Genomic DNA, 288,358 nt, shown 5'->3' with positions numbered 1-288,358 from the left:
CAAATGTGTGTTGATTGCAATTCATGGTGCGCTGATAGCTTGACCTACATCGTTGAATTCTTATTTCCCTAGCTTGCCTCCTCCTCCTTATTCATATACGCATCCCTCTTCCTGCTTGAATTTCATGAAGATTAATTTTGTGTTGCGCTATCTTGGCTTGCACTTACGACGCCTTTTCTTAAATGATGACGAATGGGTAGCCATATATAACCAAAGGCTGGACTGTGTTCTCTGTTGTGCTTTGTCTAATTGCTTGGATCTAAAGGCCCTCAATTATTTCTGCTGTAATCTTTCGGCCGAGAGCCAGGTTTTACATATGCTGCAAGAATTCCTGGGTTTATGCGAGAAATGTAAGATGAGACGGTAGCTCACAATCTCGGCTGAAATCTGGGGCTTCAAAATGCATATCAGACTTCAGAAGATGACTCATTGGAGACCTGTCTGTTGTTGGGTCCCACGGTGCATTGTTTCCATTGATACAAGATATGTACGGCCATGACTCCTGTGCCTGCAAATACATGCCTTTATATATGGATGTGGACCAATTCATCCTGGCAGCTAAAGCTGAGAGCCATAACACATAATATAGTATATTGTGATTGGTGCTTGATGGAAGTAAAGGATGTTATCAGCTAGGGTCCTAGTTGATGATCAATAAGGGTGACAATCGCTTGACTGTGTTCTGTATTTGTTCGACTTTATCCAGGTCTCCCTTTACAGCTGCTGTGTGTTTGGTGTTAGCCATGATCTCCATCGATCTACCCTGCATTGTCCTTCTGAATATTTCGATTATGTACGGTCTCATGTTTTCCTGCATTCCATAGGCAAGGGGGGGAAATCTGGCAAATAAACCCGAAAATGCTGTCAAGAAAAAATGGATTTACGGGCCTCATAAACATTATTCATTTATTAAAGGTAAAAGGTAAAGGGACCCCTGACCATTAGGTCCAGTCGTGACCGACTCTGGGGTTGCGCGCTCATCTGGCATTATTGGCCAAGGGAGCGGCATACAGCTTCCAGGTCATGTGGCCAGCATGACAAGGCCGCTTCTGGTGAACCAGAGTAGCACATGGAAATGCCGTTTACCTTCCCGCTGTAGTGGTTCCTATTTATCTACTTGCATTTTGATGTGCTTTTGAACTGCTACGTAGGTTGGCAGGAGCTGGAACCGAGCAACGGGAGCTCACCCCGTCACAGGGATTCGAACCGCCAACCTTCTGATCAGCAAGCCCTAGGCTCAGTGGTTTAACCCACAGTGCCACCTGGGTCCCTGTTCATTTATTAACTTTGCGTAATTCTTCTCGAAGGAGCTAGGTACAAAACTTAAGCCTTGCATGCCGGTCCGAAATCCTAATCACATTGCTTCTGGCTTTTTAAGCGGGGAAAAAAATCAATAAATCAGGATCTCTGTAAGTCTTGTTAGGGCCAAATCCTTTCCAACTGGGATACTGCAAAATATATACAATGCTATTTGAACCATCTACGCTATAATAATGAGGGTGGTAGTAAACAATAAGAGAGTTTATGTGTATATCTACTTTTGATATATATATTTTGGCACCCACAGCTAGAAGGAACTTTTCCTCAGCCACTTTCTGAGGTAAAAACTTACTGGGCATGATTCAGCTAACTTTTTGTGCCGGTGTAGGGACTAGCACTAAGTGCAAGGGGATTTCCTGCCTCCTCTCCCTGCCAAACCTGCCGGCGCCATCCCCAGATTTGTTCCAGAGGGTTGATGGAATCCTCCAAACAGATTTAAGCAAAATGCAGGGGGAGAAGAGAGCAAGCACATTCTGTTGCACAAGAAGAAATTGCCTAGTCAGAACACTAGGTGAATGCAACCTGTTCCGTCCTTCCCCTTCTGTAATTTTACTTCCGAGGTCAGTCTCTCCACATGCTAGATCTGGCCTCCGGGCCTTAGTGTGGGGACCCCTGTTCCAGACTATATTTACCATTGAAGAATGGGGCTAATGCTGATCCAAGGGCAATAAGATTTCCTACTTTCTGCCAGTTAGGTGACTTTTATGGTTCGCAATATACTAGCGTACTTGAAATGAAAAACTAAACTCAAGTGCAGTAAATGTATCTAAATATTAGCATGTGCATCTGAAATGGCTGCTTTACATAGCAGTTTTAAGAATGGGATTATTTCCAGCTGCTGCAGGAAAAGCTTTTGAAACAGCTTCCTCTGTATAACTGTGTCTTGCAGTCAACTGGCCACTAGCTGGCATTGTTATACAGCTTTTACCGTGGATGCATGGCATCATAACTTAGGAAGGATATGTGTGTGTTTTTATTTTAAAAGGTGGGAAAAGATATTGGATTTCTGTGCAACTGGGAGTGGTGCTTTTTTTTTAAAAAAAAAGTATTTTGCTGGTGAATTCTCAGCTAGCTTAACTAAAACAGATCCTGTTTCGAAAGACTTTAGAAAGTTGGTGCAGCATAGTGGCTAAATGACTGACAGCGCATGTGCCACTGAGTTTAATGGGGCTTACTCTCAGGTAAGTCAGTATAGCATTGCAGCCAGAGCAATGCATTTGGAAGACCCTGGTTCAAATTCTGATCTTTCACAAACCCATTAGGAGGTCTTAGGCAAGCTCATCCCCCAGCCACATAGAGATAATAATAGAGATTTATTTTACAAAATTGTTGGAAGGATTACAGCTCACATTTGTGTGTGTGTGTGTGTTTCATCACAATGTGTTTGAATAGGGGATAGTTTATAAATTCTTGAAAAATACATGAAATAGATGCCTGTAAAGTGGTTTGCGCACTTTTAGTTCTCGAAACTCGTTATGCATTAAAAGTCATTTTTAGTGGATTCCTGTTGTTTCCTGCCATACATTCAAATGGTTTTTCACCATGTATTTAATCTATCAAAATCAATTCAAAATGTTGAATTTTGTCAAAATACATAGAAAGGTTACGAGTGGAAAACAGCACAGATTTTTTTTTAAAAAAATAATTCATTTGCAAAGCAATCATAGGGCATTCTTTGTGTCTCTTCTTCTGCCCTGGGTTCAAAAGGCTTTGCTTCTCCAAATATGTACTATACTTCTGTGTCTGCCTGTCTTCATCTTGGTAGCTTCATCTACCAAGCCAAGTCATAAAAAAATCACAAACCTTCAGATTTGGCCAGGGCAAAGTAAAGGCAATTAAGTACAGCTATCTCAGCTTCCATCCTCCTCCTTTCCCTGTCTCTTAATGCCATTAGCTAAGTCGCTTTGATGTCGCAGTCACCTTTGGTCCTCATATGAGGCAGTTATCTGCTTCTGCTCACTTAACAAGGCTATCTGCAATTTAAGATTTTCAAATAGGGATGCTAGTATTGCAGCGACTGCTGTTGATTCAGCTGCTCAGGGATTGCAAGCTTTGGACCAGGCAACAGACTAGGGGAGGGATCAGCAAACTTTTTCAGCAGGGGGCCGGTCCACTGTCCCTCAGACCTTGTGGGGGGCCGGACTATATTTTTTTTTGGGGGGGGGGAAATGAACGAGTTCCTATGCCCCACAAATAACCCAGAGATGCATTTTAAATAAAAAGACACATTCTACTCATGTAAAAACACCAGGCAGGCCCCAGAAATAACCTAGAGATGCATTTTAAATAAAAAGGACACATTCTAATCATGTAAAAACATGCTGATTCCCGGACTGTCCGCGGGCCGGATTTAGAAGGTGATTGGGCCACATCTGGCCCCTGGGCCTTAGTTTGGGGACCCCTGGACTAGGGCAATAGGGAAGCATTTAATTCTTTATTTTGAGGTTCATGGACATCTTCAGGATAAATCAACCCTGGAATGCCTTTAAGCCATTGGGTTTTGAACTGAGAGTGTAGATCAAGTTATCTTTAACCTCTTGGAAGGAGCTGATAGAACACCTGAGGTTGGATCATGCATATTTGTCTTGCTATCATAATTGTTTAGCTGAGTAAACCTATCACGGATCAGCATTTTGCATCATTTTAGATCTGTCATAAGGACACGGGTGACGCTGTGGTCTAAACCACTGAGCCTCTTCGGCTTGCCAATCAGAAGGTCGGCTGTTCAAATCCCTGCGATGGGGTGAGCTCCTGTTGTTCGGTCCCAGCTCCTGCCAACGCAATGACTACTGGGAAGTAGGTAAAAGGTAAAGGACCCCTGGATGGTTAAGTCCAGTCAAAGGCAACTATGGGGTTGTGGTGCTCATCTTACTTTCATGCTGAGGGAGCCACCATTTGTCCACAGACAGCTTTCCGGGTCATGTGGCCAGCATGACTAAACTGCTACTGATGCAACGGGACACCGTGACAGAAACCACAGCGCATGGAAATGCCGTTTACCTTCCTGCCACCTGTTTCTCATACCCTTGGAGACCTTCTCATTTGTTACCTATTTATCCAGTTGCCCTGGTGTGCTTTTGAACTGCTAGGTTGGCAGGAACCGGGACAGAACAACGGGAGCTCACTCTGTCGAGGGGATTCGAACTGCCAATCTTCTGATTGGCAAGCCGAAGAGGCTCAGTGGTTTAGACCACAGCGCCATCTGTGTCCCAAATAAACAAGCACACAGTCACTGATAGGTCCACCTGCCATTGTGAGGCTCAAAGCAATGAAGATGATGCCTCCCCAGCTGTTGCCATTGGCTGTGAGTTTCTTGTGATGTCACAAAAGCCCTTGGCAACTGAGTGGATATCAAGGCAGGCCAAGGGGAAAGCCCTTGTCTATTTGCAGCAGGACACACCTGGCGATGGATGTGACATTCAGCACTGCCCAGGTTTCTTCCACTTGGAGGAGGCAAAGTGGTGAATGGAAGGAGACAATCCTCTGGCAGTGGGATGCTAGGGAGCGATAATAAGGCAAGTTTGCTTGCTTGAAGGCTGCTGGTATCCACGGCTGGAAGCTGGCGGACGTCTCATGATGGACCCAAGAGAAGCTGGCAGATGTTGGTGAAAACATCTGGAAAGCTCATCTCAGACTGCAGCAAGCAGATGAAGGGTAAAGGTAAGGGTAAAGGACCCCTGGACAGTTAAGTCCAGTCAAAGGTGACTATGGTGTTGCAGCGCCCATCTCGCTGTCAGGCCGAGGGAACCAGTGTTTGTCCACAGACAGCTTCCCAGCTCATGTGGCCAGCATGACTAAACTGCTTCTGGTGCAACAGAGCACTGTGACATAAGCCAGAGCGCACGGAAACACCATTTACCTTCCCACCACAGCAGTACCTATTTATCTACTTGCACTGGTGTGCTTTCGAACTGTTAGGTTGGCAGAAACTGGGACAGAGCAACAGGAGCCCACCCTGTTGCAGGGATTCCCCGCCAGGGGTGCATGCTCAGGGTAGGGTGCAAAAACCACATTAGAAAGAACTCAAACTCCAGACAAGACTTGGCAGATGAGCCTCTCTTGGGGCTCAGCTACACGCAGTTCATTATATTGTTTTAACTGTGTTACAAACCTGCGACACCAGATGGTGCTGTAGAGCACAAAACTTTGTCTATGCTTTGTCTTCCTCTTCCCCCGAGGCTACAGGGGTGGCATATCTCGGCCAGTCGGTGCCACACCAGCACTGCAGGAACAAGTGCTATGGGAGCTATGGGAGCCCAGCTGGGACAGGATCCAGGCTTTTGCTGGGGTTGCCCTTGCCAGCTGCCTGATGGAGTGAATGAATCAGTCATCGGCCATAGCAATAAAACAACAATACGATATACAAAGAATAGAAATAAAAAGTCATTATGTATAATACATGTTAGGGTCTTGAATCAATAGTCAAATAGTGGATCTTATTCTGATTGCCCCAGCTAAAAACCTTGCAACCTTTGCTGTCACCTGCTCATCTTGATCGGCCAAGAGAAAGGACACTGTGGCAGTGGTTGGGCGACCCGGAATGGACAATAAAAGAGGGGTGACAATCTCATTCCTCAAGTCTTTATAAAGAGTGCAAGCCAGAAGGGCAAGAACCACCGATTCGATACTGCCATCTACACAGGGACATAAGCGTTTTTCATGTGGAATCTGTTGGAATCATTTCTCAAGTACAGCTGAGGGCAATACATTCAATCTTGTGAGTGTAAAAGCGCGTCTGTATTTTGGAATTGCTAGGTTATGCAGATAGGGTGCCAGAGAATCGAAATGGGAAGGTGGAAAATAATACCACGGGCAAAATTTTTATGACACTCGATATCATTTAGGCACTCACAAACCGTTTGCTTTACTAAAACCCAAAGTGAGTAGCTGTTGTGGTGATAAACCACATAAGTGAAGTTTTTGATAGACAATTTGAATCCAGGCGCTCTTGTGACAATCTTGCAGCACTAGGGATATTAGACTGGGGAGATTTGAGTTTAGGTGAAGCCAATAGTTAAGATTCAAATGGAAGGTTGCTCGACTCAGGAGCAGCAGTGAGGTTTGTTGGGCTTGTGGAGAAGGTAGCGGCGGCTGTGGGTGGTAGGCGGTCAGAACACTGCTGCCGTGGCTGGTGGCACTGTGGCGGGTGAAGCCGCATTAAACAGGGCCGTGAGAAAGAGCAGGAGGAGAAGAAAAGTGATGCTCTGACGATCCTTGACAAGGGTTCAAGGGACGGGGTGGTTGATTGCCAGCTTCTTGCCAAGGGCACAAGGGAGCACCCAGACTACATTTTACATGCAAGTTTATTTTGCCTACTTAGAAAAGTTTGTTTTTTTAAAAAAACAACAACAAAGCCTTCCTTTTAGGACTTATAGGGACAGAACTACCCAAACTGTATTGAAATTTATTCACGTATGCGACTACAGTGGCAAGAATGTGACTTGACAAAAAATGGAAAGAAGAAGAAGTCTCAGCGAAACAAGAATGGGTAGAAAAACTTATGGAATATGCAGAAATGGCGAAACTTACTGGATGAATAAGAAATCAAGATGACAATTATTATTATTTACATAAGAATGAAATTGTTTATTGAATATTTACAGATAAACTGTAAACAGATAAGAACACTGGCAGGTTTATTGTAATAACCTGCAGTTTTAGAAGAGTATATATTTAAAGCCGATGACTAAATGAGCAAATTAAGTTGATTTGGATATGCAGAAGATATTAAAAATAAATTTAAGGAACCGTAGAAAGAGGGGGAAGGAAGGTGAGTTTTGAAATGTTAAAATGATTGTAAAATTTTTGAAATGTAAAAAACTGAAAATCATAAATAAAATAAAATAAAAAACTTATAAATAATATTTTCTGCCATTTTGGTTGGTTTTGGGGGTTCCTTTGAATTTGTCTGTTTCTCATACCCTTGGAGACCTTCTCATTTGTTTTGGAGAAGTGATTGTGGCTCCACTGGAGGAACACCCCCCCCCCCCAGATATTCAAGATTTTAGTGTAGTTATGGGGAAATAATAAGACAAGAAGCATATTGGCTCATCATGTTCAGCATGTTGGTTTTCCTTTGCCTTCTGGTTGGCCACTGTGAGAAAGACGCTGTCTGGAGGGAGGGGGGAATCTTCTTTTTTAAAAGCCTTTGACCCTTAGCTGCCAAGTATCCCATTTTTCACGGGAAACCCCCGGATTTTAATCCGTTTCCTACCTGCCAGGGAGCCTCCATTTTGGGTGCTGCTCTGACCATGTGTGGGCACTGGAAATAGGGCGGAGCGGCACCGGAAGTCGCTTCTACGCATGCCCAGTGGCCATCTTGGTGGTGCCCGCATGGTGGCGGCCATCTTGGTGATGGTCAGAGCGGCCCCAGAAGTTGATTCTATGCAACTTCCGGTGCCGTGCCACAGCTGATCCCGCATTTTTCAGCGGGAGACTTGGCAGGTATGCTTTGACCGCTGAGCTGAGTTTTCTGTTTTGCTGACTCTGCATTTTGATACTCGAATCATATGTATTTTAAGTGTGCAGCTTTGGAACTTGCTTGGGGTATGCATTTTTAAAATAAGCGGGGTATGCATTTTTTAAAAAAGGAGGCACGGTGGTCCCTGGTTCCATCAGAGTAATTGAAATATCTTCCTGCCTTCCAGTTGGTGCCCTTTCCATTCTTAATGGGACTTGGAAATATTAAATAGCACTTCGGTATATTTGCATTTGAATAATGAACTCTCGGTTCCAATTACTTACGGAGATGTGCCATGTTTACTTGCATGACATCTGCAGAGTTCAGTGACATGCTCTTTTGAGTTTCGCATTCAGAAGCTGCAAATGATCTAATTCTGTATGCAGGGGGGGAAATAATCATTTTAAAAATGGAATATTACTTGAGGAGAAAAGATCAGAAAAGGAAAAAAAATGTTCTGTTTATATTATCTCTATATCTCTATATCTCAATCAATCAATCATCTACCTATCTGTCATGTACAGCATAAAATACGCCCTCCCAAAACATATAAAAAGGATTTGCAGTGACTGGACATGAAGCAGCATAGCTGCCAAGTTTTCACTTTTCTCGCGAGGAAGCCTATTCAGCATAAGGGAAAATCCCTGTAAAAAAGGGATAACTTGGCAGCTATGTGAAGCAGTAGGAGCAACTGCCACAGGAGCAACATGAGCCCAAATAATCATGAATGTACAATAAGAAGGGGCCCACATTACTGTCTCTGCCTATTTTTCCATTTTGATGCTGAGATTTCAGACTAAAAAGTTTGTCAGATGAGTGCAAGCTTGAAACCATTTTAATTCCACCAATAAAATCCGGCTCACTCCAGATTTACATCCGTGTTGATTTGAAAATAAATATATTTCCCAACTTTTATGAAACTATAGAGAACGCCCACTCTACCGACATACAAAAGGCTGGCAGGGGTGGGGGGCAAAGAGATAAAGGTCCATTAAATCCTTGAACGTTTATGAAGGGTTTGATATTGGACAGAATATTTATTGCAAAGATTAAAAGGGTTGGCTTTCGATGTGGCATTTATAAATCACTTATTTCTTCCTCGCCTTTGATATTGAGCTCAAGAGGCCAGTTGAGGGAGAAAGGCAGGTCAGAGGAAGCTGGTGCCAAGGCTTGTGTTAATTTAAAAACAATAAAAACTTCGCTTACTAAGCAGAAAGCAGAAAAGAGGAAGAAAATAAAGCTGAGAGCTTGTGACTTAAGATCTGCAGAATGGTTATATTGGAAGGGCAATGTCTCCATCTGTTGCATATTCTTATGTTCTGTTTATACCTTTGCCTCCACCCCAATCTCTGAGCACTAGGGGTTCCAGAGCTTACCTAGAGTCTGGTTTCCTTGGAGCAAAGGTAAGTGAAGCCTGCGGTGTCTTTAAAAAGGTAAAGGTAAAGGACCATTGACAGTTAAGTCCAGTCACGAATGACTCTGGGGTTGCAGCACTCATCTCGCTTTACTGGCCGAGGGAGCTGACATTTATTCGCAGACAGTTTTTCTGGGTCATCTGGCCAGCATGACTAAGCCACTTCTGGTGAAACCAGAGCAGCGTACGAAAACACCATTTACCTTCCTGCCGGAGCGGTACCTATTTATCTACTTGTAACTTTGATGTGCTTTCGAACTGCTGGGTTGGCAGGAGCAGGGACCGAGCAACAGGAGCTCACCCCGTCGCGGGGATTCGAACTGCCGACCTTCCGATCGGCAAGCCCTAGGCTCAGTGGTTTCGACCACAGTGCCACCCGCGTCCCTGCAGTGTCTTTAGGTAAAGGATCCCTGGACGGTTAAATCCAGTCAAAGGCGATTATGGGGTTGCGGCGCACATCTCACTTTCAGACCGAGGGAGCCGGCGTTTGTCCACATACAGCTTTCTGGGTCATGTGATGAGCGCTGCCCCTTTTACCTTACCTGCACCACCTCCATATTTGCAAGCAACCACCTCTCTCCAACTGGTAGGCATTTTCATAGGCTAGGCGGATGCTTCTGGGATTCTGCCCCCCCCCCGATAGTTGCTTAGTTTGCCTGCGCAGTTAGTCAGATGCCGAAGTTCAGAATGAATTATGTTCCGGTCTGTCTCATAGTTTTAAAGGTAAGCCTGTCATACAAGCGTGTCTGCCTTCCTTAGAGATCTGGTTTTGTGACCTTCCCTTTTGTAGTGAAAAGAGTATTCGAGAGGCCTCTTGTACAGAAAGATCTTTTGTCAAGGTATTGATAAGACATTTTCAAGAAGAGTAAAAGTGCATCGCTGAGGCGGATTCGAGTGTAGCCTTTTCAGACACCACCGGCTTTTAAAGTGCTGAAAACTCTTTTCAAATTCACTTGCCCTGTGTCTGGAGGCCTTCCTTACTGTGGCAGTTTCCTCACTCCCATTTACTGTGAACTCGCTGTGTTTCCAGTGCTGGGTTTTAAATCTGCATTCACACAACTGTTATCCAAAATGCATACATACATTTCCTATGCTTTGTCATAAGATACTACCGTTTTAAGTGTTGTTGGAACCCTTAAGCTGCTCCTAATTTATCTCTAGCCAAGCTGTGAGCAGCTTTGCTTTGAGTAAAGACACTCCCTCCCTGTAAATGTCCCCTGGTGTGTACCCAAACAGAAACGAACTGAAGCCCAGTGAGCTGTGAAACACACAGGGAGAAACTTCAACACACTTTAAGACTGCAGTGTGACACGCTCTTACATCCTGAAGAAGGAACCTGTGAGAGCATATATTCCTGCCGCTTTCTTCTAAGTTGAGAGGTACCCCTACTTTGGGAGCCTTGTGCTTTTCAGAAGCCACGCTGCCTGGCACCCAAAAGTAAACATGACCTGGTCAGAACAGTCAACGTGATGGTGTTCAAACGCATACCAGACTTTATTATAAAAGCTCCCTTGGAGAGAGGATCTCCTCCAGAGGATGAGAGGAGGAGGAGACCCTGCTGTCCTAACTGGAGTCCTTCCACTGCCTTCTGTTAGCAGAATGGGCTAGTTGAATCTGGTCCATAATCTGTGTCCCACTGGCCTAGTAAATAAAGGCAGCAGCCATCTTCTTAATCTGAACTCTAGAATATTGACTAACACACTTACAGCAGCAAATGCAGCCAACAGGTTTCCTGGAGCGTGGTCCTCTTGTTCATCTGCTGTGGTCACACCACTCTGCTTCTTCTGCCACAACCTACGAGGACAACATAAAGCACGTCTGTAGCGATCTATGCCATGAGATTTGTGGATGTCATTATGGGTGCATTTCGGATAGAACTCTTGCCCTGTGGTGTTGAAAGATCTTGAAAGATCTACATTGGCTCCCAGTACGTTTCCGAGCACAATTCAAAGCGTTGGTGCTGACCTTTAAAGCCCTAAATGGCCTCGGTCCAGTATACCTGAAGGAGCGTCTCCACCCCCATCGTTCTGCCCGGACACTGAGGTCCAGTACCGAGGGCTTTCTGGCGGTTCCCTCGTTGCGAGAGGCCAAGTTGCAGGGAACCAGGAAGAGGGCCTTCTCGGTAGTGGCGCCCGCCCTGTGGAAAGCCCTCCCATCAGATATCAAAGAGAAAAACAGCTACCAGATTTTGAGAAGACATCTGAAGGCAGCCCTTTTTAGGGAGGCTTTTAATGTTTAATAGATTATTTTATTTTAATGTTTAATAGATTATTTTATTTCATTTTCTGTCGGAAGCCGCCCAGAGTAGGTGGGGAAACCCAGGCACAGACAATTATTATTATTATTATTACTACTACTACTACTACTACTACTCTTGATTACATTCTTTATACAGGGCCACCAATGTTTTACCAGCTTTGTTGCATCTTGAAAATATTGGTAGAAAATACTATTGTGTCTTTTACTCTGTGATGGCAACAGAATAGAGGAGCATCTGCACATATTTTTATGGGTGGTGGTGAGGGTTGGCCGGCAATAGTAATAATCATGAAGAAGCCAAGCCAAGTTGCCCTTTCTTTTTCTTTTTTTATTTATTTCTGATTTAAGAGACTGAATTTTGCATCACCTGGGAGTTCACTGTGAGCTGATGCATTCATCTACAAGCAGGTGTCATTTAAAGGTATATATAAAACTACCCATGTCGCTGGACTGGGCTCACAGCCACTTCCCAGAAGTGTATTGTGCTGAAGTAGTCAGCTGAAGTTCATGTAACCTTTACCAGGCTTGAGCCAGGAATGGGATGGGAAAGAGAAATTATGCCACCTGTCACCCATTCCTTGGTAAGATACCAGTTTACCACAATCCTTACTTGTAAGCTGACGTGGGCAGAAGGACGATTCCCCTATCTGTGGATGGAGATCTTTTCAGTCCTTCGTGCCAAAACCCAAACCTTTTCTCCACCCCACCATTCCCTGGCTACCCACAAGAAAGGCCGCCTTTTGGAAAGCTGCCTCGAAATGAAGATTAGTTTTAGGAAACTTTTGTGTATCTATCTATTAGTTCCTCCTGAGATCATGCTGTGGAGAACAGTTGCCGGGTCGAAACTTCTCAGGATGATACACAGAGCAATCATTTCACAACAACAAATACCAAAGCTATGAAAGCAAACAGACTGTCAGGAGTTTCATTTTCTTCTGTAATGGGAGCACATCCAATATGATATCCTGGCAGAGCAAAACACTTGAATTTGACCAAACCGCAACATTTGACACAATGACGAGTGCAATATTTGCCCCTTTGCTTTCAATTTCAGCTTTGTTTTTATCATTGCTTTCCTCTCGAGCTCTCCGCAGGAACAGATGAATGAGTTATGGACGTGCCTGTCACAGTTTTCTCCAAAATGAATGTGCCAGAGACTTTGTGAATAAGCTAACCTCTTTTAGAATGTCAAGATGAAGGCCTTAGACCTTCTCGGCCAAGTATCACCACATTCGTAAATGAAGTGGTGAGAGACCCTTCCTCAGCCATGACAAGGGGCTCATCCAGACTTGTCCCACCGCTTCCCCACCCCCTGGAAAGCCCGCTCTTTAGCAGACGTCAGTTGGGGGTTCTATGGATTGGCATTTGCTTCAATTCAGCACCAAAGAGTGGATGTTCCTGGGGAAAGTGGCAGGACAAGCAGAAAACCACCCAGACCTGTGATTTCTAGGTATATGTCAGGGACTGGGCAGAGGGGGTATGGAGGAAGACAGTATAGATTTACAACAGGGGTTTGAGGGAGGTCACAGCTCAGAGGCAGATGAGGGGAAAAGTTGGGAAGTCATGGGAGAGCCGGAACAACACCTGGCTGACATGTTGTTATTAGAAAACATTCCCGACTGTCACGATCCGGTCGGCGGGCGTCAGGACCAGAGGCAAGATGGTGGTGAAGAAGCAGGGTCGAGGAGCAAGGCGGAGGCGAAGGTCCGAGGGTCGAGGAGCAAGGCGAAGGCGAAGCAAGGGTCCAAGGAGCAAGGAGCAAGGCGAAGAATCCAGGAACAAGAAGCAAGGCGAAGGTCCGAGGGTCGAGGAGCGAGGCGAAGGCGAAGCAAGGGTCCAAGGAGCAAGGAGCAAGGAGCAAGGCGAAGGATCCAGGAACAAGAAGCAAGACGGCAGCAAGGCAAGGGTCCAAGGAGCAGGAGGCCAGATGCAACCAGGCAAGGATAGCGTTGCTGTGGCAAAGAGCTGAAGGGAAATGCTGAGCTTTTATCCCTCTCAGCTCCTGCCACCAGGTGCAGTGAGGTATCAAGTGGCCTCACCTGAGTGACCACTCCTTGCCTCTCCAGCACAAGCTGAGGTCTTCACCTGTGTGGCCACGCCTTGCTTCTCCAGCACAAGCTGAGGCAGGCCCCAGTCCTGCAAAGCACTACAGGCCCCAGAGCCTGACTCCTGCCCATACTCCTGACACCGACCCTCCATCTCCCAGCACCCAGGGAGCCTTAAAAGTAGGAGAGCAAAGAACTCAGAGACAGAGGGCAAGTAGCGGCACCCGTAGAAATGACAAATGAGAAAGTGGGAGAGAACAGGGTGGAGCTTCTCTTGGGACAATGCCATTATCCAAGAGGCTGGGTTCTTTAACCTCTCTCTGTAAAGTTTGAAATAAAAAAGTTTGAAATGAAAAAATAAAAAGGAATAAACTTTTCCTTGCCTTTCTACTTTCCTGGGCAACCAGCCAGGAGCTGCTGACAGAATTCTGACAGCACAGGACAAATAGGTGTGAACAAATCCATGATTGCCAGAGTTGCAAGTACTGCTGTTGGTTCAGCCCCCAGACTCCAAATACAGGTCTGGAGGAACAACGGGGAAGACAAAACCTGCCAATGCAGGAAAATTTCTTCCTGGTCCTTCAACAGCAACCAGTCAAAGACCGTAGCAGTGCCCGCTAAACAGGAAGGAAAAGTTAACCTGCAAACAATAAAACATTAAACAAAGGGAGGGTGAATCTCCAAAGCCAACTGCCTGGCTGTTGTCGGCTCCACTCCCTATTTAAACTGGGGCTGGCCCCACCTCCCAGCAAGAAACTAGATTACTGAGGCTGGGTGTGAACCTCTGAATAATAACACTGAGAAGTCAGCCAGCCCGCTATTTCTTGCAAGTTCCCTGCGAACTGTAGCCCTGTGCGTGATCCCGCAAAGGGCACCCACATATAAAGTCTGAGTGCTCATTATACCAGGCTGCTGGGGGGGACGGACAGTCAGCCATCAGTGGGGTTGCCATTTTGGGATGGCAAGAGGGTGAGGGTTTGTCCCCATGCCCAAGACAGTGGAGGCAGTTTGCCTGCACCTAGGATCAAAACTGAAGTTTACTGGTATAGATGCTGGTAGGTAGGTGGACATGTGTCTTCAAGGAGGGAAGGAGATGGTGAGTTTCTGTCAGGAAAAAAGGTGGGAATAATAATAATAATAATAATAATAATAATAATAATAATAATAATAATACACACAGGGATGTTGGGACTGTGGCTTTCATGTGCACCTTTGTCCCCACCTCTGGTTTAACCCTTCATGTCTGGTTTAACCCTTCATGTGTTTGTGCAATTGCCTGATGTGACGTTTTTACTTCATGTGTTTGTGCAATTGCCTGATGTGACGTTTTTACTTCATGTCTTTGTGCAATTGCCTGATGTGACGTTTTTACTTCATGTGTTTGTGCAATTGCCTGATGTGACGTTTTTACTTCATGTGTTTGTGCAATTGCCTGATGTGACATGCTGGGGAGCGGGAGTGTGAGGGTGGTTGTAAAGAAGATCTAGGAGAGTAAGTTTAGGTTAGGTAGTCGTTAGGTTATCTAGTACATGAGTAACAAGGTTATTACCATTGGAACTAAGCTTGTACAACAGGAATACCTTAAAGCAACCATTACGTTCTTGAGAAATAAAATTTCCAGTGTTAAAGTGCCAATCAGAAGATCGTCTGTGTTAATTTCCATCCAGGGTACATGAAACTCATTCACGAGGACACCCATTAAAAGGACAACATTTCCTTCAAGAGTGAAACTGTTAGTTTGTATCTTTGGGGGTGCACCAAGAGGGCGAGCCAGGCAGACAGACCCAGGGTGTCATAAAGTTACCTCAGGGGAGAGGCAAGCTTTTACAGGAAGGGATTCTTAGAGGCAGAACTCCCTATACTGTGGACACAAGGGATAGTCTCAGGTACAGCCCTGAACTTTAATAGGTACCTGGCCACGGTTATGCTGGAAGAAGACTCTCTTTTGTATAAAAGAAGAGAGGAAATTGAATAAAACCCTCGAGTGCATGAGGGGATACAGAAAGGCTAAGGGGAGCAATAGGGGGGAGGCTCGGCTTACCTCAGACCACCCCTGTTAGTTCTGTTAATAAGTGAGAGGTAGAATAAATAAGACAGAAGCAAGGGTCTTTCGTCGCACCTGAGTCCAACTAGTCATGCATTGATTTCAATATTCTCTAAGCATGCCTCAATCTGGCACCAAGCCAGTGTTGGGAATGTAGCTGTCACCATCACCACCCTTCCGGGTGGAGCGTGCTTTGAGGTGCGAAGCTGCTGGCTTTCTGTTTCCTCTCAGCCTGCCATCCTTTATCATGGTACCAGCAGGTGGCATCTCCAATTGAGTTCAAGTAATTTTCTCTGCCATGCTTTCAAAATGTTTCACATCTTCAATGCAGGCGGAATCAAACTCCAAATGAAGTCGTGCTGTTTCTTCCCTATTATAATGCAATAGCTCAGTAATTTATTGACTGTGCGGGGAGATAGGGCAGGAACACAAGCACAAGGTCAGAAAAGGACCCTCAAGGGGAAGATATAGGATGGGAGATGCTGTCGGGAGAGAAAGTTGGGAGAAATCAGTGCAAACAATGGTCTTGCATCTGGTTTGCTGCTGGTAGGGATGGGAATTATTCTAATACCGGTATGCATCAAGCAGCGATACCATAATATCCTAGGAACAATACTTTCTTTTCCAAATAGATTCATTGCATTCAATAATGCAATTAATCCAAGCACACACTGCAGCAATGTGTGGTTTCAGCACACTGGCTACATTGGGACGGTGATAATCCCAGTTTAGTAAACCAAAATAGGAAAGAGCTTCTTGGCTCTGCATGCAGCTACTTCATCCCTCTCCTTGCAGGAGAAAATGAACATGCCGGGAAATATTCATTTGACTATAATTTCTCATTATGTCCAAACCGGAAAACTATGGTTGAAAGGCTACTGAAGAAGCTGGGATACAAAGCCAAAGTTTAAAGTTGGCTTAATATCCTGGCTTGTTCAAAAGCCATTAACCTATAGTTTAGGGCAGGGGTCAGCAAACTTTTTCAGCAGGGGGCCAGTCCACTGTCCCTCAGACCTTGTGGGGGGCCGGATTATATTTTGGAAAAAATATATATTAATGAATTCCTATGCCCCGCAAATAACCCAGAGATGCGTTTTAAATAAAAGGGCACACATTCTACTCATGCAAAAACACCAGGCAGGCCCCACAGATAACCCAGAGATGCATTTTAAATAGAAGGACACATTCTACTCATGTAAAAACATGCTGATTCCCGGACCAGCCGTGGGCCAGATGTAGAAAGTGATTGGGCAAGATGCGGCCCCCGGGCCTTAGTTTGCCTACCCATGGTTTAGGGGCTTTGTAATGAGAGAGCCCATGAAAAGCACCAAATCCTGCATGGATCCGCCTTAGATCTATGAAGATACTTTGGCTTATATTGAGAAGGAGACATGGATTCAGTAGTAGATCTTGAAATCTCAGAGTTCAGTGGTGCTCTGTGTGATGCCAAAATCTGGCACCCACTTTCGCCTTCTGCTGGATGTTAAAGTTTTGGTGCCTGATATGCCCGGTGTGACCAAACTGGCCGTGCTCCCCTAGATCCACCTTTGATGGGTTGTTCCACAAGCTCTTGTTGTTGTGCAGAAGCTTTCTCTGATGGCAACTGGCTGCTCGCTGCTTATTCCCTGCAAGACCTTTGGCATGGCTCATATTGTTAGTGGGCATGAGAAGGGCAGGGCTACACCTCATGGTTGTGACCCTTGCAGTCAGTGAACTGAAGAACCTTTATGCATTCTCTTGCAATCCTCAAAGACAGTCAGGAAATGGGCTGGAAGCTGATAGATGTCAAAGTTGATAGGATGTCCAATGACTACTGGGAAGTACTGTAGGTAAAAGGTAAAGGACCCCTGGACAGTTAAGTCCAGTCAAAGGCAACTATGGGGTTGTGGCACTCATCTCGCTTTCAGGCCAAGGGAGCCACCATTTGTCCACAGAAAGCTTTCTGGGTCATGTGGCCTGCATGACTAAACCGCTTCTGATGCAACGGAACACTGTGACGGAAATCAGAGTGCACGGAAACGCTGTTTACCTTTCTGCCGCAGTGGTACCTATTTATCTAGTTGCCCTGCTGTGCTTTTGAGCTGCTAGGTTGGCAGGAGCTGGGACAGCGCAACAGGAGCTCACTTGGTCGCGGTGATTTGAACTGCCAATCTTCTGATTGGGAAGCCCAGTGGTCTAAACCAGGCATCCCCAAACTAAGCCCTCTAGATGTTTTGGGACTACAACTCCCATCATCCCTAGCTAACAGGACCAGTGGTCAGGGATGGTGGGGATTGTAGTCCCAAAACATCTGGAGGGCCGAGTTTGGGGGTGCCTGGTCTAAACCACTGAGCCACCCATGTCCCCAATAAACAAGCACACAATCACTGATAGGTCCACCCACCATTGTGAGGCTCAAAGCAATGAAGATGATGCCTCCCCAGCTATTGCCATTGGCTGTGGGTTTCTTGTGATGTCACAAAAGCACATGGCAACTGAGTGGATATAAAGGCAGGCCAAGGGGGAAAGTCCTTTTTTGTTTCCAACTGAACACACATGGCAGTGGATGTGACATTCAGCACTGCCCAGGTTTCTTCCACTTGGAGGAGGCAAAGTGGTGAATGGAAGGAGGCAATCCTTTGGCAGTGGGATGCTAAGGAGCAATAATAAGTAAGTTTGCTTGCTTGAAGGCTGCAGAGCCAATGCTCACAAAGACTGTGAGATGATTCTCACCCAGGTGAAAGCTTAGTACAATGTTTCATGTGTGTGACTTGTAATGTTTTAGCATTTTTTCCTTGTGATTTTTATCAAAGCTCTTTGAATTTATTTGCGAGCAGCCTTAGAGGGCTTTCTATATCCTTAAAGGCAGGACAAATATATAATCATCATAAACACATGAAATAAATAACTATATGTTACCAAAGACTTCCCAACGTGCTTCCTAGCTTGCATGAAGGGAGGACCCTGTGTAGGACCATGAAGCTCATTCATATTGTTAAGCCAAGATATTATTGCATAGCAGAATTCTAAATTTGCAAGAAAAGATCCATTGTTATTACTTTAGTGGCCTGCACATTCCTGCTTGTCAAACGTAAGGCGTTTTGTGGGCTTTAAAGCTGAACAGAGGTGGGTGCTTGCTTTATTTCATTTTTATTTCCAGATAACGCCCAGTTGTGTATCTCTCTGGGAGATTTGCCAACTTCAAAGCAGTAGTAAAAACATTCTATAAAATATGTTTGCAGGCTGACAAAGCAAAGGAAACTGTTCATCTACAGGGAAGCAACTCATAAATACTGAAGGGCTGGAACAATGGCACTCCTCTTGTAATATCCTGTTTTACATAGTATTTCAAAGAGCAGCATGACGGGCTAGGTTAGGCTGCAGGAAAACTGAAATGAAGTGCTTATGAACACTGTGGAAGATGGCGATCTGCTGCTTTGAAAATGGCACCGTGTAATCCCTGACCCAGGTGGCGCTGTGGGTTAAACCACTGAGCCTAGGGCTTGCTGATCAGAAGGTTGGCGGTTCGAATCCCCGTGATGGGGTGAGCTCCCATTGCTTGGTCCCAGCTCCTGCCAACCTAGCAGTTTGAAAGAACATCAAAATGCAAGTAGATAAATAGGAACCACTACAGCAGGAAGGTAAATGGCGTTTCCATGTGCTGCTCTAGTTCGCTAGAAGCGGCTTTGTCATGCTGGCCACATGACCTGGAAGCTATACGCCGGCACCCTCGGCCAATATTGCGAGATGAGCGCGCAACCCCAGAGTCGGTCACGACTGGACCTAATGGTCAGGGTCCCTTTACCTTTTTTTTTTAATCCCTGAACTAAGATTACATGGCATCTGTCAAAGATGGAAAGGGAACAGAATTTTTCCTGGTATTCCAGTTGTTCTATTTGCAGTGCAATGGGTTTTATCCAATCTTCTTAGAATCATAATTACAGTCTTTTGAAAGATGTGCTCCTGAGATCCAACTGCACAGCAGAGGACCCAAGAAGCAAGGTGAAGCTTGGAATGAAACTCTAGTAAGTCATATCTCCTGAGTTACTTAGAACAAAAGATCAGGGATGCTTCCAGACAGGTGTTTATGATGGGAACAGTGCTCCTCGCACACCTGAGCTTCTTGTGGCAGCTACAGGATGTTATTGGCATCAAAAAGCTCCAATTTAAGCTAGGTCAACCCTTTCTGGGGAAAACCCAGTAAGCACACAAATGAACAAACCTGTTTACAGTGACCTGCTTGCAGTATAAAAACCCATTCACAAATTAAGCCCCCCACCCAATCCAGAAGCACCCCAAGAAGGATCTGGCTTTGCAACAAAGACTGGTCAGGCTGAACGCCAGACACACAGAAGGCTTACTCGATGATCTGACTGGTTATTATTTTGTAAAATTATGTCCTTGACTGTGATGTGATGGGGTGGTGCAGAAGCTGAATTCTCACATGCTATCCCTGAAACTGCAGCTTCAAAGTCAGCCTGGGGGCGCTGCCTTGAGTGTCAACATTCACCTCTCCTGTTGAAAAGAGGAAAGTGAACAGGGAAAGGTTGGGCGACAGGGACAGGAAGGTGACTGGGCCTGTAGAGGCTGGTCCTGTGGAAGTTGTGTTGACTGGAGGTCAAACTCTCCTTCAATAAATCTGCAGGCACCCCCTCCCCCATTTTTCTTCGAATGACATGCAATTTCTGACTTTCTGACAATCAGTTCCACACTGGAGACTGCTAAATAATCCCGAGCAACACAAATGTGTTCCATCCTAATGATGATTATTGCACAGTGTTTTGCCTATGAAGAATTATATACATGAAATAACTCCCCTTATTAAATTTGGATTGGATGCTAATTAAGACTAATTTAGAAAGAAACTGTATGCAATTTGGGTGATCTGGGGGAAGGATTATAATCAGTGTGAAGTTACATTTACTTTTAATTGCTGGAATTCTAGCGGGCTTCTTTCTCATGCGCTATATTGCACCTAATTTGGCATACCCTAGATGATCTTCAGTGGGAGAAATTTGTATCAACTAAAAAAATGTGCAACTGAGCGGCTAGGCATAAATGAAATTACTTGTAGCAGGACGAACCGTTTTCATTCTCCACTCCCGAGTCAATGCGGTTGATCCATGAATCCAGGATTATATACAGAGGGTTGAACGCTTCCTCAAAACTGAGTTTTTTACCTTGGAATTAAATCTCCTTTGTGTTAGATATGCCCATTACCACATCAGGTTACTCCTGCCTCTCATAATGCTTATCTATATCCTCTGTGAGTAGTTTGTACATCATAGGGACACCAGCAGCTCATTTATGAACCCTGAAACATTCCCTCCTTTGCTGTGTCCTGCTGCTAGCCACATCTTAAACTGTCAATATTGACAGAGACATCCAGTTCAAATACAGTTTCTAGTAGGGGCGGGTGGGTGTTTTGGATCAGGTTAGCCATATTGATTCGTATGTTGTTGGTGTATTCTTGTCGTTGTCTTGTTGGGCTGTGTATGTGATAAAGGGGAGCCATACCGGGGTGAAGGCGTCTTCTTCTATTTGTCCCTGTGTCAGTTGATGGGTTAATTTTTCTAATAAGGCTGTTTCCCATACTATTTGGTACCATTGGTCCATGCTTACTCCTGACAGGTCTCTCCAGTGTCTGGTTATGATGTTTCTGGCTGACACAAAACCCCACACATACATTAAGTAAAATGGAAACATCGCCACCCGACTCCACCCCCCTCCACCTCTTCCCCCCTTTTCTTCCTAATGTAACACTAATGTCTCAACAAATGAAACTGATCTGTAGAAAATGTAACTTGAAAAAAGAGGCATTGCACATACTTTAGCAAACCAATCTTTAATAAAAATACATTTTTTAAAAAAACAGTTTCTAGTAGTGGGCTTGAAACTAGTGCATCTTTGCAGGGTCAGGACTTTTGGGGAGGTGGGTATCAGCCCTTCCAGGAGTGGCCCAAAGGGTAGGAAAGCCCACATGTCCCAATAAGCAGATTATACATTGTCTGAGAAAAGGCAGGCAGAGGAGCAGAAGTGGCAAGTAAGTGGTGGACTAGTAAAAGCAGGGTAAAAGCAGGCATCCCCAAACTTCGGCCCTCCAGATGTTTTGGACCACAATTCCCATCTTCCCCGACCACTGATCCTGTTAGCTAGGGACCATGCGAGTTGTAGGCCAAAACATCTGGAGGGCCGCAGTTTGGGGATGCCTGGGTAAAAGAGTACTGGGAAATGATCCATAATGAACTGAAAAAAAATGTTTAAAAGTACTTCCCCCCCCCCAAAAAAACCATAGAGTCCTTTCTGTTGGGGATAATTTCAGACTGAAGTTCCCAGGTGTCAAAAAAGGTTTTTTAATGTATGCTACTACTGTGGCCCGTGTTTTGTTAGCCCCCAAATGGAAAAGGAGCAAGGTCCCAACCAAAGAAGAATGGCAACTCAAGTTGACAGAATGTGCACAGCTTGCAGACTTTACATATAGAATAAGAGAACAAGAAGAACATACGTTTAGAAAAGACTGGGGGGGGATTGTGTTGGCAGCCTTAAGATAAATTCAACAGTGTAAATAAGTTTTGATGGATGTAATAATGGAATAATGAATGGTATAGTTTCTGTAAAACATGCAAGGATTTATGATATGTAAAATGAACCATGGAAAGAGAAGAAGGGAAGTCATTGATATTGTTGTTGTTTGTTTAGTCATCTTAGTCGTGTTCAACTCTCCTTGACCCTTTGAACCAGAACATGGCTTGGAAACTCTCACTTTCTTCTCAAAACTTCTCCTTTTTTAGGTCCATGGAGTTTTATTGGCAAAATACTGGAGTGGTTTGCCAGTTCCTTCTCCAGGTGGATCACATTTAGTCTAAACTCTCGGCTATGACCTGTCTGTCTTGAGTGGCCCTGCATGGCATAGCTCATAGCTTCTTGGAGTTATTGAAGCCCCTTTGCCATGACAAGGCAGTGATCCATCAAGGGGATTGGTATTTTAAAGATGTAAAAATGAGTACTTTAAATTGTAAAACAGAAAATTTAATAATATATAGAGAGAGGGGGGAGTGGCAAGTAAGTGAAACATAGGAAGCTGCCTTATACTGAGACCGTTATTTTATCTGAATTGGCATCATGTCTTCATGGGTTTTAGGCAGGGCTTGCTCCCAGCCCTGTCTGCATCTTCCCCATGCAAAGTGCAGGCTCTACTGCTGAGCTACTGCCCTTCCCCTTAATGAAATGGGATTCGATTCATTGTAGGAGACAAGCAGTAATTGGTAAATGCAATGCAGCACCCAGCAATGGGCTTTGTTACTGACTGGAAGAGTTAGCTAAGTTAAGGAAAGCATAAGCATTGGGGCCAGTCAACAAGCTGAGCGAAGTAGAAGGCTACTCAGGTAGGGTTGCCATGTGACTTCTTTTTCCAGGAGACATCCTCTTTTTCAGGGGTGAAAGTTCTGTCCTGGTGAATTTTTTAAATTTGCCAAAATGCCTCTGGCTATACTTTCTGGATGTTACATAATGGGTGGTTGAAGATTTGCTTTCCTCTTCTCTTCTCCTGCCCCCCCCCCCCAATATATCACAGCTTTTATAGCCAACGTATAGTTGGGGTATTTAAAATGGGAGTCGTCATAGCGTCCTCTTTTTGGCTCTTCAGAATATGGCAACCCTACAAAGGCATGATGGGGGCAGAGAGAGAAAGAGAGGCTTCCCGCCCAGCTGCAAAAGGTCTTGGGTTCAACTCTTCCTGCTGCAGGAAATCATCCGATGAGCCTCACAAGATGGAGAGAGCGCGTTCTCCAATCAGGGAGAACGAGGGTTGCGGAAGGGTTAAAAGACATCTCCTGGGGTTGGGGGTGGTGCTGGATGAGAGGGAGTGTGTGTGATAGGACCCTTCTGGGTTGCTGGGGTAAAAAGCATGCAGCGATTTTTGATTGACAGGAAGGGGCCCTTAAAACCTCAGCGTCCAGCAGTTAGTTTCACTTTTGCAAAGTGCTTCGGATCTCCCTCCTGCCCACCGCCTTTTTCTAATAGTTTTATCCTGACATTGCTTTGCCTTTCATGGGGTTGCTTGCTTTGCAAGGGCCCAGTAGGAATTTTGCCATTTGGCTGATTGGCCGTTGGCATTGGTTTTTGCCTACTGCTTAGCAAATCATCACAACTTGTTAGGTTGGCGGTTAGGCATTGGTTAATAATTCTGGTTGGTGGAGGGGTATGGTATGGAGGTGCCCACCCCTCATTAAAATGCTTTTTTTGGTGCAAAATTCTTTATTGTTTTAAAAATTGTAGATTCAGGTAGTAAATACATGTACGCCATTCATAGCTCTCAAAATTACAAAAGTACAAGCATATACAAAAAGCAAAAGAGAAGAAGAAAGAAGGGGGGGGAAAAGAAAATGACAAAAAAAGAAGAAGCAAATATATCTGTATATATACAAAACAAAAATATTAAAAGTCATCTTCCAATTGTTCCGTTTGCAATTTATATTATTAAATTATCGCACATTAGTGAATATAGTGTTTGTTAAGTTTTCCTTATATCTTAAACAAGATTCAGCCTAAGTCTGCTATTGGGGTTTCCATTATTCCATTTTTCGTCAAATATTCTTTAAAGACCTCCCATTCTTTTTTAGCCTTCTGTCTGGTATGCCCTCTTATTCTTGCAGATATTGTTGCCAATAAGTACTCTACCATCAGCCTACCCCTCATTAAAATGCTGCTACTCATAGAAGTATTCCGTTAAAGGAATCCTGGGGCTCCGGGGCTCTAGTCCATACACTCCCGCAAAGGGCGGGGTTGGGGCCATTACAGAGCACAAGCCTTGGGGAGCATTTCTGGTCGAGGGGAGAGTGCCTAGACACAGCTACCTCCTCTCCCATGGGGTGTTTACTTGACTTCCCTATACGGCTAGGGAAGTCGGAGCTGATCTGTCCCAGGCGGGGGACAGGTGGATTAACCAATGCCTAAGGCCTTTAAAATCAGATACCTGGTTCCTATTTTTACAACATATAGACCTCTATATACCGTACTTTTCCGTGTACAAGATGAGGGTTTTTTATTTTAAAATTATGTTAAAAATTGTGCTCGTCTTATACACGGATAGCACATAGAGGGGACGACGTGGGATTGGTTGTTGCCATGAGCCGGAGATTGTCAGTGGCTATTGGGCGTGTTATTGGTGGCTGCGGCAAGGGCTGGTGTTGATTGGCTGTTGCTGCGTCAATTGGGCAGGTGATCGGCAAAAGCTCAACAACTCTGGGCCACTCCCCCCAAAAGCTCAGCAACTCTGGGCAATTTCCCCCCATTTTCGTAATTTTGAGTCCCCCAATATAGGGGGCATCTTATACAAGGGGGCTTGTTAAACACAAAAAATACAGTAGTTTTCCTGAGCACTGAAAGGATTTCACATGTTTAGTAATGTTTAAAATATTCTGGAAGGTAGGTCTGTATTATATCATTCTCTCTCGAGACGGATGGATGCCAACAAATGTTCAAGATGGAGGGGCTACTGCAGAGTGTGCGTTATTTAAAATGTAAATGTTAGCACTTCTTGCTATGCTTTCTTGCAACTCAAGTTTGAATGGCTACTGAGCAAAAGGAAAAGGAAAAGGAAATAAAGAAGTTTAATAGATCTTGGACTGATCATAAATGGCCTTGATCTCTTGTTACAGGGTGATAGCTGTTACCCGGCCGCTCTTTTCGATTATCTTCCTAAATGCGTCCAGTCTTTCAGAAGTAATTTAGATGGCTGGCAAATTCTCTGTAGTCGAGCAATTGAGACAGCCATGCATTCTGTTTGCCATGGCTTCAGTAAACTTAGCGCAAAACATTCGCTGTGTGCATCTTATCACCTGCCTGTAAATGGGCATGTGCCCAGCTCATAATATCACACAGAGATATGCTAGGCTAGAAATGTCTTTGTCTTGTAATAATGCTGGGAAACTCCCTGCCTAGCACAGCAAAGGGCAACAGCTGTGTATTTTTAAAGATTTTCAAGCTGGCATTGTCTTTGGCAGTTCCTGTGCTTAGTTTGTCTGATGACACTTGGTGACCCAACCGTCACCCGTGGCAGGTAGCCTTTTGATATATGAAGTGTTTCTTTGTGTGTGTTCATTTTGCAGTTTGCACAACTTTATTTACTGCATCTCAGCTATACACAAACAAGACGGACTTCTACAAAAAAAAAACAATGGAAAGGACAGAGAGTTCAGACCATGTTCAAAAAAATAAGACTGAACTCTGAAAAAGAGAGGGAACATACTTTCCGGGACTTTGTTCAGAAAGAGGAGGAGACTCATGGGCCATCTCTCTCTTACAGTCCATTGCCCCAGATCTATTGATGATTTATTTGAAACTATCCACAAACCTCCTTTCTTTCAATGGTACTAGCTTTTGAACAACTGAATCTCACATTTAGGCATTTTATAAATTGCACCCTGTCTGCAAATTCTGTTCACACATTCATTTGAAGGTCAATTAGTTGGTGTATTTGGCCACAAATGTTAACGGAACACAGTGAAGTTCTCTTGATTATTTGGTTTTGTGTACGGTTTTTGGATAACAGGTTTTACCATTAGAGGGTGCTAAAGACTTTCCACAGATTAAACAAAAAACCTTTATGTAAATGTGGATGTGTTAAATACCACATATATATCTGAAAACAATTACATTAAGGTATTCTAGTAAATCAACACGTGCCAGGAAATTTTCAATGCAGCCTCCTCAGCTTTTTACTCATTGAAATGTAGGAGAAATCTTGCAGCAGGAACTGATTCATTTATGACTGCTAATGCAAAATATTGCAATTCAACATGGCCTGCATAGTTGGAATCCATAAGACCCACAGTATGGTCAAAGCTGGATCAGCTACCTGAGGAAATGGCTGCTTGATGCCTGTGTTTATTGAACAATTTGTGGCTAAAATCTAATGGTACAGCAAAGCAATGTCAGCAACAACTGACTTTTAATCCATTGAGGGAGAAATCTTTGTATCAAAGTATACTGTATGTTTATTTGAAAAATGTGCATATTTGGAGAAACTCCCCCTCCCACCCGAGAGATCTTGCTTTTGCCAAGAAAAGGTTTGAATTACATTCAAATGATGTGTTTATCATAGACTCTCTCTCTCTCTCTCTCTCTCTCTCTCTCTCTCTCTCTCTCTCTCTCTCTCTCTCTCACACACACACACACACACACACACACACAAAGAGAGAGCGCTTTATTGCGATAGAATAATAGAATTGTGCCTCCAGTCCACAGGGACCTCACCTGTTCTCCAAGAATTCTCAAAGATTATAGGCAGAGGCTCTGAGATTACATCTGCAAGCTCCTTTACAATCTCTGGGTGCAGCTCATCAGCTCCTGAAGATTTGAATTCATTTAAAAGTACTAAGGTATTCCCTTACCACCTCAGCTCCCTCCTTGCATCATTTATTCTGTTATCATCAGGTTGGGCACTGCTTTCCTTCCAGGCAAAGGCTGGATCTAGACACCTCAAAGAAGCCTCTCAGGAAAACACATTGCAAACTTTGTATGAAAAATCGGGTTGGCAAAAACAGAACTCCATAGCGCCCTCTGGTGCCACAGTGTTATAATGCACATACCATGCATATAAAGCACATTTTCTTTGCCAATGTAGCTGAGTCCCAAGTAGGTGTTGAGCAGTTTTCCCTGTCCCCCAGTTGCATTTCTCCCCAATTAAAATATTCTCTGTGCAGAGGACCTACTATTTGCTTGTTCTCCCTCTTGCTTCAAGCATAGCCAAAAAAACATTCATTCATTCATTCATTCATTCATTCATTCATTCATTCATCTCTTGCAAGCCTAAACTCATTCTGACCACCTAACCTCCCTGCAACTGTTGACAACTGAGGCAGAAATGGGAGGAAATTGTTTCAGTTCTTACTTAAAGGCAAACCTACCCATTTTGCACTTGTGAACCAAAACACTGTCATCCTCATTTTGCAGTTCTCATAATATTGCAATGCAGTTCTCCAGCTGAGTAATGAATACAGTGAAAATAACATTTGTAAATGCACTTTATTAGAGAACATTGTTTTGCAGAAATATGTATAATTAGATAAATTCACAATCTAATTCCAGCATGGTCTGTAAAGGGAAAGGAACTATCTATTTGATAATTAATTCCACTTTCTTTAAAGTTCATTTAGCTAAGATTTAAAATAACATTTAATGGGATGTAGCATTGTTTTTACAGCCAGAATGATAATAATCCGTGAACATATGTTGTTTACATTATCCCCCAGGTCTTCACTTGGTAATAGTAAAGTAATTTGTGTGAAGTGTTAAATTGCCTGATGTAATTGAATCGAACATCCTTGTGTGGACATGCCCGTTGGTGGCTGCAGGGCCTCATCACTTCCCAGGATTAGAACAAATGAAGTGAGCTTCTGTTCATGGATTGCTGTGACAATCGGGATTTATTAACACAAAAACTCTTACGCATAGGTGCTTAGAGACATGCAGCTAAGAAGGTGGTTACAATAATGGTTATTTGGCGCTGTGGTCTAAATCACTGAGCCTAGGGCTTGCCGATCAGAAAGTCGGCGGTTCGAATCCCTTCAACGGGGTGAGCTCTCGTTGCTCAATCCCTGCTCCTGCCAACCTAGCATTTCGAAAGCATGTCAAAGTGCAAATAAATAGGTACCACCATGGCGGGAAGGTAAACAGCGTTTCCGTGTGCTCTGGTTTCCATCATGGTGTCCCGTTGCGCCAGAAGCGGTTTAGTCATGCTGGCCCCATGACCCACAAAACTGTCTGTTGACAAACGTCGGCTCCCTCGGCTTGAAAGCAAGATGAGAGGCACAACCCCAGAGTTCCCTTTGACTGGACTGGACTGAACTGTTCAGGGGTCCTTTACCTTTTTTTACTTCGTAAATACTGAGTCTATTCAACTCTGGCAGGCTACAGCCCTCCAAATAATTTGTTACTGTCCAATAATCCCACGACTCTAAATTCAAACCATTCCGACTCAATCATTTCGTAAAACCACCAGGACCCCCCACCCCCCTCCCTGTTTACACCCCTGTGTTTTTGGCCCATTGTGAACAATAAGCTGCAGAGATCTGGCTGGAATGAGGTGAGATCGCAGCTAATGGCTTTTCTGCATGAATGGTCACACTTCAAGTTTCCACATTGAAGGTCTCATTTTACAAAGTTTCTCTCAAGTTTTTAAGGAGACCACAGGAAAGATCTGAGCTGGCACTTTTTACTCGTATTGAAAGGAATATGTAATTTCCCCCCTCAAAAAGATGATTGCACGGCAGTCATGCCACGGAATTTCATGCTGTATAGTTTTATACACCAGCTCAACATATTGTTTAAGAAAAGGAACTATTAAACTGCGGCAGAATATATTAAGGGAACTGAGAAGGAAAGGGTGGCATTCGATTCCGATGTCACACGAGTCAAAGGAGGAAACTCACTTGGCTTCAGCAAAGGCAACTTTTGACAAATAAAATAGGGTGTTATTGGATTTCAGGCTTATAAACACACACAAGTTTTATATGTGTGTGGTGGGGTGTATTTGCTGACTGAAAAGAGTTGCTTAAGCTTTAACAACTGTAGCATTTTACATCCTCAAGGAATAAGTAACAGGGGGGGACCCCAAACACTCTCCCCCCACCTCAGCTGCAACATTATCAAGTTGAACAAGCCCAAAATATCAGAAAGCAGCATAATACAAAAAAGGTAAAGGTAAAGGACCCCTGACAGTTAAGTCCAGTCACAGATGACTCTGGGGTTGTGCCGCTCATCTCGCTTTACAGGCCAAGGGAGCCGGCGTTTGTCTGCAGACAGTTTTTCCAGGTCATGACTAAGCCGCTTCTGGCGAAACCAGAGCAGCACACGGAAACGCCATTTACCTTCGCGACGAAGTGGTACCTATTTAGCTACTTGCACTTTTTTGGCATGCTTTCGAATTGCTTGGTTGGCAGGAGCTGGGACCGAGCAAGCCAAAATATCAGAAAGCAGCATAATATACACCAGGGTAAATTCTGCTAGTTCAACTTAACCCCTGTTCCAAACTCCTTTCAATTGTATTCCTTTGAGTAGAGCTGCACAGGTTTGTACTGCAAATCGTGTAATCTCTGAAGGGGCTGCTTTTTACAAAAGTACAGTGGTACCTTGGTTTGCATACGTTTTGGATTAGAAACACGTCAAACCCAGAAGTGCGTGTCCTGGTTTTCAACCTTTCTTTTAAAATTACAACCCGTTTTGTTGGATTGGGACACGGGTGGCTCTGTGGGTTAAACCACAGAGCCTAGGGCTTGCCAATCAGAAGGTCGCCGGTTCGAATCCCAGCGATGGGGTGAGTTCCTGTTGCTCGGTCCCAGCTCCTGCCAACCTAGCAGTTTGAAAGCACGTCAAAGTGCAAGTAGATAAATAGGAACCACTACAGCGGGAAGGTAAATGGCATTTCTGTGCGCTGCTCTGGTTCGCCAGAAGCGGCTTAGTCATGCTGGCCACATGATCCGGAAGCTGTACGCCGGCTACCTCAGCCAGTAAAGTGAGATAAGCACAGCAACCCCAGAGTCGTCCGCGACTGGACCTAACAGTCAGGGGTCCCTTTACTATACAGTAGATGGCAGGCAGCTGCTCATGACTTTGAACTCAAAGTAACAGTGTGTGCCAGGCTGTAATAAAAGATAACCAGTTGTCTAGTTTCAATCCTTAACCCTCATACCTCCCCAGTATTGCTCCTCATACTTCACCTGCCATGTGACATTCTTTTTTCTACTGAATGAGCCCAACCTTTAATCAATGTTTTCCCCTTTCTTACCTTCTTGTTCACTGTCCCTCATCTCTGCCTGCTCCAAACCCCTCTCTCCTCCACTCCTCCCACCTTCACTGGTCTCCCCAAATTCTCTTCTTCATTAACTGCACCCTGCTCTTCCTCTCCTCTGTGCTGAACATCATCCTGACTTGCTCTCCATCCCTGTGTGTTGTTTCCCCCTACAACAGACATCCCCAGGAGCCAATCTTCATGAAAGGGGAACCTTGGATCAGCCACTGGCAAGAGTCTTCTCGGTGACGATACCTCCTTTCCCTGTGATTGGCTCCAGTGTCACACACAAAGTTCAGAAAAGGACTAACTCCCTCCAATTGTTTCTTTAAATCCCACACACCATATACTTAGATACTTTTGAAAGGCATATAACTCATAAATAGTGGAATCTTAGATCGTTTTGTGTGAACAGATGTCCCCCAAGCCCTCCACCTTGGATGGATGTCAGCACACTGTCAAAAAATGCCATTGCTGACTAAGTCAGTGGTTATTTTTGCATGTGTGGCAGTTTTTCACAACTTCCACTGTAATATTTTTCCATGAAAAAATACGCTATGTTGCAAGTGTTTTAAGGTTGGCACTTCAGAATACTTTCAGATGGCATGAAAGCAGACACTTGGTCCTCCAATTTTATTTCTAAAATGATCATTACTCCGCTGTTTGGCCACTGTGAGAGAAGGATGTTGTTCTAGATGGGCCATTGGCCTGCTCCAGCAGACTCCTCTTGCATTCTTACATCTGTCTGGTTTCATATATGAACAAAAAGTGAAGGAACCGGTGCAACATAAATGCGGAAACAAAATACGAGCTTGTCAAAGCTTCTATGACAAAATGGGCAATAAATATAGGACATAATTTGAATCTCTGGGAAAAACTTTGGAAGAGAGATCTGAAGTTTACAGCATGTTATTCCTTGAAGGAGAACTACCTGAAAATGATTTGCAGATGGTATTTAACTCAGAGTAGACTTGCTAAGATGTATAAGACTGAATCTGATAAGTGCTGGAGATGCAATAAGGTTGAGGGTACGTTCTTTCATATGTTGTGGAGTTGTAAAAGGGTAAAAGAGTATTGGGAAATAATTTATAATGAATTGAAAAAAATGTTTAAAAGTACTTTTCCAAAAAAACTGAGTCCTTTTTGTTGAGGATAATTCAGATGGAAATTCCCATGTGTCAAAAAAGGTTATTTCTGTATGCTACTACTGCAGCCCATGTTTTGTTCGCCCCAAAATGGAAAAAGAAAGAAAAGAATGGCAACGTAAACTGATGGAATGTGTGTAGCTTGTAGACTTAACATATAGAATAAGAGAAGAAGAAGAACATAAAGAAGATTGGGAAATGTTTATTGAATATATGGGGGCAAATTGTGTATGCTCGAAAACGTTGGCAGCATTAAGATAAATTCAACAGTGTAAATAAGTTTGGACAGATGTAATAATGGTAATGAATGGTATAGTTTATGTAAAATATGCAGGGATTTATAGTATGCAAAATGAACCATAGAAAGAGAAGAGGGGAGGTCATTGATATTTCAAGGTTGTTTAAATGAATATTCAAAAATGTAAAATAGAAAAAATATATAGAAAATTGTACATAATTACAGCATGAATGGAGAAGGGCTCAGTAAGAGGGAGGCTGATGTCTCACAGCAGTCCTATCTAAAAGACCAGGAACCATCTATGTGGCTAGGGCAGCTGTGATGGGAGAGGTCATGAAGATGGTGCTTCAATACTGTAGACACTCTCCCAAAGGAAGCCCACCCAAGGCCTTCTGAGTTGTTCAACTACAAAACTCCCTCTTTGGACAATGGACAGGCCTTCAATTTCTAACTTTGTAGAAATTCAGGGTTGGTTTTCATTTAACTTTTCATTATTTAGTAGGCATATCCCAGTTATGAAATATCTGGTGTCTATAGAAGGTATGTATCTTATATTTATTTTTACACATATTCTCTCTCTCTCTCTCTATCTCTCTCTCTCACACACACACATACACTCTTCATATTTTATGCATTTGGTATTCAGGCATGTATTACACGTCAAGTGATAACTGGCCCTTGTTGACTCCTAGGCTGGAGACTGGCAAATTGGGTGCTTCCTGGGTAAGAGCCAGTGTGGTGTAGTGGTTAAGAGCGGTAGACTCGTAATCTGGAGAACCGGGTTCGCGTCTCTGCTCCTCCACATGCAGCTGCTGGGTGACCTTGGGCTAGTCACACTTCTTTGAAGTCTCTCAGCCCCACTCACCTCGCAGAGTGTTTGTTGTGGGGGAGGAAGGGAAAGGAGAATGTTAGCCGCTTTGAGACTCCTTCAGGTAGTGATAAAGCGGGATCTCAAATCCAAACTCTTCTTCTTCCTTCAAAGAGGGCACGTATTGCAGTGAGACCTGGCAACCAAACTCTGTGTTGTGGGTGGGTATGATTGGATAGCCACAACACCCTATTGGTAGGTCCCTTGATGCTGAGTTCAATCAGGCCAATGGGACACTAGCCAAATGGATCAGGGGACCTAGTTCAGGAGCCGGGGCTATTGCTGGCCAAGCAAAATCAAGCCCAGAAGAGGGAAAACAAGCCTTTAAAATAGAGTTTGACTTACACATTCCTTTCTGCACGTTTAACTTCAGCTGGGTTAGATCATATGCTAGATCACGTGCCCAAGCTGAACAGAATTTGTAACAAGGGTAAGTCTCCCCTACCCTGCTCTTCCACTACCCTGTGATATCTCCTTTTTCAGGGACTTATACTGCCTTTGGTTTAGCCAACTTCACCTCAGCAGACTGATCTCTAGCTGAGCTGTGATTGAGGACTTAAAGCTGCAGTATCTGCCACCAAGCCGGGATGAGAGACTTCACCTTGTGTAGCCCTCAGCTGCAAATTCACCTGTTTCAAACTTCACTCATCCCGGCAGATATTGGGGTTGGATTGCGCACCCTCAGTGTGGAACTGAGGGATTAATCCTGTTGTCAGTAAGTCAACATGCCAAGCCGTCAGAGTAGTTGCAGGGAAGTTGGCACAACCTTTTGTGAGGTAGCTGTGTTAGGGTGAGTCACTGTGAACAAATTTTTGTGTGGATTTTGAGTTGAATGCTCTGAACAAAGTGTCCCAAAAAGGCAGAAGCCCTGTTTCTTTTTGCTTAAGCTGTATACTGTTTCATTTAGTTTATTAAAAATTTGCTACAGTTTTCTGCATTATGCAAGTGGTAGGGCTGTCTTAAGCACATGCGGTGCCAGGGTGGAAAAATCTGCCTGGTGCCCCCCCCCCGGTTGCCCAGTCCCAGGCGTGCAGGAGGGCAGATCCGCCTGCCCACATCAGTGTCTTGCTGGCTCGGTCGCCCCGAATTCGCGGTGCAGAGCCGCCCGCAGCAGAAGAGCCTGCTACGGTGCTCTGACAAACAGGCGGGCTCTTCCCCGGACTCAAGTCTCAGGCCCCAGACTCTCTGCCTGGTGCCCCTGAGAGCCCCGCGCCCCTAGCACCTATGGGTAAGACTGCCCTGGCCAGTGCCCCTGACAGCAGACAGAGCATGGTTTCACAGATTTTTAAAATTAGGGATGAGAATGGCCTTTTAGCTTGTTGTGTAAATTGCTTTGTGCCACTCAGAAAAAGCTTTTAGATGTGGTGACACCATACTGAGAGCCCAGTTCAGACATAATGGGAATTACCGTTTCTCTATTTTGACAATGGGCTTGTATGCTCCCCCCATTCATTTCAGGGTTGCAGCAAACCACAATTTTCTCTTATGGCAAGGATGAGGAATCTGTAGCCCTTGAGGTGCTGTTGCAGTGCATCTCCACCACCCCCAGTCAGCAGGACTAGTGGTCAGGGATGGTGGGGACTATAATCCAACCGCACCCAGAAGACCACAGTTTCCCTATCCCTGCTTTACTCCTCTTATTCTGCCCTCCTTTGGTAATGGGAATTGTAGTCTACCTACCTATGCGATACAGAAACTGGTGTGTGTGTGTGTGTGTGTGTGTGTGTGATTTTTCTGTTTTACAATTTAAATACTCATTTAAACATCCTAAAAATATCAATGGTTTCCCTTCTTCTCTTTCCACGGTTCATTTTGCATATCACAAATCCCTGCATATTTTACAAAACCTAAACCATTCGGTATGTTCTTCTTGTTCTCTTATTCTATATGTTAAATTGGCAAGCTGCGTATAGTCTGTCAACTTAAGTTGCCATTCTACTTTGGTTGGGATCTCGCTCCTTTTCTATTTTGGGGTTAACAAAACACGGACTACAGTAGTGGCATACATAAATAACCTTTTTTTGACACCCGCGAATTTCCATCTGAATTATCCCCATCAAAATTGACTCTATTTTTGGGGGGTGAAGTAATTTTAAACATTTCCCCCCAATTTATTATGGATTATTTCACAATACTCTTTTACCCTTTTACAAGTCCACCACATGTGAAAGACCGTTCCCTCAACCTCATTGCATCTCCAGCACTTATCTGTGTCTGTCTTAGCAAGCCTACCCAGAGTTAAATACCATCTGAAACTGGTTTGTTCAAATTGCAATTAATTTACAAGCCAGGAACCATGTTTTCTTCCTGGACTGTTACGACTGTAGTTTGAATCAACAGAGGCTAAAAACTTCCTACCTTTATGTGGTAAATGAACAGAGATGGAGACCGGGAAGCAGAGAACCTAGAGCTCACTGGGCGCATACCTCAAAACAGGAAAAAATAGTTTCCCATTATGCCTGATCTAGGCCACAATGCTCTTTTCTCTAAGAGGTCAGCGATGACAATATCACACTGGTTCACTATGTAAGAGACGGAGTGGAAAGTTAAGGGGCTGCCAGTTCCTTTGGGCAGTTGCACAATATTTCAGTAGTTCCGTATTTACTGAAGAGGTAGCTGCAACAAGCTGATTTCATTATTCCTGGGAGCTGCCTAGTTTTGCATGATTCCCATGTGGCTGACTCCTTGTTTTTCATTTTCACCCAAAGCAGTCCTTCTACACCTTCTATTATGGCAATTAGAACTGTCTTCTGCAGCAAGAGTGCTTCTCATCAGCTCAACAAAGTGGCTATTATGCCTTTCCTAAAAAGCTTTTCTTCGTGGGGAGGGGGGAGCTTATTAATTATCGCCTCTGTCCAATCTCCCCTTCTTGGCAAAGGTGAACGAGAAGGTCACGTCTGAACAGCTGTAATTTTATGTTTTCTAAAAAAGAAAGAAAGAAAGAAGGAAGGAAGGAAATAAGGAGAAAAGTACCTAGTTGAATCAGAAATTTCATTCAAGCCTTAAGCTGTGAGTCATTGAATTTAGGGCTGTAGTGGCTAATTCTTGATTGGGCTCGCTTTTAGTCAGAGAAAAACCTGATGGCTTCTTTTGATGAAGGGAAGGTCATTTAAAATTCACCTTTAAATGCAAATTGACCCAAGTGTTGCATTTTACATTTCTATTAAATTGATTTTTTTGTGAAATCAAAGTAGGAGGGAGGGGTCTCCGGGGGCCAGGAGGTCCAAACACGTGCAAGCTGGAAAAGTTGGAAACGTGCTTGAAGGAAGTTAGGGCTTATTTTGGAGAGTTGCAGTGAAGATGCAGTAGAAGTGAAGTCAAGGCCTTACTGACACTTGCCGAGGGAGTCAGCCAACAGCACACATTTCCAGAAAGCACTTCTGAACAAATGAGTGCTTGGAGGAAACCAAGAGAGAAGCCCAGGCAGGGGGAAAACAACACCAGAGGACATTGGGATTCCTAAGTGTGACCCTGGAGGGCGGAAGCAGTGGCATCAGACAGGCTAACCAATAATAACCAGGTTAGTCCTCTCCTGCTTCCCTTGACAAAGGGATGTGGGTGTTCGACGGGCAAAAGGCAAGGTTTAGAGTGGTGCTCTCTGAGGCTGCACACACACCCGCACATTCAAAGCACATTTCATGTACATGGTTTCCCCCAAAGAATCCAGGGAACTGCAGTTTACCCCTCCCAGAGTTACAATTTCCAGCACCCTCAACAAACGGCAGTTCCCAGGATTCTTCGGGGGAAATGTGTGGAACATCTGGCAAAGGTGGCTGAGATGTCTGTCTTCAAAGAGCCTGACTGTTTTATCAATTTATTTCCTTGCATTCACTTTTGCCATGGCCTGATGGTGGTCAGCTTGTGGTAACGTGGAGTTTGGCTTTTTCAGTGGTGGCCCCAGTGTTGTGGAATGCCGTTCTTTGCTGAAATATGGAAGGCAGCATCCATCAGTGTTGATGTTCTGCCAGCTCTTGAAGATACACCTGTTTAGGCAAGCATTCCCCTGAACTGAACTTGTGATTTTATTGTTTTAACTGTTGTATTTTTAACTGCTTAGTGTATATTTCCATTGAGGGTGTTTTAATATTATTGTGCATTTTAATGACAGATTGATTTTATGGCTGTAAATCTCTTAGAAGCCATTTGCCATATAAGTGGCATATCATGATAATGTTCATCACAAATTTATATCCGACTTTTCTGCCTCACTGAAGGTGTAGGGTCACATATCACCATTGGTGTGATGTAATGATGGGGAGAGGGTGACACCGTGGTCTAAACTACTGAGCCTCTTGCGCTCGCAGATCAGAAGGTTGGCGGTTCGAATCTGCGTAATGGGGTGAGCTCCCGTTGCTTTGTCCCAGCTCCTGCCAAACTAGCAGTTTGAAAACACACCAGTGCAAGTAGATAAATAGGTACTGCTGTGGTGAGAAGGTAAACTGCATTCCCATGCACTCTGGTTTCCGTCACGGTGTCCCATTACGCCAGACGCAGTTTAGTCATGCTGGCCATGTGAACCAGAGAGCTGTCAACGCTGGCTCCTTCAGCCTGAAAGTGAGATGAGCGCCATACCCCATAGTCAAGTTTGACTGGACTTAAGCATCCAGGGTTCCTTTACCTTTTACCTTTAATGTAATGGTCCCTAATGTAGAAGGGCTGCCACCCTCATCTTTCCATTCTTTGCTCTGTTTTGCTTCTCACTCTCACTCTTTTTACCAAATTCCCTAATTAGCACAGCGCTTGCTGAGCTTGCCCCACACTTTGCCTTTCAGAATGAATGCCAATCATCTGTACACTTTTTTTCCTGCACCTGTGTCCTGAAGAAACCCAGTTCAGATAATAATTTTCCAAACATGCTTGCTTGGTTTCATGGGTGCTGTGATACAGAAGAGAATGAAATTGGAACACACACACACACACACACACACACACACACACACACACAATAAATACATGGGTTGTTGGCATACAGCCTACTGAATTCTCAGAGTGAGAGAGCGAGAATAACTACTTAAAATGGTGTGATATCCCAGTTATCTTTCTTTAAGTGTGCAATGAAGGACAGGCAAAGGGGAAAGACAGGCAAAGGTGAGGATGAGATCAGGCATCAAACATTATTTCTTCTTATCACTAGATATTAGTGTGACTTCAAAATGAAAAGGATGGGAAGAGCAGGAATATTGTGCTTTTCCATGGCTCTGCTCAGCTAAAACCATGGTTTTTGCAAAATAGGGAAATAGTTCACAGCAACATTTATTTATTTAAATGCTCACAGTAGTTTGTAGTTTGTAGACTTAGTTAATTATTTTAGAAATTATTTGTCCTGCCTTTGCTCAAGTTTACACCCACTATGGCTTAACCTTCAGTAAAACAGCAATTTCAAACACATTGATCCCAAATGACATGAAATCAGCAAAGATGTTTTTCAACTCAGCAGATGGAATCATGCAATGCATCATGACGTTACTAACCAAAGGCCAAAAAATGAGAAAATGATAAATGAGAAGGTGCTGCGATAAACATTCCTGAGATGTTCCAGAGATGAGTTGCCACCACAGAAAATGTCTTTTGTCCAGGTGCCACACACCTAGTGAATGTGCTGGCGCTGGATCAGGGCCTCAGATGGCAATCTTAGAGAATGGATTCATGTGGGAGAAAGTGGTCCTTTAGCATCTTCCACTAGTTCAGTTTAGTTTTATTACAGCAAAAGCCAACAATACAAAATACCATAATTCGAAACAAAGAATCAGCAATAACATCACCGGCAGCAAAACAATTACACAGAAGGAATTTGCAATATATTATTCAATAGAAGAGATTTATGTTTCTTAATAGCTAAAGTGCTTCCACTAGTTTAAGGAGGGGTAGGAAAATATTTCGAGGGGAGAAAAAAAAACTTACAGGACAATAGCCTATAAGGGAACATTTTCCTCTTGCCAAACTTGATTTGTACTTGGGAAACCATGTACACCTTCCACTTCTAATAAAAATACAGAGTACAAAACATTAGAAATATGTAATTTTGCTATGCTGAGCATCACATATAGAATCATAGAATTGTAGAGTTGGCAGGGACCGCACTGATGTAGGGTGAGATTTTGTGTGATTTTCGACAGCATCTTGCCCAAAATGGACCCAAAGACCTTGCCCAAAAATGGACGTAATCCTGCCCAAAATTGGCGCAGAGCGTGGTGATGCTTCTCTGCTGCTGATAGAGGCAGTGGGGCCGGCTGGAATCCTGTGGGCATACTGCCTGGGGGGCTTCTACCTCCTGAAGCAGAGGTCTCACCCTGCCTAATGGCTGAGCCAGCTCTGGTGCACGCAGCCAAAGATTAGTGAAGTCACACATGCATGCTAACTACATTAATAATAATAATAATAATAATAATAATAATAATAATAATTTGTTATTTATACCCCACCCATCTGGCTGGGTTTCCCCAGCCACTCCGGGCGGCTTCCAACCGAATATTAAAAACAATACAGCATCAAACATTAAAAACTTCCCTAAACAGGGCCACCTTCAGTTGCCTTTTAAAAGTAAAATAGAAGCGGGAAGCATTCATGTGTTCATATCCAAATCATGATTAAGCTCATGCTCCTCGAGAGCACATTTTCTCATGCACAAATGGCTTAATGTGAATGCTGACCCCTTAGAATAGTCACATATATCCAGATCATTAAGAGGACACAGTGTTTGAAGTGTCAGGAAGACCAAAAACCTGGAAAACTGCACATGTGGTCTGGTATTGATCTATTTCAGAGAAAGAAATACGGATACCTCTAGCTATTAGCAGCCAGCAAGCCTATTTTCTTCCTTTCATATAAAATGCGACAAATATGAACAGGCTCTTTTAAACAAGTACAGGGTAATAGACCCATTGATTTTTGTGTTTGTGGTTTTTATTTTATTTTATTCTTAAATCCCACAAATTAAGCGAGCCAAATTGACGTTGTTTGATCAAACCGTAGAATTACCAGATGAAGCATTTGACACAACTCTCCGTCTTATATGAGTCATTAATTGAAATTGGTTTGGAAAAGAGCAGCATCACATGGAAAATGGGTTGGCAAGGAAATGAACAAAGTAGAGCTGGCGTTGAACTTGAATAGCACTGTTGTAGGGTGCGGGGTGGAAAGCAAACTGGCTTGCTTAATTTAGATTTTCAGTAGTTGTGCCCACCCTCCCAGCAGATGTCTAACAGATAAACAGCTACCGTATGTGATTTTTAAAATACATCTGAAGGCAGCCCTGTTCAGGGAGGTCTTTAGTGTTTGATATTGTATTGTGTTTTTACTGTTTTTTGTTGGGAGCTGTCCAGAGTGGCTGGGGCAACCCAGTCAGATGGGCAACATATTATTATTATTATTATTAGCATTAGCATGAATTAAGGGCCAGCTTCCATAATCATTTTTGATGTGAAGTTGTTCCATATTGTCATCCTTTAAGAATTTTAGGACAGATCTGGGCAGACTTCAGGCATGTTGAATCTACTTTGCTTTTTTTATATATTAGAAGTCAAAGATCTGCTAATCAGGACCAGGTTTAATAGATATGCATGCAGTATTTGAAAGGTGCTTTGGAGCACATTCTGAGCCTAGAAAGTTGCTTTCAGTACCAGAACTGCACTGAATGCAAAGTCCTTTCACACAAAAGGTCACTCGTGGTTAGATTTCTCCATTCCAGCAGACTAATTTAGGTTAAAAGCGGTCATTTTGTTGTTGCTATTGGCCGTCATAAACCTCATCTATGTCAATTCACCCACAAGTCCTACCTTATGACCAGCCCTGGTTTAAGGTTTGGAGTCAGTTCATCACACAAAAGTGTGAAAAAAATTCTGATCATATAAAATGAATTTGCATGACCAACTGCTTGGAATCTCAACATCCAAAATGAGCTAAAGGCAGCATTTCTCTTCCTGTTTACCTGGGAGTAAAGCCCAGTGAAGACAGTTAGACTCACTTCTGAATAGATAGGTATCTTCTTTCTTTGGCGATCTCTCGTAGCCGAGTAAGATTGTCTTCCATAAACACGGTTTTAACAATGGGTCTATAAGTGACTGTGGAGGCCAATTCTGGATCCACACGTCCTTCCATAGTGGGGACCTTGATCACGGTGTGGATTTGCCAAGCGTGCCTTCCTCCTAGCACGTTTCTCCCTTGCATCCTGATATCGAGTTTCTTCAAATCCCATGACACCTTTGATAAAGGCTGTTCTCCAACTGGAGCGCTCGCAGGCCAGTGTTTGCCAGTCGTCAGTGTTTACACTACATTTTTTAAGATTTCCCTTGAGACAGTCTTTAAACCTCTTTTGTTGACCACCAGCATTACGCTTTCCATTTTTAAGTTCGGAATATAGGACTGTGCTGTAAAAGATGAAAACGGGGGTTGCCCACTTAAAAAAAAAACAAACCAGTGGCAAATCTTTAGCATGGAGATATGTTATTATCAGGTCCGGAAGTGGAAACACAGTTGTTTGCCAACAACCATACTCCAGGCTTAGCATGTACTTAATTTTCTCCTCAGCCTCCTCCTGTTCTCTTCTTTCTTTTCTTTTCCTGTACTCGTTCTCTTGAGTTATTAATTAGACTCAAAAGGTTTCAAGTAGGGCATTTTTTTTTCAAAAAAGAATTTTCCATAGTGGCAAATATTATTCAGTGTAGAGCTGAATAATATTAACAGTTGTATTCCTAACAAGACAACAACAACAAAATAATGATTATATTAACTTGCGAGACTAAAGGCTGTTGGAACAAGTTGTGAAGCAAAACTCGACATATTTTGCTAAAACAAAGAATATTGTCTGGAACAGAAAATGCTTTTCAAACAGACCCCTATCAGAATTCCATGAAACATTATACAATATCCTGGCTTCAACATTAACATTCAGGAGCAGGTATAGCCCCCACATTCCAGAAGTTGAATGTTTTTCTCCCTCTCTGTCCTTTATTTTTTTAACATAATTTTTATTACATTTTTCTGTTTTACAGTTTAAAATAGTCATTTAAACAACCTTAAAATATCAACCTTAAAATATCAAACGATGCCTTATGAGGAACGGCTTAGGGAGCTGGGTATGTTTAGCCTGGAGAAGAGACGGTTAAGGGGTGATATGATAGCCATGTTCAAATATATAAAAGGATATCATATAGAGGAGGGAGAAAGGTTGTTTTCTGCTGCTCCAGAGAAGCGGACACAGAGCAATGGATTCAAACTACAAGAAAGAAGATTCCACCTAAACATTAGGAAGAACGTCCTGACAGTAAGAGCTGTTCGGCAGTGGAATTTGCTACCAAGGAGTGTGGTGGAGTCTCCTTCTTTGGAGGTCTTTAAGCAGAGGCTTGACAGCCATCTGTCAGGAATGCTTTGGTGGTGTTTCCTGCTTGGCAGGGGGTTGGACTGGATGGCCCTTGTGGTCTCTTCCAACTCTATGATTCTATGATTCTATGAATGCAGCCTCTTGGAATAATGGCATTGTCCTGAGTAAATCTCCATTCCCCTTCTCTCCCACTTACCCATTCGCCATCTCTTCTACGGGTGGCGCTGAGGGCCCTTTGCTTTTGAGGCCTTTGCTCTCCTACTTTTAAGGCTGACCGGATTCTGGGAGATGATGGGTCTGGAATGCTTTCTAGTGATAGCGTGTCAGCCAGCTGCTCCGACTCTGCCTCCTCCTCATCTCCTATTATTTCCCAATTCCATCCACCACCTTTCCAAGATGGTGAATTTGCAACTCAGTGCCTCTCATGTGATCTAAGGTTAAAACACTCTGTCAGAGCTACCTGAGAACAATAAGTTAATTATCAACCCCTCAAAGCAGCTCAGAGAGCTCTTTTTGCTCTTCATTTAGCTTTGTATACTCATTATAGGGACACGGGTGGCACTGTGGTCTAAACCACTGAGCCTAGGGCTTGCCGATTGGAAGGTTGGCGGTTCGAATCCGTGCGACAGAGTGAGCTCCTGTTGCTTGGTCCCAGCTCCTGCCAACCCAGCAGTTCGAAAGCACATCAAAGTGCAAGTAGATAAATACCGTGTTTCCCCTTTTTTAAGACGTAGTCATAAAGTAAGCCATGGCAGCATTTTTAAGCTTTTGCGAAAGATAAGACATACCCCGAAAATAAGACATACCTCCATGCCGTGTATGAAAACTAACACCCTCCTTATGGCCACTACTGGCAGTAAGATGTTGCTGAATTAGACTGAGATCCTATGTAAGTGACTAGATTTTGGATTTTAAAAGCGAGACCGCCGAGCGCCCCAGCCAGCCAGCGGGACCCAGTCAGCCAGGGGGGCCTGGGAAGCGGCTGCTGTTGTAGTGGTGAGCGCGCGGAGCGCCCGGCTGAGGAGAACTGCCGCCCGGAACCGGCTGCTGCGGAGCGGAGCGCTCCGCAGCGCCGAGCGCTCAGAGCGCCCAGCAGCACCGGGCGGAGCGCCGAAGCCAGCGGCCTCGCCTCCGCCCGGCTGAGAAGACCTCCCGCCCCGCCGCCCGGAACGGCTGCTGCAGAGCGGAGCGCTCCGCAGCGCCGGGCGCTCAGAGCGCCCAGCAGCACCGGGCGGAGCGCCGAAGCCAGCGGCCTCGCCTCCGCCCAGCTGAGGAGACCTCCCGCCCTGCCGCCTGGAACGGCTGCTGTAGAGCGGAGCGCTCCGCACCGCCGAGCGCTCAGAGCGCCCAGCAGCACCGGGCGGAGCGCCGAAGCCAGCGGCCTCGCCTCCGCCCAGCTGAGGAGACCTCCCGCCCTGCCGCCCGGAACGGCTGCTGTAGAGCGGAGCGCTCCGCAGCGCCGAGCGCTCAGAGCGCCCAGCAGCACCGGGCGGAGCGCCGAAGCCAGCGGCCCCGCCTCCGCCCGGCTGAGGAGACCTCCCACCCTGCCGCCCGGAACGGCTGCTGCAGAGCGGAGCGCTCCGCAGCGCCGAGCGCTCAGCAGCACCGGGTGGAGCACCGGAGGCAGCGGCCGGCCGGCCGGCAGGAACCAGCTGCTGGAGCGCGCAGAGCGCTCAGCAGCTCAGAGCACCCGGCAGCGCCAGACAGAGCGCCGGAGCCAGCGGTCTTGCCTCTGCCCGGCCAAGGAGGCTTGCTGTCCCGCTGCCCAGAACCAGCTGCTGGAGCGCGCGGAGCACTCAGCAGCTCAGAGCACCCAGCAGAGCCCTCGTCCCTTTCTTCTGAAATCTTTGTGCATACATTGTATTGTTCTAATACATACAACAGCCTTGTCAGGTAGGACAGAGCTCAGCAACGCTGCGCGTAGTGCCCAGCAGCACCCCGAGCCAGCGGCCTGGCCCAGCCGAGGAGACCATAAGACACCCCACCAAAAATAAGCCACCCTGTGTTTTTTTAAGGAAAAAAAGTTATAAGACGGTGTCTTAAAAAAGGGGAAACACGGTAGGTACTGCTCTGGCGGGAAAGTAAATGGCATTTTCATGTGCTGCTCTGGTTTCGCCAGAAGCGGCTTAGTCATGCTGGCCACATGACCTGGAAAAACTGTCTGTGGACAAACACCGGCTCCTTCAGCCAGTAAAGTGAGATAAACACTGCAATCCCAGAGTCGTTCACGACTGGACTTAACTGTCAGGGGTCCTTTAACCTTTACCTTTTTATAGGAATGGAAATGGTTTATTGAATATTTACAGATAAATTGTAAAAATTATTGTAATAACCTGCATTATTGTAATAACCTGCAGTTTCATAACAGTATATATTTAAAGCAGATGAATAAACGAGCAAATTAAGTTAATTTGGAAATGCAGAAGATATTAAAAATAAATTTAAGGAACTGCAGAAAGAGGGGGAAGGAAGTCAAGTTTTGAAATGCTAAAATCAGTGAAATGTATAAACCTGAAAAGTATGCAGTGGTACCTCGACATCCGAATGCCTTGACTTCTGAAGGTTTCGACTTACAAAGCGGGCAAACCCGAAAGTCTTTTCGCTGCACGTGCATTCTGCACCTGCGCAGAAGCGGCACACACGGTCGGCGCATGCGCAAAAGCGGTGTGCGCGTTCGGAGCATGTGCAGAAGCGCAAAATCGCGCTTCGCGTATGCACAAAATGGACGCTTCAACAACCGAAGGTTTCGACTTACGAAGAGCGCCGCGGAACGGATCGCCTTTGTAAGTCAAGGTACCACTGTATATATATAAGCTTTGTATTCTTCATTGGCATCTTCTGTGTTAAACCTTTCCACCAACACAAACAGGCATTCCTATTTCAGTGTGAATTAATCCAATTATACTTAACAGGGTGCACACACATGAATAAATGGCTTGATGGTTGGCCGACCACTCTGAATCCACTCCTCTGACCAAAATAACTTTGTATGTGAATAACTTTGCAATGAATCTTTTCTGTGAAATGTTGCCAGTCTCTGATTGTTTCCTTTTGCTTCGCTACAAAAAGGATGGGTGGGAAAGCTCTGCTGCTTGAAGAATATACGGCAGAGGAGCAAACTTGTATCCCCAGCCCTGCACTCAATCTCTTTAAAGGATTTCATCTATACAAGAAAAACAACAACCTGTTTATTTCAATGGGCCACTAGCGCTGCATGTTCTCCTATCAGCAGTTCTCCATTTGCTTCATTATTTTTTGCATTCCATGCAAAATAATTCCTAAACCGTGATAAAAGTACAATCCTCTAGTTACCCCTCCTAATTATTAAAGAAAAGCTTTCTCTGTGTTGATTAGAAAACAAGCTCACTGTATACCAGCAAACTCAGCAACTGACAGGCTTCTGCAGGAAATTGGAGAATAAAATAAACATCACAGAACTGAGTCCAATTAGCCATGCTCTCACTAAGCTCAGAACTGCCAAAGAATTTATTTATTTTTGGGGTGCCAACTGACAGCAGTTGATCCTGAATAGACATGGAGCAGCTACTCAATTGACCCTAAGCAGTTATTTCCATATATCACTTGGCCCGCAGTAACATTTCCCTTGCCTCTTTTCCGCCTCTGACTTGTTTACATGTTCAAGGGTTGATCAGAGCCTCAAGTTTCTAAAAGTGAGACAGCAAACTCTGGCGAAACTTTGACTTGCGTGTCTTAAATTGTGTGTGTATGAAATAAATACAGTAGGAGAATTGTTACCTCTCGGTTTGACAAGGTGGATGGAGTTTACTTTGAGAGACACTGATCATCTGCGAATATCTCAGATCCAAGGGTGTTTTGCTGCTTACTCCCTGCTGTATAGTTACTGTTGATTCAGGATGTCAGTCCTGAGATAATAACCTCTGGATTTTGATTGAATAAATGCCTTAAACCAACAGAGGAGATGATGCATGAAGGAACTTGCAGGGAACTTAGATATTCTCCAGTTCACTTCTAGACTTCTTTTCCATTGAAGGTAATGAGGCAATCCTGGAGTGAATTAGGAAATGTCCATGGAGTGGGAAACCTGTGGTCCTAAATGGAAACTCCCAACATCTCTGACCATTGGCCATTCTGGCTGGGAATGATGGGAGTCCACCAAAATCTTGAGGGCCACAGAGTCCCCATTCCTGCTCTGTTACAGAACACGCAATTCAATTAAGCAACCCAAATATTTTTGTTGAGTTCAAGGAGTGGAAGGAGATAATCCAGAAACTTGGGACATTTTCACACATGCATGGTTTCTCATTACTTGTAGCTAGGAATGTGTGAATGGTCGTTGTCCCCTCTCCTCACCTCCATGCTCTGGCATGTTCTCCAGCTCTCCTTCCCGCGTACCCTCCTCAAAATCTGTTCTGTGTTTTCCACCAACCCTCCAGAGCAGATTTGGAGATGGCATAGGGCACACATGGGGGGAGGGGAGGAGGGGAAAATCTTGCGGCAATCCTTGCATGAACATTGGTGTCTGAAGTCTTATGAAATTTCCGTCTGCAGTGTTTGAGCTGTGATAACTCATTCACACACGGAATGATGTGCAGCGCAGTGACAAAGCATCTTGCTTTGACCTCTGTCTGCTATCCCGGAGAGCCCAGCCAGTGTGTAGACAACACCGAGCTAGATGGACCAATGATCTCACTTAGTATAGCTCAGCTTCCTAGATTTCTTTCTTTTTTAAGATACAATTTATTAATTTTATAATAACACAAAACCAAAAAAAAACACACACATCAGAATCAAAATCATACATATTAATTGGCTTCCCTCCAACCCCCCCCCCCCCGGTTCCATTATTTTATACTTATTTATACACGTACACAAAATCTTATACTTAACTATCTATTTTTAAAACCTTATTCATGTTATTACAAGTGATCTTTAAAAGTTCAACTAATGTAAAAGCCAATACACAAAGCTTGCTAATTTTGCCTGAAACATGTCTCCCCCCCTTTTTTTAAAAAAGAAAACAATGTCCTTTTTCTTTCTAGGGTTTCAGATTGTCTAGTATGTTCATTAGTCTGTTTTGCCAATCTCCTCCATCTTCTTTGGCCGTGGCTTCTTCCTTCCATAGAGATGGGCTGGCCTTGGCCTGGCATCCGTTCTCAGATGAAGGAACAAAGTCTTTTGCATGCTAAATCCATTAAGTCCTGTACCTTTCAAAATCATAGCTTCTATTTTGTTTTTTTTAACAAAAGTCATTTTCAACATTCTCTTCAAATATATAAAGATTTGAATCACTTCCCAGGCTTTTAAAATAACTTTACATTGCCACCACATATGGTAGCCTCTCATACCATTAGGGACGCAGGTGGCGCTGTGGGTTAAACCACAGAGCCTAGGGCTTGCTGATCAGAAGGTCGGCGGTTCGAATCCCTGCAACGGGGTAAGTTCCCGTTGCTCAGTCCCAGCTCCTGCCAACCTAGCAGTTCGAAAGCACGTCAAAGTGCAAGTAGATAAATAGGGACCGCTACAGCGGGAAGGTAAACAGCGTTTCCGTGCACTGCTCTGCTTCGCCAGAAGCAGCTTTGTCATGCTGGCCACATGACCCGGAAGCTGTACGCCGGCTCCCTCGGCCAATAATGTGAGATGAGCACGCAACCCCAGAGTCGGTCACGACTGGACCTAATGGTCAGGGGTCCCTTTACCTTTACCTTTACCTTTACCATACCCTTTACCCAGCCTTCCTGCTTTATCTCCATCACCAGCTTCCTATGTTTCTATGCTGTCACATGATTAAGAGGGCTAGATGACCCTCGGGGTCCCTTCCGACTCTACAATTCTAAGTGATGGTTCTGCCTGTGAGAATCAGCCTTTTCTTGCTACCAAGAAGACGAAAAAGAAGTGAAGTTTTAAATCTCCCACTGTATGTATTGTTGTCCTCTTTAACCACATGTTGCTTTTGTATAGACTAGAGAACTAACCAAAGGCACAGTTCTGTTAGGTGCAATAAATCAGTGACTACTGAAAAGAGCTGCCAGGTTTGTGGCAGGGACTGTAAATTATTCAAGTATTTCCAATAGCAGCTAAAAAATGAGAATATCTAGAAAAGCCAGAGATCAATCATCTTGCAGGAAAAAAGCGAAAACCTTTCTCAGACTGGCAAAGGAAATTAGGTGAGGGAAAGTCCCACAACCTTATCAGAAGACCTTTGTCACAGGCAATAGCTGGAAAACACATATTTGCGAAAACACCTACACACTGAAGACCGGGTCTCTTTCCTCCTTTTATATATGCAACCTTCATTTGATGATCTTTGCTTTCATTCCAGAGAAAGTGGCATAAATTTAACACTGGCAGGGCACTTAGACATCGGGTATTGACTGCAATAATCTCTTACTCAATATCAAATACGGTAAATATCAAAAGGAGTTAGCACTCCAGCTGATTACGTGCCACTTAGACAAAAGGAAGGGAAAAAGAGGCAAAACATTAATGGTAGTGGGGAGTGGCCATAACAATGACATCAGTTTAGCAGTAAGATACCGTATATACTCGAGTATAAGCCGACCCGAATATAAGCTGAAGCACCTAATTTTACCACATAAAACTGGGAAAACTTATTGACTCGAGTTTAAGCCTAGGGTGGGAAATGCAGCAGCTACTGGTAAATTTCAAAAATAAAAATAGATACCAATAAAATTACGTTAATTGAGGCCTCAGTAGGTTAAATGTTTTTGAATATTTATTTCAAAGAAAAACAGTAAACCAGCTTTGTAAGTGGAAAAGAGGGTCAACAAAAACAATATGGTATTAAAAGTACAAAAACCTTAGCTCAATCAGCAACCAAGCAACGAAGCTCAAACACAGAGAGTTTTGCCTCAAAGCGACTAAGAATTTAAATATATTTATAACCACATGGCAAATGTTTTACGATGCCTCTAGACATAAGTAGTACAGGAGAAGGGAAAGAAAGGAGGAAAGAGGGTGATGGAGAAGTACACATTGTAAAAGAATGTTAGAAATCAGAACAAAACCACTTGCATTGTAACCTGGCGAACTAAAGCAACAATGTGAGAATGAAGCCTAAGTCAGCTGTTTTCTCCATTTCTGTAAGATGTGGGGCTGCATATCAACACTTCTCTTTCTCAAAGACCTGGCAAAATGCGAAGGACTTGGCAAAATGGTGGCTGTAGAAGTCATGCCTAGTAGGCTGTCATTTAGTACTCTCCGTGGGGCAGATAATCTCACTTGCTCTCAGTGATTTCATAACATAGCTAAATATATGATTGGTGGGGAAGTGAACTGACACACCGGGCATAGGCAAACTCGGCCCTCCAGATGTTTTTGGGACTAGAACTCCCATCATCCCTAGCTAACAGGACCAGTGGTCAGGGATGATGGGAATTGTAGTCCCAAAACATCTGGAGGGCTGAGTTTGCCTATGCCTGCTGTACACCCTAGGAAGTAGGAAGCAGTAGCAATGGAGGGTGGGGAACTGGAGCGGAGCACCATTGAACAAAATATTGGGGGGCTCCAGGTAAACTCCCACTTACATAATTGATTGCAAGACATGGCCATGCACACCATTTGAATGATAATGCCCATCCACTTGAGGGGTGTGTGTGAAGGGACCTCGTCCCCTAGGAGTTGGCTCCTATGGTGCCGAGCACATAGGTTAAAACAATAAGGGTTCAAGGACGGAAGATGCTTTTGGCAGGCTTGAGCTGCGGCAACAACCAAGCTAAATGTGACGCCAATTGAGTGAATGCAATTAATGGATATTTTTTAAAAAGATACATAAACAGCAGCCATAGGGGGGATGATGGGACAACGGGAGGTATGGGGGGGGGGGAAATTCAACCCTGGTGTGGTGCTGATGAACAGCACTCCTTGCTCCACAAAGCTCCCTGATGCAAACAGCAACTTGGGGGTGGTAATCCTTGTCAGGATCACTGTGGTGAGTTCATCATCCTCCCCACTCCCTGTGGTTCAGATGTTGCTCCCCAGCTGTTATTTACATTTTTAAAATGTTAATTGCCCTCACACAATCAGAGTTACTTTTTGTTTTACTAATCAGCGGTCGTAGCCTGACAAAAGGCACCAGGAACAACTTGTGTCTTATCTCATCTGAATAATAAACCCTCCCCCTTTTAGCTTCAGGGGCACTGGGACTCGTCCTGGGAGCATCTGAGATAGCTTTGTCAACTTCAAAAGCTCTCCCACATAGGGGCTTGTTTGGGATTTCAGGCTTTCCACAGTGAATCTTTGACCTGTGACTGCTTGAAAGAAATAACAACAATGCTAAAAAGAAGACTATGTTCTATCAGTCCGTACTGTGGGATTGACAGGATAAGACCCGGTTGTGTTTTCAAATTGGCAATCATTGCACTGTGTTAAAGAGCAAAACAGCACGGAAGCGGCTGCACACTGCTGAGCCTTGTTGTTGTGTGGGCTTGCGATGCTTTGCAGGGGTTTACATGAATGGCATTTCTAACAGAACATATTGCTGCTCTCCCAGGGTGAAGCATAGAGCCTCGGTTCTGATGTTCCTGGCAGCATCTGTCAAAGGAGGGAGAAGTGACCGAAAAAGGAGGGACAACTAAAAATGATCATTGAGAATGAAGCATGTTTTTGTTTTTGTTTTGTACATAATTTTTATCATATTTTCTGTTTTACAATTTAGAATACTCATTTAAACACCCTTAAAATATCAGTGACTTCCCTTCATTTTGCATATCACAAATCCCTGCATATTTTACAAAAACTAAACCATTCACTAAAAGGGACCCAGGTGGCGCTGTGGGTTAAACCACAGAGTCTAGGGCTTGCTGATCAGAAGGTTGGGAGTTCGAATCCCTGCAATGGGGTGAGCTCCTGTTGCTCAGTCCCAGCTCCTGCCCACCTAGCAGTTCGAAAGCACATCAAAGTGCAAGTAATAAATAGGGACTGCTCTGGCGGGAAGGTAAACAGCGTTTCCGTGCGCTGCTCTGGTTCACCAGAAGCAGCTTTGTCATGCTGGCCACATGACCCGGAAGCTGTCTGCAGACAAATGCTGGCTCCCTCGGCCTACAGAGCGAGATGAGCGCCGCAACCGCAGAGTCGGACACGACTGGACCTGATGGTCAGGGGCCCCTTTACCTTTACCTTTACCTTTAAACCATTCACTATTCTGTTATTCCATCCATCAAACTTATGTACACTGTTGATTTTATCTTAACACTTCCAACGTTTTAAAGTGTACACAATTCTCTCCCACCCACCCCCATATATTCGATAAATGAAGCGTATTTTTAAAATAAACTTAACACTGATGGAGCTTTAGGAAAGAAAGGGAGCCAAGGGATCTTGGTACTAGATGACAGCGGAACAAGATGTAATAATACCCTCCCTTCTAAACCAGGAGGGGGAAAAGCTGTGGCCCTCCATGTATTGTTGGATTACAACCCCATATCATCCCAGACCACTGGCTGGATAGGCTGAGGTAGACAGGAGACTGAGTCCAGCAATATCTGGAGGACCACAGCTCCCCCACCCACCTTAACCTTCATATCATAGATTCATAGAATTGCAGAGTTGGAAGGGACACCCAGGGTCATCTAATCCAACCCCCTTCAATGCAGGAATGTCAGCTAAAGCATCCATGACAGATGGCCATCCAACCTCTTCTTAAAAACTCCCAGGGAAGGAGAGTCTACCACCTATTGTGGAAATCTGTTCCAATGTTGAACAGCTCTTGCGTTCCGAAAGTTGTTCCTGATGTTTAGTTGGAATCTCCTTTCTAGTAACTTAAATCCATTGGTTTGAGTCCTACCCTCCAGAGCAGGAAAGGGAAAAAAGAAGAAGCTTGCCCTATCTTCCACGTGACAACCCTTAAAATGCACAATCTTGATTGTTTGGATTAAAAAATAAAATCTGAGACATTCTGTACCAACAGACGTTTGGGATAGTGTAAATTCTAAGAGTATGTTTATATGCAGAATTGTTGGTTTGGGGCATGTTAATGTTGAATGGAAAACAGACAAGGAAACCAAAGTACACTTTCTTTAAAAAAAGAATAAATCATGAGAATTTGAAACTCTGTGGAGTTTCCATGTAGTCCTCGTCTTTCTTTTGTGAATATTGTATTTAAGAATAAGAAAAACATGGGGTCTGGGTGATTATTTATAATTCCTTTTACTATTCTGATTAATTCATAGCATATTAAAGTTTTAAACTGTGATTTAGCTTGTAAAATAATAATAAAGCGCAGTTCCTCAGTGCCATTAAAATGTGCATTGTTCATTTGCAAGTGTGCTTACTGACAAAAGACAAGTTGTACAAGCTTCTCAAATTTTCGCCGGTGATTGAGGATAAGAGAGCAACTAAAACACCTACACCACATTGATCCAAGCTTGGGATGGAATAAATAGGTTCCTTTGCCAGTGAAACCATGGAGGTGCCTGTTGCTGTGTCCACGCTGCCCCAAACTGGAACAATACTTGTACAAATGCCGCACAGATGAAAATATTACGGATCCATTTCAGATTTTTCACAAAATTCAGGTGGTTTTTTTTTGTAGTAGTAGTAGTAGTAGAAGAAGAAAAAAGCATTTTCTGAGTACCTTATTCTGGAACATTAGCTGAATACTGGCATCACCTTGCGGCGGCATGTCCCCAAATCAGGAAAAACACAGCAGCTATACCAGATGCTCCGAGTTGCACCCGACATTGGGAAAGCCTGTCGTGGGTGTGTGATCTCACGCATGCAATGTCATTTGTGCAATGCGCAACACGTGATGTCGCATGGATCATGATGTCCTGCCACTGCTGCAGATGGGGTGCAGCCCAGGACAACCTCTGGCGAAGACACGCCAGGCTGCGTAGCATCTTCCAAGGCAGTGGGCGACAGCAGACAAAGGCAGGGGCGGAGGAAGGGGGATGTGGGGTGGTGGTGGCGGCCCTGGGTGTTACCACTGAGGGGGGTGACAAAATGCTGGGTGGCACTCACTGCAGGGCCTGCAGCATGCCCGAGCCACACGTCTCTCCTGGGAGTGACGTGGTGGCTTGGGTGCCGGCAGGCTCTTGTAGTTATTTAGTCGTTTAGTCGTGTCCGACTCTTCGTGACCCCATGGACCATAGCACACCAGGCACTCCTGTCTTGCACTGCCTCCCGCAGTTTGGTCAAACTCATGTTCGTAGCTTCGAGAACACTGTCCAACCATCTCGTCCTCTGTCATCCCCTTCTCCTTGTGCCCTCCATCTTTCCCAACATCAGGGTCTTTTCCAGGGAGTCTTCTCTTCTCATGAGGTGGCCAAAGTATTGGAGCCTCAGCTTCAGGATCCGTCCTTCCAGTGAGCACTCAGGGCTGATTTCCTTAAGAATTGATAGGTTTGATCTTCTTGCAGTCCATGGGACTCTCAAGAGTCTCCTCCAGCACCATAATTCAAAAGCATCAATTCTTTGGCGATCAGCCTTCTTTATGGTCCAGCTCTCACTTCCATACATCACTACTGGGAAAATCATAGCTTTAACTATACGGACCTTTGTCGGCAAGGTGATGTCTCTGCTTTTTAAGATGCTGTCTAGGTTTGTCATTGCTTTTCTCCCAAGAAGCAGGCGTCTTTTAATTTCGTGACTGCTGTCACCATCTGCAGTGATCAAGGAGCCCAAGAAAGTAAAATCTCTCACTGCCTCCATTTCTTCCCCTTCTATTTGCCAGGAGGTGATGGGACCAGTGGCCATGATCTTGGTTTTTTTGATGTTGAGCTTCAGACCATATTTTGCGCTCTCCTCTTTCACCCTCATTAAAAGGTTCTGCACTGCCCCAAATGGTCTGCCCGCCACCTCCCCCACAGGTGTAGGGTGGCTGAGTGGGAGGAGGCAGCCAGACTCCTCGGAGTCCCTGCAGAGGAACCTGGCCCAGCTGGCCCCTCCCCACGGGAAGCTGGCCCCGCCCCTGGGCGCAGGGCACGCGCACCGCCTCAGGCGCCCGATCGACTTGCTCTGCCGCTGGACAAAGGTAAAAGAGAGTGGGGAGGGAGGGGTCCAGTGGGCGAGGAAGGAACCAGCCTCTTCCACCCCCTGAAGATTGAGGGGGCTCAGTCGCACCCCAGCAGACATTTGGGGGACTGAAGATGCTTCAGGCCTATAGATCTGGTGCCTGTGAGCTACCGTATACCAGTGGTTTTCAACCAGTGTGCCATGGCAGTCTGGAGTGCCTTAAATGGTGGTCAGGGGTGCCGTGGGCAATCCTGGTCTCTGTCCCTCTTTCCTTCCCTCCCTCCTCTGATGCCCTCTTGTATCTCTGCTTCCCAAAGTCTCGCACAGCTGTTTGTTGCAGCAGCCCTGGCTACAAGCTCCCCAGGCGAATGGTGCTTCTGGGGCTGGCCAGGGGGTGCTTCCCAGGCCCCTGTGTGGCAGTGTGAGGAAGCACCTCTCTTTGGGGCAGGGAGCACAGCTTAGAGACTGGGGCGGCAGCAGCGGCTGCTGGAGGACTCCCAAGTGTGGGATGCAAAGAGAGTCCACTTGGAGGACTTGGAGGAACACATGACTAGCTTGGTTTCCTGTTTCTCCACATGCAAATGAGTTGGGGAAGCGGCAGATAAATTCACTAGCGAGAAGCCATTTCCTCCTCTTGGACCAGACCTCTTGGACTACACACATCTAAGAAGCAACATCTTAGTGAGTCTCCCTCTAGACTTCCAGCCCAGAGAGAGACGAGATGGAGTCTCACTTCCTATAAGTGAACTTCACATGTATATATCACTTTTTACCCAAGCCAGTCTACCTCTTGAGTGTGCTGTACCTCGAGATGCTTGTAAGTAAACATCTTTTATACTTTTAAGAGCATTGTGTCGTGTCTTTTCTTTTAAGAGGGAAAAAGGGGGAAATACCAGGAAGATACACTTTATTTTACAGGCTTAAATCAAGCCTGCACAGACGCTTTTCTGCTGTGTATTTTGCAAAAGGGGGATGTTTTTACTCTGCTAAAGTTGGGTGCTTGCTAGCGCAAGCGGGGATAGGACATATTAAACAATATATCCTCATCCACATTCCTGAAGAATGTGGTTGTTCAAGGGAGCCATGGACTCAAAAAGGTTGAAAACCTCTGAGCTATACCACTATAAATGGTAAGCGTAGAAAGACTCAAAGACAGGTCAGCATGGAAATTGCTGTCTTCTAGTGGGGCCATAGCATCTGCTTGTCTGCCACCTTCTCTCTCATGACAGGCTGTGTGTGAATAAGCCCTTTGAGTGTGTCATCTTAACTAAAAGCATCTAATTGCTTTTGTGAAGTACTGCTGTCCTAGTTTCTGTACATTACCAGCAGGATGATAAAGAACCACTGGTATTTCCCCCCTCTGTGTTATTGAGGAAAGCATTATCAAAAACCTTGTTTCTCTCCATTTATTCTGTGCTGTTAGGAAAAGGTTTGTTTTCCACCCCACCCCACTCTCAACAACTACTTATATTTCTTTTCTTCAATTGCTTCTGCCTTGTCTAGGGTGAAAACTAATTTGACATGCTTTAGAAATGTTTGAGGGAGCCGATCCTTTTGTCATATGATAAACCACTTTGTTCTCCCTCACACAAGTGTATATTCTGAGGGGAAGAAAATCCCACACACTTCCTAGCAGAGTAGTACATTCTGAAGTTTGCTGCAGGTTTATTGATCTTTGCCATCACCCCCTCCACCTCCCTCCCCAAATCTCCTTACATTCTTAGTCTACTTGCTCTGCTTGCTGTGCACAGTCTTTGTGATAGTTTTGCCCAAGTCTTTCCCCCTCTTTATTTTGCCTGACAGGCAAGCGTTATTTCTAGAAAGGAGCAATACTCAATATTTTTCCACACTGTATATGTAATAGCACTTTTGATTGATTCATGCGTGCGTGCGTACACACACACACACACACACCTGTTTTACCCTCTTAACATTTACAACTTCTCTACTTCACCACAGACCCAAGACGACTACTTTTTTTTATCCTAAAGTTTAAAATCATTGCTTTCCTTGCAGAGGGTACTTTCAGATGCACCCTTTAAAGATCACAGCAGCCTGAGGTTAGCTTGACCAAAACTGCTCCAGTTTTTAAAAGGGTACGTCTAAAATAGTCATATGTAGTTCGGTGGTAAATTGCTGTAAAGGTTGTAGGGATGAAGCATAGTTTTCCAAGTCCCTTCTTTCTCTTCATTTTGCTTTTGCCATCTCCTGTTCGCCCTCGCTCTCCACAAATTGTCCACGTGGCTTACCTTAATCTTTCACTCCCTCGGTATATAAGGACATGCCTTACACAGAGTAAAATCAATGTTCTATTTAGCCGAGTACTATCAACCTTGACTTCAGATATTGGCATCTCAATCCTATCCCGCTGCAGTTTATGATGGTAGGATTGAGAGCAATCCTGATCTGACTAAGTAGGAGAACACATGCAGCTTACAATAATAGGCATCTCTGTGACAAACCTCAATGAAGACTTGTACAAAACCCAAACCCAAAGGTAGCCATGAAAAAAAATGCAAAATTCACATTAGAGCAATACTTTTTTTTAAAAAAAAAAATCTGATAAGATGTTACACAATGCAGAGGAGTGGGAATTTTATTTTAATTTTAAGTACAGGAATGAGGCTGGCTGGTCTAGCTTTTAGAGTCAGTTCCAAGGTACAGACTGAAGACTGAATGAGTCTCGGATACCAAGCCACATACGAAGGACTCTGGGCTAAAGCAATGGCTGCTCCACTGTTTATCAAACCATAAAGGCTGACTGTTACAGATCATCGTTCCGCTCCCTGCTCTGTGTCACATCTTGCCTTATGAAATGTCCTGGAGAGAGACTAGAAAGCTTGCCGCTATTTTGACATTATGGTTGGCCCTAAAAAAATTGTATTGCCCAGTTGAGGGTAAAAAAGAACAAGAAGTTGCAAAGCAAGACCACATATCACACAGCCCTAATATATTGATGGCATTTGATGCTTGCATTGGACTGGATTAATATGGGAAACCCAGGCTTCATAAATCATGCTCAAGAAGCTTCGTATGACCTCTAGCCTGTGAAGTGACAGAAATGAGGATTGCTCAGGGTGTGGAGCCTGGGCTAAAGGGGGGTGGTTTATCAGATGCAGGGAGCATGTTCCTAGAGCAAAGGTCTACTTATGCTCTATGTAACCCTTAGCCCTCCCCTCACTTTTCAAACAGCATGGTTGGGACCATGGCAGGAGCAAAGGGTTAAGCATTTCCCTCACGCCACAGCCCCAATCCTCCCCCCACAGTTTTCCTTTTATTTTCTTAAAAAAAGTCATACCAGGCCAAAACATATTGTCTAGTTTGGCCCCTAGTAGTATTTGATTTTAGCACAATTGACTGTATTCTGTAACTCAAATCTGAAGAGCACAGGAAATGAAGTCAAAATCTTCTTCAGAATAGATAACAAGAGGAGTTATTCGAAGGGTTAAATGCGCATGTTCAGGGAGCAGCTCTGAGGCAGTGGCAGCAGCCCAACGAACCTATGTTAAGTATAATTGGTTTAATTGGCTCTGAAATGAAAATGTATGTGTATTAATGAAGGTTTGAAATGGAAAATGACTAAATATATATTGCTAACATTGGGTTTTCCCCCATGGTAGTTTTCTAATAGCACTCTGAGCTCTTGCTAAGTTGATAGTTAACTAACTGAATGTTGTTCTCTGGTAGCTAACATGTGAGTGTTGTAACCTTAGATCATGTGATGGAGGCATTGGGTTGCAAATCTCCATTTTGAAAGGGAGTTGCCTTTAGTCTTTGTCTCCCAAACTCCATGGAGTGAGGATGTAAAGAAAGTTCTCCTGAAAGGAGAGTAAATGCTTAAGGCCAATGGAGGCAGGAAAGCAGGCTATGGGGAGAGACAGACCTTTGCTTTTAGGTCTGTTTGGATTACTTCATATTTTCTAAGATGCTGAACCTGTGCTGAGCAGCGCAAGACATTGTATGGATATTTTGGGATGCATCCAGGGCCGTCCCTAGGCCTGGGCTGGGTGGCGCAAGGCGCCAGGGCGCCTGGCCATCAGGGGTGCCTAAGGGGCGCCGAACGCTGGTGTCTGCCTCCGCGCACCTCTGCCATTGAGTGGCTTCAGGCAGCTCTCCGGGGGCGCGCAGGGAGTGCGAGCCTGGGGCCACCTCTGCCGCGCCTCTGTCTCAGTTGTTGAGCGGCTTCAGGCCACTCTCCAGAGGCGTGCGGGGAGCGCTGGCCTGGGGCCGCCTGAACAGCTGAGAGACGCAGCGCAGCGGCCCAGGCTCGCGCACACCACGCACCTCCGGAGAGCGGCCTGAAGCCGCTCAAAAACTGAGAGGCACAGAGGACGCAGCCCCAGGCTCCTGCTTCCCGCGCGAAGCTCCGGAGGCGCGTGGGGAGTGGAAGCCTGGGCCCGCCTCCTCCGCGCCTCTCAGTTTTTGAGTGGCTTCAGGCCGCTCTCCAGAGGCGCACAGGGAGCGCGAGCCTGGGGCTGCCTCCTCCGCACCTCTCAGCTGCCCGCACGCCCCTCCTGCCCACCTCACTCACTGGGGGCATCGGAGGGATCTTGGCACCAGGGCGCCAGATATGGTTAAGACGGACGGACCTGGATGCATCTTTGATGCTTATATTCTGTTTTTGAAGAGTTCTGCCACTAAAGGTTTGAATAATATTTTCATGGATCTGGACAATGGTTCATTTCCAAAAGAAGTCAGTTCTTATTTTTCCAGTCACTTCAAACGGCAGAATACTAATATCTGCAATAACCATAGGCCCTTGTGAGCACAGCTTTACATATGAGGACTCTCTACATATATTTTAAGGAATGCGCACACCTGAGGGGATGGCTTTATATCAGAGGCAGTAAATCAGTTGCCAGGACCAGCCCAAAACATGTTGGCACCTGAGGTAAACCACACAATGGTAACCCCCGCCCCCCGGGAAGAAGTGAGTGAAGCTCTACATTGGGAACAAGGGCAAGAGGAGACCAGAAGTGCCTCCTATTGGTCAAGAGGCCATTGTAGAAATGGCATGGGGGGCAGTTTTCACCTCCAAGGAGTGTACCGAAGCTATCACTGCCAAGACGGCAGCAGCAGCAGCATGTGATGCATTCCTTGAAGGACAGATTTGCTGCTCCTGTGGATTCTGCCACCTGAGGCAGTTGTCTCACCTTGCCTCATGGGTGGGCTGGCCCTGCCAGTTGCTGGGAGAGTGTTGATGCATTCAGGTCCTGCTTCTGGGCTTCCTGTGGGCATCTGGTGCACCGTTATAAGAACAGGACAGGATGGGCCTAGGATCTGATCCAGCTGGACTCCTCTTTTGTTCCCATGATGCCGCAATGGCACCGGGCAACGTATTTAGCCTTGTAACCACATCTGAAAAGGGCTAATATTTATTAAAATCTCTGTGATCTCTTTAGGGCAGAAGAAACATGGAAGTGCAGAGAAGCATTATTCTACAAGTTCCAGCATGCATTTTGAGTTTTTAATCATGACATGAATTTTTGATCAAAATAATAATAATCCATCGGCGATGCAATGTTTCCTTCACAGTGTTCTTGGCCTTCCAAAGCACGTGGCTGGTCATCTGTGAGCTGCAGATGCAAGATATGACATCTGTTTCCTTTGGCAGACCCCAGAGGCGTCACTGTGAGCAACCCGGCTGTTGCCTCTGGCTATGCCACCTGCCTCAGCTGCTGCTCAATGTGCAGTTTACAATAGAGCTTGTCCTGTTGCGAATGCTCACTTTGTTGCTGTGTACACCGGCAGGGAGAATTCGACCTGCTTCTTAAGACTGAACTGCAGGACAGACTTGTCATAATTTATATACAGCACCTAACACACTACGTATGAATCGTGAATACAATCACTGACTTACTTACTTAACACTGACTAACACACTTGTGACTAGCATTGCTGGGGAATTCTAAGAAGCCATTAAAAAAATCAGTGAAGCTTTGAAAGGTTCACTCTGCCAACTTGATTCAAAATAATAAAAACAATAATACTGTATAATAATTTATTAATTATACCCCGCCCATCTGGCTGAGTCTCCCCAGCCACTCTGGGAGGCTCCCAATTGAATATTAAAACAATAAAGCATTAAATATTAAAAGCTTCCCTAAACAGGGCTGCCTTCAGATGTCTTTTAATAGTAGGATAGCTGCTTATTTCCTTGACATCTGATGGAAGGGCGTTCCGCAGGGCGGGTGCTGCTACCAAGAAGGCCCTCTGTCTGGTTCCCTGTAACCTCACTTCTCGCAATGAGGGAACTGCCAGAAGGCCCTCGGTGCTGGACCTCAGTGTCCGGGCAGAATGATGGAGGTGGAGACGCTCCTTCAGGTATACTGGACCGAGGCCATTTAGGGCTTTAAAGGTCAGCACCAACACTTTGAATTGTGCTCGGAAACGTACTGGGAGCCAATGTAGATCTTTCAAGACCGGTGTTATGTGGTCTCGGGGGCCGCTCCCAGTCATCAGTCTAGCTGCCACATTCTGGATTAGTGGTAGCTTCCAAGTCACCTTCAAAGGTAGCCCCATGTAGAGCGCATTGCAGTTGTCCAAGCAGGAGATAACTAGAGCATGCACCACTCTGGCTAGACAGTCTGCAGGGTCTCAGCCTGCGTACCAGATGGAGCTGATAGACAGCTGCCCTGGACACAGAATTAACCTGCACCTCCATGGACAGCTGTGAGTCCAAAATGACTCCCAGGCTGCACACCTGGTCCTTCAGGGGCACAGTTACCCCATTCAGGACCAGGGAGTTCTCCACACCTGCCCGCCTCCTGTCCCCCACAAACAGTACTTCTGTCTTGTCAGGATTCAACCTCAATCCGTTAACCGCCATCCATCCTCCAACCACCTCCAGACACTCACACAGGACCTTCACCGCCTTCACTGGTTCTGATTTGATGTCAGAATGCCATGCAGTTGTATCCAAACATAGATGAAAAAGTTGCTGCTTGACCTCAGGGGGAGCAGGAGCATGTGTGCTGGCCATGTCCACTCCCGCCCTGCTGGGTAGGTCTGAAATGAGTTTCTACTTATGATCAGCTGAATGTGCTTAGAATCCCTCTGTGACTAGGAATGTGGGTTGCTGAAAACAGGGAAGGTTCTAAGAACTTCAAACTCAGTGTGCTTAGAATCAACTAGCAAAGATCAGGAGTGAAGGAAGCAGGGGTAGCACCGGCAGGAAGGTTGTGGCATGGGTGGACATTGGTAATATGGCACCCTGAGCAAGGAGAAAATTTGGCACCCCCTGTCAAATAGTTCTTCTTTTCACAATCATTCCTTTTTGTACAGTTGCTTTAAAAAAGTGTATTTTTTATTAAAGATTACTTGGTTTACAAAAGTATGTGCAATGCCTCTTTTTCAAGTTACATTTTCTACAGACCAGTTTCATTTGTTGAGACATTTGTGTTACATTAGGAAGAAAAGGGGGGAAGAGGTGGAGGGAGCCATGGAGAATAGGGATGGAGTCAGGTGGCGATGTTTCTGTTTTACTTATTGTATGTGTGGGGTTTTGTGTCAGCATCGCTTGTGCGGGTTCTCTTTACTATTCGCTTGTGTTCCTTTGGCGGTGAGAGAGGTTGGGGTTGGCCTAGGGTGTGGTGGTTTGTTTGTGATTGGCTGTGGTGAACTTTGTTTTTGTGTGTGAGTGGTGTGTGTGTGGGTTTTTGAATCAGGTTAGCCATATTGATTTGTATGCTGTTGGTGGATCCTTGTCGTTGTCTTGTTGGGCTGTGTATGTGATAAAGGGGAGCCATACCGGGGTGAAGGCGTCTTCTTCTATTTGTCCCCTGTGTCAGTTTAAGTTTATTGGTTGGTTTTTGTAATAAGGCTGTTTCCCATACTATTTGATACCATTGGTTCATGCTTGCTCATTACAGGTCTCTCCAGTGTCTGGCTATGATGCTTCTGGCTGCCGAGAGTAGGTGGGTTATGAGCTCTTTGTGATCTGAGTGGGCCTTATTATCTTGGAAGATGTTTAACAGGACCAGTTCTGGGGTGACTTCTAATACTTGTTACAGGTAGGTAGCCATGTTGGTCTGATGCAGTCAAAACAAAATTTAAAAAATCCTTCCAGTAGCACCTTAGAGACCAACTAAGTTTGTCATAGGTATGAGCTTTCGTTTGCATGCACGAAACTTAGTTGGTCTCTAAGGTGCTACTGGAAGGATTTTTTAAATTTTGTTCTAATACTTGCTTGGTTGTTTGGCATATTTCTCGTACAGTTGCTTTTTTAATGGATCTTTTCAATAGGCTCACTGAAATGTCCTATTATTATTATTAGTGTCTTGGGTCAGTGCCCTGTGTGGGGATCAATACATTATGGTGGCTTCAGGAAGTCATAAAAGGACAGTTTGAGGGGCATTCTGATGCAACCTCTCACATGATTGTTCCTGAATGTTGTGCACGTGGCAACCCTCTTGTGCTAGACTATTTCCTTGTCTAATTAAAAGATATGATATAAATATTTAAAAGTAAACATGACATTAATATCTGCTAACTTCAGGGGAGATGAAGCAATGGTTCTTAAGTGATTTCCCCCCCAGTTGAAATCGATACTTTGATGGTGATAGATCCTTCTCCCCAGTTTGCTGACTTTGCTTCTGTTGGGAATACATTTTCCCTATCTTTTCCTGGAATTTTATAATTAAAAGAAAAATTGGAACAAAGCCAGGGTAACTCACAGATTTAGTGTTGTCTCTGATTTTCCTGATGGATTGAGCAGCTAATTATTTACAACTGTGATGCTCTACCAAAGCACAGAGATATGTGCTTGGATGGACCTTGCCCAGAAATGCTTGGAAGGCTTTCAAAATCTTGCTAGTAAGTTTAAGGTGCAAGAGAGAGAGAGAGATGGTCACTTGTTGAGGTCAGCAGAGCCTAAACAGCTGTAACGAGGCTGCAGTACAAAGCACATTTATTAGGAGGTGCATATTGAATTCAGAAGGATTTAGTATCAAGTTAAGAAACTTACAATTGGACAATTCGACTTCATTATGGCTGTGGGCATTCTCTTAATTCCTGGCTAAACTAAATTTGTTTCTGCCTTCTAACCAACAGTTTTCTTGATGCCTGGAACTTGTTGACATAAGTGCAAACTTAAAAACCTTTGCGTGCTGTTGCTTTTGAGAATAAACCTTGTTTTTAAAGTCTTATTGATCAATGAATTTTTGGTGATTAACCCACATAACAGGCTTGAGGCTGCTGTTTCCGTTTTCCAGGTGACGAACAGATGCAAAGACTGTTCCCAGCTTCTGAGATTGTACAGTCTAAGAATTGCACAGAAACACAAACAGTAAACATAAACCGCTGTGTTAGTATTTCATGCCTCTGCTGCTGCAGATGAGATTGGTGTAAATCACATGCCTGTCTGGGAAGAGTGTGGGAACGGAAGACAGTCTCTTCCGCGTATGTACTATTGTACTGTACTTTTGCTTTTACTTGTTCCTGATTTTTCCTCTCGGAGCTGGAGAGAGAGGACACCATGATTCCTTTGTCTGTACATAGTGTGTAAAAAATACTTAGATTAGCTCTACAGTGTCTCACGCTTTTTGCTGTGTTATGCTGGAAGATTAGTGCGCATATATCATTTGATGTATGTCACCGAAGCGCACTGGAGAAGGGAGATGCCTTTTCCAGAGCTCCGCGTACCGAAGGATGCTCAGAATTGGGGCTGCAGGGGCATCCCCAGGACATTATCTAACGGTTGCATAAGCAGAAGGCATCTTGCACAACCATTTCCCCCCTACTTCCTTGACTCCCTTGCCCTTAATGTTGGAGAGATAATGGCTGCAATGGGAAGCCTGCTTTGTTGATGCTCCCACTGACTGCATAGAAACTACTGCTCTAATGCGTGGAGGGTTATGGAGCCAAATGGCAGGAACATGATGGAGGGTGTCCACTAATTCAGTTATTTTGAGACTTATAAAGTTTGTATATCTATTGAAAACACACACGGAAGACCGGAAGGTGATATGATGAGTCATCTTCAAATATATGAAGGGTTGTCACGAGCGCTGTCACAACAGCCTTGTTTTCCACTGCTCCGGGGAGTAAGATCCAAACCAATTGATTCAAATTACAAGAAAGATGATTCTGACCAAATATTAGGAAGACCATGCTGGAATAGTGGCGCAATAGTGGAATGGACAACCTTGGAAGATGGTGGATTCTGCTTTGCTGGAGGTTTTTTTGGTTGGATGGCCAACTGTCAGGGATTCTTTAGTTGCGTGTCAAAGCCCCAAGCCACCCCCCCCATGAGAATAAAGTCACAAGGACACAGGACTTTAGGTTCATGTTAATGGGCAAAATTTAGGCCACAACTTTATTGGTTACAGAATGTGAGCGGTATTGGCTTAGGCATTGGCAACAACAGACTATATCTGACTCCTGCCCACATTGCAGGGAATGTGGTAAGGGTAAACCACCCGTAGGGGGAGCCCCGCCAATGTGGATCGACTCAAGCATCCCCAGGGTTCCCGCTGGGGTCATAGCATGGCCCTAGCCCCTTCTTGGGGTTCAGATGGATATCCACACACCCAGATTCCTTTAACAGAATACACTTGAGCACCGGGGGCCAGGTGATGGCCGCACCTTCCCCTCCCCCCCACATTGGTATTGCAATACCTAACCGCCAAAGTTTTGACGATTGCTACGAGGTAGGCGAAAACCAAGTGGCTGGTGCTAATTTGCCAAGTGGAAAAGTCCTACCAGGCCCCTCAATGGCGACCAAACGAAAGGGGTGATTCAGCATCACGCCGTGGTTTAAATTGGCCTCGGCCACACACCCCAAGCCACCTGATTGACCGCTTGGCTAACTGGCATGGCCGGGCCTCCCCAGTGTAAGACGGGATGCAGTCCTGCCCCCCACACTGAAGGGGGGAGGCTTGGTGGCTCACCCACAACGCGTCCCCACAAAGAGGTGGAGCCAATCTGTGATTCTTGCATTGCAGGGGTTGGACTAGTCACTAGATCAGGGGTGTCAAACTCAAATTCATCGGGGGCCGCATCAGCAGTTTGGTCACCCTCAAAGGGCCGGTTGTATCTGTAGGACTATGTGTCCACTCTTTATTATCATAGATTATTGTCACTGCATTCAATTATTACTGTTTTTTGTAATAATGTAAGTAATAACTAGCTCTGAAAGCAGAAACATAGTCAGAATAATGGCAAGTAGATATTCAAATGTACAATTATTGTACAATTTATTGAAAAATGATTTTTGGTAACTGCACTGGGTGGTGGAGGCTCGCTAGGGTTTCATGCAGGACCTTTGCAGAGCTACTAGTACCTGGAGATGCTGGGGTCCTTCTGCATGCAGGACAGATGTTCTGCCAGTGAGCCACCACCCTTCACCAAAGGGACTGGCTGAGGTTGACTCACTGGAGCTGCTCTCCTGGTTCCAGGGTTTAAGGGCCAGAAGTATAAAGCAGCATCCTATGTTTCTGAGGAGAGGGAGGGGAGGGGAGGGGAGGGAGGGAGGGAGGGAGGAAGGAAGGAAGAAAAGAGGGAGTGGGAGGGAGAGAGGAAGGAAGGAAGGAAAGAGGGGAGAGAAAGAAGAGTAGGAAATAAGGAAGGGAATAAAGAAGGAAAGAAAAAGAAAGAGGGAGAGAAGACGGAAAAGGAGAAAGATGGAAGAATAAGAATGAGGGAGAGGAAGAAAGATGGGAAGGACAGAAGGAAGAAAGGAAGGAAGTAAGGAAGAAAGAAAGAAAGAAAGAAAGAAAAGAGGGAGCAGGAGGGAGAGAGGAAGGAAAGAGGTGAGAGAAAGAAGAGTAGGAAAGAAGGAATGAAGAAGGAAAGAAAAAGAAAGAGGGAGAGAAGACAGAGATAAAGAAGGAAGGAAGGAGAGGGAAAGAAAGAATAAGAACGAGAGAGAGGAAGAAAGAAAGGGAGGGGGGTCGCCGCCTTGATTCAGCGCCAGAAAAGAGCGCGAAGGGACCCAGGGGCAAAAAGCATTTCCCGTGCAGCGTGAGGCAGCGGGTGTCCGTTTTAGGAGAAGTGCGTAAAGCCTCTGATTTGCACGTTCGTGAGACTGAGCCGCTGCTGAGCTCATGTTCATGAGGCTGAGCCACGGCAGGAGGAGGAGGCAGTGAGGGAAGAGGAAGAGGAGGCGGCGGCTTGCTGGGTCGGTGCCCGGCAGCGCCGTGCGGAGAGTCCCGAGCCTCTGGGACGCAGCAGTGCTTTGTAGCACTTTGAATCCTCCTCCTCCACGCGGCGCTGCTGGGTGCTTTGTCTGTGCTTCAGCAGCAGCAGCAGCAGCAGCAGCCGTTTCCAGGCGCCGAGCCATGGCAGGAGGAGGAGGATTCAAAGTGCTACAGAGCACTGCTGCGTCACAGAGGCTCGGGACTCTCCGTGCGGCGGTGCCGGGCGCTGACCCGGCAAGCTGCCTCCTCCTTCTCCTGCTGTGGCTCGGGGCGCTCCACGCAGCGCTGCTCCGGCCGCCTTTCTACCCCCCCGGCCCCAGCTGTTTGTCGGCGCTTTGTCGGCGTGGCGCTTCAGCAGCAAGGTCCCGCTGCTGGGTCCCGCTGGCTGGGGCGCTCGGCGGGCCACATGACGAGGTCTGGCAGGCCGGATTTGGCCTGCGGGCCTTGTGTTTGACACCCGTGCACTAGATGATTCTGTGGGTCCCTTCCAACTCCACAATTCTATGATTCTATATGCACCCAAGAAGAGAAGGAAAATGGAGACCAGACAAAAAGAGGGAATTGACCTGCTTGGTAGCCTGGAGGGGGCAGAACTTGGGTTGGTGCCTGTCCTGTTGTGCCCCACTACCTCCATGCTGCTATATTGCTATAAATACTCAATGCTGAGGTTTTCAACTTTGAAGTGCGAGGGAGAGGAGGCCATTAAAATAAGGCTGGAGTGGGGTGGGTCAGAAACTCCGCTGTTGAAAGTTCTGAGCAAAACTATGTTTTGTTGAAGTTCCCACCTGTCTAAACCACCTGCGGCAAACCCCTCAAACCCCTCTACTCTGAGTGGTTGCACCCATGTTAGCTGTTGGAATACATAGCCTCCAGGCTGGACACCCTGTTTTAAGATTGTAAATAAGAGCCTCATTCTAAACCACAGAGCCTAGGACTTGCCGATCAGAAGGTCAGCAGTTCGAATCCCTGTTACGGGGTGAGCTCCCGTTATTCAGTCCCAGCTCCTGCCTACCTAGCAGTTCGAAAGCACGTCAAAATGCAAGTAGATAAATAGGTACCGCTACAGCGGGAAGGTAAACGGCGTTTCCATGTGCTGCTCTGGTTCGCCAGAAGCGGCTTAGTCATGCTGGCCACATGACCCGGAAGCTGTCTGCGGACAAACGCCAGCTCCCTCCGCCTATAGAGCGAGATGAGCGCCGCAACCCCAGAGTCGTCCACGACTGGACCTAGCGGTCAGGGGTACCTTTACATTTACCTTTAAAGGTAAAGGACTCCTGGATGTTTAAGTCCAGTGAAAGGCAACTATGGGGTTGCGGCACTCATCTCGCTTTCAGGCTGATGGAGCTAGCATTTGTCCACAGACAGCTTTCCGGGTTGTGTGGCCAGCATGGCTAAACTGCTTCTGGCACAACAGGACACTGTGACGGAAACCAGAGTGCACGGAAACGCTGTTTTCCTTCCTGCCACTGTTGTACTTATTTATCTACTTGCACTGGTGTGCTGTCGAACTGCTAGGTTGGCAGGAGCCAGGACAGAGCAATGGGAGCTCGGCCCAACACAGGGATTTGAACTGCCAGCCTTCTGTTTGGCAAGCCCAAGAGGCTCATTGGTTTAGACCATAGCACCACCTGTGTCTCTATCTTAAGGCCCCATGTAACTTCGGAAACTACATTTCAAGCTGGGGGAATCTTCATTTGAAAGGGGGGGGGGAATCCAGAAGAATGACCTTTCTCCATGGTGTGTGTGTGTGTGTGTGTGTGTGTGTGTGTGTGTGTGTGTGTTGAAAGTTTTCTTTGGCAACATCTTGAGGAAATTAAGCCAAGTGCATCCTCTGCCAGAGTACTTGTCCTTCTGGAAGTCTCCCGAGGAACTGGCTGCTTGCTTGAGCTAAGCCAGCTGAATTGCTGCCAAGCTTCCCTTCAGATATGTCTCCAGGCTCAGCTATGGCCATTGGCCACCTCTCCTTTTTGCAGTCTCATGATATTTGATCTTGTTTTCAGCCCTGCAGCTTGAAATTTGGCACACCTGCTTTCTTAATTGCTTTTTCTCACTTGGAAATAAAACGTTCCTTAAAGAGTTAAACACATTTATCTTTGCCTTGAAATCTATTTTGAGTATGTAGTCTTTTTTAAAAAAACAACAACAACACATGCTTATTATTACAGTATTTAGATGAAGACTCGTCAAAAATTAGCAGCGGAGCTCCTATCATGGTATCCCAAGTGTATGTGCTTCTTACCTCATGTTTTTAACTTCATAATTCAATAGCCAAGGGTAAAGCTTTCTCTGTAAATCCTGCCTTCAATGTGAGAGTTTAAAATGAGGACATGTGAGTAAAAAAATATTTTAAAAATCCCATACTGGAGATATCCCAACAGTAAAGCTGTCAACATCACAAGATCAAAGCAAAATTTGTCTTAAAATCCAGAGGGTTGCATAATTGTCCTTAATTAAAAAAAAATCATTAGTACTCAAAAACCAATTATGCTCTCACTGCTATCCTGGCTCTCATCTGATCAAGGACTCGGACTCAGACTCAGACTATGGATTCTGCCAGAAACTTCAGCGATAAAATCTGTAGAGTACCAAGGCAAAGTAGAGATCAAAGGCATGACAGGCATGGCTATGCTAGCTAAGACGCTGATCCAATGGTTGCCATTTCCCCAAAACAACAACAACTACTACTGCTAGTATTAATATACTGACTTTTCCCCTGACAGGGCCTGGAGTGGGCATGGCTTTAGCAAAGGAAGTGTGAAGCATCTTTGGACTAGTCAAGCAAATGGGAACATCACACTGATGCTGGCATCTCTCTGTCCTAGGTGCCAGAGGAGGAGACAGCACCAGCTTGGAGTCAGACTTGGATTGGGACACTTCCTCCATGCATGGAGGTTTGTCCACACAAAAAGATGGAAGGGGAAGGCAGCTCCAGCAAAATACAAACGACAGCCAAGACTTGTGCTAAGAAACAGGGCAGTCCTCTGGGAGCCCATATGTTTGCTTGTTTGTGCTAAACCATAGATTGGTTTAGTCTATGTAAGAACTGGGACTCAGTCTGTTTGATTAAGTGTTAAAGGTAAAGGTACCCCTGACCATTAGGTCCTGTCGTGGATGACTCTGGGGTTGTGCACTCATCTCGCTTTACTGGCTGAGGGAGCCGGCATTTGTCCGCAGACAGCTTCCGGGTCATGTGGCCAGCATGACTAAGCCGCTTCTGGCGAACTAGAGCAGCGCATGGAAACACCGTTTACCTTCCCACCGGAGCGGTACCTATTTATCTACTTGCACTTTGATGTGCTTTCGAACTGCTAGGTGGGCAGGAGCTGGGACCAAGCAACGGGAGCTCACCCCATCGCAGGGATTCAAACTGCCGACCTTCCATCGGCAAGGCCTAGGCTCTGCAGTTTAGACCACAGCGCCACCCATGTCCCAGGTAGATTAGATCTAATTAGATCACCTTTTATAAAATAATAAATTGTTTAGAAATATCGGCTCCTTTAAAAAAATAACAATTTATTCCCTTTTCCATGTAGAAATCTCATTTGTTGTTCAACAGTTATATTCCAATTCAACAAAGCTAGTGACTTCCCACTCATCCAATTTAATGTTTGTAATCCAAATTTCATACAATTGCATTTTAAGGTCTTGTCTTATCTAATTTCAGCCGTTCTAACATGTTTCTTAATGTATCCTGCTATTTTCTTACACTTCAAACCCTCCTGTTGTCTTCGCATATGGGAAATAATTTTTTATATAGACTAAAAGGGTTTTCCAGTCTTCTTTAAAAGATTCCAAATTTGTATCTTTTATCAGTGCCATCAATTTTGCTGCCCTCTGCATATTCCAAGATTTTCATCAACCATTCTTTCTTTGAGAGTGCTCTCTCCTCCTTCCATTTCTGTGGATTAGAGATTCCTTACAGCTATAGTCACATACATAAATACTGTTGAGGTTTTCTTCAAGATTTCATTCTCTAGTATCCCCAACAGGAATAATTCTGTCCTCTTGGGAAAAGTCACTTAAAAAAATTCATTAATTTCATTATAGATCATGTCCCATAGAAATATTAGAGCCTGAAGAAATCTTGAAGTTGGGAAAGGACTGGATTACAATCATGTAGGTTTCTGAAGGTTTGCACCACTCTGAAATCTTGTCTGAGCCTCTGGTTTACTTATATGACATTTATATTCTCATTGCAGTTGAAAACATGGCATTTCATTTGGCAGCCCTGTGTCTTACATGGTTGGCCCAGTGACAAATTATTTTTCTGAGTTGCCTTTTTCTTGGCCTGATCGAACTACAGACCAGCAAGACTAAGAATTAATCAGGTTTGATGACCTTTTGTACCAGCACTTCACTCTCTATTATTCTCCTAATTTATCTGAAATTGCATTTCATCTTCTTGTCATACAGGCAAGATACTAATTTCACTTCCAGCTTGCTTTTTGATTCAAAAATTGACAACAGAGGAAGAATATACATCTTTCTTCACCTCCAGCAGGAGTGGGGAGAAAGCTCTACTCTCATATAAATGACCAAAACATTTGCCACTGTTGTGTTATTGCCTTATTTGATTTTGGTTTTGGTTTAAGTGTAGTAAGTCTACTACAATGATGCTTAGTGATATTGCTGATTTCACAGGAGAAGCTACACTTGTCAATCATCTGTGGTCTCATGACTATTAAAGGCAGAGGAGCTGTTTTCAAGGCGGTAGTATTCAATGTTATATTGCATACTTTTATAAGTTGTGTTTTCTACATGACACTCAGAGCAATTTGCACAGATTAATGAAATTATGGAGTTGGAAGGGGCCTTGGAAGTAATCTGGACCAACTTCTCGCTCTTGCTCAGTGCAAGGGTTAAGCCATTTGATCCTCGGAACAACTTGTGAGGCAAGTTAGATAGCAAGATATTCCCTTGCCCAAGCTCATCCAGAAAATTCCACAGCTCAGCAGGAATGACAAGCTAGGGCTTGCTGGGCAAATTCTAACATTGGCCATTGCACTTCAATGGATTTCCAAAAGCTTGTGTCCAAATTATTACTTGTGGTGTCTCCTAGGGGCTAAGCTGTCTTGCGCCCTCCCAATAATTATTTTGGGACCCCCAATGGCAACAGCAGGAGGAGGAGGCCAAGCATCAGAGAGATGAAGCCATCAGCCATTGAAGAATCAAGTATACACTTTCACAGTTAACACTAAATACATTACATCTGGTAAATGAGCCACAATAGCAGCTAGAGGGCCATGAAAATTGTATGCCTGGGATTTTTAGACTCGTCTACCCATGTACTATCTGAAACCAAAGGGGTGCATTGGTTGCCAGATGTGAAATATATTGACATTATTTTCAGCTCTCCTAAAGGTAAAAAGGTACAGGGCCCCTGGACAGTTAAGTCCAGTCAAAGGTGGCTATGGGGTTGTGGCGCTCATCATACTTTCAGGCTGAGGGAGCCGGACTTTGTCCACAGACAGCTTTCTGGGTCATGTGGCCAGCATGCCTAACTGCTTCTGGTGCAACGGGACACTGTGGCAGAAGCCAGAGCGTATGGAAATGCCGTTTACCTTCCTGCCACAGCAGCACCTATTTATCTACCTGCACTGGTGTGCTTTCAAACTGCTAGCTTGGCAGGAGCTGGGACAGAGCAATGGGAGCTCACCCAGTTGCGGGGATTCGAACCGCCCACTTTCTGATTGGCAAGCCCACGAAGCTCAGTGGTTTAGACCACAGCACCACCTTCAGCTCTCCTATCCCACTATTGGCTCCTCTTGATGTTGTGATGCGACGTCGTGCGCTGCGCACAACCCCTCCCCAATCTTTGGCACAAGATGGAGCCTCTGCTTGTGAGCGTAGGAATTATTTCATCCATTTTATCTTCTAACTGATGGCAGATGCACTGATGGCTCTCGGTTAGGAAAATTGTGTGGAGAAGCAGCTACACAGCCTCTACAATACAGGGCTTTGCCTGCATGTTTTTCTTCCGCGGCTGAGTAACCCAAGATGTCAAAGGCATTTTTGTTGAGACAAATACCTGTGTCAGATTCATCTGAGCTCTATAACGATGTTCTCGTTAAAGTGTCCAGTTTGGAGAGTATCTCCTGCATGGTCTGCCACCCGTTCATCTCCTCTTCCTCAATTTTAAAATTTGTTGCTGTTTGTGCTTTTTCGAAGTGATATAGGTACTTGTTTCAGCGACGATACTGATCCTAGAATGAAAATTTTGCTTGGGAGGTAACAATGGTATTGTGCATCCCTGCCTAAGTAGCCTTGTTCTTTTATAGGCAGCGCTGAGCTAGCCTTCTGTTGGGGTTGGACAGGGCTGGTCAACCATAAGGGTTAGGCTAACAAGGTTGTAGCATTAAGTCTTCATATTTTTAGACTCACATTTTTCCAGCTGACATAGTTCGCTGGGTGACTATGTGCCAATCCTCTCTCTCGCTTTCTCAGTCATAGAGTTGGAAGGGAACACAAGTGGCATCTAGTCCAACCCCCTGCAATGCAGGTATCTTTTTGCCCAACATGGGGCTCGAAGCCACAACCCTCAGATTAAGAGTCTCATGATGTACCAACTCAGCTATCCCATTTGTACCTTCCTCACAGGGTTGCTGTTGAAAAGGCAGGTGAAGAGGGAAATCTGTGTATGTATGCCACCTTGAGATCCTTGGAGAAAGGTAAGAAGTGAAGCCATGTTTAAAAAGAAAACAAACAGGGTACAGGCTCAGTAAGGTCCTGTAAAGTATAATATATTAAAGTACCCTTTCATAGCATGGCTTTCAAGACCTAATACACATATCAGGGTGAGTGTCATGTGGTATGGAGAGCACTGAAACAGAATCATAATGAAGGCACCTTTTATGGAAATGTAAGGTAGTAAAAGAATTTTGGGAAATGATATATAATGAGTTGGAAAAAATGTTTAAAATAACATTTTCTTAAAAAAACACAACCTGACCCCCTTCATGGATCACTGTCTTGTTGTGGCAACAGTGGCGGAGCTTCATGTTCCGGCACCGGGGGTGGAGAGCAGATGGGGGCGGGGCTGGCACATGTCCTTTGGGCATGACACGCCGCCTGCAGGGGCGTGATGTGCATCCTGGGGGTGTGGCATGCCACCTGCGGGGCGTGGTGCCCAGCACGGGTGGGGGGCAGCCACAATAGCACCCCACTGGGATCGCGCTGCCGGGGGCGGTGCGCTCCCTCCGCACTCCTCTTCCTCCACCAGTGCATGGCGCAGGGGCTTGAATAACTCCAAGAAGCTATGACCTATGCTGTGGCAGGGCCACCCAAGACGGACAGGTCATAGCCGAGAGTTTAGACTAAACGTGATCCACCTGGAGAAGGAACTGGCAAACCACTCCAGTATTTTGCCATGAAAACTCCATGGACATAATAAAGGAGAAGCTTTGAGAAGAAAGTGAGAGTTCCCAAGGCATGGTCTGGTTCATGGGGTCACGGAGAGTCGAACATGACTAAGACGACTAAACAACAACAACAACAAAATCTGAAGCTTTCCCTTTAAGTATTTTAGGTGCCAAAATCCCAAGGGAGCAGAAAAGACTATTTCTGTATGTGACCATGGTTGCGCAGATGTTATTGGATGGAAAGAAAATAAAGTCCTTATCAGAGAGGAACGGCAGATGAAGTTGATGGACTATGCTGAAATGACTAAAATGACCAGAAGAATCAGAAATCAGGAAGATCAAAAGTTTAATAAGGAATGGGGAAAATTTATAACTTATCTTAAAGACTATTGTAAACAGTTAAAATGGTTAGTAGGATTGGAATATCACTTGTAGTTTAATGGTGAATTTTGGATACAATGGAGAGATAAAAGATCTGGATTAAATGATGCAGGAGGAAATGATTTAACCCACAAAGGGGAGGAGGGAAGTCCAAGAGATTCCTTGGAATCTAGTTTTTATGTTGTATGTGGGATACGAGACTGTAAATTTTCAATCTGAAAAACTAAATAAATAAATTTCCGAAGGGGAAAAAAAGAAACAGAATCATAATACAGCTTCATCTTCTTTCAGGAACTTTTATGCTGAGACCTGTGTAAACCCATCAAGTTGATGCTGTTTCTGGACTACTTGAACACTAACCAAGACTTTCCCGAGCAGAGAACATGTTGCAGCCATCTCTGGAGTGGTCCAATTGCCAATCCCTGAGGCTGCTGCCAGGTAGGTTCTCATCCATCATTCTACTTCCTAGCACATTATACTCCTAAAATTAATTTTATTGGTCTAATAGGACACAGAGGGACACTGGAGTTTTTCCTGAGCCTCATTTCCAAAATTAAATAGTGCAGCACAGTACATTAGGAGTCGGGGATGGGGGAGAGAGACTCTGTTTAGTCAGTACCTATTAAGAATGAAAAGTCCCAGCTTGCTATCAAGCTGTAGCATCAAAACACCATCCTAATTACAGTGATTTAAGTGAATCGGTCCTTGGGGTGAAGTTTCAATGTTCTAGCCCAATCTGCAGGCCACTTAAGCTGAAGTCCTTGGACCTAAGCCAGTTTGGTCCTGTTGATTTAGATGAAACAAAATTGGCTTAAGTCCAAGTACTTTTTTGACTTAACTGGGTTACGGGTTGGGTTGCGAGGTGGGCATGTTTCATTGCAGTAGGGAGCCAGTAGTCAGATTAAGAGATTCTTGATGGAACGAGGCATTCGAAGCAGTGCCTGTAAATGGGACATTAATGGCATTTACACAGGAAGGGAAATATTGGGAGATGTGAAATTCCAGTGAATCAGAGCATGAATCTAAAGAGAAAGAAGTACAAGAAGGAAGATCCTAGGATTTCTCCTGAGAAAACTGAATAAACAAAATGCAGAAAGTGTTGGGTCTAGAATTACACTACTTAGCTGTTAAAAACAACAACATCAGAAGTACTTTGTGCAGAATGTGAAACAGGCATAGAAGCTGTGAGGTTTGGATCCATATGTGTTAAAACTTGAGTTGTGACCTTCTAGTTGCAGAAAGACAGAAACCTCAGGTAAAATATAGTTACCGAACTTTCCCATGTATAAGACTATGTGTTTTCTTTAAAAATCATGCTAAAAAGTGGGGGTCGTCTTATACATGGGTAGTGCATAAGGTGGAAATTTGATTGGTTGCTGCCGAGGCTGTCAGCGGCTATTGTGCATGTTATTGGTTGCTGCCTCAATGGGTGTTGTTGTCTTTCTGACGCTCCAGCAGGCGGGCGATTGGCAGCTTCTGCCGGTGATGGGACAGATGGGAGCCGGATTTAGCGATGCATGGGGGTGAGCAATTTTTGGCAATCTCCTCCCCCCCCCAAAGCTCATCAACCCTGGGTAATCCTCTGAGGAAAAAAGCTCAACAACTCTGTGACATCTCCCCCCCCCTTTTCTTAAATTTGAGTCCCCCAAAATAAGGGGCATCTTATACATGGGGACGTCTTATAGACGGAAAAGTATGGTGATTCATAATTATGTTTTCATGAAAAATGGGTGCAGGAAAAACCATCTGCTGATGAGGAATGACCCCAGTGTCTGTGAAACAGCACTAAAAATTGTTGAGGGTCAAAGTTTTAGGCAACAGTTGACAAGACAGTGGCACCGGAAGTCAGGTTCCGAGACCTTGGACCATAGCTGCCAAGTCTCCCGTATTCCCCAGGAAAACCCCGTTTTTCCAGCTGTTCCCAGCCGGAAAAACGGATTTTTTTTGTTTTCCCCCGGTTTATTCTGGCGTGGCGGCCATTTTGGAACTGGGCGGAGCATGCTCAGAAGCGACTTTTGATGCTGCTTTGCCCAGTTCCAAAATGGCTGCAGCGCGACTTCTGGTGCGGTGGCCATTTTGGAGCAGGGCAGAGCAGCATCAAAAGTAGCTTCTGAGCATGCTCTGCCCAGTTGCAAAATGGCGGCAGCGCTACTTCCGGTCTGCTACCTCCGGTCCAGTCCCTTATTTCTCAGGCCGGAACTTGGCAGCTATGCCTTGGATAGCATCCCTGAGGTCTTGCAAAGCCTCAGACATGACTTTTGGTGCTTTGCAAGGCACCAGAAGTTGCAACAGGAGCCCTGCGGTGCTTGTGGGTGCTTGGGCCCCCAGGGCCCCCGATAGTTGGCGGCCCTGGTTAGCAGGTTTTTTTTTTAACTTGAACTCAGTTCTGGCACCTCTCAGGTGGGCGCCATTGCCATTATAAGAAAACAAGGGAGGTGTTCATGTTGAGTTCCAGCACCTCCTTTTCTAGAAAAATAGTTAGTGTCTGTATCTAGCCTGAGTGAGCTTACTATGAAAATGACTGATGGATGAAAATCATTTAGATAAACTATAAAGCTGGGCATATGCAAAATAGTCGGGGCTTTGGCTGGTATATGCACATTTATCCAAATGCAGGCTGAATAAAGCACGGAATCATCCAGTCAGTATCCTGGCGGCGTGTGTTTGTGTAACAGCCATTTCTCATAACTTACTCTGCATGTGTCAGACACACTGTTAATCCTAGTAATGTGTTTTCTGTGCGCCAATTCCTAATGGGACATATGTAAATTAGTATGCAGAGGAGGAAAGATGAGTCACAGTTTGAACGGCAAATGAGCTCCTCCACTTCCAAACACGACTGCTGTCATTTGTGCCAAATCAAGATGCTCTCCTTCTGTACACTGAGTGATTCAGTTTACATTTTGCTAGCTAACTGCTCTCTGACTCATGGACCCAGATCTCGTGAATCTGAGTGTCAGAGGTTGTTACGGCTACTCTTGAGTAACGACTTTCCACATACTTGTCTTTAAAAGAGTCTTTATTGGTGCACGTTATTTACAGTGTAGTGAGCTGTCGGTTTCATGTCCGCTCATTCCGTCTCAGAATCTGGCACTGCCCCTTTTCACGACTTTGACCAACATAACAGCCTCGGGACAGTGAATCTCCTCCCCTTTCTCCTCCTCCTTAATTCCGGTGCCAGGGGAAAGGGTCTATGCTCCGTCTTTTCCCTCTCCCCCCTTTCCGTCTCTCTCTCTTCCCGACTGTGGAGCAGGGGCTCTCCCATGCTGCCGGAGACCTGGCTCTCTCTCTCCGCTTCCTGACTAGCCCCTTCAGACCCCGCGCTTTCATGGCTGCTTGGGGGCGAACTGCTCCTGATGAGAGGGGGAGGTTCTCTGTAATCTCTCCCCCTTACACTGAGCTTCCTACTGGCATTAGTATAACTGTAGTATAAAAAGCAAAGGTATCTATATCGGTTCATTAGAACAATGTCCAAATCCATGACTGTGAGATGCTTTTATTAAGAGCAACCAAAACCTCACAAAAGTGTAAGCAAACTTTTGAGTTCTGTAGAACACATTATCAGGTTGGATTTATTTATTATTATTATTTTTTTTGGGGGGGGAGGGAAATGAAACAAAAAAGAAAGAACAGAACTGTGTCCTGAAGTTGTAGCCATAATGCTAACACCGAGTAAATTGGCAAAAAATGTATAAATCTAAATCAAATAAGTGTTGGAAATGTAAAGAGAAAGAAGGTTCTTTTTATCATGTGGTAGTCTTGTTGTAAGGTTAAAACTTACTGGAAAATGATATATAATGAATTGAAAAGGATGTTTAAAATAACATTTTTTTTAAAAAAACCCCAGAATGTTTTCTTTGGGAATTAGAGGGACAGAACGACCTAAACTGTATAGAAACTTATTCATGTATGCTATGACAGGGGCAAGAATGTTACTTGCCCCCAAATGGAAAGAAGCAGAAGTCCCAGCAAAGGAAGAATGAATACAAAAACTTACGGAATAAATAAGTTTCTTAAAGACCTGCCAAGGAAATTAAGGAACTTATTTATGTATGCTACAACAGCAGTGAGAGTCTTGTTGGCACAGGTATGGAAGACTGAGGAAATCCCTACGAAAGAACAATGGCAAGAGAAAGTGATGAGCTATGGGGAACTGGCAAAGTTAACATATAAACTGGGAGAGAAGGACAACCGTGAATTTAAAGAAGAATTGGTGTTTTTTTTTTTACAAATTACTTGAAGAGACAACAAAATGAACTGGACTCCTTGGCAGGTTTTGAATAAACATCCACAATTTATTAGTAGAACGTAAGGTAGACGAGGTGAAGATATGTACAATTTGATAACATGAAGATAAAAGAATGTGGGAATAAAATGGGGGGGGAGCTGAGGGAAGCCTTGGAAAGGGGGGAGGGGGAGGGAGGGGAGATGGGGGAAAATATAATTGACAATCTGAAAAGATAATGTATTATTTGAAATTTGTTTAATAAAAATTGATTTAAAAACAACTTAAAAACAACTGCAGAAATGGCAAAACTTACCAGAAGAATAAGAAATCATGATAACAAACTTTCTATAAAAGAATGGAAATGATTTAATGAATATTTACAGATAAATTGTAAACAGATAAGAACATTGGCAGGATTGTTGTAATGACCTGCAGTTTCATGAGAGTATATATTTAAAGCAGATGAATAAATTAGCAAATTGGATATGCAGAAGATAAATATAAGGTACCACAGAAAGAGGGGGGAGGAAGCCAAGTTTTGAAATATTAAAATGATTGTGAAATTAGTGAAATATATAAATTTGGAAAGCATAAATATAATTTTAAAAAATGACATTGTAGCCATAATTTAAATATTTCAGTCGTAACTGAGGCAGACACACTGAGTTTCCCCCAACATGCTGCACGTCCATGACATCACACATGCGTTGCCCCACCAACTGCGGCCAGCCCAGCTAGGCCCTTCACCCCCACCCCACCCCCACCTGACCTTTGTGAAAAGGACGCACCGGGGCAAAGATGCTTCGTCCTGGCCTGTCCCTGGCAGAAATTGCCAGAGCGCTCTTCTGGAAGGTGCCCTGGTGATACTCAAAGGGACTACTGCAGGATTGGGGGGGACCACACACTGACCCCCACCTTGAAAATATTTGGGGGGGTCTCGCTCCCCCATCCCTCCCTAGATGGCACCCCTGAACTGAAGTTACTTTCAGGACAGAGACTGCAGGCTGGACTGGATTGATCTCTGCTAGATGCTGCAGGTATCAGGTCACCCATAATAATATGAGAGAAAGAGGTAATGGCTGACAGCCCCCCCCCCAAAAAAACCCCAACCTAGAGGAACACAGTGCATGGCTTTAAGCTAGTGTTGTAGGCACTCCATCTCTCCTTCCCATTACCATTGCGCTTTGCTGAATTCCTCCCCATATTATATGTGTGTCTCTGTAATACAGAACATGATAATATGCCATTAAGCAAAGGAGTAAGAAAGTCTCATTGTTAAGAACTGTAAAAAATTCCTTCAGTAGCACCTTAAAGACCAACTAAGTTTATATTTTGGTATGAGCTTTCGTGTGCATGCACACTGTGTATCTGAAGAAGTGTGCATGCACACGAAAGCTCATACCAAAATATAAACTTAGTTGGTCTTTAAGGTGTTACTGAAGGAATTTTTTATTTTGCTTCGACTCAGACCAACACGGCTACCTACCTGTTAAGAACTGTGATATATTTCTTCTGCAGCAGTGTGTGTTTGTGTGCGTACAATGAATTGCAGTTGCTGCGGTCTGTAGCCAGGGTGGTGCAGCTTTGACCTTGCCAAATTCTCATCTCACTACCCCAGGTGTCATGTGGCACAGCTCTCCGAGATTTGCTTAACTAAGATTAATAGTCGCAGAGCAACATTTGGGGAAGCACGCACTAGCATGTTCAGCTTTCTGGTGATGCCACATTACTACCAGCATGAAATAAAATCTGTTTTGATAGTTTGGGCTCAGAGCATGGGAGTTAGAGAGCAGGGGTATGCGGTGAATGCATGATTTGCCTTGTAGCATTTGGAAGCAGTCCAATATCTGTTTCCAATCCACTCTGCGTTGCTCTGATTCAATTCATTATTTGTGTTTAAATCTGATCTTTGGCGTATGAAGCTCTGTTTCACTCCATTGACTATAAGGAGTTTAAAAATGGCTATAACTTCTTTGCTTTTCACATAAGTGAATGAAATTTGCAGGCAAATAAACCCATGCAGAGCGGGTTCAGCATACCAAATTTCAGCAGATGCACCAAAATTTTGTTTTTTTGTGTGTACAGGAATCATTACTGATTAGAAGGAAAAGAAAGAAAAAGTTTCTAACTTTTTTATTTTCTGCTGAATTGGATGAAAATTTCAGGTGGGGTTGTCCTTTCTGAGAAGATGAAACCTCCATATTTCAGAAGGGTAGTTGCAATGGTTCTCCAGGAAGGAAGGACTTTACTGATTTGGAATAAGAAAATACACAGAATGTTTCCTCCCTCCCGCACACTTTTTGTCAGCTGGGTTTGAAAGCTTGGCACTTGAGGGAGGTGCTCATAGTAAACTTACCTAAATAAAGACAAATATGTTTGTATTGTGCTAGCTGATTTGTCCATTGTTATAGAAACCTGGAAAAGTTAGCTTTCTCACACTGCTGCTCCGCTTTCCAGGAAGTATTCTTCATGGAGAAGAAAGAACAAACAAACAAACAAACAAACAAACAAACAAACAGAAACTAACACACAGAGAGAGCAGGAGGGAAGGAACTCAATGAGAAGTTTGCACAAACCCAAGAAAAAGAATGAAAAACTGATAATTATTTTACTTATTTTTATATCACTTAATCACCAAAGCTTCTAAGCTGTTTGCATAAAGATTACAAAAAGCATACCTTGCAATTAAATAAGCTGGTGGGTTTTTTAAAAGAAAACAAAGTAATTATAAAAAGAAGAAATAAATCACAGAAAACTGGTAGAACTGAACTCAGAGAGAAGAAAAGCGGAATGACCCTATTACTAAGCTCTTCAAAAAGTTTGTAAACGACAAACAAAAAGGACCTCAAAATAGAAGGAAGGGGCGGAGGGACGGAGGGAAAGAAGAGTGAAAACAAATTGTCTGAAATATTATCCATAGGTTTTTAATTGATTCTTAGGGAAAAGAAGGATTGGAAAGGTTGGCCAGTCCAGTGGTCTAACTCCACAATTTACCCTTTGCTCTCTCAGCCAAAACCTGGAGGAGAATGACAACCCATGTGGAAAGAAATTCAATTAAAGTTGAATTGAATTTTTTAAAAAACCCTTTTATTTATTAATTATACTTTATTTCTTAGACCTAAAAAGTCTCAAAATGACCTACATTGAAAAACATAGGTGTAAATTCATTATACCATTAACATTTCACATAAAATCAACATTTTCATACCAAGACCTATAATTTTCTCTCTTACACACACACATGTTCCCAGAAAGCTGCTCCCCCTCCCAGGGGGGAGGGGTTGCAGGCAGGCCTCTCCCTCTCCCCGTGTTCAGCGGGGTGTGTGGTGTTGCCCCACACATCATAGAGAGTCCCGGCCACGTCATGCCCACCAGCTGATCGATCTGGGCAGCCGGGGGGCATGGCTTGCACTATTTAAACAACCGTGCGGCCACGGGGCCTCCCTTCTTACCTCCTCCTTCATCGGATCTCCCACCTTACCGCCCTGTTCTCATGCATTTGCCATCTTGGCCTTGCTATGGACCACGGTTGGTCACCTGTTGAAGCGGCCAGGTAGGAATTTCCCCACTTGGCAAATTGGCACCAGCCATGTGGCTTTTGCCTGCCTCGTAGCAATCACCACAACTTTGTAAGATTTGGCGGTTAAGCATTGGTAAAACCTGGTTTATGGGAGGTGAGGTTGTGGCCTTCACCTCCCCCTCCGCTTTAAGGGTATTCCGTTAAAGGGATCAGGGGGTGTGGATCTTGTCCAAAATCTGGGTATTGCTTATGGCCATGCCATGACCCCATCAGGGACCCTGGGGGAGCTCTCAGTTGATGTACATCAGGGGTCAGCAAACTTTTTCAGCAGGGAGCTGGTCCACTGTCCCTCAGACCTTGTGGGGGGTCGGACTATATTTTGGGGAAAAAATTGAACGAATTCCTATGCCCCACAAATAACCCAGAGATGCATTTTAAATAAAAGGACACATTCTACTCATGTAAAAACATGCTGATTCCTGGACCATTCACGGGCCGGATTGAGAAGGCGATTGTGCCAGATCTGCCCCCCGGGCCTTAGTTTGCCTACCCATGATGTACATCAACAGGGTTCCCCCTACAGGCGACTGACCCTTATGAGACCACCTGCATGACGGGCAGGAGTCAGATATAGTTGGTTCAATTCCAATGCCTAAGCCATACTGCTCACATTCTGCAACCAATAAAGTTGTGGCCTTAATTATCCCATTAACCTGAAATACTGGTGTCTGTGTGTTTATTCTACAAATGGGGGGAGGTTCGGAGCCTTGACATGCAACAAGCACAGGAAGTGTTGGCAGCATGCTAACAACAGAACAAAACCAGCTCAGTCCACCAGAAGCCCTGGGGTGCAGTGGGATGGGCAGGTAAATCTTTACCTGGCACTGAAAAGATGCCAGCAGCGGCACCAAGCAGACCTCACCAGAGAGCATTCCACAGATTCCTTCAACATCCTTCTCCTAAGTCACTGTGTTTGGACACTGGAAAAACAATTCACTGTGTTTAAAAGCTAAACCTGGCCATCAGAATGAAAGGTCCCCCCACATCTCTACCCTGTCCCCTCTCCCGTTCACTCCCTCCCCTCTTGAGCGCTGGCTATTTTCTTGGCCAGCTTGGTTTTGTTTCTCAAAAATGAGAAGGGAAGAAAATAATGCATCTAAGTTTTTGGAAGAACTGATGCTACAGAGTGACTCAGACAATTAGGAAGACTTTTAGCCTCGAGACACATTGTTCACAGCACAATCCAACTCAGGGATGTGAATCTGATCTTAGTCACCCCAAGTTGCCTGGGTTTTGGGGGTTCACATTGAGACAATGCACACCCCTATTATGTATCATTCTTCTCCTGTCTTGAGTGCATCTGGTCCATTTATTTCTGCATCCCATACAACTTCAAATTATCTTCTGGACACGCAGCACAATACAATATCAACTCTGGATGCTTAAAAAGTTGCCCACAACCAATATTTCTTGTGTGTGCTGAAAACTGATGATGTCTTATACTTTCCCAAGGCACCTCTTATGTTCTTGTATCTGTGTCTTTTATCAAGAATTTGCTAATCAATTACGGCAAATATTCCCTCCCTTCCATTCATGTTTCATCTCATTTTATAATCAATGCCAAGTTTATTTTCAGGGCCTGTTGCACAAATACATTTTAACGCTTTTGGAGGCAATTTTCATGTGTTTATTTACTTTTCCGTACTACACAAAAGCTACATTTCTGAAGACACAAAGGGGAGATCCCAACACACACACACACACACACAATTCTGGAGGTCCAAAACAACTCATCCAATGTTCGCATTGTAAGAGCACTCATCCAGTTTTCATCCTGTGTCTGGCATTGAGTTTCCTAGTTACATTTATTCCCTGAAGTACAGAAGCAAATTACTTAATATCCAGAGAGCAGACCTGGAAGGTTTTAGATGTGCATCAAACTGTGACGGTCCTTTAACCTATGCTGGTTCTTCCCCTCCCCTTGCTTATTTACAGTGCAGATAAGAATAGCACAGGCCATGAAGTCTGCATGGCTGTAGTAGCTTTATAATCTTTCAAGAAAGAGCTCTTTTTTTATGCACCCAACAGACTTGGTTTAGAAGCTGCAACTAATACAGAATGATGCAACTAACAGGAACATCATACCACTTGCATATGGCACCTTTTCTGAACCCTTCCATTAGGGTTCAACCCATCTATTAGGAAGGTGAACCTCCCTCATTTGCCCTTACCGAAACATTACGAGAAATGAAAGGCATTCATCCTTAGAAATTCACACTTTTCCAAATTAATGCATACAAAAATGTATACAGTGGTACCTTAGTTTAAGGACAGTTTAGTTTATGAACAACTTGGATTAAGAATGCTGCAAACCCGGAAGTAGGTGTTTTGGTTTATGAACTCTGCCTTGGAAGCAGAGCATGTTCTGCTTCCTATTGAATGTGTTCCATTTGTAAACTGAGTCCCCCGCTGCTATGGGAAAGCATGCCTTGGTTTAAGAACGCTTTGGTTTAAGAACGGACTTCCGGAATGGATTAAGTTTGTAAACCAAGGTACCACTGTACATTGGGGGTAAATTTTGCATAAAAGTGCAAATATTGATGAAAATAATATAAAAAATACATTAGGAAAACAAAAAAATGCATATTGGCTAAATTCACTCTAAAATGCAGGTGAATTTGTTTTTAAACAAACAAACAAATTACAAGCAAACAAACAAACAAATTACAAGTATGGAAATATAAGAACTAAATTGAAGGTGGAAACAACTGCGAAACCAAGAGAAACCAAATAGGAAGATTCCCCCATTCCTATTTGATTCATGGCTTGTTGGGGCTCCTTTGGTGGCAACCAAGAAATGGGCATTCTCAGTTGTGGGTGCCAACATAATGGAATAGTTTCTTGTACTCCACTGAGCGAGTGGTTGCTGAACAACTCCGGGCACGCCTGGAAGAAGCGGACCATTTGGATCCCTTCCAGTTGGGATCCAGGCCTCATCATGGGACAGAAACTGCCTTGGTCCACCTGGTTGATGATCTCCGGCGGGCTAGGGACAAAGGTGAGAGCTGTTTCCTAGTTCTGCTGGATCTCTCAGTGGCTTTTGACACCATCAACCATAACATCCTTCTGGACCATCTAGAGGGGTTGGGAGCTGGGGGTACTGTCATACAGTGGTTCCAATACTTCCTCCTGGGCCGTGTTCAGAAAGTGGTGGTGGGGGATGAGTGCTCAGACCCCTGGGCATTCACTTGTGGGATGCCTCAGAGTTCTGTCCTCTCCCCTATGTTTTTTACATCTACATGCAGCCGCTGGGAGAGATCATCAGGGAGTTTGGGCTGGGTGTTCATCAGTATGCGGATGATACCCAGCTCTACCTCTCTTGCAAATCAGAACCAGTGAAGGCGGTGAAGGTCCTGTGTGAGTGCCTGGAGGTGGTAGGAGGATGGATGGCAGCTAAAAGATTGAGGTTGGATCCTGACAAGACAGAAGAACTGTTTGTGGGAGACAGCAGGCAGGCAGGTGTGGAGGACTCCCTGGTCCTGAATGGGGTAACTGTGCCCCTGAAGGACCAGGTGCGCAGCCTGGGAGTCATTTTGGACTCACAGCTGTCCATGGAGGCACAGTTTAATTCTGTGTCCAGGGCGGCTGTCTACCAGTGCCATTTGGTACACAGGCTGAGACCCTACCTGCCCGCAGACTGTCTCGCCAGAGTGGTGCATGCTCTGGTTATCTCCCGCTTGGACTACTGCAATGCGCTCTACGTGGGGCTACCTTTGAAGGTGACCTGGAAACTGCAATTAATCCAGAATGCGGCAGCTAGACTAGTGACTGGGAGTGGCCACCGGGACCACATAACACCGGTCCTGAGAGATCTACACTGGCTCCCAGTACGTTTCCGAGCACAATTCAAAGTGTTGGTACTGACCTTTAAAGCCCTAAACGGCCTCGGTCCTGTATACCTGAAGGAGCGTCTCCACCCCCATCATTCAGCCCGGACACTGAGATCCAGCACCGAGAGCCTTCTGGTGGTTCCCTCATTGCAAGAAGTGAGGTTACAGGGAACCAGACAGAGGGCCTTCTTGGTAGTGGCACCCACCCTGTAGAACGCCCTCCCAGCAGATGTCAAAGAGAAAAACAGCTATCAGATTTTTAGATGACATCAGAAGGCAGCCCTGTTTAAGGAGGCTTTTAAATGTTTAATAGATTATTTTATTTCATTTTTCTGTTGGAAGCCGCCCAGAGTGGCTGGGGAAACCCAGCCAGATGGGCGGGATACAAATAAATTATTATTATTATTATTATTATTATTATTATTATTATTATTATTATTATTATTGGCTTCTCCAGTTGCTTCATCCCTCTGGCAAGTGAAACCATTTTTACTGATGCAGGTGTTTGATGAACTTTCATCTTTTTTTCTGCTCAGTGCTTCCTTGTCTCCTGTTTTATTATCAGCCTATGGATTTTTTTTTAAAAAAAGGTGATTCATGTTATTGCTGCACACCACCTTGATATGAAAGACATGTGCAATTCCCCGCCCCCCAACAGGCAGGAAAATAAATATTCGACGGGAATAGAAGCAGAACTTCACCCTCTCTCCAAAAGTTGCTCTGCGTTTCCCCATGTATTACAGATTGGCTGAATAATGAATAGAAATGTTTTGGTGGCAGTTGTTCTAATGCCACCACACCATCATTTTTTGTCGCAGGAAGAGAGCTGATCAACAGGTAATGCCCACTACACAAGCATATGGTCAATTAACAACACACCTGTGGTGCTTTCCTGTGTATCGTTAGTTTCCTTGACTCATATTGATGATGAACATTTGGTCAGGCTAAGGTTCAGAGCCTTTAAAGATCTGTCCGGTGCCGAGCTAATGCTGGCAAAGAGGCTCATTATGTACTGCAGAAAGCATATCAAGAAAGGCTGTTCTCATTAGCTGAGAAATGCAATGCCTGTTAACAAAGCAGCAAGAAGGGTTGCCCATTTTCAGAACAATATAACTGTCTTTGTCACTTGGGAAAAAACACACACTCCACTTTTGTGTTTCTTTGCTGTAACTCACAAAGGTAACTACTGCCTGCGGAGGTGTCCTGAGGGTCCCCAAGATGGGAGTAGAAATCTTCATCACAATTTGGATTCCAGACGCCAATTTGAATCAACATAGCAGCCTGAAACATGCTTTTGTTGTGACAGTCTGATTTTTGTCATGACGGGTGCAAACTTAAAAATTACAGTATGCATTTTAAAAACTCATTATTATTTTTTGGTTTCTAAAAAATCCTAGGCAGCATCAGGCATTACCCACTAATATTGATAAAGTGCTGCTGTTTTGGTGGTGGTGGTTGCTATTATTATTATTATTATTAATTGGATTTTAATAACTGCCCTGTGGGTTTCTGAATCTAAAGGAGAAGTTAAAAATGTTGTTGTTGTTTTTTTGCAAAATGTTAAACACTCTTCCTCCTTCTTACTTACTAATATATGGCATGGAAAGTAATTTGCCCCTAAAAGGTATATACTGAGTATTCAGAACAAAACAAAATTCAAAACAAAAGTTACATTACCTTGAGTTAGCCTTGGAAAGTTTGACCCTAAATCTATTCTGCAGTACAACAGGGAACAATTGCTTTGAACAGTTTTATGACAGTGCCAAAAAGCTTCTTTTTATCACTCGTCTCTGGTTTCTTGGTGCTAATTACATCTATCATCTGCCAATGAACTTAATATTGCCTCATCTTAATACTGAAGAATGTGTTTTGTGGCACAGGTTTTATTTATTTATTTATTTATTTATTTATTGCTTTCCATTTTTAAGTTCAGAATAGAGTAGTTGCTTTGGAAGGTGATAATCAGGTATCCTCACAACATGACCAGTCTAACGAAGTTGATGTTGAAGAATCATTGCTGCGACACTGGTGATCTTTGCTTCTTCCAGTACACTGGCATTAGTTCGCCTGTCTTCCTATGAGTGGAGCTCTGCTCATGGGGCACCCCTTCTTGCGAAGGGGGGGATTTTTGCTGCTTCCTTCTTCTCCCAGTCCCCCTTGAAAAATCTGCTCCAGAAGGTTGGGGGACCCTCCAGAACAATGTTGGTAGTGCAATGGAGGCTGCAGCAGCAGTGAGAGAGTTGGGAATCATTAGCTACCCCTCCCTTTCCTCCAATGGCAGCCTCTGTGAATGGAAGGAGCCCTTCTGTTTGAGCAAAGCCAACTCTGGACACAACTAATTATATAGATGAAATGGGGAAATCGTTTGTTTAAAAGCTTTGATCCCTATTCCACTTTGGCAACAGTTGCTTGAAGACTTCTCCGTAAAGACAGATAAGTAACAGTCATGATAAGATGACTGAAACGTGGTATTCTGCTATCCCTGCTTGCGAAGCTTTCAGAAGATCACTTTACGATTAGAACAAATGCTTCTTCAGAACATTTCCGACTACTGATGTGAAAAGGGGGTTTGTTACAGATTTATTAGCAGGAAGAGAATCGATTATTCATACAGCTTGATCCTAAGTATCATTGAGCTATAAAGCTTGGGGGAAAATAGCATTCCTGTTCTCTGGTCTCTGCTGTTAGTTTTTGGAGCAAATACAAAGGCTAAAACATAATTTGCCTTTTCATAGGATCAATAATATCAAAGGCAGAGAATCTTAAATAGTTTAATATTCTAGTAAAACTCTTTGCACAAATGGATGGGATGCGCCTTATTTAGAACCTTTTGAAAGGTAGCTAAAAGTTCAGTTCATATTTCAGTATCCCTTCATCCAAATGATTTCACCAAAGACACCAGCTGGGTCCATACATGTTTGAGATGGCTGCAAATGTCGTCAAAGTCACCTCCCACTTTTTATGCTCTCATTCTGCTTTTCTCACTGCATTTAAGCTGGCAAAAGCCCAAAGCAATAATCAAAGGTATAACCGTTAGTATGCCCTGAATGTTAATAGGCTTTGGTAATAGAAGCAGCTTTAATAGATTATTCTCACCCTAAAATGAGGGGGGACAAGTGATAGACAGGTACAAGTTATGGCTGCTCCATGGGCAGAAAGTGATTGGGTAGTTGGGCATGGAGAAGGGAGCACCCAAGGAAACATTTAGGCTGGCTGGTGTCAATGACAGAGTAGGTGGGGTATGTAAGTTGTCACTGGGCTTGGAAAGTGTGGCCTGGGAAAGTGTGGAGACAGCCATAACATTCTTAACAAGGTCACATCAGATCTTCACCCTTACTAAGAACTTGCCTCCCACACATGTATATATGTAGGTAGAACAAAGGATCAGTTCATAATAGCATAAGAAGAGTTTGCTTGATCAGGCCAATGGCCCATCTAGTCCAGCTTCCTGTTCCTACAAAGGCCAACTAGATGTCTGTTGGAAACCCACAGGCAGGATTGAGCTCAAGAGCACTTTCCTCTCCTGTGGTTTCCAGCAACTGGTGTCCAGAAGCTCTGGTGCCTCCAGCACTCCAGCTGAGTTTCTAATATTGTGTTTTAAAACAACTTCCAAGCATTTCGGAGCAATTTGACCTCATTGACTTTGCCTTTCAACATCCTTTTTACCAGTCTTTTCATTGGGTGGGAAGTTTCTTCTTTTGAAATCAAATGTGACCTCTAAGAATTTTTTTTTAAAAAAAAACATTTTCAAGATACAAAACTGTTCCAGGGATTAGTGATGGCATGAATACTAGCCAATAGGCTCTTTGCCATAATGTGCTGCAAACTTGCTGCATTGTTCCTCAGAGCTCATGGCAGGACATTAAAATGCATGTATGTTTTCTGAACATCAAAAGACTTCACTTTCAAAAGGCATTTTCAAACTGACTTTGCCATACTTAAAATATCTGTCTGAACCCCAAAAGTGTCAGGGCCTGTAAGTTGTTTGAAGTGACTGCATAGTGTGGTGCCAAGACTATAATTAGAATGGTGCTGGCACTGTCATGTTCAGAAAATCTTCGCTATGTCATGGTGATTGAATGCTGATTTCGGAAGGGTTCAGCATTAAGCACGACCTTTCGAGGAATATATTGTGAATATTGTCACGAGGAACAACGCCTATCGTCTTTAATTCACATCTGCAGCAATCCGAAGGACATAATTAAAACTATTCCCAGCATTTCAAGCCATGTTTTCCATATGAGCTGTATTCTCACGATGGGTAGAAAGCTAAAATAAATCGCTGTGATAATGGTTATTCATATCACCTTGAGCAGCAACTTAACCTCAAGCAGGCAGCTAATTTCTTTGTTAATATTCTAGTAGAGTTCTTGGAATGTCACATCCTAGGGTGAAATTCAGACTGCATTCAGTACAGAATATATATTTAAGCAAACATTCATCTACTTGACCTAGAAGTTATTTTTTTCCTCCTTAAAAAGAGCAACACTTTATAGAGAAGCATAGGGTTTTAACTACATGCTACGATGGAGGTATGCCTGCTAGGGGCCTACATTTCCCACTCTCCTCTTGAGTCTTTGTGGCAACACTGGTTTAAATAAAAGCACACTGTGGTATCCCAGTCCTTCAAGCATGAAGCCTCTCTTGGCCAGGGCTTTTGGATGGCCAATTAGTTGACGTGTCTTGGATTGCTTGACTGCCTTAAAAATCAGGCAGGGTGGAGGGCACCAACATATTCTGGAGTTCTCATGCCTCTACCTTTCGTGCTAAAGGAGGAGAGTCTTTGCTTTTGTTCGAGCGCCTCTAAACATACTTGGCAGGCAAAATGCAGTTCCTTAGAGTCATTGCTCCCCCCCCCTAAAGAAAATGTTTAGGGGTACTCTCATTTTCCTACTCATATTGAAATGCTGCTCCTCAATGAGGCCAAACTTAGATTCACAAAATATTTAGGGGTATGCGTACCCTTGCGTCCCCCCAGAAAAAAAGCACTGCCTAAAGTCAAGGTGCTTCAGGAAATACTTAAAATGGCAGCAAGGCCATCGAGCCCCTTCTCCTATCTACTGATTGTGCAAATGGTGGAAGGTGTGGTCTGGGGGTGCATAAGCAATGGAGATTGATGCTAATTCAAAAAGGCATTGCAGCTCCCTCAGATATTGTTTGGATATATGAGGTGGTTGTCTGACACCCCCTCTACAGTGGTACCTCTACTTACGAATAACTCGACTTACGAATGTTTCTACTTACGAACGGAGCTCCGTCCGCCATCTTGGATGTGGTTTAGATAGGATTTTTTCCTACTTACAAATTTTTAGATAGGGTTGCTTTGATTTACGATTTTTTTCTCCCAATGCATTCCTATGGGATCCGACTTACAATTCTTTTTGACTTACGAATATGCTTTCGGAACGCATTAAATTCGTAAGTAGAGGTACCACTGTAATTAGATTATCGGTGTACCATTTTAGAACAGCTTGAAATCTTTTTCAGTGCATAGAAACATATTATTACAGGTAACAGACAATGAAGAAGTCATAAAAAGCAAATCTTTTAAACCCATAATTAAGAGAGATGTATCATTATTGTCCCAGGCGAAGTTGAACTGAGAGTGAAGAGTTGCATTTTTTGGGCACCTGAAGTGTGAGATGCACTTTCCTGGCTCAGCTGCTGGAAAACAGAACAGCTTGTGACTTAGGTCACCTGTTGAAATGTCAAACTGTTTCATTCCTTTCTAAGCTACCCCCCAACAGGTACAAAGCACCAAATTTAGCTTTGTAACATTTGAGGGAATATCAAAGCTCTTTACAAATGAATTAGTTCAAGACTTCTTGGAATCATGTCTCCGCAAGTCAAATGAGCTGGTGTTTGTACTCATCTATTCTGCAGATACTAAGCCCAAACCAATGCTATTAGTTATAAAGGAATATCATAATTCATTGGTATTTGGCTGTACCAGTGCTAATGTTATATTTTTAAGGGCTGGGAACACTGGTGTTACTCTTTGAGGGCTGATCTACATTTTCAGAACTTTAATCATTTCAGAAACTAGGTGTGGAGTGGCTTCTTTTATTTATTTTGGATATGTAGATCACCTGTTCTCCCTACATCAAAATTACCTGCATGAAATTTGAGCACAAGAAGAAGACTTGGATTTTCCTTGACAAACATGCATTCTACAGGCAGTATAGAAAAGGGGGGGGGTGTTCTGTCACCCACATTAACAGAAAAAATTTTGACGTTGTAATTGGTACTAATGATCATGCTGCAATTCTGCCGCTAGATGACACAATCTGGAAAGGTGTAATCATGTATAAACAACAAACTTGACTGGTTTACTCTAGGGCAGAGCATGAACAAGATAAAGGCAACAACATTACATTCTATGGGATTGTTCTTGTATACCTTTTAAAATAATGAAAGCTTTAGCAACATTAAATCAAGGACTAACTTCAGTCCACCGCTTGCATAGGCTGGATTTCAGAACATCGAACTTCACTTGTGATTCTATGATCTGCTCAGTATATCTGCTCAGACTGACTGATTCCTTGTTCTGTAACCAGCACACTGGACAAATGGAGAACGGTTGTTATTGTTTTGCCTTGATAATATGTTTTAACTAAGTGAAAATAACATAAAATGAGTGTCTCTGTGAATGCACATAGGTTTCTCCTGGAAGGTTTGGCAGATTAAGTGGTGGTGATCATTAGGAGGGATTTGAAACTAAGTCACTTCAGTCCTTTATATATGGTACTTCACCAGATCTTAACCTATTACAGCATTTGTAAGAATGGATTCCAAATATCATTGTCCATGGCAAGCCTGCGTTTATATGCAAGTTGTTCCTACGTTGTGAGTTTGTATAAGTCTTCAATCCAATCATAGAAGGGATTTTTTATTTTTCCAATTCATCAGTATCAGTCGTTTTGCTGTGGCAAGGGCACGGAGACTCCACTCATATTGTCCTTTTGTAAGGTTCCATGTGCTGGGTATATAATTCAAAAGCATATTTTGCTCTGTAAATGTAAGGTTGTTATGTACAGTTCTGTTGATAGACCTTCTGCCAAAAACATTTCAATATAGCACAATGAAAAAAAACAAAAGGGCAATGGTGACCCCCTCAGGGAGGCACAGAGAAGCCAGTGTGGTGTAGTGGTTAAGAGCGGTAGACTCGTAATCTGGGAAACCGGGTTCGCATCTCCGCTCCTCCACATGCAGCTGCTGGGTGACCTTGGGCTAGTCACACTTCTCTGAAGCCTCTCATCCCCACCCACCTCACAGGGTGTCTGTTGTGGGGGAGGAAGGGAAAGGAGAATGTTAGCCGCTTTGAGACTCCTTCGGGTAGTGATAAAGCGGGGTATCAAATCCAGACTCTTCTTCATCTTCTCATTGCCTCCTGTGCTGCCACCATGTTTATTAGACTGGTCCACAATGCTTCAGCAAGAGCACTGGTGCCTTAGAGCTCATGGGTTCCTTGGCTGCCATTGCTAAACTAATCTACAGTAGCCCAGATGTTACAATGCCAGGGCCGTCTTTAGCAGATGTGGCCCCAAAATACCACGGGTAGTGGGGGTGGGGTGGGGGAAGCTGAGCACTGCCAGCCATGGTGTGTGTGTGCGCGCACAACTCTCTCCCATGCCGCTGCAGAAGAGCAATCCCCGCAGAGGCTTGGTAAGGAAGCTGCATGCCCACCAGCCATATAGTGGCGGGGCACAGCTTCCATCCTAAGCCTCTGCGGGGATCACTCTCCTCCCGCAGGGGCTTGGGAGGCAAGCTGTACACCTGCCAGCCATATGTTTGATGGGGCGCAGCTGGCGGGCGTGCAGGGAAAGGGGAGGCCGCTGGCAAAGCTTTGCAGCTCCCCCACTTGCTAGGGTGCCCCTGAGAGGCCGGCACCCTGGCGCAACAAACTACTAAGCCATATGGGAAAGATGGCTCTGTACAATGCCCTGCTCCCCACTGCTTTCTCTCCTCTTTGTAGGGTGGTGAATTTCAGCCCTGAATGCAGAGTCATAGTCTAACATCGTTGGTCAGAGATGCTAATGAAGGAGTTGTTTTTCAGATTATGATGGTTGTCCATAAAGTTTCACTGCATGGTAGCCTCCTCCATCTGGGTGCTCTGCAAATGTTTTGGACTACAACTCCTGTCGTCCCTATATTGATCGGGGCTGATGGGATTTGCATTCCAAAAAACCTAGAGGCATCTGATTGGGGAAGGAAGCTGTACTGCATGCCAAGTGCTAAATGAGAGCTGGAGGGGGTGGGGGAAAGAGACCTTTTGAAGACGCTCCATCGAATTACTGACAGTCGCCAAAATGGGTGCAATTTCCTGTAATTCTTTCATACTCCCGTGTGTTATGGAGTGCCAAGGAACGCAATGGTTAATTATTTAAAGCATCAGAAATAAGCCTAGCACTTGACGAGAGTTTTAGATCCAGCATGGATGAAAGGAAAGTCAATGAGAACAAATGAAGTTGCAGGAAAGGAGAGAGAGAACATTGGTGTAGACCAGGCCTCCCCAAACTGCAGCCCTCCAGATGTTTTGGCCTACAACTCCCATGATCCCTAGCTAAGAGGACCAGTGGTCAGGGAATTGTTGTCCAAAACATCTGGAGGGCTGAAGTTTGGGGATGCCTGGCAGGCATCAAGATGGTGAGTCCACCCAGAGTCTCTTAATTAATAAGCTCTGTGCAGATTGACGAATCATTGTTTTGTGAGCTCTCCTATCGCAGGAGGGAAAGCACAGCTGTTGTGGCTGTCATGTGACCAGCACGAAGGACTAGAATTCTCCAAGGTATTTAGTGTGGAGGCTAGAGGAAGGTGACATCATTTTGTGCAAATCCGTGGTAAACAATGACTTGTGCAGGCTAGAGTGAATCCGGTTTCCTTCTGGGAATCCTTCTAGCCCTAAGGCATACTTCACCACACACACAGATGTATACATCTCTGTCAAAATCTCAATGCAGTGAACCCCAAACCTAAAACTAAGCTATTTGTTAAGGCAAATACATAAAAATCAGAAGTGCATTAGATTCTTATTTTTTTTAAAAAAGCACATTACACTAGCATTGTTTAATGTTATACAATCAATGGATTTTTCACATGGAATAAGAAAGTCACAATTCAAAGGTCCCACTGATTTTCACCTCATTGCTTCCTATTCCCTGCCTGTGTTCTTTTTGCGGAGGGAGCCCTGTCAGAACTTGTTCCATCAATTGGCGACACACGTCTGTGTAAGCATTCCTTCATTCAAGCTCAGAAACAGCAGTCAAGCCTTTTTCACCCTCCAACACACCTAGGAAGTGCTTCTCTTTGATATTCAAATCCTAATACATGTATATTATCGGACGTTCTTATAGGCAAGACCGAGTGATGCAGACAGGGTTAGCTTTATGGACAACACTAATTAATTTCTTGATAATTTGGGACTTAACTCGAATGACAATAATGACCTGTTATTGTAAATTTTTCAAGTGAAAATACAAGCAAATATTCCCAATGCAACAAAGCTGGTACACACAAACACAAAACACCGTCTCTCTCACACACAGAGAGATAACACAAAATATTAGAATCATATAAAGGTGTAGCCAAAACCAGAGGGGACAATGAAAGGTCAAACATAATAAATACAGCATACACATTAAGAATAAAAATGGTAAAATGGCAGCCTTCCCCTCTACTTTTCCTGAAGCAAAAAAGAAACTAGGGATTTTTTTTTAACTTGTTTGAAAGTTAGTTGTGGAGAGCAGGTGTCATGGACCACCTTTTGGGATACAATTGATGTGGCCTTTTCCTTAGGTGGGTCTTCCACAGAGAGGATATTTTACCCCCTGTAGCTATTGTAGTCTTGTAGACCCTGATGTTGGGAAAGATTGAGGGCACTAGGAGAAGGGGACGACAGAGGACAAGATGGTTGGACAGTGTTCTCGAAGCTACGAACATGAGTTTGACCAAACTGCGGGAGGCAGTGCAAGACAGGAGTGCCTGGCGTGCTATGGTCCATGGGGTCACGAAGAGTCGGACACGACTAAACAACTAAACAACAACAAGCTATTGTAGTCAAGATAAAGGCCTGAGCTGCATGCCATGTTAACAGCATGCGAGCCATTAATCCACAAAACCTAAACATTTAAACAGCTGCTAGAGCGGGTGGCAAGCAAGATCTAGTTGATGGCATATAAGGGGAGGAGGTTAAGTTCCCACCACAGTCCTGACATAAGATATCTGACCACAAAGCTCTATTAGTCACGGAAGGGAAGCCGTCATTGGTGCTAACCTAGAGAAAATTATTTGAACCCCCTTCGGACATTGGGTAGCTAACATTAAACTATTATGGATTTGATTCAGAGACCCTTTTTGCTGCCCAAATCCAACTTAGATGATGCAATCTTAAAGCATGGCTCCAAGATCTCTTTTTAGAGCAGGATATGGATGCCATTATTTTCTCCAGGATCTCTGGTCCTTTCTCCCTTCTAAAATTGCATTATGAAGAAGAGAAATACTTAAATCCACCTTTTCTTCACAACGAACGTACAGCCCTGCTTTTCCAGACTACGATGTCAAATTTTTCTGGAAGGTAAATTTAAGAAAATCCCCAAACGTTGGTACTTTTGTATATGTGGGAGCCCTTGGGTAGAGGACATACACTGTATGTCCTACGATCAACTGTATAGGCAAAAGTATTTAGAGAAATATTTGGTGGTGGTTCCCCAGTGATATGAATAAGATTAAATATCTGTTGTCTAGTCCAGACAAGTTTAATACAGCTAAATTTACAGCGAAGGCTGTTCAGCTTAGATAAGGTCATGTGGCCTCTCTGGAGATTTAAGTTTTTGTTTTTCACTGCATGTTATTTATTGTATAGGCCAAGTTTTTGTTTACATGGATAATTCTTATGTACACATTATGTCCATAGAATTCTGTTTGGCTAGAACCTGTATTTGGTTGCCTTATTAATGATTTTTTTGGGGGGTGACATCCTGTCTGTTTACAAGGAGGATGAGGTAAGCAAGTTTGAAAGCAAAAAGACGCTTAATTTCCAACAGGCTGAGCATCCTTTGGTACTATATTTCAAGAAGGGTTTCTCTCCCAAAATAATGGTTTGGAGAGAGGTTTCCTTCTCACCTTGGAATGGAGGTAGGCTCAGGTAATTTAGTAATAGAAGATTGCTGGTTTGAAATGAACATTGTGCAGCTGATGGTTAGTGACACTAAAAGCACAATGTTGCTGAGTTTTATCAGTGTTTTGGATTGACTTGAGTGAAGCAAAAGACTGAAGTGTAACAGTCAGAACTCTGCCCACAGATGACAAATCCTTCAAGGATTGATAGCAATCAGATTCAAGTGATTTTGAATAAATATTCCGGCATCTCTTTGTGTCATGCAGACAATTGATATACTTTGCCTTTCACATTCATGTGGATGTTAGAGAGAGATGTTGAATATCTTGCTTATTAAAAGTGGCCTCAAGAAAAAAATGAACTGGGTAAAGAACGAACTTTCTTTGTACTTGTTTGGGGCGCTAATGATGCCGAAAGTCTAGTTTCATTGCTGTATGATTTAGAGTATATAACAGAATGAACTTCTTGGCCTTTGAAATTTGCACCTGCAGCATGTGCTCATTGTTTTGTTGCCATTATCCCAGAAAATAATTAGATTTATCTTCATTTTATGTTGCACTTAATTGCCCTCCAAGACAGCCCTGGTACTTTAAGAGAGCATCAGTGTGTTGGCTGTGGGAAAGCATGCGAGGGGCGTCATATTTTAAAGATGAGATGTCATTTTCTTCTTCTTCTTCCCCCTTCCAGGTCTAATCTACAAGTACCCTTGCTAGCACAAGACAAGGTCAAAGTCACAAATTAAAACATCTATATGCAAATTATATGTTTTCCATAAAAAATGAGGGTTTGAGTTAAAGCCATTCTAGGCATAATTCCACCAACTACATGCATGTGGCCCTTTGATTTAAGTTTCCAATTATTACTTTTTTTTGGTATTTTTTTAAAATTAAAAAAGGCATGCTAGGAATTGCTTCATTAACACTGGCAACGTGACCTGTCTTGCCATTTGTTGAGGGCTGTGTTATAGACAGGATTACATCATTACGCGCCACTTAAGGCATGTTGTAAAAGTGCAGCATCAACAAAGTTCCTTCCTCTTGGCTAAAATTCTTGCCCAAATAAGGCTCTCTATTCCCCATGCTGCTTTGCCACCACTTGTGACTTTGCCACAGTCAATTAGAAGCCCTCAGGATATACAAGGCAAACAAGCAAGGATGAAGGCAATGCAAGGTAGAAAAAGAACTCTTGCGAATTGCAACTAATTCATTACTGTTGTCACAGGGGAACGCAAGGCAGAGACTGACTCATTTCATTAAAACAAGCACATAACAAGTTATGCATATCAGCCCATTTTTTAAGCATCCTGCTTCTTGCCCTTGCGACTTCCGGAGAATTCTGAATCACCTTGAGCCTATATGTCCTTGTTGTATGCTTGATACTCTTTGAACTGTGTGCTAGGAGTTGATCCCCTATAGCTGCATGAAGTGTCCAGGATTCCAATTGCTGCTTGCTCTTGGCAGTCAATTTTATTTATTTCTCCTATTAATGGGTTCCATTCCTAGAGGAACTGTTGAAGTTACAATTTGTTCAACTACCAGAACACAGCCGTTATCAACACTTCTACAGAGGATTTCCAGAAGTTTGTCTAAAGCTGTTGAGCGACCACCGGCTGAGCAATGGGACATCTGGACAGGAGAGGCTATAGTGAAGAAGTGAAAAATAAAATAAAATAAAATTGATGAAATAACTCAATGCAACAAGATTAGGCACCACTTTCCTGTTCGGCCAAACATTTATCACATTTCATTTCATAATCTCCTTTCAGATGATGTAGATTTTATTCTTTTTTTTGATGGAACAGTTTTAAGAGCTGAACTGCCAGAATATCTATTAGTTTGTTTTTTTTATAAAAAAAACCTAGCTTGATTGGTGAACTATCCAGTGGGATATCTTAATGGGTTTGTGGTGGATTGACACTGTGGGCCAGCTCATTAAATAAGCTGTAATTTGCCACTGTTTGAACCAGAGGTTTTCAAACTTTTTGAGTCCATGGTTCCCTTGAACTAAATTCTTTCTGCAGCACCCCTGCGGGGCTCGGGAGCCCAGTTTTATCACCCCATGCCTGCAGAGCTGGCAGTCTCTCACTCTTTTTTTAGACACTCTCCCTTGTGGAGTCTTCCCTCAGCCTCCTCTCCTCTCCCTTCTCCCCTAGTCTCTGAGCTGCGCCCCCTGCCCCAAAGAGAGGTGTCTCCTCACACTGCCCCACAGGGGCCTGGGAAGCACACCCTAGCCAGCCCCAGAGGCACCATTCGCCTGGGGAGCTTGTAGCCAGGGCTGCTGCAACGAACAGCTGTGCAAGCCTTTGGGAAGCAGAGATACAAGAGGGCATCAGAGGAGGGAGGGAAGGAAGGAAGGAAGGGAGGGAGGGACAGAGACCAGCATTGTCCGTGGCACCCCTGACCACCATTCAAGGCACCCCAGGGTGCCACAGCACACTGGTTGAAAACCACTGGTTAAAACTAATATTGATAGGCAGACAGTGTTTTCATACGTTTTCCCCTATCCTGAAAATTCCCTATCATGACTGGAGGGCTTGCCCTTCTCCCATAATGCAATAGTAAACATGCAGTTTTGACTCTCTGGGCTTGTTTTTGCTATATCTTCGAACATGTGAGGATTTCCCTTTCAACCACTTAAGAGATGGCCATCTATGCTTGGGAGTTCTAGGATGGTTCACCAGAGCCATGGCAACAGTCATGGTTGCAGAGTGCATGCCTTGCATGTAGAATGTGTGAGGTCCAATCACTAGCATCTCTTTTTAAGAATAGACTGGGGTACCAGGTGGTGCAGGATGCTTGCTGCCTGAGATCTTGGAGAGCCCCTTTCAGATTAAAATAATACTAAACTGGATGGACAAGTAGTCTGATCTTTTTTTCCATGAAAGCAAGAGCTGAAAAAGCAATTAAAGTATTTTTTTAAAAAATATATATGCATTAACCACCTGCTTTTAACCAATTGATTAATTACTCAATTACAGTTAAATACACATCCTTATTAAAACAGCTTAAATATATAGGTGCTGAAAACATGTGATGGCATTTGTCTATTTATTTATATTCCACAAGATTTACATACCATTTAATCATCAAAACCGCCTAAGTGTTTTACATAAAACATACAATTAAATAAACAAAAGTTGTTACAAGCAAAAAGTCGTCTTTAATGCGAAGTCATCTTTAATGGCGCAATATAGCTTCAATTGAATTTTACTCTTCCTCTTAAATTGGGCACAACATTAGCAGGTCAAGCTAGTGATGAAAGCCTGTAGCCCTAATTTAAGATGTAATAAATGTTCACCTGGTTTCTGAACATTTTGACATGCTTCCTTCATTTTTTTTTCAATGCAGAGGGGCTCAGACTTATTAAAAATGAGGCATACCTTTGCCCATTAGGCTGAACAGCCAATGAATGTACAATCTGTCTACTTGTGAAATAGTTGAACTGTACAAAGAAACAGGTGTATACGCTTTCACACAAACTCTTGTACACGTGAAGATATGGTTTGTACCTGTGTCCACTGTAATGCATGAAGAAGCTTGTCAAGTTGCACCAACACATTATTTTAATGGCAAAAATAACTAAGTTGGGTGTCTCCTCGCAAACCGGAGTTTGTCTCCTTGCAAACCGGAGTATTGCACATTGCTTCCAGAATTCCCAACATGCCAAACTCTAGACAAGCGAATGGATGTCGGTATAAGACTTGTGAAGACAAACGTTTTAATATGTATAGGAGTCGGTCCTGGGATTCTCAGGGCCCCAGTGCTATGTGAATAATAAAAGAAGCCCTTCAAATGTTGCATGCGTAGTACGTTGCAATCTGTGAAATGGAAGCTCGTTTTAGCAACCCCCTGTGAGAGATGATGGGCAATTTGTTTTGCTAATTCTCATTTAGCAGATATAGGAATATGGTAACAATGCAATGTAGTAGCAGAACTGCAATGTGAATTGCTCCCTCCCATCTAGAACACATTGCAAAGATGTCATCAGCTCACCAGAAAGTTGTGTATTTCATTTTTGGGGTGGGTGGGTGGAGAGGTCAGTCTGTTAACCTCTGTGCGGCAACTGACTAATAACTTTCACCTCAGCTTTTCACTACTTCTCATTAAAGCCCAGATTCTCTTAAACAAGCTTCAGTTTTACCATTTGCCTTTTATTCAGAAAGCTGCTTGCCAAGTTGTTAATAGTTCATTTGCAAGTTGCTCTCCCACGTGGATTTTTGCTCTCCCTCACAATGGTAATCTTTCAGCGAAACTGTGCCTTAAAGAAAATTAAACTCCATGATAATCATTGTACAGATATTTTTCAGGGGAGATATAAAATCTTTACAACCATAGAAAGGGAAGCTGTCTGCTTTTTAGATCTGCCCTCCCAAAACTTGGTATAATGTTATCCTTTTAAATGCAAGCCAACTTTTTGAAGGCAAGTGGGTGCCGCTGTGGTCTAAACCACTAAGCCTAGGGCTTGCCCATCAGAAGGTCAGTGGTCCGAATCCCCGCGACGGGGTGAGCTCCCGTTGCTCGGTCCTAGCTCCTGCCAACCTAGCGGGAAGGTAAACAGCATTTCCGTGTGCTGCTCTGGTTTTGCCAGAAGCGGCTTAGTCATGCTGGCCACATGACCCAGAAAAACTGATTGCAGACAAATGCCGGCTCCCTCAGCCAGTAAAGCGAGAGGAGCGCCGCAACCCCAGAGTCATTCACGACTGGACTTAACTGTCAGGGGTCCTTTACCTTTTAACTTTTTGAAACAACAGATGAGCCCAAATGCAGCTATCCTTTGCAGCATGAACAAATCTGTAATGCACTTTTCCAGCCAAATAATGTGCACAAAAGTGTGTGCATTCGGGGAAGCGGGAATAAAATTTGAGATACCAGTGAAAATACCATACAAAAATGCATTTTAGAGGAAATTCTGTATATGAGCTGGAATTCAATGTGAAAATGCATATATTGGGAGCAATTCACATAAACTGCTGATGAATTTTCATCAGGACCAATAGGGAAATGTGAAGAGTTGAATTTAAGTGTGTAAGATTGAGAAAACAAAATTGACAGAATATTAGAAACACGATGAAACATCAAACATAAAAAACTTCCCCAAACAGGGCTACCTCGGTAGTGGCACCCGCCCTGTGGAACGCCCCCCCCAATCAGATGTCAAGGAGATAAACAACTATTTGACTTTTAGAAGACATCTGAAGGCAGCCCTGTATTGGGAAGCTTTTAAAGTTTGATGTTTTAGCATGTTCTGCTGTGAGCTAGCCCAGAGTAGCTTGGGAAACCCAGCTAGATGGGCAGGGTATAAATAATAAAATTATTATTATTGTTATTGTTATGGCTTGAAATGTAAGCCAACACAAAATATCAAAATGGTGATGCCAGTAACGTACAGCATAGTGGAGGAGAGGGGCTTACCTGAGCTTCTAGCAGGTGAATCTCTACCACTTACTGGGGGTGTGGAGACAGGTCAGTGTGGTGCAAATGCACCAGCAGATTCAATCTGAAGCTCATGCCACCGAAGCAGCGCCATGCCAGCCTCTCCAGCATCTCCCAATAAATGATCTCTGCCCCACCATAAATTTCACTACTGGGTGATGCTAACAAATGGAATAGGCAAAGATAATTGTGAGTCCTATATGTGGGGATGATTAGGGAGGCAGGATATATTATTTAATGATATCCTTCCTAACCTGCGCTAGCAACAGGGAGAGCAGGATCCATGCAGGGGGCAGAACCTAAGGAGAATAAAAATGGTGAAAGGATTGAAAAATGGAAATTTAGGTGGATGGCATCGTGCAGTAGTTAGAGAATCGGGGAGACAGCAGGAGAGGAAGAAGGAAGTGTGGTTGTTAGGTTGAGGCAGAGTGGGAGTGGGGTGAGGAGTTATACTGGATTATTTTATGACCGATCAAGATGGTCGAAACTGGATTGATTTATGAAACTGGCTGTCCTTCTGGGAGATTCCGAGTCCAGGGGAAGGGGGGGCTGACATAGGTGTTAGTGTTTAAATGTTATTAGGATAGAAGAGGTAATGTGTGAATTTATGGATATTTGGGGGAATTAATTTTAGGCTAAGAGGCGAAATAGAAGATTGATGGTCGGGAAATTAATTATAGGTTAGGAATAATTGATGAGTATAGGTTAAAGATAATTGGTGTTTATAGATTAGGAATAATTGAGAGAAATTGAAGAAAAAATGTTGAATAAATTAAGGAAGATGGAAATATATAAATGATTTAAGATATACAGTAATGATTTAAGATATAATATGCAAATTGCTTAAGATTGATTAAAAATGGACCCAGTGAGGGGGGAATCGAGGAAGTCTACAATGTTAAGCAAAATGTAAGATTGTTGTTAGGTTTTTCTTTTTCAAAATTTTTTTAGTTCTTGTTTTTTATTTTTTATTTTTTTATTTTTTTATTTTTTAAAAATGAATAAATATTATTTGGGGGAAAAAACTTGAACTAGCAAGTTCCATATTCTAGCAGAGTTCCAAACATCCCCCTTTTTAAAAATTATGCAGCGATCAGCTTGTTGCTGACTCATCTGAGTCTTACTATTAAAGATTCCTTCCTGGTAAAGTCCATTCTAATCCCTCTTAGAAAGAATAAACACAAGAATCTGATTAATGTTAATATAAATGGGACCTCAGCTGCTGAAGCTGATGTACAACAATACAGGCCAGAATTGATTACCTGTGCCTAAATTATGACTTCCATCTCTTTCGGAGGAGGGATTCCCTGCTATGTCTTACATGGAATGGGAACAGACCAAATGCTGGAAGGCTGGCATCCAACGCCTCTTGTCCCAATATCAATTATAAGATCTTCAGGTGGCCATGAAGATGGATAAGAGGCACTTAAGAGACTGTCTCTTTAGGTCTGATGCAGAAAGGGATCTATCCATGGTTGCTTCTATCAAGAGCTCACCATGGTTCCCACTTATCAAAATGGAGCATGCCCGAGCCAGATACCTGACAAAGCTCCCACTTGCTGTACTAAGAACCACTTTTACAGAACTACGATTCCATTCGATGCCCTTGGCGGGGTTGGATGGACAGTACGGCCAAGTACATTACGAAGAGAGACTCTGTCTGTGTGGACAACCCTGCGTTGAGGACCTGTGCCATTACTTGAAGGAGCGTCTCCAACCCCATCATTCTGCCCAGACACTGAGGTCCAACACCGAGGGCCTTCTGGCGGTTCCCTCGTTGTGAGAAGCCAAGTTGCAGGGAACCAGGCAGAGGGCCTTCTCGGTAGTTGCACCCGCCCTGTGGAACACCCTCCCATCAGATGTCAAGGAGAAAAACAGCTACGAGATTTTTAGAAGACATTTGAAGGCAACCCTGTTTAGAGAGGCTTTTAATCTTTAATTGATTATTTTATTCTTGTGTTGGAGCGGCTGGGGAAACCCAGCCAGATGGGCGGGGTATAAAGTATTATTTATTTATTTATTTATTTATTTATTTATTTATTTATTGCAGTGCCCATTATATACAGACCCAAGAGACCAATTTATAAAACTCCTGTTTATGAATGGAACACATTGAATAGGGTGGAAAGGGTGAAATGGCTGTTGAACAACACCGACGACTTTATAAGTAGCACTCTATGCGCTGGCAGCTAAGAAGATCAGGAGGAAGGAATTAGAATAGCGGTCTATTGGAATAGCGGTCAACTGCAAACAAATAATGCAAGAAATAATTTTAGTAGCCGTGACTGTGGTTTTATTGTATGTCTGTGTCCGATGATTTTTATGGTTATGGTTGTTGTTTTTTCCTCTTTTTCCCTTTTCCCTTTTTGTTCTCCTTCTGAATGATGCCATGGCCTATGGCTAGTGCAATAAAAAGTTTAATTGGATTGGTTAATATAAAAGTAGTTTACTCACAGATTCATTCAGGTTCACAGACATATCCCTGAAAGCAGGCTTAGGTTACATAACAACTAGAACTATTCCATAAAGTAGTTAGTCCCAAGTGACTGCGACTAAGCACTCACTTCTCCAAACACACAACAACGTATAAAATGGAGAAGACACACAGATCAGAACATGGAGGCCGTGTACACCACCATCGAAATACAACAGACCACACCCTCTGCAAGTCACATGTAGTGGAAGTACAGTACGTCCCAGCTCAGGAGGAAACAGGAAGTCTTCTCCTGAGTGGTACAAAACATCCCCTAACATGTTCACTGTAGGAGTGTTGTACTTGACTGCAGTTTTACATCCCACACTATAGCCAGCAACGGCCACATGACCTGGAAGCTGTATGCCGGCTCCCTCGGCCAATAATGCGAGATGAGCGTGCAACCCCAGAGTCGGTCACGACTGGACCTAATGGTCAGGGGTCCCTTTACCTTTACCTTTTTAGTGCGGTATATAAATTCAAACATCATCATCAACAACAACAACATGGATTACGCAATTAAGTACGTTTCCGAGCACAATTCAAAGTGTTGGTACTGACCTTTAAAGCCCTAAACGGCCTCGGTCCTGTATACCTGAAGGAGCGTCTCCACCCCCACCATTCAGCCCGGACACTGAGATCCGGCACTGAGGGCCTTCTGGCAGTTCCCTCGTTGCGAGAAGCCAAGTTGCAGGGAACCAGACAGAGGGCCTTCTCAGTAGTGGCACCCGCCCTGTGGAACGCCCTCCCAGCAGATGTCAAGGCAATAAGTAACTATTTTACTTTTAGAAGACAACTGAAGGCGGCCCTGTTTAGGGAAGTTTTTAATGTTTGATGCTGTACTGTTTTTAATATTCGGTTGGAAGCCGCCCAGAGTGGCTGGGGAAACCCAGCCAGATGGGCAGGGTATAAATAATAAATTATTATTATTATTATTATTATTATTATTATTATTATTATTATTATTATTATTACAGGTTGCATCTGGCTTCTCATTTGGTGCTTAGATTCTGGCTTGGTTTCAGAGAAAGAACCCACTCACTTGTTTTTTTGTCCATGCTATTTCTCCTGTGTATACGATCCTGCAGAATGAAACACAAAAACAGCAGCATGGAGAAAGAAGTATAGCAGGAGAAAGAAGTATAGCAGGACATTTCCATAAGTCTAGGAACATTCCCATCCTCAGCTTCTCTGATCATGAAAATAGCTGCAGGCTGTTGTGGATCCCCTCTGTGCAAAGTTTGATATGCACAAATGTTTCCCCACACAATCCCATCCACTTAGGGGGAGGAAACTCTTGGGTTCGCTGGTTGCGAAAGTTGCCTTGTGGATGCGGCAAACCACACAGTGCCTTTCTGCTCCCGGAGTCGCTTGCTTTGCATGGCCACACACAAAACAAGCGCATCAGGCATGGGGAAGGCATTGTGCTCACATTTTCAGCTTTCAGCCATGTCTGAACTTTTCCCATCTTTAAAAAAGGCTTTGTGATGTGTCACAGCAAGCTGCTGTTAGCAAACAACAAAAACAAAAAACACACAGAGAGATTCAAAAGATATTGAGTTGTGATGGTTGCCTGGACTGCTGCCCCCACCTATGGTACTACCGATAGCTTCAGAGAATATTTCCAGTTGTTCAGCATTCCCATCCATGTATGACCGGTGGGATTATTGACAGTCCGTTGAAAAGAGTTAGCAGCATGTTAGCACAGCCTATTGTGAGAGGCATATCAATAAGCAAAGTTTGTAGAAAACGGGAGAAGGGAAAATTGGGTTAAAAAGCTGCACTTTAAAGATGCTCAGCCCTCACTTTCAGACAGCCTTCTGCCAAAACCTTTTGAGGGTCTCACCAAAGCTCTTTTCTTTACACCAATAGAGGATGTGGGGGCGCTGTGATCTAAACCATAGAGCCTCTTGAGCTTCCCGATCAGAAGGTCGATGGTTCTAATCCCCACGACGGAATGAGCTCCCATTGCTCTATCCCAGCTCCTGCCAACCTAGCAGTTCGAAAGCACACCAGGGCAAGTAGATAAATAGGTACCGCAGTGGCAGGAAGGTAAATGGTGTTTCAGTGTGCTCTGGTTTCTGTCACGGTGTCCCATTGTGCCAGAAGCTACTGTTAGGTCCATCATGAGACGTCGGCCAGCTTCCAGTCACAGATACCAGCAGCCTTCAAGCAAGCAAACTTGCCTTATTACAGCTCCCTAGCATCCCACTGCCAGAGGATTGCCTCCTTCCATTCACCACTTTGCCTCCTCCAAGTGAAAGAAACCTGGGCAGTGCTGAATGTCACATCCATTGCCAGGTGTGTCCTAATGGAAACAGAACAGGGCTTTCCCCTTGGCCTGCCTTTATATCCACTCAGTTGCCAAGTGCTTTTGTGACATCACAAGAAACCCACAGCCAATGGCAACAGCTGGGGAGGCATCATCTTCATTGCTTTGAGCCCACACAATGGCGAGTGATTGTGTGCTTGTTTATTTGGGATGTGGGTGGAGCTGTGGTCTAAACCACTGAGCCTCTTGGGCTTGCTGATCAGAAGGTCAGCGGTTCGAATCCCTGTGATGGTGTGAGATCCTGTTGCTCTGTCCCCCAGCTTCTGCCAACCTAGCAGTTTCAAAGCACACCAGTGCAACTACATAAATAGGTACCGCTGCAGTGGGAAGGTAAATGGCATTTCTGTGTGCTCTTGTTTCTGTCACAGTGTCCTGTTGTGCCAGAAGCGGTTTAGTCCTGCTGGCCACATGACCTGGAAGGCTGTCTACAAACGCCGGCTCCCTCGGCCTGAAAGCAAGATGAGCGCCACAACCCCATAGTCGCCTTTGACTGGACTTAACTGTCCAGGGGTCCTTTACCTTTCTTTTTTTTAAACTAATATAGGTAGTGCGGTGCCACAGATAGGAAAAGGTACAATTCAAAAGTTCAGATAGATTTCCCATGGAAACGCATTACTCTAAGTCTGGGAAAATGGATTTAAAGTCTTCCTCCAAGGGTTTTTTTACTTCCTTAATTAAAATCTGCATTTGCAGTCTGGTCTATTAAGGAGGGCTATAGAGAGGCCTCCAATAAAACATGTAAAATAGATGGGTAAAGCAGTTGCCTAAATGAAATCACAACTGCCCACTGCTTGATTTCTATAATAAGAAATGCTCAGGTTGAAGCCTGCTTCCAAACGTGGCCAGGCTGCTTTCTAGACTCGCTAGCAAGGGCCATTTGTTCAGCGCGTGCTCAGATGCACTGATTTTATTTTGATTAATTCACATGTTTCAGAGCTCAGCTTTGGCGCTGCAAACATGTCCAAGGACTGTTGTTGTGATTCCTGGCTGACAAATTAGGACCACTGCTGTGAAGCACCATTTTTTTTAACACTTCAGCAGTTTTAAGTCTTTTAATTTGTATCAGCATTGCATATAATAGATTGCTCGGTGAATAGCAAATAGTTTTCTGGGTGGAAAAGAAGAAGTCAGTTTTGGCTGGCACCACAGCCTACTCCCAGATGAGATGTTTACTCTGGAATTACGATCCATTCATTTGGGTGGGGTGGGGAGGTCGGCCATATAACACGCTAATCAAATAGTTGCAGACCCTCCAAGTGTCCCTATTTTCCAGGGACAGTCCTGGATTTACTGAAGCTATTCTGGTTTCTGATTTGATCCCGGAGTGTCCCACTTTTCCTTAGGATGTCCCAATTTTCATGAGAGGAATGTTGGAGGGTGTGGAGTTATGTGACCCCACGAACCAAGGAAATAAATAACTATACGACCTTTAGAAGACATCAGACTTTAGCTGCAGCCAATTCCACTGACTTCCTTCTCAGTGGACATTGGGGTATAAATCAGGAATCCTATTTCCCTAAAAGGGGGGTGGAATATAACACAGAATGAATGTGAGAAAGAAGCAGTTTGTTCATAAGTCACACAAATAACCCTCCAAGTGTCCCTGTTTTCCAGGGACAGTCCTGGATTTACAGAAACCAACCCAGTTTCTGATTTGATCCCGGAATGTCCCGCTTTTCCTTAGGATGTCCCTATTTTCACCAGAGAAATGTTGGAGGGTATGGAGTTATGTGACCCCCTGAGCCAAGGAAATAAGTAACTATACAACCTTTGGAAGACATCTGAAGGCAGCCCTGTATAGGGATGTTTTTTAATGATTAATTGGTGGCATAAAGGTAAAGGTAAAGGACCGCTGACCAGTCACAAACGACTCTGGGGTTGCGGCACTCATCTTGCTTTAATGGCCGAGGGAGTCAGAGTACAGCTTCTGGGTCATGTGGCCAGCATGACAAAGCCGCTTCTGGCGAACCAGAGCAGCACACGGAAACGCCGTTTACCTTCCCGCTTGGAGCGGTACCTGTTTATCTACTTGCACTTTGACGTGCTTTCGAATTGCTAGGTTGGCAGGAGCTGGGACCGAGCAACGGGAGCTCACCCCATTGCATGGATTCGAACCTCCGACCTTCTGATCAGCAAGCCCAAGAGGCTCAGTGGTTTAGACCACAGCGCCACCTGCGTATAGGCGCATATTCTGTATAGGACTGCTGCCTAAATCACACTTTTGTGTGCAGATGAACTATTCTTGTTGCTTCATAGGATACTTCTATTTTGGCACTGATAGATGTTGGCTTGACAAATTTTCGCAAATGGCTCTCTGCCAAACGCAGCTCCCACCTGCTATTTAAAATGGTCCCCACGGCCCCATCACGTTGCTGATGAGTAAATAGACCCATCCCTTTTATCTCTGCAATGTTGCTAATAAGCCCTAGAACCATTGGAACTGAAACAACTATCTTTTCTCCTCGAGGATTAAACCGGAGCCATTGGTATACAAACCCTTTTCATCGCCTTGGTCCTGATTTGGGATTCAATGAGAGGAAGACCAAAGAGATGGAGAGAGAAAGAGGGGGTGAGATAATAGCAGCAGCCTACTTAAAAGTGTGGGAGCTTTTATCTGCCACACAAACAGCAATCCCTAATGCTTCTGTTTAATTATTTCCCGTTGTTATGCATAATTTACAGTACCACTGACAGTCATGGGGGCTGGCGAATATGGTAGTAAATTTAAGCCTAAAAATAAAGTGCAGATGTTTGTAATTAACTTGCTAGTGAAACTGGCATTTTGTTACTGTTTCCAGCAGACCGTTTTAGCTGCTGTCATGCCTATTATACTTTAGATTTAGGGTGCTTCAAGATTGGGAACTTCTAACGCAATCCATTCATTGCTCTTCCACTGTAAACTGCATGTGGAATCGCAGAGCTGAATTTGCGTGTGTAGACCCTTTAACCTTCCCCAAATAAATTCAGACAAGACTCAATTTTTTGGGTTTTGGCAGAACTTGGGCCACAACTTTATTGATTGCAATCAAGTGCGTGGTTGCATAGGCTCTGGTTTGACTAGCTCCCTGCACCCTTGCAGGCAGTGCTGACCCGGGCCACACTGTAGGTCAGCCTTGGGTGAACACCCGGCAAAGTGGAAGGCGGGGTCATGCCAGTCCACCAGCCAGATGCGCCCCTGGACTCAGGCTCAGGGCATAACCCCTCTCAGGGTTGACCAACCAAAGAGTCCCAGGATTCCTTTAACGGAATACCCATCACATAGGGATGGCCAGACCACTCTGTCACCCCTATCACCTGAACCAGAGCCTATCCGCAACCTTACAAGTTGTGACGATTTGCTACACGGCAGGCAAAACCCAAATGGCACCAGCCAATCAGCCAAGTGGGGAAAATTCCTGTCGTGCCCCTGGCCCAACGACAGACGACACATGACGGCATAGCAAGGTCATGCGTGCAAGCCCTAAATATAGGGAGATGTGGGCGGGTGTTCCGATGCACTGGCCCAAAAGAGGAAGCTCAGGGACACATGCATCAGCTTAAATAGAGGTCCCTCGACAGACTTTAGCTGGCATCCCATTGGTCTGATTGCACCCAGCATTGAGGGACCTCCAATAGGGTGTTGTGGCCATCCAAACGTTCCCACCCACAACACCGGGTCTGGTTGCCAGGTCACACTGCAACACGTGCCCTCTTGTTAGGGAGGACCTGATTTCCACATGGGGGGGCATCACAGTTTCTAGGCTTTGAGCATCCTTTCTGCACTAGAAGGCATGTCACAGCTAACTGGGTGGAGCAGGGGAGTTCCTGAACACCACCTACACACACACACTCCGGCGTATAAGACTGGGCATATAAGACGACCCCCAACTTTTCCACTTAAAATATAGAGTTTGGGATATACTCGCCGTATAAGAAATACGTATAAGAAATATGACCCGGCGTATAAGACGTCCCCTGACTTTTGAGAAGATTTTCCTGGGTTAAAAAGTAGTCTTATATGCAGGAATATACAGTGTGTATGTGTCCTTTTTAAAAACACACATCTGTCCATGACAAACGGCAGAGAGCTTGGAAGATATTCCAGTCTGGAAGGAGAATGCAAGGATTTATGGGGAAGCTGGACAGAAAACATAGGCTTTGTGGTAAATCTCGCCTGAAAACATTTCAGAGGCTGTTGGAAAAGATCTGGACTATGTTGCATTAAAAGGATTGGAAAGAACTTGGAACTTTGATTAGAATGGCAGCAATTATCGATATTCAGAACCCTCAGAATTTGAAGCATGGGGAAGCAAATTTTTTATAATTCGGCATAATATTTGGTTTAATAGATATATATTTGTATAATTTGGAATAATTGGTTCGATATGATTGATTTGTAAGTGAAAAATCTAATAAAAATTGATTTTAAAAACACACAGCAATGTTCTATTTCTGCTGCCTCTGGACACTACTGTGTTCTCACCACAAGTACCCCTGGCGGTTGGCCCAACCCAATACCTGGCTTGGCTCAGTTGGCAGAGCATGAGACTCTGAATCTCATGGTCCTGGGTTCAAGACCCACATTGGGCAAAAGTTTCCTGCAGTGCTGGTGGTTGGTCCTTGTGGCCCCTTCCAACTCTACAATTCCCAAACATTTCCCAGTAACAGCAGGGAATGCGCGTGAAGCATTGAAGAAGTCACAGAGAGACAGAGCATTGCATGATGTCATCCATGCCTTCTGCAGGACCCTTTCCACCATGTGCCTTAATTGGACTTTATCTTGTATGGCATCAGAGACACTACACCCAGCTGGTGTGCTTACTTTCCAAGTCCCGGACTGCAGAATCCGGGACCAGCAGCTGTGAAACACCGGAAGTTGCGTCGACGTAACTTCCGGTGTCGCTTTGCCCTTCTATGGGCACAAAAATGGCCGCCGCCGGCTTCAAAAGTAGCTTCTACGCATGACCGGAAGTGCGTCAATGCGACTTCCGGTGTCGGCAGTGGCCATTTTGGGTGGCCATAGATGGGCAAAGCGACACCGGAAGTTGTGTCGACGCACTTCCGGTCATGCGTAGAAGCTACTTTTGAAGCCGGCAGCGGCCATTTTTTGTGCCCATAGAAGGGCAAATCAGGGGAAAAAAATGGCCGCTGGCAGGAGAAAATAACGGAGAAAAACGGGAGACGAAGTGATACGGGGGACCACCGGGAAAAGGTAAGTAAAAACGGGGGTTTCCCAGGGAAAATGGGGTACTTGGCAACTATGCTGGTGTGGGAGCTAAAACAAAAATGCGAATAGCAGAGGTGAAACCAGAAAGTGCAACTACGTACCCTCCAACACTTCTCCAATGGAGAAAAAGAAGTCCTTGATGATGATGATGATTTTATTTATGTGCCACCGATTGGGACACGGGTGGCGCTGTGGCCTAAACCACAGAGCCTAGGGCTTGCCGATCAGTAGGTCGGCAGTGGGAAAAGGCTACAATAGGAAAAGCTTATGATGTGCAGGTGTAATCAGGATGTAATCAGGAATTATGGATTATGGATTATGTAATCAGGAACAGATGTAATCAGGAATTATGAGTCTTGTTCTATTTGCTTCTGATTTTTGACCATTTGATTTTATCATCAAAAGTTCATTGTACGGAATTCGTATTCTTTTTGGGTTGTCAATGTCTGTTCTTTTCTGTGCACTGCCTGTTTTATTGTTTCATAAAATAATAATGAACACTCGGAAGTTTGAGAAACCCTGGTTTAACACAGGAACAACATAATACTCTGAGTCCAAAGAGAAAATTAGACATTTCTTTATTGTAAACACAAAAGGTGCTGGAAACCCTAGAGCTGCTTCTTTGTATACAGAAATTTAATTTACCTTGGTACAAGGTGATAAGAGCCAAGAGATATTGCGCGTGAAGACCTCCAAAACCACCCCCAAATGAAGACACAATAGACACAAATTTTAGTTTGAGGTTTTTTGGCATTAAATTTTGGCCACAACTTTATTGAGCCTGTGAGTGGTTGCTTAGGCATTGGTTCCAGACTACCTGAACCTGCACGGTGGCAGGTCTGACACTGGGCATCACCATATGTCAGTAACATAGCTGTCAAGTTCTCCCTTTTTTAAAAGGGAAATTCCCTTATGCTGAATAGGCTTCCTCACGAGAAAAGGGAAAACTTGACAGCTATGGTCAGTAAGGGAAAGCATCATGGGGGAGCGAGAACTCCTTTGATCTCACAGCTCATCCCAGGTGCTCCCAGGGTCTCTGGCGTGGCCCTAGCTAGCCCCTTGGCAGGGTTCAGACAAAAGCAAGGCGAGCCCCTAGATTCCTTTAATGGAATTCCCTAGCAGCAGCAATGGAGGGGCAGGCACAGCCAACTATGTCCCCTCCTCAAAACATTGAACCAAATGCCTAATCGCCAACCTTACAAAGTTGTGATGATTTGTTACACGGTAGGGGACCCAAGTGGTGCTGTGGGTTAAACCACTGAGCCTAGGGCTTGCTGCTCAGAAGGTCAGCGATTCGAATCCCTGTGACGGGGTGAGCTCCCATTGCTCGGTCCCAGCTCCTGCCAACCTAGCAGTTCGAAAGCATGTCAAAATGCAAGTAGATAAATAGGAACTGCTACAGCGGGAAGGTAAATGGTGTTTCCGTGTGCTGCTCTGGTTCGCCAGAAGTGGCTTTGTCATGCTGGAAAGCTATCCATGACCTGGAAAGCTATACGCCGGCTCCCTCGGCCAATAATGCAAGATGAGCGCGCAACCCCAGAGTCGGTCACGACTGGACCTAATGGTCAGGGGTCCCTTTACCTTTACCTAGGCAAAAACCAAGTGGCACCAGCCAATCAGCCAAATGGCAAAATTCCTACTGGTCCCCTGCTACAAAACAGACGACCCCTAGACAGGCACAGCAAGGCCAAAAACCAACCCTAAATGTAGGGAGAGGAGGGTGGGTGATCCGCTGCACGTTGCAAGAAAGTGAAACTCTCCAGCAACGTGCAGCAGCTATAAGGAGCCCCTCAGCAGCCAATAGCCAACCCAAGTGACCAAATTTCTGCCCCAGCAACAGAGGGGCAAACAATGGGGTGTTGTGGCAATCCAAATGGTCCCGCCCCACAACGGGGAGGCAGTTTCTGGTCTCGTGCCCTCCATGATGGAGGACCCGACTTATACAGCTCCCCAATGGAAGAAGTTTTTGGTTCCTCCCTTCAAACTCTCTATTAAGCGACTCTGCCCTCCTGAAAAAAGCCAAGCCAATTCCCATTCTGGGAATTGCACCAATGCATTTGTTCTGCACTTCCAGTGACTACCGAAAAAGCCCTAAAATTGCACCACCTCTAGATTATGTGTTTTCTTTTTGGACCACTTGGTCTTCAGCAAGAAAATGCCCCTAAAATAACAGAGTTGTGTCCAAATAAAAAAATTCCCAAATCGAAATGAATGCAAGCACAGAAAAGCTTTTCTTCATTTCTGATTGCTGTTGTATTTTATGGTCTTTCAACATTTTCTCAGTCAATTCTATTTGCCTGTGATAGAGAGGGAACGGTAGGGGGGAGGTAGGGAGGAAGAGAGAGAGAGAGAGAATTTAAATTCAAGGAAGGTTTTATCAGTGAGAAACAACATAATTGAGCAGTGAGCATTTCCCTGTTTTGCAGAAAGGAATAAAATGTTATGTTCACAAGCTGCTTTCCAGTGGAGAAGTTCATTTTTGATCTTGCTTTGACGGTGAAGTATTCCCAGTAACTGCAAAGATTTTTTTTTAACCTCAGGGTGCTTGTAAAACCTGGCGAGTGAGGACATTGATGGATGAAGGTCTTCTCAAGGCTTGACATCTAGTTTGGGAGAGGCGGTGGAGAATGTAAGGAGACTGGGACAAGGCAGGACAAGAGCAGAATTACCTGTTAGCCACACAGATGAAAGCTTTTCAGAATCAGAGAGTTCATTCTGAGACTCTAATCAGGGATGAGGGCAGAAAATTTCGAATGGGGCCCCTTTGAACCTCCTTGTATGAAGAGGTTTAGGCTGAGAAATCTCCAGATCTCTTCTAGCCCCAACATAAATGGTACTTTAGTAGGATTATGGCTCCGTATTTATTTGTAGCTCTCTTTCTTTCTCCCCATGTAAACACAGGTATTTGAGGGCATGACCTATCATAAAGAAGGGAACATGAGGGCTTCTACTCTAATCTTGTTGGATTTCAGTTGTTCATAGCCTTCTGAAACTTTCACCTTTCGTAGACTAAATTGCTCCAAGCACAGCTCTTTCTGGAGGTAAAAAGAAGTCGTTTCAGACTTTCTATGATTATTTCTAAGGCCTTAAAGGAAAAAGTAGAGTGGAAATACAACATGAAAGTGAATATAGAACAGAATATAGGTTTTATTATAATATACATTGTTGAGTGATCGGGAAACATCATGGAACGAATTCAGAATGAATGGGTTTAAATTGGGATCTCAAGAAGCACGCATGGACTGGACATTTTCAGATGTCCAGGGGACAAAAGATGTTGCTGATTTACATCAAGCTGGCATGTGCTAATTTTTATGTATAGCTACATATTTAGAAATAATTACAGTGGTACCTCTGGATCCACAGACCTCTGGTTGCCTATCCTTCGGGTTATGCATGCATCCCTATGTGAAGGGTATTCCGTTCCAGGGAATCCAGGGACTCAACTTGGTTTGGTCAACCCTCGAGAGGGGGTTGTGCTCGTGCCTGAGTCCAGGGGAGCATCTGGGGAGTGAACAGGGTCTGTTCATAGGCTCTTCACCAGCCTCAGGTGTTCACCCTTGGCTGACCTATGATAGAGCTCTGGGTCAGCGCTACCTGCAAGGGTCTAGGGAGCTAGTCGAACCAGAGCCTATGCAACCACTCACTTTTCTGTAATCAATAAAGTTGTGGCCTAAATTCTGCCAAAAACCAAAACTAAAATTTGAGTCAAATGTGTCTTCATTTAGGGGGGGAGGTCTCTGGGTCTGAACACGCAACAGTAGCATTTAGGGAAGAAAGAAAAACGCTCGTGATGCATTAGCTGAAGCCTGGAATGTCTCCACTCTGCTAGCCTTAAAACACCCAATAAAACCAAAGCCCTTGACTTTATTGCAACGTTGCTTCACTAATGGCAATCTTGTGCTGCAGAGATAAAGCTGCGATTGCACTGCTCGCTGTTTTATAGGTCCTACAACGGAATCGTTGTTTTTCCAAGAGAACATTGAAAAGTCAACACCTGATAATGAGTTTGTTCTAATTCATTAAGGAATATCTCTCTCGACTTCACCTTGTGTTCAATTGTTTTGCATCAAAGAATGGGGATAGCTAATGGTGCGAAAGGCTTGCCTCTGAGTGTAGCGTCAGCCCGAATGACACAGTTCTGTGGCTCTTACCTCTTCACTTCTATTTCATAGATACAAGCCTGATGCCGTTCTCTGCTGGGTAGATGTGTTAAATCCAGGGAGACTTTGTATACGTGTATTCTACTCATTCATCTATGCCCTGGTCTTTTTAAACAAACAACAGACCATCAACGGCCTGGACCAAAGTGGGGGCAGGGGAATGGCAGGAGGAACATTTGGCTAAGGTCCTCCAGATCAAAGGGGGCCTCACATTTAGACACTTGTTATTTTTTTGGCATTTGGAAAGTTCCACAACTTGTTTTTATGTGCAGCGGATCAAATTGTGACACATTCTCTCAGCTCAGAGGTGTGAATTTAAGTAAATAAGAGATGCGATTTAGTAAAAGACTTTTTTTTGTTAACTGAAATAGATTTTTGTCATATGATTAGCATCCACTTGACACTGCACAAAAGCGAGATTTGTCTTCAGTAATTAGAGCATTGCACAGAAGACAGATAGAAACTGTTGTGCTGTTTGGTTAGATTATAAATCCTGTCCTTTCATTCTTTATAATACTACACACACACACACACACACACACACACACACACACACACTTGTATATGCCTAATAATAATAATAATAATAATAATAATGTATTCCAACCCAACAGCAATACCTTCACTTAAAAGCAACTTCCCCCTTGTTTGTTGTTGTATCTATGTTGTAGTTTGGGCTGTGACTCGGTCCCAGTGTACTCATGTTAAGGACTCCTCAGGGCCCTCTGCCTAGATTTATTGACCCCCAAATCTTTGGGATCTGGAGTCTGAGGAGGAGCTCCTGAGAAACTTTCTGAACAGTAGAATGGGTTGTTGGGCTTTCAGCCAGGAGGAACAGCTCAGAAGTCTTGGCTACAGTAGGTCATTCAAAGCAACAGGTTCTTCAAAGTGGAGAGGACACAAGAAGAAGCCACTCAATGGCACCACACTGTGACTCTTCAAGCTCTGCTACCCATTCAAATTCATTGATTGGTGGTAGTTCAAGTCCTCCAACACTCTCAGTTTAGCTTCCCTAGAAGTTCCTACTACAGATCCTGAGGGTCTAACCTTACCTCTTGGGAACCTGTACTATGGACCTGCTATCTGGAATCTGGTACAGTTGTACCTCAGCTCCCAAATGCCTTGGGAGTCAAACATTCTGGCTCCCGAACAACTGAAAACCGGAAGTGAGTGTTCCGGTTTTCAAATGTTCTTTTTGAAGCTAAACGTCCAACGGGGCTTCCGCGCCTTCCAATTGGCTGCAGGAGCTTCCTGCAGCCAATCAAAAGCTGTGCTTTGGAAGTTGAACGTTTCAGAAATCAAACGGACTTCTGGAACAGATTCTGTTCAACTTCTGAGTTACGACTTTACTTGACACTGACAAACACCAGCTGAGGATCCATGTCCACAAGGTCCAGAATAATGCCCCACAGCATGAGAGTTTTGATCCAAAATTCCATGTTACTACAGAGTGCTGACAGCTGCTTAGGGTGGTCAAATGTCTTGGTCAGACCCTGCCTAAAGGACCAGAGAGAAATCACTCCTTGAATATAGATTGGCATGCGTCTATTAAAGAGAGAAAGACAAGTGTGGACCAGGGTTTCTTGAAACGTAGCAGAGGATAATGTCAGGGCCGTCTTAAACGCCCCTGCCGCTGTGGTGCGCCGGATCTCTCCGGCGCCCTCCCGCCCCGTTTCCCAGCGCGGTGGGCGGGTGGGCACAGTGGCGGGTGGGCGGGCAGGCACAGCGCGATCTCTCTGGCGCCCTCCCGCCCCATTTCCCAGCGCGGTGGGCGGGTGGGCGGGCGCAGCGCGGCTCCCACAGGCGCAGCTGCGCGGCGGACCGGCGGATCGGCTGGTCAGCGGGCGGGGGCAGCTCGCGGCGCCTTTCTGGCAGGCCGGCGCCATGGTGCCCTGCGCCACCGGGGGTCTACCTAGAGCCGGGCCTGGATAATGTGGTACAAGCCTTGCAGCTTGCACAACTATGTGTGGTCTGAGAGCTTTGCCCTGGGCAATATGAAGATGGATTCTGAGGGGGTTGCATGCTATTTCATCAGTGCCTCCCAAACATTATTGCTTACAAACACGAACATATTGTGGAATATTTCTGTTTTGCGAACAACAACAAAAAGGAGGGGTGCAGGAAACTTGAATTTCTCTCTCTCTTTCATTTATCCTTTCCTTTCCTTTATTTTTATTTTTTTATGTAGATTAGCTTGCTTTTAATTTCATTGCATGATGAAAAGTTTCAATTAAAAATTATGAAAAATGAAATCTGCAAGCTAAGCATCTGAAGTTGTTGACAGCATTTATTATTATTATTATTATTATTATTATTATTATTATTATTATTATTACGGTATAGAAGAGGTAATTTTTCATGGCTTACATTAATACTTGTGTGAAGGCAAATTAATAAAGCGCTTTATATCATATAATATAAAGCGGATTGTGGTAGGGCTGATAGGAAATTTAGTTCAGGGTTTGGTGGTGTACAGGCCACAGGTCTTGCTGAGTAATGGGGGCGTGCGTATGCAAATCCCTGGGATTTAATTGGTTGGTGGGGCCCCCTTTTAAAGAGCTTGCCCTCCATTTTAGAATCACTTTTGCCTTTAGCGTTTGAATCCCCTCCCACCCACCCTTTTTTCTTGCAGGTTAGCACGACATTGCTATTGCCTTCGGGGACGCCTGTATTCAGGGGCCAGTAGGAATTTTTCCAATTGGCTGAATGGCTTTGCCTCTTGGTTTTCGCCTACTGCGCTAGCAAATTGTCACAACTTGTTAGGTTGGCGGTTAGGCTTTTGGTTGGTTAATCGGTTGGTAGAGGGGTGTGACACACAGATGCCTACCCCACCTCCGTTTGCTCCATATAGAAGTTATTTAAGGTAATTTCAGGTAAGCCTCGACACACAATGGGTTATCTGCCCCCTTCTTGGGGAAGGTTGTGGAGAGACTTGTGGTGGGGCAGTAGCAGGCATTCTTGAATAATAGGGAGTGTTTAGATCCAATGTAATCTGGATTCAGGCCTGGCCATGGAGCTGAGTCAGCCTTGGTTGCCCTCTTGGGAAAAAGGTAAAGGTAAAGGGACCCCTGACCATTAGGTCCAGTCGTGACTGACTCTGGGGTTGCGGTGCTCATCTCGCTTTATTGGCCGAGGGAGCTGGTGTACAGCGTCCGGGTCATGTAGCCACCATGACAAAGCCGCTTCTGGCGAACCAGAGCAGCACATGGAAATGCTGTTTACCTTCCCGCTGGAGTGGTACCTATTTATCTACTTGCACTTGACATGCTTTTGAACTGCTAGGTTGGCAGGAGCTGGGACCGAGCAACAGGAGCTCACCCCGTCGTGGGGATTCGAACCGCTGACCTTCTGATCAGCAAGCCCTAGGCTCAGTGGTTTAACCCACAGCACCACCCGCCCTCTTGGATAAAAATGCCTTTTTACCAGATGCACCTGTATGACAGTGATGGCTGGACCAGGAGAGCTCGATCACAGTAGTTCAGACCTCAAGACTGGATTACCCCAATGTACTCTCTGTGGGGCTCCCCTTGTGCATAACTTGGAAGTGGCAGTTATTGTAGAATGCTGCTGCACAATTGTTGAGAGGAGTGAGACCATGGGGGCATATTGCACCTCTGCTCAAAGATACGCACTGGTTGTTGATTCATCACTGGGCCAAGTTTAACTGCTTCAGATGTTGGTTGGAAATGTAAGGAGAAGGAAGGCACATTCTACCACATGTGGTGGACGTGCAAGATGACAAAAACATTATGGGGAATGATTCATAATGAGTTGGAAAAAAATGTTTAAAACAACGTTTGTGGAAAACCAGAGGTGTTTTTATTAGGTATTTAGGTGCAGAGATACCAAAGGAGCAAAAACGGTGATTTATGTATGCAACAACAGCAGCGATGAATGGTTGATGAAGAGGATGGACTACGCCGAAATGGTGAAAATGACCAGGAAAATCAGAAACCAGGAAGAGAAGACCTTTCAGAAGGAATGGGAAAAATTTACAATGTAAATTTAGAATGTAATTTACAATGTAAGAGAACACTGTAAACTACTAAAAACTTTGGCAGGATTTGAGTAATGCTTGTAATGTACTAAAAACTATGGTAAAAATGTATTACATTATGATTTTTTAAACATAGAAAATTAGTGAAGCAGCTGAAAAAAAGATTGATAATGGAAGGGCAGAGGGGAGTCAAAGGATTCAGGGAACCCTAAATGATGATGTTGATGTTTAATGTTTGGTTTTAAATTTGCAATGTAAAACTCAATAAAGAAAGATTTGACAAAAAAATGTTCAAGGCATTAAGATGGGCATATAAAACCCTTACTAGCTTGGGACGCCTTGCCCCATAAGTGCCCACTCCCACATATGGAACTGTCACCATTACAAACACCACATGACACTTGTTCTGCAAATGTAAGAAATCCATAGTTTATTGTGACAGTACCTACACACCGATACTCCCTGCCATCAGGCAGGCACCTTCACTTTTCAACACTTTTGTTTAAGTGAGTTTATCCGGACATGTAGATGCTGATGTGTTTTAATCTCTTTTTACTATTAATTCTAATTACCTTTAAATGTTTTTTTAAAATTGCTTCCAACTGTTTTTACTGATAACTTTAAGGTTCCTTGCAACCCACTTAGAGGTCTTATTACAGTCAAGCCGTACTGTATAGTCAATTTTCTTAAATAAATAAATAAGCTGCGGACAGTGTCGGTTGTGTTTAAGCGAGATCACTTTGCAAACTGCCCAGGTAGTAAGAAGATGAAATGCAAATGGCCTGAAGTACTGGTACATATACTTTCGCCCATATCCCATTAAGCAAGCTGTTACAGCCCAGATTATCTCCTGCTGGCAAATGACAAGTTTTACTTAGAGCCGGCTAATTATCAATTGAGTTCTAAATTAGTGTCAGGCAAGGTCTTCATCTCAGTTCAGAGTGGGCTAAGCTAAAATGGATTAATTGTTCCTTTTTTAAAGAAAGCCACAACCCAAGACTGTTCCAAAGTTTGGACCCTGGAATCATAGAGTTGGAAGGGACCCAAAGGATCATATAGTTCAACTCCCTGCAATGCGGGAAAATGAAGGTGTCCCATACATAGCTGCCAAGTTTTCCCTTTTCTCACGAGGAAGCCTATTCAGCATAAGGGAAAATCCCTTTAAAAAAGGGATAACTTGGCAGCTATGGTCCCATATGGGGATCAAACCAGCAACCTTGCTGTTAGCAGCACTAAGCTCTAACCAACTGAGCCAAGCAGTGCTGATGTGTTACAGATGTTCCAAAGACTATCACATTCACTCAATGGTGTAAGTGTTGATCACTTCTCCTACCTGGGCAGTTATCTTTCCACAAGGGCTGACATTGATGCCGAAATCCAGCATCGCCTGAGCTCTGCGAGTGCAGCTTTCTCCTAATCGAAGTGTGGAGTGTTTGAGGACCGAGACATTCGCAGGGAAACCAAATTGCTTGTTTAGAAAACTATTGTACTACCAACCTTAATGTATGCTTGTGAAACATGGACCACTTATAAACACTTTCTCCAACTCCTCGAAAGATTCCATCAACAGTGTCTCTGTAATTTTTTTACACATCACTTGGGAAGACAGACGAACTAATGCCAGTGTATTGGAAGAAGCAAAGATCACCAGTGTTGAAGCAATGATTCTTCAACATCAACTTCGTTGGACTGGTCATGTTGTGGCAGATGTCTGATTATAGTCTTCCAAAGCAACTACTCTATTCCGAACTTTAAAATGGAAAGTGTAATGCTGGTGGTCAACAAAAGAGGTTTAAAGACAAGGCAAATCTTTAAAAAGTAGTATAAACACCGACAACTGGGAAACACTTGCCTGGCGCTCTAATTGGAGAACAGCCTTTACCAATGGTGCCAAGGACTTTGCAGAAGCTCAAAGTCAGGACGAAAGGGAGAAACATGCTAAGAGGAAGGCACGCTTGGTAAACCCTCACCCTGATCAACTCCCGCCTGAAAACTTATGTCCCCGCTGTGGAAGGGTGTAGGGATCCAGAATTGGCCTCCGCAGTCACTTACAGACTCACTGTTAAGATCATAGTTACAGGTAGGTAGCCATGCTGGTCTGACGTAGGCGAAACAAAATAAAAAAAATTCCTTCCAGTAGCACCTTAGAGACCAACTAAGTTTGTCATTGGTATGAGCTTTCGTGTGCATGGTGCACACGAAAGTATCTGAAGAAGAAAGTATCTGAAGAAGAGAAACTTAGTTGGTCTCTAAGGTGCTACTGGAAGGAATCTTACTTGGCTATGAGTGATCGAAGAAGAAGAAGAAGAAGAAGAAGAAGAAGAAGAAGAAGAAGAAGAAGAAGAAGAAGAAGAAGATAGCAACAGAAGTGTACCAGAGCCCCAAGCACCCACATTTCCCATGGACCCTCCAAAACTACCAAGTCCGTTGTTGGTGGTAGCAATCCAAATTGCTAAACTTAGTAGCTAAACTTAGTAGCCTTCAGAATTATGAGAGCAGTGCAGAGCAGCAAAATTGATAGCTAAACAGAGAGGGAAGAATGATATGTAAGCTAGAACAAGCGTTAATGTTCATGAATGCAACATTAATATTTCTATGGGCAGAAGAAAGCTTTTTCTTTCTATAAACAGAAATGTGGCTGCTGTTCTTCCTGCCTCCCTAGCTGGCAAATCCTAGGGCACGGGTGTCAAACACAAGGCCCGGGGGCCAAATCCGGCCCGCCAGACCTTGTCATGTGGCCCGCCGAGCGCCCCAGCCAGCGGGACCCAGCAGCGGGACCTTGCTGCTGAAGCGCCACGCCGACAAAGCGCCGACAAACAGCTGGGGCGAGGGGGGGTAGAAAGGCGGCCAGAGCAGCGCCGCACAGAGAGTTCCGAGCCTCTGCGACGCAGTAGTGCTCTGTAGCACTTTGAATCCTCCTCCTGCCACGGCTCGGCGCCTGGAAACGGCTGCTGCTGCTGCTGAAGCACAGACAAAACACCCAGCAGCGCCGCGTGGAGGAGGAGGAGGATTCAAAGTGCTACAGAGCACTGCTGCGTCCCAGAGGCTCGGGACTCTCCGCACGGTGCTGCCGGGCACCGACCCGGCAAGCCTCCTCCTCCTCCTCCTCCTCTTGCCTCACCTCCTCCTCCTCCTGCCGCGGCTCAGCCCCATGAACATGCAACTCTGAGGCTTTACACACTTCTCCTAAAACGGACACCCGCTGACTCACGCTGCACGGGAAATGCTTTTTGCCCCTGGGTCCCTTCGCACTCTTTTATGGTGCTGAATCAAGGCGGCAACCCCCCCTTCCCTTTCTTTCTTCCTCTCTCTCGTTCTTATTCTTTCTTTCCCTCTCCTTCCTTCCTTCTTTATCTCTGTCTTCTCTCCCTCTTTCTTTTTCTTTCCTTCTTTATTCCTTCTTTCCTACTCTTCTTTCTCTCACCTCTTTCCTTCCTCTCTCCCTCCTGCTCCCTCTTTTCTTTCTTTCTTCCTTCCTTCCTTCCTTCCTTCCTTCCTTCCTTCCTTCCTTCCTTCCTTCCTTCCTTCCCATCTTTCTTTCTCTCCCTCATTCTTATTCTTTTCCCCCCTCTACTTCCTTATTTCTCCCTTTCCGTCTTCTCTCCCTCTTTCTTTTTCTTTCCTTCTTTATTCCCTTCCTTATTTCCTACTCTTCTTTCTATCCCCTCTTTCCTTCCTTCCTCTCTCCCTCCCACTCCCTCTTTTCTTCCTCCCTCCCTCCCTCCCCTCCCTCCCTCCCCTCCCTCTCCCTCTCCCTCTCCTCAGAAACATAGGATGCTGCTTTATACTTCTGGCCCTTAAACCCTGGAACCAGGAGAGCAGCTCCAGTGAGTCAACCTCAGCCAGTCCCTTTGGTGAAGGGTGGTGGCTCACTGCATGCAGAAGGACCCCAGCATCTCCAGGTACTAGTAGCTCTGCAAAGGTCCTGCATGAAACCCTAGCGAGCCTCCACCACCCAGTGCAGTTACCAAAAATCATTTTTCAATAAATTGTACAATAATTGTACATTTGAATATCTACTTGCCATTATTCTGACTATGTTTCTGCTTTCAGAGCTAGTTATTACTTACATTATTACAATAAACAGTAATAATTGAATGCAGTGACAATAATTTATGATAATAAAGAGTGGACACATAGTCCTACAGATACAACCGGCCCTTTGAGGGTGACCAAACTGCTGATGCGGCCCCCGATGAATTTGAGTTTGACACCCCTGTCCTAGGGGTTTGTTTTCATAAAAACAGGAGGAGTTGAAAGGGAAAGAGAGGGAGAAAGAGATCACAACTTTTATTATTCAACACTTTTGGCAGCTCTGGGTATTATTTATTGCAACTCTACTATGTGGATATTTTAGCTGCTCTGTCAAGATTAGGGGTGGGGAAGGGAGATGAATATATTACAGCTAGAGAATTCTGACAATATTTTCTTCTGCAAAACAGTTCTAGGACATCTTTACATGCTTTATCTTCGATTTTTCTTGGATTACGAGGCAAATGGAAGAGACAACTGTTTGTGCACCAGAATGGTAATAATATATATATTACCCTTAATTTCCTAGGAAGTAGTCCATTTAAATGTTGCATTTTATTTTCTTCTACATTGATTCTGAAAATGACTATTCTGAACCATAAATGTTGACAATAGCAGAGGATTATTTTGTTATGTTGGCGAGGGGGGGGGGAATGTGCCATAGCATTTTTGCCAGCAGGTTATGTTTTATTAAAATGATGCCCCAGCATTCATTCCTGTGGGCCACTTCATACATTTCTTATTAAGCTGTACACTGATAATGTTTAGTGTGCGCCTCTAAAAATTATTATTATTAATAATAGTAATATTTATTAAATTTATATACCGCCCTATACCCAGGGGTCTCAGGGCAGTTCACAGAATAAAATCAAGATATAAAACCACAAAATACATAATAAAAATATGAAAACAACAACCCAATAGCCCTCCCACAACCAAAACAACCAACAACACATTTTAAAAGGGCATAGGATGGAAATCTGATCAACCAAAAGGCCTGGTTAAAAAGGAATGTTTTTGCCTGGCACCTAAAGGTGTATAATGAAGGCACCAGGCAAACTTCCTTGGGGAGAGCATTCCACAGATGGAGAGCCACTGCAGAGACCCGTTCTCGTGTTGCCACCTTCCGGATCTCTCGAGGAGGAAGCACACAAAAGAGGGCCTCAGAAGGTGATCTCAGGGTCCGGGTAGGTTCATGTGGAAAGAGGCGGTCCTTGCAAAAGGTCAAATGAAAATGCAATAAGCATATTTGCACAAACACATTTAATAAAACCACCACAGGGTTTTCTTTTGGGGTGTATCCTGGGTGGCAATAATGCGTGAAAAATTTCTTATGGGTAACGAATAAAGACAAACCAAGGTCTGAGGAGGTTTCCAGTTCCATTTATTTTTGCAGCAACAATGAGATTCAACTCCACTCCGCCAGACCAAATGGATCCACGGTATTCTGTTAGTTGAATCTGGTACTTATGGAAGGATTTGCATCGAGGCATCGGCAACTGCCCAACACACCATTCAACTAACTTTTACCATGCTAACATAAAGCCGCTCAAAGTGATTTGTTTGGCCCTTATATATGCATTGAGCAATGAGCTTGGTTGTGCTGAAACAATCATATGTGTTCACTCAGACTGAATCCGCTTGGAGTACATATGCACTATGATCGAACACTATGAAGTCCAGTTGAGTGATTGAACTGAGTGATTTAAAATATGCTTAACTCTCCCGGGGCTTTAAAATGCTTAAGCTAGGATGAAATAGGGTCTTACATTAGTTTGGTCATGGGCATTGGACCTCAATCTAAATAGCAGAAGTCATAATGCTATTGGTGCTATTACCAGCTGTTTTCCATTTCCATAATGTCTGAATAAAGTTAATATAAGCAGACTTCAGTTGTGCTTGCAAACCCAATGCCAGCTTATCAGATGGGCTTTGTCACCATCATGCCACTATTATGATTCCTCTCTAGGATAAATGAGCCATGGGATCCACTTCCTGAAATAAAGGTCATACTTTGTTTGCCACGATCCTTAGTAATACCTTGCCCAGAGCTCTTTCCGGCATGGCAAATTCAACGATCTCCTATTCACTAATGCTTAAAAATAGTTATTTTATAGTGAGAGGTATCAATTTTTAATGCCGACAACTTTGTGTTCTTCCCAGTGTTTTCTTAAGCACTCAAGTTGTTTGGAAAAAGCTGAAGCGTAAACTTGGATGACCCTGGGAGAGAGGGGATTCCAGCTATAAAGCGTACTGTTCAATTTTAGAACTTTTACTCCCATATAAATTTCTTATACAAAAGCCATAACTTCCAGTCAATACAGAGCATCAGGTGAATGAGCAAGTACCCTGATACGGATGTGTTTTGTGTTCTGCCATAGACAGAGTGGATATTTTTGTGCTTTTATGGGAGTGGGGTGAAGAAAGGTCAAGGAGGCATTATTTATGAACATCCTTTTGCTATGGTTCAGTAATGCTATTATCCCCAAAGGCATTCAGGAGACTAGCCAAGTTCATGCTCTCTTTCATATGGAGAAGGGAGGAGAACGGAAAAATCCTGTCTACAGCTCCACTTATGGTGGGAGCTTTCCCTGCATAATGAGTCATGATCCATTATGGTGCTGTGGTCTAAACCACTGAGCCTCTTTCTTGGGCTTGCCGATCAGAAGGTTGGCGGTTCAAATCCCCATGATGGGGTGAGCTCCTGTTGCTCTGTCCCAGCTCCTGCCAACCTAGCAGGTCGAAAACACACCAGTGCAAGTAGATAAACAGGTACAGTGGTACCTCGGGTTACGAACACGATCTGTTCCAGGACGTAGTTCATAACCCGAAATGCCATTTTTGCGCATGCGCAAAGTGCGATTTACACAATTTTCACGCTGCATGCGCAAACTGCACACACAGCTTCTGCGCAAGTGCAGAACACATGTGCGGCAAAAAATACTTCCCGGTTTGCGGAGTTCGTAACCCGAGTTGTTCATAACCTGAGGTGGTTGTAACCCAAGGTACGACTGTACTACTGTGGCGGGAAGGTAAATGGTGTTTCTGTGCGCTCTGATTTCCGTCATGGTGCCCCATTGTGCTGGAAGCGGTTTAGTCATCCTGGCCACATGACCCAGAAAGCTGTCTGCAGACAATCGCTGGCTCCCTTGGCCTGAAGCAAGATGAGCGCCGCACCCCATAGTCGCCTTTGACTGGACTTAGCCTTACTGTATCAAATGAATAACTGAAGTGGATTGGATTCAACCACAAGCTCTTGTGTAATGATACTCCGTGGGTCCACAGAGACTTTTCCTGAAGTTCACAATCCTCCCCCCCCAAAAAAACCCTGAAATTAGTCTTAAAAGAAGCATTTTGTTGTAGACAATAGGTTGTGGTGTATGTGTGGTGCCCTCGGCAAATTCTCTGATTTGCAAGTGTGTCCACAGGCCTACAAAGTTGATGACCCTTGTACGAAGGATTCTTTGTCATATGCTCTGGTAACTTCAAGGTTGGATGATTGCAATGCATTATACGTAGGGCTGCCTCTGAAAGCGGTTCGGAAACTTCAGCTAGTGCAGAATTCAGTGGCCAGGTTGCTCCCCAGAGCAGGACTGTTTGAGCATATATTACACCTGTCAGGGTGTTGTTGCAGCTACTCTCGAGTAACGACGCTCCAGTCTGCACTGTCTTTAAGAGTTTTATTGTGCATACTATTTACAGTGCAGAATCCCTGTGACGGGGTGAGCTCCCGTTGCTTGGTCCCAGCTCCTGCCAACCTATCAGTTCGAAAGCACGTCAAAATGCAAGTAGATAAATAGGAACCGCTACAGCGGGAAGGTAAACGGCGTTTCCATGTGCTGCTCTGGTTTGCCAGAAGCGGCTTTGTCATGCTGGCCATATGACCTGGAAGCTATGCGCCGGCTCCCTCAGCCAATAATGCGAGATGAGCGCGCAACCCCAGAGTTGGTCACGACTGGACCTAATGGTCAGGGGTCCCTTTACCTTTACCTTTATTTACAGTGCAGAGATAACAGAAAACATGACCGCCTAGTCACTTTCAGAACCTGGCAATGGCTTCCGTCTGCTTTTCGGCCAGCATAAAAGCCTGGGCACCCCAAAACGCTGCCCCTTCTCCCTACGTGTGGGCGCGCGCCTCAATTCGGGCACCAGAAGGAAAGGTCTCCCCTCTTGCTGGCTGGGGCAGCGCCTGGGCTCCGATGTCTCGTTGAGCCCCTCATCCGCTGACCCTCAATCAGAGCGGTGCCAAGGCTCTGGCGCATCTCTGAGCCCCTCCTGCACGCTTTGTTCCCCATAGCATTGCCAGGGCTCAGATGCCTCACTGAGCCTTCTCTCCATTCCACTCCATTCCTCATTCCCCCCTCCTGACTCGCTACTTGTGCTGTCGCTGGGCGAAGTGCTGGTCAGGATGACGGGGGGGGGAGGCTCCCTGTAGGGAGTCCCCCTGACAACACCGATCCTGGTCTAACTGCACTGGCAACCAATTTATGGGCCCAATGCAAAGTGCTGGTTTTGACCTATGAAGCTTTAAATGGCTCAGGACTGCAATACCTCAAGGACCGCCTCTTTCCATATGAAAATACCCAGACCCTGAGATCATCTGAGGCCCTTCTTTGTGTGCTTCCTTCTCGAGAGGTCCAGAGGGTGGCAACATGAAAAAGGGCCTTCTCTGCAGTGGCTCCCCATCTGTGGAATGTTCTCCTCAGGGAAGTTCTCCTGGCACATTCACTATACACCTTTAGGTGCCAGGCAAAAACATTCCTTTTTAACCAGGCCTTTGGTTGATCTGATTTACATTCCATGCCCTTTTAAAAGGTTTTTTTTGTGTGTGGGGTGGACTATTGGGTTGTTGTTTTTATTTTTTATTATTTATTTTGTGGTTTTATATTTTGATTTTATTCTGTGAACTGCCCTGAGACCCCCAGATTTAGGGTAGTATATAAATTCAATAAATAGTAATAATAATAAACAATTCCTAAAGTGGATCAGTACAAAACCTCTACCACTATTGATAACCACTTTTTGGGGGGTGGGGTGGGGACTGTATTCATACCGAGGAGCTGAAGAAACTCATGTGAATGCACAATGTGGCCACGACATTCTGGATGTTTGTGGAATCCATTTTGGATTTTTGGGGATGATGTCCGGCTGTGAGGCTAAGCGGCACAATGAAATGTACAGTGCCAGCCATTCATTTCAGCAAAACACCGACTGAAGGAAAATAAATGTTTATACAATTGCCCTTCAGGCACTTTTTGACAGGTTTATCTGCTTTTTTATGAACTCTGATGGACAGTTCTGCGGTGGATCCGGAGCACGGAATCCTTGACCTTTTTACAAACTGACAGAGCTTGCTGTGAAGCAGGCAAGCAACTAAACAAAACACACAAAGACCTTTATGTCAATCACCATCAGTGCAAAAAAAATACAATTGTAGCAGCTGTTAAAAGCAAAACACTCCTGTTAGGTCTGAAAAGTAAACATTCATGCAAGCCACCATAGAAATTAGTTAGCTACTAGGTTCTCTATTGTACAACACAGGAATTGTACAACACATTCATGCAAGCCACCACAGAAATTAGTTACGTAGCTACTAGGTTCTCTATTGTACAACACAGGAATATGATTTTAACAGTTTTGTTGAATGGTTAGGAAAGCTTGGTCCAGATTCTGTTGCTTGGGTGTAGGTGAAAATAGCTCTGCAAAGTGACTTTAGCTAATATCCATAGTGGACCCAGGAATTACTTGTTCACTGAGTCAGGTTGGTTAAGGATTAGGGGTGGGGGTGGGGGTGGAATTCAGTTCAGTTTACATTTCAAGTTGAAACAAAACACAGCCATACAACAAACTCTCAGTTCTCCGAATTTTGCGAGACGATTTTGGAGCCAAGTAATGTGTATCAAAATGCACGCACACAAGGGTAAAGTGTGAATCAAAATCCACGTAATCAGTAATATTCTGCAATAAAAAAAGGTATATTGGACAAATTTGCATACAAGATTATGCTTATGAATTGAAATACACACACAAATGCTGATGAATTTTCAGGAGGACAGGCTCTTTAAAATGCAAACCAATGTGGAGAACTGATTTTAAGGCTGGGAAAATGAGAAACTGAAATTGACAGATTAAGCAATCCCTTTTAGGAACTGAGGACCCTTTCCAGCTTCCCAAATTTGTTTTTACCTTCTCCTGTTTTTATTTGGCTTAGCTACCTAGTTTACTATATGATCCCTTGCCTGCAAGCAACTCTGGCGTGGTGGATCCTGTTAGTTCCTGCTTCCTGCTTGTAGCATGTTATAATCCAGATAATGTGTGTTAATCTTTAGTGGATAAACATATACAAATTCTTGCCTCTGGGTAAGGGGTTTGGATGAGATACTCTTTCCATCCCTTTGAGCTCCTGTGTGTCTATGAATATCCTTCATAATTTCGAGGAGTGCTGGATAAGATTCTACCCCTACTGGTTTCATTACAGTGAATCCTTAAGTATCCTCCTTAATCTTATGCTTCCATGATACAAACAGTGATTGTTTTTAAGATGAAAAGAAACAGATTTCAATAGCCTGTTGTCCTTGAGGCTATAAGCAAAGCATGCTAACCTTATGACATTTCCAGATTACAGCCTCCTCCATCTTCTTCATAATAGGTAGGTAGCAGTGTTGGTCTGAGTCGAAGCAAAATAAAAAAAATTCCTTCAGTAGCACCTTAAAGACCAACTAAGTTTATATTTTGGTATGAGCTTTCGTGTGCATGCACACTTCTTCGTATCTGAAGAAGTGTGCATGCACACGAAAGCTCATACCAAAATATAAACTTAGTTGGTCTTTAAGGTGCTACTGAAGGAATTTTTTTATTTTGCTTCATAATAGGTAATTTGCTTAACCATAGACAATGCTTGTCATTCTCACACATCCCCTCAGTAGTTTCTAAACTGTTAACAATTGTTCAGGTATGACTGAAAATGGTTGTAAAATATGCATTGCAGTTGCACACATTTTCTGAATAACATTTACAGAGAAATCCTAAGAGGAAATTTCTCTTCGCAGGGGTTGAATAATGTGACAAATAGACCACTACATGCCAAGCCCTGCTCTATCATTGACAGCAAAAGGAGGGTGGGGTGGGGTGATTTTGTCATATTTCCCCCCCCCCCCTGGCAGCTCTAGAGTCTGGTAGCTGATGGACTGAAGAACCTGACTTTTGCGGGGAGCCATAGGCTTTGGAACCAGCAGATCCGAACCTGTCAGTGACCTGCCTCCCATCTCCAAACACCTAATTTGAGGGTTTTCTGCTTGTTTCCATTGGTGGTAGAATTGCCAGCAGTAGCTCTCCATCTGCTAGGGCAGCAGACTTTAAATCTGGGTCCCCAGATGTTGATGCCCCCAGTTAACTTAGTCAATGGTCTGAGATGATGAGAGTTGTAATTCAGCAACATTTAGGGACCCAAGGTTGAAGGCACTGTGTTAGGGTGCAAACAAAGCCTTCACTCTAGTTGAGTGCATAATAATAATATTTCTTATTTAGACCCCACCCATCTGGCTGGGTTATCCTCATGACCCATAGCGATCAACATGAGGGGATGTATTAGGGTTATAGTCTTGGCTCTTACTTAAAGCATTCATATTTTAACTACAGTGGAACCTCTACTTACGGACGTAATCAGTTCCGGAGGTCCGTCCATAAGTTGATCCGGGTCGCTGGTAGAAGTGCTGTTCTGTGCATGTGCATTCAACGGCAGCGCGCTTCTGCGCATGTGCAGATGGTGGCAGCCGCTTCTGCGTGTGTGCAAATGGCAGAAGCCACTTCTGCACGTGCACGAATCGCGGCAAACCCGGTACAGTATTTGCTTCTGGGTTTGCCGTGGTTGCAACTTGCATCAGGCCCAAGTAGAGGCGGTTGTTCTGTAAGTAGCGGTTCTACTGTACTGTGTTTCCAGTTGCTGTGATGTTCATTATGGTATTACCAGGCCCTGGGCCAATTTCATTTATTGTGCTGATGAAACACACTCTGTCTCTCTTCCCTCAATTCATCACTCCCCCACCCACCCATTCTTTTTTTCCTTTTAAGTGGAAATGACATTGTTCTGTGGAATAATTCACATTGTCTCTTTCACCCTACTTCAATATCACATCCCATGAGCTAATTCTGGATGTGGGCATACAGGGAGAGCAGCTAAAAAAGAAATATGCACAAACAGTTATTTTAAAGGTAAAGAAAATGCCACTATTTTGATGAGACGGGAGCTGAATGTCATCTCTGCCTAAGAAGTGTGTAGAACTACATTGGATGCTGCTGCTGCAAGACTCAAAACCTTAGCTGGTGGAAATGGAAATTTTGCATTTTTGTTACAGTGATAATAATTCCTATTTAGAATCAAGAGAAGGAATACTTGAAAATCTAGCCCATGTTCCAGAGATATAATCTGATATATAAATGGATTATATATTATATGATGAAATATGATGGCCAGCATCATATATGATGGATTGAAATGTGATGTTTTAATGTAACTTAAACTTTGCTTTTCCCCACAGAAGTGTGGTGTTGTGTGTGTAAGAGAAAGAGACAAAGAGTGAGAAAGTGTAGCGATCCATAATGATGGCCAGTGTGAATTAATATCAATGACTTCTCCCCCTAAATAAGTAAATAAATAAACTCACCATTCCATTGACCTAATAGGTAAGTGAGTCATAGGTGCTAAATTTGGGCTATGTCAGATGATGACTTCTGAGTGATCACATGTGAGGTTCCATGTGCATACTGCACCCCTCTGCAAAATGCAGTTGGTAGCCAGAAGAGAAATATATTTGGCCGTATCTTGCACCCAAAGCTACAAGGGTGTATTGGATACATGAGGGTCCATACAGTGTAAATGCCTAGCTGCATGAAACACTTGAATTGTGTGAGTACCAGCATGAATACCAACATCTCTACATCTAGGTTTTAGAGAGGAGGAGCAAATTGGGCACAGTGATGCTCAGATTTCCCATCTCCACTGCTGATGGGCCTGAAATGGCCATAGATCAGCCTTTCCCAAACTGGATTCCTACAAAGTTTTTTGGACCACAGCTTCCACTAAGCCTAGCTAGCAAGCTCTGTGATGAGGAGAGTTATAGTTGAAAATATTTGGAAGGCACCAGGTTGGAGGAAGCAGTGGTAGATGTTCCCATAAAGAACTGAGAAAGGGAAAGCTGTTATACAGTGGTTCCTTGGGTTAAGAACTTAATTCATTCTGAAGGTCCATTCTTAACCTGACTGTTCTTAACCTGAGGTACCACTTTAGCTAATGGGGCCTCCCGCTGGCTCCACCGCATGATTTCTGAAGCAAAGTTTTTAACCCGAGGTACTTTTTCTGGGTTAGCCAAGTCTGTAACCTGAAGCGTCTGTAACCTGAAGCATCTATAATCTGAGGACCACTGTAATAGCCTAGCCAAAAAGAACCCCGCCATTCGAATTCTGTGTGATATATGTTTGCCACTGAGAATTTAAGTCTAAAGGGGACTGCTTTGCGTTCCAAGGGAGTCTGCATATTTCAGTTTTCCATTTCCTTGACTATAAACTTTTGAGAAGTTACTTTCTTGGAAAGAAGGGTGGAGAGTTAAAAGACAAGACGACTATGAATAATTTAATTTTGAAATCATCAAAGTAGGAGAAACATTAGGGACCTGCCCCCCTCCCTAATGTAGGAATCCATGTGAAATGCAAATGGCTGGAAGACAGCCAAAGGTTTGGCTACAAGTCAAAAAAAAAAATCTCATTTTGAAAGGTTTTAGAGCACTGAATTATTTGCTCTTGCAGCAGAAAACAACAACAAGTTGTTTACTTTCACAGTATAGAATTTTCTCAAGATGAAGCATAATTTAAATATTCATTCACTTCAGTACTTTGAGGTTTATAGAGCTCCATACTAAGTAATAGGATTGAATCCATGTATACTATTACTAATCGGAGTGGAGGGAGCAAATAGAAGACTAGAGGGATGGAAACGTTATTGGCAACAGGACACCACAGTGAAGCTACAATGAGCTACAATATGTAACGGGATGAAATTAAAGAAGAGTAAAACTGTACCCATTAAAACACTGCTTTGATAGCCAGGTTGTATCTGTAGCAAAATTCAGAAGTTGGCAACTAACTTGCAATAGATATATCTATACAGTGGTACCTCGGGGTTAAAAACACCTTGGGTTACAAATGCTTTGGGTTACAAACTCTGCTAACCCGGAAGTAGTACCTCGGGTTATGAACTTTGCCCCAGGATGAGAACGGAAATTGTGCACTGAAGGCCCAGTGGCAGTGGGAGGCCCCATTAGTGAAAGCGTGCCTCAGGTTAAGAATGGTTTCAGGTTAAGAACGGACCTCCGGAACGAATTAAGTTCGTAACCCGAGGTACCACTGTATATGTACCATCAAAATGCATGGTAATGGTTCCATGCATATAAAAAAGCTAAAGAAATCACAGAATCATAGAATTGTAGAGTTGGAAGGACCTCAGTGACCTCAGTGGTCATCTAGTCCAATGCAGGAATTCTTCTCACAGTTTAACAAGTTTATCTACATGATTCACAAGATTTTTTATTTTTAATAATGAAGAAGAAGCCTGAATTCAGAAAGTGGTTTGGACAATCAACCTTGTTGATTATCTCACTGTTAAAATATTTCAACATATAAGCTTTTGCACTTGGTGGTTTTGTGTGGATGTTTAAAATCACTCGGGTTATATAATTTTATAAAGTTTTCTGTTTTACAATTTAAAATACTCATTTAACATCCTTAAGATATCAATGACTTCCCTTCTTCTCTTTCCATGGTTCATTTTACGTATCATAAATCCTTGCATATTTTTACAAAAACGATACCATTCAATATTCCATTCTTGCATCCATCAAAACTTGTTTACACTGTTGAATTTATCTTAATGCTGACAGCATTTTCAGCCTGTACACAATTATTTCCCATATATATAATAAATGTTTTCCAGTCTTCTTTAAACATATATTCTATATGTTAACATATTCTATATGTTAAGTCTGCGAGTTGTGCATATTCTGTCAACTTAAGTTGCCATTCTTCTTTGGTTGTGACCTCGCTCATTTTCCATTTTTGGGCTAACAAAACACGGGCCACAGTTGTTGCATACATAAATAACCTTTTTTGTCACCTGGGAATTTCAGTCTGAATTATCCCCAACAGAAAGGACTCTTTTTTTGGGGGGGGGAAAGTACTTTTAAACATTTTTTTTCCAATTCATTATGGATCATTTCCCAATACTCATTTACCCTTTTATAAGTAACTCAGGATAAATACAATTGAGCCGAGCACAGTGGACTCCTGGCACCACCTTCTGAAATCAGGCAGCTAGGTAGTAGAACTGAGAAACTTTCAACCTCCCCTCCAAATCCTTAAGCCATTCAAAGGAATGCTTCTAGATTTAGGTAGGTAGCTGTGTTGGTCTGACACAGTCGATTATATATATATATATATATATATATATATATATATATATATATATATTGTCTAGTAGCACCTTAGAGACCAATTAAGTTTAGACAGCCACCCAATTTTAAACAACTCCTCACCCACAATAATACAGCAAGAAGACTTAACACGGACACTGGTACCAGAGCCTGTAATAAACCCAGATGCCAACTTTCCTGCCACATACACCCAGACAACACCATCACTGGACCCAACAACATCAAACACACCATCTCATTTGAAACCTCCCATGTACTCACACAAACTCACACCAGCCGACATCCAAAATCATGACATCCATTCACGTTCGTGCCCTGGCTTCAGTCCACAAATATCCACTGGCTTATGTTGATTGTCTTCCAAAGGTGAACTTCCATTAGCCAACATCCATAAACACCAGTCTGCTTTAGCCTTGTATCCTCCACCAACTTCCGAATCCAAATGCCACTGACTTCCATCCACCAACATCTGCCCAGTGACTTAGGTCCATCATGAGACGTCTGCCAGCTTCTAATCACAGATACCAGCAGCCTTCAAGCAAGCAAATTTGTCTTATTATCACTCCCTAGTATCCCACTGCCAGAGGATTGCCTCCTTCCATTCACCACTTTGCCTCCCCTAAGTGGCAGAAACCTGGGCAGTGCTGAATGTCACATCCATTGCCAGGTGTGTCCTCTTGGAAATAGAAAAGGGCTTTCCCCTTGACCCACCTTAATATCCACTCAGTTATCAAGTGCTTTTGTGACATCACAAGAAAACCACAGCCAATGGCAACAGCTGGGGAGGCATCATCTTCATTGCTTTGAGCCTCACAATGGTGGGTGGACCTATCAGTCACTGTGTGCTTGTTTATTCGGGACATGGGTGGTGCTGTGGTCTAAACCACTGAGCCTCTTGAGCTGGCTGATCAGAAGGTTGGTGGTTCGAATCCCCGCGACATGGTGAGCTCCCATTGCTCTGTCCCTGCTCCTGCCAACCTAGCAGTTCGAAAGCGCACCAGTGCAAGTAGATAAATAGATCATTTACCTTTGACCTTATGTTACATATATGTTAAAGGTAGGGTTTTGTTATGTTTAAGCAACTGTCAAGTCAGTTTGTGTAGGGTTTTCTACTTTGCATTGAAGAGAATGGTTTCATTAGAAGAGGGAAAGTCTCAGTTAAGGCATGTGGTCTGTTTGTTTGTTTGTTTGTTTTACTCTGAAATGGTGCCATGAATAACAACTTCCACCAAGTTTTACTGGAACTTTTACTGGAACCAATACCATATTAGTGCTGTCATTTTTTTTGTTGACTGAGTATTAAAGGCAGCTAGATTGTAATACAGAAGATTTAGAAGGGCTACGTTTACAATGAATTTACCATAGTTTTCTAGGCTATGCCAAATATCATGCCCAAAGTTGTGTTTATGCCAATATCATTGCACCATATTCTTTTGATTATAAATTGTTTATAATTTGATTTTAATATTATGTTCTCCCATTGCTCTAACTTAGGAGCTTGCACATGAAGTGACGCTTAAAAAGCACCAAATAGAAGACACTTTCTCCACTTCATGGCTGAAATCCATGACTACAGCAACACAATAAGAAACAATTTCACTCAGTCCTTCAAACAGTTCTGCTACATAATGGAGGTATGTTTAAGCTCCAAAGATGACTCTCAAATGTTTTAATATTAAAACATTAAAATTCAATGTTGTGCCCTGGAACTTGGACACAAGAGGATGAGCTTTTATTATTTTTGCAATAATTTCAGTTTAGGAGCTTTGAGCAACATCGTGGTCTAATTCATAAAACACTTACCCTTTCATTAACATAGTTTTCCCAGTACACTTTTGAACCAAAGCCCTTGTTATATTTTCTAAATGGCTATATCTTCCCCCCTTTTCTTAAAGATCATGGGCGCAATGACTATTTTAACTGTGCAAAACTTACATTCCAGCCTAGTTGGAGAAAGGTTGTTTTCTGCTGCTCCAGAGAAGCGGACACGGAGCAATGGATTCAAACTTCAAGAAAGAAGATTCCACCTAAACATTAGGAAGAACTTCCTGACAGTAAGAGCTGTTCGGCAGTGGAATTTGCTACCAAGGAGTGTGGTGGAGTCTCCTTCTTTGGAGGTCTTTAAGCAGAGGCTTGACAGCCATATGTCAAGAATGCTTTGATGGTGTTTCCTGCTTGGCAGGGGGTTGGACTGGATGGCCCTTGTGGTCTCTTCCAACTCTATGATTCTATGATTCTAGTATATATCTGACCAAACAACACACTGTTCCAGATTCAGCCAACCCGGTGTGCTAGTAGAAGCCAGCACAAGGGCTCCCACTATCACAGTGGGGCTTCCCTTCTGTATGCCTCCCTTCCATCATTCACATCTGCTGTGGAGGGTCAAGGGAACCCCCAGAAATGTGTGCAGGGGGGGGAAGAGGGGGCATTGTGCTGATGAAATGATCAGAAGAGTGTGACATTAAATCCCACCCTCTGTCATACAAGGTTAAAGGACAAAATATTGATTAGAAGAAATCCAGGATTACACAGATAACAAAGATATTTGCAAGATAAGCAAAATATTTCTCCATTGGCAGCCAGTTGGAGCAGATGACCGTCTTCATGACATGAAGGCTGGCAACATTAACCCCACCATGTGGGAATAATAATAATAATAATAATAATAATAATAATAATAATAATAATAAATTTATTATTTATACCCCGCCCATCTGGGCGGCTTCCAACAAAACATTAAAATACAGAAATCCATCAAACATTAAAAGCTTCCCTAAACAGGGCTGCCTTGAGATGCCTTCTAAAGGTCTGGTAATTGTTGTTCTCTTTGACCTCTGGTGGGAGGGCATTCCACAGGAATCCCTTGCAGATGACTGCAGTGCCTGCAGACAGACCATCAGGTTGTGTATCCACAGCACTGACCAGAGGAGCAATGATTGCTGGGAGGAGCACAGAAAAATACCATGATACACCTGTATCAGCACAACTGGATGCCTTCATCTGCCCCAGCTGCAACAAAACATGTCTCTGCCAGACACTGCAACTCTCTAATGGTTTGACTTCACTGCCAAACATGCAATCTTCGATGGTCTCCCAAGACAGACAGATGCCAACAAACCATTCAGTGATCCTAGCAAACCAGTTTGGTTAAAAAAAAATGGCAGGGGAGGATAAATCAGGGCAGGGAGGTAAATATAATTGGCAGCAACATGTAATATAGGATGAGTAGAAAATATGCCAATGGCAAATTATGCAGGGTGGGGTCTCAATCTTAGGTATTTAACATCAATCTACTCTACCTTTGAGATCCACAAGAGATCGAGAACCAAAATGTGATCTTGAATATTTAAATGTCACCAAATGCAATTCCACCTTGAATCTGCAAAACCTGAATGGATGGACTCAAGCTCATATTGAATAAATCTTTTGATCTTACTCCAACATAAATTGGTACCCACATGCGAATTATAGATCAATAGTTGGCCTATTCCTAATCAAGTTGATTACATGATCAGGTGTATATCCAAGTTTAAGAGGTTGATAATAGCCCCGTAGAACGAGTGCCAAAGTGGTTTGGTCTCACTTGCTTCGCCAGATATCTTAGGACGGTCATTCACCGATCACTGACTCCCATTCTCTCCAGCAATTCACAGGTGAAAATAGTAGCACACTTTTATACGTGTAAACACTCCATGGGTCATTGCCTGGACATCCTTTAAACATATCTAAAGTCTCTTCCCTGCTTGCTCCACATTAAACCGACTTCAGCATTGTTATTTTAAAAAAAACAAATAAGAATGTTTAATCTCTCAATGGATCTGGTATAGCACAGCTGTAACTGGAACACATTCACCAACATTTACTATCTGAGCAAGCAGTCATGGGGGTGGATTGTGGTCTGTAGGGAAGCAGCGGTAGGTTTATCTGTGTCCATGCATGTGTATTAGAGTGAAGTTGCCTTTGCCTCCTCGGTGAGAGGTTTAGCTTTGAAACACTGGCTAGATGTGAGCTGAAACCACAGCAATTCTAGTGCATTTGTGCGCGCTTAGTAAACCTGTTTGAAAGCCACTCGCAACACCCCCTCAAAATGCAAAATAGGGCCAGGGTTTCTCCAGGGACAGGAATCAGAAAGTAGAGACCATATCTGGTAAACAGGGACAGGTGAGGCATTTGAGCTGTGTTTTGTAGGGGGATTTGCAAGAGTGTTGCAGGGAATAGGTCAAAGTCATGCTATTTGAGCAAAGTTAATTGAATGGCAACTCAGTGGTTTGCATCCTTTCTGGGTGTCCTGTTGGAAACGAGCACAATTTGGATTCTTTTTTGAAGTATATAATCTTTTGCTATTGGCTGGATTATATCATGCTAATCCTTTGAGAGTGCCTTACTACTGTCGAAACTGTTGTAAAGGGTGAATTTTAAAGTCAGGAACTTTTCATTAACAAGTGAAGGTCTTTTAGGAAATGCTTTTTTATTGAGTATTTAAACACTTCACATTTATTTAAAAAAACCTTGGAGATATTTCTATTGGGGAAAAGAAAGAACAGGATTGGGGAACAAATAAGTTTAGGCACTGATGGAAAGAAGTGAGGAAGAATGGGACAATTGAAGTCTTGAGCAGTAATACTAATTAAAACCAAAATTATAATTATAATAGCTGCTTTAAAAGTCTTCCATAATGCTGTTCAATATTCTTCTTCTTTGGAATGTTATACAGTATATTCCTGGCTTCATTGACCACATTGCTTGGTAAACTTCAATTATTCCTAATCTTTTATGAATTTCCATATCTGATAGTTTTCCTGTCCATTTTCCTCTTCTGGATAGTTCCCTATATTTCCAGTTTAATATTTCTATTCCTTTTGCTACCAAGGTATGTAGGGAATGCATTACATATCTTATTTTTCTCTGTATAATTAACATGAATAATTTGGTAAGCTATGCTTTGCTGTTTTCGTTTCACAGGGTAATTTTCAGCAAACAAAGGAGGGAAGCAAAAACAATTAACCACCTTATTGCATTAGCATTGTGTGTTCAGTATTCATCTCTCGGTAATTAGCTCATATAAATAAAAGCTGATATTTATTGACATAATTTGGCGGTATTCTGTAGTTATGAAATGGTGGAACTGAGTTTCATGTTTCATTACCTGGATGGTACCAAAGAATATTCATGAATGCAGAGAAATTTGCTGATCGGGCCAATTTTAATTTAATTTTTTGGGGAAAGCAATTTTTCAGGAAAAGTGTTACATGTTCACCCAAACAAATACTGGCAAGGAAGCACAAATATTTTTTAAAAATATATATTACATTCAATGTTTTGCTTGGTCTATCCCAAAAGCCATGTAAAAGTTGCCCAAATCCTGCATCCTCTTCCACACGTGGCTTGTAACCTGATAAGATCCTGCTACCGGTATGTAATAACAATGACAACAACAGCTTTCTCCAACCTGGTGCCCTCCAGATGTTTTTGACTACAATTCCCATTAGCCCCAGTAACCATGGCCAATGTTCAGGCATGACAGGAGTTTTAGCCCAAAACATCTGGAAGGGTAGCAAGTTGGGGAAAGCTTCCATGGAGATTGGCAGAGTGAATCTGCACATCTCTTTTCATGTATACTAAGAATAACAGCTGTAGTACAGTGAAGATAACCAGTCTGTCCTCTCAGATCAGCTATCAATATTTTGAGATAGCTGGCCAGTGTTTATCTGCCTATTACTGCTGATGCTTTGGTGAATACATACTTTGGCGAAAACTAGGGGTGTTCACCAACTACAATATTAAGTTTGTATTCTGTTTTGGTGTTCTTTATAATAGCCCCATTTTGCCGATGGTTGTCTGACTCAGTTTGGATCCAAATCTCGATTTAGAAAAACAAAGCACTGTGCCTTCCCCACTCACTGTTTTTGGAGAAGTTGTTTCTTTCCCCTTTGACAGAAAGGAACTTTCCTCATTTTGAAAGGATTGGATGAAATTGCAATCACGGTAGCCCCTTCAGATGGGACGAATTGTTAAGTATAATGGTTTAATTGACACAGAAATGGAAAAAAATGGCTAAAGGTATACTGCAGAAGGTTTAACATGGTGTTTTTCCACGGGGGCTATATTAAAGCCAAGGAGAGCACTTTGAGCTCTTGCTAAGTTAATGATCAACTAACTGATTGTTGTTTCTCTGTTAGCTAACATGTGAGTGTTGTAACCTTAGATCATGTGAGAGGTACTGAGTTGCAAATCTTCACTTTGAAGGGAGTTGCCTTTGAGGGATTCCCCCCCTCCCAAACTCAATGGAGTGAAGATGTAAGATGAAGCTCTCCTGAAGAGAGAGTGAACAGTTTGGAGGCTGGAATGCAGGCTGTGGAGGGAGACAGAGATCTTTGCTTTTACATCTGTCTGGGTTATTTCATATTTTCTGACAGAAAGCTTAAGTTCCACCAGCTGAAGCAGAATACTCCCAAGCTCAACTGGGTTGAGGGAGCTACACCAACATAGCCCCGGCTCAGCCAGGGCAGCCTATTCCAAACCCACTTGCTCTGAACTCCACAAAATCAGTAGAAGGCAATGAAGGGGATGCTCATGAGTGACATTTGAGAGATACACTGTCACTAGGGGTAACTGGGTTCCTATACTTGGGATTGCTCTGTAACCCCGTTGTATCAGAGAACTAAGGAAGACTGCAATAGAAAATTGGTCCTAAGATTGATGCGCCCTTGGCTAAGACAATATACTTGTGAGGGTGACATGCTACTCAAGCAAACTCCCTTTAAAAGCAGAGATTTTTCTACACATTTGCCACACCATTGCCAAACCCTCAGCAGCATGCAAACGTTAAAAAAGAAAGGAAAGAAATATTAATAGATGATTATTAGAGCTCCGTCTTCTTTTGTTGTCTTTTTATTGCAAAATCCATTTGAGGTCTATATCTTGAATGAATTTAGACACCCGGAGAATTCTTTGCAACGATTAAATCTAGATTGCATCCAAAGCACAGTAATTACCTGTAATTTAATAGGCACTCAAGTAGATGATAGAGATCCATTTCCAAATTGTTAATCAAACATGTTCTTCGTTTCTCAGTTCATTTTGTATTAAAATATCAATAGGTTTGTTTCTTTAACATCCTGGAACTTTTGAAAAGCTGTCTAAAATTCAGCTAAGAAAATACTTATGCACAGCACATTTCTTTTAAATACTTTTAAAAAAAAATTTTTTACCAGAAATTGTTGCATGTCAGGTTGAGATCAAATATGCCAGAAACATTAATTTTTAAAAAACAGTTATTAGGTATTTCTGACAGAATACACATATGCAGCTTAAAGCTTATTCCGGGGGGGCGGGGCGCGTTTAACAGTTCTTTATATGAAGAGAAGGCATCTTTGAGAACAAAATCAAATATATTATTTAAGATGCCCCATTTGTAATTTACATTGATGTCCTGTACATCATCAATTTTCAGGAAAGGTTTATTACCTGTATTTCCTGCTATAGGAGCTTTCCTAACAGGGACAAAAACTCAAAAGGCTTTCAGTTGTATATACAAGTTGAATAGAATTGTCTGTGTGTAATGTATAAGTTGATGCTTTTGAATTCTGGTGCTGGAGGAGACTCTTGAGAGTCCCATGAACTGCAAGAAGATCAAACCTATCCATTCTGAAGGAAATCAGCCCTGAGTGCTCACTGGAAGGACAGATCCTGAAGCTGAGGCTCCAATACTTTGGCCACATCATGAGAAGAGAAGACTCCCTGGAAAAGACCCTGATGTTGGGAAAGATTGAGGGCACTAGGAGAAGGGGACGACAGAGGACGAGATGGTTGGACAGTGTTCTCGAAGCTACGAACATGAGTTTGACCAAACTGCGGGAGGCAGTGCAAGACAGGAGTGCCTGGCGTCCTATGGTCCATGGGGGTCACGAAGAGTCGGACATGACTAAACGACTAAACAACAACAATGTATAAGTTTAAGAATGTATAATGGAATTTGATTACTGCAACATTTCCAGGTTGTACTTCAAAGAAATGAATGGAAAATCTGGGATTTATATGCAGAAATGTATATAACCCAGCTCTCAAGTCGAGGTGTCTATGTGTGTACTAGTTACTGAGTCAGGATCAAACATGATTTGGTTCTTATCCTAAAAATGACATCTTAGACTTTCTATTGGCTGCTACTGAACATGGTCTGAACATGGTCTGAACATTGATTCTTGGTATAACAGAGTATGGTCAATAGCATTGGCTGAGAAACTAACATGCCAGATGAGAGTGGCAAAGGGCAAACACGATCCATATTCCTTTTCTAACATATGACTAAATTTTATTGAATACATAAATTGTTTGGACTGTGTCGGTAATCCACCCAGTACTCATGGGTAAATGTGGTGTGATCTCTTAGAGTAATCAAATGAACCTTAACCACATGGCATGATAAAAGTCTGTAATTTTATCAGGACAAGTTACTTGTTGTTTGCTATGGTAACAATTGTTTTCACAAAAATTATCTTCTATGCCATGAAAATAAATAAAAACAGTATTTTTTATTTTTAAAAATAATCTGGTTCTCACTATAAGAATTAGTTGGTACAAGCCTCGGACTTGATCACCCCCCCAACCTGTCATCTCTTTCAAATTGAAAGTTTCTGTTTCCAGTTTTAAACCATCCACAGTTTCTTGGAATGTCTGAGCTGTGGTTTATTCAAACTATGGCATGGCAACACACCAGGATCTGAAAACAAAAAATTGTCTTGACTTGTTCTCACTAGCCAAAGAAGCCACGTTTTTCACTTCAGACACCACAGGAAATTGTGGTTAGTTTCAAATCACAAATCTTAGTGTCAGAAACCTGTATGCTGAATGGGAAAAGTAACTTTTTAAAAGTCTGCATTGTTGTACATTTTCTGTACAGGGGATTATAGATCTTTAGTTTGCTAAATATAAAGTGGAACCTGGCCTCACACTTATCTGATCTCATCCTGCGACACCTTACTCTGCTTATGAAATGTGAAGAATTAACTACTCTTGCATTTAATTGACTTTTAATTTATTGTTGAAATAAAATCAAGGGGGGGGAGGGATATCAGCTGTCTGAGGAAAAACCCTAATGGTAGAAAATGAAGTAGTTCAGGAAGAAGAAGAAGAAGAAGAAGAAGAAGAAGAAGAAGAAGAAGAAGAAGAAGAAGAAGAAGAAGAAGAGTTTGGATTTGATATCCCGCTTTATCACTACCCTAAGGAGTCTCAAAGCGGCTAATATTCTCCTTTCCCTTCCTCCCCCACAACAAACACTCTGTGAGGTGAGGCTGAGAGACTTCAGAGAAGTGTGACTAGCCCAAGGTCACCCAGCAGCTGCATGTGGAGGAGCAGGGAAGCGAACCCGGTTCCCCAGATTATAAGTCTACCGCTCTTAACCACCACACCACACTGGCTCTCTTGTAAATTAAAACAAGACAAAAGTGAAGCCAAGTCCTCCGTTTACCTTGTGACTGTTTCGATGTGCAGATTTTAAAAAAGGATTTCCTAGAATTATCTCATTATTTCTGCTGCGAATGCTGCTCAATAAACCCTTAATTTTTTATCAGTTCAGTGTGTAGGGAGCAGACAGAACTAATGGTGCCCTTGAGAATTTGGGTGGCACACACTGTGGTATTTTTTGTCTAATGGTAACTCTGGGCACTGCTTAGAATACATTGGTCGTTTGCCTTTCCCCTAAGCCTAGCCTTTTCATTGTTTGCTTATGGGTCATACAGAAAACACTGTTTGTTCCATAACAAAGGCAAAAAAAGCCCATTGCCTTAATAAAATTTTTTTATGGCATATTTATAATATGCGCCCCATGAAAAATAAAATGCTAGATATAGATATTACAGAGGGACGTCAGATGCAATTATTGCACATTTAGTGTAGTGTGCAATGAGAAAATGCATTCAAAATATCTAGCAATTTAAGCTATGCAAATTGTTTCAGCATCTTTGCCTAGGATGTATAATTGACAGCAATGGACATCATAACAATGTTAGTTGAACGAAACCAAATGAAAGCGAAATTGGACAGTGTCCCTTTCTCATGGAACATAATTGCATAGTTTTTGTCTGCAAATTGAAGTTTACATCAAAAATATCACTCAGCTACTGAGTCATTTTGCTGGTCTTTGATCACATACTTATATCTGTTAAGTACTTAAGCTTAATTTGTCTTTTTGCAATTTGCGTCCACATGCATTTTGAAATGGCAAGATCACTGACAGCTCTTGCTGAACCATTTAATTTATGATAGGTTATGATACAGTACTTATGTATTAAGAAAATAAGACTCTATACCTTGGTTGACATCTCTGCTAAATTTAGGTTCTGCTCTTACATGCATAATTTGGGGTTGCTGTAAAAAATAAAATAAAATAATGGCTTCCCAGTGTTTCACAGAAATCATTTATACACAACCAGACAATTTGCTCATGTAGCCTAATATTTTGTAAAAGTATGTCTGGCAGCAGCTCTTAGGTAACAACATAGGCTTTCCCATTGGTGCTTTTTACTGGAGATACGAATGGTTAGGGAATGAATGGCTGTGGTTCATTGGGAGAGCATCTGCTTTGCATGCAAAAGGTCCAAAGTTCAGTTCATGTTAGGCTGGGGATACATCAAAGTGCAAGTAGATAAATAGGGACCACTCCAGCGGGAAGGTAAACGGCATTTCCGCGCGCTGCTCTGGTTCACCAGAAGCAGCTTTGTCATGCTGGCCACATGACCCGGAAGCTGTCTGCGGACAAATGCCGGCTCCCTCGGCCTATAGAGCAAGATGGGCGCCGCAACCCCAGAGTCGGACACGACTGGACCTGAAGGTCAGGGGCCCCTTTACCTTTATTCTCTGTATGAAACCCTGGAGAGCCAGTCAGTGCTAGTCAGTGTCAACAGTACTGAACTATAGGAACACATGGTCCAATACAGTATAAAGCTTCTGCCTATATTTCTATGTTTTGCCTATTAATCTAATATTTTTTTTGTTGGCAGGCTGTGAGTAGGACCTCAAAGGCTGATCTTAGGGCCAGGGCAGGCTCATATGGATGCAGGCAATTCTTCAACTACGGGAGCTTGGTCCCAAACTGTTTATTGTTTTAATTGTAACCACAATTGGAAATGAATTGGCAACCAATTTAGCCGACACAAAATAGTTGCCATTTGTTTCGACATGCACCAACTCAGGGTTCTGAACTATTTCTAAAGATAGATCCACATGGAGTACAGCTAACATACTAACTTGGATCAGAATCTGACCATTCAATAAATCTTGCCAGCAGAGAAATATTTTACTACTTAACCAATGCTAACTGCTGCATTTTGCTTTCTCCTGCTACCTATTGTGAGAACAAATGGACAAATAGCAGTCAAAAAGCAAGATAGTATTGACCTCTGACATTGGAATTTCTCCGCAGCTAATGAAACCTGCTCAAGGTAATTATTTCCTTTGCAGAAACTTTTTCAGCTTTCTGTGTCATTATTGAACAACTAAGCCAAACAACTATTTTGTTTTTCTCTATTCTCCAATAACAGAATTGATTTTCTCAAATAAAACAATCAATCATTCCCCACTTTGCACCAAAGTGGAAAAACTATTATCCCCAGTGCAATCTCAGGTTCAGAATTGCACAGCTAGTTTCCATTTCCGAGACCATGAATGTCTCTTCCTTAATATAAAAAGCTTGTTAGAAAAGGAAAGAGGCACTTATTCCCTCACTTTCTACTTTTGATCTGTATGTATCTAATTTATCATTTAATAATAATCCAGTTTGATTTACTTGACTAAATACATGATTAACCTGGATTGATCCAGTTTGCTATTAGTTTTTCAAGTTAATACAGTACTGCAAAAAATAAAACCACTACCCTAGAAAACCTAAAATAGAATTGATTGCATACAACATTGCATGTGCAATCTCCTGCAGCTGATCTTTCTTTCCTTTTACACCCCCCATACCGTGTTGAAGATATCAGGGTAACCTCCAGACACTCTATGCTGTGTCATATGGGGCTGCACTAGAGGAGTGGGGTTTGCTTAAATTTGGGTGCTCATTTGGGGGCAATTTCCTCCTCCCACTGCAGCTTCATATGACCTGCAAGATCTGCTGGGTAAGCTTGCCTTCAGCTAGTATGATGCTAGATGCAATTCAATGTCTAGGTAAAGGACCCCTGGATGGTTTAGTCCAGTCAAAGGTGACTACGGGGTACATCTCTCTTCAGGGCAAGGGAGCCGGTGTTTGTCCACAGACAGCTTTCCAGGTCATGTGGCCAGCATGACTACACCACTTCTGGTGCAACTGAACACCATGACAAAAGCCAGCGCACATGGAAACGCTGTTTACCTTCCCACCGGAGCAGTACCTCTTTATCTACTTGCACTGGTGTGCTTTCAAACTGCTAGGATGGCAGAAGCTGGGATAAAGCAACAGGGACTCACCTTGTCATGGGGATTCAAACCGCCGACGTTCTGATTGGCAAGCCCAAGAGGCTCAGTGGTATTTTATTTTATTTTATTACAAAGCAAAACAGAGAACCACAGCTCCACTCGTGTCCCAAATAAACAAGCACACAATCACTGATAGGTCCACCCGCCATTGTTAAGCTCAAAGCAATGAAGATGATGCCTCCCCAGCTGTTGCCATTGGCTGTGGGTTTCTTGTGATGTCACAAAATCATTTGGCAACTGAGTGGATATCAAGGCAGGCCAAGGGGAAAGCCCTTTTCTATTTCCAGCAGGACACACCTGGCAATGGATGTGACATTCAGCACTGCCCAGGTTTCTTCCACTTGGAGGAGGCAAAGTGGTGAATGGAAGGAGGCAATCCTCTGGCAGTGGGATGCTATGGAGCGATAATAAGGCAAATTTGCTTGCTTGAAGGCTGCTGGTATCCGTGGTTGGAAGCTGGCGGACGTCTCATGATGAACTTAACAGAAGCTTCTGGCACAATGGGACACCGTGATGGAAACCAGAGCACACGGAAATACCATTTACCTTCCTGCCACTGCGGTACCGATTTATCTACTACCGTAGCACTGGTGTACTTTCGAACTGTTAGGTTGGCAGAAGCTGGGACAGAGCAACAGGAGCTCACCCTGTTGCGGGGATTTGAACCGCCAACCTTCTGATCTGCCAGCCCAACAGGCTCAGTGGTTTAGACCAGAGTGCCACCTGTGTCCCTAATTCAGTGTCTAGCTGCGTGTGACTGATAGCTGCTTGCAGGTTGCTCCACCCAGTTTTCACTCTGGCCATGTCCCCCCCCCCCCACTGATATATGACCACCACCACCTGAAATGATGCCTGTGAGAGAATGCAGCCCTCAGCCTCGAAAAGTTCCTTATCTGTGCTATAGCATTATGTTGAAGGAGATAGCAGAAACACTGGATGTTATATGGTCTTCAACTTCACATGAGCTATATAACCATTTCCCGTGTCTTCATCCCCAGCTGTTCAGTCCAGAAACTCTTGGACAGAAGACATGGACAGTGGATTGCAGCTAATGGTACGTAGTTGTTTTCTTACTTTAATTTTGTACAGTGCTGTTTTTAACTAGAGCAAGAACATCTCTCGAATATCTATGACCTAGCAATAAAGTATTAACCACATATTTTCCCTTTAATAATGCAGTAATCCCTCAAGTCACCGGATGGAGAACTGAATAAACACGTAAAGAAAGAGAGACTTCTATAATCTCTGCCTGGCACTCAGAGCAAACACATTTGTAGGAATCAAGTGAGAAAGCGCAGCCCTGCCGTATATTGAAAACGCAAGTCAAATAGAATTTAGCCTGATGTTTCTTTGCATTTACTTTTGAATTAACTGGTGTAATCAATGCTGCTATCTCTGTAGTCAATACATTAGAAGCCGACTTAAAATTAGGATCAGAACATTATTATTTTTTTAAAAAAGATCTTCTTGAAAAATAAACTTCAGTGCCTCTGGGGCATGAAGCAAACTGGGTTCATTTTGTGGATTTTCATACTACATTTTTATTAGGTATTCATAAAAGAGAGCAAGTTTCAAGATAACCCTTTTATCAGGCAATACATTTACCATTTATACATTTCAAAGAAAATTCTGGCATTTGAGTCCTTTATTAAATGTTGTAATTTAATAATTTGCAATGTTAGTTGTGCTCAGAATAGACCTCTTGAAATCAATGCATTTAAGTCCATTGATTTAATGTATGACTAATGTTAGAGATCACCCAAAATTTGTTTTGCAACCGCTACTGACATTTTATTTTATCATTAGTTTCCTTTTTCCTAAAACAAATAATCTCTGTACATTGTACTCATTCTAGCTGAAAATAATTTAGTATCCCCTCAATCACAAAATGCTAATTTATTCGCGTCTGTTTATTTTTTTGGTAGCCTGCATTTGGACCATGTCTTGGTTACAAATATCTCTATTCAGATTCAATAAGCTTTTTAATGGCATTTCCTGATTTCAAACTCTCTGATATTAAATTTTGGACATGAACCTCCTTTACAATATATTGCATTAACTTTAGTGTGCGCAGCTGGGGGAAAAAAATAAGCTGAGATTGTCAAGTAAAACTATGGTAAAAAAAAACCTTAGCATTTGGTAAGCAGGTTGTCTGCACTGGGCCATGACCCATTTACTAAGAGCTAAGTGTCAAGAAACCCGATACAGCTTGCAACCTTTGCCACACATTAGAATGAGTGTCGTAAAATGTTAACAAGTTTTAGTTAACTTCGACAACTCAGCCAAATTTTTCCACTTGCCTGTATGGGGTCACAATCATGTCAACAATGCAATGTGGAAACCTGGTTTTTCAGGAAAGAAAACCACTGCATTGCCACTTAATTGAGTATGTTGATTGACATTTCCATCCATGGGATGGAACATGGATATGATACTGCTATGGGTAAAAGGTAAAGGTAAAAGGCCCCTGGACAGTTAGGCTCAAAGGTGACTATGGGGTTGTGGTGCTCATCTTGCTTTAGGCTGAGGGAGCCGGCGTTTGTCCACAGAAAGCTTTCAGGGTCATGTGGCCAGCTTTTGGCACAACAGAACACCGTGACGGAAACCAGAGTGCATGGAAATGCCGTTTACCTTCCCACCACAGCGGTACCCATTTATCTACTTGCACTGGTGCACTTTCAAACTGCTAGGTGGGCAGGAGCTGGGACAGAGCAACGGGAGCTCATCCCATCACAGGGATTCAAACTGCTGGCCATCCGATTGGCAAGCCCAAGAGGCTCAGTGCTTTAGTGCTACCCTTGTCCTGAATAAACAAGCACACAATCACTGATAGGTCCACCCGCCACTGTGAGGCTCAAAGCAATGAAGGTGATGCCTCCCCAGCTGTTGCCATTGGCTGTGGGTTTCTTGTGATGTCAGAAAATCATTTGGCAACTGAGTGGATATAAAGGCAGGCCAAGGGGAAAGCCCTTTTCTATTTCCAGCAGGACACACCTGGCAATGGATGTGACATTCAGCACTGCCCAGGTTTCTTCCACTTGGAGGAGGCAAAGTGGTGAATGGAAGGAGGCAATCCTCTGGCAGTGGGATGCTAGGGAGCGATGATAAGGCAAGTTTGCTTGCTTGAAGCCTGTTGGTATCCATGGTTGGAAGCTGGTGGACATCTCATGGTGGACCTAAGAGAAGCTGGCAGGTGTTGGTGCAAACATTATCTGGAGAGCTCATTTCAGACTGCAGCAAGCAGATGAAGGGTGAAGGTAAAGGTAAAGGACCCCTGGACAGTTTAGTCAAGTCAAAGGCAACTATGGGGTTGTGGTGCTCATCTCGCTTTCAGGCCAAGGGAGCCGCCATTAGTCCACGGACAACTTTCCAGGTCATGTGGCTGGCATAACTAAACCGCTTCTGGCACAACAGAACACCGTTGTAATGGTGGTGTTTCCCCTTCACAGTAACACCTGGCACAATAACCATGATATTTGCCATCTTTATTACATTTATACAAGAAACAGCTACCGTTCAGAGTTACGCATCCAAACCTGTTGAGTCAGATTTGGGGAGTGGCTTCCTGCGGTTTCCGCGCCAACAAAGTAGATGTGGGAATCGCACGAGACGTCTTTGATCCTTACGTTTCATTTCCTTCCTTGTCTTGCTGATTTGAAAGCCCCCTCCCTTCCTGAGTCTGAGCTTCCTTCCGTAGCCTCTGGGTGGTTGCAGAGCTTTGCAGCATCTCTGAGCCCCTATTTCTCCTGGCTACTCTCCGTCCCCTCTTCCGCTTCCTCTGGGCGGTTGCAAGGCTCCTCGGCATCCCTGAGCCCCTGTTCTGCCTCCTCTGTCCATTGGTCCTCCGAATCCCTGACAACTGTGATGGAAGCCAGAGCACACAGAAACACCGTTTACCTTCCCATCGCAGCGGTACCTATTTATCTACTTGCAATGGCATGCTTTTGAACTACTAGGTTGGCAGGAGCTGGGACAGAGCAATGGGAGCTCACTCCATCGCAGGCTCAGTGGTGTAGACCACTGTCAGCATGTCCAGGAGCGTGCCTACTCATAAGTAAGGCCATGGCAGAGACACATACCCCCATATTTATCTCACATTAGTTCCCGACTAAGAGAACGGCAGGCAGCATATTTGCTAAACAAGCCCACTGGGAAAATAACCTTCTCGGTGGCTAAATTCCTCTTCCTGGCGCTCAAGTGTCGGAAACGTATAATCAAATGCCTTGATGTGGGTTACCTGTAGGAGGTTCAGTAGCTTGGTCATACTTCATTTATGTATCCCTCTGATGCCTTCAGTTTTATATTTTTTATATTTGTATTGAGAAATGTTTTTCTTTCTGACTATCGGTCGAATAAAGTATTTTGATTTGATTTGACTGGCATGTTCCCTCCCTCCTGGGAGATGGTTCGGGAGCTTCTTGAGCGTTCTTCAGCCCGAACATCACAATGTCTGGTGATGTGAAGCACCAGCACACTTTAGGGATCCGCAGAGGTTTGCACAGTTGCGTGACAGACTCAGCAGCACAGCATTCTGGCTAAGCTAGTTTATTCACATATAAACAGACTCAGAGCTCTTCATTATGGCTCCCTCTCTCTAGCACAGGGTCCCCAAACTATGGCCCCCAGGCCGGATGCGGGCCAATTGGCCTCCCAATCCGGCCCGCGACGACCCCCGCCGCCCGCTGCCGCCGCCCGCTCTTACGGCGCGCGGCGCGGCGACGATCTTAAAAATCAGCAAAAAATCGCCGAAAATCCTTTGTGCGCATGCGTATGGGCCTCTCCCGACCCAGAAGAGGTCATTTCCGATGCACTTCCAGGTTGGGGGAGGCCCATACGCATGCGCACAAAGGATTTTCGGCGATTTTTTGCCGACCGTGCGCGTGTGCGCATGCGCACGGGCGCGCACTCCCCTGCCCTCCGGCCCGCCGCGCGGTATGTCTGGGGACCCCTGCTCTAGCATCACAGGCAGTAAAGAGAATGAACAAAGAACAATAGTTCCACTTAGGAACGCAGTAAGACAAACATCCTGTCTACGTCACTTCCACTCTGTGGAATGAAAACACATACAGTCATATGACAGACAACAAACCTATGACTGCACACGGGGAATGAATCTCCCAACAGGCTCAGTGGTGTAGACCACAGCGCCACCCGTGTCCCACCTCTGCTATGGCACAGTACCGTGAGTAGTCATTGGTAAGAATATAGAAGATCACATTTAACTTGGTTGTATGCATAAGCAAATCTGCATGTGCTGCACCGCTATGGAGCCATATTAATCCATATGTGAAGTGCTCAGTTTCTCCTTCATCCAGTATGGACTTATGCACCAGGAAGCTTGTTCTTACCCATACTAATCACTGCTCATGTTCAAATAACTCTGCTCTATGTGTGTGCATCCCCTATTATGGAAGCAAACCAGTTCCTAGATTGGAGTCAATGAATAAAGTGATTATTCATTATGACTCAGTGAACAGAGAGTTGGACTACTGGGAAATTTGGGTTCAGATTTCTACACAGCTTTTGGAAAGCTGCATTTATTGTATCATAATTGAAATAAATGGCATAAGTAGCAAGCACGTTGCAAAGACAGAAAGAGTTACTTCAGTATAAAGTGCTGATGAAGTTTATAAGTGTTGTATAGATAGCCTGCGGAATATATTTGAATTTTTAAAAAGTGAAATAGATGGCATTCATTGCAACTCTGGATTCAGGAAGGATGAAGTCTGTCACAGAAATTTGTGAGGATAATAAATGATAGATAATGTTGAGACATGAATAAGCTACTTTCCGAGTTAAGAGCTTTTCATCATCATCTTATTCCATCAGTGACTAGAAGATGTTAAATGTTTGTTAAAAAAATGGAAGTGAAAGTCAAGTTGAGAACATAGGAGATGGAGAAAGTTCTCAGGAATGTGACATATGCCACAAGGGGCATACGATAAATGTTTAAAATAGTACTGAAAAACACACACGAACAGCTTAAGTCTTATCCTCTGAGCTGAGGCTGTAGAATGCTAGAACACTGGGGGAGGTGAGGTGTTCTCAAGGAGGGATGTGTGTGGGTCAGCAAAGTGGGGTGGATGCATAAGAAACTACGAAAATGGGGTGGAGGGGGAGTCAACCCCATAGTCGCCTTTGACTGGACTTAACCATCCAGGGGTCCTTTACCTTTTATAACACACACCTGCACAGTGGAGACACCACTGAAAAGGCCCTCTCACTCATAGCTATCCAACACTTGGTGAGGGCATTCTAAGAAGGGGCTGAAATGAAGATGTCTTTGTGGATCCTTGTGAAAGAGGGATTCATCCAGGTCCTGAGGTCCCAAAGGCCAAACCCAACACTATGAGTTGAAACAGAAGCCAAGGAAAGATGGACGAGTACTGGCATAACATTTTCATAATGTCCAGTCCATTAACAATCTTACTGCCATATTCTGTGCCAGCTGCTGCTTCAGGAACACATTCCAAGGCTGCTGCTTCAGGAACACATTCCAGATCCAATGCATTGCAATAATTCAAGTGGGAGGTCACCAGGCCACAGACGGTTGAAGCAATGCTATTGCTGTCCTGATAGGGTCATAGATGTTAAGTTGGACAAAACTGGTAAAAGGCGCCCTGAGCTCTAGGAGCTGCTTGGTGAGGGTTCACTTTTCTCATCATAATTATAACATTTGTGAGGTTTTCTAAATGGGCGTTGGACCCCACTTTGTATGAATTTGTTTATTAAAAAGGGATCCTTTTAGCTTCGGGGGCTTCCCTTCATTTTCTAGCAGCTAATTTCTCATCAGCTACCCATTTCACATTATAAACCAATTTGCATCATAATGCATCTAAATAATGTAAAGACCTCGTTAATTCTAATAGCTAAAATTGCAAGACGAATGCAAGCAAGATATGATAACTGATTGTGATATGTTTGGAAAAGTTGTGTATGGGTTTTTCGGAGGCTACAAAAAAAGTATTCTCTAGCCAGCCGGATGCCTTTATCAGTGTTGTTAAAATCCTTCTCTTTGAAGTCACTGATGCTTGTCTCTGAAGGCCCATTGCACAATATGACTTGAGTGTATTCTATGATTTGGCATTCTATAGACCACAAAATTTCTCTTATAATATGCCTGCAGGATTACAGCTCTCAGATTGGTGCTATGGCATATGTCCAAAAGAGTGACAAGAATGGAGACATCCTTTCTTTTAGGTTAATCTCCATCTGAAAGCAGGAAGCCAACTACAGGCAGCAGCCACTTCATGTGGGGGTTCCACCCCCCCCCCCCACATCTCAGTGGAGTGTGCATAAGTGCCTCACCCCGTTATGCCCCAGTTATGCCCTCTTCCGGGTCCAAAAGGACACACAAATCGCCAATTGGATGTCAATTGGACGTGCCTAAAATTCGGATTGCGCAGCCCAGCTTTGTGAATGTATCTCTTTTCTCTATGTATTGTGTTGAGGTGGGGCTTTTCCACCAGGATCCCATGAGCTACTTTCGGCATGTCTGAAATGTAGGGATGAAGAGAAATTTGATTCAGTTTGCTTTTAAGGTGAAGTGACCTAATTCTCACTGTCCAAAACAATATGTGAACTGAAGCACAGTCACCCTGAAACACAATTCACTCCTACAAATTTTGCAATGACACATAGTCTATACAAAAATGCACATACCAGAGGTTTTCGACCTTTTTGGTTCCACGGCTCCCTTGACCAACTTCATTCTTTCTGTGGCACCCTTGTGGGGCTCAGAAGTCCAGTTATTTCACACCTTGCCTGCAGAGCTGGCAGCCATTCACCTCTTTTCGAATGCCCTCCCTTGTGGTGGGTTCCCTCAGCCTCCTCTCTTCTCCCCTCACCTTGGGAGCGCTCTGGGCAGCCACCCCTAGTCTCTGAGCTACCCCCTCTTCCCCAAAGAGAGGTGCCTCCTCACACCACCCCCCAGGGGCCTGGGAAGCACCTCCTGGCCAGCCCCATAGGCACCATTCACATGTGGACCTTATAGCCAGGGCTGCTGCGACAGCTGTGCAAGTCTTTGAGAGGCAGAGACGGAAGAGAGGGCATCCGAGGAGGGAGGGAAGGAAAGAAAAGAGGGACAGAGGCCAGGGTTGCCCAGGGCACCTCAACCATCATACAAGGCACCCTAGGGTGCCATGGCACACTGGTTGAAAACCAATGGCATATGCTAAAGTGTGCATATCTATATCTATATAAATATATAAAAACGTAAAAAGGGCATGTTTGTGTGTCTGGACATTTCTCTGAAACTGCTGGACCGATTGCGTTCAAATTTGGAGACAACGTCACATGCCAATATGAGAGTGTTTATATGCACTTTGTGTGGGCAGATGACACACCTGGGCCAGGTAAAAAGCCCAAACCCCCATGTTCCAGAACTCAAAACTCAGGCGAAAGTGCATGCTGGGAAATAGAAGCCAGAAGCCGCATCTCCAAGGCCGAGGCAAGATCATGATGTCACCAACCAACATGCTATAACCTCCACAAAGGCCGACACTGGGATCCTGCCCCTAGCCCCCTGCGTCCAACTGTCACAGACAGACCACACCATGTTGACACTGCGAAAAAAAGCAGCCCATGGCCCGCCGTTACCTCCCCCCCCCCAACGTTGAATACCTGACACACAGGCCGGGATACACCGACACCGGTACTGGGGGAGTTGCAGGGATGAGCTGAGGGGTGGGGGAGAGGAGGGGGTTGCGGGGAGGGGGTGGGGCCAGTCACAGGGATGTGCTGGGGGTGGGGGGAGGAGGGGCCAGTCACAGGGATGTGCTGGGGGTGGGGGGAGGAGGCAGAATAGGTCATGGGTTGGGACAGAGTGGGGGGACTCACAGGGATGAGCCACAGCAACGCATGGCCAGGTTCAGCTAGTAAATGGATAAATTAGTAAAAATAACATACAAAATACATTATATCAAATCATAGAATTATAGAGTTGGAAGAGACCACAAGGGCCATCCAGTCTAACCCCCTGCCAAGCAGGAAACACCATCAAAGCATTCCTGACAGATGGCTGTCAAGTCTCTGCTTAAAAACCTCCAAAGAAGGGGACTCCACCACACTCCTTGGCAGCAAATTCCACTGCCGAACAGCTCTTACTGTCAGGACGTTCTTCCTAATGTTTAGGTGGAATCTTCTTTCTTGTAGCTTGAATCCATTGCTCCGTGCCCGCTTCTCTGGAGCAGCAGAAAACAACCTTTCTCCCTCCATATGACATCCTTTCATATATTTGAACATGGCTATCATATCACCCCTTAACCTTCTCTTCTCCAGGCTAAACATGCTCAGCTCCCTAAGCTGTTCCTCATAAGGCATCATTTCCAGGCCTTTGACCATTTTGGTTGCCCTCCTCTGGACACGTTCCAGTTTGTCAGTATCCTTCTTGAACTGTGGTGCCCAGAACTGGACACAGTCCTCCAGGTGAGGTCTGACCAGAGCAGAATACAGTGGTACTATTACTTCCCTTGATCTAGACGCTATACTCCTATTGATGCAGCCCAGAATTGCATTGGCTTTTTTAGCTGCCACATCACACTGTTGACTCATGTTAAGTTTGTGGTCTACTAAGACTCCTAGATCCTTTTCACATGTACTGCTCTCAAGCCAGGTGTCACCCATCCTGTATTTGTGCCTTTCAACCCCCCCCCCCCCGGTATAGTACAGTACTTTACATTTCTCCCTCTTAAAATTCATCTTGTTTGCTTTGGCCCAGTTCTCTAATCTGTTAAGGTCATTTTGAAGTTTGCAAAAGGGCATATCAGCCTAATTGAGGCACCCTGGATTGCGGCCAAAGTGTGAAGGGCTGTGCACAGCCCTAACTAAAAACCCCACATTGATGTAAACATGTGGAGAAAGGAATGTAAGATTGGAAAAAATGAGAGACCAAGAGAAACCAAACTCGACAGACTCTGAATGTCCAGGTCCCTTGGGTATGTAGACCCTTTTCTTTTTGGACAGCAGACATAACGTGCCCTCTCACAAACTGCTTTCAGAAGAGATTTGCAATGTGGTGTACATGTCTGTTTCTGTATATGTGGGTGTTCCTTGAGAAATACAAGCCCAAACCTCTCTTGGCTGCATGTGCAAGATATGCTTGCTTAAATCCAGTCCTTGGTATGTCACAACCCACAACATTAATTTGGGCACCAACGGCCAACATACTCAAACGATGCACTTTTCTCGGCTGCATTCTGAGGATGCCTGTCCCATGTGTCGGACAGGATCCTGAAGTCTAGGTGCAGTTGCGTGCCACAAAATAATGACCACCAGAAATGGAAGTAATTGGTCCCTTTGCTTGACCATCTCCTACAGGCAGCCCATAGATTTCCAGCAGACAGAAACTCGATTGTACTCTGAATCCTAGGGAAGGTGGTTCAAAACCAAACTACAGTGGGGTTTACTGATGTTTGAATCTTCCTCAAAGTGCCATAGAAGTTCTGCAGATAGATTAACATTGTATATTCCAGGGCAGCCAACCTTACATTTTCCATTAGCTCTACCTTCGCTTTAAAAACTGAACTAAAATGTCAGAGATACAAGAAGGGGCATCTCATCTATCCTCCTGCAGCCCAAGGGAAATAGGCAGGGCAAATCCAACCTATTCGGTTTCTTTCCTTTTTTTGCTTTTGAATTGCAGGAAGAAGTCTGAGCAGTTGGCATTTTGAAAGGGGACAGGGTAACTTGCTCAGTACTGAATGATGGGGAGCCACTGCGGTGGCAGACGGCAGGCAATGCAGAAAAGAGGAGAGGTGGCTGGAGCGAAAGAAATCGCAGGAGGGTTGGAGGTAACCTGCAAAGGCTAGGATTCAGCACGGCCATTTTTGTTTGCATTCAGCATCAAGTCTGCTTAGAACTAAGAAGAGGGGGGGGGATTCATTGTGGTCAAACAAAGACAATTGGTTTTTTCCTTAAAGGAGAGACTGAAACAAAACAGCTGCAGGCAAGAAAGACTGGAAGCATGGAAGGGGCCTCCTGTGGAGCTTGTTCCTTTAATTTTCACATATGAGGATCAAATGAAGCCACGAGTTGACAAAAACCGATCCTGGCGAATGTCCTTTCTGAGAGTGAGACGTGTTGCTTCATTTTCCACATGGAGAGAAACGTCAGATTTCTAATTTGCCAGAGAAACATAAATGAGTGAAGGGATACAGGAAAAAGCTGAGATCCGGCAGGGCTCCATCTCATTCTCCTGTCGCCGTGTGTTAGGTATACACTGCCAGGGTATGTTATGGCATGTCATATTACGCTTGATATGATGTGACAGGACAGTGGAATGGAATGCAAAGAATATTAAAATAACATTGAGGCAAAGGCAATCTGTAGCTAGAGCTTTTTCTGATTGTTTCAAGAAGTATATAGCTCCCATTCTGGTAGATAAGATGCTTTGATAATCTAAACTGAAATAGCTTCCCTGTGGTATCTGTCAAGACCAGAAACCATCACAGAAATTCACAATGACATGGTGTTTTTCCTTGAGAAAATGGGGGCTTTCTGGGTGCTTTTGCTTGTCCCACTCACTCCAGAGAAGTTCTTCTCCCTCTCTCAATATAACAAAACCCAATGAAGGTGAAGGCTAGGAGCTTTGGCCACACAAAAGGAAGTTTACTTCATGCATCGCTATGGGATTCACTTCCACAAGCCGTAATGATGAAAGGCTGGAAAGCGGGATTGGACAGATCCATAGGGCAGGGCTTCCAAACCTGGCTCTCAAGCTGCTTTTGGACTACAACTCCCATCATCCCTAGCTAGCATGCGCAGTGGTCAGGGAGGATGGGATTTGTAGCCGAAAAACAGCTGGAGACCCAGATTTGGGAACCCATGCTATAGAGAATAAAGCTTTCAAATGGCTACTAGCAGGCTACATGGCCTCTGAGGGCTAAGGTAGCCGGGGGATAGGGGTTTCCAGGGTCCTGCCAGACTTACACTGTCATGCCAAGAACGCCCTGTGTCTCCCAGCCTCCCTGGGCCTTAGGAAGCTATGTGCAGGCCTGTCTACTAGTGGTAATAGCTATTATAGTACCTGCAGCATCTGAGGCAATGTGCTAATAATAATAATAATAATAATAATAATAATAATAATAATAATAATAATAATAGTTATATACTTGCCCTGTGGCAGGGGATAGCATTGGGTTGGGGGGGGGAGTAAGTGTCTCAGCCCCCTGCCCACAAATATTGAGGGGGCTGAAGCCCCTTCTGTCCCTATAGTTGGCTCCCCTGGTGCCACCCCCTGGCCAGATGCAAGTAAAAAGTCCAGCAGATGGGGGTCCTATTTGCCCCAACTGCAGAGCCATAGCTAGGTGATCTTGTGCCCCTGGCAGAACTGTCCAGATTGCACGCCCTCGCCACGGACAAATTAGCTCTTCTTTCCGCCTATCCTCCAACCCCGCCCCTCCACTCATTCAATTCGCCCTCTATTTCAGGCATAGGCAAACTTGGCCCTCCAGATGTTTTGGGACTACAACTCCCATCATCCCTAGCTAACAGGACCAGTGGTCAGGGATGATGGGAATTGTAGTCCCAAAACATCTGGAGGGCCGAGTTTGCCTATGCTTGCTCTATTTGAAACCATTTCTTATGAGGCAATAATCAATGTTTGTATTTATGGACATATTTTTAGCCAATTTTGTTCTCCCCATTGCCTGTGCCCCTAGCAGGGGCCCACCTCACCACCACCACCCCAGCTACGGCCCTGCCCAACAGAGAAGCTTCCACTATCTGTAGACAATGTCATTTTCGAAAGCTCATCAAAATCTAGCCCAGCAAAGAAAGGCTTTCTTTCCCGATGCACTAATTCTCTACGTGCAGAGATGTTTCAAATGACAGAAACCGGGGGGGGGGGGATCCACTCCCCACCTATTTCAGGTAGTAGAACGCTCCCAGAATAACTCTCATATGACAATATGGGCATGTAGCTCACCTTTCTGAAAACTTGCCTTGGGAGGAAGTGAAATAAATCTGTCTTGGTGTAAGGAAAGGTATCCACAAAACAGGGCACACCTACATAAACTTTTGCCACCACTGTGACTGATATGGATCCTATTTTCTTATTAAAGAGGGGACTGGCATATGCCTTTGGCATAACACTTTTCAAAAAAATAGCTCATGACCTGTTCATAATGAGCAAATCATCTACACAGATGGGACAAAATGTAGAAGCAACTCAGTCTCCCTCCTTCTAATTAAGTTTGCCATTTCCCCCCTTTTTAATAGTGAAATACAAATGCACACCAGAGAACTTTTCAAAATCCAATTCTTCTCGCTAATGATTGTACTGTTAAGATACCCACACCTGTTTGCTGCTCACAAAAGAATGCTTTTATGTTTTGCTTGGAGTCTGGGCTGAATAACTAAAAGCATTGTACATAAGGGTTGCATAATTACACTAATCACCTGTTTCGATCAAAGAGCCAGGTGAGAGTTTGCAGTTTAGTATAGCTCTAATTGTGCTAACTGGAACTACTGTTTTTGAAGTGGGACACAGGTGGTGCTGTGGTCTAAACCACTGAGCCTCTTGGGCTTGCCGATCAGAAAGTTGGCAGTTTGAATCTCTGTTACGGAGTGAGTTCCCGTTGCTCTGCCCCAGCTCCTGCCAACCTAGCAGTTCGAAAGCACGCCAGCACAAGTAGATAAATAGGTAGCACTGTGGTGGGAATGTAAACGATATTTCCATGTGTTCTGGTTTCCGTCATGTTGTTGGTTTCCTGTTGTGCCAGAAGCTACTGTTAGGTCCATCATGAGACGTCCACCAGCTTCTAATCACAGATACCAGCAGCCTTCAAGCAAGCAAACGTGCCTTACTATCGCTCCATATCATCCCACTGCCAGAGGATTGCCTCCTTCCATTCACCACTTTGCCTCCTCCAAGTGGAAGAAACCTGAGCAGTGCTGAATGTCACATCCATTGCCAGGTGTGTCCTGTTGCAAATAGAAAAGGGCTTTCCCCTTGGCCTGCCTTGATATCCACTCAGTTGCCAAGTGCCTTTGTGACATCACAAGAAACCCACAGCCAATGGCAACAGCCAAGGAGGCATCATCTTCATTGCTTTGAGCCTCACAATGGCGGGTGGTCCTATCAGTGATTGTGTGCTTATTTATTCGGGATGTGGGTGGCACTGTGGGCTAAAGCACTGAGTCTCTTGGGCTTGCCGATCAGAAGGTCAGTGGTTTGTTGCACCAGAAGAGGTTTAGTCATGCTGGCAACATGACCCGGAAAGCTGCCTGTGGACAAACGCCAGCTCCCTCGGCCTAAAAGTGAGATGAGCACCACATCCCAGAGTCGCTTTGCACTGGACTTAACTCTCCAGAGGTCCTTTGTCGTGGGGTCCCTAAAGGGCATGGGACCCAATGGCTGGTGCCTACTCTGCCTATTTGTCAATCCAGCACTGCACCCCAGGTGTCAGGAATTGGCAGGCTACTGTCTTAGGTAATCAGCAAGCAGTAGATTACCAGCACGGTTGAGGTCTGATTGTGTGGGAGTCAGCCATTTCTCATCGCCGAAAACAGGAAGCGCTTGACGCCTTTCTTTAACCTTTGTTCATCTGCGAGCCCTTGGATTTTCGGGGTCATCTCCCACCTCTCCCTCTGACGAAGAGTTTGCCCTTCCCTGTGAGGTGACTAATGGCTGCTCCTCAGAGACTTGGCCTCTATCCAGCCCGCTCTCGCTATACTGGTTCAGTCTCTCCTCCTTCTGAAAAGGGTTTTTTTTAGTCCATTGCCTTCGGCTGGCTGAGAAAAAGGCAAGTCTTCTTCTTCCTCTTCTGACTGCCCACCCCTCACCATGATCAACTCCTGCCCGGAAACTTATGTTCCCACTGTGGAAGGAGATGTGGATCCAGAATTGACCTCCACAGTCACCTACGGACTCACTGTTAAGACTGTGTACATGGAAGACAATCTTAGTCTTCCAAAGAAGACTAAAGAAGTACTATAATTATTTTTACTAACCTCAGTGGTTTCTGAGCACTGCAGATTACTATGCTCTGTACATAAGAATGACCCTCTGAAAAATTCATAAATACCGCAAAGTAGGTTTGTCTTACATCATTACTTTGGTTTTCATCCTTTGTGAGCTGAATTTAAAATTAAATTATGTGTTTGGGCATGTTATTCATTGAAGCATTTCTAAATGCCCGTGGCACAGTGCTCCTTAGGATGGAAATATTTGCTTTTAAAATTTTCCATTCTGAAAGATGAGCTGTATTTAAATACTGTGCAATTTGTATGAATGGTTGTGTAAATATATGGCTACTATTGTTTTATGATCTATTTCAAACCTGAATCTCAATCTAAACTTATTATGTTGGGCGTGCTGTTTATGACAGATTTGTACATAAATTATTGTGTTATAAATTGTTTTGGGGGGCAAATATATCAAGAAACAAATAGGAGGCATACCATAATTGTGCAAGCCATTTCCTAGGCACATGGTTCAACGGCATGAAAATTACCCTGCTTGTGTGCCAAGCAGATGACTTGTCAAGCATCAACATAAGATTCTTCATTTGCTATGTGACAGGGAAGAAGTTTTGCACCGTTACTGCTAAACTCTCTCACAGTCAGAGGAGAACTGACTCATAATGAACTTTAGAGGCTTTAAAAACAAACAAACCACCAACCCAGACCTGTGGAGTTCTTACTTTCTTTCTTCACCCCTGAAGTGTTTTAAAGCAGAATGTAAATGCCTGCAAGGCATTTAGTAACCTTAATGTTTCATACAGTATTCAATAGATTTTATGCTATTTCTTCATGCTGGCAGCTAACATCTACAAAGCTCTCCAGAGGGACAGCCACTTCTAGACCTCTGATATTATGAACGTCGGTATCTTTGCTTGGGCTGTTTAGACTCATAAATAGCACAGTCAAATGTCTAAATTGCAACAGCATTGATGTACCTCTGGAATAACGGAAACTGCAATTCTTTTGTGTGCACCAAAGAGTCTGGGAAAGTCTCATTAATAAATTAGAAGTAAATCCTACTGCATTCAGTGGGGCTTACTCCCAGGTAAGTGAGGTTAGGATTGCAGCATAAAATGTTATATGAAGATAGAAAAGAGGTAGGGTGTGAGGAGAACCACCCAGTCTGAATCTGCCCCATTTGGCAGCAAAAGTTTAACAGTAAAATTGATTGCAAGTTGAGCTACGATATATGAAAGCAAAAGGCGTTCCCTAACCAAATGGAACTGTCAGAGCTGTCAGTTGTTTTTGCATATATTTATTGGTAAGCAGTTTCTATAAGGCTGATCTACAAATGGCACCATTGATGCACAGTAACTTGTGTTGAGTGCAGAGGCAATGTATGGTTGATATGAAAACATAAACTGCCATTCATTTGTAACATTGTTTTGCGTCTTTCTTGCCTTTTGGATTTCCTGGCTCATAAACAACACCCAGCATCCAATATCAAAAATAACAAGGGACGTTGCTCGCAGTTGTCGCCCCCCAAACCCGGACATTTGCTTAAAATTGTAAAAATCCCCCCGGATGAGCATGTAGGTCCCTCAAAAGAGGACGTGTCCGGGATTTCCCAGACATATGGCAACCCTAAGTACACAGCTTTCTCCCTCAGTATTCTCCAAGCAGAAGATATCATCTGGATTTAGAAAAATAACTGCGACAAAATTGCCAGACCTTTCCGCACTCTTTGGATTATGTGAGACCCTTTACAAAAAAAATATATTCTTGTTGGACTCCAACAAGTTGTCAGTTTTCATTGCGTATTTGGTGTGGTTGCTTTTTCAGCAATACCAAAGAGAAATGACTGATATCATGTATGACATTCCCCCCCCCCCAATACAAGATTCTGCTCAAAAACTGAGAAAAAGCATGAATGGCAGCTTTTCAAACTGTGAAAGGCGGAGGAGGTATTGTTCAGCATACATGAAAAGATGTAAGAACTATGGAACTGGTGAACATATGAATATCTAATGCACTAAAAGGGAACGATAGGAGATGATTGACTAGTAAAGTGAAATACTGAGTGAGCCCAGATTTGTCACTGAACATTTCCATGCCTGACTGAGTTGCTCTGATTATATGCAACTGTGCTTTGTACAATGGATGGTGGAGTTTAAGAGACAGTTTGTGTTGAAGCGTTAGCAGTGAATCGCTTCTGCTTTCATATTTCCATTACTCTGTAAAACGAGCTTCTTCTGAGTACATTGCTGCATGAGATTTGGAAGGATGGAGTCCACGAAGGCATCTTATGTTAAAAATGACAGGATGGATTGTAGTAAAGAATGACACACTTCTTTGACGCAGTCCCTTAGCATATTTGAGTGAGGCTGAAAGCAGCTGGCCTTGTCAAAGAAGAGATTACAAGAGACTCTCACGGCTTCGATGGACTTTTGCCCCAGGGCCTTTAGTCAACCATGATGGGGATATTGGGCATATGCTAAAGCAGTGAAAGTTAAAAAGTGGCGTGAGACAATTTTCTTATTACATTTTGGCATAGAAAAAGAGTCAGCAGAAGATGACATCATTTTGCACATTTTGAATATTTCTGAATGTACCTGATAGCTGAGGAAAACAGCATACAGCCTGCAGAATTTTTACATCCATGTACTCTTCAGGAATAGGGACACGGGTGGTGCTATGGTCTAAACCGCTGAGCCTCTTGGGCTTGCTGATCAGAAGGTCGACGGTTTGAATCCCCGCAGCAGGGTGAGCTCCCGTTGCTCTGTCCCAGCTCCTGCCAAGCTAGCAATTCAAAGCACGCCAGTGCAAGTAGATAAATAGATACTGCTCTGGCGGGAAGGTAAACAGTGTTTTCATGCACTGCTCTGGTTTCAGTGTTCCGTTGTGCTAGAAGCGGCTTAGTCATGCTGGCCACATGACCTGGAAAAACTGTCTGCGGACAAACGCCGGCTCCCTTGGCCTGTAAAGCGAGATGAGCGGCACAACCCCAGAGTCATCTGCGACTGGACTTAACTGTCATGGGTCCTTTACCTTTACCTTTTTTACTCTTTGGGAGCCTGTACATTTTAGTTTCTCGTTCTAACCAGGGAACATTCAGAGTACAGCTATGGGCAGGATTCCTGCATTGCAGGAGATCGCACTGACTAGAGGATCCTTAGGGTCACCTCCAAATCTATGATTCGATGATTCCAAAGCTATTTTATTTTGATTTTAACAGAATAAAGTCACCTTGAGTTTTGGTGATGGGACAATCACAAAAGTGTTTTGCTGGTGCATTGGAGCATGGTGACACTGTTATATCAGTGTAAAGGCTGTGCCATTGTAATTGTGCCAGTGTTGGGGGAAATGGATGTAGATTCAGCTAAACTGGTAAAGAAAAAGCAATTTATACGCGCTGCATATGTGATATAACATTGTGCCACGAGATGGCGATATGGAGCACTGTTTTTCTCTACTTGTTTTCCCTGTTTAAATTTATTAACTGAAACACTTTCTTTGATGTGTCTAGATCTAGCTGGGTTCTAGAGAAAAGCATTAGAGGGAGTGGCTAGCTTGGTTGAAATCTTATGCTTTTTTGTGGGTTGGTTATGCCTCTCCCTCAGCACATTAGACCCCTGTGGAAGTCCAAAATCTATGCATTATTAGTCTGTGTGGTTGTGAAGAGAAAAAATTCTGGGTTCTTGTTCTGTTGTCTCTGTTTTCCATTTGAACAGGCTGTTTTTCAAAACACACCAAAATATTAGGCTTGCCCCATAGATGTCCCTTCAACGTTTTCACAGACTGGAAACAAGAACCCACATTCTGAAGCCCTAACATACCGGTACATCCCACTGAGCTAGGAGCCAGATCACATTTCTTCTTGCGACCTTACTGATGTAAATTTTGAATTAGCCAAGAATAGGGTGGATGGAGAGAAATTGAATCCTTTTTTTTTCTTTTACAGGGATCTTTTAAAAAAGAAATTGGGGAACAGATTTTGAGACAACCCTAGGTGGACAGGGGGATTCACATAAGTGGACATACGTGGCTTCAGATAGGATCCTTCCCAAGCTGTTTAGGGCTTTAAAGATAATAATCAGCACTTTGAATTGCACCCAGAAATGATCTGGAAGTCAGTGCAGCTGACACAATAAGTGGCGTCACATGATCCCAGCCCCAATAGAGTTTTTAGCAGGAGAATTCTGTGTCAATTGAAGTTTCTGGATGGTTTTTAAGGGTGGCCTGATACCAAATAAGAGGAACTAATTTTACCATCTTATGAAATGGTGCTTTGTCTTTAAAGTCATGCTGACTAAGCCTTAACAGGCATGGCCAAGATGGGCCAGGTCCATCTCATATCGTCTTCAGAATCAAACAACTTTATGGAGGCTTGAGTTTCCACAGATCCGTTAGTAAGTTTTAAATACTCAACAGCAGAAGCAGCTCTCTCTAAAGCTTAATGAAATTAACGTGCTAATGAGTTTTTAATTTGAACTCTATTTTTCCTCACTTCATTTCACAATATGCTTCTAATTATCTGCCATCAGTGACATCAGGAAATACGGAATGCAGAAATTGTTCGTAATGTCTTCTAACCTGGTAGTTAATACAGGCTGACTGACAATGAGAACATATGCTCAGGTCATTTTTCTGGCGGCATTCAGATGCGAGGAGAATTGTGTTAGTTTTCCTGATTATATGGGTGATGTAGAAAAATAGCTAAAGAAGCTGGAAACCAAGACCAAATAAACCAAATGAAGACAACCTTTTCCTCAATTTTGCCTTTAATCTGCTGTCCTTTTAATTCGCTTCTCCCATTATTCCCCTCCTTCAAATCCATCTTTCTTTCCTCCCTGCACTGCACATTACCCTATTTCCTCAAGTTATCCTATCTCTATTTTTATAATTGTATCCAAGTATTCTTTTGTAATTGTAACCAGGTGTGTGTGTGTGTGTATGTGTGTGTGTGTGTGTGTGTGTGTGTATATAGTATCCAGGTAATTTGTATCTAGTTTTTGCTTTTTCCCTGTTGTAATTGTGTCTTTACTACTTGTCAATGTGAATCCTTACTGTGACCCTTATGCAATTGTAACATGTGGCGTCTTTGCAAATGGAATCGACCCCATTGTATCCTTGTGCCTTATCAGTGTTCAACTTCTCAATGACTGTAACTACTTTCAGAAGAATAAGAAGTGGAACCCATGTATTCAAATTGCATCACTTTATGGTAACCATGAAAGTATAAATGTTATTTTTAGCCTCAACCCAATCACTTCCACTCAGCTCCCCTTCCATTTTCACAAAGTGCTAGACGACCAGATCCATTTCCTTTGACTCTGTGGGGAGAGGAATCCAGATCTTAGATAAAACTCTTATCCAGGGGTAGGCAACCTAAGGCCCGGGAGCCAGATGCGGTCCAATCGCCTTCTCAATCCAGCCTGCGGACGGTCCGGGAATCAGTGTGTTTTTACATGAGTAGAATGTGACCTTTTATTTAAAATGCATCTCTGGGTTCTTTGTGGGGCATAGGAATTCGTTCATTTTCTCTCTCTCTCTTCAAAATATAGTCTGGCCCACCACATGGTCTGAGGGACAGTGGACCGGCCCCCTGCTGAAAAAGGTTGCTGACCTCTGCTCTTATCCCTATTGTGTGTTATACCATGGGTAGCATCTCTGCCCCATTTTCTAATGTTCCTGCCACACTGCGGTACCTATTGGGTTATGGAACTGGGGCTTTTTATCATGTCACACTAAATTTCATTCATACCAGTGGGTCTGGTGTAGCACAATAATGACCACCCCTGGACAATGTCACTCCTATACCACCCTTTCTTCATATGTGTGCTTCTGTTTCTTTATGACTCCCTCGTGAAAACAGCAGAAAATAATTGTATGCTGGTATATACTGACCCAGGGACCTAGGTGGCGCTGTGGGTTAAACCACAGGGTCTAGGGCTTGCTGATCATAAGGTCGACGGTTCGAATCCCTGCAACGGGGTGAGCTCCCGTTGCTCGGTCCCAGCTCCTGCCAACCTAGCAGTTCGAAAGCACCTCAAAGTGCAAGTAGATAAATAGGGACCGCTCCAGCGGGAAGGTAAACGGCGTTTCCGTGCGCTGCTCTGGATCGCCAGAAGCAGCTTTGTCATGCTGGCCACATGACCCGGAAGCTGTCTGCAGACAATCGCTGGCTCGCTCGGCCTATAGAGCGAGATGAGCGCTGCAACCCCAGAGTTGGGACATGACTGGACCTGATGGTCAGGGGCCCCTTTACCCTTTACCTTTATATACTGACCCATATTTTGTCACTTTACTCCTATGATTTTCTGAAGCTGCTAAAGGATCCCCCCCAATCAACTAACATTGAAATGAGTGCAAAACATGTTCTATATTCCATTTGTTTTCTGGAAGTGGGTTTGTGCCATATGAAATCTCAGATATAATTTTGAAATGAACAGTTAGGTGAACATTAGGGAAATGGAATAAACCATTGTGTGAATGCAGCCTTATTTGAAATCCTTTTACTTAAGACTTTGCTTTCTAACCTCTGAGGGATAAAAATCTCGAAATATTTTTGGCCTCACTTCTTGAACAAAATCTGTCTTGCAATGTTCCACTTCTTTTCATTTCTGAAGCACAGCAAATGAACTGAAGTGCAGCTCCGAAGCATCATTTGGCAAATGATTTGTTGTTTTAGATGACTGCATGAGGATATTGAACCACAATATGAGCTTACTGAGTTAACACTGTTAAAGGTTTATTCTTTTTAATGAAGGGCTATAAAAATGAACGTGGTCTTTCTTGAGTGCTGTATACACATTTCTTTTTTAAAGAAAGGGCAAGACTGCTCTTGGATTTAATCAAGAAATAAGTGGTCTCTGAAAAGCTAGCCCTGTTAAGTTTAATTACCAAAGTGTTTTTTCAGCTGTAGAAAATTGAGCTACGGGTGTTTGCTCTTTGGCGTGGTGTTAACGTGGTTTGGAATTTTAACTTATCAAAGAAAAAAAAAATTCAAGGGGTGGTAGGTGACATTAGTTAAGAAAGTGACAGGTGCAGACTTCATAAAAATGGCACAAAATGCAAGTCCAGGGCATCTGCAATTTATTTGCTGAGCCTCTCAGCAATCATCAGCTATCTTACTTTCAAAGCTGTTATCTTGAGGCTAAAATAGATATCTGCCCATAACTATCAAAGAGGAGGCTTGACCTTTCACAGGATGGGGGAAAGCCTACACAGTGTGGATGAGTCATTCCCAGATTTAGATACCTTTTTTTGCCATTTCTTTGCACACCAGTGAGGTCGGGCCATTCTATCATTGCCTTCATGGCAGCTTTGCAGAGCTCCATTGAAACTGTGCTCAAGAGGTGTTATATATTGCCTCTTACCTACAATTAGGCATAATAAATTAAAAAACCTTTCAAAATTTGCTTTGAAATTTGGTTTGATGAATAACTTGGAAAAGACCCTCTAGATCTTAAGAATAATAGTCTATCAGTTTGACAAATTTAAGAATTCTGCACTGCATTCTATAAGAGCATTGGAAAAACTTCACACTGGGAATAATAATAATAATAATAATAATAATAATAATAATAATAATAATAATAATATACAGGAGTTACATGGGCCAGGTTCCCCATAGCCTCTCACATGCTTTTTGATGCTTTGGCTCCCAGTAAATATAGTTCACATGACCTGTGATAAAATGTAACTTTAAACAGGTGGATAGGCTCAGAAAGTAGACATTAATTTAATAAAATTTCTCACACAAAATTTCTAATATGATCGCAGGAAGGGGTACAATTATAGGATAAAAGCAGATAAAAACATTACATGTAAAATAGCTCATTTTAAAATAAGAACAGGAAAAGTTGTATGAATTGGTCCTTGATATATATAAGTTCCAAGGAGCTTTATGTTCAATAAATAATAACCACAACTGAAAATGCTTTGGAATATTTTTGCCATCCTTTTCTTTACCGTTTACCAGTAATCCCAGGATGAAGACGCTAATTCCTTCAAATTCACTTATAATGGAACATCTGGTTTCCCTAAATAACATGTGCTCACGGCTCGTCCTTGGAGATGTTTGTATTGTGTGACTGATGAAAGCTGAGCTGAAGTGTCTTCTACCGCTCCCACTGCACCCTTTTTTCTCATTTAATTGTAGCGCTTATCGTGTAGGTCGGACATACATAGAAATTTAGTAATTTTGCATTACTAATGCTGTAAGCTCAAGAGAGTATTGAAAACCCTGGAGACTGGAGCGAGTAGTAATAATGAAGCAATGTATATGTTCACATATACGCTTGTCGACCCGGTGTGATACAGCTGTGAAAAAGTTGCTAAGGACCATTAGGAAAGGAATTGCATATTTTTAACAAACAAGCAAACAAGCAAACAAACAACAACTTATTTATACCCTGCCCATCCGGCTGGGTTTCCCCAGCCACTCTGGGCGGCTTCCAACCAAAGTTTAAAAATACATTAAAACATCAGTCATTAAAAACTTCCCTAAACAGGGCTGCCTTCAGATGTCTTCTAAACATCAGGTGGTTGTTTATTTCCTTGACATCTGATGGGAGGGTGTTCCAGAATGAGGGTGCCACTACCAAGAAGGCCCTCTGCCTGGTTCCCAGTAACTTCGCTTCTCGCAGCGAGGGAACCGCCAGAAGGCCCTCGCCGCTGGACCTCAAATGACAACTGCCAATGTCATAACTCAATTATACAACTCTATGGTGAGGCTGCATTTGGAATACTTCAAACCTCAAAAAGACATAATTACATATTTCTGCCTTATAATAGAAACACAGTAGCTTTTAAAGTGTGAGTAATAAGTATTTTGCTAATCTGTTTGATGCTGGAACACAATCTGTGCATTCTGTGGGCCTAACAGATTTTCTCCTGAGGAACATTTTCTGAAACTATCTCCTCAGGGAGCCATTATAACCTATGCTGATTACCTAAGTCACACTGTTCATCATGGGGTCTACTTAATTTTTTAAAAAAATACTTTTTATTAAATTTTCCTATTAAAACACAATTCAATTATTTCAATTATATCCAATTATACACATACATATCAATTAAGCCAAATATTATGCCAAATCATACAAAAATTTTTTAGCTTCCCATGCTTCAATGTTTGGGGATTCTAGATAACTGTTCGCACTGCCATCCTAGTCCTAATATCAAAATCTTGCTGTAAAACCACTTCCGCTATCACGGAGGTGGGGTTGTGGGCTTGGCCCGACAGAACTCTCGCGATGGGGGCTGAGTTTCAGCCCTCTCGCGAGGGGGGAAGCCCCGCCACGTCATAAACGGGCTGGCCAATCGGGTCAGCTGGGGCGGGGCTTCCGTCCATTTAAGCCGGGGCGGGGCGGGAACGCGTCCTCTTTCGCCCCGGATCCCAGAGCTGGAAGTTCAACCTTCGGACCTCGTCGTTGGATCTCGTCGTTGGATCGAAAACTCCTCCCTCTCCATTTCCCTCTTCCACCTACCTGTTGCGCTATTCTGTGGATCATTTGCAGCGCCGTGATCGCCGGCACGAGCCCCTGGACCGCCGGGCTTCCTGGATTGCTCGATCCGCCGCTGCGGCTACCTCCGCCGCTGCAGCCACCTCCGCCGCCGCAGACACCTCCGGACGCCCACTAGCACCGGCGCCTGGGCCTCCTTCTTCTCCCTGTGTGCGGGGCGCGTCTCTTTTCCGCAGCGGCAGCCGCCGCCCCCGCCATCGCCAGCAGGCTCCCGCAGTGCGCGCCACGGACGAGCTCTCCTTCGCCGGCTTCCCTAACCCGCTGCTGCAGCCGCCGCCGACACCTTTGGCGGGCCCGGGGCTCCGTCAGCTTCCGTTTGCCGTGGTGCGCGCCGCTAGCGCTTCCTCGTCGGTGACCTCCAGGCGGTAAAGGAGAGTGCCCCAGCTGATCCTCCCTCCGCGCAGCTGGTAGCGCTCTCATCTCCGCAGCCGCTTCCGGGTCGCCGGTGATTTGAGGTCGCTCTTGATCTGAGGTCGCAGTGAGTATTCTTCATTTTTAGGAGGGTCATTTCCAGCGGGGTTTTTTTGCTCCCTTGGCGCTTAGCCCGCTCCCTTTAAAGCTATAAAGCAAATAATTCAAAGTGCCCCCTCTTCACGTGACCCGGGTGAGGCAGCACCGGGCGCCATTTTGAGACTGGCCACGTGTCACGGCTGCGGTAGCCATCTTGCGTGGGTCATTCCCAGCGGCTGCCATTTTGAGAGTGGCCTCCTGTGCTGGCTGTGGCAACCATTTTAAGAGGGTCATTTCCAGCGGCCGCCATTTTGAGAGTGGCCTTCTGTGCTAGCTGTGGCATCCATTTTAAGAGGGTCAATTCCAGTGGCCGCCATTTTGAGAGTGGCCTTCTGTGCTAGCTGTGGCATCCATTTTAAGAGGGTCATTTCCAGCGGCCGCCATTTTGGGAGTGGCCTTCTGTGCTAGCTGTGGCATCCATTTTAAGAGGGTCATTTCCAGCGTCCGCCATTTTGAGAGTGGCCTTGCGTGCTGCCTGCGGCTGCCATTTTAGGAAGGTCATTTTAGTAGCAGGCTTAGCAGCGCACCCCGCTGCATCCTCTTGTGCTTGTTCTGAGTCTGGCCTTAATTGGCGTGGTGCTTGGGCGGGGTTTTCATATGTCAATTGTTTGTTGACCGAAATTGCGTTTGTGCCTGATTTACCGTCGATTTATTGGCGTTGCATTTGTTTGCTTGCTCTCGACAATTGATTACTGCTCCTTGCTTCCTTCTATCGTTGCCTGGCAGTTCATTGGGTCTCTTCTAGAATCTGATTGTAAAGGTTGCCTGCCTGCATTTGAGAATTTAGTTAGCATAGCATTGTTACTGGTAGTATCCTAGTTGATTTGCATAATAATTTAATATCCGAATTAATTTTAGTCATCACCGCATTATATTGTTGATTGGCGTAGGATTTGTTTAGCCTGACCGGCTTCATAGAAGGAATTTCCGATTCGTCCCTTCTCCACTCGAGTTAGCTATTGGGCACGGCGTTACTATATACCGTTGCTGCCTTTTTGATTTAGTTCAAATCCCTTGATAACCTGCAGGGCCATGGCTGGTCGCAGCCTGCGGAACAGAGCTAAGGGTGCAGCCCCTCCAGCCGCCATTAATAACGCATCAGTGGGCCCCGCTCCGGCCTTCAACCCTGAGGCCCTCGCCCAGGTGGCTTCTAATTTGCAAAATATCTGTAATCAGCTTGGTCCTCTGTGCAGCACATTGGCCCCATTGTGTGTATCTCTCGCCTCGGCGAACCGGGCGTCGCAAAGCAGTGTTTCCAGCTCCCAGACATGTGTCGCTGAGACTCCTCCGGAAGATAGTCAAGCATCTAGCTCCTCCAATTTCTCCCTTCTTAGTTCGCAGACTAGCAGTGGGGGAGCCCCTGGCCCCTTGCTTACCAGCACGCAGCGGGATGATGGTGCCCGCCCGGGCACATCGATGTCTTTCGCGAATAATTTCTCCCTTCTCAGTTCTCAGGCCAGTAGTGGGGATGCTCTCGGCGCATCTGCCGCTTTTTTCCCTAGTCAGCGGCAGGACGCAGAGGCACGAGGGGGCACATCTGCCTCCTCCCTGCCTAACCCTCATCAGGTCCAGGCTACAGCTGCCTCCTTCATGCCTAACCCTCATCAGGTCCAGGCTACAGCGCAGCCTTCTCAACAGGCTATTGGAGCCTCCTTCATGGCTAACTCGCATCAGGTCCAGGTCTTAGCGCAGCCTTCTCAACAGGCTAGCGGAGTCTCGCAAGGTACATCGGTTTCATTCATCCATAACTCACAGCAGGTTACCAACACGCCACAGGCAGCGCAAGCAGGTGTTCAGACCCCCCACCAAGGTCCACGCGACTCCTCTCAAGACGTGGGTCGGGCCCCTCCGTCCCCCCTCCTGTCTGCTCAGTCTGTTTCAGATCACCTCAGGTCTCAGATGGTGCAGGCGCAGACGCGCCCTGGACCGCTTCAGCCGGCTGCAGGTTGGAGCTCGGCTCCAGAGGCCATCAGCTCGGGGCCTGAGCCCGCCAGTGTGGCCCCAGCCACCGAAGAGGGACATCAAGGTGGGAAGGCGAAGAAGAAGACCGACAAGCGGAAGCGCAGCAGGAAGGACGACTCCGATGATGAATCAGGTACGTCTTCCGACTCGGACGCGGACATCCCTATGGAGGATTATTGGGGGGTGGCTGAGGACCAGATGGGCCTCCCGGCCTGGGTGCATAGGAGGAGGGCTAGCTCCCATCGGAAGTCCTTTAATGGTACGCTAGAGTGCCGGGGCGGTGCTGTGGTTCCCGAAGTAAAAGTCTCCACCTGTGCGGACACTGACATAGTGCTGGGGTCCCACCTTTCAAACCGTAAGCGGGAAAAGATACTGAACGGGGACTTCATAGATGTCTTCACTCTCCTGCCCTTGTCCCACATGTTAGGGAAAGGGGAGAAGAGGAAGCAGTATGGCAGGCGCAAGTTTAGAACCCCACGCGCAGAGCGTACTTTTGACAACTGGCACGAGGGCATACATATTTGGGTGGCTGTGATTTCGGCAGCGTACCCCAAGAGGGCCATGCATTTGATGGCTTACATAGCAGATGTCAGGTTGGCCTATTCAATGGCCGGGGAGGCAGCGGCACTAAACTATGATGAAGATTTCCGTAGAAACGCCTCTCAAAACGCAAAGACTCGCTGGGACCAGAGGAATCAGCATTTCTGGAGCAACCACGTGGTCCCCTATGTCGAAAAGAAGCAGGCGGAGCCTCAAAAGTCTCTCAGGTTGGAACCCAGGAAGGACCCCCGTCGTAGGGTCTGCTGGGAATTTAACAGGGGCCTTTGTCAGAGGCCCAATTGTAAGTACGCGCATGAGTGCGACAAGTGTCTCGGACAGCACTCTGGGGTATCTTGCTTCAAGGGGAGGCAGCCCTTTCGGGGAGGAAGAGGCGGTGGCTCCAACCAGGGTTCCAGGAACCCTCAGGGAAGTGCGCAAGGATCAGCCCCTGGCCAAAATAGATACTAGCACATCGTTGACGATAGCACGCTCCCCCATAAAGCTCCCCCCCCTGCGTTCACTCCTAGACCTCTACCCCAACATCAGTGCATCTAAGTACATCTGGGACGGTTTCTCTCAAGGCTTCAGAATCCCGGTCCTTTTCCCACCTTTAACGGGCGACCCGCCCAACCAAAAGTCTCTGCGGGAGAGACCAGACATAGCAATCAAGAAAATCAATAAGGAAATAGCTGCCGGTCGGGTGGCGGGCCCCTTCGAGGCACCGCCCATTCCCGGACTCCACATTTCCCCCCTAGGAATTGTGCCAAAAAAGACACCGGGTGAATTCAGACTCATTCACAACCTCTCTTTCCCTATTGGTAAATCGGTGAACGATGGAATCCCGCAGGAACTTTGTACAGTGAAATACGCTTCCTTTGACCAAGCCGTTAAGTTGGTTAGACAATTTGGGAAAGGGGCCTTGATGGCCAAATGTGATATTGAGTCGGCATTTCGCCTTCTGCCAGTTCACCCTCACGACTTCAAATGGTTGGGCTTTAGGTTTGAGGGGGCGTACTTCATAGACAAAGCCATGCCCATGGGCTGTTCGGTTGCGTGCGCAGCATTTGAGGCTTTCAGCACGTTTCTGGACTGGGCCCTCCGCTTTAGAACAGGATTAGCGGGCGTCACACATTACTTAGACGACTTCCTCTTCGTGGGTAAGGGAAATAACGCGGACTGCGCAGGCCTGATGCGGGCCTTCGCTGCCCTTACTCAGGAACTTGGGGTGCCCCTGGCGGCCGATAAAACCGAAGGGCCCGTGGTTAGATTAACTTACTTAGGGATAGAATTGGACACCGTGGCGCAAACATCGCGCTTACCGATGGATAAGCTCACTGCCCTTAAGGAACTAATCTCGCAACTCATCCCCCTCAAAAAGGTTACCCTTAAACAAATTCAATCGCTAGTTGGCCATCTTAACTTCGCATGCAGGGTCATTTCGCCGGGACGCCCTTTCTGCCGTCGACTAGCGAGGCTGTCAGTGGGTCTCAAGCGGCCATACCATAGAGTCCGCTTGCCCAAGGGGGTAAGAGCCGACCTCGAGGCCTGGCTGACCTTTCTGGATCATTTCAACGGGGTGTCACTTTGGCAGGACAATCTGAGCTTGAGTTCCGATTTCCAGGTGCAGTCGGACGCAGCAGGGTCCTTGGGTTTTGGTGTTTACTTTAAGGGCAGATGGTGCGCTCAGCCTTGGCCAGCAAGCTGGCATGACTCAGACATCACACGTGACCTGACTTTCTTAGAATTTTCTCCAATAGTGGCCGCGGTGCACTTGTGGGCTGCGGAAATCAGGAACCGCCAGGTCTGCTTTAGGACCGACAACCAGGCGGTGGTCAGCGTCCTTTCGCGACAATCATCCCGTTCCACCAGGGTTTCCGCCCTTCTGCGGGCTTTTGTGCTGCGCAGCCTAGAATTAAACATGCAATTCACAGCAAAGTTCGTTCCAGGGGTAAATAACGATATCGCGGATGCATTATCTCGTTTCCAGATGGACCGCTTCCGCTCGCTGGCACCGGAGGCACAGCAGTGGCCAGAGCCGTTCCCGGAGTCCCTATGGAGCCTTGGGAGCGAGAAATCTTGAAGGGAGTATTTGCATCAGTTGCCCCCTCCACGTTTAACTCTTATAAGCGCGCGTGGAACGAATTTTTGAGTTTCAGACTTAAGGGTCCCGTTTCCGCACCACTGGACCCCCCTTCGGAAAGGGAGGTAATGCAATATGCGGTTCACCTCAAGGAATTGGGTCGCGCAGCTAAAACACTCAATTTGCACACGGCGGCCATTTCATTCTTTTGCAAATCACTCTACTCCAGGGACCCCTGTGACAATTTCCATCTACGCAGAGCCATGGAAGGATGGCGCAGGTTGCAGCCGCCGGCTCGCGACCCAAGAAGGCCCATCACTTTCGATCTCCTGTGTCAAATTCACACCCACCTGAGTCCCCTTTGCTGGTCCGACTACGAATCCAGTCTGTTTGCAGCAGCCTTTTCTTTAGCTTTTTTCAGGGCCCTAAGGGTAGGAGAGGTAGTGTGTGAAGACCACCCCAATGGTCTCTCCCGGGGGATCAGGATGCAGGATGTGTCCTTATCCAATTCCTTAGCGGTCGTGCACATTCGCCGATCGAAAACTGACCAGCGGGGATTGGGGGCCACCATTCGCCTGCCAGCAACTGGCAGTCACGGCCCATGTCCAGTACGAGATCTAAGGCGTTTCCTTTCCCTGAGGCCGGCTGGCACTGACCCTCTGTTGGTTCACGAAGACAATTCCAAACTCACGCGTACCCAGTTCACCCGAGTTCTTCGTAAAGCTATAGCAGCATGTGGCCTGGAACCCAGCCATTTCTCGGCCCACTCCTTTCGTATTGGAGCAGCTACCTCCGCTATGCACATGGGTTTGTCGTCCGAAAGGATTCAGGACCTGGGGAGGTGGAAATCGAATGCTTACAAGGGATACCTGCGCCCCACCCCTTAGCCCTCTCCCCGACTGATCCCCGCCTGTCATCTTCTTCTTTCAGGTGGGCACTCCATCTCGGTGTGGATAGCGGGTCACAGCATCGTCCATTGGGCCCAGAAAAGGGCAGTTGAAACGGGTCTGGGGAACGGTCTCAGCCTCCCAGAAAATGTGAAAGTCTCATGGATTTCCCGGAGGGGAATGCGATGGAGCGAACTCTTGCCAGCTGTCCAGGCCAGGGCTGCTTCAGTTGGGCCCCCCCACGCGCTGGTCATACAGCTGGGGGAGAATGATTTGGCGTACAGGAACGCCGTGGATTTGAAATTAAGCATCTTTGAGGACTTTGATAAGTTGCTGGCTTCCTTCCCTGGGATGACGCTGCTGTGGTCCTGCCTTTTGCAGAGACGTGTTTGGCGTGACGGGCACTGCCCTAAAGCTTTGAACAAATCCAGGAGGCTTCTGAATTCGTTTGTGATGCGCAGGGTGCTGGACCTTAACGGTCAGATAATCGCTCACCCGGAATTGATACGCACTGAAGCAGCCCTTTATCGCGAAGATGGGGTTCAGTTATCACCACGGGGGAACGATATTTGGTTGGGGGACCTAGTCAGGGGGTTAGAGCATTGGTTGCGGGTGTGAGGGTATTGGCGGCGAGCCTTTGGGGCTCGATTGGCGGTTAGGCATTGGAAATTTGCATAAGAGAAATGGGGGGGCAGATTGCGTCATCCTCTGCCCGCGATTTGGAGATTTAACCCCGTTAAAGGGGTTCCGGGGGCGGTTGCTTTGTCCTGGGCCTACGGAGGTCAGGGCCTGATGGCACCCCCCAACGGTGGCCACAGGAGGTGTCTCAGTAGATTTACATCACTGGGCTCCTTTCTGGTGGTTAATTTCTCCCAGACTGTAACACACGGGTTACAGTCAGATATAGTCGGTTAGGTTCCAATGCCTAAGCCAATACCGCTCAACATCCGAAACCAATAAAGTTGTGGCCTTTTCGCCCACTTAAATTTATTCACTGTGTCCTGTGTTTCATTTCCTGGGGAGGGAGGGACATTGCTACACAAAACCACTTCCGCTATCACGGAGGTGGGGTTGTGGGCTTGGCCCGACAGAACTCTCGCGATGGGGGCTGAGTTTCAGCCCTCTCGCGAGGGGGGAAGCCCCGCCACGTCATAAACGGGCTGGCCAATCGGGTCAGCTGGGGCGGGGCTTCCGTCCATTTAAGCCGGGGCGGGGCGGGAACGCGTCCTCTTTCGCCCCGGATCCCAGAGCTGGAAGTTCACCCACCCTCCCACCCTTTAGGCTAGGCAGGTCAGGCAGGTTAGGCCGACGCTGCTGTGGACCTCGGTCGGTCGCCTCGGTTGGCCGGGGGGCCGGGTAGGACTTTTTCCACTTGGGCTAGCCAAACTGGTTTTTTCGCCTACCTCATGGCAATTCGTCACAACTTGGTTTTGCGGTTAGGCATTGGAAATTTGCATAAGAGAAATGGGGGGGGCAGATTGCGTCATCCTCTGCCCGCGATTTGGAGATTTAACCCCGTTAAAGGGGTTCCGGGGGCGGTTGCTTTGTCCTGGGCCTACGGAGGTCAGGGCCTGATGGCACCCCCCCAACGGTGGCCACAGGAGGTGTCTCAGTAGATTTACATCACTGGGCTCCTTTCTGGTGGTTAATTTCTCCCAGACTGTAACACACGGGTTACAGTCAGATATAGTCGGTTAGGTTCCAATGCCTAAGCCAATACCGCTCAACATCCGAAACCAATAAAGTTGTAGCCTTTTCGCCCACTTAAATTTATTCACTGTGTCCTGTGTTTCATTTCCTGGGGAGGGAGGGACATTGCTACACAATCCACAATAGTCCCGATTTTTCCAACAATCCCTCTAGATGTTTTCTTCTCTCTGTCTTTTGTCGCAGCTTCTGAGATAGGCATCAAACAAGATTTAACACATATCCATTCTTCCTGTGTGGGTTTTTTTTATCCAGTTCAACCTCCCCATAAATCTCTCTTGATCTGGAGTGCCTTTCTTGCCGCGTCAACAGTCCGACACAAGCCAGCGCCATCTTGAACGCCTCAGATTGTATTCCATCTTCTTCTAAACTGTCCGTCGATCGCCAGAGTACAGCTTTTTGGCACATCATGGGGTCTACTTAAGACATTCATAAATATCAACTACCAATATGATTATTTTGTTGCTTTCGGAGGAGGGGAAAGATGCCAAAAGGATATGAAAGCTTTGCCAGTATTCTCCTACCAGAGAAGAATAGCAGATGAAGTTGATGGACTATGCTGAAATGGCTGAAATGACCGGAAGAGTCAGAAATCAGGAAGAAAGATCAAAATTTTAACAAGGCATGCATGGAGAAAATTTATAACTTATCTTAAAGACCATTGGAAACAGTTACAATCATTAGTAGGATTGGAATATCACTTGTAGTTTAAGGATGAATTCTGGACACAATGGAGATGTAAAGAATTTGGATTATCATAAAAGAGGTGGGAGGAACTGATTAATAATAGGACCGACAAAGGGGAGGATGGAAGTCCAGGAGATTCCTTAGAATCTTGTTTTTTTATGATTCATGTTGGATATATCTCTGTAACATTGTAAATTGAAAAACCAAATAAATACAATACATATATACTGTGTATATAATACACACACACACACAAACACACACACTATATACTATATACTATATACTCTCTCTCTCAGTAATGACACATCCCATCATGAACAATGTTCAGGGATGATGAGACCTATGTTGTTTTTGTTGTTTAGTTGTTTAGTCGTGTCCGACTCTTCGTGACCCCATGGACCATAACACGCCAGGCACTCCTGTCTTGCACTGCCTCCCGCAGTTTGGTCAAACTCATGTTCGTAGCTTCGAGAACACTGTCCAACCATCTCATCCTCTGTTGTCCCCTTCTCCTAGTGCCCTCAATCTTTCCCAACATCAGGGTCTTTTCCAGGGAGTCTTCTCTTCTCATGAGGTGGCCAAAGTATTGGAGCCTCAGCTTCACGATCTGTCCTTCCAGTGAGCACTCAGGGCTGATTTCCTTCAGAATGGATAGGTTTGATCTTCTTGCAGTCCATGGGACTCTCAAGAGTCTCCTCCAGCACCATAATTCAAAAGTATCAATTCTTCAGCGATCAGCCTTCTTTATGGTCCAGCTCTCACTTCCATACATCACTACTGGGAAAACCATAGCTTTAACGATGAGACCTATAGCGCAAAAATTCTGGGAGCCCCACAGGTTTCCACAACTACAGTATGGCCCTATAAAGCAGGTCATGGGAATAGTGTATGCATATTAAGTGATTGTGTTGAGAATATAACGAGGGGTGCCACGACATTTTCCACTGGCTTAGAAGTCCAGTTTCACCAGCCGAGACACTTATTGAAATGTTGTGTCAGAATGAATGGCATGCCACAAACTGCTCTGGTGGTAGAAAATGCTTCCTTCTCTGTGGCCGGTTAACCCTCACCAATCTGCGAGGACGCTACGTATGAGAGGGACTGCATGGTATATTAAGAAGTACTCCTAGGTTGTAAGCTATGGGCCTAATTCAGTCCAGAAGGGGTTATATTTAACACCTGATGTAGCTCCCAGCAAAAACCGGCCTTGTAGACACTGTCTTTTTTTTTTGGTTTTTTTTTTTAATAATAAGCTTTTATTTCAGAAAATCTTTTAAAATTACATATTAAAAGAGAAAAAGAAAGAAATAAATACAAAAGAAAAACCAACAGAAGATTACAAAATGAAAAAAATGAAAAAAAGGGATTCAACAATCCCTCCTTCTCAAATTTACATAAATCATATCTTATTCTAATCATGCATACTTCCACACATACAAAAATATACTAATCAAATCATAATAACAGAAGATATATATATATATATATTAAATCAAAATTCCAAACATTCACCACCTGATTCATGCCACAATTATTAAACACCATTTATAAGACATAAACACAAAACAACAACAATAATAATAATAGAAAATGCCAACAAAAATAAAGATACAAAAGATAAAGATACAGATGAGAACAAAAGTGAAAAAAAGAAAAAAAAAGAAAAATACAAGAGTACTTCCGATTGTCTGTCCACTGTTATCTTACAGTACTGTATGCTCTTCCTCTTACTTGTTACATTCCCACTTTCCTTTCCGGCTATTTCCGGATAATTTTTCCTTACTTTAACCTAACATATATTATCTCTTTGTACGGATCTTAATTTAAACATATCACCAGCTCCGAATTTAAGCCCTCTTTTATTAAATAGTCCTCTAATAGTTTCCACTCGCTTTGGATTTTTTGTTTCGGGGTGTTTCTTATATACGCTGTCATCTTTGCTAAATTCATGTACTCTATTACTTTGTTTTGCCACTCACATACCGTCGGTATCTCCTCCCTTTTCCATCTCTGTGCTATGAGGGTCCTTGCTGCTACCACCGCATATAGTAAAATATTCCTCCTATCCTTAGGTATATCTTTGGGGACTATACTTAGTAAAAACAGCTCTGGGGATTTCCCAAATGTACACTTTAACATCCTCTTTAACTTCTCATAAATTATGTTCCAGAACCCTTGTATTTTTTTACACTGCCACCAACAGTGCATGTACATTCCGATTTGTTCGTGGCATTTCCAACACTTATTTGAACGTTCTTTATATATCTTCCTTAATTTCTCTGGTGTCAGATGCCACCTATATACCATCTTCATTATATTCTCCTTAATTGCTGTGCAAGCTGTAAATCTTATACTTTCAATCCACAAATTCTCCCATTTTGTACACTCAATAGTCCTACCGAAATCTTGTGCCCATTTTACCATGACATCTTTAACTAATTCATCCTTTAGATTCCACTCCAACAGAAATTTATATATTACTGCCAATTGTTTTCCCTCATTTTCAATTAACAATTCTTGTAATTTTGATTTATTTTTCTGAAAACCGACTTCCCTATGTTTCCTAAATAAACTCTGTATTTGAGTATATTGTAACCAGCTTGTACAGTGATTTTTCACCTCCTCATATGGTGTCAATGTATACTGCTTGTCTACCTCCTTTATCAGGTCCTGGTACGTTAGCCACTTTTCCTTATTTCTCCCCCCCCCCCCAGGGCCGTTATTTCAAAGGGTGATGCCCACCACGGTGTCTTTGGTTCTAATAATTTCCTAAATTCCAACCATACCCTGAATATTGAATTTTTGATTACGTGGTCAGTGAATTCCTTATGTATCCTTTCATTTTCTTGCAGAAGGTATGTATGCCACCCAAGAGAGTTTCTAAATCCCTCCAGATCTAAAATTTCCCTATTGTCTAACACTATCCACTCTTTTAACCAGCACAAATTTGCCGCTGCATAATATAATTTTAAATCCGGCACACCCCAGCCTCCCCTCTCTTTGCTATCCGTTAATAATTTGAACTGTATTCTAGGTTTCTTTTTGCCCCAGATAAATCTGCTTAAAATTCTCTTCCAATTATTAAAGATCTCCAATTTCCCGATAATTGGCAACATCTGAAACAAAAATAAAATTTTTGGCAATATCATCATTTTTATCGTTGAAATTCTTCCCATTATGGATAGGTGTAGATTGTCCCATTTTTCTAAATCTTTTTCAATTTCCTTCCACAGCCTTCTATAATTGTTCTCATATAAATTAACATTATTCTTTGTCACTATTATTCCCAAATATTTTACCTTTTTCACCACCTCCCAGCCCGTAGCCAATTCCAATTCCTTCGCTTCCTTTTCCCTCAAATTTTTAACAATCATTTTGGTTTTCCCCATATTGACTTTAAATCCTGCTATTTCCCCATAATTTTTTAATTTAAATTTCAATTTACCTACCGAATCTGCTGGGTCCTCCATTATTATTAAGATATCGTCCGCAAAAGCCTTAAGTTTGATCTCACTCTTCCTGACTCTCTTTTTTTTTTTAATTCATTTTTATTAGAATTTTCAAAATTTACATACAGAAAAATACACAAAAAGAGAAAGTCAAAAACATCAAAAACAACACAGAAAAAGAAAGGGAAAAAAAAACAAAAAAGAAAGAAAAATCCACTAATCATATTTCAAATTTTCTATCTTATCTATAGTGGACCTCCTCGAGGTCCCCCTCTACCGGTTCATTGTATATCAAACCTCACAGATTCTAATCCTATTTTCTTTCCCTGTATACATTTTTCAATTTCCCTTGTATTTTACTATTAAGGTCCGTTTATCACTCTAAATTTCCAAAACACAATTTCTAAATCATTAACCTGCAGCATCCATATTTGCTTAAATTACTCTTCAAATATCAATTTTACAATATTTTTCATAATAAATTCGAAATTTCTTCCACTCTTCCTCCATCTTCTCTTCTCCCCGGTTGCGTAGTCTTCCGGTCAGATCAGCAAGCTCACTCTTCCTGACTCTCAATCCTTTAATATTCCTGTCCTCTTTTATCTCCGTGATTAAACATTCAATTGATAAGATAAATAGGAGAGGGGACAGTGGACATCCCTGCCTCGTACCTTTTTTAATCTCAAATTCCTCTGTAGCTTCGCCGTTTATTAATAATTTAGCTGATTGCTTTTTATATATCACATTAATTCCCCTTAGAAAATTTCTCTCAATCCCAATCTCTTCTATTGTTTTCTTCATAAATTTCCAGATCAGATTATCAAACGCTTTCTCAGCGTCGAGGAAAACAAAGGCTGCTTTTTGACTCGGGTTCCAATCAAGGAACTCAATCGCATCTAGGAGAATTCTCATATTATTATGCATCTTACGTTTGGGCAAAAATCCCTGCTGATCTTTGCCCAATATCCTATTTAATACTTTCTTCAATCTATTTGCAAGGATCAGCGCAAAAATTTTGTAGTCCGAGTTTAACAGGGATATAGGTCTAAAATTTCCAACCTCCTCCTTTTTATTATTTTCCTTTGGGATCAAAACAATAAAAGCTTCTTGCCAGGTGTTGGGAAAAACTCCCCTTTCCAAAATCTCATTAACCAATTTTTGATATATTTCTAATAGTTCATCTTTAAAAATTTTGTAATGTTGATTTGCTAAGCCATCTGTCCCGGGCGACTTTCCTTGTTTTAATCTATTTATTGCATCTAATATTTCTTCTTTTAATATTCTGGGAGCCCCACTGTCAATCAAATGACAACCAGGTCCCAACGACAAGAAAAAGAATTTAGACCAAACATTAGGAAGAATTTCTTTGCTGCCAGTAATTGTTCAACAGTGAAAAGGCTGCCTCATAAGGTGATATACTCTCTTTCATCAGAGGATGTGAAGCAGAGGCCTAACAATGACAGGGGCAGAGAGGGTCAGACTAAGTGACTTTTGGGGCACCTTCCAATTATAAGATTCTATTTTTGTTACACGAATCTGTTGAAGCAGGGTCTACTTAGCAGGTTCATATCTAAAGAAAAAAGTCCAGGCCGGACGACTCTTCGGTCTTTTTCTCTTCTTCCTCCCCCATCCCTTTATTTTCTCGTCCTCCTTTATTCTATAAAGGAAGATGTCACGAAATGCAGCAACATTTCCTGAATGCTGTGACTACCTTTGCTAAATTCACTGTTTGTTTCCCCTTTGTAAATGAATTTGTAATTTACATTATAGCATGCAGTTATGCATTGGTGTTGAACGATGCGTTCTAGCAGCTTTAATGAAAAAACAGGGAGGTGGCCTTATTGCTTGTTCAATGGTAAGGCCTTAAAAATCCATCCTGTAATATATTTGCTAGATAATTTAAGTAAAAAGAGGTGGTTGAATTTGACCCTAATCTGGCTAAATTCTGTACAGCTAACAGCAGAATCCTAGGCTAAATTCTGTACAGCTAACAGCAGAATCCTATGCATGCTTACTCAAATGTAATCCCTATGGAGTTCAGTGGGACTTATTCTCAGGTTTGTACAAGGTTGTTGTTGTTGTTGTTGTTGCTTTAGTATAATAGTAGTAGTATCTCTTACCCTTCCTCGCAAAGCATTGCAACCGTAGTTTCATTAGAGGCCAACAGAACAGGTTAATTGTAAATAACTTGTTTATTTCAGTGCAATTCCGTGCACACCTTTGCAAGAGTGAGTTCCATTCAGTTAATGGGACTTCCGAATAAAAATGTGTCGGATCGCCCTGATAGTCATGATTAACTTTAACTGAACTGAAGCCTTTTCATCATGTCTCTAGCAGTGCAATAACTGCACAGACAACAACAGACTGGGGAAATGTAAAGTAATGGAACGTAATTGTGTGCTTCTGAATTCATACACTTGCACATAAAAAGGTTTCTGGAACAATGTATTTTGTGGATTATCAAGAATGAATACCTTCCCAAATACATGTCTAAAATATTTATTTTTGTAGATGGAAAAATTCATCATAATCAGTATTCAGAATTACATACTGTGGGCTTTTGTAGAGAGGTACTCGGAATAAATAGCACATTTTCTCTGTTGTTTTAAGGCATACTTCAGAATAATGCAGCCTGATTTTTGCTAATAGTTCTAACAAATATTGTGTCTGTTGGGGTTTGTGAATATTTCCAGCGTATCTATCTTAAAAATCAACAGAAGACTGTAGCTCCATACTGACAATGTCAATGGTGACATTCCCCCCCCCATTTTCTGTGTTGGCTAAATGCACATAGCTTGCCTTTAACAGGCACACAAGGACTGTAGGTCAGTGAAAGGTTGTATGTTGCATGCAGGATATATGTTTATATCACGCAGCTCCAAGATGAGATGCGTTGAACCACTTATGAGATGCATAAATGGGCCATTAGCTGCTGACACTCACATAGCTGCCAAGTTTTCCCTTTTCTCGCGAGGAAGCCTATTCAGCATAAGGGAATTTCCCTTAAAAAAAGGGAGAACTTGGCAGCTATGCACTCAGCTATATTTCATAAGAACAAATCATGTCCTCCCTAAAAGAGGGCACATGTTGCGGTGAGACCTGGAGACTGACCTCCTGGTTGTGGGTGGGTCTATTGGATAGCCACAACACCTGATTGGTAGGTCCCTCGTTGCTGGGTTTAATCTGGCCAATGGGGTGCAGTCTAAATGTATTGAGGGACCTATATAAACCCATGCATGTGTCCCAGAGCTTCCTCTTTTGGCTCGTGCATCAGAACACCCACCCACCTCTCCCTAATTTTAGGGCATTTAGCGATTGACCTTGCTATGCCGTCGTGTGTCGTCTGTTGTTGGGACAGGGGCACGGCAGGAATTTTCCCCACTTGGCTGATGGGCTGTAACCATTTGGGATTTGCCTGCCGCATAGCAATTCGTCACAACTTGTAAGGTTGTGGATAGGCACTGTTTCATGTGGTAGGGATGGGAGAACGGTCTCGGCATCCCTATGTGAAGGGTGTTCCGTTAAAGGAATCCAGGGACTCAACTTGGTTTGGTCAACCCCCAAAAGGGGGTTGTGCCCATGCCTGAGTCCAGGGGAGCATCTGGGGGAGTGAACAGAGTCTGTTCCCAGGCTTTTCACCTGCCTCAGGTGTTCACCCTTGGCTGACCTATGATTGAGCTCTGGGTTAGCACTACCTGCAAGGGTCTAGGGAGCTAGTCTAACCAGAGCCTATGCAACCACTCACTTTCCTGTAATCAATAAAGTTGTGGCCTAAATTCTACCCAAAACCCAAACTAAAATTTGAGTCAAATGTGTCTTTATTTAGGGGGGAGGGGTCCATCCTGACTGGGCTGTCCCAGCCACTCTGGGTGACTTCCAAAAGAATGTAAAGAACACACAATACATTAGACATTGAAAACATCCCGATACAGGGCTGCCTTCAGATGTTTATGGCAAGTTGTATAAACGTTTATCTCTTTGACATCTGAGAGGAGGGCATTCCACAGGGTGCCACTACCAAGAACGCCTCCTGCCTGGTTTCCTGTAACTTCACTTCTTGCAAGGAGGGAACCTCCAGAAGGCCCTTGGAGCCAGACCTTAGAGTCCAGGCTGAACAACAGCCCAGGTGTCTGAACACTCGTCCCCCAAACCATTTTCTGGACACGGCCCAGGAGGAAGGAGTGGACCCATGGTATAAACAGTGCCCCCAACTCCTAGACGGTCCAAAACATCGGAATCAGAAGAGGCCATGCAGAGCTTGGTTGTGAGATGGATGGAGAGAAACACGCTGAGTCAGCATCCTGGCAAGATGGAGACACTGTGGGCGAGTAGCTCCCATGTCTGAGAAACTGGTCAATTGCCTACCCTGGATGGACTTGCATTCCCCTTGAAGGAGAAGGTTTGCAGTTTGAGGATGCTTCTAGATCCTGTTTTGGAGGGTCAAGTAGTCTCAGTCGCTAGAAGCACCCGTTTCCATGTGAGTTGGTTTGACAACTATGACCATGCCTGGATTGGGAGAGCTCGGCTTTTAATTCAAAATGCAAATAGTATTGCAAAGAAGCGTTGCACTGAGCACTGAGATGAAGTAAGTACTCCCATGAAAGAAAGAGGGGAAATGGGACTTCCGGTTCAGCGCCAGTGTCGATCGGCGGGGTTTTGTCTCGTTCCGAGACAGCCCGCCTTCGCTAGAGGGGGGGAGGGCAGCGGGAGCAATGCTGCGCCCCATAGAACCTCGGGTCGAGCGTCCCGGAGGCGAATTGCTCAGCGGAGCCCCAAATCCGGACTCCCCAGACCCCCTGGCAGCGCTAGTAAGTGCACCGGGGCGAGAAGGGTCGAAGTCGCGGGGGCCATTTTGAGCGCCATCGTTGCTCTAGCGAAGGGAAGCTCCAAGCCGGAGACGGGGAGCGCTGGATTCTTCCAAAGAAGAAATTAAAGAATTGGACTGTAAGTAATTCGGTTATATAATTTTAAATTTCAATTCGGAACTGGGAGAGAGAGAAAAAAAACGGAAGCCATCTCCTCTCGCCGGTGGTTTGAAGAAACAGTAAAGTAAATTCCCTAACCGGGGGTAAAGAAGACTTTTTAATAAGGAAAACCTCAAAGACGAAAGAGTACCCCCCCTGGAAGCAGGGTGAAAGGGGGAGCGGATTATACAAAAAGTAAAAATGCCCTGCAAAGAAATTGGAAAAACCCTATTACTCCCTGGAGACTGGCAGCCCATTTGCCCCAGCGAGAGGAGTGAGATTATAAAGAATAAGAAAGTTGGATTTTATTATAGACATTTTAACATCATTTGGAATTTTATATGGAAAAGACAGCCAGTTGGCTCTAAAAGTGGATGAGAAAAACAACAGTAACTATTTCCCACCATGCAAGATAAGCGGTGACCTTGACGGGACTGAACGATGCCAGCAGAAAGATATTCCCCTGAGTTCCAAAAGACTGTTCTGGAACTCTTGAAGTGTTTAAAGAGTGACATTATTGAAGAGTATCTACAATCACAAGATTCAACGCAGCATACTCAGATGGTGGACTGTGAAAAGGACCTTGTAGAGGACCCTGCAGATGAGGAATATATGGACTTTGAGCAGATTGAGAATAGTGACAAAAACTGTGAGATTACAATTCAAAATGATGCCCACCACGACAGAGAAGATTCTTTACTGCAAAACAACAAGAGGATTGTCCTCCTTCTTCGAAGGGGATGACAGGAGTTGGTAGAACTTCAGATTTACCACAAGAGAAAGGAAAAAGGCAATCAAAGAAGAATTGAAACTCAGGGGGGCTTCAATGAGGCTTAGAAGATGAAATATGGGAAAAAAGGGGTGGGATGAAGAGAGAATGTAAATGAGATTGTTAAGATGGTTTAACAGGTTTGAAACAGGACTGTGAACTGGATTTCGCTGGAAGGAGGGGGTGTTAGTTAATGGGCAGGGCAGGGCAGTTGGAGAACAATTATAATATAAATTAGAATTGAGATATGAAACAAAGATCTAAAAATAGGTTAGGGTAGGAAAAGAATTGGTGATAATATTTGAGTAAGGTATTCTATGAAAGTGATAAAAGTGAATTTTTAGAAGTTGTATGACAAATTGAAAGGATTTATCATTATTTCAAATAAGGTTAGTATAATTGGTAAAGATGATTAGAGATATGGAGAAATGAAACTGTTAAGATGATTTAAAATAATGAAAATAGGAAAAGGGGGAGATTGGGGAAGTCCCCTAAAATAATGTTATGGACAATGAAAAATTATGTATTTTTTCTTTTCTTTTTCTTCTTTTTTCGTGTTTTTCTTGGTTTTTCCTTTTTTCTTTTTGTGGGTTTTGGGGTGGGGGGCTAGGGATTCTATTTTCTAATTTTTTCTTTTTCTTTTTTCACATATGATAAGTGTTTGGAATGTTGGCTGGGCGGACACCCGGCTCTGTCTTCCCCTGTTACTCTGGGGCCCACCGGTGGCAGGGGTGGGCGTTGGGGAGGGGAGGAGGGGTAGGGGAGAAACCCAGCCACTTAAAATGAACCACCTCCGACTATTTGCTCAGCATGGGTCTTTCTTGTGGCAGGAGGGGACTCATGGGGGGGATGGAAGAAGGTGTGAAATTACGATTGTTTATTTCTCTGTATTTTTTTTCTTTATTATAAAATCAATAAAAATTATATTTAAAAAAAAGAAAGAAAGAGGGGAAATGTCACCTGCCTTTGCTGGACTATTTTTCCCATTCTTTGACTTCCTTTATACAAATTTGTCACAAACTTGAAAGCTTTATTATCACTCCTCATTCCCTTGGCAGTGTAAGGAGTGTCCATCAGTTACCTTGGTGTTCTGGCACATGACATGGAATCATAGACTTGCAGAGTTGGAAAGGACCATCTAGTCCAACCCCTTGTAGTGCAAGAATCCTTTGCCCAACATGGGGCTTGAACCCATAGCCCTGAGATTAAGAGTCTCATGTTATACTGAGCTATCTGTTGCTTAGAACCCCCCCCCCCAAAAACCCCACATTTTGGACCTGCAATACTCTGTTACTTGTTTTCCCCTCCTCTATCCTCTTCCACCTGAGATATTAATTCTACTCTCAATTTGGCTTCTTAAAAATCAAGTCTCTTTCTAAATTTCCTAGTTTACTGGAAGAGAACAAAGGTCATCAACAGTTGTTTGATTGAATTCATTGAGATTGCCCAAATATTTTTAAAAAGTGACCAAAAATTATTTTTGTATGCCACCACAGGGGCCAGGATATTATTAGCTCAAGTTTGGAAACAGCAACAGATTCCCCCAGTAGAGGAGTAGAGACAAGAAATCATGGAATATCTGGGCATTGCCAAATTAACTGTGATAATTAGATATCAAGGAGAGGAAAATTTTAATAAGGAATGGAAGAAATTCATAGAATATGCTGAGAAAGTATTGTAAAGACCGAATTGACAAATCAGTAGACACGGAACGATGTAAATAAAAATCTCTTTACTGATGTTATATTGAACAGAGGCTGGAACAAAAAAAAGAGAGAATGTGTGCATAATACAATAATATACAAACAAAAGTGTAACCAGAAAAATAAAGGGTAAAGGGTAAAGGGACCCCTGACCATTAGGTCCAGTCATGACCGACTCTGGGTTTGCGCGCTCATCTCGCATTATTGGCTGAGGGAGCCGGCGTATAGCTTCCAGGTCATGTGGCCAGCATGACAAAGCCACTTCTGGTGAACCAGAGCAGCACATGGAAACGCCGTTTATCTTCCCGCTGTAGCAGTTCCTATTTATCTACTTGCATTTTGACGTGCTTTCGAACTGCTAGGTTGGCAGGAGCTGGGACCGAGCAACGGGAGCTCACCCCATCACAGGGATTCGAACCTCCGACCTTCTGATCAGCAAGCCCTGGGCTCAGTGGTTTAACCACAGCGCCACCTGGGTCCCATACCAGAAAAATACATAATGGCAAATACTTGTATATAGATTAATAATTGCGCAAAGATGTTGGAAATTATAAAGGCTGCAAAGAAAGGGGGGAGGTCAACAAAGGACATAAATTTGATATTGTATAACGAAAGAGGAAATGTTTTGCACACTTTACAGAGATTGTGAAATACAATGCTGTAAATGGTTTTTTTTTGGGGGGGTGTGAAACAGAAAACCAATAAAAATTATGATTTTTAAAAAAAGAGATTGCCCAAATATTTTAAGACTTGCCTTGTTTAATGCACATTTGAGTCTCTTTGCCTCTGTTCCTGTCAATATTGCTGGTTGAAACATTGCAGCAAACCTCCTTCGCAAAGGTGAAAGCACAGCTGACACAGAGTCGTTCTGTTTTCTTGGCATCACCTGTCACTATGTTTCCCTCTGAGCTAAGCGGCTGACATTGTGTATCCCTCAATGCCCTCCTTGGCTTTGAACAAATTTCTAAATCCCCCTCTTATTGTTCTACATCCCACACTCGGTGAGGTTCATACTGCGGTCATATTACTTCAGTATGCTTGACTGAGAAAAATGCAATGCCTCCCTTTGGGACTGTGGTGTTATGCAAATAATATGACACACTGGCTTGCTGACATTGTTTTATGGCAGTATCATTTTGGTATATGCATGGGGTGGTTGTCAATGCAAGCACTACTCAGAGTAGACCCACTGACGTTAATGGGCATGATGTACATTAATTTTTATGGCTGTACAGTGGTACCTCGGGTTAAGAACTGAATTCGTTCTGGAGCTCCGTTCTTAACCTGAAACTGTTCTTAACCTGAGGTACCACTTTAGCTAATGGGGCCTCCCGCCGCCACCCCGCCGCCGCCGCCGCGTGATTTCTCTTCTCATCCGGAAGCAAAGTTCTTAACCTGAGGTACTATTTCTGGGAAAGCGGAGTCTGAAACCTGAAGCGTCTGTAACCTAAAGCGCCTGTAACCAGAGTCACCACTGTACTCTTAGTACAGTGGTACCTCGGTATACAAACACAATTGGTTCTGGAAGTCTGCTTCAGTTTAAGTACTCCACAGATCGTCTGGATCGGATTCATCCACTTTCCATTACTTTCAATGGGAAAGTTTGCTTCAGGTTAAGTACGCTTCAGGTTAAACGTACTTAACCTGAAGCGAACTTTCCCATTGAAAATAATGGAAAGTGGATTAATCTGTTCCAGACGGGTCCACAGAGTACTCAACCTGAAGCGTACTTAACCCGAAGCATGGGTGTAATTGGTTCCGGAAGTCTGTACTTAACCTGAAGCGTACTTAACCTGAAGCGAACTTTCCCATTGAAAGTAATGGAAAGTTGATTAATTCATTCCAGACAGGTCCGCGGAGTACTTAAACTGAAAATACTCAAACCGAGGCGTACTTAAACCGAGGTATGACTGTAGAACTTAAACCGAGGTATGACTAAGCTGAACACAACCCATAGACCAATATGTACAACAACAACAACATGATGTCCATCTGACTGTGTTGCCCTGGCCACTCTGGCCTGCTCCCAACAAAATACTAAAAACACAATAAAGCATAAACCATTACAAAGAGGGCTGCCTTCAGATGTCTTCTAAAAGTCAAATACTTCCTCATATCCTTAACATCTGGTGGGAGGGCGTTCCACAGAGCATACCACAGAGTGGGTGCCACTACCGAGAAGGCCCTCTGCCTGGTTCCCTGTAGTTTCATGTCTCACAGTGAGGGAACCACCAGAAGTCCCTCAGAGCAGATAGTGGATATATATGCCTTTAACAACCAGGTGGATGTTCCTGAGAACCACTGTTTGATTTATACTTTTTTTTTTAGTTATTTGTTTTATCTTCTTCCCTTTCAAAGGAGCCCAGGGCAGCAGGTGCAATAAGATACTGTATGTGATTAGGTGAATGGTAACTTGCTTTCCCCAATAAATAAATCCAGAGTAGACTCTTTTGACAAGTGAAAAGAAATATGAGAAATTAGGAAAAAGTCAGATAGGATGAGCTTGCTGAAGTCAGTTGAACCAATCCAGTTATTTCCTTGCAACTGAACCACACTGTCATATTGTTCTGAAGTACTTTATATTTTTGCTTTCCTTTTCATATCAAAGGCTTCTCTCTCTCTCTCCCTCACTCTCTCTCTGCATTTTAGGCTTCACAGTGAATCTATTTAATATGTATTACTTTACTTTCATTTGCTTATTTGGCTTCAGTGAAGCCTATGTCGTTGCACCGCTTTCTAGCAAGGCCTGCTTCCTAGCCCACAAACATCCCAATTCACATCCTTTTTCTTTTGAAAAATATTTTTACACACTTTGGGATGTTTTGTCTACTTACCTGACCATTCATTTCCCATGATACCTGCCACAACTCTTTTAAAAATGTAACTTGAAACATCTGATTTCATTTGAATGTGTTTCTTTTGGTTAGATTAGGAGGACAACTCAAATGATGTATCTGTTTTGAGTGCAAGTGAAAAATACAGTGAACAGGATGTGCCTTTTGATAATATTTCTCTTAAAGGTTTAAAAATAACATGTGCTAATAGTATGTAAATCAGGAACATTTTTGTCTGGTGCCTAAAGGTGTATAATGAAGGCACCAGGCGAACTTCCCTGGGGAGAGCATTCCACAGATGGGGAGCCACTGCAGAGAAGGCCCTGTTCTCGTGTTGCCACCCTCCGAACCTCTCATGCCTTCCTCTCTCCTGCCCCAGGGCTATAAAACTTAAATCAATCTCCTCTCTTTTTAGCAACGTATTTGACACTGAAATGGGGATAAAGATCTGGTTTCGAAAGTGCTGCTGCTTTTAGACCACTTCGTGATGAGCTCACTTACCACTTATGAAATAACAGAGGTAAACAGTCACCGGCACATGCCTTGGAAAAGCCTTCAACGCATGTTTAATGTCTAGGCCCCCCGATAGAATGAGGATAACCACCGAGAGAGGCAGCCATCTCGAGGGCATGCCATTTTCTGCCCACCCTCCGTCTTACTCAAACACATTCAGGTCACAAAGTACAGTTAATTAAGCGGTCTATTTTCCATGCTGCAAGCACAGCTGAATATTCTAGTCATTTTAATTTGTTTCACTTCCAGAGCTCGAAGGGGAGAAAACAATTATATACTGTACAGCGATCCAATTGCTTGGCAATTATCTATGTTATTATCCCATTGGCTCGTTCTGAACGCTGGTAATGGCCAGCAAAGCTGGGATATATTAGTCGGAGACAACTTTTATTCAAATTGATGAGGCTCAACTTCACAGGGGATTGTTGCAAAATTTATACCACGTTGTTATCTCGGGGAATTGAATAAATCGGACATTTTAAGGGGCTTATTGGCAGGGCTATCCTATGAAAGGAAATCTCATCGAGTCAGATCCTTCCCCCACAAGAGATCTTGATGACAATAAGCATGCTGTCTTCCATCGAAGCCTGACAGGCATATGTCAAGAAGGCTTTGATGCTGTTTCCTGCTTGGCAGGGGTTTGGACAGGATGGCCCTTGTGGTCTCTTCCAACTCTATGATTCTGTTTGCAGACAGGGGGAAAGGAGGCCAGATTACAATTTGATTCAGTGTGCAATAGGCCTTATAAACACTGAGGTAGAACAATGAGCTTAATAAGAATAAGAATAAAATAAGAATAAAATAAATAAATAAATAAATAAATAATAATAATAATAATAATTTATACTTCACCCATCTGGCTGGGTTTCCTCAGCCACTCTGGGCAGCTCCCAACAGAATATTAAAAACCCAATAAAATATCAAACATGAAAAACCTCCCCAAACAGGACTGCCTTCAGATGTCTTCTAAAAGTCAGATAGTTGTTTATTTCCTTGACATCTGATGGGAGGGCGTTCCACAGGGCGGGCGCCACCACCGAGAAGGCCCTCTGCCTGGTTCCCTGTAACCTCACTTCTTGCCAGGGAGGGAACCGCCAGAAGGCCCTCGGAGCTGAACAATGGGATGGAGATGCCTCTCCAGGTATACTGGGCCAAGGCTGCTTCAAACTAATGTGTATCCCTTCCCTTTGATGCATGTAGCAGAATCAATACAGGTGTAGGCCAAAACCTGCAAGAATCTGTCTATCAGAATGGACCCTGGAAAAGACCCTGATGTTGGGAAAGATTGAGGGCACTAGGAGAAGGGGACAACAGAGGACGAGATGGTTGGACAGTGTTCTTGAAGCTACGAACATGAGTCTGACCAAACTGCAGGAGGCAGTGCAAGACAGGAGTGCCTGGCGTGCTCTGGTCCATGGGGTCACGAAGAGTCGGACACAACTAAACAACTAAACAACAACAAAACCCCATGAAAACAGAATCAGGTCTTAACCTATAAAGCAAAAGCAGGTTTAGTGCCAGCCAGGCCAAACTCTAGGAGGACCTTCCATAATTGGGATGTGAACATGGAGAAGCCAGGAAGACATAATACTTCATGAGATTCAGAAAGGCATCTTACCTGCTTTATTTATCATGAATTTCCCTCTCCACAGGATTATGAATAAAAACCAATTGTTATTTATTTGCTTACTTATGTAAATTGTACTGTGTACATCTCAACGCCTTTGTTTCCCTGAATAGGCATCTCTCTCTTTCACGATAGCTTGCAAGAATAGAAAGCATTGTACAGAGGAAGTAAGTGTATGCAGATCTATATAATTTTGTTTGTATTCTGTTTTTCCTGCTGTGGAATTGTACTATTTTTAGTCCAGAGATTATTCTAACTCCCGCCTCAGCTGTTTTTGCACATCTTCAGCTAAGCACAACACGGAAAGCAGCCTTCATTGTCAATTTAAATGTCACAGTCCTGTGCACCCTCAGAAACTTTTGTGGAGGGCTGAAAGACAATCTGGAACAGATTTGGGGGCACACGGGTGTCTGCAGGTGAGGAAAGCAAGGAGAAGTCTCATTGCACGTGTGAACTCCATTCATGCAGCATGTGGTACGTACAACCCTGTGCAGGTATGCATTCGTTCTTCTATTGTGGTCTTGATATATGGTACCATAAACCTTCCCAACGTGTCATAGTGTAGGGTTGTGCTGTGGTCTAAACCACTGAGCCTCTTGGGTATGTTTGTACTTTCATGGGAGTGGAGCGAGGAAAGGTCAAGGAGGAATTATTTATGGCATTTCTGTGCGCTCTGGCTTCCATCATGGTGTCATGTTGTGCCAGAAGCGGTTTAGTCCTGCTGGCCACATGACCCGGAAAGCTGTCTGTGGACAAACGCTGGCTCCTTCAGCATGAAGCGAGATGAGCACTGCACCCCATAGTCACCTTTGACTAGTCTTAACTGTCCAGGGGTTCATTACTTTTACCTTACTTTAGTGTTACGTTGGAAAATGTTGATCACTTCTCCTACCTGAGCAGTTATCTTCCCACAAGGGCTGACATTGATGCCGAAATCCAGCATCACCTGAGCTCTGCGAGTGCAACTTTCTCCCAAATGAAGTGCAGAATATTTGAGGATTGGGACATTCGCAGGGAAACCAAAATACTTGTTTACAAAACTATTGTAATTCCAACCTTACTGTATGTTTTTTAAACATGGACCACTTATAAACACCATCTCCAACTCCTTGAAAGATTCCATCAACGGTGTCTCCAATTTTTTTTACACATCATAGAATCATAGAATTGTAGAGTTGGAAGAGACCACAAGGGCCATCCAGTCCAACCCCCTGCCGAGCAGGAAACACCATCAAATCATTCTTGACTGTCAAGCCTGTCAAGCCTCTGCTTAAAGACCTCCAAAGAAGGAGACTCCACCACACTCCTTGGTAGCAAATTCCACTGCCGAACAGCTCTTACTGTCAGGAAGTTCTTCCTAATGTTTAAGTGGAATCTTCTTTCTTGTAGAAGACAGGCGAACTAATTGGGAAGGAGAGGCGAACTAATGCCAGTGTACTGGAAGAAGCAAAGATCACCAGTGTTGAAGCAATGATTCTTCAACATCAACTTTGTTGGACTGGTCATGTTGTGCAGATGGCTGATTATCGTCTTCCAAAGCAACTACTCTATTCTGAACTTAAAAATGGAAAGTGTAATATGGGCGGTCAACAAAAGAGGTTTAAAGACTCTCTCAAGACAAATATTTTAAAAATGTAATATAAACACTGACAACTGGGAAATACTGGCCTGCGAGCCCTCCAGTTAGAGAACAGCCTTTACCAAAGGGCTTTGAATACGCTCGAACTCAGGACGAAAGGGAGAAATTTGCTAAGAGGAAGTCATGCTTGGCAAACCCTCACTGTGATCAACTCCTGCCCGGAAACCTATGTCCCCACTGTGGAAGGATGTGTGGATCCAGAACTGGCCTCCACAGTCACTTACAGACTTACTGTTAAAACCGTGTTCATGGAAGACAATCCTACTTGGCTATGAGTGATCACCAAAGAAGAAAGACTTTAGTGTAAAACACCTGTTAGGCACACACTCTTCATTAGAGCATTTTGGACGTATTTATGCTTGTGACATTTACCATGTAGAGCAATGAGTGTCCTGTGGGAATAATCATCTTGGCAGCTTGACTCACAGGCCAGTATTAACAGCGTTGAGAATAAATAGATAAAATATAACCCACTATACGAGAAACAAACATTTTTGTTTACTAAGATGGGGACGGATATTGGTCCCTATGATAACAATATAAAGATATGTTTGGAATAACAGCCTTTTATAAGTATAATTTTAAGAACCACTCTGAAATCCACTGCAAATTGGCTTACAATTGAATCAAAACAATACAAACAATTGTCCACGGAAGTCAGGGATTGCTAGCAGCACATTATTGAAAGCAGGATTATGCTTGGTCTTTGGTTTAATGTAAGAAGGCAAAGTCTGGGGCTGAGAAACTTTAGTTACTATTGCTTCACAATTATAAGCAATTGTGAAGTTGCAGGTTAAGAAATTAAGTGAGATAGAATTGAAAATAGGTTAGAATATTATAATGAGTTGTAAAATTGAGAAAAGGATGTTGTAATTGTAATTAGGTTTAGAAAATAAGATATAGAATTTGCCAAGAATGTTATGCAATGATCCGTTAGAAGGGGGACTCGGGGAAGTCCCCTACCAAAATGAGAAAAAAATGGAACGTATATGATGCTGTTTTTTTTCCTTTCCCCCCCTTTTTTCTTTTTTGTCTTTTTTCTAATATGGATGTTATAATAATGTACAATTATATGGACGCGATTCTTTTCTTTTTATAAAATTTAATAAAAATTATTTTTTTAAAAAAGAACCTTTAGTTACTTGCAATGTTTTTAAATTGAAATGTGTTTGACTGCTACATATTTCTTTCTTTCTTTTCTTTTTGGTGATGTAATGGCCATTACTAACAACTGAAGTGTGCAGTAGCAAGGTGTTCCCCATACAATATACAAAGCAAGCAACAAATAAATAACAGGAGGAAGAAATTGTAACACGCTAATAGAAATCCAGACACCCATATTTTCCAGAAACATTTTCTATGTGTGAAAGCAAGAGCCACATTTTTGTGGCACCTTGAAGACTATCCTATTGTGATGATAGATTAGAGCTCTGTTAATTGCATGAAATATTATCCACGATTGGCAGATGAACATATACATAGAATCATAGAATCATAGAATCATAGAGTTGGAAGAGACCACAAGGGCCATCCAGTCCAACCCCCTGCCAAGCAGGAAACACCATCAAAGCATTCCTGACAGATGGCTGTCAAGCCTCTGCTTAAAGACCTCCAAAGAAGGAGACTCCACCACACTCCTTGGCAGCAAATTCCACTGCCGAACAGCTCTTACTGTCAGGAAGTTCTTCCTAATGTTTAGGTGGAATTTTCTTTCTTGTAGTTTGAATCCGTTGCTCCGTGTCCGCTTCTCTGGAGCAGCAGAAAACAACCTTTCTCCCTCCTCTATATGACATCCTTTTATATATTTGAACATGGTTATCATATCACCCCTTAACCTTCTCTTCTCCAGGCTAAACATACCCAGCTCCCTAAGCCGTTCCTCATAAGGCATCGTTTCCAGGCCTTTGACCATTTTGGTTGCCCTCTTCTGGACACGTTCCAGCTTATCAGTATCCTTCTTGAACTGTGGTGCCCAGAACTGGACACAGTACTCCAGGTGAGGTCTGACCAGAGCAGAATACAGTGGTACTATTACTTCCCTTGATCTAGATGCTATACTCCTATATATATGGGAATCATATATATATATGATTCCCATATATATATACATGGGAACAGGAGGAGGTGGGGAACTTATTTTAGGTGTTTGACTAGGTGTGAAGTCTGTTGGACAAAAGCTAAAAAAGGTAAAGGACCCCTGGTTAAGTCCAGCCAAAGGCAACTATGGAGTTGCAGCGCTCATCTCGCTTTCATGCTGAGGGGGCTGGCGTTTGTCCACAGACAGCTTTCCATGTCATGTGGCCAGTATGACTAAACTGCTTCTGGCACAATGGGACACCGTGACGGACATCAGAGCGACGGACATCCGCCGCAACGGTACCTATTTATCTACTTGCATTGGCATGCTTTTGAACTGCTAGGTTGGCAGAAGCTGAGACAGAGCAACAGGAGCTCACCCCGTCATGGGGATTTGAACCGCCAACCTTCTGATCGGCAAGCCCAAGGGGCTCAGTGGTTTAGACCACAGCGCATCCCCCCCCCACTGTTGGACAAGCAACTACTGGTACACATGCTTCTCTGTCCTTGTGGTATGTGTTGCAATAGTCCAGCAATATCTGAAGGTCCTCTGCTGTATGCTGAACAACGATGGGGACAGGGCTGGACTGGGCTATGCAAATACTGTCCCTGTACAATGTCAGACATTCTTGCTTGTTCTGGCACAACAGGACCATGTTCCTCCCAATCTGCATAGGTACAAGGCATAGTGTAGCTTTTTAGATTGGGGCAGAAGGAGGTTTATTTCTATAATATTCTGTACAGGCACTTCAGATTTTGGTGATGGTTTCCATTTCCATGCAGTTCCATACAGATTGAAACCAGTTGTGGTTTGAATCACCTTTTCATTGCAATTTGTTTCAAGAGTGCCACCCTCCCTTGAACGCCTTGATTTATTGTCTGTCTTCAGAATAGAGAAAGATAACAATGATGTGTTGTAGAGTTCTGAATTCAAAGCATTTGGACATTTTCCAAATATTTTCAGGAACGCCAAACCAAAAAGGGACCAATATTGTGAAATGCTCCATTAGAATCAAAATCCTTTCCTTTTGATCATTTTTCCTTGTGAAGGGGCTGAGAAAGTGTTGGTTTCTAGATTTATCCCTGATTGCCCATGAGATTCTGTATAGGTAACATTGTCACACTCTGAGGGGTTGCATTTGCCCTTAATATCCTCACAATATAGCTGGATCCGATTGGCTCATGATGTTCTGACAATGTCCAATCCAGTACGTAAACCCTTATTACTTGAGGAGGAACACAACAGTCAATATTGCAGCTGATTAGTAGCATGGAGGAAAAACAATGTCAGAAAACAGTTCAATACAACTGTTTAGCAACTGCAAACAGCCACAGAAAAGGCTACTGGAAGAGGGAGTGCCAGTTATCCTAGAAATCACTACTTTCGTGGTAAAAATCAAACCCAGACAGCATTTGGCATGGTGCTAATTTTCAAGCCTTTCTGCTGAATTGCATTCAATACACCACCAGGGCAATGAGCTCACTAAACAGAAGTCTAACAATACTAACACTGATGTTAGAGAAGAGACACTTGGCTAAAACATAATGTAATTGCCAATTTCTTTAATGTGCATTTGTAATGAGTTTTTATCAGAAGCCTGATTCACATGAACATGCACAATTAGCTCTGACCAAGGCAAATGCGCCACTCTTGCCACATTAGCCGCAGTTTCATTACCGTTCAGAAGTTTGTTTTCCAATGCGTAACTGGGCTGTGAAGCAAACCTCTCGAGTCTTCCTTAATACACTGTGCAGTCTTGAAAGACACCTGCCTTTCAAGTAGAGAGGCTCCACATGCCCAACTGGGCAGATAATTACTTGGGGGAAAACTGAGGGTGAAGTCGCCTCATCACTGCCTGGTTTCAGAAGCAGGTAGCAGGATGAGACACCACTGTTGAGCCAGCCTTCCAGCAGCACCATCATAACCACTAATGGTGATGGTGCAAAGGTGGGACTGGATAAGTGGTGAGGTTGCAGAGATAGCTCTAGCGCTCTTGACGCCACAAACCATTTACATTGAAGGAGACTCCTTTGAAATGGGTCCCCATTGTGCCTTGCAATGAAACCAGATCTTCTGCTTTGGGTACACCATTTCCTTAAGGGTCAATAAACTGATTTTTGGTTGTACCAGTTGAGCTCCAGACCCTACCAACAGATCTACCTGATCTTGGGCAAAATGAATCCCTATTTGCTTCTGTTCTGAGCAAAGAAGTAGCATTTGATCCAATGGAACCTAGTTCATTTGGATTTAAATTTCTAAAATCCTTCCAATCCTTGAGGCTTGGTTGTTTCGGTATTGACGAAGTCGATATCCTAAGGAGGGGCACCATCAACTGTCAGTTCTAAATCTCAACTACCTTTATAAGAAAATGAATGACTAACTAGGTGGCATCAACTAGGTGAACTCAAGCCCTGAAGCTGGAGCTTACTCTCTTTGCATCATCTTTGCAAAATAACCTTCTGCTGGAGAGGTAGCTGAGCATTCAAAGCTATGGTAATACTTTCCAATATTGCTTGTAATTGCCAACTCCAGTTTCAGGCTTTTACAGAGGAGTTTGCTTATCACCAAATGAGAGCTACTATATGTGTGGCACTGTGTTGCTGCCCTCCTGACAGGTCTTGAATGATGGGAAATAGTTGCAGGCAGAATCAAAGAAGAAATAAAGCAAGAACTTAAGTAGAAATGAAGGGTTTAAAATGTGATTTTGTAGGAGCACACCGTCAACTGATTAGATGGTTCTCAGGATACCTTCCAACTCTATGATTCTATGATTAGGTAGACTAGTTTTAGTAAGAAAGCAGGGAACTGATTCAGATGGATCAATAGGCTTTGGCTAGGCAGGGCTTCCATTAACAAGGCTGTTGCTGAGCTCATGCTCCCAGCTGCAATCCTGTTGTCCACATGGTCAGAACTCTCTTCCCATTTGCCAGCCTGGTCTGGTCCTCTAGTGGGAAGAATAGTAGCTAGTGCAATGGAGCAGTGTTGATCTGCCATCCTCCTGAGGATGCTGTTCCCTCTACAAAATAATTTTTGTTGGAGGGACATGGCAGGGGGTTGCCGGGGAGTGAGAGAATTTGAGAAAATTGACCCTCTACCCAGTCTACAGAAGGATGCCTTCTCTCAGCAAAGGAACACCAGTTGGATCCAACCCAGAAAGTTGGTGTATGTATGTGTTTTACTTCTCTTGTTCCTCTTCCCTTGTCCACTCTCACTAAACCCCAATGGTTCAGATAGCCATTAAAAGCCTAGATTTCTCTCTCTTGGTTTTTCTTTTGCACATTGTCCTACATCAAAACCTTTTTGTTTGTTTGTTTTAATTCACTTTATATACTTTATACACTTTATATATTATCTACAAAACTGTTCTGTAATGGCATATTATACAGTTTCATGGGATGCACTTTTATTTTACAATTTGCTGTCTTGCATCTTATCAAGAAAGGGAATATTTTCTCTTTTATTGTCCTCAGAATTTAGAGCAAGCCATATACACAACTTTGGAAACCCTCAAAGCTGATATCTTTTTTTGCAATAAGTTATGCTGAAGAAAGTCCCTTTGAAATTCTGATAGAAACTATTTCCCCCTGTTGATAATGAGGAATGAGAATCTATTAACACTGATTATTTTCATGACGCCAATTCATTACTTTTTGTGGATAATCAAATCAAAATTCATCATATAAATTGACTATCCTTTTTCATCTGGCAATGATCCATTTTTCTTTCTAATTACTGTCTTAATTCTCTCCAAGCTGTGCACCAAACTATTCAGATTCCCTCCCCCACAACTTCCTGACAAGTACTATTAGAACTAAAAGCCTTTCAGAAGAGAGAATTTCAGTGAAAGGGAAAGCAGCTCCTCCAAAACAAGCCCAGAGTTATTATGGCAGGCATCAATAAGCAATAATCTATAATCACTGCATTGCCAAATGGATGAAAAAGGAACCTTATATCTTTCTAAAATAAGCTGTTGTGTGAGCTAGTTAGATTTAATGGTCAATAAGCAAATTCAGATTCAGAATATTTATTTGTGCTAAGATGACATCTCTTTGGAAACCTCCATTACGATCGAGGGCAACAGATGGGAAAGCAAAGTGATGATTTTCAGGTTATGTAATATTGCACCAATTTATTGCCAAGCTGTCCTTTTAAAAGCATAGCCCCCCGCCTGCATCAAGACAGAAACATCTGCCCCTCGGATCCGGCGCTTGGGTCCTCCTCGCAAGTTAGCCAGCATAAACCAGCTTGACTTGGTGGTGTTTGCGAGCAGAGAGAAGGGATATGCAGAGCAAATCAATACAGATGACTCCAGCCAAAAGAGCAAGAGGCAGCTAAGGGACCAAGGTCTTTAGCCAATAAAATCCAAAATGAATCCCATATATCCCCAGTTGCAGAAGGTGGAAAAAATGAAGCACTGGTGACACGGAGGCTGCATCTAGACACATCACAAAATCATTTCAGTTAAAAGCGTAAATTTAAACAGCGAAAACAGGTAGAAAAGGTGGCAAGTGGGGAGAGGGCAGGCGATCATGACTTTGAGCAGAAAAGTTATGTCTCTGGTTGCAGAGCTCGGTCGTTGTTATAGGAAAATCCTTGGGCTCACTTGGATTGCCAAACAAAGACATCAGCCAAGAATATAGGAGCAAAACAGCAGCCTGTAGGCCTGATCTTTATTCAAGGAACTGTTGCAACAGGACTTCTACCCACCACATGGAAGCAACAGGAAGAAGCCCAGAACAAAGGATGGCTCCAACTTTTATAAGTTTCCCTTTTTACCCACAACACCCTTAGTGAAGCATCACACCTACACCATTTTTACATCACAGCTATGTCATAATCTGGGAGGGGTCTTCTGGCAAAAACCTGAGCGTCCGGTTTCCCCCAATCCCTCCGTTGACTTCCACCTCACACTCATTAAGTAAAACAAAAGGTGAGTATGTACAGGTTCCTGTTCCCCCAGTCAAGTCAATCACACTCCTTTGTCTTGACCAAGGTCCTAATCAACTGAGGTTGGGTTTACCATTGCCTCTGGAATAGCTCTACCTGCCTGGTGCTCAGGGGCCAGGATGTCAGAGATTATCTCCTGTGCAAGAGGCTGCTGAGCACATGGTCTCAGGCTTGAGGGATTATGGCTGCCCACATCCCAGGCTTTCCCCTTGGTAGCCATTCCTTCCCTGAACAGAACAAAGTTGGAATGGTGCAATTCTGATACTGGAGCGACTATATATGACTTTCTAAAGTTTTCCCATTGAGCCAGTAAAGGTAAAGGTACTCCTGACCGTTAGGTCCACTCACAGACGACTGTGAGGTTGCGGCACTCATCTCGCTCTATAGGCCGAGAGAACCGGCGTTTGTCCACAGACAGCTTCCGGGTCATGTGGCCAGCATGATGAAGCCATTTCTGGTGAACAAGAGAAGCACACGGAAACGCTGTTTACCTTCCCGCTGGAGTGGTACCTATTTATCTACTTGCACTTTGATGTGCTTTTGAACTGCTAGGTGGGCAGGAGCTGGGACCGAGCAACGTGAGCTCACCCCTTTGGGTGATTCGAACCGCCGACCTTCCGATCGGCAAGCCCTAGGCTCTGTGATTTAGACCACAGCGCCACCCTTATCGAGCCAGTACATAGATACATTTGTCAATGAATTGTTACATTTGGTGATGTGCAACGGAGGTCCTTTGAATAGAGATAGGAAAAGAATTGTGTGATAAAGTGTTTTGTGAGGACGTTTGCAGGAGTGGTTGTGTTGATTTTGGTAGTCGAGGGGGGTGTATGATGTCTGCTGGATGTGCAACCCCCCCAACCTTTCTCCAAATTCTGGTAACAGTCATGGATCAAATGCTTTGCTTGAAGCAGATCCCGGGTTCAGTCTTCAGCATCTCCAGCTAAGGGAGCAGGTGTTGTGAAAAACCTCAGTTAGAAAACTGCTGCCAATCAGAGAGTGTTGTGAGCCCTGTGGAGATGTCATGGAGGGAGGGAGTGGATCCTGAGAAGCGGGGGGTGGGGGTGGGGAAGAGATCAGGGAGTTTGAGATGATCCAGGGGAGGGTGAAATCAGGGCCTCAAGGAATGTCTGAGTTGAAAGAGAAGGTCAGTGATGAAGACAGTGGCAGCCAGGACCATATAACATCAGTCCTAAAGGATCTTCATTGGCTCCCAGTACATTTCCAAGACAATTCAAAGATGCTGACCTTTAAAGCCCTAAACAGCCTTGGCCCAGTATACCTGAAGGATATACCCCAAGTATACCAAATCGTTCTGCCCGGACACTGAAGTCCAGCTCCAAAGGCCTTCCATACCTGCCAAGTCCTGGACGGAAAAATCCGGGATCCGCAGCCCGCTTTGCCCTTCTATGGGCACCAGAAATGGCGGCGCCAGCGCCGGAAGTCGCTTCTATGCATGACTAGAAACGCGTAAAAGCGATTTCTGGCGTCATCGTCGTCATTTTCTGGTGCCCATAGAAGGGCAAAGCGGCACCAGAAAAATGGCCGCTGGCAGAAGTGGATTTAAGGGAGAATAACGGGATAAAAACCTATACGGGAGACTGCCGGGAAACAGTAGGAAAAAAGGGGGGTTTTCTGGCAAAAACGGGATACTTGGCAGCTATGAGGCCTTCTGGTGGTTCCCTCACTGCAAGAAGTGAGGTTACAGGGAACCAGGCAGAGGGCCTTCTTGGTAGTGGTGCCCGCCCTGTGGAACACCCTCCCATCAGATGTCAAGGAAATAAGCAACTTTCTGACTTTGGGAAGACATCTGAAGGCAGTCCTGTTTAGGGAAGTTTTTAATGTTTGATGTTTTATCATGTTTTTAATATTTTTTGGGGAGCCACACAGAGTGGCTGGGGAAACCCAGCCAGATGGGTGGGGTATAAATAAATAAATATCATCATCATTATTAGCATGCCCCAAATAATCCCTGTTACTATCATTTGCCCCTCACAGAGCTACCATTTCCAGTGCCGTTAACAAACTACAGTTTCCAGGATTATCGTGTGTGTGTGTATGTGTGTGAGAGATTTAAATTTATGTTCTGTATGCAGCCCATAATTCTTTTTTCCAAGTTTGTTTTAAATGAAACGTAATGGGGGGGCGGCGGCTCAGAAATCTAGAGCAGAGGATCTGTAGGGGGTGAAAAGCCTGCTTGATGTTTTATCTGCTTGCTGCTCATAAAATTCACCTCCTGTCCCAGCTGCTTTCCCACCCGTATCTCTGTCCCCACCCCCGGGTGCAAACTGCAGCTCAGGTGCATGTGAAGCTGAGCAGTCAAACAGCAGGCTGGGAAACAGTTATGTTGCCCCTTAGCCCTGGGGGTTATTCTTCACTCCTGTTTTTAGCCAGGATTTGGGAGGAAAAAACCCTGGGAATGCTCATCGCACAAAGTTCCGTCTTTGGTGTTAACGCTTGCCTTGGGCAAGCTGAACCGCCAAACTGAATTTCTTTACCCACTGAGCTCCAGCTAAAGGAGAAGAAAAAGTTTTCTTAAATTAAGTATTATACACCTTTGTGCATTATTTGGAATGATAACGACACATGGATTTCCTAAGCCTCTGCCGTTTCCCGGGAGGACTGCAAGAAGACAATCAGTATATTTGCTGGAAGAGAGACCAACTTTTGCCGCTGAGAGTCTGACCACTTTTCAGGCTACGTGGATCTCTAATTGGTAGTGAATATCTGGTTAAAAGCTGCAGGAGAAGGAATCCGAATGGACTGATTAAAATAACAAAAAAAGTTAATAGCTAATCTATTCTTTCCTGTGACATTACTTTGTTAATCCATTTAATCAGATCCAATAATTAGCCCTTGCTGAAAGAGTGAACATTTCATTTGAGAGCAGTACGAAGCCAGGAGGAGGTAGGATTTAAAAACCTGTCCCCGTGCTCCTTGTTCTTCAGTCTTCGCTGTGAGAGATCCATTATTATTTTTTCCCCTGAGAAAAGCATCCAAGAAGGGGAATGAGCCAGCTTTTCCTTTGTGAACTGAGGAATTAACTCCAAGCAGAAATATATATTAATTAGAGAACCAGCATGATTAAACAAAAACACACACACCCCAAAAAACCACTTCTCTGAAGTAAATTAAATGGAATCATCGGACCTCTATTAATCTCGAGTAGTTCATTGCGTTGAAAAGTGTTGTGAAATGGATAACATCGGGAAGAGGATGCTAGAAGAATAAAGTAATAAAGGAGGGAATGGGGATGCAGCCTGGAAAACCAATGGAAGTTCATCTAAAGCAGGGATGGTTAACAGGGCGTCCTCCAGATGTTGTTGAGCTCGCAGTTCCACCAGCTCTAGCTGGCAAGGCCAATGGTCAGGGATGATGGCAATCATTCATCAGCAACATCTGGAGGGTAAATTTTTGGTTTTGCTTGTATGCATATACAACTACAATGCGTCAGTTGTCGATGCTAAGGTGGTTTGTCCCAACATTTCTGAGCAGGGACCCCTCATTCATTCATTCATTGCAGGACACCCTCCCATGATAATTATTGTAATTTTAGGCCCCCTTGACCAAAAGAACAAATAATCTAAATTTATAGTGTTTTATAGACTATATTCCAAGCCAGAATTAAGATTGCCGGAAAAAATATCAACAACCTCAGATATGCAGATGACACAACCTTGATGGCAGAAAGTGAGGAAGAATTAAAGAACCTTTTAATGAGGGTGAAAGAGGAGAGCGCAAAATATGGACTGAAGCTCAACATCAAAAAAACCAAGATCATGGCCACTGGTCCCATCACCTCCTGGCAAATAGAAGGGGAAGAAATGGAGGCAGTGAGAGATTTTACTTTCTTGGGCTCCTTGATCACGGCAGATGGTGACAGCAGTCACGAAATTAAAAGATGCCTGCTTCGTGGGAGAAAAGCAATGACAAACCTAGACAGCATCTTAAAAAGCAGAGACATCACCTTGCCGACAAAGGTCCGTATAGTTAAAGCTATGGTTTTCCCAGTAGTGCTGTAGGGAAGTGAGAGCTGGACCATAAAGAAGGCTGATCGCCGAAGAATAGATTCTTTTGAATTATGGTGCTGGAGGAGACTCTTGAGAGTCCCATGGACTGCAAGAAGATCAAACCTATCCATTCTGAAGGAAATCAGCACTGAGTGCTCCCTGGAAGGACAGATCCTGAAGCTGAGGCTCCAATACTTTGGCCACCTCATGAGAAGAGAAGAATCCTTGGAAAAGACCCTGATGTTGGGAAAGATGGAGGGCACAAGGAGAAGGGGACGACAGAGGACGAGATGGTTGGACAGTGTTCTCGAAGCTACCAACATGAGTTTGACCAAACTGCAGGAGGCAGTGGAAGACAGGAGTGCCTGGCGTGCTCTGGTCCATGGGGTCACGAAGAGTCAGACACGACTAAACGACTAAACAACAACAACAACAACAACATAGACTATGCTTATTACTTCAAGATACAATGCCAAGGGCACCAGGTCACAACATAAAATTGAAAAGAATAGTGTTATTGCTGCTTTCTCCCCTTTCACAATGCTTACTATGGGCAGGGGACTGAGCCCCCCGATATTGAAGGAGCCAGTATCCCCTGCCACTGCTGGGCACCCTCTGCGAGCCCCCATCTGGGAACCCAGGAGTCGAGGAGGGGCTGGGATGAGCGAGGGTGAAGATTGCATCTCCGCCCACCAGCCCGGGCACCCCAGCCTCCGCCTGCCAGCCCAGGAGCCCAGGAGCTAGCTGGGGGCTGGGATGAGCCAAGGCAAAGATCGCCCGCTGTGAATCCTGCCCCTGCCTGGCACATGCCAGGCGGTGTCACGTGACATGGCCAGGCCCCCTCAGTGCGGGGGGAGGCAAATCAGCTCCCCTGCTTGAGCAACTCCACCCTGAGGCAAGTGGGCGAACACCCATCATGAGCTCCACCTCGCTGGCAGAAAGCAGCAGGCCAAGTCTGCAGAGATATCCCCATCACCCCATCCTTCCTTCCTTCTTTCCCTCTCCATTTTTTTTTTAAGAATAAAAATGTCCCAGCACAGGGCAAAGGAGGTTTCTCACACAAAAAACGAGAGGATTGTGTGTGTGCATTTCGTCTTATATTTCTGTTTCTATAAATGCAATAGCCTTTAAAAAGAAGAAGCTTCTTTTGAACACGATAGCCTATTTCATAATGTTTGTTGCTAGATTTTCATGGGTGATGTATACCTTTCATTTATTATCATATTTTTGTATGCATGTATCTGGTCACAATCTCTCAAGGTCACTCACATATTGTTTGTTGAATGGGCACCACCAGTGTTGCAAATTTCTACACAAATCATTGCAGGTCAGTGTGTTGCCAGCTTTGCAAGTGAAGACAAACTGTTCCCACCATTTATTTCAGCTGCAGAGTGCATAGATTAGTAAATAGCCCTTGAAAGACATTCTGCAAGCCTTACGCCTCATGTTTTCAGTTTGGTATCTTACCCTCTGTTGTCTTTGTCCATGGAGTTTTCTTGGCAGGGATACTGGAGTGGCTTGCCAGTTCCTTCTCCAGGTGGATCACGTTTAGTCAAAACTCTCCACTATGACCTGTCCATCTTGGGTGGCCCTGCATGGCATAGCTCATAGCTTCTCTGAGTTATTCAAGCCCCTTCGCCACGACAAGGCATTGATCCATGAAGGGGAATTGATGCTTTTGAATTATGGTGCTGGAGGAGACTCTTGAGAGTCCCATGGACTGCAAGAAGATCAAACCTATCCATTCTTAAGGAAATCAGCCCTGAGTGCTCACTGCAAGGACAGATCGTGAAGCTGAGGCTCCAATACTTTGGCCACCTCATGAGAAGAGAAGAATCCTTGGAAAAGACCCTGATGTTGGGAAAGATTGAGGGCACTAGGAGAAGGGGAAGACAGAGGACAAGATGGTTGGACAGTGTTCTCGAAGCTACGAAGAAACTTCAGGAGGCAGTGGAAGACAGGAGTGCCTGGCGTGCTCTGTTCCATGGGATCACCAAGAGTCGGACATGACTAAACGACTAAACAACAACAACAGCAACATCTTACCCTCTTCTCCTAGCTGGGACACTACCATTTTGGATGTGACACTATGGATGTGACACTACCATTCTGAGGTAGGAAATAAGTGTTTCTGTGGAACTTTACCTGCAGTAGAGCAATTCATAATGTTTTGGATATTACTTAATGCAATAATACTTAATGCAGTACTGAGGTGGGAAGTGGTGCAAGGTGATTCTAGACGAAGCTATCAATCTGGAAATAAAAGTTTTTACACAAGTTTGTCAACTGCAAAATCCAAAAGGCACATTGTATCAACGCCTACCGAAGAGTAGCTCTGTGTTAGCTAAAAAGCCTTTGTTACAGGGAGAGGGCAGAGAAAGGTCCACATTAATACTTTTCACAATTGTTTGCTTTGTTCCAGGATGAATACTGGTGAAATTATACAGATGAAAGAGAACGACTTTCTCCCCAGCATTGATCAAATGGCATGGAAGACAGGAGAACCCAAATTATCACCTGCTGAATTACTGTAAGCGAAATTGAAATGTCACATCGTTTTGAAAGGAATATGCAAACCTTAAAAGCAAACAAGAAACCTATAATCTATGGTTCAGTTGATAGAATATTAAAAATAAGAAAAAAAATTGGGAAGAACTTTACCACAAATTGCAGCCAAAGAGTCACACAAACACACACCCCTTTCCAGCAACTACTCAGAGTTTGTATTTGCTGAACCTGCATTTAAGTAAAAAGCACTTGTGTTGCCCTCATTACGATTCCCATGCTGTGCTTTTCTATATATATGCTGATCTTAATATTTGACAAGCGATGGTTTTATATTGGGGTGGGGTTAAGAGAGATCTCAGCAGGGATTTCATTTCTCTTCGGCAGCTCTTCCTCTGAGTAGGAACAATTTTTCCCCTTGGAGACGTGATACTCAGAGCTTTGCTCATGGCACAAATCCTAGATCAGCAGCAGAGCAAATTGCAAAGCATTTCAAGGTGCTTCTGATGCAGCAGTGCTGTGCTCTTCTTCTTAGGATTACTCAGGGCCTTTCCTTAGTGCAATTGGAGGATGAGATGGTTGAACAGTGTTCTTGAAGCTACGAACATGAGTTTGACCAAACTGCGGGAGGCAGTGGAAGACAGGAGTGCCTGGCGTGCTCTGGTCCACGGGGTCACGAAGAGTCGGACACAACTAAACGACAACAAATAGTGCACTAAATGAACCATGGGATGCGGGTGGCGCTGTGGGTTAAACCACAGAGTCTAGGGCTTGCCGATCAGAAGGTCAGTGGTTCAAATTCCCACGATGGGGTGAACTCCCGTTGCTCGGTCCCCGCTCCTGCCAACATAGCAGTTCGAAAGCACGTCAAAGTGCAAGTAGATAAATAGGTACCGCTCTGGCGGGAAGGTAAACGGCGTTTCCGTGTGCTGCTCTGGTTTGCCAGAAGTGGCTTAGTCATGCTGGCCACATGACCTGGAAGCTGTATGCCGGCTCCCTTGGCCAATAAAGCGAGATGAGTGCCACAACACCAGAGTCGTCCACGATTGGACCTAATGGTCAGGGGTCCCTTTACCTTTTTAAAATGAACCATGGCTCCTTATTCTGCGGCATTACAATTTCCCCTCACATCCTTTCTGTTGCATGGGTGCCATTTTTTCCACCATACTAATCTAAATATATTGTATTACCGGGGACATGTAACATTTTCTTCAGTGATCATATCCCATTCAATATCAGGTCCTGTGTGAATGTCAGAGGCACCAATTGGATCGTGCCAGAAATGTCTCTAATACGTGAACATTTATGTCACCAGCGGCTGTATGCTCCCCATAGCATGGCCATAAGATTTGAGTCCTCATGGAAGAACTAGTTTTTGTTTTTATTTATTGTGCTTTACATCTAAAGCTTGGAAAGCAACCAGGGTGTATTCCTTTCTCCTTGTGACCATCCAAGGAATTTGTAGGGCGGGAACAGGTCAGATCTAGCTTGAATGCATTTTTTTTTTTTTTTGCTTCTTCTTCTTTGGCGATCACTCATAGCCGAGTAAGATGAACATGGTTTTAACAGTGAGTCCGTAAGTGACCTTGGAGGCCAATTCTGGATCCACATATCCTTCCACAGTGGGGACATAGGTTTCTGGGTAGGAGATGATCACGATGTGGATTTGCCAAGCGTGCCTTCCTCTTAGCAAATTTCTCCCTTTTGTCCTGAGTTTGAGAGTCTTCAAAGTCCATGAGCGCTCGCAGACCAGTGTTTCCTAGTTGTTCGTGTTTATACTACATTTTATTAGATTTGCCTTGAGAGAGTCTAGAACCTCTTTTGTTGACCACCAGCATTACACTTTCCATTTTTAAGTGCAACAGGATGTTGATAAATCTGAAGGAAGAAAACTTGGAATGAGTTACAGCCTTTCAAGCATGTAGGGTTTTCAACATGCAGGGAACTTAAAGTGTATACAACCTCCTGAGGGGAATTAATTCTCCTTGCCCCTCAAACTATTGTCTTTGATGACTGTAATTTGGTCCTTTCTCTACTATCATAATGATGATCATTTGCTGAGCCTTTTCACTGCTTCGTAGGTATTTAGAATGCAAATATGAGACATTACTGATTATTGCCTGTTTACACCAAAGGCTCTGCATAGCTTGGGTGCTGTGGCTGAGGTTTTTGACAGTCTAGGTGTGACAGCATTGCACATAACAGCAAAGCAAATATATATACCGTGTTTCTCATATTATAAGACACGTCTTATATTTATTTTTTCCTCAAAAAAACACACTATGGCTTATTTTCAAGGGATGTCTTACTTTTTTTTCCTCCTCCTCCTGCCGTGGCCGGCATTGCTGCTGCGCCTATCACTATGTCTTATTTTAGGGGTATGGCTTATATTCCTTGAATGCTTAAAAATCCTGCTATGGCTTATTTTATGGGTATGTCTTAAAATATGAGAAACAGGGTATACCGTATTACATTTGATCCTGTTTCCACCAGCCCTTTGCATTCAGAATTTGGCCATCTCTAATTCTGGCTGTCCTGGAGTGCCTTGATTTTTATCACAGTTATTTGAATTCCCAACCATTTTCTCATATATATATATATATATATATATATATATATATATATATATATAGTGAGAGGGTAATGCAAATCTGTTGTTGTTTAGAAAAAAGCATCAGCATCCCACTCTAATCACCCTACTGTTTTTTTATCTGTGGGTTCAGAAAGATTGCATGAACAACATATGTCTCTTCAAACTATAATAGGCGGGGGGAGGAAAGAAGGTTCTGGTTGTGCGTTTGTGTGTTGTTGTGAGGGGGAAGGAAAAAAAGAGGATGAACGAGCACACTTCTACACTATAAAACACAGTTGGCCATATGATACTTTAAAAGTGGTGAATAGCAATTTCCAGTAACATACTGCTGCTGTTTAATTGCCTTCAATTTTGCGCATGCAGAAAATGTAAATAAAAATGAGGCCCTGGTGTCTTCGGTGCTAGGGCTGACGAGTCAATTGTTCTGATGTCTCATCTTCAGTGCTAGAATTTGCCTTGAATTTTCCTCCGAAAGGGTCGTACACAGTCCTCTCCACCTACAACAAGGGTATCTGAGGATGCCAAATAAAAAATTTCCTTCAGTAGCACCTTAAAGACCAACTAAGTTTATATTTTGGTATGAGCTTTCGTGTGCATGCACACTTCTTCAGATACACAGAAGATGCCAGGCAGTCTTCAGGGGAAGAGTGATCTCTTACGTAGAAAGTTGCAGAGCTAATTTTCTGAAGCCTCCATGAGCTCTGCTCTGTCACATGAAGTATGTGCTGTGTGCTAGGATGCTTCAGAAAGCCAGGTCGCTTGGTGTGAGAATAGCTCTAGATTAAGGCGACCAGATTTTTTTTCAATGAATCTGGGGACACTTTTAAACTTCAATGGATTTTGTATGGGGACTGATTTGTAAATCCGGGGACTGTCCCTGGGAAATGGGGACGTCTGGTAACCTTACTTAAGCTAACAAATCAATGCAATTCATTTGCATAAGAAGAGCATGATAATCTGAGCAAGATGACATCTTGGAGGAAACAATGCAAAAGCAAGATAACATTAATAGAAGAAGCCAATAAATTCAGGAGTGCTGCCGTGCTTTTAATCCTGAGGTGTTGTGTGCTACCAAATGTCTTCATATAATTCTTTGGCAGAAGCCCTCTCCAACACAAACAATCCCACACTGAATGTATAAATAGCAAATGTACTTCAAGTAACATATTTCCTTCCCTAATGACTTTTGAGTTGTAGAGACATAATTGTTCCCCTACACACAAAGCGAAGCAATTTGATACTCTAGTAGTGAGCATTTCAGTTCGAAGCTCTTGTGTTATAACTCTGCTTTACCAAATAATGAAAGCATTAAATCCTAAGCACTCAGCAGAGGTTCTATATAGATAAATAGCTATCTCATCATGTCCTCTTTTCTCAGAAGGGCTGCTTTTCATTTAAAACAACCAAATGAAGAATTCCTTAATCTCTCTGGCTGTGACAAGCAGCATTTTGATGTTCTGAGCGCAATATGCCCATGGAGCTTGTCTGGTTTCAGGTGCAAACATTTTTGTCCAGTGGCTCTGGCATAGCCTCCAACATTTCTCCGATGAAAATAGGGACGTCCCATTCCATAATGATAATTTTCCTATTTATATCCCACACATTGTACTGGGTTGCCCCAGCCAGGGGCGTCTTGCCCATAGAGCCAGGGTGCCAAGTTCTAGAGGGCGCCAGGGAAGAGGCGGAGGCTTCCCAGCATCAGCTAGCTGCCCTCGCCCATCTTGCTGAAGCAGCGCCGCACCCAGAGCCTCCACCTCTTCCCCACCAGAGGAGCCACTGCCCACCTCCTCCAGCCCTGCAAAGGTGCCGGCAGTGCTGTAAAAAGGTTGGGAACTCTGGAAAATGGGGGCGGGGCGGCGGCAGAGGGATCTTCGACCATGGTGCCTGGTATACTTAAGACGGCCCTGGCCCCGGCCCCTTTGATCAACTTCCAACATATATAAAAACAAAATAAAACATTAAACTTTTTTTAAAAAAACCTTCCCTATACAGTACTGCCTTCAGAGAGCTTGGGGGTTGGATAACTCCATACCTTTCAACATTTTTCCAATGAAAATAAGTGCATCCTAAGGAAAAGTGGGACATTCTGGGATCAAATCAGAAACTGGGATGATTTCTCTAAATTAGGGACACCCCTGGAAAATAGGGACCCTTGGAGGGTCTGAACTGGGGTTCAACTGCATTCCAGTTCAGCCCAGGCAATGCATTTGTTGCAGTGCCAGAATGGCTGGGGAAACCCAGCCAGATGGGTGGGGTATAAATAATAAAGATCGCCAGTGTTGAAGCAATGATTCTTCAACATCTATTTCATATTGTGTTGATGCTGGATTATCGACTTCCAAAGCAACTACTCCATTCTGAGCTTTAAAATGGTAAGCGTAATGCTGGTGGTCAACAAAAGAGGTTTAAACACTTTCTCAAGGCAAATCTAATAAAATGTAGTATAAACACTGACAACTGGGAAACACTGACCTGCGAGTGCTCCAGTTGGAGAACAGCCTTTACCAAAGGGGTCATGGGCTTTGAAGATGCTCGAACTCAGGACGAAAGGGAGAAATGTGCTAAGAGGAAGGCACGCTTGGCAAACCCTCATCGTGATCAACTCCCACCTGCAAACCTATGTCTCCAATGTGGAAGGATGTGTGGATCCAGAATTGGCCTCCACAGTCACTTACGGACTCACTGTTAAGACTGTGTTCATGGAAGACAACCTTACTTGGTTACGAGTGATTGCCAAAAATGAAGAAATAATAAAATCATCATCATCATTATACTAGGAATTAAAAATGAGTTAATGTAGCAGAACAATATAGTTTTAATAAAATCCTCAGAATAAGGACTTCATTGCCCAGTTTTCAACAATGTCATAAAATGCTCTGCATATCTGTTCCCGGGATTGTTCACATATAGCAGCCTAGGGGAAAATATGGCATAGTTTTTGCATGCACCAGGGATAGGGAATCTTCAGATGTTTTTGGACTTAAACTCTCATCATCCCCATATGCTGAGCAACCTTTCTGGCTGTGTCTCATGAGAGTTGGAGTTCAGCATTATGTTAAGAACTGTTGAAGAACAGGCAGTCACCAGAACTTCATTCACCATCAAAAACCAGCAAAGCTGCAGACACCAGCACATACCTATCTGCACCTGGGACCGTAGCTCAGTGGTAGAACACATGCTTGGCATGCAGAAGGTCCAAGACTAATTCATTGGCATGTACAGTTAAAGATGTCAGGGGGACTAGAAAGTCCTCAGCTTGAGAAGGTGGAGTGCTGCTGCAAATCAGAATATTCAGTCGCCCTATCCTGAACAAGATTGTTTTTGTCTGACCTTTTTGACCGGGAATGAATTTGATGTTCTCACCCTAGAGGCAGGAACTGTAAGCACAGACTTAGAAGCTTCATTCAGTCAAGAACCACTCATGTATCAGCTGTTCACACATGAAGTTCCCTGCCCCTCTTTCACAGGGTGCTTCAAAGATGGAAATTTAATACGTCAAATGGGTCAATCAGATATTGTAAATGGGTCAGTGGCAACAGTGTTGTTGTGTTGCTGTTATTTTTTAAAATAAATAAATAAATAAATCTGATTTTCTGCAAAAAGGGACAATCCAGTTTACAATGGGTGGGGGCAGGAATACAGGCAAACGTTTTACCGGTATGCTAATGACATTGCTCATAAACAGTAAATTGCAAGAACTCGGGCCAGAAGAAAAATGGATTTCAAATATATCTTCACAAGGTTTTATTTGTGTGATGAAGAGTTCAAATAGGAATCAATCCCAGTATAGTAGGCAAATAAAAATAAATTCCAGTAAAAAATCAGGACAAGGCCCTGTTTCGACAATTCTTCGTCAGCTGGAATATTGAAAAATTAGAAATGAATCTTAGAATAATTCTCCAATAACAAAAATTCATTCAGATCTCTAAACATAAAGTTTTATCATATGTAAAAGACAGAGATAAATATGTTTAAATGAACATTACAGGTATATCTATGAATAACTATCCTTACATCAAAATTACATTGTGTTTTCTAAATAAAGAGTTAAATTGCTTATAATGTACAAAGATAGCTTGTCTATGTTTTAAATGATAAACCATTTCTACTGCAATGACATTACTATTCCTTTCCAGTCCATAGTTTTATTTTGTTTTTGTTTTGTTTTGCTTTGTTTTTTTACAGACACTGTTCCACTCTTTCCTGACTTTAAAAATGGCTGAGAATTCTTTTATAGTTATTTTTATTGACTCCTTTTGTAAGCTGCTTTAAAAAAATCAGTTTAAAAGCAGAATATATTTGCTTTCAGTAAACAAACAAAGAATAATAATTCCCTATGGGGCATGGATGACTTGATGTGTTTGCAGTTCATTCACCCATAAGGGCTTCCACTTCAGAGAAAAAGGCAAGGCAGGCAGGCAGGCAGGCAGGCATGGAGCTGCCCTGTCCATTGACATGAATGGGTAAGCCTAATCAGAAGTAAACATCTGAATGGAAACAAAAGATTTCAATCAGATGCCATAGTGCAGGCACGCCCAACAGGTAGATCATTATCTACCAGTAGATCACTGGATGTCTGTGGTAGATCACTGGCTCCCCCCAAAGAAGCTCAACAACTTTGGCTCCCCTAAAAAAAGCTCAACGTTTTTGCCCTGCACCCCAAAGAAATGGGGCTTTCCTCCCCCCCTTAAAAGCTCTACAACTTTGACCTGACCCCCCCCCCCAAAAAAAACAGGGTAGATCACCGCCAATTTTTAACTCTGTGAGTAGATCACGGTCTCTTGGGAGTTGGCCACCCCTGCGCATAGTGTATATGATATTTGCTCCTCAGCTAAAATAATATAGGCCTTCTAAATCCTTAAGTCCCTGAAGGCTTGAAAGAGCTGGAATTAGTTTAGCTTGGGTTACATCCCTAATTGGCCGATGTCACAAAACATGTCAAGAAAGAGGCAAGGGCACATTTTAGGAGGACAATAAAAACGGCAGTCATTTTCCTGCCATTGCACCAGCCTCACCCCCTTTTGCTCCCTAATGGAGAAAGATTATCAAAGTTGAAGTCTCCACTGCCCATCACCGGCAATAGAAAGAACATTTCATCTTGAAACAGGGCATCAATTTCCACCGAGAAGTGACAGCAGCCTTACGGTGGCTTCTCCAGTTGGAAAAGTTTATTCCCTGCTCTGCACAGCCTCCCCACCCCACCCCACCCCCGCAATGCAAAGCATCCATCTGGAATGAAGTAGACCGCAAGCTAGAAATCTTTCTCAAGCATCTTCAAATCCGCAAGAAGGTAATTTAATCTTTGAAAGACTGGAAACATTCTGTTTTTGTTTGCTTGACATTACAAGAGGAAGTTACAGGTAGGTAGCCATGTTGGTCTTTGTCGAAACAAAATAAAAAATTCCTTCAGTAGCACCTTAAAGACCAACTAAGTTTTTATTTTGGTATGAGCTTTCGTGTGCATGCACACTTTGTCAGAAAATACAAGAGGAAAATACTTTCTTTTTTCCCTCATATGTGCAGAGGGATGAGTTCCAGTTTCTCTCAATTTATCATTTTTACAATCTTACATTCAGTTCTCCACATTTCCACATCAATTTGTGGGTTGTTGTTGGTTTTTTTTTAAAAAGGGCTCATGAAAATTCACCACCACATTTCTCAAAATATATAGTTTTCTGTATGCCGCTTTGCCTAATGTAGATGGTTTTTTGACACCCCCCCCCCCATGTGATGGATTTTTCCTGTGTTATTTTCACTATATGCATTTTAATGGACATTTCACCCTGGTATCTGCATTTTTTGTACACATTACTTGGCTGTAGAACTGGGATGCAGCATTTGGAGAACTGAAGAAATTTGAAGGATGTCTGGGTTTCATTTCTTGTATGGTTTCAGAAAGTGATATTTAGCCTTGTAAGTGTGCCCTAAATCAAATTTCTTCTCTGTCCCTACATGATATTAATTGCTAAGGGCAAACCTGCAGAAATCAGAAGCTGGGGTTCCCCCAAAATGTGTTTGTACATTGTACAGTAATAATAAAACAAAATTATATATGACAATAATAAATTGAACCACTGCCCAGTCTACCTGTGCTCTCTCTTAAACCGTATAGCACTAAGCTCTTACATAAAACTGATTATAACACTGCTCCTGTAACAAAGGCATGCTCCCTTAACAAGCGCCTTTTTATTTTTAGAAAATCATCAATCTGCATTACTAATATGAAAGCTTAACGAAATGATCTTTGTTTAGTCAAATGATTCCTATGTTTTGCTGGCATGCTTCTAATAGTAAAATTACATGTGCTGAACTTCCTAGCGTGGCAGGCTTGAGATGTGTGTGTGTGTGTGTGTGTGTGTGTGTGTGTGTGTGTGTGTCCTTTTCACATTATATCATGCTTAGATTCTCTGAACCAGCAAGAAAGATCCATGTGCAAAAACAACCTTCTGTATGTAAGGATAATGTGGCTATATGTAGGTGTACTGGAAGAAGCAAAGATCACCAGTGTTGAAGCAATGATTCTTCAACATCAACTTTGTTGGACTGGTCATGTTGTGTGGATGCCTGATTATCGTCTCCCAAAGCTCTATTCCCAACTCAATAATGGAAAGCAAAATACCAGTGGACAACAGAAGAGGGTTAAAGACTCTCTCAAGGCAAATCTTTAAAAATGTGGTATAAACACTGACAAATGGGAAACACTGGCCTGCGAGCGCTCCAATTGGAGAACGGCCTTTACCAAAGGGGTCATGGACTTCAAAGAAGCACGAACTCAGGACGAAAGGGAGAAACATGCTAAGAGGAAGGCACACTTGGCAAACCCTCACCGTGATCAACTCCTGCCCAGAAACCTATGTCCCCACTGTGGAAGGACGTGTGGATCCAAAATTGGCCTGCACAGTCACTTACGGACTCATTGTTAAGACCGTGTTCATGGAAGACAATCTTACTTGGCTACGAGTGATCACCAAAGAACAAGAAGATGTTTTAGAGGCATATCCGGACTTATCCTCTCCTGCACCACAATGCTTGAGGATAGGCTATTGAATCGGATGGATGGAAATTAACTTTCCACTGAGAGTCACCAATTAATTGTATGCCTCTATCCTTTTAGTCCATGGAGTTTTCTTGGCAGGGATACTGGAGTGGCTTGCCAATTCCTTCTCCAGGTGGATCACGTTTGGTCAAAACATAACTTCTCCAAGTTATTTAAGCCCCTTTGCCACGACAAGGCAGTGATCCATGAACCTATCAATTCTTAAGGAAATCAGCCCTGAGTGCTCACTGGAAGGACAGATCGTGAAGCTGAGGCTCCAATACTTTGGCCACCTCATGAGAAGAGAAGACTCCCTGGAAAAGACCCTGATGTTGGGAAAGATTGAGGGCACTAGGAGAAGGGGATGACAGAGGACGAGATGGTTGGACAGTGTTCTCGAAGCTACCAACATGAGTCTGACCAAACTGCGGGAGGCGGTGCAAGACAGGAGTGCCTGGCGTGCTATGGTCCATGGGGTCACGAAGAGTCGGACACGACTAAACGACTAAACAACAATCCTTTTAGTAAATCACAATGCAACCCTACCCTTGTCTACTCAAAAGCAAGTCTGATTGAACTCCGTAAAACCCACTTTACCCGGGTTTAGGATTGTGCTCTTAGTTGACCTGAGTCTGGATGAGTCTGGATGTGGATGAGAGATTGATGGAGAGCCTGTAAGCAACACCTTGACCTCCCCAGAGGAGAGGTGGGATAGAAATGTCAGAAGTTCACAGCTAAGTTGAAGCTTGGCTCGTAAATATGTCTAGAAACAGTAGAAATCTTGAGCTCTTTAAAATTCAGAATGTAATCATGTTATGTCTTAGCAGCTAATGCCTCCAGGAACCAGCAACAATTATCATCCACATTACTTAGTTTTGTGAACTGTGAGTAATCCAACCCTCACCCTCTGTCTGCATCTTGGCTTTTATTTTCTGCGCACAGCATTGCTCAACTGATGTTAAAAATACTCGGCGTTGGTATCATTCTGCACCCAGTTTTCAACAGCATTTGTTGCCTTGACAGATCCCCTTCAGTATGCAGCTGCTAAAGTATCTTTCTTTTGTTCTTTCATTACATTTCCTGTGCTCCCCGCTTGTTCTTAGCATTTCCACTAAATCTCCATCGGTATTTATCTATTGCATCTAATACAAGTGATTATGTGTGGGGGCGGAGGGGAAAAAAACTTGCAGGCTTAGCATTATTAGTTTAATTAAACTGGTCTAGATTTGTATTTCCAGTTACTTTAAGTCCTTAGGAAACGGTTAGCTTTGAAGTTAATTACTGATTGTCTTGCTGGTGGGGAGGCTAAGACCATCACTTTTGATTTGGTCATGTTGGCATACTTCTAAAGGCTTGCTCGAGGCACCGAAAAAGCTCTGTTGTTTTCACTGAGACAAAGTAAGAACCATTTGACATTCTCTGTCGTGGATTGTGGCACCTTGAGGAAGTTTTCTGTGGGATATATGTTCTGTGTTTTTATTTAGATTAATTTCTTAGAGATTTTATATAATATGATAATCCTGATCCCTTTTTCCAAATTCTAATAAAATAATTGGAAAAAGGGGGAAGAAAATACTAGGAAATAGTCTGATCTGGCATAAGGCAATTTCCTGTGCCTCAGGGTTCCAAGTAGCACAATATCAGTATATAACCCCTGACAACTGGCTCTTCCTCTTATGTAGATTTTACGATGCTGAACACTATGGTGACAAACTGACCATTTAGATAAGATATATTTTGTGTGTATGAAATAGCACATTGACATGGGTATATCTTTCCACACCCCAATGCCCCCTATGCTATCAAATGCATCATTCAGAACAGTGGTTTTCATGAGCCACTAAGGAAGATAATAACACAATACAATTCAAAACAGTAACCATGCACATTTATTAAAAATCTAATTAATGCAATTAATTCAACAAATATGTTGATCTTGATCTAGTGATATTAGCTTTTCAAAGTCTGATAGTTATTTTCATTTCCAGTGACACTCCCCCCCCATGCCACTCCCTTGCTTCTTAGCACCCCTTGGAGGGGGTGCCCACTTTGGGAACCTAAATGAAATACAGCTTGTGGCATGTTAAGATTTTGTCAATAGTAGGAGGTGGCACTTTTCTCTCTCTCTCCATGCTTCCTCCCTGCGCAGGTGTCGCCATTTTCCAGCAGACACTATGCTGGTCCTCAGACCCCTCATCAAGCCTAAGATCATCAAGAGGAGGACGTAGAAGTTCATGCGCCATCCATCTGACCACTATGTCAAAATTAAGCGTAACTGGCAGAAACCCAGGGGTACTGACAACAGAGTTCTCAGAAGGTTCAAGGGCCAAATCTTGATGCCCAACAATTGGGTACGGTAGCAGTAAGAAGACAAAGCACATGTTGCCTTCAGCATTCAGAAAGTTCCTTTTCCACAACGTCAAAGAGCTGGAGGAGCTGATGATGAGCAACAAGTCCTGTTGTGCAGAGATTGCTCACAATGTTTCATCCATGAATCGGAAGATAATTGTGGAAAGAGCAGCTCACCTTGCTATCAAAGTCACCCTTCCAAATGCCAGGTTTCGCAGTGAGGAAAATGAATAAATAGTTGCTCGTGTACAACTGTACTGTATTTAATAAAAAGTCAAAGAGTGAAGAAGAAAAACCAGCAGGATGTGGCTACATTCTGGGGCCTGTAGGCACATTTGCAAACCAAAGAAATGATCATGGGCACCACTCAGACACAAGTCTCCTCACCAAGAAACAGGCTTGAAAAAGGCATTTTTGCTTCCCTTTCCAGGTCTAAGGGTGAGGGACCATCTTCCTGAAGAGTGCAGATGCCAAGAGTTAAGCTTCCACCCTCAATTGCAATCTCGAGGAAGATCATCTCTCTCAATAATTAACTGTGCATGGTCAGTATGGTACAGTATGCACCTTTTACAACGGGGCTACAATTCTGCAGGGTATTTCTAACAAGCAACATTTGCATATTGCAAAGGCAAAAGCATCATCCAAAGCAAATGGTTAATGAATCAACAGAAAACATGCCTTTTATAAAAACAGAATGCAGTCTCGAAGCAGGAATTTGCAATTGTGAAAGGGCATTCCATAGAAAGGAATGCTCAAAGTGATGCCATGTTCGTGGTTTTTTTTTTTTTAATAAGTTTTGCGTATTATTGGTGTGTGCAAAATCAGAAATCTTTCTCAACCTGGGTGAGACACTGAACCCTCTAACATGAGTGTTTGGGTGATGATGTATTCATAACAGGAACACCAGTTTACAGAGAAAGTTGCTTTTTTAACAAAAACTGTGTCATAGGTATGATGGGAAGAAGCAAAAATGCTGAATGAAAGAGCTTTTCTGGGAGATCAAAGAAGAGTGCTTGCTTTTAATTATTTAAAACCTACAAAACTGAGTTGTTTGTTGACAGTAATTACTCTGAACTAAGGTTAAAAACATTATAATGGCATGTCTTCCTCATCTGTCATGAGAAGAAACTTGGAGAGCGCTTATCACAATTCTTGTGGAAGAATGGTAACACTGTACTTTTAAAGTAAGTTGGCTTTTAAAGGATCCTGGGTTTCTTAACTGAAGGATTGAGAAACGTGTTTCTCTACATTGGTGTTAAACCTTAAAAGCAGGCATCCCCAAACTTCGGCCCTCCAGATGTTTTGGACTACAATCCCCATGATTCCTGACCACTGGTCCTGTTAGCTAGGGATCATGGGAGTTGTAGGCCAAAACATCTGGAGGGCCGCAGTTTGGGGATGCCTGCTTAAAAGCAAGGATTTTTAGGGTGCATTCGGGGCACTTTGTGGCAGGATACAAAGGGCAAGTTGCTACTGCATCTCCATTCCTGTCCTCCAACATTCTCGTTTAAGATAATTTTGTCTATCATGAGTGTTCAACAACGGATGTAAGCCTGTTGTTGTTGTTGTTGTTCGTGACCCCATGGACCAGAGCACGCCAGGCACTCCTGTCTTCCACTGCCTCCCGCAGTTTGGTCAAACTCATGTTTGTAGCTTCAAGAACACTGTCCAACCATCTCGTCCTCTGTCGTCCCCTTCTCCTTGTGCCCTCCATCTTTCCCAACATCAGGGTCTTTTCCAGGGAGTCTTCTCTTCTCATGACGTGGCCAAAGTATTGGAGCCTCAGCTTCAAGATCTGTCCTTCCAGTGAGCACTCAGGGCTGATTTCCTTCAGAATGGATAGCTTTGATCTTCTTGCAGTCCATGGGACTCTCAAGAGTCTCCTCCAGCACCAAAATTCAAAAGCATCAATTCTTCAGCGATCAGCCTTCTTTATGGTCCAGCTCTCACTTCCATACATCACTACTGGGAAAACCATAGCTTTAGCTATACAGACCTTTGTTGGCAAGGTGATGTCTCTGCTTTTTAAGATGTCTAGATTTGTCATTGCTTTTCTCCCAAGAAGCAGGTGTCTTTCAATTTTGTGACTGCTGTCACCATCTGCAGTGATCAAGGAGCCCAGGAAAGTAAAATTTCTCACTGCCTCCATTTCTTCCCCTTCTATTTGCCAGGAGGTGATGGGACCAGTGGCCTTGATCTTAGTTTTTTTTTATGTTGAGCTTCAGAAAATATTTTGCGCTCTCCTCTTTCACCCTCATTAAAAGGTTCTTTAATTCCTCCTCACTTTCTGCCATCAAGGTTGTGTCATCTGCCTTGCATCCCCATTCCTGTCCTCCAACATTCTTGTTTAAGATAATTTTGTCTATCATGAGTGTTCAACAACGGATGTAAGCCTACTATTTTGCAAATAAAAAATAATGAAACAATATGCCATAGTTATTTGCAGGACACTGGTTCAGAAACTGGCACCAGCTCTGCTTAATTTCATTTGCATCCAAGTTATGGTAATAGCACAGCACATTAAATTCTGGTCCAGCTTGGTCTCCAAGTTTGTAGGTTTCCCCTCCTGGTGAAAGACTGCCTGCTCCAGTCCTAGGCAAATCTGTGATGGTAGTTGTGCTACCTGGACCTATAAAAACATCATGCTGAGCTCCCATTTTGTTAGCCCCGCAGGCTCATACATAATTAGAGCTTTAATGGGAAGAGCCAGTGGTAAGTGAGAAGTTCTAACATCTCTGTAGAGGGAGATAGTTAAAAGAAATAGCCTATTTAGAAATTGTCGGCAAGATGGGCCCAGTGGCCTTTACATGTTCCAAGAATATCATCATATACCTTCTGCAAGGTCCTGGTTCACTGGAGGATGACTCCCTGGGTCTGGTGGCGGCATCATTTTCTCTGTAATAGATTTTCCTTTTTTCCAATCTGTTGCATTCCCTGACAGCTGCTCACCAGGGTGACACAATTTGTGGTTTATCTGTCTGTTCTGAAGGCTTGGACATGCGCGGGGAAAGTGTTGTGACAGTCACGTTCAGCCTGTATTGTACCATCTTCTCTTTAATCATAGATAAATATTAATTGAAATATTTTGCTTGGAATTAATTCTCTCAACATTTCTGTGTTCAAAACAAAGCGAGCAGATTGACAGGGCTGCTCCTTTTCCTTCCAAAATGACAGGAAACGGCATTGGAGCGAAATGGAGAGCCGTGCAATTCATGGTCTCTCGCGACTGAAGAGCAAGACCTGGCTTCGTAAACAAGAGCTTACATTTTGTAAAGCCTTCTAAGGCCAGTAGAACACAATTATATGCCTCTTAGGTTTTCAATAATAATTACTTCTTACTGGGTTAATTGTGCTCCCATTCCACCTCTGGTTTTATTTTGCTGTGCAAAAAATGCAGGAAGCATACATGAGGAAGTGCTATCACCTGTCTCGCCTGCAAATTGATTTATCTATTAAATTCACATAAATTTGTACATGGGTGAAATGATAGCTCTGAAGCAAGAAGCATTGTGTTTCTGTTCTTAAATGACACAGAAGGTCTCATAACAGGTGTCATGTTAGAAGAAGCATTCCCTTCTAAGAGGTGAGAAAAGGAAGAGTGCGTCTTTGACACCTGCAGTTATCTGGCTCCGCCTGCAGCCTTTTTAGGCTGGGTTTATTTTTCTCTGGATTAATTGAGTAATGGATTCACTTTGGCTATCTGCTATTTTTCACCCAGGTTAAGGATTCCCATGCCATGATTTCTTACTTGGTAGCGCTGCGGCAGGAAGGTAAACAGTGTTTCCATGTGCTCTGGTTTCCGTCATGGTGTCCCCTTGCGCCATAAGCGGTTTAGTCATGGCAGCCACTTGACCCGGAAAGCTGTCTGTGGACAAACGCCGGCTCCCTTGGCCTAAAAGTGAGGTGAGTGCCGCAACTCCAGAGTCACCTTTGACTGGACTTAACCGTCCAGGGGTCATTTACCTTTTACTTTGTAGTAGAGTCACTCATCATTCTTCTGATAGGAAATGCTCTGCAATGTGGGAGGGGGATAATTGGAGGGGTCAAGGATGATCCTTTGGGATGAGTGAGAAATGTCCCTATCTTCATCTGAGGAACATAGCTGCCAAGTCTCCTGTATTCCCTGGGAAATCCCCGTTTTTCCAGCTGTTCCCAGCCGAAAAAATTGATTTTTTTTTTGTTTTTCCCCGGTTTATTCTGGCGCGGTGGCCATTTTGGAACTAGGCGGAGCATGCTCATAAGCAACTTTTGAGGCTGCTCTGCCCAGTTCCAAAATGGCTGCAGCACCACTTCTGGCACGGCAGCCATTTTGGAACAGGGCAGAGCAGCATCAAAAGTCGCTTCTGAGCATGCTCCTCCCAGTTCCAAAATGGCGGCAGCGCTACTTCCGGTCTGCTACTTCTGGTCCAGTCCCTTATTTCTCAGGCAGGGACTTGGCAGGTATGCTGAGGAATATTGGAGGGTCTGCTGCTTCTGAGCTATGTGACCCATCTAGGCTCTGTGGTAGTCTTTTGCATGTTATAATTCAGGCCTGAGATGTGGTGGTAGCAGCGGCAGGGATAGACAGCCTCCTTCTCCCCTTCCAAAGCATACAAATTGCTTTTTTTTAACAAAGGGCTGTGCTTGCCGGCCTGGCTACTTGAAAGCAAGCAACAACCCATTTGTACATGGGATTCCTTCTCAAGCGAGGGATATACAGAGGCCAGCAGAGGCCAGCTTCAGTGGGCCAGACTATATGTTATGTTAAATGAGTGTACATTAGTACAGGGCCGTCTTAAGTATATCTGGTGCCGTGGTGCGACAGATCCCTCCGCCCCCCCCCGCCCAGTTTCACGGCGCCCCCCTGGTGGCCTGGCACCCTGCGCCACCCAGCCTGGCCATAGGGTCGGCCCTGCATTAGTATTTATATTGTGTGTGTTTCAAACAGAAGCTGTCTGAAAGCTCCCAATGTGGATCAGGATCATGGCTTGTGGGGAGTGGGGTTTTAACCCTTTCACCCATACTGCATATTACAGTGTTGCATTTTTTAAAGGCACGGGTAAATAGGAGGAAGCAACAACCCCAGAAGTCTTGCACTTTTGAGTTATTTTTTTCCTTTGTCTTTTAGTTGTCTGTCTTTCCACCAAGAACTGACACCTAGTTTGACAAATTTGTCTCGTTCCTAAATTTCCAGAGGCACAACATGAAAACATACAGGGGGGAAAAAACACAGCCAAGGAAGAATAAATGAAACTTCTTTCCTAGCTCAAGGTCTTGGATCAAGTTTGTAATCTTTCTAGTATTCTTTATAAACCAAGAAATCAAAGTTGCTTTTTCCTTTCCTACTGACCATAGATAACGGATTCTTTCTAGGGGATAAACGGCTTGCTCTCACAAAACGTTTTGCTTCTTTCATTGTTTACACTGTCTCCTTTCACTCTCTGCTTCTCCTTCCAATGCTAGTCAAGGTATTTCATCCACTTTATATATATATGACCGTCTAAAGCAATCAGGAAAGAAAATGACACTTTGTGCTTGTTTTTCAGGTCCCTTGCACCTGTCATGCCAATCCTGTAGCTGAACAAAACAAAAGTTTTGGACAGTTCAGACACCATCTCTTGTGATACATGAGCAGTTCCACTTACTCTTTGACACAGGGTCAAGGAGAAATGGAGGACTGAGTATTTATTTGAAAGAGTATCTCGGGGTAGCATGCAGTGCTCTTTCCAGAAAAACAGGTGCCTCTTAAAATGGCAATGGCGCCCACCTGAGAGGTGCTGGAACTGAAGGGGGAAAAAAAGCTCTGGGTAGGAAGTCCCTATTTTCACTGGAGAAAAGTTGGAGGTTATGGAGTTGTGTGCCCTTTGAGCCAAGTAGATAAGTAACTCTGCAACCTTTAGAAGACATCTGAAGGCAGCCCTCTACAGGGAAGTGTTATATATATATATATATATATATATGGTTTTATGCTTTATTATGCTATATATCAGGCATGTCCAACAGGTAGATCGTGATCTACCGGTAGATCACTGGATGTCTGCAGTAGATCACTGGTAGATCATTGGCTCCCCCCAAAGAAGCTGAACAACTGTGGCTACCCTTAAAAAAGCTCAACATTTTACCTCCTCCCTGAAAAAACCTCAACAACTTTGACTTGAACCCCCCCCCCCAAATGGTCTTCCTCCTCCCTAAAAAAAGTTCAACAATTTTGACCTGAACCCCCCAAAAGGGGGTAGATCACTGCCAGTTTTTAACTCTGTGAGTAGATCGTAGTCTCTTGGGAGTTGGCCACCCCTGCTATATATGTTGGAAGCCACCCAGAGTAGCTGGGGCAACCTAGTAAGATGGACAGAGTATAAATATGATAGGACATCCCTATTTTCATCAGAAAAATGTTGGAGGGTATGGAGCAAAAGGTGTGACTTTTAAAAGTAAAAGTCACGGTGTAGAAAGGCTCTATGTGTAACCCAAATTCTGAGGTGATTAAGGGAAGTTACTGAGATTTCTGGGCTGGATCACACCATTACCCAAAGCATATTGAGATTAATCAGGGTCTGCCTTCACAAGGCAGTTTATTCCATTTTTGTGTCTTTTCCAGAACGGTTATTTAGGGATATAGGTGAGTTTCCATATAATGTAAAAGTCACTTCTGGAACTATAGTGGAATATAATGCAAGCTTAGCACTCATTTCCATGTTATTTGGAGTGACTGGGGAATCCCAGCCAGATGGGTGGGGTATGTATATATAAATATATATATATAAAATAAAATAAAAATAGCAAACTCCCCCCCCCTGCAAGTTAACAACACAGAAATGAGCACTCAACTTGCACTATAATTTCACCATAATTCTAGAAATGGCTTGAAAGCTCAACTGTAGTGCAGAACCAACAGTTCATTTAGGGAAAAGGCATGAAAACAGAATAAACTGCCTTTTGAATGTAGCAAGGGACTCCCTAAATTCCAAATGGCTCCGTGACCTTGGCTGTTCAAAAAAAACAAAACAAAAGGCCATTTCCCCCTTGAGAAATGAAACCAAGTCAGCTGGGGTATGTCAAGAGCATGAGAGGATGGTCCAATTATTAGGCATTGACACAGTCCAAGGACATGAACCAGCCAAGCCAAAGCACTCAATGAGGGCATAGAACAGGGCCATTGAATGACATAGTTTAGGGATCGGGTGTGCCCTGGGGAAAGTACCACGAGTTGGATCGAGATCCTAGTGGACCATATTTGACACACACGCCCTGGACCAATGAGGCTCCCAATCCCTGTTTATATTGCATTTCAGCCATATTGCTTTTTGCCACTGCTGGCGCACAAAGGTATTTCATTAGTTACAGCTAAACAATACACATTTTACTATGAGACTTGGGCCTCAGAGGTATGTGGCAGTGATATGAGAAGTAAGTAAAAGTAAACTAAAGGACCACTGGACAGTTAAGTCCAGTCAAAGGCGACTATGGGGTTGCAGCACTCATCTCTCTTTCAGGCTGAAGGGGCCAGTGTTTGTCCGCAGACAGCTTTCTGGGTCATGTGGCCAACATGACTAGACCGCTCCTGGAACAATGGGACACGGTGACATAAGCCAAAGCACACAGAAACTTGCACCAGTGTGCTTTTGAACTGCTAGGTTGGCAGGAGCTGGGGCAGAGCAATGGGAGCTCACTCCATCACAGGGATTCAAACCGCTAACCTTCTGATTAGAGGCTCAGTGGTTTAGACCACAGTGCCACCCACATCCCAAATACACAAGCACACAGACAGTGATAGGTCCACCTGCCATTGTGAGGCTCAAAGCAATGAAGGTGATGCCTCCCCAGCTGTTGCCATTGGCTGTGGGTTTCTTGTGATGTCACAAAAGCACTTGGCAACTGAGTGGATATCAAGGCAGGCCAAGGGGAAAGCCCTTTTCTATTTCCAGCAGGACACACCTGGCAATGGATGTGACATTCAGCACTGCCCAGGTTTCTTCCACTTGGAGGAGGCAAAGTGGTGAATGGAAGGAGGCAATCCTCTGGCCGTGGGATGATAGGCAGCGATAATAAGGGAAATTTGCTTGCTTAAAGGCTGCTGGTATCCAGGGTTGGAAGCTGGTGGACGTCTCATGATGGACCTAAGAGAAGCTGGCAGATGTTCGTGAAAACATTATCTGGAGAGCTCATCTCAGACTGCAGCAAGCAGAAGAACGGTAAAGGTAAAGGACCCCTGGGCAGTCAAGTCCAGTCAACTATGGGGTTGTGGCGCTCATCTTGCTTTCAGGCCAAGGGAGCCGGCATTTATCCACAGACAGCTTTCTGGGTCATGACTAATCCACTTCCACCGTGATGGAAACCAGAGCGCACAGAAACGCTGTTTACCTTCCTGCCACAGTGGTACTATTTATCTACTTGCACTGGTGTGCTTTCGAACTGCTAGGTTGGCAGGAGCTGGAACAGAGCAACGGGAGCTCACCCCATTGTGCGGATTCAAACCGCTGACCTTCTGATCAACAAGCCCAAGAGGCTCAGTGGTTCAGACCACAGCGCCATCTGCTGTAATAACATTTGCCTGTCCACTCTATGTGATTCTCTTACATGCTTCACAAGGAACTAGGCCACATGGGGTAATAATAATAATAATAATAATAATAATAATAATAATAATAATACAGTAATAATATATCCCACCAATCTGGCTGGGTTTCCCAGCCACTCTGGGAGTCTTATAGCACATATAAAAACATATGAAAATGTCAAACATTAAAAACTTCCCAATACAGGATTCTGCACAGTTAGACATAGAAATCCAATCCTCAAGGGGTTGCTGCAGAAACAGCGCTTCCATCCCCACATCAAAAGTGTGCTGTCCACCTCTCTGTTCTCGGTCACCATCTCTCAGAGTGTCTTTTCCTGCAGAAAAGAGAACATTAGGTACGTACATACATTTGCATTTGATGTGTACGTTTTGCCCTGAAGTCAAGAAATAAATGAGGGGAAACACAACTTGAACTAAATGACCCAGAGAGTTTTCATTTCATGAGAATTAAGGACATTAGTGGAACACAAGCAACGTTTTACGCGAGCATGGGGAGAAGGGACAAACAGCAAGGCTTTGGCATTCATTCAATCAATCTACAAAGCCTCCTGGTGGATTAAGTGAATACTTGAGGGTCGATTTCGGAAAATTCCACTGGAAAAACGGTTATGTCCATGTGGAGATGGCAGTATGGGGTCAGTGGCTCGTGTCCTTCTGGCTTGCACTCTTTATAAAGATTTGAGGAGTGAGGTTATTACCCTTCTACTATTGTCCATGCTACTGTGTCCTCTCTTTTAGCAGATCAAGATGATCAGGTGACAGCAAAAACTGCAAGGTTTTCAGCGGGAGCAGTTAGAATAAGATCTACTGTACTATTAGATTATTGATGTAAACCCCCAAAATATATTTTCTACAGTTTTTACCTCTTTCTTCAGTACATTTTATTTTATTTTATTTTATTGCTACGGCTAGTGGCTGATGCAAATGAGGATTCTTCTGATTCTGAATGCACGAGCCAGTGTGGTGTAGTGATTAAGAGCAGTAGACTCGTAATCTGGGGAACCGGGTTCGCGTCTCCGCTCCTCCACATGCAGCTGCTGGGTGACCTTGGGCTAGTCACACTTCTCTGAAGTCTCTCAGCCCCACCCACCTCACAGAGTGTTTGTTGTGGGGGAGGAAGGGAAAGGAGAATGTTAGCCGCTTTGAGACTCCTTTGGGTAGTGATAAAGCGGGATATCAAATCCAAACTCCTCCTCTACGAGGAGAAACATGTCCAGGCTGCCTGCACACCTCATTATCCCTCCAACTCGCCACAAGACTCCCCCCCCCCATTTGACAAACCTTGGATTGCTCCAGGTGGAGACCAACTGACTTAGGACAATCAAGGATTGCTTTCAATCCGATCTGTCCAAATCCTGGGTCAACCCAAATTAGCCTGGTTAGGGACAGGGCCGTCTCGAGCAGGTCGGGTGCCCTGGCGCTGAGGCACAGAGATCGCTCTGGCGCCCCTGCCCTCGCAGCGCACAGAACGGCTTCTGCGTGGCTTCATCACACAGCACACACCCCTGCCGGCCCGGCGCCCTGGCACCCCGCGCCTCCGGGAGTGCACCTAGAGCCGGGCCTGGTTAGGGATCCAGGATTTGACTGGATATGGTGCACATTCCCAATGAACTTAGACTTTGTGCTGGCTGAACAAATTCAGCAGATCCTACGATGGAAGGCAGAGGGCCTTCTCGGCAATGGTGTCTTCCCTGTAGAATGCCCTCCCATCAAATGTCAAGGAGATAAAGAATGACACAAGTTTTAGAAGGCATCTAAAGGCAGCCCTGTATTGGGAAGCTTTTAAGGTTGGACGTTTATTGTGTTGTTATGTGTGTTGGAAGCCGCCCAGAGTGGTTGGGGTAACCCAGCCAGATGGGCATGGTATAACAACAACAGCAGCAACAACAACAACAACAATTCACATGTCTGTCTATTTGTTGTTTATAATGTAGATGGTTAAAAAGAAAGAAAGAAATTGCCCTGTTACCTGAAACTCCAACAAGGGATATTCAGTTATTCACAACTACTGGTAAGTGAAACATTTGAAACAGTCCCTCCCTGACTCATTGCCACTTGTCAAAAAATTAAAAAGGCAAAATATGTTCCTGAATTGACAGTATTAAAAAGCAAATTGCCTCGTATTTCCATTACGCGCTGGCTTTTTGTCTGTGTATGTGCTGTGGGTGTTAGCTAGAGAGACATTTTTTCTGCTTCCTGACTTCCAAAATTAATACGGCATTTATTTTGGTGCCTATCTGAATGTGCGAATAATGCTATTGCTGAAAGGCATGCAGAATGCTAACTAAAGAGAAATATGGATATTGCCCAGACTAATTGGTTTTACATTTTAAAACGAGTATGCATAGAAATTTTTCACTGCAGCTACCCATTTTTGGGCTACTTTATTATATCCTTATTAATCATCAAATAGGCAGTAAGATTTGACCTACTTCCCGTCCTTCACTAGCGTAATAATTTAAGGAAAGGGTTGGATTCTAAGGACCAATTCCAGTATTATAAGCAGGAATGACTGATGTGAACAACACTTGTATCTGCAGTAAAAAGAAAAGGGGAGAAAAAGTATCTGGTATCTGGTCAGAGCTTGGGATGCACATAGCTTATAATTGTATTTCATGGGACTATATATTCAAAACTAGATAATTTAGATTTGCATTTAAATGCAGGGTTTTAAAAATGAAATAAAAAATGTCGATTAACACATTTAAGGTGGCACTGTGGTTAAACCACTGAGCCTAGGGCTTGCTGATCAGAAGGTCGGCAGTTCGAATCCCTGTGACGGGGTGAGCTCCCGTTGCTTGGTCCCAGCTCCTGCCAACCAAGCAGTTCGAAAGCACGTCAAAATGCAAGTACATAAATAGGAACCGCTACAGCGGGAAGGTAAACGGCATTTCCATGTGCTGCTCTGGTTTGCCAGAAGCGGCTTTGTCATGCTGGCCACATGACCTGGAAGGTGTATGCCGGCTCCCTCGGCCAATAATGCGAGATGAGCGCGCAACCCCAGAGTCAGTCACGACTGGACCTAATGGTCAGGGGTCCCTTTACCTTTACCTTTTAACACAGAAAATGTGGAAATCACCCACCCAATGGCTAGAATGCAAATACAAATACTATTTTTATTAATTTATTAATCCATTTATAAATTTTAATTTATTAATTTATATCCACCTTTTGATCAAGGTTCCAAAGGCAGCATACATAGGGGTGAGATACTGCCCTGTCCCTGCAAAAGGTAACCTGGAAACTAAAACCAAAACTAAAAATCAAATTAGTGTAGACTAATATAGGCATTTGAACAGGGGTAGTCAACCTTTTTGTGCTTACCACCCACTAACGCACCTATATTGATGGTAAAGTTTCCTTACCACCCACCAGGGCTCGATGGAAGGAGGATTCAGCTTGTGCCGTAGAACCCCCTACCACCCACCTAGAATCCCGGAACACCCACTAGTGGGCGGTAGGGACTAGGTTGACAACCCCTGGTCTAAACAGAGCAATGTCAGATTTCTGAACAAGGCTGCCTGTGTAAGATTCTTTTTCCTGTCTGTCTGGAGTGAAGGGATCAGGCAAACCTTCCAAGTCCTGTGTGTGTGTGTGTGTGTGTGTGTGTGTGTGTGTGTGTGTGTGTGTGTGTGTTAGAGTGGTGAATTTAGTGAGAAGGAATCCCAATGAAAACCCTCATCATTATATATTTTACATGACTGTGTATTTGTATATATTTTAAAATTTTATATATGGATGTTTTATGGTGGATGGCCTATACAGTGGTACCTCGCAAGACGAAAATAATTCGTTCCGTGGGTCGTGCCGTCTTAACGAAATTTTCGTCTTGCAGAAACAAAAGGCAGACAGCAAAAAAAAAGCAGCAAAATTCTTAGAATTTTGAAGTGTCAGGCTCTAGTGGCTTTAGCCCAAACGTAGCAGAGTTTTCCTGCACAGCGCAGAAGCTAGTTGAGGTGGAAATGACTAGTCGGCTAGACGCAGAATAACTATTTACAGGATTTATTAAAAGAAAATAAAAGCAGCAGAGTTTCTGCATACAAAGCAAAGCAAAATAAATCCTTACTCTCTCTCTCTCTCCAACCATATACACAGCACTTCTACTCCTAACACCTAACAAAAATCAACTGTGCTAGCATTCCTAGATAACAGAGTTCAGTGCTGGTCGTTAACCAATCAGAGAGAGTAGTTTCTAGGTCAGGCAGACCTTGGCTTTCTGCCAAGAGTAAATTGACACTGCCTTGAGTTAATTGTGTGAAGCCAGAATCTGTAAGTTTCCCATGAGAACCAATTAACAGAAACTGAACACCCCCTCACAGATTCTGCTGGACAATTAACATCAATTAACACCTGTGTAGGAACTTTTACTGTTCACTCATTTTTCCAGCAAACCTAAACCCTTGCACATTTGCTTGTTCTTTATCTTTGCCAATGGTTTAGTTAATACATCTGCCACATTTTCTTCACTTGATACATAAGTACATGTGATTACATTGTCTTGTACACTGCAACGTACATTTTGGTATTTTACAGCGATATGTTTGGAACGTGACTTGAAACCCTCTGTTTTACTTAAGGTTATACAAGCCTGATTATCAATGTAAACTTGTACTGGTTCACCACAATTTACATTTAAATCTGCTAACAAACGCTTGAAATAAACCACCTCGTTGCATAATTCACTCAATGCGGCGTACTCAGATTCCGTTGACGACACACTTACAACGTTTTGCTTGCGCGATCGCCAGCTAATTAAAGCTCCACCGAACATTATGACTAATCCTGTGACAGATTTTCTATCTGGCAAATTTCCCCAGTCACTATCACAGTAGCAACTCAACATTTCATCCTCTGAAGAATTTAGTTGTAACATATAGCCAATTGTCTGTTTGAGGTATCTCAGAACTTGCTTTACCCCTTTCCAGGCATTTAGTGTGGGTTTTGAGACCAATCTACTTAGTATGCCTACTGCATAGCTAATATCAGGTCTGGACCATTGTGCTAGATACAATAGACTTCCAATTACAGAATGATATACATCAGGATGTTCAAATACAGGACTCTCATCTGTATGAAGTGTTTTTATGAAACTTGGATCCATAGGTACCGCTGCCCCTTTGCAATCCTGCATCCTGTACGTAGTCAGTAGCTGTTTTATTTTGTTCTGCTGACTAATTAGGCAGCTGCCATCTTGGGCCCAGCACACTTCCAACCCTAGATATGCCCGAACAGGGCCTAAGTCCTTCACTTTGAACTTACTTGACAATTGCTTGGCAAACCTTTTAGTTTGTTTGTCTGTCTTGCATGCATACAATACGTCATCTACATAGAGCAGACAAAACTCTTGATTACTGCCTGTACCACATACATAAACACAATTGTCAGCTGTACTCTGCTTGAAACCAAATGACACTAAGGCCTCATGAAAACATTTGTTCCAAGATCTTGCAGCCTGTTTGAGACCATATAGAGCTTTGTTTAATTTCAGCACTCTATTGGAACCTGTCTCATACCCAGGTGGTTCAGCTAGATACAGGTCTTCTGATAATGATGCATGTAAATATGCAGCCTGTATGTCAAAATGATTTAACTGGAGTTTTCTCTTTGCTCCAAGCGTTAGAATTAGCCTTACACTGTCCCCCTTAGCGGTAGGGGAAAAAGTCTCGTCATAATCTTTTCCAGGCCTCTGAGAGTATCCCTGAGCCACTAAACGAGCTTTGTATTTGTACCCTCCTGTCACCAGTGGTTTAAGTTTGTACACCCACCTGCAGCCTACAATCTTTGCCCCCTCAGGTGCTGCTACTGGTGTAAAAACCTTGTGCTCATTCAGAGAGGACATCTCTTCCTCCATTGCCTGTTTCCAAAGCTCTGCCTCCTCTTTTGGTAGCTTTAACACCTCCTGAAAACTCTTGGGCTCTGCAATTACACTAAACACATTTGCAGTATCTGGAGAAAACCGCTCTGGAGGCACTCCTTTGTTTTGTCTTTTAGATCTTCTGGGAGAAAGTTTTTCTTCTGACCCACTTTCCTCCTCAGAACTATGACCTCTCTTCTGTTGCTTAGCAACTGGTCTCTGGCTAATTGCACTTTCTTGAGAGCTCTTATCTGAACTTTCCTCCCCCTCAGACTCTGATTCTCTATGTTTACCTTCAGAGTCACGAAGCCCCTGGGAAGGTTCAAACCAAACCTCAGTATTGGCATGTAGTCTCTCCCAGCCACTATGTTCACAAAAACTTGCATTCCTGGAGATCACAATGCCATTTGTCCCTTCAGCAAAGCGGAAACCTTTTCCTAGCTCCTGGTAGCCCACAAACACTAACTGTTTGGTCTTAGGATCTCCCTTCTTTCTCATTTGTTTTGGAATTAATACCCAGGCTTTTGACCCAAACACATGCAAGTGGTCAATTTTGGGTTTTTTTGCCAAACAATTTAAAGTACGGAGTTGTCCCTATTGTTTGATGAAACAATAAGACATGGGCAAACCAGCATCATCAAGCATGGCAAACATCATTTCTTGAAGAGATCTGTGTTTTTGCTCCGCAATGCCGTTCTCTTCCGGGGAAAAAGCGTTCGTCTTCCTATGCCCAATGCCACGCTTCTGTAACCAATCTCTAAAAGCATTAGACATAAATTCCCCACCTCTGTCCGTCTGAATCCTTCTGAGTTTAAGGGACAGAAACCTTTCCACAGATGCCACCCAACCTTTAAACTTAGTGAACACGTCACCTTTGTGCTTCATTGGATAACACCAAGTGTAACGTGTCGCGTCATCAACAATTGTTAACGAAAAACGCGACCCACCCCTGCTTACAGCAAATGGACCAACAACGTCCATGTGGACTAGCTGTAGCGGTGACTCACTAACTCTATCACTCCTGGGGTAAGAGACTCTGTGGGTTTTAACCTTTTTACAAATATTGCAGTCAAGGTACTGGTTACAACTCTTTAAATTGCACCCATCAGCCAATTCAGACATTTTCAGTACACTTTTCCAGCCAGCATGCCCCATTTCCTGTGCAATAAGTGCACACAGTTGTCATGCATAGCTTTGTTGTTCACTGCAGGCTGAGATTTACTGACTACTGCTGCTACTTGAGATCCTGCTTTAAGCCAAAACAAGCCTCCCTCTGACTTAGCAGTGCCTAAAATCTCACCAGCCTTCTTAATCATGCAACTGTCTCCTTCAAAATGCACTTTAAACCCAGCTTTTAGCAAACAATCTACAGACATCAGATTGCTCCTTAATGAAGGCACACACAGTACATTTTGCAGGCATTCACGCAGACAAGGAACAAAAACTGCACCCCCCGAAATCACTTCAGAAGTACTTCCGTCTGCTAGAGCCACCTGGCTGCACTGTGCCGAGTTCTTGGAAACAAACAATTCATCTGAATTTACAATGTGCCGAGACGCTCCCGAATCGACCACCCAGACAGCTTGTTTCTCCTCAGCAATCTTGACCTCGGCGGTCACCAGCTGAGCTGACTGTTTTCGTTTGAAGAATTTCTTTTTATGCTGCTGCTGCTGCTGATCTCGTCTCTGCTCCTGCACCGGCCACTGAGACTTGACCAACTCTGGACATTGTCGTTTTAGATGCGCTGAAGACCCACATCGGAAACAACGCCTAACAACAAACGCTGACTCCTCACCGGCACGCTGCTGCTGCTTCACCTCTGGTACGGCATGAGAACTCCTTCCAAACCGCCCGCTTGTAGAAGCCTCTGCAGCCAACGACCTTTCTTGCTTCTTCTGCCATTCTTCAATCAAACGCCCAGTAACATAACTGACTGTTAAATCACCCTCTTTCATTGCTTCTAGAGACATAACAAGATTATCCCAGCTTTCCGGGAGAGAGCTCAGAATGATAGCCACCTTCTCCTGCTGGTCTAACGCACAGTCTCTTTCCTGAAGCGCAACAAACTTTAACTGCAGACTGTGTAGGTGTTCCTGCATTGTAACCCCAGGCTGTAACATTGCCTTGTACAATGCCTTGCGAATAAACAACTTGGAAACCGCTGTCTCACGCACATGGAGTTCTTTAAGTGCTTGCCACACACCTCTAGCTGTCTTGATTCCCCTCACATATGGCAACTGGGAATCTTCCAGCCCCAAGACAATTGTGGCCCTTGCTCTTTGGTCTTTATCGAGGTCTTCATCATCAGGCTTCGCAGGAAACTTACTCACCACTTGCCAGAGATGATCCCTCTGCAGCACTGCCTGCATGCGTGCCGACCATAGCAAGTAATTGGAGTCATTCAGACGCTCAAAAGCCATCTGAACTGGTTGTGAGGCCATCTTGAGAGCGATGTCCCTGGAACCTGGAACCAGCTACTCACGGCCACTGAGAGAGAACAGGAACCACAGCACCCAGCACTCACACGCTGCAGCTGTCGTCCTTGAGTCCACTGCGTCACCAGCTCACGACAGTCAGGAACCAGCCAGTCTCCTTCCGCTGCACCAACGCCACAGGAACAGCGACTTCTGGAACTACTGGAAGCTCTCTGCTTACGCTGACACCACCACAACTCAGGCTGGCAGCACCTTGCCCATAACCTCTTAGAATTTTGAAGTGTCAGGCATAGCTCTAGTGGCTTTAGCCCAAACGTAGCAGAGTTTTCCTGCACAGCGCAGAAGCTAGTTGAGGTGGAAATGACTAGTCGGCTAGACGCAGAATAACTATTTACAGGATTTATTAAAAGAAAATAAAAGCAGCAGAGTTTCTGCATACAAAGCAAAGCAAAATAAATCCTTACTCTCTCTCTCTCCAACCATATACACAGCACTTCTACTCCTAACACCTAACAAAAATCAACTGTGCTAGCATTCCTAGATAACAGAGTTCAGTGCTGGTCGTTAACCAATCAGAGAGAGTAGTTTCTAGGTCAGGCAGACCTTGGCTTTCTGCCAAGAGTAAATTGACACTGCCTTGAGTTAATTGTGTGAAGCCAGAATCTGTAAGTTTCCCATGAGAACCAATTAACCAATTAACAGAAACTGAAATATCATCTTGCGAGACGCAGCCATAGAAAGCTTAGTCTTGCGAGGCAACAAAGAATCGCTAGACACTTTCATCTAACGAGTTTTTCGTTGCGTGAGGCATTCATCTTGCGAGGTACCGCTGTACTTGTAATGCCTAATAAAGGTTTGGTGAACTACTTCAACCTCAATTCAGTGCTCACAATTTATCTGTAAGACACTTCTTGCTATGCAAGCAGATTCAGATTCAACGCTAAAACACCTTCGGTCTTCAAGGAAAGCAGCCATTTCTCCTTCTAGAACTATTTCAGTTTTGACTTCCAAATGTAATATGAGAACCATGCCTTTCAAGCTTTTGTAAGATGCCCAGTTGAGTTCAGACATTGGCTGAAAAGGTGAAGTATAATAGAATTTTATTTAGACAGTTTGGTCTTCTACAAGCTGAGAAGAAAGTGTGTGGGGTAAACTTGTGTTGCCGTAAGGCAAGAAAATGATTGATTGTGTGTGTTGAAAGCGACTCAACAAATGTGTGTCCTCATGTGTGTAATAGGTTCTGCCGGAAGCTTGTGTTGGGTGAGGAACTGGAAGAAAAGAAAATGGCAATCTATTTTTGAAAGGGTTTTTTTGTTACTAGTCCCCCACCCCCACCCCTCAGTATTAACAAAAGCTGAAATGCTTCCCAGGGAAACAGGTGTAGCTAAACAGAAACTTACATACTTTTCTCACATCATAGTGCATATTTAATACCCTAATAAACTGAGGAAGCTTTTAAAATCTTAAATAGGCGTTTGATGTATTTTACCTAAAAGAACTTAGTTGCAAAGGAATAAAACTGCCTTGGCAACATCCATTCGTAAGGTACTGCTTTTTGCCTTGTAATATGACCAAATAGTTGGAGCAGTGCAAGACAGGAGTGCCTGGCGTGCTCTGGTCCATGGGGTCACGAAGAGTTGGACACGACTAAACGACTAAACAACAACAACAATGACCAAATAAATATATAGTCTACTATAACTGAAATTCCCCCTTCAAAATAATAATTATTCTCATTGTGTGCAAATGAGAATATTTTTGTAATGCTTTTTTGCTTTTTTGTTTTCTTGTATTCTAGAAAAACTTAATAAAAATATTATAAAAAAAACAAATGAGAATATTTTAAATGATTGAATTCCATGACTGCAATTAGTATTATATGCAGGTAAGTGAATAAAGACGATAATTTTGCCTTATAGCCATCTATACAGGTAAAGAAGTATTTTTGAGATTTTTAAATCTTCACCACACAATAAATCTAGAGATGTTGATTTTTGTTGCCTAAAATGATCAACCTTAGGCAAAAAAAAAAAAAATCAAATTTTACTCTGTTTGGATAATGCAAGACTCTGTTGGGATAATGCAAGGGTCCAGGCAAGCTGCTTTTAAAATTTCTCATCCTACTTTTCCTATATGTGAATCCTTCCTTCCCTCCACAGTTTAATTGGGATAATACAGAATAAACAGGAGCAGCTAAGAAGTAAGTGTTGATTCTAAGCAAGTGCTTGCAAGCTGAATGATTAGAAATTCACTACAGGGTAGCTAGAACAGAAGAAGAAATATGTCTGTTACATGCATGATGAAATAAGTCAGATGATGACCAAGACTGACTGCAGCTTATAGTGAGGAGAGAGCTCAAGTTTGAGCCTGGTTTGGGATGGCATGCTAAGCCAAGAATGGCACAGAAGCAAAAAGGACTGCAAAGCAAAGGTGGCTGGGAGCACCTCTCTTAGGACTCAGTTACGTTGGCAAATAAGTGTTTTATATGTGTTGTATATGCACCCAGGTGGCGCTGTGGTTAAACCACTGAGCCTAGGGCTTGCTGATCAGAAGGTCAGCGGTTCGAATCCCTGTGACGGGGTGAGCTCCCGTTGCTTGGTCCCAGCTCCTGCCAACCTAGCAGTTCGAAAGCACGTCAAAATGCAAGTAGATAAATAGGAACCGCTACAGCGGGAAGGTAAACGGCGTTTCCGTGTGCTGCTCTGGTTCGCCAGAAGTGGCTTTGTCATGCTGGCCACATGACCTGGAAGCTATACGCCGGCTCCCTCGGCCAATAATGCGAGATGAGCGTGCAACCCCAGAGTCGGTCACGACTGGACCTAATGGTCAGGGGTCCCTTTACCTTTTATATGCATTATAACACTGTGGCACCAGAGGGCGCTATGGAGTTCCGTTTTTGCTAACTCAATTTCTCATACAAAGTTTGCAATGCGTTTAACTGAAACGCTTCTTTGATGGGTCTAGATCCAGCCTTAGTTTGGCTTAATGTATCATGCAAACAAGGACATTGTTAATAATTTTATTAGTTTTCAATTACAGCAATCCAATAATTATAACAAGGACAGATTACAATACAATTACTAATACCAATCATTCAATCATATATAATTTAGTTGATCCTGCCAAGGCTGCCCACGCTCAAGCCTACCTGTTGGGGACCGTGCTGAGGAGGGCTGCACTGAGGAGGAATGGTGGGAGCCACCCCTCCCCCTGATCCTTATCCTGAATCTTCCCAGGAACAGGAGGACAGCATAGATTTGGAACAGTGGTTTGGAGAGGGGCATAGTTCAGAAGGCAGAAGCTGGGAAATACTGGATGGGGAACAGCTAGAAGAAGAAACAATGGAAGACAGAGAGGGTTAACAGATTCACAGTCGTTCGACAGCATTCCTCCACCACCCTCCCCAAAGTCAAGAAGAGCTCAGTAAGTCTTAGAACAGAAAGCGCAGAGGGTAAAAGCTCAGAAGTGACATAGATTAATAGGAACCGGGGGGGGGGGGGAGTGAGCCTTAATTGGGAGCACCGCCAGTTGTAGGAAGATGTGTTCTTTGTCTCGTCTCTCACTGTGATTATTAAAGAATCTAACTGGTAGGACGTTCCTTTCGTTTGATCTTCTTATTTACTACCACCTAGGAGGAAGCTGATTCTCCGAAGTCTGACACTACCCCTCTGAAGAAGCAGGAATATGTAAACCAGCATTCACCAACTTGGAGCCCTCGAGAGTCTTTGGTTTACAGAAACCATCAGCCCCAGCCAGGGTAGTCAGAACGTTTGGGCCTGATGGGAGTTGTGGTGCGATACCTCTGGAGGACACCTGTTTGAGGAAAGCTGAACTAACCAAACCTCCCATTTCATGCAAATCCGGATGTATCAAAGGAATGTGCCCTCTAACCTTCTTCTGAGAGGCTCTGCTAATCTCAATACGTCACTTTTCCACAGATGGTATTGATGCATGCTTTGAAAAGCGCGGTGCTCATCTCGTGCAAGGGCAGCGAGGAGAAGAAAGGGCAATGACATACATGAGCAAGTGTTTCAAAGCCAGTTAATGAGACACTCTGCATAAAAATGAGCTTCTTTGAAACAGACACCATCTCAACTTTAGTGGCTACATGGAGAATAGATTCTCATTAAGTTTTTAAGATTAATGATCAAAATCAGAATTCTGAATGTCATATGTATGACAGCGATGTCAGAGTCAAAAGGATAAGCACCCCACTCCCCCCCAAAAAACTGTAGAATATTTGCCACATGATGCGATGCAAATTCCATTATGTGTCTTGTGAGGCCTCCTCATTCATTTGCTAGAATTTTTTTCATAAATATATATATATAGAGAGAGAGAGAGAGAGAAATCATGTCTTGTAAATCTGACCTTTTCAGTATTCTGTATTTTGACTAGCTATCTAATTCACCCCCTTTCACAATTTACTTTGAAGCAGTAAACAAGGTAAGAACAGAAAAAGGACCAGTGAATGGCATCATGGAGCTTTGAAAAGGCCACCATGAAAAGGCTTAAAAGGATCTGTCAAAAATCCAAGTTGCTATAAAGTGTTTGATACTGTTCTGAAGACAAAAGAAACACTGTACAGGCAGTGCCCATAAACCAGAGAGGAAACAAAGTCTAACTTCAATTTAATATTAGGTTCTATCGCAGGGGTCAGCAAACTTTTTCAGCAGCGGTCCACTGTCCCTCAGATCTTGTGGGGGCCCAGACTATATTTTTTTAAAAAAAGAACAAATTCCTATGCCCCACAAATAACCCAGAGATGCATCTTAAATAAAAGGACACATTCTACTCATGTAAAAACACGCTGATTCCTGGACCGTCTGCAAGCGGGATTTAGAAGGCGATTGGGCTGGATCCGGCCCCCGGGCCTTAGTTTGCCTTCCCATGTTCTATAGGGTCTTTTGTAATGCAACTTTTGTCAATGTGGTCCCCCTTGTTTCTGGTTGGTTGGATGGATGGATTGAACATGTGGATTATTTGATGATAGGGGATGCGGGTGGCGCTATGGTCTAAACCACAGAGCCTAGGGCTTGCCGATCAGAAGGTCGGTGGTTCGAATCCCCGCGACGGGGTGAGCTCCCATTGCTTGGTCCCTGCTCCTGCCAACCTAGCAGTTTGAAAGCACACCAAAGTGCAAGTAGATAAAGAGGTACTGCTCCGGCAGGAAGGTAAACGGTGTTTCCGTGCGCTGCTCTGGTTCTCCAGAAGCGGCTTAGTCATGCAGGCCACATGACCCGGAAACTGTACGCTGGCTCCCTTGGCCAGTAAAGCGAGATGAGCGCCGCAACCCCAGAGTTGTTCGTGACTGGACCTAACAGTTAGGGGTCCCTTTACCTTTACAGATGATAGAGAACATTGCAAGACGGAAGAAAGGAAGGAAATTTAAGCAAAATGGGAAAATGTTGGCCAATTAACTACTATTTTTGGTGTGCCACACAGAGACACCTTTATGGTGTTTTGTGTAGTAGAAGTGCTTTTTAAAAAGGGGTACCAGTGTGGTGTAGTGGTTAAGAGTGGTAGACTCGTAATCTGAGGAATCGGGTTCGCGTCTCCACTCCTGCACATGCAGCTGCTGGGTGACGTTGGCCTAGTCCCTCTTCTCTGAAGTCTCTCAGCCTCACTCACCTCACAGAGTGTTTGTTGTGGGGGAGGAAGGGAAAGGAGAATGTTAGCCTCTTTGAGACTCCTTAGGGTAGTGATAAAGCAGGATATCAAATCCAAACTCCTCCTCCTCCTCCTCTTCTTCTTCTTCTTCTTCTTCTTCTTCTTCTTCTTCTTCTTCTTCTTCTTCTTCACATCTTGTGTTGTCCCAATGGACTGACATGCCAGCTGTCTCAACAGTAACAGCACAGACTGGAGCTCCGTCATTCTCCCCACCAGTGCTGAGGGAGGGGAGTCTGAGGTGGCCACAGTGGAGGTGACGGTGCTCCTCCTCCTCCTCCTCCTCCTCTTGCCGGGCTAGAGCCAGCTAGTGAGCACTCTCCCCTCCTCTCTCAAGCCAACCCTGCCACTGCCACCGCCTTCCTGTCCTCTCAGCGCCGCCTCCGCCTTGAGTCCCTCGTCTGGGGGTCAGGAGGGGTTGGGGGCGAGGAAGGGAGCAGCGAAAATGAGAGTACCCCTAAACATTTTTTTTAAAAAAAGCACAAAAGCACAGTGTAGTAGCATATAGAAGTCTAAGCTAAATTCAGTCCTGACAGTTTAACTAAAAATCAGGACAGGTTAGGGCATTTTTGGTACCACATGCTTCAATTACTCTGCCATTTCTCCAGAAGAGCATCTCTCAACCACAAAATTCAACCAGTCTAACTGCTTCTTCACAAAGACTTTTGTGAGTTGTCACTCTTTGAAGGAATTGGGAAGTCTCTAGCTCAGTGTGCACAGCTGTTTCACAAATGCTCAATTTCCTTGGAGGAAGCAGTGTGGCTAAACCAGCATAATAATAATATATAATAATAATAATTTATTATTTATACCCCACCCATCTGGCTGGGTTTCCCCAGTCACTCTGGGCGGCTTACAACAGAAAAATGAAATAAAATAATCTATTAAATATTAAAAGCCTCCCTAAACAGGGCTGCCTTTATGTCTGTAGCTTGCATGTGTTCTAATGCAACCTCTGCAATGAAAATCACGGTACCTATCCTTTTAAAAAGCACTTGAAAATGAACAATATTTTATGTATGCAATTCACTACTTAAAAAAAATGTTTCTCCTTCTCCCTCTAAAACCAGACATATCTTCCAGATTTTTAAATATAATTTCAGAGTCTGCAAATGTTGCAAAGGGTTGAATTAATGGTTCTCTTCTCATCTATCTCTTTAGGACCTTACAGCTGAAAATTATGCTATACAGGTGAAACTCGGAAAATTAGAATATTATCGAAAAGTGCATTTATTTCAATAATGCAACTTAAAAGGTGAAACCAATATATGAGATAGATGCACGACATGCAAAGCAAGATATGTCAAGCCTTTATTTGTTGTAATTGTAATTATTTGTCGTTAGGCGGGTCAATTAAAAATGGAATGTAATTAATGAAATGTAATAGCGATGTTTATTTTTGTATTATTGTAACTATTTGTTTTATTACTGTGGAATTTCCAAAAGAAAGCATTTATAATACTAATACTAATACTAATACTAATAATAATAATAATAATAAGTTGCATTACTGAAATGAATGCACTTTTCGATGATATTCTAATTTTCCAATTTTCACCATATAAGCTACTAATAGTATATTAAATGAGACAGAAACAAATGGGCAAGGACGATATGTTTGTGGGGAGAGCTGAAAATATAATCAGATGGCAATATATACATTAGCTACAGAAAAGAATGGTGCTTCATTTCCAGAGAGAATCAAGGAGAGCAGGGGAAAAACAACAACATGGATCTCTTTGTACTGCTAGAAAGCTGTCTTGTTGCTTAAGGTCATGAGTTGTCCTTGTGGAGATGTCCAGAAGAAGGGTTAAGCTCCGTTAAATTGAACTTCTGTAAAAGGTTGAATTACACACATGAACCAAGTTTCTAAGTCTTAGCACGAGCCAATTGATTTCATGGGAATTTTGCCTGAGTAAGCAAATTCCACAGTAGTCTGGAAGGCCATTTTAAAGATGATCTTTTTAAGCCCAGGAAAAGGAGAAGCATCAATTTCCCGTGTTTCAGCAAATGGCTAATGTGCTTGTTATGGTAGCACTGGAGGCAAAAACAAGCTATAGCAGTGGAAGAAAACTGACAACCATTTTCCACACACAGACTGTCATAATACTGAAAAAAGTGAAGCATTAAAATATTGCCTTTTGGGACGTACTAAGCCGCATGAGAAGAATTTCCAGGAGTTCATAGATTTAAAAGAAGATACAAACCCTCTACATGCTTTCAGGCTGGACATGCAAGGAAGTTTTATTAAGTTTGTGTTTAAAGGCAAACTTAACTCATTCATACTTTCCCAAACCATTGGTGGACCAAAACTCAGCGCCCTCCCACCTTAAAAACTTGCATTGCTCAGACTTTTGAAGTGCAGTTCTTCAGCCAGGTAATTTGTACACAGTGCACAAAATAACAAAATTCACTATATATGTGGGAAAACTGCTTTGAAAAATGTGTATATCAGGCTAAATGGCCCAGAAAACATATTTATTAGGAGAAATTTGCATAAGACTGACCATCTGGAGAAATTTGCAGTGCAACAACAACTAAAGACCTGGTCAACAGCTACTATTAGTCTTGGGGAGATGGAAGCTGTCAGTGGCCCTAATGGGAAATTTACCTCATGCCAAACTGGTATTACCTGGAGGGGGTGGACTGTTTCTTGAGGCTGCAACAGGGAAGGGAAGGACTCTCCCCATGTAGCTCAGTCCAGATTCTCCTGCAATTTGTGTGTGTGTGTGTGTGTGTGTGTGTGTGTGTGTAAATTGTTTATTAAATTTTCTGTTTTACAATTTAAATCCTAGTTACAGGTAGGTAGCCGTGTTGGTCTGGGTCGAAGCAAAATAAAAAAATTCCTTCAGTAGCACCTTAAAGACCAACTAAGTTTATATTTTGGTATGAGCTTTCGTGTGTATCTGAAGAAGTGTGCATGCACACGAAAGCTCATACCAAAATATAAACTTAGTTGGTCTTTAAGGTGCTACTGAAGGAATTTTTTAATTTAAATCCTTACATCCTTCTTCTCTTTCCGTGGTTCATTTTACATATCATAAATCCCTGCATATTTTGCAAAAACTATACCCTTCAGTATTCCATTATTACATCCATCAGGACTTATTTACACTGTTGAATTTATCTTAATGCTGCCAGTGTTTTTAGCCGTACACAGCTATTTCTCATATATTCAATCAACGTTTTCCAATCTTCTCTAAACTATGTTCTTCTTGTTCTCTTATTCTATATGTTAAGTCTGCAAGCTGTGCATATTCTGTCAATTTAAGTTGTCACTCTTCTTTGGTTAGGACCTCACTCATTTTCCATTTTGGGGCTAACGAAACATGGGCCGCAGTAGTAGCGTACATAAATAACCTTTTTTGTCACCTGGGAATTTCAGTCTGAATTATCCCCAACAGAAAGGACTCTGGTGTTTTGGGGAAAGTACTTTTAAACATTTTTCCCCAATTCATTATGGATCATTTTCCAATACTCTTTTACCCTTTTACAAGTCCACCACATGTGAAAGTACATTCCCTCGACTTCATTGCATCTTCAGCACTTATCTGATTCAGTCTTACACATCTTAGCAAGCCTACTCAGAGTTAAATACCATCTGTGAATCATTTTCAGGTAGTTCTCCTTCAAAGAATAACATGCTGTGAACTTCAAATCCTGCAAACACACTTGGAAGAGGCCAACTGGTGAATGGAAGGAGGCAATCCTCTGGCAGTGGGATGCTATGGAGCAGGCATCCCCAAACTGCGGCCCTCCAGATGTTTCGGCCTACAACTCCTATGATCCCTAGCTAACAGGACCAGTGGTCAGGGATGATGAGGATTGTAGTCCAAAACATCTGGAGGGCCGAAGTTTGGGGATGCCTGCTATGGAGCAATAATAAGGCATGTTTGCTTGCTTGAAGGCTGCTGGTATCCATGGCTGGAAGCAGGTGGACATCTCATGATGGACCTAACAGTAGCTTCCGGCACAACGGGACACCATGAAGGAAACCAGAGCACACGGAAATGCCATTTATCTCCCTGCAATAAAATAAATTGAAATAAGACTCAAATTTTGGTTTGGTTTTTGGCAGAATTTAGGCCACAACTTTATTGATTATAGCAAGTGAGTGGTTGCATAGGCTCTGGTTCGACTAGCTCCCTGCACCGTTGCAGGTAGTGCTGACCCAGGGCACTACCATAGGTCAGCCTAGGGTGAACACCCGGAATGGCGGAAAGCTGGGGACATGCTATGTTCACCAGCCAGATGTCCCCCTGGACTCTGGCATGGGCACAACCCTCTCACAAGGATAACCATTGAGTCCCTGGATTCCTGTAATGGAATACCCTTTACATAGGGATGGCAAGAGCGTTCCCCCATCCCTATCACCTGAACCAGAGCCTATCCGCAACCTTACAAGTTGTGAGGATTTGCTACGCGGCAGGCGAAACCCAAATGACACCAGCCAATCAGTCCAGTGGGGAAAATTCCTGCCGTGCCCCTGTCCCAACGACAGACGCCATAGCAAGGTCAAGCACACAAGCCCTAAAAATAGGGAGAGGTAGGCGGGTGTTCCGATGCAGGTATCAAAAGAGGAAGCTCTGGGTCATGTGCATTGGCATATATAGGTCCCTTGAATCATTTAGCCTGCGTCCCATTGGCCCGATTAAACCCTGCATCAAGGGACCTACCAATTGGGTGTTGTGGCTATCCAATTATACCCACCTACAGCACAGGGTTTGGTTGCCAGGTCTCACCACAACAAGTGCCCTCTTTAAGGGAGGACCCGATTTAACTAGTTGTCCTGGTGTGCTATTGAACTGCTAGGTTTGCAGGAGCTGGGACAGAGCAACAGGAGCTCACTCCATCGTGGGGATTCAAACCACTGACCTTCCGATCAGCAAGCCCAAGAGGCTCAGTGGTTTAGACCACAGCACCACCCATGTATCAAATAAACAAGCACACAGTCACTGATAGGTCCACCCGCCATTGTGAGGCTCAAAGCAATGAAGACGATGCCTCTCCAGCTGTTGCCATTGGCTGTGGGTTTCTTGTGATGTCACAAAAGCACTTGGCAGTTGAGTGGATATAAAGACAGGACAAGGGGAAAGCCCTTTTCTATTTCTAGCAGAACACACCTGGCAATGGATGTGACATTCAGCACTGCCCAGGTTTCTTCCACTCGGAGGAGGCAAACTGGTAAATGGAAGGAGGCAATCCTCTGGCAGTGGGATGCTAGGGAGCGATAATAAGGCAAGTTTGCTTGCTTGAAGGCTGCTGGTATCTGTGATTGGAAGCTGGCAAACATCTCATGATGGACCTAACAAAAGCTTCTGGAACAATGGGACACTGTGACGGGAACAAGAGCACACGGAAATGCTGTTTACCTTCCTGCCACAGGAGTACCTATTTATCTACTTGCACTGGTGTACTTTCGATCTGCTAAGAGAGCCAGTGTGGTGTAGTGGTTAAGAGCGGTAGACTCGTAATCTGGGGAACTGGATTCGCATCTCCGCTCCTCCACATGCAGCTGCTGGGTGACCTTGGGCTAGTCACACTTCTCTGAAGTCTCTCAGCCCCACTCACCTCACAGGGTGTTTGTTGTGGGGGAGGAAGGGAAAGGACAATGTTAGCCGCTTTGAGACTCCTTCGGGTAGTGATAAAGCGAGATATCAAATCCAAACTGTTCTTCTTCTTCTTCTTCTTCTTCTTCTTCTTCTTCTTCTTCTTCTTCTTCTTCTTCTTCTTCTTCTTCTTCTTCTGGGATAGAGCAACAGGAGCTCACTCCGTCGTGGGGATTTGAACCACTCATATTCTGATCGGCAAGCCCAAGAGGCTCTGTGGTTTAGACCACAGCGCCACTACGACATATGGTACCACCACCAGGAACGGGTCTTAAAAATGATTGACTCTAGTATACGTCATGAATGCAACTTTTACCCCCCACAAATCTGATTTCAGGGAAGAATCTGGCAACCCCTGGCCATGCTCTCAGCAGAGAATACAAGCTTACAGGATGCTGGGCTCATCGAGCATCTGGCTGCTGCATTCAGGAGAGCGTAAAACATGTGCATCACAATATTATCGCGACAACAGAGGAATGCCTACCAAATATACAGTTACGCTGATGGGTGTTCCAACAGAGAAATAAAGGTTCATTCCCCATGTTCGAGGCTGCTTATCAGTTTCACACCGGCCACATTGCCTAATTGCATAGCTTTGCATAGAATTAGAAGAACGTCGAAGGTGAATATCCATCTTCGCAACAATCATGGCTTGCTTTGAAATACACTGCAGAGCTCAGCCTGAAATGGACAGATGCCAAAAATCAGTGATGTTGAGGGCTTCTACTTTGTTTTCTTAAGCATCAGAGCCGCAGCACATCAGACGAACAAAACAAAAGCTGTCTCTTACACCTCCGAATGCCACAAAAGACAAAGCACACAAAAATACTCACCTGCCGGCTCCTGATTACAAATAGCTGCGATATAAAAACCAAACAGAGGAAAATGTAAACATCCGTTGAAGTGAAGTAGCATGGTGGGTTGTTGTTTTTTTGGAGGGTTTTTTTTCGCACTTCAGGAAACTATTTTTATTTGTCATCCGGCAAGAGCTCATATGTTTTATTTGTCTACGCATCATTTTGTGTAGTGAAGGCCAGGTATTCACATCAAAGTCAAGCTTAAATAACATGACATCTGCTGCAGGAAAGCATAAAAACGGCAGTACTGTGCTAGAAATGTGTAGTATAACACATGGAAATATATACGTTTCAGAGATCCTTAATAAAAGAGTAGTTAAACCAGTCAGGATATATTTACAGTAGCTGTGAAGATGTGTCATTTTTGAAAAAGAAACTTTTGTCTCCATATGATGAATAAGCAGGCAATAATCCCTAAAGCTCCAGATATTTGATAATGAGTCTTCAAAATGGGTTATGCATCGTATTTTTGAATACGTGTATAATATTATTGTATGTTAATTATAAACACAATATCCACCTGAACTAAAATATCCACCTGATGAAGTTAAACAACAGATCAACAGAGCCAGACTGATACCTAGAGAGAACCTGCTGCAAGACAGACCCAAAAAAGAAAATAACAGAACACCACTAGTCATCACATACAGCTCCCAAGTTAAAACAGTACAACACATCATCAGAGATCTACAGCCTCTCCTGGACAATGACAGCTCCCTTTCTCAAGCTCTGGGAGGAAGACCTTTCATTGCCTACAGACAGCCACCCAATCTTAAACAACTCCTCACCCACAATAATACAACCACCAGACTTAACATGGACACTGGTACCAGAGCCTGCAATAAACCCAGATGCCAACTTTGCTGCCACATACACCCGGACAACATCATTACTGGCCTCAACAACATCCAACATACCATCTCAGGACTATTTAATTGCTCATCTTCTAACATTGTGTATGCCATCAAATGCCAACAGTGCCCTTCAGCTCTCTATATTGGACAAACAGGCCAAACCCTACGCCAAAGGATAAATGGACATAAATCTGACATCAGGAACCACAAGACAGAGAAACCAGTAGGAGAACACTTCAATCTCCCAGGACATTCTATACAAGATCTCAAAGCAGCTGTTTTATTACAGAAAAATTTCAGGAACAGACTGGAAAGAGAAGTTGCTAAATTGGAACTCATTACCAAGCTTAAAACCATGGAGCCACCTGGGATGAATAAAGACATTGGATTCTTATCTCATTATGCATGATCAAGCTTTCTTTAGCGCCTCAGCCTTTGCTTCCCCCCCCCCCAGGACCAATTGCAGTCATCAGCAGTTGTTAACAGCCATCTACAGGTTTACCACTCCCACCAGCCCATCACCCATTCCCATCACCCCCACCCCTACCCTCTGAATATACATAAGGGTCTGGTGGATTCTGTTTCAGTGTATCTGACTAAGTGTGCATGCACACGAAAGCTCATACCAAAATAAAAACTTAGAACTTTAAGGTGCTACTGAAGGAATTTTTTTATTTTGTATAAACACAAAATTAACCAGTCTAGTGCTAAGTATGCTCATCTAGTTAGTGTAAATTACTTAACTAGTTTTTACATACGGAAGTCTATTGTACATTGAAAGATGAGTTACTGATGGAACAAAGATGCTTACCTGACTGAAATTATGTACATGCTCTTTCAGTTTTTCAAACTTTATTTACATATACTTTTCAAGTTTATACATTTCACTAGTTTTATACATTTCAATAATTTCACAATCATTTTAACATTTCAAAACTTGACTTCCTTTCTCCTCTTTCTGAGGTTCCTTAAATTTATTTTTAATATTTTCTGTATATCCAAATTAACTTAATTTGCTCATTTATTCATCTACTTTAAATATATAGTTTTATGAAACTGCAGGTTATCACAATAATCCTGCAAATGTTCTTATCTGTTTACGATTTGTCTGTAAATATTCAATAAACCATTTCCATTCTTTTATAAAAAGATTGTTATCTTGATTTCTTATTTTTCCAGTAAGTTTTGCCATTTCTGCATATTCCATAAGTTTTTGTATCCATTCTTCCTTTGTTGGGACTTCTGCTTCTTTCCATTTTTGGTCAAGTAGCATACATAAATAAGTTTCTATACATTTTTGGTAGTTCTGTCCCTATAATTCCCAAAAGAAAAGTTTCTGCTTGTTTGTTGTTGTTTTTTACAACGGTTATTTTAAACATCCTTTTCATTTCATTATATATCATTTCATGGGAAATGAAATTATGTACATGCTTACCTGGAAGTAAAAACTACTGAAATCAGTGTAACTTGAGCCCCATTGGCATTATACATTCAAAGCAGTATCATACCATTTTAAACAGGCACATCTCTCCTCAAAGAATTCTGGAAGCCACTGTTTGTTAAGGGTAATGAGAGTTGTTAGGAGACCCCTATACCCCTCACAGAGCTACAGTTCGCAGAGCTGTTAAACGAACAATTCCTCTTCATGGGGAATTTTTGGAACTGTAGCGAAGTAACAGCCTTGATGTAGTATATACATCCAGAAAACAAATCACTAAAAAACATATTTCTATATGTCCTGCTGCCCAGCTTTGCCTCTCAAAATGGCCAATATTTCATGCAGCTGCTGAGTAAAGTACAGGGTTGGGAAGAATATTTCGACAGCATCGAATGTGCCAGTGAAAAACTAACAATAATTTATTTTCATCATTATTTTGTTTTCAGCTAGCAAGACAAGCCTAGGAGGGATGTCACACGAAAACAGGTGGCAGGTCTAATTAGGTTGGCTGGCTAGGATTGTTTCAAATGCACCTTTTGTCATATTCTTTCCGCAGTATGTACCACAGTGCCTTAATACAAGGATTAAAATCAAGAATCAAGCAGTTAGCAGTTTTGTACAGACTAGCTACCTGAAATTGCTACCTGTCATGATCTGCTACATAGACTACAGTCTCTCCCACCTGCCCTCCTCTGGTATAGACAAGGTATTGTTATAGTTTTGGGGGCCAAAGTTTGTGGGCATAAGTCACCCATAAATCCTGGAATTAGTAGAAGTTAAAATTAATCAAGGTTTGATTAAACAGTGCCAAACATGGAGGCCCTCTCAAGCCAAGCCTGCTTCGCACAGCTAGCTGAATGGGAGTTACTGGAAAAACAAAGGCTGATGATGGAAAGTCATTAACCCATCCAAGAAGTCATCAAGAGGGCAGAGATGTGGAAGACAAGAGTGGAGACCCTCCTCCAATTGTGCATTAGTGGGCAGAGATCAAAGAGGTTTAGAACAGGCACCCCCAAACTGCGGCCCTCCAGATGTTTTGGCCTACAACTCCCATGATCCCTAGCTAACAGGACCAGTGGTCAGGGAAGATGGGAACTGTAGTCCAAAACATCTGGAGGGCCGAAGTTTGGGGGTGCCTGGTTTAGAATTTCAGGGTGGGTGACGTAGGGATCACTTTTTCCACTGGGTTAGTAGTGACTGACAAGAATCATAGAATCAGAATCATAGAATTGTAGAGTTGGAAGGGACCTGGAGGGTCCGCTAGTCCAACCCCCTGCAATGCAGGAATCTCAATGAAAGCATCCATGACAGATGGCCGTCCAACCTCTGCTTCAAAACCTCCAAGGCATGAGAGTCCACAACCTCCCGATGGAGTTTGTTCCACTGTCGAACAGCTCTTACTGTCCGAAAGCTCTTCTTGATGTTTAGTCGGAATCTCCTTTCTGGTCATTTGAAGCTATTGGTTCAACTCCTACCCTCTGGAGCAGTGGGAAACAAGCTTGCTCCATAGAGCAGAGCACCATGTGGGCTGGCTATGTGACAAGCTGTAACAAAGAAACACACAACTTGGCCTTTTGCTGTCTTCGAAGCGGTGCCAAACAGCTGCAAATTGTCCCCTGCAACGTTTGGTGGTAGAAACCCCACATTTCACAATAGGCCATAAAACCAGCCCTTGGCACCCTAACACAATTTCGCCAATTTTGCACAATTTTGCCCAAAACCTGATACCGGCCAATTCACTCGAAAGTGCTGCCGAACAGCTGTAAGCTTGCCCATGCAACGTTTGGCAGGGAAACCCCCCACATTTAACGGCACCTCACAAAGTGAGCTTTTAGCGCCCTATCCCGTGGGTCACGGTTTCACCAAAAACCTGACCTTGTCCGATTCACAGCAAAGCCCTGCTATACACAAGCAAAAGGCCCCCTGCAACGTTTGCTGGTGAAAACCCCATATTTCATGGGCCCCCACAAAACAAACCCTTGGCGTCCTATCCTGCGGGGTCATGGTTTCGCCAAAACCTAATAAATAGGTTTTAATAAATATTCTCATCTGGTGCACCCCAGGACGCTTTCTGATCCTCACTTCTCTTCCTACTCTCTGCCATTGTCTGTTGGATAATCTAAAAAGGATAGTCTAGAAAATGTTGTTGCATGCCACCCGAATCTCCAAGTGGTGCGTGAGATTTCAGGGGTTCCTGGCACTTACCCAGGGACTGTGTTTCCTTTTGGAAACAACCTGAGCCTGAAATGCAGGGGTTCGTGGCATTAACCCAACATAAAATATTCTTAGTTACAGGTAGGTAGCCGTGTTGGTCTGAGTCGAAGCAAAATAAAAAAATTCCTTCAGTAGCACCTTAAAGACCAACTAAGTTTATATTTTGGTATGAGCTTTCGTGTGCATGCACACTTCTTCAGATACACTAGAAACAGAAGTGTCAGACCCTATATATATACAGAGGGTGGTAGGGGTGGGTGGGAATGGGAGATGGGCTGATGGGAGTGGTAAACCTGTAGATGGGTGTTAATGGCTGCTGATGGCTGCAATTAGTCCTGGGCTGAGGTGCTAAAGAAAGCTTGATCATGCATAATGAGATAAGAATCCGATATCTCTATTCATCCCAGGTGCTTCCATGGTTTTAAGCTTGGTAATGATTTCCAATTCAGCAACTTCCCTTTCCAGTCTGTTCCTGAAATTTCTCTGTAATAAAACAGCTGCTTTGAGATCTTGTATAGAATGTCCTGGGAGATTGAAGTGTTCTCCTACTGGTTTTTCAGTCTTATGGTTCCTGATGTCAGATTTATGTCCATTTATCCTTTGGCGTAGGGTTTGGCCTGTTTGTCCAATATAGAGAGCTGAAGGGCACCGTTGGCATTTGATGGCATACACAATGTTAGAAGATGAGCAATTAAATAGTCCTGAGATGGTATGTTGGATGTTGTTGGGGCCAGTAATGATGTTGTCCGGGTGTATGTGGTAGCAAAGTTGGCATCTGGGTTTATTGCAGGCTCTGGTACCAGTGTCCATGTTAAGTCTGGTGGTTGTATTATTGTGGGTGAGGAGTTGTTTAAGATTGGGTGGCTGTCTGTAGGCAATGAAAGGTCTTCCTCCCAGAGCTTGAGAAAGGGAGCTGTCATTGTCCAGGAGAGGCTGTAGATCTCTGATGATGCGTTGTACTGTTTTAACTTGGGAGCTGTATGTGATGACTAGTGGTGTTCTGTTATTTTCTTTTTGGGGTCTGTCTTGCAGCAGGTTCTCCCTAGGTATCAGTCTGGCTCTGTTGATCTGTTGTTTAACTTCATCAGGTGGATATTTTAGTTCTAAAAAGGTTTGCTGTAGATCTCTTAGGTGAGATTCTCTGTCTGTAGAGTTGGAACAGATACGGTTGTAACGTAGGGCCTGGCTGTATACGATGGATTGTTTGGTATGTTTGGGATGGTAGCTAGAAGCATGTAGATATGTTTGTCGGTCAGTTGGTTTTCTGTATAAGGTGGTGTCTATACGTCCATCCTGTATTTTTATAGTAGTGTCCAAAAAATGTATTTCTTGCATAGATTGGTTCATTGTTAGGTTGATGGTGGGGTGAAAGTCATTGAATGTCTGGTGGAAGGTTTCCAGGGTGCCCTCTTACCCACAACCACTTCAAATTTGGTGATGACCTGTTCCTCCAGATCAGCGGCACAGCCATGGGCACCCGCATGGCCCCACAGTATGCCAACATCTTCATGGCAGACTTAGAACATCGTTTCCTAGACTCCTACCCACTCAAACCTCTCTTGTACCTACGATACATTGACGATATCTTTATTATCTGGACACATGGACAACAGACCCTGGAAACCTTCCACCAGACATTCAATGACTTTCACCCCACCATCAACCTAACAATGAACCAATCTATGCAAGAAATACATTTTTTGGACACTACTATAAAAATACAGGATGGACGTATAGACACCACCTTATACAGAAAACCAACTGACCGACAAACATATCTACATGCTTCTAGCTACCATCCCAAACATACCAAACAATCCATCGTATACAGCCAGGCCCTACGTTACAACCGTATCTGTTCCAACTCTACAGACAGAGAATCTCACCTAAGAGATCTACAGCAAACCTTTTTAGAACTAAAATATCCACCTGATGAAGTTAAACAACAGATCAACAGAGCCAGACTGATACCTAGGGAGAACCTGCTGCAAGACAGACCCCAAAAAGAAAATAACAGAACACCACTAGTCATCACATACAGCTCCCAAGTTAAAACAGTACAACGCATCATCAGAGATCTACAGCCTCTCCTGGACAATGACAGCTCCCTTTCTCAAGCTCTGGGAGGAAGACCTTTCATTGCCTACAGACAGCCACCCAATCTTAAACAACTCCTCACCCACAATAATACAACCACCAGACTTAACATGGACACTGGTACCAGAGCCTGCAATAAACCCAGATGCCAACTTTGCTACCACATACACCCGGACAACATCATTACTGGCCCCAACAACATCCAACATACCATCTCAGGACTATTTAATTGCTCATCTTCTAACATTGTGTATGCCATCAAATGCCAACGGTGCCCTTCAGCTCTCTATATTGGACAAACAGGCCAAACCCTACGCCAAAGGATAAATGGACATAAATCTGACATCAGGAACCATAAGACTGAAAAACCAGTAGGAGAACACTTCAATCTCCCAGGACATTCTATACAAGATCTCAAAGCAGCTGTTTTATTACAGAGAAATTTCAGGAACAGACTGGAAAGGGAAGTTGCTGAATTGGAAATCATTACCAAGCTTAAAACCATGGAAGCACCTGGGATGAATAGAGATATCGGATTCTTATCTCATTATGCATGATCAAGCTTTCTTTAGCACCTCAGCCCAGGACTAATTGCAGCCATCAGCAGCCATTAACACCCATCTACAGGTTTACCACTCCCATCAGCCCATCTCCCATTCCCACCCACCCCTACCACCCTCTGTATATATATAGGGTCTGACACTTCTGTTTCTAGTGTATCTGAAGAAGTGTGCATGCACACGAAAGCTCATACCAAAATATAAACTTAGTTGGTCTTTAAGGTGCTACTGAAGGAATTTTTTTATTTTGATAAAATATTCTTGTTTCTCCCATTCCCACAGCCTTGGATTCAAGCAGACATCTGGCATGGCTTTCTCTCCAGTGGCGGACCTTGGGGTCTCAAATTTCTGTGGCATCCTGTGCGATGCCAAAATTTAGTGGGCCCTGCCTCTCACCTTCCAATCTACATAATAGTTGTTCTGCCCCCTGCAGTGCTCCTAAGGTTTTGCACCCAGTGTGACCGAACCCGTTGTGCTCTCCTAAATCTGCCTCTGTCCCCTACTTTTGGAGGAAAGGGGCAGGGCTTTTTCAATCATGAAGCTTGCACTGTGGAATGCATTCCCCAGGGAAATGTTCCTTGCCCCATCTTCAGAGTTGTTCCACCATTATTCTGGGGCTTTTTAGGGAAACATTTGTGGGATGATGCCTCCTTTCGTGGGATGTTTGACTCCTTCCAAACAATCTGAACTCTGGCTTTATCTGTTGCGGGAGGAGGCCCCAGCCATTTGCTGCCTTGCACTGAACCCCTTAATCCCCCTTAATGGCCCTTCACCCAGGCTATCACCTCAACAGGAGGATAGCCTGGCTATTCCAAGAATTAAAAATCTTGATTAAATTCTAACACTTGCTGGATCCAGGATTAGAGAGCTCTGGCACCCAGCTTAACATCCCACACTCATAATACCATGCTTGGCTTTGCCTAGAGAATCATTGCTGCTCCTCTCCAATCCATGCTCCCCACTTGATGCATGTCAGTTAAAGATTTACTTTCCTTTCCTGGGGGACTATCAGTCTAGGATTAGTGAGCAATTACTGTTTATTTTCCTTTTGATGCATCTTCTGCTTCCTCTCCCTCACTTTCTCTGGACTCCTGCAATAAAAGACTTGCATTAAACCTACGGACTTGATTAAGCATTTTGCTAACTGAGGATCAGCCTAACCCACTTGCTTAACTTTCAATCTGTGCTCCAAGGTTTCACGAGGAAAAGGGGAGTCTTCTAAGAGGCCTGTCTCTTCTCGGGGAATACATTCAGATTATACGTATTCAGATTTTGGAAATTCTATGAAGAATGTGCCTTCCCACCTGTCCTACCTTGCAAGTAAAGTGTGAGCAAGTGAGCATTTTGTTACAGTCTATCAGGTCCTCTGCTCTCCCCCCTCCCCGCCAATAATACGTACCTCATTTCTGCGAAGCTACAACTTCCCCCTTGCTTCAATGAAGAGAGACAGTTCTAACCTCCTTTCTGCGACGGATGGAGGTTTCTTGGCATTTTGCTTAGAGACAATTTACACCCTTGTCACACAAGATGAACTAAGATTTATAAGACAATACCGAGCAGATCTGAACGTCGTATCCCCTGTAATGAAAACAAAAACTCATCGGCATGGGAAGGTTCTTTTCCAATGAAAATAAGCAATTCTGAAGAGGGGGTGGTAAGCGACTGCTAAAATTGTATGTCAATGGCTGACCTGTATAGAAAAGCTGGACTTTGATCTCCTCTTGTGCACCTTTCCTTTTGATACTAAAACAGAGAGAGAGAGAGAGAGAGAGAGAGAGAGAGAGAGAGAGAGAGAGAGAGAGAGAGAGAGAGAGAGAATCCAAATGCCAAATGCGGTAAGCAAAAAGAGGTCATCAACTCAAAGAATTAAAAAGAGAAGTCCGTAGAAGAAATTGTTTTCAAAGAAGAGCACTAATTTCATGCAAATTTCCATGCATAGAGGACCCAGCAGTGCTTCAACAGTAAAAACCATGTCAGAATGAGAGGCTCTTGACATTTTTTCAATGGTCAGCTAATGGAGTTTTTGATGGAATATGTATTAGTAACCAGGCCTAAAGCAAGCCTTGAACTTGATGACCTGAAGGACGGTAGACAGGAATTTAATCTATGCTCAAACCATTTAACTCTGGCCATGGAGGAGAAGTTCAGGGACACGGCCACGCTACCCATGGAAGCCTACATGGGCTCTGCACACACCAGAGTGTTAATGCATACAGTATATGGGATGCACAGATCTGATTTTTCCATGTGTGCTTTTGTCCGCATTCATTTGCACGTAGGTGGTGCTTTTTTCTAGAAAAAGTGGTGCTGGAATTCACTTATAATGGCAATGGTGCCCACCTGAGAGGTACCGGAACTGAGTGCTGGTGACTTCCGGCCGAAAAAAAAGGCCTATTGTTCAACATCCAAAAAAAATTCCAAATAATAATAATGTACTACAGTGGAACCTCAGTTTTTGAATGTAATCCGTTCCGGCAGACTGTCCGAGTTCCGAAACATTCAAAAACCGAAGACTCAATACAGAAGCCTCAAAATGGAAAAATTAATATGAAAAACTCAATACAGAAGCTGCCTCGGGAGTTCTGAAAACTGAGGTTCCACTGTATTCCACTGTATTTATTTTTCCTGATTTGAACTATAAAATGGTGATTTCCTTGAGTCAAGAGAGTACCCCTAAACATTTTTAAAAGAAAAAAAAAAGCACTGGATAGATGCCAAACACTCCTACTTTGTGACATATGTGTCAATGATGCTGTTGAAAAATGTGTTATGGGAAATGGGGAGAGGTCTTAAAAGTTCACACAACCCCATGCTCGAGGTTCCTACTCTTTGTGTGTTTGAACCTTGTTGCAACAAATAAGGATCAGGTCTACTCATCACTGTTTTGCTTCTTTAACTTGGCTGGGGACTCCTTCTTTTGTTGACTAGAGAGACCCACGGGGAGTGGCACCCCGATGAGCTGGGCAGCGGTGTAAATCCGCACCCTGGGATTTTTCTTATCGATTGCATTAAAAGCATCCTTTCTGGGTCTGAGATGATGACTAGCAAATGTGTGGGATAATGTGGGATAACCTGGAGCCCTTATGGTGGATGAGCCAGTCATATTGCTTGTTTAGCCTGGCTGGCTGAGCCACATAGGTGAGACATTATCTAAATCTTACTAGACCTCACCCCTCTCAGGAGTAATAAAGATCCTATGTCATATGGCGTGTTGATCTCCCTATTCTCATGATGGCTGGGAGCTCCTGGTTATAATAAGGGGATAAGAAGAGTTTGCTGAATCAGGCCAGTGGCCTGTCTAGCCAAGCTTTTTGTTTTCACAGCGGCCAAACAGAAGTAAGTGGGAAGCTTGCAAGTAAGGTTAAAAAAAAAAGGTAAAGGACCCCTGGATAGTTAAGTCCAGTCAAAGGTGACTATGGGGTTGCGGTGCTCATCTCGCTTCAGGTTGAGGGAACTGGCGTTTGTCCACAAACAGCTTTACAGGTCATGACTAAACCACTTCTGGCACAATAGGACACCATGATGGAAACCAGAGAGCATGGAAACGGCGTTTACCTTCCCGCCAGAGCAGTACCTATTTATCTACATGCACTGGCGTGCTTTCAAACCACTAGGTTGGCAGGAGCTGGGACAGAGCAATGGGAGCTCACCCCGTCGTGGGGATTCGAACCACCGACCTTCTGATCAGCAAGCTCAAGAGACTCAATGGTTTAGACCACAGTGCCACCCTCTATCCAGTTTCCTTACCTTTACCTGCAAGTAGGACCTGAGCCCAACAGCACTCTGCCCACATGTGATTCTGAGCAACTAGTATTCAGAGACAGCGGTGTTGTGGGTGTGCTTAGTTATATTTTCTTTTCAGAAAAGAAAATGACCATCATGCCATCCAAAAAATAAAGGGCATCCTTCACACAAGAATACTATCCAGCTTTTCCCTTGTTTTGCTGTTTTTGCTTTTTCCAACTGCAGAGCTTTGTGTTCAATAAAACTGTGCTTAGGTAGTTGTTTATATTCCATTATTGCAGCTATAAAACATCTGCTTGACGTGAAGTCTTAACGCTATTCCCATAAGCTTAGTATGGCCAGAACTGGCTAACTTTATCTTATGAATAACATTAATTAAAATAATAAAGCAGGATTGTTAATGCGATGCAGTCTTTTCATTTAAAATATTATAATTCAAAAGTATGAATGTGATCATAGTCAGGCCAGCATAATTCATGTAAACCTGCTGTGAAAATGTTATTCCAAGCTAGCTGCTGCTTATAGCATATAACAACCGCTACCTAATGCATGGCACTTTGATGATTTCCACAAACGATAGATGATACTTTTTAAAGGTTATATTCCAAACCATAATATATGCTACTGTGCTTGATGGATTAAAACAGCATGCCTTCCATTTGTGATATCTTTTAAAATAGCTGGAAACGAGTTTTGAAGTATGCTTAATGTTCACTTCTGACATGAGTGAAAGATGCTCTTCATAATGTCACCATGATTTGTCAAAGAGGTGTAGTAGACAGTAAAATTACAACTACAAAAAGGCACTGGTAACCATGATTCTTTCAAACGTGTCTATTTTCAGCCTACCTTACACACACTCTACCCCAAAAACCCCCACCAAAACATACCACCCCAACAACAACTGAATCACAAATCTTTGTCACAGTGATAATCAGGATTAACTACATCACACTTGTTTTATTCCTGTTTAGAGTAGCATCTGCTTTGGTTATGAGCAAAGCTTTAAATCATTGCAAAGCAAACATGAAGAGCATTTTTTTTTATATTGTTGTGAGCTTCGGGGGGCAGGGCGTCAGTCTGCATGCTACCTAAATCTCTTGTAGTTCTTCAGGTTCTGGATCTAGCAAGGGTTAAACTGTAATGGAAGATTCAGTTGTTGAAGGAGTTCGTCACTGATACACTGGGCATTAGATATTGGTCATAAAACAGATAAGGAAGCATGGGAACGATTGTGGAATATGGATATAAAATTTACAGCATGTTAGGGATTAAGAGAAAATTATATGAAAATGATATATTGTTGGCATCTAACTCCACCCCCATCGTTCAGCCTGGACACTGAGGTCCAGCTCTAAGGACCTTCTGGTGGCAGCTCTAAGGACCTTCTGGTGGTTCCCTCACTGCGAGAAGTGAGGTTACAGGGAACAAGGCAGAGGGCCTTCTTGGTAGTGGTGCCCTTTCTATGGAACACCCTCCCATCAGATGTCAAGGAAATAAGCAACTATCTGACATTTAGAAGACATCTGAAGGCAGCTCTGGTTAGGGAAGTTTTTAATGTTTGATGTTTTATCATGTTTTTAATATTCTGTTGAGGCCACCCAGAGTGGCTAGGGAAACATTATTATTATTATTATTATTATTATTATTATTATTATTATTATTATTAAAATGTGTCCACTTGGTGGTGGGCAGCCCTCCTCCTCCTCCTCCTCCTCCTCCTCCTCCTCCTCCTCCTCCTCCTCCTCCTCCTCCTCTCCCTTCTAACTATTCCTCATCCTGTCTTTCATGTTCTGAAAAGTTGAGAAATAGGAAGGAAATGTGTGAGACATTACTTTGATACTTATTTGCACTGGAATATTATTTGTTACATTGTGTAACATTGTGTTACATTGCCTTCACTTAAGGCACTTGGAGTAATGTTTTCCATTTGGAATGACCCAATTTAATAATTAGGAGGAATTAGAAAAAGCTATGCAAGGCTATCTAGTAAGCTTTGAATTTGAACTTTTGGGGTTGTATCCAAAGTTAGTCGTACTGAGAGTAAACCCAGAGAAATTAATGGACATGAGAAACTTTCAGTGGGCCTACTTTGAGTAGGACTTAGCTGGCTATAGCTCAATGTTTTCTGTGTATAAGTTTAATACGGAAGTATTAAAATAAAATAAAATAATAAAAGGGCAGGTGCAGTCAGATTCCTGGTGCTGTTCAGAGTGCTTCTCTCAGAGCACTGATCCTGCCTCTCACCAGTGACCCCAGAGAAGCCGGCTGAGGCCCCAGCAGAAGGAGGAGCTCAGCAAAGAGCATTTTGCCCAGAAGCCTCTCAAGCCTTATAAAGCTTGTGTCTCTTTGTTACGTTTTGTCTTTATGAATATGGACTTGATTGAGGTATTTAGTTGGGTTTTCCTTCTAAAAGGTTAGCCAATGAAAGAAGGACTCCCAAGAAAACAGGAGCACCCAGGTCTGAAGAAATCTGGTGAATGAGAGCCTAATCCTGCTTGTCTGTTTATAAAGTTCTAGCTGTGGCCGTGATATATTGGTCTGACCTTTGCACTGAGCATTTCTGAGCTTTCAAAACTCCTCTGCCTTTCACTTCCTGCAGCTATTTATTTATTAGTTACATTCCTCCTGCTCCATCTCCCTGCCCTTCCTCTCTAAGGACACACCTACAGATGCTGCTATGGGCTTGGAGTGCCGCAGGTGATTTTCTGCTGAAGCAAAAGCTGCGTGCATGATGGGAAAGATGTCAAATTCAACTTGTTTCCACTTTGCTACTTTATTTGTTTGCTTCGTTGACAGAAATAGTCACAATTAGCCTAAGCGCACGTCAGAAATGCTTATGGCCGATGCCATATTTTGGTGTGTGCATTTCTGCCATTTGTTGCATAGGAAAGTACCCAGAAAAAATTCAGACCAAAAGGAAGGGAATTTGCTGAATGCTTTTCCAAATAGGAAATGCCACCCATGGGAAACAGAAGAGGAATACCTCAATTTTGGAAACAGAAGGGGGTTGTGTGATTTGCTAAAAGAGAGTTTCAAAATAAAAATAAATAAAGGAGGCTTAGAATAGGGAGTTAGGGTCATGGAAGGGCATTCCAAATTCAGCTAGTCTTCTGAGAAATGTCTTCAGCTGTAACCCTGTCCAAATTTATATATGATGCGTCTCATTCATTTCAGTGGGACTTCCCCACACACCTGTGAGTAGGGAGAATGTGATTCCCCCCCCTTTGGCATTCACAATAGAAAGAGCAGATCAGGCTGGCTAAGGGAACAAGAGGAATTGGAGGAACACTTCGATTAGACTAGGAGAAGACAGTTCTACCTAAAGCGTTGCACAAAATAGGAAATGAGGAATGGAGAAATGGCAAGGGGGGAGGGAGGCATCATTGAATAGAGGCAGAAAATAGACCAAGGTGTATGCAAGCGAGAGAGATTGATGGTGAGATGAAAAGAGGGAGGAAGACAGAGGAAGAGCCAGGTGGGTGTGAAAGTTGGGTCAAGGTGAATTGAATCTGAAACAGGTCAGTGAATCAAACTTCATCTAAATGTTCTCATTTTGAGCACCCTCAGACTTGTATTATCAGTGGGTGTAAGAGCCCAGAAATGAATTAGAAACAGCTCCTTCAGGTATTAAATCGAAGTCCAAAGGTCACTGCACTGTGATAACATCTATGAATTTTATCTGTCTGCATAATTAAAGCAGCACTGAATGAAAAGCTAACACTGAAACATGGCCTATATTAAAATACTGTTTGAGTACTTTTTCTGTGCAGAGAAGTTAGAACGTCCCAAAGTTCCTATGAAGTTGAGACTTGACTCCAGAATCTTATCTATAAATTTATATTATGGCTTCTGAGGCAGTAAACAGTTATGGATTTTTTTATATATTTTGGCTCAGGGTTTGTTCACAATACGAACATTATAGGACTACAAAACCCATAACCCCTGACTACTGGCCATGACATCTGATGAGAGTTGAACAACATCTGAAAGGTCACACGTTAGTTACTCCTGTCTTACTAGTAAACTTCTTTCCCACGTATTCTGCTATTGTCCCTTTAACAAACAAACAAACATATCACATCAAGGAAACCTGGATAATGGGAGAAATTCAACATAGTGCTAAGCAGATCATTCTGTCGGCAGAAGCATTTTTGCTTGCCTAATAATGGAATTTTCTCTGTCCACCCCCCACCAAAAACATGTTCTGGGAGGTTTTCCCAACCTCCCTGAGCCAATATGGGGAGGTTATAGGGGTGCATGGTAGGGGGAGTAAAGGGGAAAGCATTAGAAGTTGAAAGATCTGCTACATCTGAACTTATCCAGACATTCTAATGGCATAAATCAATCTGTATGCGTACATTAAGAAGAAAATATTGGTGTTTATTATATTGCAAATGTGAGCTGATATTTCTTGTCTCTATTCCTTTTCTCCATTTTCTGCTATATTCCCTCAGTTGTTTCTTTTCCTTAATAAATTTGCAATAAAAATGGATTAGAGAAAGACTACCAGTTTAGTCAAGGGTCCCTTTACCTTTACCAGTTTAAAAATTATGAAAATGGCAGCACCTCTCTTCATTTTAGTGATACAATGGTACCTCTGGTTATGGATTTAATTCGTTTTGGGGTTCCATGCGCACCCCCCAAAAATCCGAAACTAGAGGCACCGCCTCTGCGCATGCGTGACCGGCGAAACCAGGAAGTATACACTTCCGGCTTTGCCACGGCTGTAACCCGGAAATTCCGTAACCTGGAGGTTACGGAACATGAGGTACCACTGTACTGGATTGGACCCCTATCAGCTTGGCTCATGTTTCAACAAAGCAGTAATCCTGAAATTTGATCATAACTAAGTGGTGCATACATCAAGCTCCCTCTCAAAAATGAGCATTTTTAAAAAATTCCAAATCATAGAAGAGGCCACAGAAGTCCACCACCCTAATAACAGCCACTGATGTACGCATGCAGTTTTCTTGAAGGCAAAAGCTGCTCTGTTTCCTTTAAAGGATAAAGCTGATGGAGATGTGGGCACATAATGTATGCCTTGAATTCTAAAGGGGGAACCATGGTTGAGGCTGTGCTGTTGATGGGCATATCAGCTGATAGAGATGGGTTTTTTCCTACAATGCCCAGCAGAGCCTTTGAAAACAGTTTTTTTAAAAAAATTGTATCTTAGGATATTTTGCTTTGCCTGGGCAAGTGCAATATGTGACTCATAAGAGCAGCAAAATAACCAGACTGTACAACGGTGATGGGATAAAATCAGGCCAAATCTTTATTGACAGCAGCAGGCAGGGCAAGGGTTGGCATGGCATTGGGTCCCAGGATCAGTTCAACATCCCATAAAGCCCCATGTTGATGGAATGGATCTGCTGGGTTTGGATCACTCGGAACCTGTATGACAGGAGTCGGCCAGTGTTAAATCTTGCCATGGTGCAAGCCAAGCAAGCAAGGTCTCACTGGGGGACCAGGGTGCAGATTCCAACCGGGCAGATACTGAACCCACAGCTGGCTTTGCCATGGTCAAGCCTCTCCACAGGCCCCTTATACTATGCTGATCCTGACCAAGGCCATTTCCACCCGCATACAAACAATGTTCTTCCACCTAACAAAGAGAAGCCATAATTTTGATGAGGGAATGATGAAAAAACCCACAACCAAATGCCAACATACCGTAGCTGCCAAGTCTCCCATATTCCCCGGGAAACCCCCGTTTTTCCGGCTGTCCCCAGCCGAAAAAATGGATTTTTTTGTTTCCCCCCGGTTTATTCTGGCGCGATGGCCATTTTGGAACTGGTCGGAGCATGCTCAGAAGCGACTTTTGATGCTGCTTTGCCCAGTTCCAAAATGGCCACCGTGCGACTTCTGGTGCGGCGGCCATTTTGGAACAGGGCAGAGCAGCATCAAAAGTAGCTTCTGAGCATGCTCCACCCAGTTCCAAAATGGCGGCAGCACTACTTCCAGTCTGCTACTTCCGGTCCAGTCTCTTATTTCTCAGGCCGACACTTGGCAGCTATGAATACCAATCATGTTGAGAGAGAGAAATTTCTTTCCTGCCCTGTCACCCAGGGACTCAAAATTGCTTAGTGAAGGGCTCTAAGGGCGGGTGGGCGGGAAGCAAAATGGCTGTGAGCTCCACAGGAAACAACCTTATACTGTATAGGCTTTCCTCTCCCCACTTCAGCAAAGGCTCGTGGGACAGCTTTTTCCCATAAGCCCATCAGACAGAGAAGATACTGGGCAAAACCTTGCCCAGTATTTTGCTGCAATCTACAGGACACGGCTGTGCCGGGTCAAGGTTTCCCATGATTATTGGGCACAGAACAGGACTTATTAAAAATTGTGATTGAATTAGGTTCACTTACATCACTCTCAAGGTGCTTCTGATTATATCCATTCATTTATTAGCTTTATATATCTGGCCTTTTCCTCCAGTGAGCTCAAGACAAAAGGCATAGTTTTTCTCTTTCACATTTTATCAACCCTGTGAGGCAGGTTAGGCTGAAAGATTGTGAGTGACCCAAGAGCGAGCTTTGTGGTAGAATGGGGATTTCAACCTGAGGCTCTTCAGTCCTGACCTTCTTGCTTAAGACAAATTAGAGTTTGTGATTTGGGGAGCATTCTGTTTTTCTTACTTTTATCTTCTTTTTCTTTTCTTTTTAAAAATTGGAAACTGTTCCTTTTGGTAAACCAAATGGAGAAATCTCCATTTACAGGGCTTCTGGTTCAGAAATCTAATAATGTTAAAATTGTGGTTTTTATGTGATTTTGTGTGCTGCCTTTCTTTTTCCAGCCCTGCCATTTGAACTGTGCTTAGCAAATCCACGGATTGCTTTTCTTTTGCACCTCAGATGCGCCCATAAAGTCCGACAATTACAATGCACTTACATTATTATTATTATTATTATTATAGTATGTATGAAGGCTCTTGAAGCATATTTCCTCATGACAATCTCAAAATGTCTGGTTCAGCATTTTCTAATTCAATGATAAGAAAAATACAACTGTAATAAATTTTTTGATGCTATTGGCTGCGAACATTTTCTCTCTCTTCTGCAACAGCTGCTGCTGAGGCACTGAAACATTAGTCAAAATATCAAGAGTTGCTGGCAGATATTTATGGATTTTTTTTCTATTGCCCAGGTGGTTTGTATTTCCTGCTCCCACTATGAAATATCTGCAGTTTGCATATATTCCCTGAATATCGAACAAGACAACCAGTTTCTGCCCCCAATCCCACCACAGTTTGATGACGTTACACTATTGTTTGGAATATGGAAGGAGCTGTTGAGGCACCTCAAAACGTATACAAGGAATCATTTTTTCCTTACAGAAAAAACCTAGGCTGAATGTCAGTCTTTTACTGATTGCCCTTTACATCAATTTGTATTTCTGCTTCAACAGGCTTGCTCAGAAAACTGAACTCAACACCTCCACAAAATCCATTTTCTACCTTTACATCTGAATCACAACCTGATTTTCCACATTTAGTTATAGAGAAGAGAGGGCTGCCATTTTACTTACTTCCCCTACTCGGCTGTGACTCAAATATTAAACCAAAGGCACAATCTTGGCCTCTCTCCTGGGGCCTCTTGGATTGTTGTGGTTGTGCTTTTTATAAGTATGCTGTGTTTATGGGAATTGCAAAGCTATAAAACACAATGAGGCAACCATATCTGCAAGGTCTAAATAGCACATAAAAGCTTATTGTTTGAGATTCATAGGTTCCCACTGTGTTGTCACCAATGGGGAGAAAATATTTTCCCTTCCTTCCATGATTTATGAAAGTTTGTGGATGACTAGACCTGTTTCTTAGGGTGCTTAGACGGATGAAAAAGTATTTATGGAACGGTACTGTGGCAATCTTGTACTCACTACCTGTGACAAAGGAAAAGCAAGGTAATTTGTGTAATGCTGCAAATAATCCAATCTCGCAATTCAACTGAAAAGCTGAACAAGTTTCCAAGAACAACTCAAGACATCTATGCCAAGGAACTTTCACAGCTTGCACCTTTGTAAAAGGGAATTAAGGTTGAAGAGCAGAAAAGAGACCAATGATAACGCAAAACAAATAGAAAGCAAGAAAATGCAAGGGAGGGAGGAAATTAGTTTTACCAATTTTCTTCCCCATAAATGTCCAGAAAAATGTTTTCTGGAATGTGTCCCTTCTGTCCAAGTAAATAGTACATTCATTTATTCATTTGCCACTAACTCAGGCATTCCCTCTAAAGAGGCTTCAGTTTAGGGCTACTCTCAGCCTACATTTATTCAGAAGTAGCATTTCTTTTTCCAAATTATTTTTTTACTGTGAGAGCTGTCCTGACAAACCAGAGGAATCTGTGAGGGTCCCTGCCAGTTAGGTCCCATTGCTGCAACTATCACAACCTCCATTGCTAAGCTGGCAATTGGAGGCAAGGGCATTTAGGATGGGATATCAGATCCAAACTCCAACTCATAGAGGGCCTAGATCCCTTCTTCATCATGGGCTGGAATCGGAGAAGAGTATCTGTCTGTTCTGCACTTTCTCTGTAGCTAAGGTGAGAATGATTCTTTTTTAAAGAAATGAGAAGCCTCCCTTGATTCCTGTTTTCTGCTGTCTTGTCTGGAACGTCTTGTTGTCTTGATATTAAATGCAGTATAACAAGAGTAGTCAATGTGGTACCTCCCCAGATGTTAGACTACAGCTCCCACCATCCCTGACGGCTGACTGGGACTGATGAGAGTAGTGGTCCAACATCTGGAGGACACAACATTGGCTGTCCATGAAGTACCAGATGTTGGTGGGGACCCTTGAAGTTAAGCAAAAGGAAACCAAAAGGAAAGTTTCCTTTATTACTTCTTTAGCCTTATATGATCCATGCTGACTGGATAATTTGTCAGGAAAGAATTGGACATTTCTGCTGAATATAGAGTTCACGCCAGCATATAATCAAATTTGATTCTTGCTACAGAGTTCTTGCTATCTTTACTGCTCTTTCCAAGCAGTTACGCACCGATTGAAGCTACTCCCTTAACCTTGCGTCTTGGTGGATTTGTATTGATAAGCATTCTTGAATTCCTGAAGCTGAGAGGAGTTCAGGGGCAGTGTTACAGAGTTTAGTTTACTTTGGATGAGAGGGCACAGGAGAACTATGGTGCATGTAATATCTGCTTATTTACAAGCATGTAAGCATTCCCTCTGTTGCAAATAGCAGGTTTCCGCACAACACAACTGCTAAACCTGCTACAGGTTATTCAAGTGCATATTCATGTCAGTCAAATTCAGCCATAAGTTTTCTTTTTTAGGGTCTCAAAAATATAAATTAAATGTTAAAAATTTACAAGGCAAACACATATATAAGTATGTAAGCCACATGTATGAAATAGTACAGGAGAACAATCCTGAAACCATTTTGACTCTCCCAAATGGACTTCAACAGTTTCTCTGCAAGGAGGAAGGAAATGGGAAAGCTCTCCATTGTCTCTGTGCTCCCAAATCCTGCTTTAAGGGATACATTTGGGTATGAATAGGGTGAGCCTGTGACCTGGACTCAGGAATTAAGTATTTGCGTGCCAAGGCCCCAGACCAGCCCCCTTATTAAATTAATTCACACAGACACAGAATTTTAGTTTAAGGTTGTTGGACAAAATTTTGGCCATAACTTTATTGAACTATTGAATTACAGGAGTGGTATTGGCGAAGGCTATATCCGACTCCTGCTCCCTTTGGAGGTAGTCAAGTAAGGTAAACCACCCAAGAGGGAGCCACATCAGGGGACCCCATCTGCAGCTCTCCTTGATGTTCCCAGAGGCCTGGCATAGCCCTAGCCCCTCAAGCGGACTTCGGACAGGATGCAGGCCCTGGGTTCCTATAACGGAATACCCCATATCAAATGGAGGGACAGGCGATGGCTAACCTCCCCGCCCCCCCCCAAAATGAATGAGCCAATGCCTAACCACCACACAAGCCAAATGCTCGCCGCCAATACCCTCACCCCTGCAATCAATGTGTCAAACCTTTGTAGATTGCTTCGAGCCACAAGTCATTACCACCATCCGATAAGTGTACGCCAGCCGCCCGAAAAAGGGCCTCATTACTAAAAACAATATCTGGGTGCGGAATCAGCCTGCTACCCAAGGCCAAAACCTTCCTTGCTGCAACACGATCCATGCTACTTTGTCAGTAGCAGCTGGGTGCTCACTCCCATGCCAGGCACATCTCTTTTTTTAAATAATAATAATAATAATATTTTTTATTAAATTTTCCAGTTAAACAACATCAAATCACATTGAAATTATTCCTAATTACACTTTATCCAAATTAATTATACAATTCTAATTAAAAGAAGCATTCCAATTATGCCTAATTATATTGAATTTTTCCGACTCCCCATGCCTCAGATTCCAGAGCTTCCTGCTAATCACTACTGCCATTTGCTTTTAATAATTTCTCCCTTGTTATTCAGCCTCTGATGTAAACCTTCACATCTTGTCCCCAAATAATACAGTCCTTTGCTAACAGTCTTTGTTGACATCCTTCAATCTTCTCCAAGCCTCTGAGTTGTGTTGCCAGCCAGATTTTACCAAAATGTTTTCTGTCGCTGCGTGGAGTTGTGTCTTTAGTCTCCCTCTGATCGCTGGTCATCCGAATCCAACAAAGCACACAAATTACAAATCATGCCCAAATTTCTACTCCATAGCTCCTACGAAGACAGATTTACAGCTTTCCCAGCGAGGAAATAGCCAGGTCAAATCTTATCACTCTTCTAAAAACAAACAATGGCTTCTTCCTCGCCTCTAGCTGCTCTCCGCTCCGCACGCCAAGCACATCTCAAAAGGAGCTGTGACCAAAAGATGGTCATGGCTGGAAGGACCGTCGCTAGCTCTTCCAAGTCTCTGACCATGTGCTTTCGCAAGTCCAAGCTTGTATAAATCGATAAATCATTTTCACCCAGCTGCAAAACCAAGGCTGAAGGTGGCCCCCACTGAGCAGTCCTGGCCCTCACAAGAGGCAAAAGTTTGTTCCAGCGCATCCCACACCTGGACAGCCAGGAAACTCTCACATGATTAGGAAGAAGAAGGTGATGACCAACACCAGATTCCATTGCACGCACGCCAGCCCAATGCACAATACTGTGACCCACGATCCAAATGTGCAAGTCTGGCAGCGCAAAAAGAAAAACAAACTAAATTAGGAAAAGCACAAGAAACTAACTGGTTTTCCTAACGTAGCCCGAAGCAGGTGCTCAGCACGCACCGTGCTGCCGCCCTGGGAATGGACCAGAGTGGAAACCATAGTAGCCCTGCCCCCTGAGCCACTGCGGATTGGCCCAAAATCAAGCAAGGCCTGGCAGGAACCCAGTGAGCACTGCAGCAGCCAAGGAAAGGGACCAACGGCCAAAACAATCATGGTATGGCTTCGTGGGGTCACGAAGAGTCGGACACGACTAAACGACTAAACAACAACAACAACATGGCTTCGTGGGGAGGAAGGAGCCACCTTGCTGAGTCGCAAGTGCTACCCAATCTTGGACCAGGAAAGCGGCCATTACTTTCCTAATGCTACAACCTTCTATCCCCTGTTCTTGCAAAATAATAATAATAATAATAATAATAATAATAATAATAATAATAATAATTGGTTGATAACCTCATACTACTTTTTTTCTTCAACTACCACCTGTGCTGCATAAAATGGCTCTGTAAAACCTCTGGGTAGGTGGAAGTCATCCTCCTCTTCAAATGGATCAAAAGTGAGATCTTTACTAAACTTTCAGAATACCCCTGACTATCCAGCTTAATTACTCCTCCCTTGTTATCTTGACCTCTCTCATCTGCACATTGCACTTCTCCTTTTGCTTCTTTCAGATTCTGCCAACTCTGCATGGCCTTTCACAATTCAGTTCACAGTTCAGCTTGCCAGCTCTCCAGTGCAGACAAACGGTTACATATTTCACACATCTCTACATTTTTGTACAAGCATAGGCATACCGTAATTGCTTCATACCGATTCAAAGTAAAAGTTTTCCTCGTGTCAAGTTAGCTCTGCTCTGTGCCTCTGTGTTTAGCATCACTATAAATTACCTGAATGAAGGAATAGAGAGGGTGTTTATCAAATTTGCAAATGACAACAAACAGAATTCAAGATTATCTTGACAGGATAGGGAACGGGGCTGAAGCTAATAAAATGAATTCAGCAGAGACTAAGGTAAGTTCTCTCCTTAGGTAAGAAAACAGATACATAAATCTAAGATGTGATGCACCTGGCTTGACAGCTGTGCATGTGAAAAGGATCTAGACCACAAAGTAAACACGAGTCAGTAGTACCATGCAATGACTTAGAAGACTAACACAAGGCTAGTGTCACAGAGGCCGGATGGGACTACTTCAGAGTAACGACTCTACACCGCTCTGCATTTTATCTTTTTATTGATGCTGCGTATTTACAGTGCTAAAGGTGGAGCTATTTACAGAGACACATCTTCTCAGCTTGAATCAGTACCTCCGAATGGCGTTTGGCGCGTTTTTCGCCAGCATAACAACTTGGGGAGACCCATCCTCTTTCCCCTACGCTTTTTGCGCAATTCCGGAGTTGGGGGGATGGGTCTGCCCCCCTTTCTTCCTCCTTCCTGTCCCACCTGGGACGATGGCTCCTCTACCCTGCTAGAGCCTTGGACCCCACTTCCTGTTTCCCCACTTGAGCTGGAGCTTTCCCTGCTTTCAGCCGCGCTCTGGGCTGGGCTGGAACTCAGGAGGGGAGGGACTTCGCGATAGCCCCTGTCCCTCACATCCACCCCCCTCCCAAGCCCCCCTTCTCCCCTCCCGAGAGGCTGCTCGGGTGTCGGTGACGACTGAAAGCCTAAAAACTCCGTGCTGTCCGAGCCGATTGGTGTGAATACCTCCCCCCAGTCCCGCTGGCTCCCTCCTTCCTCCTGGGAAGACTGAAATCCCAAAAAGTCCGTGGCCTCAGAGCTGGTGGGGGTGAAAATCTGCTGCCAGTCCGCCTCTTCCTCTGACCGGGTGGACCGCGGAGATGCCCATACCTCTTCCTCCGGGTCCTCAAACTCCGCTTCCCATCTCCATGGCGAACTGCTCTCTGCGACCTCCTCCCCTTCTCCCTCCCCCTCCCTTTCCATGTGCCAGGGTTTGGGCCTGTGTGGAAAGAGGGCGTGGAATTCTTCCACCAAGAATTCCTCCCGTATCTGAGTGGCTGGGACCCATTCATTCTGGGATGGCGGGGCATCCTCCCATGCCATGAGGTACTCCAGGCCCCCCACCCCCCTTCGTGAATCAAGGATGGCCGTTGCTTCATTGAGTGGCTCCCTGCCTCCTCTCTCCCCCCTCCCTCGGGGGGCTGTTCGCTGCCGCGGAGCCTGCTACTTTCCCTGTACGGCGACAGCAACGATCTATGAAACACTGGGTGCACCCTCATGTCCTCTGGCAGTGCCAGCCTGAATGCCACCGGGTTGACCTGTTGCGTGACCGTAAAGGGGCCCAGCCGTCTGGGTGCCAGCTTTTTGCACCTCCCTCTGGTGGGAAGGCCCTCCGAGGACAGCCAAACCTTGTCCCCCACCCTGATGACCTCCCCTTGTCGCCTGTGGCGATCTGCCCCCTTCTTGTACGCTTCCTTGGCTCTCTCCAAGTGTTCTCTGAGCTGCTGGTGCACCGTCTCCAGTTCCTCTGCCCAATCCTCTGCCTGTGGGCCCTCCTCCTCCTCCTCCCCCTCCCCCTCCGGGAAAGATCTGAGGTCGCGCCCATAGTTGGCCTTAAAGGGCGACACCCCTGTGGAGACGTGCACTGCATTGTTGTAGGCGAATTCTGCCAGTGGCAGGCGATCCACCCAGTCCGTTTGCCTCTGGCTGACATAGCATCTCAGGTACTGCTGCAGAATGGCGTTGACCCTCTCCGCCTGTCCATTGGTCTGCGGGTGCCGAGCCGTCGACAAGCTGACCTCCACCTGCAGGAGGTTCATGAGCCGCCTCCAGAACCTGGAAACAAATTGGCGACCTCGATCCGAAATTACTCTTAAAGGTAATCCATGCAGTCTGAATACGTGGTCAACAAACAGTTTGGCTGTCTCTTCTGCAGAGACCGCCCTTGCACACGGTATAAAATGGCACATTTTGGACATGAGGTCCACCACCACCAACACTGCGGTCTTGCCCCTGGACGAAGGCAGGTCTGTAATGAAGTCCATGGACACTACTTCCCACGACCTGTGCGGTGTGGCTAATGGCTCCAGCAACCCTGCTGGTGGTGCTCTGACCACCTTTGCTCGCTGGCAGGTGTCACAGCCCCTTACATAGTCCCGAACATCTTCCCGCACCCCTGGCCACCAGAAATGTCTCATGACTAGGTGAGTGGTTTTGTCCCTTCCAAAATGACCCGCCGTCGGGTTGTCGTGCATCTGCTTGAGGACCTTACCTCTGAGCTGGGTGGTGGGCAGGTATAGGGCTCCCCTGTAAAAAAGGAGCCCCCCCCGCGTTCTGCAAAGTCCGTTGCCTGCTCCCTCCCCCCTCGCAGCTCTCTGAAGATGCGGGTGGCAAACTCATCTGCTGCCGTCAGTGCTGTGAGTTCTGCCTCGCTCACCACTGCTGCTCCGCAGGACCATGCTGATGGGGGAAAAATGTGCCGGGGTGCTGGTGGCAACTCCTCCTCCATGTACTCCGGCTTGCGGGAGAGGGCATCCGCCCTGACGTTCTGCTCCCCCGGTATGTAGTGGATGGAGAAGTTGAAGTGCGAGAAGAACTCTGCCCACCGTATCTGCCTCTGGTTGAGCACCCTGGCTGTTCTCCAGAACTCCAGGTTCTTGTGGTCTGTGCACACCTGAATGGGGTGCTTGGCGCCCACCAGGAAATGTCTCCAGTGTTTAAACGCAGCATGGATCGCTAAAAGTTCCTTATCAAACACCGTGTAGTTGCGTTCTGGCTGTGTCAGCTTTATGGAGAAAAAGGCACAGGGTCTCCACTTTCTGTTGGCATCCAGTTGCAACAGGATCGCTCCCAAAGCCCTGTCTGAAGCGTCTGTTTCCACGCGTAGGGGCGCATCCTGCACCACATGAAACAGGTTCTGGTCTGAAGCGAACACCCTCTTGAGGCTTTCGAACGCTGCTTGCGCCTCCCGTGTCCACCTGAACTTCTGCTTGCCTCTCAGGCAGTCAGTGATGGGAGCCGTAACCCGCGAGAAGTTCTTGATGAACTTCCTGTAGAAGTTGGCGAAGCCTAGTAGGCGTTGGGCATCTTTGCGCGTCCTGGGGCTGTGCCATTCCAGGATGGCCTGCACCTTGTCCTTGTCCATCGCTAGCCCCTTGTCTGACAGTTTGTAGCCCAGGAAGTCCACCTCTTTGGTGTGAAACTTACACTTCTCCAGCTTCACATACAGGTGGTGCTCCTTCAGGCGCTGCAACACCTCCCTGACATCCTTTACATGCTGCCCTGGGTCATTGGAGTATATAAGGATGTCATCTAGGAAGACCAAGCAGTTCTTGAAGAGGAGGGACCCCAGGACGTGGTGCATGAAGGCCTGGAAGCATGCTGAGCCCCCTTGCAAACCGAAGGGCATCACCAGATATTCAAAAGAGCCCAGCGGCGTAAACATCGTGGTCTTCCACTCATCGCCTTCCCGGATCCTGATCAAGTTGTACGCCCCCCTCAGGTCGAGCTTGGTGAAGATCTTGCCCCTGCGTGCCGCTGTCAGCAGATCGTCCACTCTGGGCATTGGGAAAGCCACCGGTTCTGTCATGTTGTTCAGGCGTCTAAAATACACCACAAGACGGCGCTGTTGCGTGTCTTTCTTGTCCACCCAGAAGACCGGGCTGCCCCCTGCTGCCTTGCTTTCTCTGATGAACCCCCTCTTGAGGTTCTTGTCTATGAACGCACACAGATCCTCCAGCTCCTGATCTGACATGGAGTACAGCTTGGCTGGGGGTAGCGTGGCCCCCGGCACCAGGTTGATCTGGCAGTCAAACGACCTGTGCGGGGGCAGGTGGTCGGATTCCGCTTCACTGAAGACCTCCTGCAGGTCCCAGTACGGCTTGGGTATCGCCTCACCCCCCTTGACGTGCATGGTGGCCACCGTGGCTATTGGAGGCCCCTCCCCTGGTTGGCGCTGCATGCAATGTTCCAGACAAAAGTCCGATCCAAACGTGATGCATCTCTGGTGCCAACTGATGGAGGGGTCATGGCGCGCCAGCGAGCTCATGCCCAAGACGATGGGGGGGGGTCTGAGATGGTGGTGACGTTGAATGCCAGTGTCTCTGAGTGCCTTCCCACCGTCATTCTCATGGGGGGGGTCCTGGTGGGTGATGGCCCCTCCCAGCAACTCCCTGCCGTCAATGGTGGAGACGTGCAGGGGAAAATCCAGCTGCAGAAGTTGGATCTGGTGCGCTTCTGCAAAGTCTCTCGAAAAGAAGTTGGCCGACGCCCCCGAATCGATTAGCGCGAGGACCGTCAGGGGATACCCATTAGGGAGCGTTAGCGTCACTTCTAGAACCACCCCTGCTCTGGGGGGTGGGGGTGGGCTGGCGCTGCTCCTCGCTGTGCGGGTGGGTGGGCTGGGGCTGTTGTCTGCCGATTGCGCCTGGCTGCTGCCCCTTGTCTCCTGCAGCCAGGCTGTCTCGTTTCCCTGCTGTGGTGCTGCGTCAGTGGGGGAGGGCACAACCGTTCCCGCCTTTCCTTGCCATTCCCTGCGATGTCGGCAGTCTCTGACGAGATGCTGAGGGGAGTTGCAGAGAAAGCAATTCCCGCCTCTTCCCTCCTTGCGTCTTGGCGCCGCTGGGGTTTGAAAAGCCCGCGTGCGCGCGCTATCAATTTGCATGGGTTCCTGGTCTTGGCTGGCCCCTGGCATGGCGTGAGATGGCTGATGGGGGAGTGGCTTCTCCTGCGACCGTGGGTACCAAGCCCGCTTTGCGCGCGTTGCTTGCTTGTCGTTCCACCGGGATTCTTATCTCACCCCCACCGCCAGAGCCGCTTTGCTCAGCTGATCCATATTACTGGGCTTTGGACCTCTCGAGAGCTCATCTTTCACATCCTCATTCAACCCCAGGTAGAACGCCGCTTCCATCGGAGGCGAGTGCAGTTCCCACCCCAGTCTGTGCACCAGCATGGTGAATCTTGACCAATATTCGCGAACTGTCATTGTTCTTTGTCGTAAATTATGCAGTTCCTCTTTGGTCTGGTCCATATGGCTATCAGACGCATACATGGTTTTTAAAGCCTCTAAAAATAGCTTGACATTCTTCATGCAAGGATTTTTTGTCGCGATTAACGGTCTAAGCCACTTCCTGGCTGCCCCGGTAAGGTGTTCCACAATAAACGCTACTCTGTGCGCATCATCAGGGAACTCATCATGGTGCAGCTCAAGAGCATACACGATCTCAGTCTCAAAGCCATGATATTCCCTCGGGTCTCCATTGAACTTGCTTACTAGGGTCCCTGCTCTCCTTCCTGGCAGCACTTGGAGTTGGGCTCCCCCTCCTCCCTTGTTTTTCTCTGCATCCAACTTGTTTTGGAGGTCCACCGCTACCGCCCTTAACTGCTGCTCTTTCTCCTGAAGTGCTCTCACCTGTTCAGCAAGGTTGTGCCTGTCCTCTTTGACTTTCTCCGTTTCTTGCTTAGCCGCCTTTAATTCCCCCTGTGCCTGCAACGCCAGTTGCTGCAGGTCCTGCTGGGCTTTCTCCGCGATCTGCCGCCATTTCTCCGCTTCTGGCGCGCTCATCCCAGCAACTCCAAAGTAGCCCAAAAAAAGATTCGGAGGTTGCTGTCACAGAGGCCGGATGGGACTACTTCAGAGTAACGACTCTACACCGCTCTGCATTTTATCTTTTTATTGGTGCTGCGTATTTACAGTGCTAAAGGTGGAGCTATTTACAGAGACACATCTTCTCAGCTTGAATCAGTACCTCCGAATGGCGTTTGGCGCGTTTTTCGTCAGCATAACAACTTGGGGAGACCCATCCTCTTTCCCCTACGCTTTTTGCGCAATTCCGGAGTTGGGGGGATGAGTCTGCCCCCCTTTCTTCCTCCTTCCTGTCCCACCTGGGACGATGGCTCCTCTACCCTGCTAGAGCCTTGGACCCCACTTCCTGTTTCCCCACTTGAGCTGGAGCTTTCCCTGCTTTCAGCCGCGCTCTGGGCTGGGCTGGAACTCAGGAGGGGAGGGACTTCGCGATAGCCCCTGTCCCTCACATCCAGTGTCGAGATTGCAAGATGCAGGTTATCATTCTATTACGTTTTAGTCAGACCTCAATGGTGTCAAGTTCTCTGGTTTCCGTCACGGTGTCCCATTGTGCCAGAAGCCACTGTTAGTTCCATCATGAGATGTCTGCCAGCTTCTAATCAGAGATAGCAGCAGCCTTCAAGCAAGCAAACTTACCTTATTAATGCTCCCTAGCATCCCACTGCCAGAGGATTGCCTCCTTCCATTCACCAGTTTGCCTCCTCCAAGTGGAAGAAACCTGGGCAGTGCTGAATGTCACATCCATTGCCAGGTGTGTCCTGCTAGAAATAGAAAGGGGCTTTCCCCTTGGCCTGCCTTGATAGCCACTCAGTTGCCAAGGGCTTTTGTGACATCACAAGAAACCCACAGCCAATGGCAACAGCTGGGGAGGCATCATCTTCATTGCTTTGAGCCTCACAATGGCAGGTGAACCTATCAGTAATTGTGTGCTTGTTTATTCAGGATGCGGGTGGAGGTGTGGTCTAAACCACTGAGCCTCTTGGGCTTCCCGGTCAGAAGATTGGCAGTTCGGATCCTCGCAATGGGCTGAGCTTCCACTACTCTCTTCCAGCTTCTGCCAATTTAGCAGTACAAAAGCACACCCAGGCAACTTGATAAATCAATACAGGGCCGGCTCTAGGTAGACCCCCGGTGGCGTGGTGCGCCAAGGCGCTGGGCCGGTAGACAGGGCGCTGTGCGGCAAAGCTGCACGGAAACCATGCTGCACCCTGCGAGGGCGGGGGCACCGGAGTGATCTCCGCCCCTCAGCACCAGGGTGCGCGACCTGCTCGAGACTGCCCTGAATAGGTACTGCTGTGGTGGAAAGGTAAAAGGCATTTCCATGCACTCTGGCTTCCGTCACGGTGTCCTGTTGTAACAGAAGCAGTTTAGTCATGCTGGCCACATGACCTGGAAAGCTGTCTGCAGACAAACACTGGCTCGCTCAGCCTGAAAGCGAGATGAGCGCCACAACCCCATAGTCGCCTTTGACTGGACTTAACCATCCAGGGGTCCTTTGCCTTTTACCTTTTTTACCACAGTTTTATAAGGATACTGACAAACAAACATAAGGATGTGAACAAATGGAAAATGCCCAGAGCAGAGTGATGAAGACAGTAAGAGGTTTGAAAGCCAAGTCCTATACAGATAGTTCCAAGGAACCAGATATATGTAGCCTGAAGAAAATGTGATTAAAAGGTGATATGATAGCTATTCCAGATATCTGAAGTGCTGTAACAAAAGGTAGAACCTAAACCAGTGGGTTCAAATTACAAGAAAAGAAATTTCAAGTCAACATTAGGAAGAACTTCTTGATGCTACAAGCTGTTCCAGCAATGGAAGAGACCACATTGTCCTTTGTTACAGATTCTTAAGCAGGCTTAAACATCAGTAGTGAATTTCTTGCATTAGTAGGAAGGCTAAACTGGATGACCTTTGACTTACCTTCCTACCTTAAATTTACATCTATTCTGGTGGAATTATTTTTTTACACTGAGCACTGGGATGCTTGCCAGACTTACTTACACACAATGAAACTAACATGTATTGGTGCTTTCAGTAATCTTTATAGACTTCATTGTAAAAAAACATGTTCTGTAGTAAAGCAAGTCACGAAGCATACCGTACTTTAGATAGGCTTTCCTGATGTGCACCACTGGCAGATGGCTCAATACCCTCGGCTTTATTGAGGACACTCTAGGATATGTTTTCAAAGAACTGCTCATTAGCTGTTCAACTTGCCTTGACATTAATGGTAGTCATACTGCTAAATCACGGCATGACACGTTGATAGTGTTCTCTCTCCTTTAGTTATATCCGTGTCAAAGGATACCAGAGCGAGATGCATGCACTGTATACTAAAGCATCTGCTGATTTGCCATTGCTATACTCTCCCACCTTTAAAGGATAATGAAGAACTCTGATTTGTAGGCAATAGATAGAACTATCCAACCCAAACCCCAGGACACCAAATCTCTTCTTAAGGAAAGAGGCTTTTGAACTATCAGTTATCACATGTGCTTTGACAGAGCTTAGAGATCTGAGAACTGTACATTGTCTCAGTCGCCAGGGACTGCAGAACTGGATAGGGTGTGTTTCTTTTAGTCTTGTGTGTTGAGGGGGAAAAGTCCATGTCTGAAGATCTCATGCCTGGAACACCATCTTTTTCTCCCATTCAGGCATAGCAAAATATTATCGTTTTTGAAAACACACACTTCTCAGTACATTGTCTTATTCTTCAAATTTGGGGAACACAACTGCAAACTGAAATACTTCTTTTCAGGATCCCACATGCTGAACTTTAGTTCTTTGTTAGGTCTTGCGATGTGCCCCCTTAAATATGATATTACCAAATAATAACTTGGATGGAAATGGGAACCGCGTGATAAAGCATGTGGCCGATTAGATGTTGGGACAATAATTCCCATCACACTGATGATGCTGGGTGGAGCTGATGGAAGCTGGTGTCCAATAACATCTGGAAGACCACAGATTAGCCTCTAATTCAGGCGTCAGCAACGTTTTCTGCCTGTGGGCCAGAGGATTCCCATGGACTATTGTCCGTGGGCCAGACATAGTGCAGAAGCGATTTCCGGTGCCACGCTGCCCATGTCCCAAACACCAGAAATAGCTTCTGCGCCTGTCTGCGGCTGCGCAGAAGTGATTTCTGGAACTGAGGAAATTTTGGAAATGGGCAGCACAGCACCAGAAATCGCTTCTGCACATGTCCGCGGCTGCGCAGAAGTGATTTCCGGTGCTGACTGCCCATTTCCAAAATGTCTGCAGCACCAGAAATCGCTTCTGCAGCTGCGTAGATGCAGTTTCCAGCACCGCTTGGCGAGTCCCCGCACCGTGCTGCTACTGCAGTGCATGGGGTACTTGCCGAGCAGGTGGCTCGGTTTACGGGCAGCTCCGTGGGCCGGATAAATGGCCTCCATGGGCTGTATCCGGCCCATGGGCCAGAGGTTGCTGATGCCTGCTCTAACTATCCATGTTTGAAGTTGGCTTGTTTCCCTAAACCATAGATAACATGAGCCATAATTGGTCTGAGATCAGACATAATGAGTAATTGTGTCCTCCCTCAAAGAGGGCACGTGCTGCAGTGCGACCTGGCAACAGAACTCTGTGTTGTTGGGTGGGTACGATTGGATAGCCACAACACCCTATTGGTAGGTCCCTTGATGCTGGGTTGAATCAGGCCAATGGGACGATAGCCAAACCAATCAAGGGACCTATAAATGCTCATGCACATGACTCAGAGCTTCATCTTTTGGTCAGTGCATCGGAACACCAGCAACGTGTCTGCTGCGAGCCGAAAGAGAGAGTGATTTGATGTTTACGGTGATCTATTTCCTTTATTCCCTTTATTTTCCCTGTTTTCTCCTTTGTGTATATTCCCTCCCATTAATTCCCCACCTTGCCTCCCCCCGTTTCTCCCCTCCCCCCCACGGGGCTTCATCCCCTCGAGGCGAAGCTTGCTGCCGTCTCACTGGCCAGACGGCTACATGTGGCGGCTTGCTCCTTTCACCCCGACCTGCGGCTTTAGCGTCGGGGGTTCAAATTTGATTGACGGCAAGTAAGACATTGCAGAGAGTCCCCTCTCCTAGGGGCTGCTTGAAATTCCCCAGTGATACAGGATAAGTTTACAATGAGCAGATACACTTAATTTTACATAATTTGTACACAAATATTCCCAGGAGATAACTTACAAACTTCGGAGATGGGGTCATCAAGTAGAAAAGGGAGACAATTGTGAAGTCTCTTCTCAGCATAAGCTCATTTGGCCATATATCCCCATATCAGTAATTACAAAATCTTTTTTATTGCCAGAAGCAGGAAGCCTAGAAAAATAAATACAGGAGCATTAAATAATAGTGCCATTTTTGCTTGCTGTACCAACATTATGAGTTTATCCATTGCGAATGTAGCAGCTCAACTGACGAATGAATTGGAGTTGTCTATTCAAATTAGAAGAGCAGCCTTTTGCAAGCACAGCAAAACACCAGTTGCTAGAGCACATAATTTATTGTCACGTTAGAACAACTGGTGCATGCACTCTCAAACGGGATATAATTCCACAAAGGGAGCAGTTGCTCTCAGGAGGTGAAATCTTATTGTATGTCTATTTCTGTGGTTAAATGAATCTGTTTGCAATATACTCAGGAGAAAATTGTAGGCAGCAAATGGAAGGAATAAAGTCTGGAAATCTCCACTAACTATGCATCATGGATTCACAGTGAGGCAGAATGGGGTGGTGTTACATCTCCAAGCCATATAAGGTTGTTGAGCATTTTAAGTACAATATAGAAGGGTCTAATTTCAGCCGTACATTCAAGCCCTTTTAAAAGTCTTGTTTTGCTCTGGAAAGAGATTCCAAAGACTTCTGCTACTTATTTAGGCTTCTATAAATATTTATGAAATTTATAAATATTTTATTTATTCCAAGACTTGGTGGTGGAACAGAGGATGGCCATAAACTGCAATCACTGGGGAAATATGTCTAGTAGCAGACTAACAGCCAGTTACTTTTTTGTGTAATTGTGGCACGACACCGATGGCATTCTCCTCTCTTGGTCTACAAAGCTGGAAACTGTTGACCTTCAGCCAGCTTGTACATAATACAAGAGCATGCTTATTTAGGTTGTCCTCCACCTTTGTTTTGAGGTTGTAAAGCATTCTAATTAGCTACGTCTTTCTTAGACCTTGGAATGCTAAAATGAGGACAGATGGCTTCAGTTCTGCAGCTCTTTCATTCCAAGTGCCTGTTACGCCACCAGAGGAAATTCTCAGGGGTTCGAGACTGTAATACTTCCAATACAGGTCACGGCAGTTGGATTCTGTACCACAAGGCTGCTAAACATGTCACATTCATCCCTGCTCATGAGATTCATGTCCATCTTGAGAGTTCAACTGAAGACTTTCTAACTTGCCCTTAACCACTATCCCATATGAGTTCCTATCATTTGCTTGTGTGGGGGGGGGGGAGAAACCATATGTCATTATGTTCAGAAAGGATGAATCAATGCCCATCTTTTCTTCTAGGTTTATGCTGACATATATGATATGATGAACACATGGATCAAATTTTCCCAAGGGGTGGAAACTGCACAGCACAAGACATACAGTAATTCCAGCCCTGAAAATGTGGCAGGTTGGTAGGAAGAGGCCATTCTGGTGCCCGAGAGCTTGCTGCAAGATAAAGAAGCTGTTGGAGATTCATTCCCCGTGTGCAGTCATGGGGTTGTTGTCTATCACATGACTGTATATGTGCTTACATTCCACAGGAATGGGAACTGACGTAGACAGGATGTTTGTCTTACTGTGTTCCTGCAGTGGGACTATTGTCCTTTGTTCTTTCTCTTTGTTGTCTGATGCTAGAGAGAGAGGGAGCTATGTTGCAGTGCTCTGTGTGTGTTTATATGTAAATCAAGTAGATTAGCCAAATGCTGTGCTACTGAGCTCTGTTATGCACAACCTCTGAGGATCCATGAAGTGAGCTGATGTCAGAAGGCATCAGTCGCTGTGATGTTCGGGCTGGAGAAAGCTTATGAAGCTCCTGAATGATCTACCAGGAGGGAGAGAACATGCCAGTTGGGCATGTGTCTCTGCCAAAGGTTCTACTCGTGTGTAGAACATCCTGACAGAGGCATGCTAGTAAGATTGGAACTGCTTCTCTTTACAGGCCCAGCTTGGTCCTCCTCCAGTGTCTCCTTTTGGAGTTGTACCTGATTTTATTGCCAGTTTTCATGCGGATCCATTGTGGGGTGGGCCGGTTGTGCTTCTGCTTCTTAGCGAGAAACCGCTGGTTCTTGAATGTCTTGTAGGAAGACATACTCAAGCTTTACCAATTGCTTACCACAATGGCAACAGACGAAAAGAGCCTTTTGTTTTGTTTTGAGATGTGACTTCCACACAGACCACTTGCTGTTTTGGAGACTGGCTGGCTGCAGCCACAGGTGTGGCTGGCTGGCATTGTCATTGGCTGTGGCTGGCTGCAGGGTGCGTCAGGACTCTCCTTCATTCAAAATTGAACTGGCCAATCATGGCCAGTTTAGGGTGTGGAACTACTGGGGAGGACCAGATCAAAGGTTTTTTGTTTTGTTTTTTTGCTGCTGCTGCTGCATCTCATTTTGACTTATGTTATGCTTGTGGTCTACTAAGACCCCCTAGATCATTTTTACGTGTATTACTGGTTAGTGCAGCTGGTTCTTCCTGCTTAAGTGCACAACCGTACATTTGTCCCTATTGAAATCAATCAGGCTGGTTCATTCAGGATACATATCCAAAGCCTATGCCAAAGCCTACGGACATCTATACAGTGGTACCTCTACTTACGAATTATCCATCCCATTATAACTCCCCAAACTGCTATGCCCAGGAGTGGCTATTAGAAAGTTTCACTGTAATTTCAAAATACATTGTATTTCT

The 288,358-nt window shown here is 44.0% G+C and overlaps 1 protein-coding gene, 1 non-coding gene and 1 pseudogene across 2 annotated transcripts; 2 read left to right on the top strand and 1 right to left on the bottom strand.

Moving 5' to 3' along the window:
- Positions 1 to 111,196: 111,196 nt before the first annotated feature.
- Positions 111,197 to 111,270, top strand: TRNAQ-CUG (transfer RNA glutamine (anticodon CUG)). The gene has a single exon. It is a non-coding gene; the product is annotated as a tRNA-Gln (tRNA).
- Positions 111,271 to 223,676: 112,406 nt separating this feature from the next.
- LOC118076978 (large ribosomal subunit protein eL32-like) lies at positions 223,677 to 224,085 on the top strand (annotated as a pseudogene).
- Positions 224,086 to 287,585: 63,500 nt separating this feature from the next.
- Positions 287,586 to 287,762, bottom strand: LOC118077000 (large ribosomal subunit protein eL39-like). Its single transcript, XM_035100263.2, has one exon. The coding sequence runs from the start codon at positions 287,760 to 287,762 to the stop codon at positions 287,607 to 287,609; it is 156 nt and encodes a 51-aa protein (XP_034956154.1). The 3' UTR covers positions 287,586 to 287,606.
- Between the last annotated feature and the right edge of the window lie 596 nt (positions 287,763 to 288,358).

Source organism: Zootoca vivipara, chromosome 11 (genome assembly GCF_963506605.1).
Source record: "Zootoca vivipara chromosome 11, rZooViv1.1, whole genome shotgun sequence".
In the NCBI taxonomy this organism is placed as follows: domain Eukaryota; kingdom Metazoa; phylum Chordata; class Lepidosauria; order Squamata; family Lacertidae; genus Zootoca; species Zootoca vivipara.
The sequence above is the reverse complement of the archived record's forward strand: the minus strand, read 5'-3'. Positions and strand labels throughout refer to the sequence as shown.

Coding starts and splice junctions, on each gene's coding strand:
- LOC118077000 (XM_035100263.2), bottom strand. CDS start 287,762: ATGTCTTCCTACAAGACATTCAAGAACCAGCGGTTTCTCGCTAAGAAG.